The 258,566-nt window shown below is 38.3% G+C and overlaps 2 protein-coding genes and 1 pseudogene across 6 annotated transcripts in view; 1 reads left to right on the top strand and 2 right to left on the bottom strand.

Annotated features, from left to right (window-relative positions):
- Positions 1-37,278: 37,278 nt before the first annotated feature.
- ZMYM4 (zinc finger MYM-type containing 4) lies at positions 37,279-192,945 on the top strand. 5 transcript variants are annotated; one of them, XM_065916675.1, is made up of 30 exons: positions 37,279-39,019; positions 80,138-80,183; positions 122,754-123,275; positions 124,966-125,027; positions 125,378-125,548; positions 132,144-132,228; positions 132,468-132,723; positions 136,900-137,074; positions 137,186-137,398; positions 141,617-141,767; positions 142,267-142,382; positions 142,829-143,104; positions 143,276-143,426; positions 144,202-144,374; positions 145,103-145,253; positions 145,810-145,950; positions 146,289-146,326; positions 147,392-147,536; positions 151,376-151,491; positions 152,219-152,390; positions 159,618-159,671; positions 160,071-160,250; positions 160,658-160,752; positions 167,064-167,235; positions 167,420-167,515; positions 169,741-169,892; positions 178,098-178,209; positions 179,663-179,911; positions 189,444-189,573; positions 190,465-192,945. In XM_065916675.1, exons 1-30 carry the CDS (start codon positions 38,972-38,974, stop codon positions 190,670-190,672), a joined length of 4,656 nt encoding a protein of 1,551 aa, XP_065772747.1. In that variant the 5' UTR covers positions 37,279-38,971; the 3' UTR covers positions 190,673-192,945. The 5 variants fall into 5 exon arrangements, with proteins under 5 accessions (XP_065772747.1, XP_065772752.1, XP_065772758.1 ...); XM_065916680.1 differs by having other exon boundaries at positions 37,280-39,010; positions 151,373-151,491; XM_065916686.1 differs by having other exon boundaries at positions 37,280-39,014; positions 151,373-151,491.
- LOC136164845 (large ribosomal subunit protein uL15-like) lies at positions 163,306-163,824 on the bottom strand (annotated as a pseudogene).
- Positions 192,946-213,720: 20,775 nt separating the features above from the next.
- The window catches only part of KIAA0319L (KIAA0319 like), a 90,617-nt gene continuing 45,771 nt past the window's right edge, over positions 213,721-258,566 (bottom strand). Inside the window, exons 3-20 of the mRNA XM_065916657.1 lie at positions 251,677-251,920; positions 249,159-249,260; positions 245,134-245,231; positions 242,245-242,332; positions 240,751-240,843; positions 238,748-238,880; positions 235,514-235,742; positions 233,701-233,824; positions 232,844-232,976; positions 230,911-231,059; positions 229,722-229,873; positions 229,229-229,367; positions 227,524-227,683; positions 222,237-222,379; positions 221,354-221,476; positions 220,561-220,651; positions 219,408-219,499; positions 213,721-214,982 (exon numbers count right to left, since the gene is read on the bottom strand). Coding sequence (XP_065772729.1) covers positions 214,795-214,982; positions 219,408-219,499; positions 220,561-220,651; positions 221,354-221,476; positions 222,237-222,379; positions 227,524-227,683; positions 229,229-229,367; positions 229,722-229,873; positions 230,911-231,059; positions 232,844-232,976; positions 233,701-233,824; positions 235,514-235,742; positions 238,748-238,880; positions 240,751-240,843; positions 242,245-242,332; positions 245,134-245,231; positions 249,159-249,260; positions 251,677-251,920 — 2,481 coding nt within the window. The 3' untranslated portion in view covers positions 213,721-214,794. The remainder of the gene's footprint in view (positions 214,983-219,407; positions 219,500-220,560; positions 220,652-221,353; positions 221,477-222,236; positions 222,380-227,523; positions 227,684-229,228; positions 229,368-229,721; positions 229,874-230,910; positions 231,060-232,843; positions 232,977-233,700; positions 233,825-235,513; positions 235,743-238,747; positions 238,881-240,750; positions 240,844-242,244; positions 242,333-245,133; positions 245,232-249,158; positions 249,261-251,676; positions 251,921-258,566) is intronic.

The raw sequence follows: 258,566 nt of genomic DNA, 5'->3' as shown, positions 1-258,566 counted from the left end.
AAAGCCTGTGGACAGCAATGAAGACCCAGCGCAGCCAGAAAAAAAATAGTTCTCTTATGCTCGACATAGTTCCACCTATTATTAGCATTATTTGTCACAACTAATGAACCGATATTGATCATTATTATGAATTAAAGTTCATACTTTCTTTAAATGAAGTATTATTCATGCTTTAATTATACTTTATTTAACTCCATACTAAAAGGACATTAGTTTTTACCTTTTTCTGTTCTTGGATCCTATCCAGGATACCACATACTATAGTCCAGGACTCCCACAGATATCAAAATCCAGCGATGCTCAAGTCCCTTATATAAAATGGTGTAGTGTTTGTGTATAACCTCCACATAGCCTCCTATGTACTTTAAATCATCTCTAGATTACTCATAATACCTAATCCAGTGTATTAGTAAATGTCATATAATCAGTTGCCAGTGCACAGCAAATTCAAGTTTTGCTTTTTGGAACTTTCTCTAATTTTCATTTTATTTTATTATTTATTATTTTTTTTAACTTTCTCTAATTTTTTAAAAATATTTTTGATCTGCAGTTGGTTGATTCTGTGAATATGGAACCCATGGATATGGAGGGCTGTCTATAGTTTTGGTCATTATGTCTCCTCAGGCTCCTTTCCTTGTTTTTGATGACCTTGATAGTTTAGGGGACAGTCAGGTGTCTCATAAGTTTTGTCTGATGTTTTTCTCCCAATTAAACTGAAGTTATAGGTTTTAGGAAAGACCAGGGAAATAGAGTACCATTCTTATCACCTCAAGAGTACTTAATCACTTATTGGTATGTTGTTCAGTAGCTAAGTTGTGTCCGATTCTTTGTGACGCCAGGGGTGCAGGACACCAGGCTTCCCTGTCTTTCACTATCTCCTGGAGTTTGGTATGTCATTTTTATAATAAAAAGTAATATGCTTTTTAAAGTTCTAAGAACAAACAATGCATTTTTTAAATATATTTGTTAAGGATGTAAGTTTGGCTTTTATAACAGAAGTGAAAATATTAAAACATGATAGAAATTAATTTCTTTCTCTCAAAAAGGTCTAGACAGAGCAGTCCAGAGCTGATGGGGCAGTTTGCTTTACAAGGTTGGTAAAAGACCCAGATTCCTTCTGTCTGATAGTTCTATTTAACAAGTAGCCATCATGGCTACAATGGAAGTTTTGGTTGTTGTATGACTAAGATGAGTGCTCTAGAGGCTGCCACAGCATCCACATTCAGTAGAAAGAGGATAGTATACCCTTTCTTTAAGACATACTTGGAAGTTGCACATTTCATTCATTCTGCTCACATTCCATTGGCCAGAACCTAGTCACATGGCCATACCTAGCTGCAAGGGAGGCTGGGAAGTGTAGTCTCATAGTAGACAGCTCTGTGCTCAGCTAAAGTTTCTACAAAGATTAAAGAAGAGAAGGCTGGATTTTGGGAAGACCATCAGCAGTCTCTGCCAAAGCTGGGGTGCAACCATCCTAAGAGTAGATGATGGATCTGGGAAAATCCAACACTTTAGTGGCTATTCATCATCTTCTTCATTACATTACCACCAAGAATTTCAGTGAGAACACCAGATATTCCTTTTTCTAATGTCATTTGGTTACCCCACCACTAAGGAATTTATACCAGCCATTTTTAATCCACATACGCTCCAACCTCATGCCATTTCCGCATTTCTCTGTCCCATCCCATTCTTCTTTCCTCTCCCTCTCAGGAGTGAAACCAAACTCCCAGTTTGCTTGAAGTGGTTTATCCAGCCACAGTCATCCCCTTAGGGGTTCACCTTCTACTTTAAGAGGATTATCAAGATTTTTTTTCAAAGAAAATTTTTGCTTAAAAAAGCTGTTAAAATTTTCACACCTTTACACTAAGGACATCCTTTTCACCAACAGATGAGATAAAATTCCTTTGTGTCTAGCACTCTTTGAACATTTCTTCACATGACGGTCAGAAGCATTAGCTGAAAACCGTTGTTCTCAGTCAGCTTCCTGGCCCCACATAAGGCTGTAATGTTGGAAAAATTTGTTTTCAGTTACCTTCAATTTTTCTCTTCTCTCTTCCCCCTCCTTCCTTTTCCTTCATGTTACCCCCCAAGAGGTCCTCCTGCCTTTGCTTTCCCAAAACAATTCATGAACCACTTTGACTATGTCATAAATAAGAGCAGGGCATCTAGTTACTAATTCCAGGGTTATTTTCATTTAAGTGTAGTAGTGTTAGTTGCTTGGTCATGTCCAAGTCTTTGTGACCCCACGTACTGTAGCCTACCAGGCTCCTCTGTCTGTGGAATTCTCCAGGCAAGAATAATGGAGTAGGTAGCCATTCCCTTTTCTAAGGGTTCTTTCCAACCCCGATCAAACTCAGGTCTCCCACATTACAGGCAGATTCTTTACCATCTGAGTCATCAAGGAAGCCCCAAGAAGACAAGGACTAAAGGCTGAAGCCTAAGAAAGTGAAAATGAAGTCTCTCAGTTGTGTCCATCTCTTCACGACCCCATGGACTGTAGCCTACCAGGCTCCTCTGTCCATGGAATTTTCTAGGCACGAGTACAGAAGTGCACCCCAATGTTCATTGCAGCACTGTTTATAATAGCCCGGACATGGAAGCAACCTAGATGCCCATCAGCAGACGAATGGATAAGGAAGCTGTGGTACATATACACTATGGAATATTACTCAGCCATTAAAAAGAATACATTTGAATCAGCTCTAATGAGATGGATGAAACTGGAGCCCATTATACAGAGTGAAGCCAGAAAGATAAAGACCAATACAGTATACTAACGCATATGTATGGGATTTAGAAAGATGATAACAATGACCCTATATGCAAAACAGAAAAAGAGACACAGATGTACAGAACAGACTTTCGGACTCTGTGGGAGAAGGCAAGGGTGGGATGTTTTGAGAGAACAGCATCAAAACATGTATATTATCGAGGGTGAAACAGATCACCAGTTCAGGTTGGATGCATGAGACAAGTGCTCGGGGCTGGTGCACTGGGAAGACCCAGAGGGATGGGGTGGAGAGGGAGGCTGGAGGGAAGATTGGGATGGAGAATACATGTAAATCCATGGCTGATTCATGTCAATGTATGGCAAAACCCACAATATTATAAGGTAATTAGCCTCCAACTAATAAAAATAAATGGAAAAAAAATTTAAAGTAGCACCAACAGCAACAAAAAGAAAAGAGTACAGAAGTGTGTTGCCATTTCCTTCTCCAGGGGATCTTCTCGATCCAGGGATCAAACCCGGGTCTCCCGCATCGCAGGCAGACACTTTACCATCTGAGCCACCAGGGATCCCTAAATGGGAGAATTCCAGGTATCTCAGTTCCCAGGGGGAAACTCTAAATCCTTGACAGCAAAAAAATAAGACAAAACAAACGTTTACTGAAAAACTGGTCCATACTAGGCATTGTATACAACACTTTCACATATATCGGTGTATTTAATCCTCATATTAACTGTGAATAGCAATAGTATCCCTATTTTATGGATAAATCAGGCTCAGAGAGATGTTACAATTGGAACCCAGATCTGTCCAAATTCCCAAATCTGCATAGTAGCTGTGAATATTTGCCTGAAGAATACAAGTTAAGGATTACCATAATTCCATGGGCCAAATCTCAGAAACCATCTCCAGACAGATCTTGGACCAGAATTAGCAATGTAGGGAGTGGTTGCAGGAGATAATTAAATTCTATACTACTCAGGCCCAGTCCCTTTTGTGGCATTTCTCAAGATGTAGGCTACATCAGAATCACCAGGGGTCCTTAATCAAAATGTGCCCTCCTGAATCCCTTCCCAAACTACTGATTCCAACCCCCAGGGCCACAGTCCTGGAATCTGCATTTAAAATAAGACTCTGTAAAACACACTGAATTTCCAAATCACTGGTTCAGTGAATAAACACTCCTCCTTCCTACACCTGCCCATATTATTGTAATTTTATAGCTTGTTTGCACTCTTCTAACTTTCTAGAACCAGAAAGCCTAGGATTTGTTCTTCTAAATTATTCGCTTAGCAATTATTTATTGCATGCTTTCCAGTGTGCCAGGCATAGAAAAGCCAACACATTGCTTTTGAAATGTATTAGAAAGGAAGGCAAGCAACTGGGGAGAGAGAGATTTGAAAACAACGGTCAAAAGAAGAAATTGATAAATTATTTGAATGATCAGTTACAGAGGCTCTCAGGGTCTCCAATGAGATAGCTGCAATAACGTGGGACTACGCAGGAGTCGCTGGTCACCCATGTGCTCTGTTTTACGGTAGTGGAGCATGCCTTCCTGGATATGCTGATCAAAGATAAGGAAGCAAGAGAGCTATTTCTCTTCTGCTTCCTGTGAAGAAGTCAGATCACTAGCTATTATCTAGCTTGGGAAGGATGTGTATCTATATGATCCAGGTTTTGTAGGAGATGAGTTTCTAGGGTCCCAAAGACCCTCTCCAAGAATACAAAATTATGAGTACAGTATTAAGTATGAAAGTGAATGTTTGTTTAGAATGAGAAAAGAAGTCAAGACAAATTATTGAAGACTCAGTTTTAGATCCCTCTTTGCTGAGGTCTTTAGGCAATTTTTCAGAAATGCTTCTTGACTGCAAGCCACTTCCCCTCCTCAACTTTCAGGCTACAATTCCCAGCAACTCCCACCTCTCATAGGGGCTTCTGCAAGTGAGGGACCCTGAAACTTAAGCCTCATTGCTTCTGTTGCTGCTAAGTCACTTCAGTCATGTCCAACTCTGTGTGACCCCACAGACAGCAGCCCATCAGGCTCTTCTGTCCCTGGGATGCTCCAGGCAAGAATACTGAAGTGGGTTGCCGTTTCCTTCTCCAAAAAGCCTCATTAACTTCACGATAAATCTTATTTCCTTCCTTCTTTCCTTATAGGACAAAGTGCTAATCTTTGCTCCCATGGTCTTTGCTTACAGGTTGGCTCCAGCAAATATGCAAAAGGCTAGTTAAACTGATTTTGTTGGGGGAACAATCTTGAAAGAATAAAATCTGATGATGGTGGAGGTCTAGACTGGGGAAAATGATTTATTGGATTTCACTCCACTCACCCCGAGGAACAGAAGTGAATAATAAATGTTTGAAATTTAAATTATTTTTATTTTTTTTTTGGCCATGGTGTACTGCTTGCAAGATCTTAATTCCCCAACCAGGGATTGAACCCAGGCCATGGCAGCGAAGATACTGAGTCCTAACCACTGGACCACTAGGGAATTCTCTTGTTCTTCTGTTGTTTCTTCCTGCAGTTATTGCTTCATTTTTACATTTGTTTAGCTTCCAATAGTCACAAAATTAGCTTGTTTTGAGTGTTCCATAGAGTCTGCTACATGTCCATCAATATTATTTTTCAACTGGTCAAACAAATCAGATATTCTACCAACTTCATTTTTTTCCCCCAGACACCTCATTACTAGAGCCTCAATTCTGTTGCTCTGTACAGGAGTAAGATCAAGATTTCTAGGGGCTTCCCTAGTAGCTCCGTGGTAAAGGGTTCACCTGCCAATGCAAAAGTCACGGGTTCTATCCCCAGTCCAGGAAGATCCCATGTGCTGTGGAGCAACTAGCTTCTGAAGCACAGCTATTGAGTCTGTGCTTTAGAGCCAGAGAACCACAACTCCTGAAGGTCTGCAAGTCACAGAGTCTCTGCTCTGCAACAAGAGAAGACACCACAATGAGAAGCCCATGTGCCATGACTAGAGAGTAGGCCCCACTCACCACAACTGGAGAAAAAATTTTGTTCAGCCATGAATACCCAGCACTTCCAAAAAAAAAAAAAAACAAGACAAAGATTTCTAGATCTGACACAAACTATTTCCATAGCACTCTTTTCCACCATTTTGCTGTATTGGGTCTTCTGTTTCCTCCATCTTATTTCATTAGAAATAAAATAAATCTATTTCATTAGATTTATTCCCTTATTTTACTGGAACACATCCTCCAGTAGTTTCTCTATTAAGGGGACATTTAAGGAAAATCTACTGAAAGCTTGTAAACGTCTTAATTTTATTATTATGTTTCACAGTATGGTAAGGTGAAGAAAACAAGGTTGATACTCCATTTTTTTCTCTCGGAATTTGGAAAGTCTTGCTCCATCATCTTCTAGCTTCCAGTGTTACATCATGATTTCAGAATGTCATCTGTTTTCCTCCTCTCTCTGGAAACTTTTAGAAATTCCTTTTTATAGCTTATAATCTGAGTTCTTCTTTCTTTTTTTTTTAGGCCATGCCATGCAGCATTCAGGATCTTAGTTCCTCAACCAGAAATTGAACCCATGACCCCTGTATCGGGAGGTCGGGATCTTAACCACTGGACCACCAGGAAAGTCCCTGTAACCTGAGATTTTTGAAGAATATATGCTTTAAGGTGAGCCTCTTTTATTCATTTGGTAGGCTTTTTCAATCTAGAGTTAATTTCTCTTAATGTAGAAATATATAAACTATCAATTGGGTATATGTTGTTTCTTAACTCACAAATGGTAATAACACAGTTTGAGTCTCTTACACTTTCCCATATGAAATTCTAAAACATCCCAGACTTAGAAAATGCAGGGACTTTCTGGTGGTCCAGTGGTTAAGACTGCGCTTCCACTGAAGGGGTGGCAGGTTTGATCCCTAGTCTGGGAAACAGGATCCTGCATGCCACTAGGACAAAAAAGAGAGAGAGAGAGAGAGAGAGAGAAGATGCAGACCAGAAAGGGAGACATTTACTGAAGTTATGAATGACCACAGAAATACTGAACTCTCCTTAAAATTGTTAAATCAGCACTCATTAACCTCAAGTGGAGTATGATAACAAGCCTATGTTAAATATGAACATTTCCTAATTTTTCCTTCTTCAATTAGTTGATTGAATTTTGCGTTTCCAGGACTTTTGAATATGTATATGTCATTTCTTCCTAATTATTAAAACCACTGGATTTGAGGGAACCCAAGGATATATTTTTTTCATTTAAAATTTTAAGTTTTAAATACTTTGGGACTTGAAGAAATCTTGCATTCTCACATAACCCTAGAATGAGACAACTATTACTTTTGAATATCTTAATAACTCATTTAATTTTTAATACCTCAGAGATTTTGTGAAACTTGCAACCAACAGCCAAAAACATCGTTCTACCAAATTTTGAGTGCCCAAGGTTCTCCAGGGAACCCTAAAAAGACTCATGAGACCAAATATGCATGAGGAAAGTCACAGGACCATGGAAAGAAGACTAGATTTCCCTTGAAAGAAAAATCTGCTCCAGGTGTTCTAACAGCAACTGTTCAGTTCAGTTCAGTCACTCAGTCATGTGCGACTCTCTGCGGCCCATGGACTGCAGCATGTCAGGCCTCCCTGTCCAACACCAACTCCCGGAGTTTATTCAAACCCATGTCTATTGAGTCGGTGATGCCATCCAACAATCTCATCCTCTGTGGTCCCCTTCTCCTCCTGCCTTCAATCTTTCCCAGCATCAGGGTCTTTTCAAATGAGTCAGTTCTTAGTATCAGGTGGCCAAAGTATTGAAGTTTCAGCTTCAGCATCAGTCCTGCCAATGAATATTCAGGACTGATTTCCTTTAGGATGGACTGGCTGGATCTCCTTGCAGTCCAAGGGACTCTCAAGAGTCTTCTCCAACACCACAGTTCAAAAACATCAATTCTTTGGTTGGCACTCAGCTTTCTTTATAGTCCAACTCTCACATCCATACATGACCACTGGAAAAACCATAGCCTTGACTAGATGATGGACCTTTGTTTGCAAAGTAACGTCTCTGCTTTTTAATATGCCATCTAGGTTAGTCAGAGCTTTTCTTCCAAGGAGCAAGCATCTTTTAATTTCATGACTGCAGTCACCATCTGCAGTGATTTTGGAGCCCCGAAAATAAAGTCTGTCACTGTTTCCACTGTTTCCCCATCTATTTGCCATGAAGTGATGGGACCACATGCCATGTTCTTAGTTTTCTGAATGCAACTATTAAGGCTTCATAATCCTAGTGTTATTTATTAAAAAACAATGTCAAGATCACAGACATTTCTCTAAATCCCCTTGTGAACTTTACAATGCTTCCTATCAAATCTGTTGAGTCATCCATTCATTCAACATATACTGAGGAAAGCAAGGCTCTTCTCATTTATTGAAGGCCTACAATGTGACTGGGACTAGGCTAGGCATCCATAGACATGACCTTACTGATTTTCCTAAGAATTTGCAAGATGGAACTTATTATCTTCTCCTTACAAATGAGGAAACTAAAGTTAAGATAGCAGCTAATTTGCCCAGGTTCTGCCAAGAAGGCACTTTGCTGATTATGCTGTGAGAGAAACAGGCCCACTCTGCAATGTTTACAGTCTAATGGCAAGACAGACATACAAATGACTATAATATAAAACAGAAGAAACAAATGAGAAGATAAAAGTGCCAGCAAAATATCCAGAGAGCACACAGGAAGGGGAATTTTGTCTGAGTTGGTGGGGACAGGTATTTCAGCTGGGTCCCAAAGGATGAGTAGGATTTTAAATAAAATAAGAAGGTAGTCCCTAGAATATTGCTTGAGCACAGCCAGTGAAGTGTTTTGTGTTTGGGAGATAGAAACTGTCTGTGTGGTTGAAGCACAGAGAAGTAGAAGCAAAGAAGGGAAAAGAAGCCAGATCATTTATGGTCCTGAAGGCTATAATGTAGAGTGTGGACTTCATTTTGAAGGTAATCAGGAGCCAACAGATGATTTAGAGCAACAATTCTCAAGGTGTGGTCAATGGAAGTCCCTGAGACCTTTTCAGAGTGTCCGTGGGGTTAAAACTATTTTAATACTAATAAGTATCTTGCCTTGGGACTTCCTTGGTGGTCCTGTGGCTAAGGCCCTGTGCTCCCAATGCAGGGGACCCAGGTTTGATCCCTCATCAGGGAATTAGATCCTAAATGCCACAAGTAAAGAACTCACATGCCTGCAATGAAGATTGAATATCCTGTGTGTTGCAACTAAGACACAAAACAACCAAATAAATAAAATTAAAAAAAAAAATCAGTACAGTTTCTATACACTAACAACTGATTATCTGAAAACTTATAAAAAGTAAATATTTTGCCTTTTTAAAATGGTGGTAAAGAGCACATACCATAAAATCTACCATCTTAACCATTTTTAAGTGTACAGTCCAATAGTGCTAAGTATATTCATATTGTTGTGCCACTATCACATCATCCACTTCCAAAGCTTTTTTTTTTTCAGAATTGAAACTTTACACCCATTAAATAATACCTTCCTATTTCCCATTTCCACTAGCCCCTGCTAATCACACTTTTACTTTCTGTTTCTGTGAATTGGACTCTATCAGTTCAGTTCAGTCACTCAGTCGTGTCCGACTCTTTGTGACCCCATGAACCGCAGCACACCAGGCCTCCCTGTCCATCACAGACTCCCTGAATCCACCCAAACCCATGTCCATCGAGTCAGTGATGCCATCCAACCATCTCATCCTCTGTCGTCCCCTTCTCCTCCTGCCCCCAATCCCTCCCAGCATCAGGGTCTTTTCCAATGAGTCAACTCTTCGCATCAGGTGGCCAAAGTATTGGCGTTTCAGCTTCAACATCAATCCTTTCAATGAACACCCAGGACTGATCTCTTTTAGGATGGACTGGCTGGATCTCCTTGCAGTCCAAGGGACTCTCAAGAGTCTTCTCCAACACCACAGTTCAAAAGCATCAACTCTTCAGCACTCAGCTTTCTTCACAGTCCAACTCTCACATCCATATATGACCACTGGAAAAACCACAGCCTTGACTAGATGGACCTTTGTTGGCAAAGTAATGTCTCTGCTTTTTAATATGCTGTCCAGGTTGGTCATAACTTTCCTTCCAAGGAGTAAGTGTATTTTAATTTCATTGCTGCAGTCACCATCTGCAGTGATTTTGGAGCCCAGAAAAATAAAGTCAGCCACTGTTTCCACTGTTTCCCCATCTATTTTCCATGAAGTGATGGGACCAGATGCCATGATCTTAGTTTTCTGAATGTTGAGCTTTAAGCCAACTTTTTCACTCTCCTCTTTCACTTTCATAAAGAAGCTCTATAGTTCTTCTTCACTTTCTGCCATAAGGGTGGTGTCATCTGCATTTGCGAGGTTATTGATATTTCTCCCAACAATCTTGATTCTAGCTTGTGCTTCCTCCAACCCAGCGTTTCTCATGATGCACTCTGCATATAAGTTAAATAAGCAGGGTGACAATATACAGCCTTGATGTACTCCCTTTCCTATTTGGAACCAGTCTGTTGTTCCATGTCCAGTTCTAACTGTTGCTTCCTGACCTGCATACCTATCTCAAGAGGCAGGTCAGGTGGTCTAGTGTTCCCATCTCTTTCAGAATTTTCCACAGTTTATTGTGATCCACACAGTCAAAGGCTTTGGCATAGTCAAATTACTTTCCGATTCTGTTAATTGGACTCTATGGACACCTCATATAAGTGAAAGCTTATGGTATTTGTCTTTTGAGGACTAGCATAATTCTTCGCAGTTCATCCATGCTGTAGAATGTGTCAGAATTTCCTTTCTTCTTAATGCTGAGTAATATTTCACTGTGTATATACCACATTTTGTTTATCCATTCATTCATTGATGGACATTTGGGTTGCTTCCACCTCTTAATTATTGTGAAAATACTGCTGTGAGCATCAGTGTGCAAGTACCTCTTTGAGATCCTACTTTCAATTCTTTTGGATACATATCCATAAGTGAGGTTGATACAGCATATGATAATTTGATTTTTAATTTTTCTGAGGAACCATCATAGTTTTCCATAGTTGTTGCACCATTTTACATTGTTATTTGCCTTTTTAGCTATGTTAACATTTGCACTGACATTGTAAATCAATGGTGGGTTGATGGTGGGTCAGCATAGCCCAGTGGCTCCAGATTGAATCTGTATCCTTGCACATAATCACAGTAAAACAAATGTTCTTGATGAAGCAGTAAAAAAAATTCTTAATTTTAATTTTATTAAATTTTTACTCTTGAGCACATATCTTTTTAATATCCTGTGTGGCAAAATGTGATGAAGACATAAAGCACTTTAGCTGTGTATCAAAGTATGAAGTTTATTTCAAGGAAAAGCACTTGTGAGATTGTTTGAGCTGGGAGCAGATCTAGTTGCTTTTTCACATAGCACCATCTTTACTTGAAAGAATGATTCACGAATAATGGTTATACAGACTTGTGTAATTGGCAGACAAGTTCCCAAAATAGACTGGACTGAGACTATTACCTCAAGGAAAACAGCTGACAATATTTGTTGCCAATAATAAAATTCAAGTTTTCGTGGGAAATTATATTTTTGGAAAACTTGTATCTGCTATCATGACTTTGACAGGTTTGCAATACTTGAAGAATGGTAAGGCTGATGGTGACATTAATGAATGAGATTTTTGATATTTTATAATGAAATGTGTCAGCATTTGGAAGATTAGGGTAACAGGGTGAATCAATATTTTCCACATTACCAATGCATGATGTTATAAAATTATTCATGGGTGGAGCATCTATTCAGGGTACAAGATAGATCGATGAATTTTAATATAACAGAATATAGAATTCATTGATATGGCTTCAGATTCCACATCGAAAGTAGTCTTTCATAAATTACTCTGTGTATGTTGATTATTGGTGTCATGCCAAAGAAGAATATCCACATCCCAAAAGGCTTTTAAAATACTTCTCCTTTTCCCAATAATAGGTTAGATTTTCTTTCACAGAGGTTAGATTTTCTTTCACAGACTTCAACCAAAACAGCATATTGCAGTAGATTGAATCAGAAGATATGAGAATCCAGCTGTTTTCTATTGAGCCAGACACAAATGAGGTTTGCAAAAATGTAAAACACTTTATTTTTCTAATTTTTTTTATTTTGGAAAATATAGTTATTTTTCATAAGATAAGTTGTATTAACACATAGCGGATTTATTGCTATCATCTTAAGTAAATGAAAATATATTTTAATACATTCTAGTTCTAAGTTCAAATATGGTAAATATACATAAACAAAAGTTCAATATTTATTTATCTATTTTTGACTGTGCTGGGTCTTCATTGCTAGTTGCAGCGAGCGGAAGCTACTGTCTACTTGCGGACGTGGGCTTCTCATTGCAGTGCAAGGACTTCTCATTGCGGTGGCTTCTCTTGTTGTGGGCTTCATAAATACTTTCATAAATTTATGAAATTTGGGCTTCCCGTGTCTAGGGCACACGGGCTTCAATAGCTGCGGCATGTGGGCTCAATAGTTGTGGCTCCCCGGCTCTCGAGCACAGTCTCAGTAGCTGTGCCCCAGGTCCTTTGCTGCTTGGAGGCACGTGGGATCTTCCCAGACAGGGATCAAACCCATGTCTCTTGCATTGGCAGGTGGATTCTTTACCACAAAGCCACCAGGGAAGCCCCCCAAAGCTCAATAATTTTAAGAGTGTAAGGGGTCCTGATATAAAGAACTTCAGAACTGGTGATTTAGGGGTCTAGTGCAACAGGATTAGGACTTTTAGGACTTTTTTTTTTTTTTTGGCTGTGCCAGTTCTTAGTTGTGGTACCGTGGGGCCTAGTTCTCTGAACAGGGATCCAACCTGGGCCCCTGCATTGAGTGTGAAGTCTTAGCTCCTGGACCACCAGGGAAGTCCCTAAGACTGTTTTTAAGAATATAATTCTGAAGATGGTGTTTGGAAGACCTGAAAAAGGTGAAAATTTAGAGATATTGAAGTCAGTGGGGAAACTATTAAAATAGTTGTACTGAATATTCCACAATCTGAATGCAAAGTAAGAAAAGTACAGGGAAAAGGTTTCAACCCAATAGAAACTTTAAGTACACTCAAAATTAAAAGAAAATGCCATTTTTAAAATCTAACTGATTGCTAACTGAATGCTCAAGAAGTCTGGTGATAGATGAAGGTAGGTGAAGGTACAGAGATATAGTCACATTTATACATAGCTGGAGGATGAATTGGGCTTCACGAAATATTAATATCTATCAATATTTAAAGTATCTATGTATGTTGACCCAGACATTTATACTTTTAAGAATTTATACTACAAATATATGCACATTTGTTCAAAATTACACACACACATATATTTATATGCAATGGAAAGAGTTTAAACATTTGTAGAGGATGGTTAAATATTTGAGTTAAGCTGTCCATACAGTGTGGAGAAGGGAATGGCAGCCCACTCTAGTATTCTCCCCTGGGGAATCCCATGGACAGAGTAGCCTGGCAGCCTGCTCTTTTGGGTGACAAAAGAGTCAGACATGAATTAGTGACTAACACACACAAACAAACCATACAATGACATAGCACGAAGTCACTCAAAAGAAGGAATCAGTTTTTATGGGTACAAATATAGAACTATCTCCAAAATATATTGTTAGTGAAAAAAAAGATTGAGAAAAATGCACGTAATATGCTATCTTGTGTGAAAAAAGTGTGTGTGTGTGTGTGTGTGTGTATCGTAGATTTGTAACCTTTCAAAATATATAAGAAACTTGTGATAGTGGCTGCCTCTGAAGTAGAGAATTGGATGGTTGAAAGACAACAGTAGAAGGGAGATTTACTCTTCACTATATAAACTTTTATATCTTAAAATTTTCACATCAGATATATGTATTATGAGTCCAAATTTCACTTAAATGATTAAGAACTAGAAGATTGTTTCAGTGACAGCAACAGTCTTATCTATGGTTGTGCAATGAAATGGAGAGTGGGAGATAGACAGCACAGATGTTGTATAAGTGGAATTGATTGGTTTTTAAATCTTTTTTTGGCTGTGCTGGATCTCAGTTCCCTGACCAGGGATTGAACCCTTGTCCCTTACTGTGGAATCTTGGAGTCTTAACCAATCAAGTCCTAGAATTGATTAATTTTGATGACTGATTTCATTTTGAAGGTATGAATGGTGTTGGGGCTAAAAAGAAAGATAAAAAGAAATTAAAGATGATTTCATTTCCCAAACAGAATGATTGATGGCACCCATAACCCCTGTGTGTGCTCAGTTGTGTCCGAGTTTTTGTTACTCCATGGACTCTTCTGTCCATGGAATTTTCCAGGCAAGAATATTGGAGTGGGCTGCCATTTCCTACTCCAGGGGCCATAACATTGAAAGAAACACAAAATAAGGAACTGGTTTATGGGGTTGGTAGAGATGGGGTGAAAAATTATGAGTTTCAGACCCAGATGCTCCAATCATTTATAAGAGGACAACTATAGTTTACTAAATATATTTTTCACAAGCATAGTCTCTTAAATTCAAAACAACAAACAAAATAACTATGTAAAGTAGGAATTACTATCCTGGCTTGATAGGAACAAAGTAGCCTCTACAATGTTAATAAACTTGCATAGGGCTGAACATAGGGGGAGAGGTGGCTTTGAATTAAGTTGTTCTTGTTCTCCAAAAATGTTTTCCTCCCCATCTGACATCAGATGCCAGGTGTTAAACTGGCAGAGGAGGCTAAAAGAACAGGTTGTGAACTTGAGTAGACTTGGATTCAGATCCCAACTCTGCTTATTCCTACTTGTATGATCTCGAGCAAGTTACTTCAGCTTTTTAAACCTCACTTTCATCTTCCTGTTGTTTGGTGGCTAAATTGTTCTAACTCTCAGCGACCTCTTGGATTGCAGCATGCCAGGCTCCTCTGTCCTCCACTCTCTCCTGGAGTTTGTTGAAATTCGTGTCCATTTAGTCGGTGATGCTATCTAACCATCTCATCCTTTACCACCCACTTGGAAAATAACCTGATTTTAGGAAATATTGAAGGCAAAGGGAAAAGGGGGTGGCAGGACCTAGAAATGAGATATAAATTAGATGATATATCTAAAGATTTTGGCAGACACGCATGATGGCTTAATATATGTCAGATCAACTGACATATTGATTAGATATGGGACCTATCAGTACAGTAAATTGATAGTAAGAATTTTACATCTGGAGTTAAGGGAGGAGTGCAGATTTACCTCACATAATGATAACCAGTTTTTGCCATAATGGCTCTTGAAAAATTATTCCACTTTTCAGTCATTGATTCATTTTTCCCAGTACTACAGTTTTTTCACTTAAAAATAGTAAATGTATGCTCTATTTTTATTATGTAATATTTCAATCCTATGGTTTCCAGTAAAAATACACTCACCCCTTTACTTGGCACAACAGATTTAGTCAGAGAATATCATATGAACAAATTTGTATTGGACTCTAGATTTAGATGAGCATAAATGTTTTGTTTTGCATATATACACAAAGTGAGAAAAATGAAGCATCTTCTATGATCAGTTGAATGAGTGCTTATGTCATTTCCATTTTTCAAAGCACATTTGGAGTTAGCCTTTATTTTGCTCTAGAGATATTTTTCCTTGTTATAAACTTATTTTTAAGTGCAGTTCAAGTGCCAAGAAAATCATGAGCTTCTAAAAGATTGAAAAATTGGTGCAAATGGCCAACAAAAGAATATACCTTCTAGAGAATAATTTCCCTGTACCCATCCTCCACCAACCACCTCTCACAAACAAGTCTTCTCTTCTTTTTTTGATAAGGTTATAAGATTGATTGAGTTATATTTTATGTACAAAAGATATTAACCTTTAAGTCGCTGTTTGTTTGAAGATTTATATATATATATATATATATATATTACATGGCATGGACTTTCCCTGCAGCTCACATGGTGAAGAACCTGTCTGTGATGTGGGAGACCAGGTTCAGTCCCTGGGTGGGGAAGACGCCCTCGAGAAAGGAGTGGCAACTCGCTCTGGTATTCTTGCCTGGAGAATTCCATGGACAGAGGGACCTGGCAGGCTACAGTCCATGGGGTCACAGCATCAGACATGACCGAGTAAATAACACACACACACGGTATACCTCATATAATATTATATTATGCAATGGTATATATTGCACTATATCATTATTATGCAATTATATATTGTATTATCTGTAATGGTATATACATGTGATAGATATCATATAATATACCACATAATGGTATATATTTACAGTTATATATTATATTACAGTGATGTACCATTATATATATACTATGGTATAACATAATTATGATACTTAAGTGAAAACAATTATATGTTATAAAAACCATATTATAGCTGTATATACCATCATGTAATGGTATGTGTGCTCAGTTGCTTCAACCACGTCTGACTCTTTGCATTTCCATGGACTAGCCTACTAGGCTCCTCTGTCCATGGGATTCTCCAGGCAAGAATACTGAAGTGGATTGCTATGCCCTTCTTCATGGGATCTTCCTGGTCCAAGGATGGAACCCATGTCTCCTGCATTGCAGGTGGATTCTTTACTACTGAGCAACTAGGGAAGCCCATAATGGTATACATATCATATAATCTATTGTGTAATAGATATAATAGAATATAATATATATATTTACATATGATGCATTTGATGTGTACTATTATATATTATAATTAATATATTATTTACTATCATCCATTATAATATATACCATTATAGTACATAATATATAAACCTATTTTCAATGCTTAATAAATATATTTATTTGTTTATTTATTTTTACTTCAGTTGAGATAATTTCATATGCAGAGTTGGGACTCAGATCTTGAAGGAGGAGGCACATCTGGCTGCTGATGGAACTTCAGGAGGGTGCAAAGGGGTACCATGCAGCTGCTGGCTCTAGGAATATCTAAAAAGCTGGAGGTTGGAACCAATTGCTGCTGCCAGGTTGAAGTGATCATTGATGGGAACAGTGAAGGAGCCAGTTCTTTATTCTGCCTCCAACACTGTAATCTCCCTCTACACCTTCTATTTCTTTATCTTTAAAAATTGTTTGCAAATCTTGGGTTCTAAGTTGGCTCCCAATGTTTCCATCTCTTGGTGTACACATTCTTTAAAATCCCTACCCTCAAGAATGGGTGGCATCTATAAATATGACAACTAATGTGTGATTAGGTTATCTTAAATAGCAAAAGTGAGGAGATCTTTGAGATGTAATAAGATTTCATGTATGGATGTGACAGCTGGACTATAAAGAAAGCCGAGCACTGAAGAATTGATGCTTTTGAACTGTGGTGCTGGAGAAGACTCTTGAGAGTGCCTTGGACTGCAAGGAGATCCAACCAGTCCATCCTAAAGGAGATCAGTCCTGGGTGTTCATTGGAAGGACTGATGTTGAAGTTGAAACTCCAAAATTTTGACCACCTGATGCAAAGAGCTGACTTATTTGAAAAGACCCTGATGTCGGGAAAGATTGAAGGCAGGAGGAGAAGGGGAAGGGGACGACAGAGGATGAGATGGTTGGATGGCATCATCAACTCGATGGACATGGGTTTGGGTGGACTCTGGGAGTTGGTGATGGACAGGGAGGCCTGGTGTGCTGCAGTTCATGGGGTCGCAAAGAGTCGGGCACGACTGACCCACTGAACTGAAACTGAAACTGAAAGGTTTCTGATCAGTTGACTTTAAGGTAATCAAAAGGAAGATTATGCTGGATGGGCTTGACCTAGTCAGCAGGGCTCTTTGAAAAGGGTCAGAGACAGAAAGATCTGAAGCACAACCACCTTAAAGAAGCAAACCGGCCCTGTTGTAGAGTGGTCTATATGGCAGGATATTGTGACTGGCCTCTAAGAGTTGAGGGCCTCAGCACAATGACTAGAAGAAGTTGTGTCAGCCAACCACCAGTAAGCTTGGAAGTGGACCCTGAGCCTCAGATGACATCAAACTCCTGGCTGACATGTTGACTTCAGCAGAGAAAGAACTGAGCAGAGGATCCAACTAACCCATGTCCAGATTTCTGACCCATGTGTGTACATGCATGCTTAGTCACTTCAGTTGTGTCCAACACTGTGCAACCTGTGACTATAGCTCCCCAGGCTCCTCTGTCCATGGGAATTCTCCAGGCAAGAATACTGGAGTGGGTTGCCATTCCCTCCTCCAGCAGATCTTCCCTATCCAGAAATCGAACCTACATCTCTTATGTTTCCTGCATTGGCAGATAGGTTCTTTACCACTAGGGCCACATGGAAAGTCCAAGACTGAGATAATGAATGTGTTGTTTTAATCCACTAAGTTTCTGATAATTTGTCATGCAGCAGTAGAATACTGGCACAGATGTGTATAAATGATCTACGGCCATAATAATTCTGTATAACAAACCATCCCCAAACTCAGAAGCTTAAAGGAACTACTATTTATTACTTGTCAGGTCACCCAGGCTGCTCTCTTGACCTGGGCTGGTCTAGGCTAATCTCACTTGGACTTGTTCATGAATCTATAACACCTGTTGAATTGCCTGGAAGTTGGCTAGTTAGAAAAGGCAGAGGAACCAGAGATCAAATTGCCAACATCCACTGGATCATTGAAAAAGCAAGAAAGTTCCAGAAAAACATCTATTTCTGCTTTATCGACTATGCCAAAGCCTTTGATTGTGTGGATCACAATAAACTGTGGAAAATTCTGAAAGAGATAGGCATACCAGACCACCTGACCTGCCTCTTGAGAAACCTGTATGCAGGTCAGGAAGCAATAGTTAGAACTAGACATGGAACAACAGACTGGTTCCAAATAGGAAAGGGAGTACATCAAGGCTGTATATTGTCACCCTGCTTATTTAACTTATATGCAGAGTACATCATGAGAAATGCTGAGCTGGATGAAGCACAAGCTGGAATCAAGATTGCCAGGAGAAATATCAATAACCTCAGAAATGCAGATGACACCACCCTCATGGCAGAGAGTGAAGAAGAACTAACGAGCCTCTTGATGAAAGTGAAAGAGGAGGGTGAAAAAGTTGGCTTAAAGCTCAACATTCAGGAAACTAGGATCATGGCATCTGGACCCATCGCTTCATGGCAAATAGATGGGGAAACAGTGGAAACAGTGACTGACTTTATTTTTCAGGGCTCCAAAATCACTGCAGATGGTGATTGCAGCAATGAAATTAAAAGATGCTTACTCATTGGAAGCAAAGTTATGACCAAACTAGGCAGCATATTAAAAAGCAGAGACATTAAAAAAAAAAAAAAAGCCAGAGACATTACTTTGCCAACAAAAGTCCATCTAGTCAAGGCTATGGTTTTTCCAGTGTTCATATATGGATATGAGAGTTGGACTATAAAGAAAGCTGAGTGCCGAAGAATTGATGCTTTTGAACTGTGGTGCTGGAGAAGACTCTTGAGACTCCCTTGGACTGCAAGGAGATCCAGCCAGTCCATCCTAAAGGAGATTAGTCCTGGGTGTTCATTGGAAGGACCGATGTTGAAGCTGAAACTCCAAAATTTTGGCCACCTTATATGAAGAGCTGACTCATTTGAAAAGACCCTGATGCTGGGAAAGGTTGAAGGCAGAAGGAAAAGGGGATGACAGAGGATGAGATGGTTGGATGGCATCATCAACTTGATGGACATGGGTTTGGGTGGACTCTGGGAGTTGGTGATGGACAGGGAGGCCTGGCGTACTGTGGTTCATGGGGTCACAAGGAGCTGGACATGACTGAGCGACTGAACTGAACTGAGCTGAACTGGCTAGTCTAGAAAGACCTCAGGTGGGATGACTTGGCTTCACTCCACATGGTGGCTCATTTTCTAGCAGGCTAGACTGTGTTTGTTCTCATGAAGGTTAGAGAGAGGAATTAAAATTTACAAAAGCAAATTTCAAATAATTTGCATCAAATTGGCTCAGTTCAGTCCAGTTCAGTCGCTCAGTCATGTCCGACTCTTTGCGACCCCATGGACTACAGCACACCATGCTTCCCTGTCCATCACCGACTCCCAGAGTTTACTCAAACTCACGTCGATTCAGTCGGTGATGCCATCCAACCATCTCATCCTCTGTCATCCCCTTCTCCTCTGCCTTCAATCTTTCTCAACATCAAGGCCTTTTCAAATGAGTCCGTTCTTCGCATCAGGTGGCCAAAGTATTGGAGTTTCAGCTTCAACATCAGTCCTTCCAATGAACATACAGGACTGATATCCTTTAGGATGGACTGGTTGGATCTCCTTGAAGTCCAAGGGACTCTCAAGAGTCTTCTCCAACACCACAGCTCAAAAGCATCAATTCTTCGGCACTCAGCTTTCTTTATAGTCCAACTCTTGCATCCATACAGAACTACTTGGAAAAATCATAGCTTTGACTAGATGGACATTTGTTGGCAAAGTAGTATCTCTGCTTTTTAATAAGCTGTCTAGGTTGGTCATAACTTTTCTTCCAAGAACAAGCATCTTTTAATTTCATGGCTTCAGTCACCATCTGCAGTGATTTTGGAGCCCAAATAAATAAAGTCTGTCACTGTTTCCACTGTTTCCCCATCTATTTACCATGTGATGTGATGGGACCAGATGCCGTGATCTTAGTTTTCTAAATGTTGAGTTTTAAGCCAACTTTTTCACTCTTTCACTTTCATCAAGAGGCTCTTTAGTTCTTCTTCACTTTCTGCCATAAGGGTGGTGTCATCTGCATATCTGAGGTTATTAATATTTCTCGCAGGAATCTTGTGCTTCATCCAATCCAGCATTTCTCATGATGTACTTTTCATATAAGTAAACTAAGCAGGGTGTCAATACACAGCCTTGACATACGTCTTTTCCTATTTGGAACCAGTCTGTTGTTCCATGTCTGGTTCTAACTGTTGCTTCTTGACCTGCATACAGATTTCTCAGGAGGCAGGTCAGGTGGTCTGGCATTCCCATCTTTTGAAGAATTTTTCACAGTTTGTTGTGATCCACACAGTCAAAGTCTTTGGCATAGTGAATAAAGCAGAAGTAGTTGTTTTTCTGGAAGTCTCTTGCTTTTTTGATGATCCAATGGATGTTGGCTATTTGATCTCTGGTTCCTCTGCCTTTTCTAAATCCAGCTTGAACATCTGGAAGTTCGCAGTTCATGTACTGTTAAAGCCTGGCTTGGAGCATTTTGAGCATTACTTTGCTAACGTGTGAGGTGAATGCAGTTGTGTGGTAGTTTGAGCATTCTTTGGCATTGCCTTTCTTTGGGATTGGATGAAAACTGACATTTTCCAGTCCTGTGGCCGCTGATGAGTTTTCCAAATTTGCTGGCATATTGAGTGCAGCACTTTCACAGCATCATGTTTTAGGATTTGAAATAGCTCAACTGGAATTCATCCCATTAACTAAAGCAAGTTACATTAGAAAAGAAATTAAAATGTAGCCATATAGAGTTGTGAAAAAATATTTATAGTCATTTTAGTCATAAGAGCCAACAACAGGAAACAACCCAAATGTCCATCTATAAGAGGAAGACTAGACAAACCGTGGCATATTCACAAAATGAAGTATTACTCAGGAATAAAAGAATGAACAACTGATACAAGTAACAACACAGATGAAAATAAAAACTATTGTGTTGAGCCAAAAAGGTCAGACCTAAAAAAGTACATCTGAATAGATCCATTTATTTGAAGATAGAGGACAGATAAAACTAACCTATGGTGATAGAAATCAGGATAATGGTTAAAGGATATGGAGGTTGAGTGGAAGAGGGCATAAGGGCATTCTCTGGTTCAAAGAAATGGGCTTCATCTTGACTGGAGTGCTGGTTACAAGTATATGTTAATTTATCAGAATTCACTAAACTTGATATTTTATGTTTTTAATTGTACACTTTAGATCTATACATTTCACTGTTATCAAAAATTTACCTTAAACAAACTGATGTAGTAGTACGAACATAAGCTTTGGTGTTAAAAAGCCTTGTATTGGATACCATTTCCAATTCCTAGCTATGTAAAGTCACATAATCTTTTTTAAAAATGTTTATTCATTTATTTTATTTGGCTGCAGCAGGTCTTAATTTACACACGCTAACTCTTAGTTGTGGTATGTGGGATCTACCTAGACAGCATATTAAAAAGGAGACTGCCAAAAAAGGTCCGTCTAGTCAAAGCTATGATCTTTTTCAGCAGTCATGTATGGCTATCAGAGTAGGACTATAAAGAAAACTGAGCACTGAAGAAGTGATGCTTTTGAACTGTGGTGTTGGAGAAGACTCTTGAGAGTCCCTTGGACTGCAAGGAGATCAAACCAGTCAATCCTAAAGAAAATCAGTCCTGAATATTCATTGGAAGGACTGATGCTGAAGGTGAAACTCCAATACTTTGACCACCTGAGGTGAAAAACTGACTCATTTGAAAAGATCCTGATGCTGGGAAAAATTGAAGATGGAAGGAGAAGGGCACAACAGAGGATGAGATAGTTGGATCACATTACCGACTCAATGGACATGAGTTTGAATAAACTGTCCTGATGGAGTTGGTGATGGATACAGAGGCCTGGCATGCTGCAGTCCATGGGGTCGCAAAGGGTCAGACATGACTGAGCGACTGAACTGAACTGAGTTCCCTGACCAGGGATCGAACCCAGCCCCCACTGCATTGGGAGCTTAGAATCTTAGTCACTGGATCACTAGGGAAGTCTCTAAAGTCAGTTAGTCTGGATAAACTTTATTTGTTTATCTATAAAATAGGAAAGTTGTTCACTGTTTTTTAAAAATTGTGATCAAGTATACATAACATAAATTTACCATTTAGGGTACAATTCTATAGCATTTAGTACATTCATATCACTGTGCAACCATTACCATCATCCATCTCCAGAACTTTCTCATCATCCCTAACTGAGACTGCACCTGTTAAACAATAAATCTCCATCGTCCTCTTCTTCCAACCCCTGGCAGTCACCTTTCTACATTCTATGAATTGGGGTACTCTAGATACTTTATGTAAGTGGAATGGTACAATATTTGTTCTTTTGTGATTGGCTTTTTTCACATAGCCTAATTCTTCAAGGTTCAGCTATGTACTCATGTCAAAATTTCTATCCTTTTAATGGTGGAATAACATTCTGTTATATGGATATACCACATTTTATTTACCCATTCATCTGTTGATAGACGCTTGGATTGCTTCCATCTTTTGGTTTCTATGAATAATGCTGCTATTAATGTGGATATATAAATACCTGTTCAAATCCCTTCTTTATTTCTTTGGAGTATATATCTAGAAGTAGATATGTTGCAATATATAATAATTCTATGTTTAATTTTTTGAGGTATTGCAATGCCCTTTTCCACAGGGATTGAACCATTTACATTTCTATCAGCAATGTACATGTGTTCCAATTCGTTTGCAGCTTCATCAACACTCATTATTTTCTTTTTTTTTTTATAACAGTCATCCTAATGTGGGTGCAGTGGTATCTTATTGTGCTTTTGATTTGGATTTCCAATTACTAGTGATGTTGAGCACCTTTTCTCATGCTAATTGGCCATTTATATTTCTTCTTTGGAGAAATAAAATCTTGTACTAACTTTTTTTGGGGGCCGTGCCACATGACTTGCTGGGTTTCACTTCCCTGACCAAGGATTGAACATGGGCCATGGCAATAACAGCCTGGAATGCTAACTACTAGGCCAGCACGGAACTCCCTCCTTTAAAAAAACTCCCTCCTTTTAAAAAATTATTTTATTTTTGTTGTTGGGTTGAACTCTAGGAGTTCTTTATATACTCTGGATATTAATCCCTTATCAGATACATGATTTGCAAATATTTTATCCTATGCTGTGAGTTGCCTTTTCATTCTGTTGACAATGTCCTTTGATACATAAAAGTTTTGAATTTTGATGAAGTCTAACATCAAACAAAAGAAAAACATTTTTTTCTTTTGTTGCCTGTGCTTTTGGTATCATGTCCAAACAGTGGTTGCCAAATCCAATGTCATGAAGTTTTTCCCTTAAGTTCTCTTTTAAGAGTTTTATAGTTTTAGCTCTTATGTTCAACCCTTTGATCCATTTTGAGTTATTCTTTAATACAGTGTAAGGTAGGGGTCCAAATTTTCTTTCCCTTGAATGTGGATATTGTGTTTTCCCCATACTATTTGTTCAAAAGTCTATCCTTTTCCTATTGGGTGTCCTTGCCCACTCTTATCTAAATTATTTCACCAGGAATTCCTTGGTGGTCAAGTGGTTAAAGATCTGTTTGACAATGCAGAGGACATGGGTTGAATCCCTGTTCTGGGAGGATACCACATGCCTCAGGATAACTAAGGCTGTGTGTCACAGCAAGGAAAAATAACTGAAATGAGAAGCCTGTGCACCACAACAAGAGACTAGCCCCTGATGGCCACAACTAGAGAAAGCTGGCATGCAGCAACAAAGACCTAGTGTAGCCAAAAATTAATTAATTAATTGGAAAAAAAATAATTTGACCATATATAGGAGGGCTTTTTCTGAGCTTTCTATTCTGTGCCAATGATTTTTATATCAGTATCACATTATTTTTTTAATAAATTTTAAAATCAAGAACTATGAATCCTTCACCTTTGTTCTTCTCTCTTATGACTGTTTTGGCTATTCCAAGTCCCCTGAGACTTTACATGAACTTTAGAATGGGTTATTTTAGTTCTCCATAAAAGGTCATTAGAATTTTGATAGTAATTGCATTGAATCTGTAGATTTCTTTGGATAGTGTGAAATTTTGACAATAGTAAGTCTTCTAATCTATGACCATTGCATGTGTTTCCATTTATCTATGTTTCTTTAATTTCTTTCAGGAATGTTTTATAGTTTTCGTTGCATAAGTCTTTCAACACTGTGGTTAAATTAACTTCTAGATCAGTCAGTCAATTCAGTTGCAACCCCATGGACTGCAGCACGCTAGGCTTCCCTGTCCATCACCAACTCCTAGAGCTTGCCCAAACTCATGTCCATCAAGTTGGTGATGCCATCCAACCATCTCATCCTCTGTTGTCCCCTTCTCTTCCTGCCTTCAATCTTTCCTAGCATCAGGGTCTTTTCAAATGAATCGCTTCTTCACATCAGGCAGCCAAATTATTGGAGTTTCAGCTTTAGCATCAGTCTTTCCATGAATATTCAGGACTGATTTCCTTTAGGATGTACTAGTTGGATCTCCCTGTAATCCAAGCGACTCTCAAAGTTTTCTCCAACACCACAGTTCAAAAGCATCAATTCTTCAGTGCTCAGCTTTCTTTATGGCCCAACTTTCACATCCATACATGACTACTGGAAAAACCATAGCTTTGACTAGAGGACCTTTGTCAGCAAAGTAATGTCTCTGCTTTTTAATATGCTGTCCAGGTTGGTCATAGCTTTACTTCCAAGGAGCAAGCGTCTTTTAATTTCATGGATGCAGTCACCAACTGCAGTGATTTTGGAGCCCAAAAAGATAAAATCCGTCACTGTTTCCACTGTTTCCCCATCTATTTGCCATGAAGTGATGGGACCAGATGCCATGACCTTTGCTTTCTGAATGCTAAGTTTTAAGTCAAGTTTTCCACTCTCCTCTTTCACTTTCATCAAGAGGGTCTTTAGTTCTTCACTTTCTGCCATAAAGCTGGTGTCATCAGCATATCTGAGGTGATTGATATTTCTCCCAGCAATCTTGATTCCAGCTTGTGTTTCATCCAGTCCAGCATTTCTAGATATTGCATTCTTTTTACTGCTATTATAAATGGAAGTGTTTTTTACTTTTCTTTTCAGATTATTCATTGTTAGAGTATAGAAATGTAAATGATTTTGTGTAATTTTATATCCTGCTTTATAAATTTGCTAAATTCATTTAGTAGTTCTATATATCTGAAGTTACTGATACTTCATCCAGGAATCTCGATTCCAGCTTGGGCTTCATCCAGCCCAGCATTTTGCATGATGTACTCTGCATATAAGTTAAATAAGCAGGGTGACAATACACAGCCTCGACGTACTCCTTTCCCAATTTGGAACCAGTCCCTTGTTCCAAGTATGGTTCTAACTGTTGCTTCTTGACTTGCATACAGATTTCTCAGGAGGCAGGTCAGGTGGTCTGGTATTCACATCTCCTTAAGAAATTTCCAGTTTGTTCTGATTCAAACAGTCAAAGGTTTTAGCATAGTCAATGAAACAGAAGTAGAAGCTTTTCTGGAATTCTCTTGCTTTTTCAATGATCCAACAGATGTTGGCAATTTGATGTCTGGTTCCTCTGCCTTTTTAAAATCCAGCTTGAGCATCTGGAAGTTCTCGGTTCATGTACTGGTGAAGTCTAACTTGGAGAATTTTTAGCATTCCTTGCTAGTGTGTGAGATGAGTGCAATTGTGTGGTAGTTTAAACATTTTTTGACGTTGCTGTTGGGATTGGAATGAAAACTGACCTTCTCCAGTCCTGTGGCCACTGCTGAGTTTTCCAACATTGCTGACATGTTGAGGAAAGGAGCAGTGACCCCACAAGAGATTGAACCAGACTTGCCTGTGAGTGTCCAGGAGTCTCCGATGGAGGCGTGGGTTAACAGTGGCTTGCTGTAGGATTAGGGTCACTGAATAAAACAGTCCTGGCAGCATGCTGGTATAAGTCCTTTTGATGGAGGTCAACATTAATGCCATTACCCTTACAATAGTTCGACCTCAGGCCAATCTACAGGGATGGAACACAGCCCCACCCATCAGTAGAAAATTGGACTAAAGATTTACTGAGCACGGATCTCATTTCCACTCTATAATTGTAAGGGATTTCATTTAGGTCATACTGGTATGGTCTAGTGGTTTTCCTACTTTCTTCAATTTAAGTCTGAATTTGCAAGATGGTGTTCATGATCTGAGCCACAGTCAGCTCCTGGTATTGTTTTTGCTGACTGTATAGAGTTTCTCCATCTTTGACTGCAAAGAATATAATCAATCTGATTTCGGTATTGACCATTTGGTGATGTCCGTGTGTAGAATCTTCTCTTGTGTTGTTGGAAGAGGATGTTTGTTATGACCAGTGTGTTCTCTTGACAAAACTCTATTAGCCTTTGCCCTGCTTCATTCGGTACTCCAAGGCCAAATTTGCTTGTTATTTCTTGACTTCCTACTTTTGCATTCCAGTCCCCTATAATGAAAAGGATATCTTTTTAGGGGTGTTAGTTCTAGAAGGTCTCGTAAGTCTTCATAGAACTGTTCAACTTCAGCTTCTTCAGGATTACTGGTCAGGGAATCAATTTGGATTACTGTGGTATTGAATGGTTTCCTTGGAAACGAACAGAGATCATTCTGTCGTTTTTGAGATTGCACCCAAGTACTGCATTTCAGACTCTTATTGATAATGATGGCTACTCCATTTCTTCTAAGGAATTCTTGCACACCATAATAGATACAATGGTCATCTGAGTTAAATTCACCAATTCCAGTCCATTTATTTTGCTGATTCCTAAAATGTCGATGTTCACTCTTGCCACCTCCTGTTGATCACTTCCAATTTGCCTTGATTCATGAATCTAACGCTCCAAGTTCCTGTGCAATATTGCTCTTTACAGCATTGGACTTCACTTCCATCACCAGTCACATCCACAACTGGGTATTGTTTTTGCTTTAGCTCCATCCCTTCATTCTTTCTGGAGTTATTTCTCCACTGATCTCCAGTAGCATGTTGGGCACCTACCGACCTGTGGATTTCATCTTTCAATGTCGTATCTTTTTGCCTTTTCATACTGTGGCTGCACCCTTCCGATTATACAGTGGATGTGGGATGTACAGTGGATGTGAGATATACAGTAGATGTGAGAAATAGATTCAAGGGATTAGATCAGTGTGCCTGACTGCCTGAAGAACTATGGATGGAGGTTCATGACATTGTACAGGAGGCAGGGATCAAGATCATCCCTAAGAAAAAGAAATGCAAAAAGGCAAAATGGTTGTCTGAGGAGGCCTTACAAATAGCTGTGAAAAGAAGAGAAGCAAATGGCAAAGGAGAAGGGAAAGATATACCCAATGCAGTGTTTCAAAGAATAGCAAGGAATGATAAGAAAACTTTCCTCAGTGATCAATGCAAAGAAATAGAGGAACACAATCGAATGGGAAAGACTAGAGATCTCTTCAAGAAAATTAGAGATACCAAGGGAATATTTCATGCAAAGATGGGCACAATAAAGGACAGAAATGGTATGGACCTAAGAGAAGCAGAAGAGGTTAAGAAGAGGTGGCAAGAATACACAGAAGAACTATACAAAAACTATCTTCACAACCCAGATAATCACTAATCACGATGGTGTGATCACTCACCTAGAGCCAGAAATCCCGGAATGTAAAGTCAAGTGGGCCTTATGAAGCATCACTATGAACAAAGCTAGTGGAGGTGATGGAATTCTAGCTGAGCTATTTCAAATCCTAGAAGATGATGCTGTGAAAGTGCTGCACTCAATATACAAACAAATTTGGAAAACTCAACAGTGGCCACAAGACTGGAAAAGGTCAGTTCATTCCAATCCTAAATAAAGGCAGTACCAAAGAATGCTCAAGCTACCCCACAATTGCACTCATTTCACATGCTAGCAAAGTAAGGTTCAAAATTTTCCAAGTGAGGCTTCAACAGTGTATGAACTGAGAACTTCCAAATGCCCCAGCTGGCTTTAGAAAAGGCAGAAGAACCAGGGATCAAATTGCCAATATCCGCTGGATCATAGAAAAAGCAAGAGAATTCAGGAAAACATGTACTTCTGTTTCATTGATTATGCCAAACCCTTTTTAGAACCAGACATGGAAGAACGGATTGGTTTCAAATTGGCAAAGGAGTATGTCAAGGTTATCTATCATCACCCTGTTTATTTAACTTCTATGCAGGGTACATCGTGTGAAATGATAGGTTGGATGAAGCACAAGCTGGAATCAAGTTGCTGGGAGAAATATCAATAACCTCAGATATACAGATAACATCACCCTTACGGCAGAAAGTGAAGAGGAATTAAAGAGTTTCTTCATGAAGGTGAAAGAGGAAAGTCAAAAATGCTGGCTTAAAACTCAAAATTCAAAAAACTAACATCGTGGCATCTGGTCTCATCACTTCATGACAAATAGATGCAGAAACAATGGAAATAGTGACAGACTATTTTCTTGGGCTCCAAAATCACTGCAGATAGTGACTGCAGCCATGAAATTAAAAGACGCTTCCTCCTTGGAAGAAAAGCTATGACAAATCTTGACAGCAAATTAAAAGGCAGGGACATTATTTTGCAGGTTAAGTTTCATATAGTCAAAGCTATGTTTTTGTTGGTAGTTACATATGGGTTTGAGATTTGGACCATAAAGAAGGCTAATTGTCCAAGAAGTGATGCTTTTGAACTGCAGTGTTAGAGAAGAGTCTTGAGAATTCCTTGGACTGCAAGGACATCAAACCAGTCAATCCTAAAGGAAATCAGTCCTGAATATTCATTCAAGAAATGATGCTGAAGATGAAGCTTCAATACTTTGGCCACCTGATTTGAAGAGCTGCATCACTAGGAAAGACCCCGATGTTAGGAAAGATTGAAGACAGGAGAAGAAGGGGATGGAACTGGATGAAATGGTTGGATGGAGTCACCAAGTCAATAGACATGAGTTTGAGCAAGCTCTGGGAGATGGTGAAGGACAGGGTAGCCTGGAGGGCTGCAGGCCAGGGGGTAGTGAAGAGTCGGACAAGCCTGAGGAACTGAAGAACAATACCAATGAGAAAGTACCCGCTTTAGTTTTCGTCTCATATGCAGATATCCAAGATTAGAACAACTGGAACTGAAGGGGACAAGCGATCAGTGCTTAAGAGGAAATGAATGGTCTTTTCCCTGTGATTTCCTCCTTTGTCTCCCAGGAGTTGGAGCCTGCTGTGCCTCCAGGCTACTCCTGTTGTTTCCCTGAAGCTACAAAGGGGGGTAACTGTGTTGACTTTTCAGCTCTGTGCCTGTCTGTGTATTCAGTGTTCTTTTCCTCCCAAAGTTCGCCTGAATGTCTTCTCTTATTGCTGTTCCTTATCCTTCACTTTGCAATTAGGTGATATTTGCTTTTGGAGCCATTACAAATGGTGGGCTTTCTAGGTGATTTTTCTTAGTTCAGTTCAGTCACTCATTTGTGTCCTACTCTTTGTGATCCCATTAACTGCAGGACGCCGGACTTGCCTGTCATCACCAATTCCCGGAGCTTGCTCAAACTCACGTCCATCAAGTTGGTGAAGCCATCGAACCATCTCATCACCTGTGGTCCCCTTCTCCTCCTGCCTGTGATCTTTCCCAGCACCAGGGTCTTTTTTCAATGAGTCAGGTCTTTACATCAGGTGGCCAAAGTATTGGAGTTTCAGCTTCAGCATCAGTCCTTCCAATTTTTGTTAGCATATGTGGAAAGTTCAAAACTATTTGACTAATTGACAGCAGTGAAATATTTGTAAATTTTATGGTATGTCCATACAACAGAATGTTATCAAGTTATTTAAATGAATGAAGTACTGATACATGTTACAACATGGATGAACCACAAAAATAGTAGGCTAAATTAAAGAAACCGTTCACAAATGCCACATATTATATTATTCCATTCATATGAAATTTCCAGAAGAGAGAACTCGGTAGAGACTGAAAGTAGGTTAGTAGTTGCTTATGGCCAGTTGGGTTGTGGGAGAGATTGGAGGGTCATAGTGAAAGTGTATTTTGGAGGTGATGCAAATGTTCTAAAAGTGATGGTGGTGTTGGTTGTATGTACCTATGAATATAGTAAAAATTATTGAATTGTATGGTGGCTTCTCAGGTGGTGAAGTGGTAAAATAAATCTACCTGCCAATGCAGGAGAGGCAAGAGACACAGGTTCAATCCCTGGGTTGGGACGATCCCCGGAAGTAGGAAACGGCAACCAGCTCCAGTATTCTTGCTGGGATAATCTGAAGGACAGAGGAGCCTGATGGGCTACAGTCTATGGGGTCACAAAGAATGGGATATGACTGAGGACTGAGCACACACACACACTGAATTGTATACTTTAAGTGGGTAAATTATATGGTTCGTAAATTGTATCTAGTAAAGTTGTTTTAAAAAATTGAATTGCAAATATCCAAAAGAGTTGAAAGTAGGGTCTCAAAGAGATACATGCGCATCCATATGCATGGAGACATCATTCACAATAGTTGAAAAGTGAAAGCAATTCATGTGTGCATTAACAAATGAAGGATAAACAAAAGGCAGTATATAGATACAATGGAATATCATTCAGCTTCTAAAAAGGAAGAGAATTTTGACATATGCTATGATATGAATGAACCTCAAAGATTATGTTCAGTGAAATTGGACAGAGAAAGATAAATACTTATGCTTCTATATATATGTGGTATCTAAAGTAGTCCAATTTATAGAAACAGAAAGTAGAATGGTGGTTGCCAGAGAAGGAGGAGATAGCTATTTTCTAAGGGATAATAATAATAATTACTTATTTTTACATTTACATAATTAACAACATTTTAAAAGTATATGATTAAGATTATTCCTCCCCCATTTTCCCTCATCTGGTCCCAAATAGGTAACTACTATTCATTTCCTGTGTATCCTTCCAGATTTTTAAATGCATATCTGAGCAAATACATATACTTTTCAGGGGGTGATTTTTAAATTTAACTCTTTGAAACTTTCCTTTTGAAAAATAATTTCCATATTATTGAGAGCACTATTGTTGTTATTATTATCATTACGGTTGTAGTAGAAAATAAGAATATTTCATGATTATTCAGCTGTCTTATGACAATTATTGTGACTTGCCAGGCTCTGTCCTTTATCTTTTTTTCCTGAAATTTCAAAATATCTAACTCATCAGCATTAAATATACTCATCTTTATTTTTATTTATTTATTTATTTTTCATCTTTAATATATCCTTATTAGTCATGAATTTTACTCTCGTGCTAGGACTTGAAGAACAAGGTTTATAGAAGAAGCAGTACAATGATATTCACCTTCTTTTACAGAAATAAACCAATAACTATAACAATTCTACAGGGCTTCCCCAGTGGCTCAGCGGTAAAGCATCCTCCTGCAATGCAGGAGCCACAGATTCGATCCCTGGGTTGGGAAGATCCCCTGGAGGAGAGCATGGCATCCCATTCCAGTATTTTTGCCTACAGAATCCCATGGACAGAGGAGCCTGGCGGGCTACAGTCCATAGGGTCGCAAAGAATCAGATACAAGTGAAGGGACGTGGCTTGCATGCATGACAATGTTACAGAATGCATTTCCCAAGGATTAACTGTTGAATGGAGCACTGGTTTCTGAAGATGGCTTGGCGCCATGATGCATGATTTCTTCTTTTTCACCCACCTCATCATCCACTTCCTGGCCTTCACCTAATCTTTCTGCTTTGTCTCCAAAGTTTGTGTCATCTTGAAGGCAGAGGTCTTTCATACTGTGTTGTCCATATGACCTTTCCAATATATTTGGTGATGCTTTACTATTTGTAATATTTACTCTTTGTAAAATTTTACTAATTTGTAATATTCCCATCTTTAAAAAAAAAACAATCCTCTTGACCCACAATTCTCCCTATAGTAGTATAGGGTTACTTGAAGGGACTTCGGTTCTCACAAGTCATGTCAGTCCCCATGGTTTGCATTTCATCTGTTTTTAGTTTCTTGAAGTATCAGTTTGGATGGGGACAAAGTTAATGGGTTCAAGTTGAAACACACTTGCATTAACTGGAGTCTAAAAAGCTTTGGTACACTTCCTCTGTGCTCCCTACCATATCAGGCTCGTTTGTCTCGTATCACCCGTTTTAAATGTTTGATTACATGTCCATATCATTTTATCTTGGTATCCTTAATTTCTGACACATGCTAGGCTTATAAATAAGTAAATTATGTTAAATCATCATGTAGTGGATATGAGGTTCTAGAGCTCAGAGTAAGGCCTGGACTGAAGATGTCAATAGAGGCAGCCAATGAGTTTTGTGATGGATGAAATTTACCCAGGAAAGTTCCCATCTTCCAGGCCTGTAAAGCTGACTCTGCTCCAGTCTCTGAGCCTCTCTTACATACCTAGAGAATATTCATACCTTAGTGGGTCACTTTTTAGTGAAGGGAAATGAGGAAAATATCTTCACATGAGGACAATGTAATGTGCACTCATTGTTTGGGTGTTCAGTTCAGCTCAGTTCAGTTCAGTTCAGTCGCTCAGTCGTGTCCGACTCTGCGATCCCATGAACCACAGCACGCCAGGCCTCCCCGCCCATCACCATTCCTGGAGTCTACCCAAACCCATGTCCATTGAGTCGGTGATGCCATCCAACCATTTCATCCTCTGTCATCCCCTTCTCCTCCTCCCTTCAATCTTTCCCAGCATCAGGGTCTTTTCAAATGACTCAGCTCTTCACATTTGGCCACAATACTTTGGTGGCCAAAGTATTGGAGTTTCAGCTGCAACATCAGTCCTTCCAATGAACACCCAGGATTGATCTGCTTTAGGATGAACTGGTTGGATGGACACTCCCTGGAAAAACTGAATTGAAAATGTGGACATTCTGTTAATAAAACATACAGTAAACTTGTCACAAGGAATCCAAACAATTTCACATCAGTAACAACTTCCCCACAATTTACTGCAAGCTATTTTTTTGAAAAATGACAAATAAAATGTCCTTATTGCTTTAGTGTACATCAAGATGTAAGTCAGGAAAGATTCAGCCCAATGCCCCATATCATCTGTTAGAAAGTTAAGATGCTTGACTTAATAACCCAGCTACACTACAAAATCTTGGACTGTCTTCAAACCACCAAAGCAAGATTAAATTCTAATCTGAATAGTTTTTATGTGAATTATACTCTCATATTCTAAATTTTTGAGAATTAATTCATGCAGAACATATGTATTAACTATTTGTTAAACTGAATATATACCATTTCTCCTATCATTTTTGGCAGATAGTTGTTAATTTTATTTGTATTTATGTGTTAAGTCCTCTGAACCACTCTCCTCAGGCACACAGGCCCTTGAAGCTGAAAAGCTTCCATGATCCTTCTTACTATTATTATTTATTTTCTCACAAAGGAACAGAAACTTATTTTATTATTTGCTTAATTTTAATTTTTTCTATTGTACTCATTTCAGAATGAGAATTTTTAAATTGCTTTTTATTTTAATTAAAAAATAATATTTGAAGATCATTCTTTAAGAGAAAATTTTCTGCACAAAGGTCTGGTACATGAAAAGGAGATAGGCATTATTTTCTCCATATTAGGACAAGAAAAATAAGAGTTATCCTTTAATGAAAGAATCCATCTTCAGGTTTTTTTTGCAGCTAATTAAAAAGCTTTGGTTCAAGAAAAAGCTGTGGACCAGATTTCTGGATCTTCATTACTCAAAGGGCAATGTTAAATTGGAGGATCAACTCTTTTTTTCCATCCCTTCTCTCCATTCCCATTGGCATAATGGCAAATACTCAAAACAGTGAGATTAAAATGCTACATCTCAACAGTAGTCACCTAAATTTAAAGAATCAAAAAAATCTAGAATAGGGGGTAATTAGTAGAGCATTTAGCTTAGGGATGGCATATGTAACAGGCAATGTAGCTCCCTCCACCCCTATCTGATCTGTGGCAGACATCACTCATTAATTACTGTAACTAAATGTGACCCAATAGATGTTTTCTGCACAACACCCCCAGTGGTCATTACCAGGTAATTGGTGCTGCCAGTGAGACCCTACCTGAACTAATCTAATCACCTTACATTTGAACACTGAGGCCCACGAAGGTACGGTAACTGCCCTAAGGTCATTCAGTGACTGACATGTGTGCATGTGTGCATATGTGCTCAGTCATGTCCCACTCTGCGACCCCTTGGACAGTAGCCTGCCAGGCTCCCCCATCCATGAGATTTCCCAGGCAAAAATACTGGAGTGGATTGCCATTTCCTCCTCCAGGGGATCTTTTCCATCCAGAGACTGAACCCATCTCTCCTATGTTTCCTGCATTGCAGATGGATTCTTTACCCACTGAGTCATCAGGGAAGCCAGTGGCTGACAGAGAATCCTTCTTTGTATAATGTAAAAATCTGCTCTCTTATGAGCCTTGAATCAATTGAGTATGCTTCACGTCTCAGCAGTGGCAAATAAGAGCCTATATACGGTAGACCATTTTTATCTGGGAAGACAGGTTCCTATGACATCAAGAAATCCGAGGGAGAAGCCAGGGTCAAACAATAGATTACTTTTCCTCCTCATATTCTGGTGAAAGCAAGGGATAGAAAGAGGGGAAATTAAGATCTTCTGCAAGTTTTCTAATTGTGGAGTTCTTGAAACTGTCCTACCAGGTAGCAGGGAAAGAAGGGTGTCCCTCTACAAGTGGCAGTCCACAAGAGGGGCATCCAATTCCCTTTCTACTTGTTCAAGTTCCCAAAACCAGGGTTTAGAAGTTCTTCAGAAACTAAATAACTGAAGTGGCCCTATTCCATTCACTTTTGATCCCAGCACCCTGTTACTTTCTTTTAAACATTCTCAGAATTTATCTAATATACCTGAGTGTCCAGTTTTGTTTAGGACATATTTGAATCTAAAGGATGGAATTCCTTTAGGTAATAACCCCTTTGGGGAAGAAACGCCAAGTACTTCCTACAGCTTCTCTCCACTTCTGCACATGTCCCTAAGATAGTGTTGTCATGGTTGTGCAGGAAATGTTATATTGCTGAAAAAGGACTTGGGACCCAAATGGACCTTGGGTCCATTTGATATCCTTGTACTATTCTCTGACTTCTCTGCATGCCCAGCAACCTGTTCATCATGAGCAGTGTAACTTGTAGCTTGGCCTTGCTAAGCTTGCCGGGAGACTGGAAGCAAACCACAGTTCTTCCTGAGGTCTGGCTATTACTACTTTTTGTTCCCAGACCGAGCTGTAGAGTTACCTCCATCTACACTTGCCAGCCAGTTCTCTTGGCTACCTTCCCTATTCTTCTGCAGGGTGTGTGGGAACTTTTGGATACATTCCATATCACACTGGATGATAAAGCTAAAGGGCCACTCACTTGCAAAGCTCCTTCCAAAACACTGTATCTAATAATTGTGTATATGGAATTTTACACAAATGGGGAAGATGGAAACATGTATCTCTCAATCATTCTCTCTCTTATCTATCTCTTCCTTCTTCCCTCTACACTTTGAGTCAAACTTAATTACTGAGTATGTCATGGTTTCCTGACTGAACTGTCCTCGCTGGAAGCAGTATCTTTTATGGAGTGTGGGAGAATATGAGAGTCTTAGGAAGTACTAAATTTCACAGGTTAAATGGAATTAAGGAAAATTAGCAAATTCTTTTTTTCTCCACTAAGCCTGTTCTACTCACTCCTGATTAGGGAAATAAGTCCCAGAAGTACACTTCAGACAATAGTCTATACTAGAACAAAACTTAAAGAAGAAAATTAAAATGATACTCACAAAATACTACACCATTATATTCTACTTGTTCATAGAGAAGTCAGAAAGTTTTATGTGAAATTTGTATGTGAAATAGTCCATTTTAAAGGTTGGCATGCAATAAATATTTTAAGTGAAAAAATTTTTAAAAATCTATAAAATGATATGCTCTTTTGGTGTTTAGAACCAAAAGTATCCTAGAAGATTTAGAGGTATTAACTAATTTTCCCAGCAACCTATTTTACATATGAGGAAACTGAGGCAAAGAGCAGGTAATCTGACTAAACTGTACATGGTGAAGCCAAATACAACTGTGGGAAAGATGCATCTGCAGGACTGCCAATTTGCAACCCCCAGGTTATGACATATTTGCATAAGCTAGAAAGAAAAAGGCTTTTTTTTTTTTTTTTTTTTTAAGAAAAAGGCTTTTAATTCTGAGTTGGTTTCTCTGCTGAATGACCTTGGACTGTCACTTAACCTCTAAAATTCCCTCTACAAAATTCAGATAATATGAGTAACCTTGCAGTGCTCACTAAGTGTTGGTTTTCTCTTTTCTCCTTCCCCATATGGATGATTGTTCTGAAAATTGATGGTATGCCTGTATTATCATCTGGAATGTACAAATCCAGCCTATTGTTCAGGACCCAACACATTCCCAATACTTCTAGAAACAGTTTGATATAGGAAACAGCTTTAGGCTGTCTATTCCAGTCCTAATGTTGTTCTTAATTCTTTGTGTGATCTCAAGCAAGTCACATCTTATTTCTGGGACTCAGTGGCTCCATCTTTAAAAATGTGGAGGAAATAAATGGCTTTAAACTGTGTTCAGAGAAACACATTTCTCTAACAGTGGGAGGGGGAATGAGAGGAGAACACAGGGCAAGGGGGAAGCTGGGGAGCAGGCTTATAGGTTCCCCATTTCCTCTTCAAATTTAACAACTCCAACTTCAAATTTAAGTCACCAGATTTTATTAGAAGAAATGACTAGACCTTTCATGTAGCCATATTCCCTGGAATTCTCTTTTCTTGGCTGCTCTTTTTAATTTCTTCTCGTTCTTAACATGGAACTAAAGGGCCTGACATCTCTTTTTAAAGACATGTCTTTTTAATGACTTCTTTCGGGCTGAAACATGCTTTTATTTATTTATTTAGTCTTTTTCTCCTCTTTCTCAAACAGAGGTGAAATTAAAGACGAACAAGAGTGAGCAAAGATCAGCATGGAAACCTAGAAATCATACAGATACTTTTCAGCAAAATGTGATGGATTAGGAAACTTCTTAGTTTAAAAACATCTATCAACCAATATATAAAAATTAACGCGACACACAGAAGTTACATCCCATTATCCTGTAATTTTTTGAGTTGCTCATTTGCATCTGAATGTCTCTTGTCATGAGGAAAGACTGTTCCGGAAGCAACTTCTTTGTATTTCTTTCTTACATGATTACCCCTAACTGTAACTCCATTAGGGCAATTTCTCCCCACCTGGGGATGGGACACTGGAATGGATGAAGAAGAATGGATCAAGTCCACATTTTGGTTTGGTTTCAGCTTTGGTTTCAGAGCAAGTTAGACCCAAGTCTACTTCCCAGTTTTCTGCTTAAAGATGCTCATTCTTTAAGTCAGATTCTCAAAGCTCCTTCAGTGGAAGTGAAGACACACAGTATTTGCAAACCGTCACACATCTTCAGAGGATAATTACAGTATTCTTGAAAGATCATGGATTTTCACTTTTAATCTTCTAGAGAAGAATGAATCTATTTCTTGCTTCGAAGACAGCCTGGTGCGTTGAAAAGCCTGGAGGATTGTGACTCAAGTCCTGTTCTAATTACACACCAGCCTCTACAGGCTTTGGGGCAAATGACTTCCCTTGATTCGGCTGCAATTTTACCAATGGGAAAGAGAAGATGGTTTCTAAGATCCTTTTCGATTTAGACAAAGGACAAATTTGAGAAAATTGTCTCCTGTTGTTGCTTCAGTCTTCAAAATCACCAAAGGCTTTGGCTTTAAAGTTAGGCGGTCAGAGTTGGCCCTTAACCGTCTACGCCCTGTGCTTCAGATCAGGCTGTCTAAAGGCAAGAAAGCTGGATCTTCTTGAGATGGATGACCGGCTTGTTCTCTCGTTGCTTGGGATTCTTCACATTCAGAGGTCCACTGTGAACTTCAGCTCACCATCATTTTGCCCTTACAATGGTATCACTGCAGTCAGGTCCAAGATGGTGATCTGTACCCCTCACTGACATTTCACCCAATACTCCAGATAGTCCTTTCACTAAATTTCTTGCATTCCTCCTTCATCATTGCGTCATGGCCCCTTTAAGGAAGCGGCCATAGTTGAGTAGTGGGACCAGCTGCTGGCAGCAAAGAGACTTGCAGGATTTGGCCTACCCTGGGTTACTCAACGCGCACGCTCGGGACCGGGGGCTTGGTGGGAAAGGAAGGAGGGGCTTAGGGTGCGCCTGCGCATCAAGGGCGCGCGCAAGGGGCTGGTTTGGTGATCCCTTTAAGAAACCGCAGGCGGAGGAATTTCTCTGAGAGAAAATAATCCTACTCACGGGGCCCCTTGGAGGCCATTAACCCCCCGAGTCCCGGCCCCCCCCCTTTCCCGGGCAGGCCCTACCGCCTACGCTCGCACCCGTGGGATCTCAAGATCTCCGACCCGGCGCGCGGCATCCGCCCCCTCCCCACTCTAACCGCCAGGCCCGGCCAGGTTCGGGGACGCTGCCGCGAGGCGGCTATTCCTGCAGTGTGGGCGGGGGCCGGGGGCGCGAGAGGTTCCGCCGCCACCGTGCTGGGAGCCGCAGCGGTTCCGAGCGGGGCCCAACATGGCGGAGAGAGAGGTGGAGTCCGGCCCCCGAAAGAGGGTAGGTGAGGTGAGGCAGAACTCGGGCGGCGGGGGGCGGGGCGGGGGCCGCGTCCCGGGGCCCGGGAGAGGAATGGGCCAAGCGTAGGCTCGTGGAGGGGTCGCCGAGGCCCGGTTGGGGAAAGGTTGCGGGCGGGACTGAGGCAACCTTGAGTCTGGAGCGCGCTTAGAGTGGTCCTTCGGCAGGTGGGACAAAGATTTGCTGCTGTTTGGAAGGGGAGGGGGAGGGGTGTTGTTTTTGTGTTTTTAATTTTTCCAGCACTGTTGGTGGGTTATCTGGGCCGGGAGAGGAAAGGTGTCAGATACTTAAGTGCATCTTTAGTGAACCAGAGTCTGGAAGTTTTAACAGGAGAGAGGTCAGGTGGGGGTGGTGGTGGCGGGAATGAGTCGTGGAGGGGTCTTCTGAGGAATAACCAAGAGGGTGTTTCAGTAATACCATTGCAAATTCATTTTCCTGCCTTCTTTCCCCTCCCCCCATAACCGTTATCAAGACCAAGGTGGAGGTGGTACTCTTACCTCAGAAGAAATGGGTTCGTTGGCTTGTCCTGATTTAGGAGAAAGATGTTGGCAACTATACATGTCATGTTCTAGTCTAGCCACTTTAGCAACAATTAAGAATGTGGAAGAGTGTGACAAGTTTTGTCATAACAAGGATGTATCCAACCAACCTGCAGAGGTGAAGCCAATTCTACATAGGAGTTGTTGAGTGCCTTTTAAAGTTTGTCTTGAAACTTTTCTTATTTAATTCTGAGTGATTTTCTTTTTTTCAGATGGAGAACAATACTGTACTGTCAATTGAGCAGTATTTTTTAGATTTTTCTTTTACCACCGTCCCCCCTCCCCCCCGCCTCCCTCCTCCCTTAGCGTGCGTGTTAAGCAGTAAGTTTCCTACTAGGAATCTTCCTTTTTGTAAATGGTATCAACTCAGTGTTAAGCTAACCGCCTAGAAAATTACTGCTTAAATCCTGATCTTTCGATTTATCATAAAAATAACAATCTCAGTGATACGACAGCAAACATTTCGAGTGCTTACCATGTGCCTGGCACTGTGCTTTAGTGGAAGAATTAAACCTCAACATTTACTATGGGCTTCCCTGGTGTCTCAGCTGGTAAAGAATTTGCCTGCAGTGCAGGAGACCTGGGTTAGATCCCTGAGTTGGGAAGTTGGGAAGATCCCCTGGAGAAGGGAAAGGCTTCCCACTCCAGTATTCTGGCCTGGAGAATTCTATGGACTCTATAGTCCGTGGGGTTGCAAAGAGTTGGACACGACTGAGTGACTTTAAGTCATTTTACTATGTAGACCCATTTTGCACAGGAGGAAATGTAGGCGTATAGGGGTTAAGTAACTAATATTAGAGAGCTAGTTAGGAGATTTAATTGGGAGTTGAATCCCTATTTGTCCCAACTACAGTGCCCGCATAGGAGTTTTTAAAGTCTATGTTTCTCTCCTTAAAAGTTTAAATGATAAATAACCAAGGAGGTGTCAAGTAGTGTTTTTTCCACAATTTATTAGGAAAATATTTTCAACTACTCAGCAAAACTGAAGGAAAAAATGCAGGAAGTGTCCATAATGCCCAACATTTAGATTCTATCATTAACATTTTACTATACTTGTGTTATCAAATATTTATCCACATCTATCACTTTATCAGTTCTTATTTACATTTCACTGTTGTATACTAAGCAATTGAAGTTTATTGTTGATAGTCTTAGGTTTAGAAAACTTTAGGTCTCCCTCATAGGACAAATTAAATTGTATGATAGTATGTCCAAATAATTCACTTATGATTAATATTGGTTATGGAATGCATGTGTTTTGAAAGTTTAAATTGTTCTTCATACTTTAAGCCAGTTTTAAACTGGATCCTCATTATGCTTGAGTGAAGGCATATGGCATGTGATCCACCTGTTAAAATATATTCAGGATAAATTATTTTAGATGAGAATTCAAGATCATCTCTGAACCCAGTTGCTGCTAATGCTATTGTTATTTTCACCATAGAAGATAGAATATTCTGGAAGACATCTATGCACTTTGGTAACAAATTCAACTAGATTTTAAATACTACTTTCTCTTCTAATACACTTAAAAGGTGCTACACTGATATCAGTGTAAACTTAATATTATTTTTAATAGCATGTAACATACAGAGCACTTGTACAGGTTTTCCCTGTTATTTTACCAGTTTCATTGTGGAGGAAGGTTACAGTCTGTCTCTTTTAGGTTCGATAATCTATTTTGGTTTTGATATTTGTTAGAATGTTTACTAGAGTTGTTTTAAATGGTGCACACGATGCATGTGCCTTTTTTTTCCCCCATATTTTTGTCTCCCTTCATTGAACTCTACCTGGGTTCCATATGTGTATTCTGAGCAGTTAGTGGGGAGTATGTACAAAAGTCTAGTATCTTTTTAAAGAAGCTGTGGTACATATATAAAATGGAATATTACTCAGTCATAAAAAGGAACACATTTGAGTCAGTCCTAATGAAGGGGATGAATCTAGTAAGTCGGAAAGAGAAAAACAATTATTGTGTACTAATGCATATATATGGAATCTAGAAAGATGGTACTGATGAACCTGTTTGCAGAGACAGACATTAAGTACAGATTTATGGACATGACTGGGCGGGGGAGAAGGAGAGGTGGGGGGGAGGGGGAATATGGCCAGAGTAACATGGAAACATATATTACCATATTTAAAATAGATACCAAGGGGAATTTGCTGTAGACTCAGGGAACTCAAACTGGGGCTGGATAACAACCTAGAGGGGTGGAATGGGGAGGGTAGTGGGAGGAATGTTCAAGTGGGAGGGGACATGAGTAAACCTACGGCTGATTCATGTTGATGTTTGGTAGAAGCAAATGTAATACTGTAAAGCAATTATCCTTCACTTAAAAATAAATAAAAATAACAATATCTTTTAAAATAATCTGTTTGCCTTGAGGTAGTTAAACTACATAGGCCTAGATAATGTTTATTTAATCTGAAATTGCATTCATGATATGGTATTGTGTTTTTTATACTTACTGCCTTTGACTTTTATAATCACAAGTCACAAAAAAATTGTTGAGTACCTGTGCCTGTTGGTGAACTGTGTATTAGGCATTGTGCTATGGTATATGGTATGTATGATCATTTAGAATTACATATTCTGACTCGTCTGCTTAGTTGTGAACTCCATAAATAAGGCCATTATATTCTTTTTTGAACCTCTAATACCTATGACCTCTATGTGATAGGGACTCAAAAATTGACTTTTGGTAGTTTACTTGTATTAGGGGCTCTATGGCTTGGGTACCAGGTTATCTGGTTTGTAGTTTTGGGACCTTCTGTTTATCTTTCATATCACCCTTTATATCCCAGATTCTCCTTTGTGAATCTAGATATAAGGATCTTGTGTTTGTTTTGGATTACGGTTAGACGGGAGAGTGTGTTTTAAAACTATTGACTTCACAACCTTAAATTCTTTGTAGGTCTGCCTGATGTCTTATTTTTATGTTTATGGGCACTTAGGACAATAGTAATACCTAAGGTAAGACTGATTTAATTGTATTCAGACTATATCTGAACGCCATCTCTCAATTTGTAAACATGGAGAAGCAGAATATGTGGGTGGGTGAGTACCACATCCATCTATCATCTCTTCTGTAGAAAGAACCAAGTTCATATGAAAGCCAGTATCATACACACACACACACACACACACACACACACGCACACACACACTCTCTTTCTTTGAAGTCAGGATATTTTTGAGATATTGTTTATAAGTTTGTTTAAGATTATAAAATTTTTATTTTCTGAACTAAGCTTTAAAATTCATAAGGTAGGCTTGTAAGTAGTGGGATTATTTTATGCATGGTTATTATAATAAACTGTTATGAAGCATGAGCTCTGACTAAATCTGGTGACCATATTTTTTTGTGAAATTCCTTTATCTTTTCAAAGGTTACATACAAAATAATAATAACTTTTGTAAATGTATGTATTATTACCTGGTCTAGTAGATTGTATCCATTTTCATATTTAAACTTTTCTGTATATTAACTTTGAGATATATGTTTGGCATATGTTTAAAAGAAAGAGAAAGCATATGTATATAAGTAGTATGCTTCCATTTTTGTAAAAACAAACTGATCTTTCTCTCCTCCTTACGTATGTGTCTATACTTGTATATGTATGAGCTTGGAGAAAGTTGTGGAGGACGCATGTCAGCTGTTACCATTGATTATCTTCAGCAGGTGGGGATGAGAAAGGAAAAGGGAGACTAAGGGAAAATTTTGCAAAATGGAAAATTTCTTGGGGTATAAAATTAAAGTGAAAATGTAAACTATGTTCTTATTGTAAATATGTTAAAATTGAACATGCATGTAGACAAGGAATAGAAAGTAACATGAACAAATGAAAACATTGATTTTACTATGTGATGGGATTATGGAGAAGTTTTGTTTTGTATTTCTGTTATTTTAATATTATAATAAAAAAATTGCAAAAGGTTAATCCCTCTTAATTCCTTAATTAACTTTTTATCTTTGGTTTTTCTACTGAATGTGTTGCTTAAGAACATGGTGGTACATATCATTAAAAATATTTGCAGTTCACATGTGCATAGTGTAAGTTACCTACTTTAAGAATGCATTGACTGTATAAAGGGCATTTTGAAGAGACCATTCTAATGATGACAGCGATCCTGAATTGTTTTCACAGTGCGCATCTTGTAACTAGCAGAGACTTCTATAAATAACAATAATATTTATAAACATTTACTTGCCAGTCATTCTAAAGGTTTTGTATGTAGTGTATTTTTTAGTCCTCATTAATTCCATAAATAGTAGTCAGCTATTACTGTCCTGTTTTACAAATGAGGAAGCTGCAGCACAGACAGAGCTCAAGGTCATGCTATATTAGACTAAAGTAAGATCAAGTGCCACTTGAAAAATTGTACTGTTTGATAAACAGTATAGGTTAGAATTCATTATATCAACATGCAGTAATTAATAAACATTGTGTTTAGTTGCTCAGTCATGTCTGACTCTTTGTGGCCTCATGGGCTGGAGCCCAGCAGGCTCCTCCATCCATGAAATTTTCAAGGCAGGAATACTGAAGTGGGTTGCCATTTCCTCCTCTGGGGAATCTTCCCAACTCAGGGACTGAACTTGCGTCTCGTACATCTCCTGTATTGGCAGGTGGAATCTTTACCACTAGTGCCACCTGGGAAACCCTTAGTAATCATATACATTAGTTATTAATATGTATGATACAAGGTAATACGTGTACACAATAGTATTGGTTCAGAATTCATTGACTGGAATTTTTTATTTTTATTTTTTTTTAATTTTTCATTTATTTTTATTAGTTGGAGGCTAACTACTTTACAATATTGTAGTGGTTTTTGCCATACATTGACATGAATCAGCCATGGATTTACACGTGTTCCCTAATTTTTGATTTTTAAAATAATATTGTAGTTAAGACTCTGCACTTCTATTGCAGGGAGCATGGGTTTGATCCCTCGTTGGGAAACTAAGATCCTGCATGCCCTATGGCGTGGCAAACAAAACATTGAAATATATTTAAATCACATTGATATAAATTATTTCTCAAGAAGCATCACATTGACTTTCTGCCTGTGAAATATATCTTGTGATAACCTTAAAACATATCTTTGCATCTCACAGGCTTGTTTTTAAGAAATATACACTAAATATTTTCAAGCAATGATTCACGTAGTGGATAAAGCTTATGCTTCCTTTGAAAATGGAATGCTTTTATTATAAAGAAAATATAAGTAGATTAATGTACAGTTGCAATTTCTCTGGATATTTAGAAGATATTTTTGAGTTCTGTGTTAGATCAGTCACTTTTTTTTTAGATCAACCACTTTTTAAAGAAGACTGACACTTCCTTTAAATATTCTGATTATTTTACTATGAGTTAACTGTATGTAATTATTTTAGCAAAAGAAAGAGAAACGAATTTTAACATGGTATTAGGTTGTACCATACAGAATTGCTAATATTTGACTATTTTAACTACATAGATGTGTTTTCATATGGCTCAACTCAGTAGTAAGAGCATGGACTTTGCAAAGTCAGGTTGTGTACAACCTGTGGTATTTAGCAATAGTATTCCTATGCCCAGTTTCTTATGCTTATGGAATAGTAATAATGTTATTTTAATTTCATTCTTTCGGGCCTCATAGAAGCTTGAGCTAGCTGCCTCCCTGTCTTTGATGAAAGACAATACATAAGCAAACCTTTGTTGTCCAATATATAGGCTATTCTTTGAGGTCAAGGATCACATGTGTTCATTTTTCTCTATATTTCCCAACATGTCTTATAAATTTAAACATATACAGTCACATATATATTACACATTCATAGGCAAGATTAAAAAACTTTACTATATTTCATAATTCCGTATCAATGCAGAATATAAAAAATATATTGGGGCAGTGAATCCCCATGTTTTTAATACGCAGCTTTGACAAGTAAGCAGTTTCAACATTTTGCCATTTTTTGTCTCCTCTGATTTCTTCCTGCCTTCCTTCTCTCTTTTTTTTTTTTTTGATGAAATAACAGTCAAAGAAATCTCAGGTGTCACATCATTTAATCTATAAATACTTCTGTATGCCTTTCTAACAGGTAAACGACACAACCACAATGCAAACAAAATTGAGCTCCTAAATTCAGTTTAGATTTCTCTGTTTATTAATAAGTGTGTTTTTATAATTGTTCTGTTTAAATTACTGTGCAAATGAGATTTACCATTTCGTCTGGCTTATAGGTATCTTAAGTTTCTGTTAACTTTAACCACCTACCCTCCCCTTCCTTTACGTTATCCCCTCTAGCTCTTGCACTTTTTCCCATGCTATTTATTTGTTAAAAATATTACCTCTTCTGACCAAGAGAGTTTCCCACATTCTGGTTTTGGCTGATTGAATTCTCATGGTGTTTAACCCTTCATATTTCCCACAAAATAGATAAAGATCTTGATTTTCAGATCAATTAAATCAGAATTCACAGGGTGGATTCTAGGCATCAGTATTTTAAAAAATTTCCCAAGAGATTTCAGTCTGCAGCCAAGGTTGAGAACTTGAATTGGTAGACCTTTATGAGATTTAGGTTCAGTTTCTTTGCAAAGAAGAATTCATGAATTGATTGTATATTTCCAATCAGATAATTTTAAGAATGAAAGAGTATGCTGTTTAATAATTAGTGGGACAGTAGCAATGAACTGGGACTGTCCTGGACTAATTAGGATGTGTAGTCACTCTATTAGGTGATGCTGCAAATTCTTACTGTGTCAATTCCAGGAATCACATAAATAGTTGTCACACTTCTAGTGATACTAAAACTGATCAGTTTAGGTTTTGTCAGCAGGACTCAAAAGTACTTTCCTAACTTATCACCTAATAGTTTTATCAGCCATTGATGATTATTGCCTTGATCCATTATTTTATTAGAATAGTGATTTTTCTGTCATTTCTCCTATGTTTACTTACTGGAATTCTTTTATGAAGAGTTCCTTTATTAGTTATTTGGTTACACTGTAATATCATTTCTATAGGAGAAGCAGAGAAAATGCTTCTTTTTTCCTCTTTATTTGCCAATTTTCAGACAAATGAATTGTTACCTAAGCAAATCCCAAAGGTGAGGTTTGGGAGGGGCTGTCACTAAACTCAAATTTTAATACAGTTGATATATTTAAACTTACTGTGATCAGTATACTTTTTGATGTCTAAATTTGTCATATTTTTGATTGATGGCTATCTGTATTAGTTTCCTAGGGCTGCCATAACAAATTACTAAAAATTTTGTTTAAAACTACAAAAATTTGTTCTCTCACAGTTCTGGAGGCTAGATATCTGAAATCAAGATGTTGGCAAGTGACATTCTCTCTGAAGGCTCCAGGGAAGAACCCTTTGTCACCTCTGCCAGCTTCTGGTAGATGGCTTTGTGTTCCTTGGTGTGTGGCAGTATAACTCCAGTTTTCCCTCCATCCTCACACTGCCACCTTCTCTGTGTGTTCAGTGTCTTCTCAGGGTACTCTTCATTGAATTTAGAGCCCATTCTAGTTCAGGATGATCTCATTTCAAGATCTTTATCTTCATTACATCTGCAAAACCATTCTGCACACATTTGAGGTTCTGGGTGGACATATATAGGGGCCACAATTCAACCCACTATAGTCAGCTATGTGGGACTATATGGAATGGAAACATCATGTCCATTCCATATGCAAAATACATTCACCTTCATCAAGAGACTGTACTTCCTGTTCACTTTTTGCCATTAGAGTGGTATCATCTGCATATCTGAGGTTGTTGAAATTTGTCCCAGTAATCTAGATTCCACCTTGTGCTTCATCCAGCGTGGCATTTTGTGTGATTTACTCTGCATGTAAGTTAAATGAGCAGGGTGACAATATATAGCATTGACCTACTGCTTTCCCATTTTTGAACCAGTCCATTATTTTATATCTGGTTCTAACTGTTGCTTCTTAACTTGCATACAGGTTTCTCAGGAGACAGGTGAGGTGGTCTGGTAGTCCACTAAATCTATAAGAATTTTCCACATTTTGTTGTGATCCACATAGTCAAATGATTTTTGTAGTCAATAAAAGCAAAGTAGGTGTTTTTCTGGAATTTCCTTGCTTTTTCTATGATCCAGTGGATATTGGCAATTTGATTTCTGATTCCATTACCTTTTTTAAATCCAGCTTGTACACTTGGAAGTTCTTGGTTCGTGTACAGCTGAAGCCTAGCTTAAAGTATTTTGAGCATAACTTTGCTAGCTTGCAAAATGAGCACAATTGTACAGTAGTTTGAACATTCTTCGACATTGCCTTTCCTTGGAATTAGAATGAAAACTGACCTTTTCCAGGCCTGTGGCCATTGCCGAGTTTGCCAAATTTGCTGACATACTGAATGCAGTATTTTAACAGCATCATTTTTAAAGATTTGAAATAGCTCGGCTGGAATTCCATCACCTCCACTAGGTTTGTTTGTAGTAAAGGTTCCTAAGACCCACTCGACTTCATACTCCAGGATGTCTGGCTCTAGGTGAGTGACAACACCATCGTGGTTATCTGGGCCATTAAGACCTTTTTTGTATAGTTCTTCTGTGTATTCTTGCCACCTCTTCTTAATCTCTTCTGCCTCTGTTAGGTCCATACCATTTCTGTCCTTTATTGTGCCCATCTTTGCATGAAATAGTCCCTTGGTATCTCCAATTTTCTTGAAAAGATCTTTAGTCTTTCCCATTCTATAGCCTTCCTCTATTTCTTTGCACTGGTCACTTAAGGAAGTCTTTCTTACCTCTCCTTGCTATTCTCTGGGACTCTGCCTTCAGTTGGGTATATCTTTCCCTTTCTCCTTTGCCTTTCACTTCTCTTCTTTTCTCTGCTGTTTGTAAGGCCTCCTCAGACAACCATCTTGGCCTCGTTACGTTTCTTTTTCTTGGGGATGGTTTTGATCACCGCCCCCTGTACGATGTTACGAACCTCTGTCCATAGTTCTTCAGGCACTCTGTCTACCAGATCGAATCCCTAGAGTATATTTGTCACTTCCACTGTATAGTCAGTCATAAGGGATTTGGTTTCTCCCCTGGGTAGCTCACACGGTAAAGAATCTGCCTGCAGTGCGGGATCTGGGTTTGATCCGTGGGTCAGGAAGATCCCCTGGAGGAGGAAATGGTGACCGACTCCAGTATTCTTGCCTGGAGAATCCCATGGACAGAGGAGCCTGATGGGCTACAGTCCACGGGGTCACGAAGACTTGGACACGACTGAGTGACTAAACACTACCTGGATGGTCTAGTGGTTTTCCCTACTTTCTTCAGTTTAAGCCTGAATTTTGCAATAAAGAACCCATGATCTGAGGTCAGCTCTAGATCTTACTTTTGCTGATTATATAGAGCACTCCATCTTTGCTTGCAAAGAATATAGTCAGTCTGATTTCGATATTGACCATCTGTTAATGTCCATGTGTAGAGTCATTGGTTGTCTTCTTGGAAGAGAGTGTTTGCTATGACCAGTGTGTTCTCTTGGCAAAACTCTGTTAGTCTTTGCCCTGCTTCATTTTGTACTCCAAGGCCAAACTTGCCTGTCACTCCAGGTATCTCTTGACTTTCTCCTTTTGCATTCCAGTCCCTTTTGCATCATTCCCTATGATGAAAAGAACATCTTTTTTTGATGTTCTAGAAGGTTTTGTAGATTTTTGTAGAACCTTTAAACCTCTGCTTCTTTGATATTAGTGATTGGAGCCTAGACTTGGATTACTGTGATGTTGAATGGTTTGCCTTGGAAATGAACAGAGATCATTCTGTCATTTTTGAGATTGCATGCAAGTACTGCATTTTGGGCTCTCTTTTTGACTGCTATGGCTACTCCATTTCTTCTAAGGGATTCTTGCCCACAGTAGTAGATATAATGGTCATATGAATTAAATTCTCCTACACTGGACCATTTTAGTTGACTGATTCCTAAAATGTTGGTGTTCTCCTACTTGACCACGTCCAACTTACCTTGATTCATGAACCTGACATTCCAGGTTCCTATGCCATATTTTCTTTATAGTATTGGACTTTCACCACCAGGCACATCCACACCTGAGTGTCACATCTGCTTTGGCCCAACCTCTTCATCTTTCTGGAGCTTTTCCCTGCTCTTTCGTAGTAGCATTTTGTATACTTACCCTGGGGATTTATCTTCCAGTGTCATATCTTTTTGCCTTTTCATATTGTTCATGGAGTTCTCAAGGCAAGAATACTGGAGTGGTTTGCTGTTACCTTCTTCAGTGGACTATCTTTTGTTAGAACTCTCCACCATGATCCATCTGTCTTGAGTGACCCAAACCTGGGTCTCCTACGTTGCTGGCAGATTATTGTCTGAGTCACCGGGGAACTGCCTCAAATTCCACATTTTTAGATATTTATTGCAGCAGCATGTCTCTGTGTTCCAGAGGAACTTCGCGGCCTTAAACAACGAAATTTATTTCTGCACAGTTCTGGAGGCTAGAAGTCCAAATCGAGGTGTCAGCAGGGCCATGCCATGTCTGAAGACTCTAGGAAAGACTCCTTTGTCTTTTCTATCCTCTGGTGGCCCCACATGTTCTTTGGTTTTTGTGGCAGCATAATTCCAGTCTTTCCCTCCATCTTCACATAGCTTTCTCTTTCTGTTCTTTTCTGTCTAAGGATGATCGTCATTGGATTTAGGGCCCAGCCTAAACGAAGGTGATTTCGTTTCAAGATCTTTATATTAATTATATCTGCAAAGAAGTTTATTTCAAAAAGGTCACATTCTGAGATTCTGGGTACACAGATCTTTTGGGGGCCACAATTTAACCTACAGCAGGATCTTTTACTTCCTGAATCATTTTTAAAGATGATTATTTTATATTTGAACAGTTACTTTAAAAATTTCTTATGTCTTCAGTTCAGTCCCTCGGTCATGTCTGACTCTTTGTGACCCCATGGACTGCAGCACGCCAGGCTTCCCTGTCCATCACCAACTCCCGGAGCTTGCTCAAACTCATGTCCATTGAGTCGCTGATGCCATCTAGCCATCTCATCCTCTGTTGTCCCCTTTTCCTCCTGCCTTTGATCTTTCTCCGCATCAGGGTCTTTTCCAATGAATCAGTTCTTTGAATCAGGTGGGTCAAAGTATTGGAGCTTCAGCTTCAGCATCATTCCTTCCAGTGAATATTCAGGACTGATTTTTTTTAGGATTGACTGGTTTGATCTCCTAGTAGTCCAAGGGACTCTCAAAAGTCTCCAACACCACAGTTCAAAAGCATCAATTCTTCAGTGCTCAGCTTTCTTTATGGTCAGACTCACACATCCATACATGACTACTGGAAAAACCATAGCTTTGACTAGATGGACCTTTGTTGGCAAAGTATTGTCTCTGCTTTTTCATATGTTGTCTAGGTTTGTCATGGCTTTTCTTCCAAGGAGCAAACATCTTTAAATTTCATGGCTATAGTCACCAACTGCTGTGATTTTGGAGCCCTTGAAAATAAAGTCTTATCACTGTTTCCATTGTTTCTGCGTCTATTTGCCGTAAAGTGATGGGACTGGATGCCATGATTTTTGTTTTTTGAATGTTGAGTTTTCAGCCAGCTTTTTCCCTTTCCTCCTTTACTTTCATCAAGAGGCTCCTCAGTTCCTCTTCTGCCGTGAGAGTGGTGTCATCTGCATATGTGAGGTTATTGATATTTCTCCTGGCAGTGTTGATTCGGCTTGTGCTTCATCCAGCCCGGCATTTCTCATGATGTACTCAGCACATAAGTTAAACAACCAGGGTGACAACATACAGCCTTGACATACCCCTTTCCCAATTTGGAACCAGTCCATTGTTCCATGTCTGGTTCTCTTGCTTCTTGAGATATATATAATGTGCAGTTTATCATTTTAATCATTTAAGATGTATAAATCAGTGGCATTTGATACATTAACAATGTTGTGCAACTGTCACCACTATTTCATCCCAAACAGAAACTCTATATACATTAAGGTATAAGTCTCCATTGCCCTTTTCTCGTGCCTTTGGTTGTGTTTGCTGCTTATTTTAGGTATTTCATATAAGTGAAATCTTAAGTATTTGACATTTGGTGTCTGGCTTATTTCACATAGCATAATGTTGTAGCATATGTCAAAACTTCATTTTTTTAAATGGCTGAATAATAGTCCATTATATGTATATAGCACATTTTGTTTTATCTGTTCCTCTGTTGATACTTTGGTTGTTTCTACCTTTTGGCTGTTGTGAAAAATGCTGGTGTAAGCATTACCTTACAAGTATTTGAGTTCCTTCCTTCATTTTTTGGTTGGGTACTTAGAAATGAATTTGCTAGGTCGTAGATATTTTCTGCCTGTCGTTTTGAGGACTCACCAAACTTTTCAACAGAGGCTGCACTGATTTCCATTCTCACTAGCAGTTCATGAGTTTTCTGTTTTCTCTACATCCTCACCAATACTTGTTCTTTTCTTTTGGTAATAGCAATCCTGATGGGTGTGAAGTCTCTTTGTGGTTTTCCCCCCCAGTTAGTTATATTGAGATCTAATTGACATACCGGATTGTAGACGTTTAAGGTATACAGTATAATGATTTGACTCACATACATCGTGAAATGATTATCATAGTAAGTTTAGTGAACATCCATCATCTTATACAGACTTAAATAGAAAAAAAGCTTTTTCTTGTGATGAGAACTCTTAAAACTTATTCTCTTAACAACTTGTATATGTAATATACAGCAGTGTTAATTTTATTTATCATGTTGTATATTCATTGTAGTTTCGATGTTTTTTTCCAAGTATAATTTACAGTATTCAGTTGTACAGTAGGGTGATTAAATTATACACACACACACACACACACACACATATATATGTATATATTCTTTTTCAGATTCTTTTCCAGTATAGGTTATTACAAGATGTTAAATATAGTTCCCTGTGCCTTTCAGCAGGTACTTGTTGTTTATCCATTTTTATATATGGTACTGTGTATCTGTTAATTCCAAATTCCTAATTTATTCCTCATTGTTTGTGTGTTTTTTGTTGTTGTTTTTTGGATGCCCTGCATGGCTTGTGGGATTTTAGTTCCCCAGCCAGGGACTGGGATTGAACTGGGCCCTTAGCAGTGAGAGCATAGAGTGTTGAACACTGGACCCCTAGGGAGGTGTCTGTTTTGATTACTGTAGTTTATAAGAAGTTTGAAATTGGAAAGTATAAGTCCTCCAACTTTGTTTTTTTTTCCTAGATTGTTTTGGCCTTACTTGGGGTCTTTTAAAATTCATAAGAACTTTAGGATTTTTGTTTATTTCTGTAGTAAGTGCCATTGGAATTTTGATAGGTATTGGATTTGATCTGAATCTCCTGAGGAGTATGTTTCATCCCAGCACTATTAAATGTCATAATCAGTGAATGTGTGATGTCTTCCAATTCATGTAGGTCTTCTTTGTTTTCTTTCAGCAATATTTTGTACAAGTCCCTCAGTGTGTAAGTTTTATACCTCCTTAGCTACAGTATCAGTCAGAGTAATAGACCACATTGATTGAATGAAGGGAAAAAGCATGATAATCTCTGTTGATGTAGGGGAAAAAAAGCATTTGAAAAGATCCAACACCCTTTTATAGAAACACTCAAGAAACTAGGAATAGAAGGAAACTTTCTCAATATGACAAAGTCTATATATGAAAAATCATAACTAACATCATATTTGTTGATGAAAGACTGAAAAAATTTCCCCTCAGAACAGGAATAAGACAGAGATGCCCTTTTGTGGCATTTCTGTTCAATGTAGTATATGTAGTTTTAGCCAAAGCATTTAGGCAAGAAAGAAATAAAAGATCCAAGTTGAAAAGAAAGAAGTAGAACTATATTTACAGAGGATATGACCTTGTATGTAGAAGCCTCTAAAAATCCTCCTCCTCCCCAGAAATCAAGCCCTCTGAGAAATTAAAGTTCAGGATAAAAAAAAAATACAAAGCAGTTTTATTTCTATATACTAGCAATGAGCAACCCCGAAAGGAAATCAAGAAAATGATTCCATTTATATTATAATCAAAAAGAATAAAATATTTGTATTTATTCTTTTGACTTAATTCCAGTAGTCCTCGAGTCTTCCCTTTTTGGCCAATAAGGTATTCCTAGGCTCATTGGCTCATCTTGTATATTACCATTTCAGATTTGGAGTTAACTCCAAAAACTTCTTTTAAGTGGGAAATGGTACTTATAGACCATAGACTGAACTCAGGCAAGTCTTTTGACTTTGGATTTTTTTTGAGATGGTATCAGCTGAATATTTCCCATTCACTCCCCAGTCACACCTATGCTTTTCCTTCTGTTTCACCACTGAAATTCTCTTTAAAATCACTGAAATTACATAATAATCACCAAATCTAATGGATGCTTTTTCAGAACTTTCCTTTTTTGATCTTTGGTAAACATTTGACCCTATTACCCATTCTTTCCTTGAAACTTCTCCCTTAGGTATAAGATGGCATTCTCATGGTTCTGTCTTGAATGGCTTCTTTTCAGTCATCTCTGACTCTTTTTTTGCTTGCCCAGTAGGTCTTGTTCCCTCAGCTGGATTTTTCTTGGGTAATTCCTTCTACAGTGATTTTAGCCATTACCCATTAAATACATTATGAGGTTTCCTTTCTTCTTTGCTTCTCTGTTGTCTCTAAAATTCAAAATCAGTGTTTCCAAATGTGAGCTTTGACTCACATTTTGATGTCTTGTGAATATTGCTAATTCAGTATACCTAAAATGGAATTCTCTATACTCTCTTGTAGAGAGTACTTGTACTCTCTACAAGTACGTAATCTTCCAAATAGTGCCCTATTCCTTCTGAATCTGTTTTTCTTCCTGTATTAGCACCCAACTTAGAGACTTCTGACTCATCTTGCTTCTTTCCTTTCTCTTATCAATCCAATTTAAATTGGTAAATCTTGTTGAGATTAGCTGAAATGATTTTTAAAACTTCAATGCTACTGCCAACACCCTAGTTCTAGTACTTAAAATGCTTTGTCTTTTTACAATTCTTGTTTTCCCTTTATGTAATCTACTGTTTTCTCTTTCCCAATCATTTTATACACTGGAAACTGATTTATCTTTAGAAATGAAAGTCTGTTCATCTACAAGGTAATATGTTGACTCTCTCACTGTTCTAATTCCCTTAGATACTCTGTGAATTCTCTCCCTGTGGCAAGAGGCAGGTTGCTTCACAGGTCTTATCCTAGAAATTCTTTTCCTCATGGCAGAGGTTCTTTCTGGTTATCTCTGCTACTGTCATGTTACCTTGGTAGGGGTTCTGCAATCCAAATATGGAGACAAAATCTTTGCTTAATTCCACACAGTACAGCTGAGACCAGGCTATGATTTTTTGTACAGGACTATTAAAAGTTTGCTTTAACCTTTAATAGAGGATGAGATGGCTGGATGGCATCACTGATGCAATTAACATTTACTTGGGCTAACTTCGGGAGATGATGAAGGACAGGGAGGCCTGGTGTCCTGTAGGTCATGGGGTCTCACAGAGTTGGACACAACTGGGTGACTGAACATCAATAGTTAGAAGTTTAGCCTAGTAGGAGAGAATTAGAAAACAAATATAGCTGGCTTTTACATAGGTTGATCTAGGAGAAATGGGCAGCATTTACCTACTAAGCCTTCAGCTTGTTGTCTAGTGAGTAGAGTATGTCTTCTCTTTGGAACCTGGAAGCAGTTTGAGAACTGAGGGAAATAACTTACTCCTCTCTTCTTTCTTTTTTAAGGATCTAGCATCCTGACCTGTAATTTCTTGTTTTTTGACTAACACTGGGACTGGTTCACTTTAGGAGATTCAGTCTCCTTTTTGCAGAGATGTAATATTATGTTAGTCTTTGGCTACAATAGAACAAACAGACCAACATTTGTGTAAGACAGATTGGGTTATTCAGCATATATACAAGATGTGTCACACAGCCATGAAGGTTCAGAGTCGGACACGACTGAGCCACTGAACTGAACACATGGTTTTAGGTGCTGGAGAAATAATAATGAACACGAAAGACAAGGTTCATGCTGGTGGTGGGGGTGCAAGACAGAAAATAAGAAATAGATAAAATAAATTGAGGTAGTGAAGAAAAGAAGAAAGCATAAGATAATATGATAGTGAGTGAGTGGGGTGGAAAGAAACAATATTAGCTATTTCTCTGAGAAGCCAGCTTGTGGTTTTTAAATAAGATCTCTTAAAAAGATTCCTTTAGTTCCTATGTGTAGGGTGAACTTCAGGGAGCAAGACGGGAAAGAGGATATGACTTAGGAGGCTCTTGGTGTAATTTTTGTGTAAAGGTAACCATTGTTTGGGGAAGGTAGAGATGGTGATTTGGTTGTGATACATTTTGGAGATTGAGTCATTAGGACTTGTGGATTCATTGAATAGGGAAATAAGACTGCAGACCTCTGGGTTTTCACCGGGATGAGCTAGATATTTGGTGGCACCATAAACTGAGTTGGGAAAATTGAAAAGAATACATATAGTAATGAGGATAAAGGAAGTGAAGTGAAAGTCACTGAGTCGTGTGACTCTTTGTGACCCCATGGACAGTATAGCCTGTCATGCTCCTCTGTCCATGGAATTCTCCAGGCCAGAATACTGGAGTGGGTAGCCGTTCCCTTCTTCAGGGATCTTCCCAACCCAGGGATCAAACCCAGGTCTCCCACATTGCAGGTGGATTCTTTACTGTCTGAACCAGCAGGAAAGCCCTGGAGGTTCCACCAAGATAGGAAGAAACTGTTATTTTCTTACATTAGTCTAAATTGTTTGTGATTAGTATATAACAGCTTCACTCTAAAGTATACATCAGAGTTTCTCAACTTTGGTACTGTTGAGGTTTTGAACCAGGGAATTTGTTTGGGGTAGAGCAAGTTGCCCTGTGTACTGTGGATGTTTAGCAATATACCTGCTCTTTATCAACTGCTTGCTAGTAGCACTGACTCCCAATTTGTGAGAACTGAAAATACCTCCAGTCATGGCCAGATGTCTCCTGAGGGGCATGGTTGCCCCTCGTTGAGTACCACGTCTCTAGATATAGCCTAAAGACCTGTCCAAATGGTTCCACTCCTTCTCATTCCGACCTCTTATGTAAATTCTGTCAATACAGCTACGTTGATTGACCTGCTACTTTTCTTACTTTTGTGCCTTTTAAAAAAATCATGTTTTATTCAGCCCTAATTGTTTCCTGATTTTTTAACCTAAATTTTTGTCCTGAGCACTGCTTCTGTTATTAAAAATATGCTTGTAAACATAATTTTAATGACTTTAAAATTATAATATTTTAAAGTTGTAATACTTTATTACTTAAAAATTTTTTTAACTGTAATACTCTGTGATATAGATAGAACATAATGTGGGAATATCCTCCAATTCTTAGGTTGTTTAAAAATCTTTTCCTGTTAAAAGTGGGGCTCAACTGGTTGGATGAAGCACAAGCTGGAATCAAGATTGCTGGGACAGATATCAATAAACTCAGATATGCAGATGACACCACCCTCATGGTAGAAAGCAAAGAAGAACTAAAGAGCCTCTTGATGAAAGTAAAAGAGGAGAGTGAAAAAGTTGGCTTAAAACTCAACCTTCAGAAAACTAAGATCATGGCCTCTGGTCCCATCACTTCATGGCAAATAGATGGGGAAACAATGGAAACAGTGAGAGACTATTTTTGGGGACTCCAAAATCACTGCAGATGGTGACAGCCATGAAATTAAAAGATGCTTGCTCCTTGGAAGGAAAGTTATGACCAACCTAGGCACCATATTAAAAAGCAGAGACATTACTTTGCCAACAAAGATCCATCTAGTCAAGGCTATGATTTTTCCAGTAGCCGTGTATGGATGTGAGAGTTGGACTCTAAAGAAAGCCGAGCACTGAAGAATTGATGCTTTTGAACTGTGGTGTTGGAAAACACTCTTAAAAGTCCCTTGAACTACGAGGAGATCCAACCAGTCAATCCTAAAGGAATCAGTGCTGAATATTCATTGGGAGGAGTGATGCTGAAGCTGAAACTCCAATACTTTGGCTACCTGATGCAAAGAACCAACTCACTGGAAAAGACCCTGATGCTGAGAAAGATTGAAGGCAGAAGGAGAAGGGGACGACAGAGGATGAGATGGTTGGATGGCATCACCGACTCAATGGACATGAGTTTGAGCAAGCTCCAGGAGTTGGTGATGGACAGGCAGGCCTGATGTGGGGTCACAAAGAGTCAGACATTACTGAGCGACTGAACTGAAACTGGCTAAACTGGGTGGAGGATGTTGGGACCAGTGAGTGATAGCCAAAGGGTTTGAGGTTTCCTTCTGGGATAAGGAAAATATTCTAAAATTGACTGTGGTCATTGTTATGTAACTCTGAGTATACTAACATTGGGTTAGTGTACTTTAGATGTTGTGTACTTTAGATGTGTGTTGTGAATTATATGGCATCTCATTGAAGTTGTTATAGAAAAAGGAGGTTTACAGCAAACAGCCTTATGTGTAACTTTTTACAAGTTCTTTTTTTTAAACTATTTTATTTTTGGTTGTGATGGGTCTTTGTTGTTCACAGGTTTTCTCTAGTTGCAGCAGGTGGGGTCACCTCTTCATTGTGGTGCACCGCTTTCTCATTGAGGTGACTTCTCTTGTTTCGGAGAACAGGCTCTCAGCGCACGGGCTTCAGTAGTTGGGGCACAGAGGCTTAGTTGCTCTGTGACATGTGGAATCTTTCTAGACCAGGGATCGAACCTGTTTTCCCTGCACCAGCAGGCAGGCTCTTATCCACTGTACCTCCAGGGAAGTCTGATTGTGTGTAATTTTTGTCTATAACTCTAGAAGTGAAACTACTGATTCAAGGCATGTGAAAAATATATTTACGGTTTATTGAGGTAGTCTATATAGAGTAACATTTATCCCTTTTACTGTACAATACCTTCTGTAACTTACTGAACTACCAACATAGTCAAAATCCAGAACAGTTCCATCAACCCCCAAATTCCTTTACAGCCAGCCTTTCCCATACCTCTACCGCAATCTGTTTTCTATTCTGTAATTCTGCATTTTCAGAAAATCATATAAATAGCATCACACAATGTGCAGCCTTCTGAGTTTTGCTTTTTTCACTTAGCATAATGCGTTTGAAATTCACCCATATTGTTGCATGTGTCAGCAGTTCCTTTTTATTGGTGACTAACATTCCGTTTTGTGGATGTACCAAACTTTATCAACTCGCCAGTTGAAAAACAATTGTATTGTTTCTAGTTTTTGGTGACTATGAGTAGAGTCATAATAAATATTTGTCTGTAGGTGTTTGTTTGGCTGCCCTGGGTCTTTGTTGTGGCGTGCAGGCTTCTCTTGTGTAGTGTGGGCTTCTTGTGCGGTGGAGCTCAGGCTCTAGAGTGCATGGAGTTAATTGCACCATGGCATGTGGTTCTTCAACCATGTCCCCTGAGTAGGAAGGTGGATTTTTAACCACTGGACCACCAGGAAAGTCCCTGTCTATAGATTTTTTTTTTTTCCCCTAAGCACTATATTATTGCAGGGATATACTGTAACACTTTGCTCTTTCAAGAAAATTTAAAGCAAAGTGTATAAATGGGGAAAAACCCTTCATTTTCAAGAAGGAATTAATGAGGAAAAAACTTATGTTGGGTGTAATTTCTTTATACTTGTTCATAATGAACAATGAATTTGAGACAGTTTATAAAAAGATGTATGGGGGAAAAGATTAAAAGAAATAAAAACCACAGTAGGAAAATATAGATAATTCTGTTGCCACTGATGAGAGAATATGATTAGGTATGTATGTGCCATTATTAAGGGGAGCAAACATTACTGAGTCTGCTAAAAAACAGTATCTTCTAGCACTGATTCTAAAAGTAATTTCAGATGTGAATCTTCAGTAGGAGAGGCTGAGTTAAGGAACAATAACATTTCCTTTTTAACAGGAAACAACAGTCTGAACTTCTTGCTTATAGGTTTTTGTATACACATACATGTTCATTTCCTTTGGGTAAATAATTAGGTGTGGGATTGCTGGGTCATATAGTGTTTTCTTGTGTTGAATTTTAAGTTATTTTTGTATTTTGAATACAAATCTTTTACTTGATATGTGTTTTGAAAATACTTTTTCCTAGTGTATGGCTCAACTTCATATTCTTAAGTATTTTTCAAAGACTAGAAATTGAGATTGAATTTGGTGAATACACAGACATATTTAATTTTGTGGGAATAAGTATGTAGATCATGTCAAAGGACCCAAGAGAAAACATCATGATGGTTTTTTTTGTTTGTTTCAGAAAAAGCAACTTGTTATTGAATTATAGTTGATTTACAGTGGTGTGTTAGATTCAGGTGTATGGCAGATTGACTCAGTTATACATGTATTTATTTTTTCATATTTCTTTTCCATTATAGTTAATTACAAGATATTGAACATAGTTTCATGTGTCATATAATAAGTCATTGTTTATTTAATATAGAGAAGTGTGTCTCTGTTAATCCCACATTCCTAATTTATCACTCCTTCCTTTTCCTCTTTGATAACCATAAACTTGTTTTCTATGTCTGTGAGTCTATTTTTGTTTTGTAAATAAGTCCATCTGTATCATTTTTTCAGATTCCACATGTAAGTGATACATATTGGTTTTCATTTTCTTGTTTCACTTGGCATGGTAATTTCTAGATCATTCGTATTGCTGCAGATGACATTATTTCATTCTGTTTTATGGCTGAGTAATATTCCTTTATATATACATACATACACACACACACACACACACACACACGCACATACAGCATCTGCTTTCTGTATTCATCTGTCAGTGGACATTTAGGTTAATTCCCTGTGTTTTATATCAAAGAGTATTCTGCTTATGTCTTCCTCTAGAAGTTTATACTATTCCGTCTTATATTTAGGTCTTGAATCCATTTTGAGTTTACTTTGTGTACGGTGTTAGAGAATGTTCTGATTTCACTCTTTTACTTGTAGCTGTCCAGTTTTCCCAGCATTACTTGTTGAAGAGGCTGTCTTTTTTCCATGATACATTCTTGCCTTCTCTGTCATAGATTGGTCGGACATAAGTACATGAGTATATTTCTGGGCTTTCTGTCCTCTTTCATTGATCTAGTGTCTAGTTTGGTAATTTGAGTTTGATTACTGTAGCTTTGTAATAGCGCCCGAAGTCAGGGAGTCTGGTTCTTTCAGCTTCATTCTTCGTTCTCAAGATTGTTTTGACTATTCAGGATCTTTTGTGTTTCCATACAAAGTTAAAATTATTTGTTCTAATTCTGTGAAAAATGCCATGGTAGTTTGGTAGGTATTGCATTGAATCTGTAGATTGCCTTGGTTGTATGGTTATTTTTAACAGTATTGATTTTTCCAATCCTAGAACACAGTATATCTTTCCATTTGTGTTGACTTCAATGTCTCTCATCAGTGTCTTACAGTTTTTGGAGTACAAACTTTTTGCCTCCTGAGGTAGATTTATTCCTAGGTATTTTATTGTTTTTTATGCAGCATTAAACAGGATTGTTTCTTTAATTTCTGTTTTTGATAATTTGTTGTTAGTGTGTAGAAACACAAAAGACTTCTGTATGTGAATATTTGGCAACTTTACCAAATTCACTGGTGAGTTCTAGTAGTTTTCTGGTGGCATCTCTATGATTTTCTATCTATACTGTCATGTTGTCTGCAAACATTGACAGTTTTAGTTCTTCCTTCCCATTTGGATTCCTTTATTTTTCTTTTCTGAGTGCTGTGGCTAGGACTTTCAAAACTGTGTTGAATAAAAGTGTGAAAGTGTGCATCCTTATCTTGTTTCTGGTCTTGGAAGGAATGCTTTGAACTTTCCATCGTTGAGTGTGGTGTTAGCCATGGGTTTGTAATATGTGACCTTTACTATGTTGAGATATGTTTCCTCTGTGCCTGCTTTCTAGAGAGTTATTTTCAATGGATATTGAGTTCTATCAAAAGCCTTTTCTGCATCTCTTGAGATGATCCTATGGTTTTTATTCTTTAGTTTGTTAATATGATGTATCATATTGATCTTTGGATATTGAAAAATCCTTGCTTTCCTGGGATAAATCGCACTTTATCATGATGTATGATCCTTTTAATGTATTGTTGGATTTTGTTTGCTAGTATTTTGTTGAGGGTTTTTGCAGAACAACAGTTCAGTTCAGTTCAATTCAGTTCAGTTGCTCAGTTGTGTCTGACTCTTTGCAACCCCATGGACTGAAGGATGCCGGGCTTCATTAGAACTGACTGGTTTGATCTTTATTTCTCCTTGCTGTTGTTTGGAACTCTGCATTCAAATGGGTATATTTTTCCTTTTCTCCTTTGCCTTTTATGTCTTTTCTTTTCTCAGCTATTTGTAAGGCCTCCTCAGACAACCATTTTGTCTTTTTGCATTTTTTTCTCTTGGAGATGTTTCTTGATCACTGCTTCCTGTACAAATGGTTTGTTAAAAGAAAAAGTGGCTTGTTTAGTGTGAGGAATACAACTTTTAAGAGGTTTCTACTTGATTACTACTTTTCTTAACCTTTGTTATGAAAATTTTCAAACATAAATGTGAATAGATAGTTAAACTAATGCTCATGTATTCATCATTCATCTTTTTAAAGATTCATCAACTTTTTGCCACATTTTTCATCTATTCCTCCCACATTTCTTTACCTATGATATACATGTGTGTGTGTGTATATATATAAAGTATTTGTTTATTTGGCTACACCGGGTCTTAGTTGCAGCACACAGGATCTTTGATCTTCATTGTGGGCATGTGGAATCTAGTTACCCAACCAGGGATCAAACCTGGGCCTCCTGCATTCAGAGCGCAGAGTCTTGGCCACTGGACCACCAGGGAAGCCCCTCCCTGTCATGTTTTAAAGCAAATCCTGGGCATACTTCTTTTTACCTATTAATACATAAAATATGTATCTCTCAAAGATGCATCTCTTTTTTACAAAAAATAAGCCATAAATACCGTTACCGCACTTAACAAAATCAGCAGTAATTTTTCAGTTTCACTTAATACCCTGTTCAACTGTTGAAACTGATTCAGAAAGTTAGTAGCTAAAATAAGATTTTTGTGTTGCTAAAACAAAGTCTGTGGGTTGTTGTGTCTTTTCAGCCTCTTTTCATCAGTAAATCTTCCCCAATTAAAAAAAAAGCCATTTATTTTTAGAAGATAACTGTTTGATTTGTTCTGCAGCATTTCCTACATTCTGTGTTTTGCTGGTTATATCCTGGTGTCATTGAACACATTCCTCCATCCCTTATGTTCCCTGTAAGCAGTTAGAAGTATGATTAGATTCAGGCTTAATTTATTTTTTGCAGAGATTTCTTCATAGGTGGTGCTGTGTTCTTTCTATGATACCAGTAATAGTAGCACATCACTATTTGTGATGTTCATCCTAGGTCAGGTGATATCAGCCTAATCCATACGTTAAAAAGTTCTCCTCCAGTTTTGACCTAATGGTTTTATCACTCATTGCCTAGTTCTTGATTCACTATTTAATTAGTAGTTATAAAATGATAGTTTCCTAATTCTTTTATTTCTGCAGTATCTGTTAACTGATAGTTCCTTTTCAGTTAACTCTCAAGTTTTCTTATTGCTTTGAAATATTGTTAATGCAGGAAAGACAAGATAAATGCTTAATTCTTTTTTTGTCATTTAAAAAAATAAGTTGATGCCCTCACAGGCTCTACAGATGACTAGTAAAGGTTGTTTTTTGTGTGGGTGGGGGAATGAGGGAGCTATCCTGATAAGTCATCAAAAATATATTTATGTACTGTTTATTGTACTGTATTGTACTTCATGGCAAATAGATGGGAAAACAATGGAAACAGTGACGGCCTTTATTCCTTTGGGCTCCAGAATCACTGAAGATAGTGACTACGGCCATGAAATTAATAGATACCTGCTCCTTGGAAGAAAAACTATGACAAACCTAGACAGCATATTTAAAAAAGCAGAGACATTACTTTGCCAACAGGGGTCCATATAGTCAAAGCTGTAAAGCTATGGTTTTTCCAGTATTCATGTATGGATGTGAGAGTTGGACCATAAAGAAGGCTGATCTCTGAAGAAGTGATGCTTTTGAACTGTGTGTTGGAGAAGACTCTTGAGAGTCCCTTGGACAGCAAGATCAAACCAGTCAGTCCTGAAAGAAATTATCCCTGAATATTCATTGGAAGGAATGATGCTGAAGCTGAAGCTCCAATACTTTGGCCACTTGATGCAAAGAACTGACTCATTAGAAAAGACCCTGATGCTGGGAAAGACTGAAGGCAGGACGAGAAGGGGATGACAGAGGTTGAGATGGTTCGATGACATCACTGACTCAATGGACATGAGTTTGGGCAAACTCTGGGAGTTGGTGATGGACAGGGAAGCCTGGCGTGCTGCAGTCCATGGAGTTGCAAAGAGTTGGACACAACTGAGCGACTGAAATGAACTGAGATGAACTGACATACATCAATTGTACCATCTTTGGTCAGTAAAATCCTCAGTTAGCTCTTGAGTCTTTCTGTCATGACTTCAGTAGTCTTTGATAATTTTCTTGCTTTTTGTTGCAAGATGAAGCACCTTGATGCTGGGAGTGATTGAAAGCAAAAGGAGAAGAGGACATGAGAAGGAGAGGATGAGATGGTTAGGTAGCATTACCGACTCAGTGGATGTGAACTTGAGCTAAATCTGGGAGATGGTGAAGAACAGGAAAGCTTGACATGCTACATTCCATGGCAGGGAGTCAGCCATGACTTTGTAGCTGAACAATGAAGCAGCTTCACGTGTGTTTTCCCTGCTCAAGATCTGAAATCAACCACTTCTGCCAGGAGTCTTGATCCCTCCTAGTGGGAAATAGTATTTAGAGAACATAACACTTGATCATCTTTTGGTTGGTTTTTTTTTTTTTTTTTTTAACTGTGCTTGCGAGGTGTTAGTTCCCTGACTACAGGTTAAGCCCATGCCCTCGACAGTGGAACCATTGGGCTCCCAGGGAATTCCCAGGACTTTTTAAAGTTAGATCATCTTAATTTCTAGATTTAGGAGAGTTCTCTGGAGTTTCTACCGAGTGTGGGGATCTGTGTCCAAAGCATTTTGCACATTCATGGTTGGACTCCTTTAGAGACCATTTAAAATGGTTAGGTGATAAAGATTCTCTTGTTCAATATGAGCTCTACTTGATGTTGCTCATAAGAAATCTAAAATTAAAAAAAAGAAATCTAAAATGAAATGAAACTAAAAAAATTTAAAAGTAAAGCAGTGTATATAAAGCATATGCAGCAAAATCAAAATTTTAATATTAAAAGAAAACTGTGTAAAAAAATGGTTATTTGCCACAGATTTCTGACTTTATTCATAACAGATATAATTCACTTTGAGGATGTAATTGCCATGAATTTTTATGTATCAAAAAGCCTTGTAGTGAAGTATATAAAACAAAAATTTTAGTGGTTTAGAGGCACTATAGTTTAATTGAACCTGTACAGAATGGGGAAACATTGCCTTTTTTTTACACTCTCATGGAACATTTACAGAAATTAATCATAATTTATACTTTGAAGAAGAGTTCAAATTTTAAAACCTTAAAATTTAGAGCTTACATTCTTTGACCATAGTGCATTAAAACTGAGATGAGTAGAGTATCAATTAAAACAATCCAACCGTTTGGAAATTTTAAAACTTTTAAGCAACTCTTGGGTTAAATAAGTTATAACTAAGTTCAGTTGTTTGTAGAGTATAATAATAATGGTGTTATATGTTAATTATACCTTAGTAACAAAAAGAATATAGCAATGAGAACATGCCATATCACAACTTGGGATATGAGCAGAGCTATACTGTAAGGAAAATATTTAGGGTAATTCCTTGACAGTCCAGTGGTTAGGAGTTTGTGCTCTCACTGCCGAGGGCCCACGTTCAGTCTCTGATTGGGGAACTAGCATCCTATAAGCTACAAGATGGGGCCAAAAAAAAGAAAAGAAAAAATGGGAGTAGTCAGTCCTAACTACTGGACTGCTGGGGAAGTCCTGTAACTACTGTGCTTTGATGACTCTTGGAAAAAATAGAGTAATAGATCATGTTCCTGGATGGGAAAACTCAATTTTATTAAAATGGGACACAGTATGCTATGGTGGAAGGGACATTGCAGTTTTAAACAGGGGCATCTAAGCAAAAATCTGAGGAAAATGAGAAACCTATATAGATATCTGAGAGGAAGAACATTATAGGTAGAGGGAAAACAAAGAAGGGCAGTAGCTCTAAAGAGCAAGGTGGTGAATAGTCAGAGAAGAGATCAGGGAGATTACTGTCTAGATCATGTAGGGTTTTTTAAGGCCAGGTAATTCTTTGTTGTGGTGGCTGTCGTATATGTTGTTGATGTTTTGCCGCATCCTTGACCTGTACCCACTAGATGCCAATTGAACTCCCTAGTTGTGAAAACCAAAAATGCCTCCAGACACTGCCAAATTTTCTAGATTTGGAAAGTGAAATTGCCCCTGATTGAAAATCACTCCTTTACTAATTGACCGTAGATCCATCTGGGGGGAGGCTTGGAGGAAGATTTATAGTTATGTTAGGGGCTTCCCAGGTGGCTCAGTGGTAAAGAATCCAGCTGCCAAGCAGGACACATGGATTTGATCCCTGGGTCGGGAAGATCTCCTGGAGAAGGAAATGGCAACCCGTTTGAGTATTCTTGCCTGGGAAATCCCATGGACAGAGGAGTCTGGTGGGGCTTTAGTCCATGGGGTTGCAAAGAGTTGGACATGACTTAGCCACTAAACCACCACCACCACCACCACTTGTGTGGTAATGGTGTGGAGTTCTTCCTCAAGAGAACCAAATCTCCCCACAATTAAGAAGCAGTTGACTTCCCTAGTGGTCCAATGGTTAAAAATCTGTCTTGCAATGCAAGGGATACCAGTTCAACCCCTGGTCTTGAAAGATCCCACCTGCCTTGAAGCAGTTAAGCCTGTGTGCCACAACTGCTGAGCTTGTGCTTTAGAGTCTGTGAGCCACAACTTCGGAGCCCATGTGCTGCCACTACTGACGCCCCATGCCCGTACTCCACAAGAGAGTGTGTGTTCAGTTGCGTCCAACTCTTTGAGGCCCTCTGGACTGTAGCCCGCCAGGCTCCTCTGTCCATGGAATTTTTCCAGGCGAGAATACTGGAGTGGGTTGCTATTTCCTACTCCAGAGGATATTCCCAACCCAGGGATCGAGCCTGCATCTCTTGTGTCTCTACATTGGCAAGCGGATTCTTTACCACTGTGCCACCTTGGGAAGCCACAATAAGAGAAGCTGCCACATTGAGAAGGCACAATGAAGAGTAGCTCCCATTCTTCACAACTGGAGAAAGCTTGCCTGCAGCAACAGAGCCCCACTGTAGCCAAAAATCAATCGATCAATAAATATTAATAAAAAAAGAGCCAATGAGTCTGTTAATTAACTTGGTCTGGAAACTGGGCACATATCCTTAACTTCCACTCTGATGACTTAAGTCAGGTTTTGGCCACCAGATGTAGACATTTTCCTGGAAGATAGATTAAACTGCCCATATATTTCATTCCTAGAATCATTGTGATCAGTTAGCCACTGCCAGATTCCTGCAGGCCAAAGCATTCTGATTACTGGTACATTCCTGCTGCCCTTGGGCTTAAGTGCTGCCACTTGGCCTTTGCTGCGTGGGGCCCTGTTATCCTCAGTGAAATTGGAGCCCATCTCAGTGGGCTGACTTCCATACCTGACGTCCAAAAGAGGACCACCACACAGCTTCTCAGGGCGCTGTGCTCCTCTCACTAGTGTAGTGTCCTCCGGGCCTTCTCAGAGAATGTAGTTGGGTAATAGGTGTGTAGGATGCAGAGGATAGATGCACTCTGATGTTCCTGTCTCCCTGAGCCTTTGGATTTCCTCTCCTACGTAATACCAGTGGAACTTTGATAGCTCAGTCTCTTTAAACTTTATTACATCTTCATTGTTGGTGTAGTTTTGATTTGCATTTCCCTAAGAGAAGCCAATGGCACCCCACTCCAGTACTCTTGCCTGGGAAATCCCATGGACGGAGGAGCCTGGTAGGCTGCAGTCTATTATGGGGTCGCGAAGAGTCGAACACGACTGAGTGACTTCACTTTCACTTTTCACTTTCATGCACTGGAGGAGGAAATGGCAACCCACACCAGTGTTCTTGCCTGGAGAATCCCAGGGACAGGAGCCTGGTGGGCTGCCGTCTGTGGGGTCACACAGAGTTGGACACGACTGACATGACTCAGCAGCAGCAGCAATGATGATCAGCTGTTGCTGAGTATAAGTTTAAACCAACAACTGAGCCAGTAAAGCCACCTCCAGCTGCACAGCCAGCACATTGCATTCTGAATCTGTAGTCATCTCACTCATCTTAATGAATTATACAGCCTCCTTGGTCTAAAACCCTTAGCATCTATTTTCACACGCAGTCCCAGGTGTTTGCCTTTATATGTTAGCAAAGTCTTGCCATTTTGGACGTGTAATTTCTTCCCTTTTGGGTCATAGTATGTATCTGTTTTACTACAACCAACTTGCGAGTCTAGTGACAACAGGGTTGGTTGTGCTTGATCTTGAAGAGAATGAACATCACAAGTCATTTGTGTCACATAAGGATGTCACAGATGAATTCAAGAAAAGGAAAGCTGTTCTTACATACAGGATGGTAAGTTATTTCTACTGGAGGTTTGAAATTGTCTTTTTCATTCTAGTTCACCCACATGTTCCTATTCCAGGTTTAAGGATCCATTCTTTTCCTAGTCATTGCCCTTACTTTCACATTAGAATTGGTTTGACTGTGAATTTATGTGATGATTGTAGTTCAGCTATTTGCCCAGTTACATTTTGGATTTTATTTTTAGCAGTACCAACCTAGGAAAGTGAAAGTGAAAGTTGCTCAGTCGTGTATGACTCTTTGGGAGCCCATGGACCATACAGTCCATGGAATTCTGCAGGCCAGAGTACTGGGGTGGGTAGCCTTTCCCTTCTCCAGGGGATCTTCTCCACCCAAATATTGAACCCAGGTCTCTCACATTGCAAGCGGATTCTTTACCAGATGAGCCATCAGGGAAGCCCTTCAATCTATGGTTATAAGAATTGAGACTTTTTAAAAAACATACTATCATGAAAGTGCTCAGTTTCTCAGACTGTGATTTGATTTGAGAGTTAATGGACCTGAACTTATTATTCTGTAACTGCTGAAGAGCACTTGGAGAATCCATCTCATAAGTCTGTTATATGAGATGGCTATAACTCATCATTACTGCCTTAAGTGCAACACCTCTAATGGCACTGTGTGCCAGGGATTACTAGCCTCCAATTTCTTCTTTGAGCCTTATGCTTAAACCCAGAGACACAATCAAGCCAATCTCCAAATCTCGTCTTTGAGTCTGTCTCCTGTGAACACTGCCATTACCTACCCTGTATTAGTCAGAGATCAGAAACCAAAAAGTAAGTTGAATAGGAAAAGTTTAGTGTAAAGAATTATTAACCAGTAGCAGAGAATTAACTCTTAAAGGGCAAAAGAGAATATTAAAGTTTACAGACTAGCAGGTAAAAGGAGCAGCCACTAGCTGTAGGGCTGAGGCACAGTGATGGAAAAATTTGGAAGATGCCTGTCTCCCACCTTCAGGGCTGAGATTCAGATTTTGTAGGGTGTGTACCACTAGGTGCTGAAGAAGTTCTAGGTGCTGCAGATTTTTGCTGGCAAGGAGGAAACCTTCCTCGGGTGCTGACAGAAGTCCCTAGAAAGCCCCTTGCTGCACCTGATAGGGAGCCGCCTGGAGTGTAGGCACGATTCCCTGGGAAGCCTGCTCAGTGGAGTGCTGCCGGAACTTGCTTGGTGTGCCACCCTCTAGGGAGCTGACCAAATCTGATAGGAAACTACCTGCGGGGGTGTGTGTGTGTCTGAGTAGGAAACTGCCAGTGGAGTTGTGTGTGTGTCACTGAGGCTGGTGGGGAGTTGGCACCTGGGGAGAGGGCCATTAGGCCACTGGCCTCCACTGGAGCAAGCAGATTAGAGCACAGTGTAATGAGAAGAGGACCCCTTCTTTCCAGAGTATTCTTTTGGTGCCATCTGTTGTCAAAAGTTAACACTGCCAGATGACAAAAGAGAAGTGTCTATAGATGCCAAAAACAAGGCAGAGAAAATCAGATTTGAAGTTGAAAGACAGTATGTATATAGTTGGTAACTCAGATATTTACATTTCTTGTGCTCTTCATTCCTTTGAAAGTGAAAGTGAAGTCGCTCAGTGGTGTTCAACTCTTTGTGACCCCATGGACTGTAACCTACCAGGCGCCTCCACCCATGGGATTTTCCAGGCAAGAATATTGGAGTGGGTTGCCATTTCCTTCTCCAAGGGGTCTTCCTGACCCAGGGATTGAACCTGGGTCTCCCACAGGTAGACTCTTTACCATCTGAGCCACCAGGGAAGCCCTCATTCCTTTGGGGTTACTTTGATTTCCATGTGGTGTAATTTTTCTTTTTTTCTGAAAAGTGAAAGTGAAAGTCACTCAGCCGTGTCCGACTCTTTGCAAACACATGGACTATCCAGTCCAAGGAATTCTCCAGGCCAGAATACTGGAGCGGGTAGCTTTTGCCTTCTCCAGGGGGTCTTGCCAATCCAGAGATCGAACCCAGGTCTCCTGCATTGCAAGTGGACTCTCTAGCAGCTGAGCCTCCAGGAAACCCCAAGAATACTGTAGTGGGTAGCCTATCCCTTTTTCAGTGGATCTTTTGGACCCAGGAATTGAACCAGGGTCTCCTGCATTGCTGGCGAATTCTTTACTAGCTGAACTACCAGGAAAACCTTCTTTATGTAGGACATACTACTTTTAATTTAATATTCTTGTTGTGCTGGTCTAGTGGAGATGAATTCTTCAGCTTTTGTATATCTGAAAAGCTGTGTTTTGCCTTAAAAAATAGTGGCAAAATATACATAAAATGTACCGTCTTACATATTTTTAAGTGTACAGGTCAGCAGTGTTAACTACATTTAAAATGTTGTACAACCATTTTCCATCTTCATAGCTCTTCTCATCTTGTAAAACTGAAACTATATCCATTAAACTTATTTTCTTCTCTCCTAACCCCAACCCTTGGTAACTATCATTCTACTTTCTGTCTCTATTTATTTTACTTAGTATAATGTGTAAGGTTTCATACATGTTGTTACTATATGTCAAAATTTCCTTTCTTTTAATGGGTGAGTAATACTCCATTATATGTAAACATCATATTTTGTCTATTCATCTGTCTGTGGTTACTTGGGTTGCTCTCATACTTTAGCCTTTGTAATGTTATTATGAACGTGGGTATACAAGTTACTCTTCAAGTCCTTGCTTTCAGTTCTTTTGAATATATACTCAGAAGTGGAATTGCTGGATTACTTGGCAATTCTATTTTTATTTTTTGAGGCACCAATATAGTGTTTTTCATAGCAGTTATACCATTTTTACATTCCCACAATTTCAATTTCTCCACATCCTTGACAACACCTGTCTTCTGTTTTTTTGGTAAGAAAGAAAGTGAAAGAAAGTGAAGTCGCTCAGTCGTGTCCGACTCTTTGCAACCCCATGGACTGTAGCCTGCCAGGCTCCTCCATCCATGGAATTTTCCAGGCAAGAATACTGGAATGGTTTGCAGTTTCCTTCCTAATGAGCTTGAGGTCATATCTCGTTGTAGTTTTGATTTGCATTTTCAAATAATTAGAGGTATTGAGTACCTTTTCTCATGCTTATTGGCCATCTATACATTTTCTTGGGAGAAATGTCTGTTCAAGTCCTTTGCCCCGTTTTTTTAAATCAAATTTAATTTTTGGTGACACCACACGACATGTGGGATCTTAGTTCCCCAACCAGGAATTGAACCCACACCCCTAGAAGTTGAAGCATGGAGTCTTAACCACTGGACTGCTAGGGAAGTCCCCTTTTTGAATTGGGGTGGTTTTCTTGCAGGTTTTAGGCATTTTCTATATATTCTCAGTATCCTTTATCAAATAGGAGATTTGTAAATATAGTTGACCTTTGAACAACATGAGGGTCAGGGGCACCAGCCCTCCATGCAGTTGAACACCCACATGGAATTTATAGTTGGCCCTCTGTATCTGTGGTTTTTCCATATCTGTGTAGTACTGTAGTATGTACTGTTGAAAAAAAATGGAGGTATAAGTGGACCCATACAAATCATATCTTTATACATCATGTGCCTGAAAACACAAAGAATTTAAAAAGTTTCCTTAATGTCTTAAATTATGTAGAAAAAGTGACGCGTTATAAACCAAAGTTACAGTAATTCTAACTTTTTCTTAGTAATTTTTTCTTAGTAATTTCTAAGAAAAAAATAATTCTTTTATAATTGCCCATATATTTACCTTTATTAAGATCTTTTATTTTTTCATATGGCTGTGAATTACTATATTATTTTTTAAAATTATTTTAAAAATGTGTTTGTTTGTTTTTAATTGGAGGATAATTGCTTTACAGTGTTGTGTTAGTTTCTGCCATATGTCAGCATGAATCACCCACAGGTTATGTATGTCTCCTGCCTCGTGAGTCTCCCTCCCACCTCATTCCCACCCCTCTTCAGGTATCACACAAAGCATCAGATTTGAGCTCCCCGCTTCATAAAGTAAATTTCTGTTGACTATCTAATTTTACATGTGGTAATGTATATGTGTCAGTGCAACTCTCTTAATTTGTCCCACCCTCTCCTTTCCTGCTGCGTCCACAAGTCTGTTCTCTGTGTCTGCATCTCCATGGCTGCCCTGCAGGTAGGTTCATCAGCACTATCTTTCTAGACTCCATATATATTCATTAATATGTAATATTTGTCTTTCTCTTTCTGACTGACTTCACTCTGTATAATATGCTGTGGGTTCATCCATCCTGTTAGAGCTGAGTCAGATGTGTTCCTTTTTATGGCTGAGTGATATTCCATTGTGTACATGTACCACAACTTCTTTATCCATTCATCTGATGATGGACATCTAGGTTGCTTCCATGTCCTAGCAATTGTAAATGATGCTGGGATGAACATTGAGGTGCATGAGTTTTTTTCAGTTATGGTTTTCTCAAAGTCTATGCCCAGTATGTGAATTACTTTCTGTTGCCCTTTCATTTCATTGTGCTGAACTTCCTTCAGTAGTATGAACTTCCTCAGGCTTTATTTATTTGGAAATGTCTTAATTTCTCCTTGAAGGAGTGTTTTACCGAATATAAGATTCTTGGTTATCTGCTTGTTCTTTTAACATTTTGAATATATTGACCTGCTGGCTTACAGTCTTTCTAATGACTTCAGTTCAGTTCTTTCACTCAGTCGTATCCGACTCTTTGCGACCCCTTGGACTGCAGCATGCCAGGCCTCCCTGTCCATCACCAACTCCCGGAGTTTACTCAAACTCATGTCCATTGAGTCAGTGATACCATTCAACCCTACTTATATACTTGTTGAGGATACCTTGTGTGTGATAAGTCAGTTGTATCTTGCTGCTTTCAGTATTTTCTCTGTATCTTTGGCTGTTCAAAGTGTCTTTATGTGGATCTCTTTGAGTTTGTCTTTAAATGGTGTTTGTAGAGCTTCTTGGACATTTATGTTCATGTTTTTCACCAAATTTGGGGAAGTTTTCAATTACTAATTTTTCAGATATTCTGTCTGCCCCATTTCACTCTTTTCTTCTGGGACTCCCACAACGCAAATGTTGGTACACTGGTTTGTGTCCTGTAGGTACCTTACTGTGTTTATTTTTCTTCTGTCAGTTTTCTTTCTTTTCCTCAGACTTGATAGTTTCCATTGTTCTGCCTTCAAGCTTGATGTTTCTTTCTTTTGCTTGCCTAAATCTGCCTTTGAATCCATATAGTGAATTCATTTTAGATATTGAACTTTTTGTCTCTAGAATTTCTTTTTTGGTCTCTTTATGTATTTTCTCTTTATTGATATTTCTGTTTTGCCTATATAGCATTTTATTGATTTTCTTCATATTTCCATATCAGTTTTTCTTGCTAAGTGTTGACCACTCATCATTCTGGTTTGTGAACCATTGACTCAGGTCATTTAAAAAATTCTGAAATCAGACAGTTGATAGAAATGATAATCACAGATGGTTAATAACTATATGGAAAGATTCTTCAAAAATGAAAATGAAAACAATTGAATGTAAATAAAACAGCAAAATACAAACTTAAATGAGATAACATCTTTTGCCTACCAAATGGAGGATGATGAATAAAATTTTATGCCAAGAAGTGGAAGAGTTCTATAATACTGTGTTTGGAAAGAATATCTGATCACAGAACTCCTTTTTTCCTTAGGGCCTCTTGCAGGTTTTGTATAACAAATATTGAGAGATGCAAAGTTACAGTATTCAGTTAATAAAAAAGATACTGAGATGAGATACAACACAATATGCTAGGGCCTGTGGGTATCCCAAGATGAAAAAGATTTATCTAGAAAGTGATACTGACACATATATGTTAACTGTGCCACAGGTAACTGTAAGTGAAATATAAATCTAGTGCTACAGAGAAGTCAAGACTTCTAAATGGTTTATCAGAAAAGGCCTTATCAAAGAGCTTTATTTTAAATAAATACGGGAGAGTATTCCCTGGCAGTCTAGTGATTAGGACTCTGGGCTTCCACTAATGGTGACTTGGATTCAGTCCCTGGTTGGGGAAGTAAGATCCTGAAAGCTGAGTGGCACCCCTTCCCCACTCCCCCCCAAAAAAAGGTAAACATTGGAATTTTATCAGATAGAAGTCATTCCCAGTTGGAAGACAATAGTATGAGAATGGTATGATGAAAACTTTAGTGAGGAATAATAAATAACCTTACTCCATAACCAGAGTAATTGTTTTCAGAACTTAGATTTCCTTCCCACCATCTTCTTCAGTGTTTTTGCTTAGGATAAAGTCCAGTGTGTAAACATGACTAATACTTAGGGTGACAAGCTGAGACAGTTTTGAGAGTGAAAGGGAGCACATTAATGGTTACATGAGGATGGTAGGCGTAAGCTGAGATGCTTTGGGCTAGCTGGAAACGTGGTCCTTTCCATAAGGAACGCCCATTGTTTGGCCCATGGTTTGTCATCAGCTTTGTCTTACACTGCTGACTGGCTTTAGTCCCAGAATTCTTACCCACCCAGCCTTTCTGTTGTTTGAATCTCTATGCTTTCTCCTGCTAAGAACCTTTACATTTGCTGTTCTTTCCTTTAATCTTTTCTCCTATCTTTTCATTTAATTCTTAGTTATCCTTCAGAAATTAAATTATGGAACAGTTTCTGTTTCTTTCTTGACCTCCTCTATAGGTTAGCTAATCATGGAGAGTTAAGATTTATTTAAAACTGGAGATGTGTTAGAAATAGAAACGATAGTTCTTAATGATCAGTTGAAGGGGGTGGTGGTTTTAGTAGGTAAGTCATGTCTGACTCTTGCGACCCCGTGGACTGTAGCCCACCAGGCTCCTCTGTTCATGGAATTTTCCAGGCAAGAATACTGGAGTGGGTTACCATTTCCTTCTGCAGGTGATCTTCCTGTCTCAGAAATCAAACCTACATCTCCTGCATTGTAGGCAGATTCTTTACGACTGAGCCACCAAGGAAGCCCACTTGAAAGGCGGAAAATATTTTGAGAGTTCTTTGAATTCTGGGGTGTTGGGGCTCCTACTGAAATGAAAAAAAGGAATTAGTGGTGAAAAGAGTAAATTTTAGAGAAGAAGACAGTGAAGGACGTTCGACAGTTTTCAGTCTCTACTTAATCATTGAAAAATTCAGTTTCAGCTTTCTGAAAATAGAGCTTTTGGTTTAGTTTTCACAGCATAAGTTTATCATATAAACTCTCAAATTGTTGCAGTTATTAAAACCTGTTTGAGAAAAGTGTTTATGGTGTTAGGCATTTTAGCAGTTATGTCTAGAGAATTAGAATTTGCAAAGTTGTTTGGTGGACTTCCTCATAGCTCAGTTGGTAAAGAATCCGCATGCAGTGTAGGAGTCTGCTTGCAATTCAGGAGACCTGAGTTTAATCCCTGGGTTGGGAATATCCCCTGAAGGAAGGCAGTGGCAACCCACTCCTATGGTATTCTTGCCTGGAGAATTCCATGAACAGAGGAGTCTGGTTGGCAACAGTCCATGGGGTTGCAAAGAGTAGGATATGACTGAGCAATTACACACACATAGTGGATAAAAGAGAAAATTAACATTTTAAAATAAAAATTATTGGTCCAGGATTCAATAAATTTCTGTGATTTTTTTTTTTTTTCCCATACCACACTGTGTGCAGATTTAGTTCCCCAACTGGAGATGGAATCTGGTTCCCTTGCAGTGCAAATGCAGTGTCCTAACCACTGGACTGCCAGGGAATTCCCTCTGTGATTTTTTTAAATGTTTTAATTTTTTCCCACAGGTGGTTGTGGGTGGTATTTATCAATTCACAGTATATTGGGATTTTTAGCCTTCTCTAGGGTTAGGGACAGAAAAGGCAATGGCACCCCACTCCAGTACTCTTGCCTGGAAAATCCCATGGATGGAGGAGCCTGGTAGGGTGCAGTCCATGGGGTCGCGAAGAGTCGGACACGGCTGAGCGACTTCACTTTCACTTTTCACTTCCATGCATTGGAGAAGGAAATGGCAACCCACACCAGTGTTCTTGCCTGGAGAATTCTATGGTCAGAGGAGCCTGGTAGGTTACAGACTATGGGATCACACAGAGTTGGACACGACTCAGCGACTAACACTTTCACTGCATATTTATGACTTACTTATATGCTAAATGCTTTTCATTTAATCATGTTAACAATTCTGGGAAGTGTAGGTATATATTTTTATTTTATGGGTAAAGAAATTTGAAAGTAAAAATCCTTTAAAGTTGTAGCATTTATTTTATAAGTTTAAATATGCAACAGTTACATGTCTTAAAAGGGGTAGAACCCATAAGACTGTTTTGGTAAGTAAAAGTGAACTGGTATTTTTTTGTCTTAAGTTAATATCCATATTCATTTATTTTTTTAATTTTAGGTTTTGTGGTATTGAGGAAATCCTTGCCTATACAGAATAAGTTATTGCAGATTCTTAAAATCAGCTTGGTTTTTAAGTCCAGTTAAATCTTTTATAAAACGTGAGGATTGAGCAATACATTATTCAAAGCTAAATTGCAGTTTATATCTAATTCTTATTTGTAGATGTACAGATTAGGCAAGAAGCACCCAAACACGTTTAGCAAAACCACCATATTGTAGCAAAGCTAAGTCTTACTTGTACATTTGTTTGTCACCCCAATGTTAGACTTTAGTCCAAGCAGGTGTTCTGCAGTTCTGATGTAGTCCATAATTGAGAGGTGTTAGTGTTACCTGGCTTGTGCAGTGTTAAGTGAGTAGTCACCAGCGGATTTGAATTGAAACAAAAGATCAAAAAGGCAAACAACCCAATCAAAAAATGAGCAGAAGATCTAAATTAGACATTTCTCTGAACAAGACATATGGATAGCCAAGAGAGACATGAAAAGATGCTCAACATCACTATTATGGGTTTGTAAAAAATTTATTTAGTTTGTTTATTGATTTACTTGGAGGATAATTGCTTTACAGTACTGTGTTGGTTTCTGCCATGTATCAGCGTGAATCAGCCATAGGTATACGGACAGTCCTTCCCTTTTGAACCTCCCTCCTACATCCCACCCCATCTCACCCTGCTAGGTTGTCACAGAGCACCAGGTAGAGCTCCCTGCATCATACAGATCTGTTTTACATATGATAATTTATTTGTTTCAATGCTGTTCTCTCAATTCATCCCGCCTTCTTCCCCTGCTGTGTCCACAAGTCTTTTCTCTCCGTCTGCTTCTCTATTACTGCCCTGAGGATAGGTTCATTAGTACCATTTTTCTGTCGTTGTTTAGTAGGTAAGTTTTGTCTGACTCTTCTGTGACCCCACGGACTAGCCCACCAGACTCCTTTGTCCATTGGATTTTCTAGGCAAGAATACTAGAGTGGGTTGCCATTTCCTTCTCTAGGGGACCATTTTTGTAGGTTCCATATGTATGTGTTAATACATGATACTTGTTTTTCTCTTTTTGACTTACTTCACTCTGTATGACAAACTCTTAAGTTCATCCACCTCACTAGAACTGACACAAATGCATTCCTTTTTATGGCTGAGTAATATTCTATGGTATATACCATCACTGCATATTAGAGAAATGTAAATCAAAGTTATAGTGAAGTGTTACCTCACACCAGTCAGAATGACATCATGAAAAAGTCTACAAACAATAAATGCCAGGGAGGGGATGGAGAAAAGGGAATTCTTCTACACTGTTGGTGGGAATGTTCTCCATTTCACTATAGTAAATCAACTATACTCCAAGGTAAAATAAAATTCTGTGAATATGAAAAAAACAACAAAATCAAAGTGAGTCAAAAGTAGATTCTCCCTTAATTGATGCTCTACCGTAGTAAGAAGTTCAAATACATAGAGAGGCTAACATTAAAAGGAGATAACCACATAACACTGGAAATTGTACTTGAGGGGCTTCAATGTATTAAAAATATTATTTATTTAATGGATTTGAATATATATTTTCAAATTTTCTCTTTAAAAAATACTGGCATATGCCCATGTACCATTTCTCTAGTTACTCTTGTTTCAGTTGTGCCTTTTGGTTTTTAATACGCAAGACTTCATGGAAATAGTTTTCTTATTGTGTTTTTAGAACAGCTTAATAGAGATGTAGTTCATATGCTATGCAATTCACCCATTTAAAGCACATAATTCAATAGTTGTATTTTCACAGTTGTGCAACCACATCAATTTTAGATCATTTTCATCACCAGAAAAAGAAAAAGGCAGTATTGTCCAAAAAATGCATTTTCTTCAGACACTCAAACCCCTTTCAGTGTAGACCAGTGCTTTCATTCTTTGGCTTGCAGAGTCATGTCTCCCATTTTCCTTTTATTCACATAGCTCATTGAGTGGAATGGTAGGTAGAGTGGCCTTTACTGTTTCTTTCCTTTTTTAGTATTTATATAGTTGAATTCAGTTATGTTAAATGTGTTTAATGAATCATCTGCAAGATAATTTTTAAATTTTCTTTTTGTTTTTTTTTTGAAATTTTGAAATTTCACCACGACGTACCTTCCTGCCCCCCCCCCCCCCCACTTTCTCTTTGTTATTTGGTATACCCATTCAATCTCAAATATCCATTTATTTAGTTGAGGGAAATTTTCTTCTATTATTTCACCTGTTTATTGTTTTCTTCCTTGGATTTGCCTGTGAGATTTCTTTTACACCTAATTGCTTAATCTTTCATGTTTTCATATAAAATATCTCCCAGCTCTGACTTTTTGTTTTTGTTTTTTGGAAGTTAATTGAGAACTCTGTCAAAAGCTTACCCAGCAAAATTTTTATTTTCTTGTTTCCTAATATTTTCACCTATCTCCTTTTCCTGGCCTTCTGGGTTTAGTTTTTTGTATCCGTAGTTTCTCACATATCTCAGATAGCACTTAAAAGTAGAAATTTCTTTTCTGTAAATTGTTTCCTTCCGGAGTGGTTATTCTTTAGTTCACCTTGAACCTTCTCTTTCACATAGTTAATTTCTTTCAGAAACCTGGGATCCTTGGTTGTCTTTTTTGTTCAGTGAATCTTAGATATTATTGATTACTATAGCTAGCTGTTGTGTTTCGTTTGTAGTTATATAGGTAGCAAGGTAGTTCTTTTTCCCTGAAGTTTTCCCTTTGAATGAGGAGACTCACTCTGTAGTTTAGTGGGTTTATCATGAAGCAGAGTTGCTTCTCTTCTTGCCTCATAGATGAATAGTAGATAGGGAAGCAGGAGGTTGGACTGCTCACACTTGCCAAAATGAGGAGACCTTTAAAGACGAGAAGTGGAACATCCTAGTCGTGTCTTTATCAGTTTCTGAGTGGAGTTGCCTCTGCTTTACATTTCCCCTCCTCTGTGTCTGTTTTAAAGGTCTGAAATTACTTCATACTTGGCTCTGTTTCTGTCTTGGGCCCTAACATACTCAAAAGGGAACCATTCCTGTAATTTGGCTAACTTTCATGTAAAGAGCAGCAGATTTCTGGCTTTCGCCTGAGAGTAAATCCTATTGATGCGATTGTTCTGTTCAGTTTTGATTAGAAGTTTATCATAGTTCTAATAATAAGTGTTGTTAGTAAGTTCTCAGCAAATGTTGGCTGTGTTTTATTATTATTACAAATGTGTGATCTTTTGTGTTACGTGATAGAAAAGTGATTTTTGAAAAATAAGTAGCTTTTCTGAATCACTTTGTTGTAAACCTGAAATAGTGTAGATCAACTATACTTCAGTTTTTAAAAAACATTAAAAAACAGCTTTTTTAATAGGGAGAATATGTATATATTTCTTAATTTTTGGTTTGGAGGTTTTGGCCAGAGAACCCTTTCATCCATACTAAGTTTTTGTTTTAGAGTACTCTATTTAGTAGTGTTTTGTTTATATTGTTATGAATTTGTGTACTTTGGTTGAAGATTACAGCTCTTAAGGGCGGAAGAAAGGATGCTAAAAAGTATGAATGAAGAATGATAATAATGTTGCTTTTCTTTTTTTGCTTTTTCAGTTTGAGCAGAAAACTGGTGCAGTTTTTGATGAAATTGTAGAGAACTGTAAGTACCATTCTAAAAAAAAAAAAAAAAACCCCAAATAGTGGTGTCTTAGATAGTAAATATAAGTCTAGAGAAGGCATTTATTTATCTATAACAGTGATTAGTTAGGGCTAATTAATGTGATGGTCCAATTTGATTTGGTTTAGATCTTATCACACCCTCTTAGTATTTTGGTAAAGGTAATCTGACTTGTAAGAATCTTATTCTTTTCTTTAAATATTCTCCTAGTTACTACTATTTGAAATATAGCCATGGTTTGTGTATATGTGGATCGTATTGAATTTATCACTCAAACTTTGTTAACAGGGTCTCTTAATTCTCTCTCCATATTTTTTCCACTGTTACATGATTTTCTTAAAAGAAACTTTGTTTCTTAGATTATAAAAGTAATACATTCAATTTTATAATACAAAAATGAATAAAGCAGAAAGTAAAAACCTTTATCTTTACCATTCTCCAAAGAGAATCTGTTTTGAAAGTGTAATATATATCTTTCCAGACTTTTTTCTATGAATGTAGCTATATATCCTTATGGGATGGGTGGGAAGAATGTACTGTTCTTGCGTTTTTCATACAACCGCCTGGGCATCTTCTGTTAGTGTATATGGCCCATTTTGTCCTTTTTAGTGTGTACTTAGTAGTTTATTGTCTCACTGTACTATAAGTTAACCAGATTCCTTTTTTACATGTGTGTATATTATTTTCAACTTTTTACGGTTACAGTGTTAAGTATGCATTTCTATACACATTTTTGTCTACTTATTGAAGTGTTTTTATAGAATAAATTCCAAGAATAGAGTTTTTTCTTCCAATTTTATTGAGATATAATTGACATGTTTTGACTCATGTACATCATTAAATGATTACCACAATAAGTTTAGTGAATCTAAGAATAGAACTGATGACTCATCAAAGGATGTTCGTGCACTTGTTTATGATGGATAAATTTCATCACCTACAATTCCTAAGGCAAGGGAAATGTGCTTCTCTTTTGTTTTGTTTTCTGTTTGCCTTCACTAAAGGGATCTGTTAGTACCTTCTTTCTCTTTGGAATTAGTTTGTTAATATTTTTTGAGTGATAACAGTTCTTTAGACTACATATTGAAAAGTAACTAGCACTCCTGATCTTCAGTGGATTTAGTTATTAAATGTCCTTTTTGTTCCATGCAAGTTTCAAAAATAGACTTTTGCTCACTTATCTCAAGGAAAAAGATTTAGAAGTATACTGGGGTATTTCACAGAAATCAGGGAGGAGATAAAGAACACATTTCCTCCAGGGAACTCAGTGAAACGTGATCATGGGCCTGCTCTCTCTAGGACGGCCAGAAAGCGGTTATGCTGCAGTGACTTTTAGTCTTTCTGTTTATCCATTTTAGATTTTACGTTCCTACTAAAAAGGTTATAATTCGTCCAGCTGGTTTGCCTTTGAACCAGTCGCCTGTGGTTGGGGGAACTGGGTCAAAAAGTAAAACATGCTGTTAGAAGGTATCCCTCAGCCATTACGTCTCACTTTCAGCAAGTAATTTTTGATTTCCTGCTTCTGGATATGCCTTTACTCAAGTCTGTATACCAGAAATAGTAATTAATAACTAATCATAGCTTTCTAATGATGCTTTTGTTTGGATACTTTTTTTGTGAAAGATGTTGCAGCAACAACAATCTTAAAGCAGAAATCTTAAGGCAGTAATAAGCATGCTGCTATATGTGGGTCTTTACACACAACATTTGGAATTTATGTTTCTGGTGCAGGTGCTCTTTTTTGCTCCAGCCCTGCAAACATTTTTAGGCTAGGGGTTTGCAAGCAGGGAATTTTAAACCAAATGTTGAATGCAAATGGTGTGGTAAAGATTACTGTTTATCTCCCTCTTTCTGGTAGTTTATAATTAAGGGGCTATTGAAGGCAGAGAAGTAACTAGCTTGGAAGAGGAGGCTAGCCTGCCTCCATTATGGAGCTCAGGAACACAGACCTCTACATATAGAGAGAAGGGCAGACTGCTACATAAATGGTATTCAGGAAGTTTCTGATTCAAGAGACGGTCATTTGAGGCCTGCCATTTTGTCTTGATGTTGATGTCCAGAAAAATAGAAGATTCACTGTTTCTCAGGCAAGTGCCTCAAAATGTCTTGTGTAATACCAGACTTAACTGTGTGTTCATTGCCCAAGACCACTAGGATATGGAACTTCAAATATTTGTTTATAAATCAAGTTCAGCCTTTCTAGGGTGCAACCTTTTGGCAAACTATAGTGTCTGCTAATGTCACCCCATCAGTAAGGACTTTGGGAAATTTGGTTTAAACATGAAAAAAGTTAAATTGGCATTCCACATATATAGTGTTTTCAATGAAAGAGATTTAAAAGAAGAAAAACTTCAATATTTTATGCAAATCAGAAGAGAAAGTAGGGTTGTCCACCTTCTAGTTTGTCATTTGTCTGGAGAATTGTGCTGTCATTTTTTTAAGGTAACATGTTGATAGTGGAAATGACTGATGTATAACTCCTGTTCCTTTAACCATTGCTTCAGATTATTTATGTGCAGTTTGAAAGAAATTCAAAAATAATTTTTATTGACATAAAGTTTATTTGCAATGTTAATTTCTGCTATACAGCAAAGTGATTGCATTATACTTGTATATATATTTTCTTAATATTCATTTCCATTTATAGGATATTGATTATAGTTCCCTGTGTTATATAGTAGGACCTTGTTGTTGAGAGATTTTTTTAAAAATGCTTTTAGATAACTGCTTCTTTAAAACAAGGACGTTCATTAATTAAATGGCTCTAGGGTAACTACCAGGGAAGAATCCACCTGCCAGTGCAGTTTCAGTCCCTGCCTGGGTTGGGAGGATCTCCTGGAAAAGGAAATGGCCACCCACTCCATTATTCTTGCTTGGGAAATCCTATGGACAAAGGAACCTGATGGGCTACAGTCCATGGGGTTGCAAAAGTCAGACACAACTTGGCGACTAAACGATAACAAGAAAGATAACCACTTGGTTATTTACCAGTGGTTAATTTTCTTACTGATAGAATAAGTTCATTGACTGTAACAAACTTGACAACTTCACAGGAAAATAAGAGCATTGCTGAATTTTCATGTGCAGTCTTTGGATTAAAAAACTTCATATTGTTTTGATCACTTGCAGTATACCAGTTTATTTGTGAAAAACTTTACATGTATTACTTTTAAAAAATCTTGATCATTATATAACTGGTAGATTAGATTCAACCATGTGTTGATATAACAGAAACACAATAGAAACTTATTTTCCATATGAAAGAAGCCTAGATGAAAAAATGCTCTGGTCATCAGGAATACAGGGTGTTCCGGTTTTATCGCTTTCTTAGCAGATGGCTTTCATTCTCTGATGTTCTGAGATGCCTGCTGTTTCTTCAGCTTGTGATGGGTTAGGGAGGAAGGCAAAAAGGCCTACTTCTCAATGGAATCAGTCTCTTAAGGAACTTTCCTAGAAACTGTACATATATACATTGGTTTCCACTTCATTAGCCATCCTGATTTTGAAGAAAACTAGGATTGTCCTTTAGCTGTGCCTGTTGGTGTCAACAGTAAAATTAAGGATCTCTTAATGAAGAGAAAGGGAGTTGTTACCAAGTATGTAATCTCTGCCATAACAACCCTCTGGATGAAGATATTACAACAGTTTCTGTGTTACTAAGGAGGAAACTAAGGCTTAGAGACGTCATTTAAAGTTGTACAACCAGGATTTGAATGCAGGTTTATCTTAACTCCCAAGCTCCTCTAAGCTCCTCTTAAGTCTCTTGTTACCTATTTCTGAACTGCCCCCTAGTTCACTGGGATCACAGGTTTTGAATAGTGATTGTTATTTGGTAGAAATAAAGGAATATTTTGTAAAGTAATATAGAGATATTTTAACGAGTGTTAACCATGACAGGTTTTTGGAGTTGCCTATCAGCAGTGAAGAATCCACTTGCAATTCAGGAGACACAGGAGACATGGGTTCAATCCCTGGGTTGGGAAGATCCCCTGGAGGAGGGCATGGCAACCCACTCCAGTGTTCTTGTCTGGAGAATCCCCATGAGCAAAGGATCCTGGCAGGCTACAGTCCATAGAGTTGCAGAGTCAGGCACAACTGAAGTGCCTCTGCGCACACAGGAGTGTCAGTGTCGGTTTGTGTGTGAGTTACAAAACGTCTGTCGTATCAGTGCAGCTCAGTTTTTAAAAGGACCAATAAGTTGAGCAGTTTTTGTTTTTAAACCTTAGAGCTACATAAAAATTTCTGTTTATATGGCCTATTGCTGAGTATTGTTTTTGTCCTTCCAGCATTTGAAGGAATATCTTTATGAAATTGTTGAAATCAAAACCTAGAGTTGTCCTTAAAGATATAAACATGGGTATAAAACTGAGATGACTTTAACTTAAAACACCTCACCATTCTTAATAATTTTCTAGTTTATTAAATAGAAACATAGATTCATTTTGAATTAAGCATTGTATTAAGTTTTTGAACAAATGAAATGGACTAAACTAATTTTTGCTTTATTTTTGTGTTACTAAAAGGAATATGTATTTGAAAACAAGTTACACTTTTATTTCAAGATTGTTATCTTTAAAACTGAGTGGTGACAGGAAAACTTTGAGACTGAAAGGAAGACATGAGTTGTATATGAGTTTTAGTTTATGTTGATAACTAGTATAAAAGATTGGTAGAGTTGAAAGTATAAGATAAATGTTTAAATATAAGATGATTCAAATACAGGGTTCTCATCCATTTTCCAATGAAAAGATCACACTTAAGTTTTTAATATCTACAGTGTATATTGTCTTAGACATATAGATGAAAATCAGATGTCTGTTGATCATGTTAATTTAACTACTTGTTAATTTAAATATATACATCTTTAAACTTCATGTTAAGTAATATTAATTTAGAAAATGCTCCTTTTCTCACAATTATTTTGTGAAAGAATTTTAAGTACCTAACATGCATGTTTTAGAAATTTGACTTTGTTATCTCTAGTGTCACTTCTTCAATCAGTTACCAGTTTTCTAGAGCCTGCTGTCTATATTATTTGAGATAAAACATAGTTTGAATTTGCATTCTTATTACTGATAATGTTCTGCCTAACAGATCACCATAAACTTAGTGGTTTAAAATGACAATTTTATTATGCTTGTCGATCTGTGGCTCAGATATTCAGAAACGATACGTGTGAGATGTCTTGTTTTTGTTCCGCAGTGTCTTGGTTCTTGGCTAGAAAGATTTGAAAACTCAGTAGGGAGGATCTGGAAGTGTGTTGTGTATCACGGTTATCTTCATCTGCTGATGAACGTCTGATTTGCTTCTGTGTCTTAGCTATTGTGAATAGTGCTGCTATGAACATTGGTGTGCATATATCTTTTCAAATGAGTGTATCATCTTTCCTGGATATGTGTCCAGGAATGGGATTGCTGGATCATATAGTAACTTTGTAGTTTTTTAAGAAAACTTCAGACTGTTTTCTGTAGTGACTGTCTCAGTCTACATTACCACTAACAGTGTAAGAGGCTTCCTTTTCCTCCACGCTCTCTCCAGCATTTATTATTTGTGAACTTGTTGACGATGGCCATTCTGACCAGTGTGAGGTGTTACCTCATTATAGTTTTGATTTGCATTTTTCTGGTAATTAGCTATGCAGAACATCTCTTCATGTGCCTGTTGGCCATCTGGTATGTCTTTAGAGAAATGTCTATTTAGGTCTTATTCCCATTTTTTGGAGTGCATTGTTTTTTTGATACTGAGTTGTATGATGTGTTTGCTTATTTTGGAAATTAAGCCTTTGCCAGTCACATTGTTAGCAAATATTTTCTTCCATTCTGTAGGTAGGTTGTTTTTTTTTTTTTTTTTTTTTTTTTTTAATGGTTTTCCTTTGCTGTCCAAAAGCTTTTAAGTTTGGTTGCTGCTGCTGCTAAGTCACTTCAGTCATGTCCGACTCTGCGACCCCATAGACGGCAGCCCACCAGGCTCCCCTGTCCCTGGGATTCTCCAGGCAAGAACAATGAAGTGGGTTGCCATTTCCTTCTCCAATGCATGAAAGTGAAGTCACTCAGTCGTGTCCAGCTCTTCGTGACCCCACGGACTGCAGCTTACCAGGTTCCTCTGTTCATGGGATTTTCCAGGCAAGAGTACAGGAGTGGTTTGCCATTGCCTTCTCCATTTAAGTTTGGTTAGGTTCCATTTATTTTTGCTTTTACTTCTTTTACCTTGAGAGACTGATCTAAGAAAATTTTATGTCTGAGAATGGTTTGCTTATGTTCTCCTCTAGGAATTTAAGGTGTCATGTCTTATATTTAAGTTTTTAAGTCATTTTGAGATTATTTTGATGTCTGGTGTTAGGGAGTGGTCTAACTTCAGTGTGTCCAACTTGCCCAACACCACTTACTGGAAAGGCTGTCTTTTCTCCTTTGTTTATTCTTGCCTCCTTTGTTGAAGATTAATTGACTGTAGGAATGTGGGCACATTTCTGGCCTCTCCGCTTTGGTCTGTTGATCCATACATCTGTTTTTGTGCCAGTACCTTCATGTTTTGATTACTGTAGGTTTGCAATATTGTCTGAAGTCTGGAATGTTATTCCTCCACCTTTGTTCCTTTTCCTCTGAACTACTTTGGCAATTCTCAGTCTTGTGATTCTGTGTAAATTTTAGGATCATTTGTGAAAAATGTCATGGATAATTTGATAGGGATTGCATTAAATCAGTAGATCGTGGTATATAGTATGGCCATTTTAGCAATATTAATTCTTCAAATCTGATATCAATGTTTTAGAGTTTTCAGCATATGTCTTTTCAGCATATGTCTCCTTGGTTAGGTTTATTCTTATTTTGTTTTTTGTTTTTTTTTTTAAACAATTTTAAATGAGATTATTTTTAAACTTTCTGTTTGTGATTTCATTGTTAGTGTAAAGAAATGCAACAGATTTCTGTATATTGAACTGTGTCCTATTACCCTGCTGAATTCATTTATTCTAATTGTTTTTGTGTGGAATCTTTAGGGTTTTTTATATAGACTATTGTATCATCCACATACAGTGACAGTTTTACTTCTTCCCTTCCAATTTGGATATGTTTTCTTGTTCTTGTCTGATGGCTGTGGCTCGGATTTCCAGTACTATGTTGAAGAGAAGTGATGAGGGTGGACATGCTTATACTGGTCCAGAATTTAGCAGTAAGGCTTTTAGACTTTCACTGTGGGCTGTTACGTTGACTGTGGTTTTGTCATAAATAGCTTTTATTATGTTGAAATATGTTCCCTCTGCACCTGTTTTGGTTAGTTTTTATTATGAATGGATGTTGAATTTTATCTAATGCTTTTTTGCCTCTGTTGGCTTTTGTCTCTTCTTTTGTTGATGTGGGATATCACATTGATTTGCATATGTTGAACTGTCCTGTCCCTGGCGTGAATTCAACTTGCTCACGTTGTATGATCCTTCTTATATATTATTGAATTCTGTTTGCTAATATTTTGTTAAGATTTTTGTACTGTATTCATCATAGATACTGGCCTGTAATTTTCTTCTTTTGTATTTTTGTTTGGTTTTGGTATTCGGGTGTAGGTGGCTTCATAGAATGAGTTTGAGAGTATTCCCTCCTCTTCAGTCTTTTGAAAGAGTTGGAGAAGTATAGGTATGAGTTCTTTGTATGTTTGGTAGAATTCCCCAGTGAAGCCATACGGTCCTGGACTTCTGTTTGCAAGGAGTTGTTTTTTTTTTTTTTTTTCAATTACAAATTCTATTGCACTTCTAGAGATTGGTCTGTTCAGATAATCTATTTCTTACTCAGTTTTGGCAGGCTGTATCTTTCTAGAAACTTGTGTTGTTTTTCTAGGTTGTCATATACCTATTCATAGTAATTGCTTAGGATTTTTTGAGTTTCTTCTACATCATTTGTTATTGTTCCTCTTTGATTTCTTATTTTGATAATTTGAGTCAGCTCTCTTTTCTTCTCCTTGAGACTGGTCAGAGATTTGTCAATTTTGTTTATCCTTTCCAAATATCAGCTCTTGGTTTTATTGTTTTTTTTCCCTGTCTTTTAAAAAGTCTCTTATTTATTCCTCCCTGATTTTTATTATCTCCTTCTTTCTGTTGATACTAGGTTTTGTTTGTTCTTCTTTTTCTAACTCTTTTAGGTTGTAGGTTAGGTTGTTTATTTGAGATTTCTCTTTTTTGAAGAAGTCCTGTATTGCTATGAGCTTCCCTATTAGATCTGCTTCTGGTGCATCCTGGAGATTTTGTGTGGCTGTGTTTTTACTTTGCTTTGTTTTTGGCGGTGGTCTGTGGCATGCCTCTGCAGTGGAAGCGTGGAGTCCTAATCACTGTATCCCCAGGGAAGCCCCATATATGGTTGTGTTTTCATTGTCATTTATCTTGAGGTATTTTTTGATTTCTTCATTGAGGTCATTGTTGACTCATTATTTTTTAGTAGCATGTTGTTTTATCTCCATGTAATTTCTTTTGCTCCCTGTGATTGATTTCTAATTTCATGCCTTTGTGATCAGAGAAGATGCTTGAAATAATTCCTGGTCTCTTAAATTTGTTGAGGCTTATTTTGTGCCCTAGAATGTCATCTACTCTAGAGTGTTTCATGACCTATATGTGTTCTGGTTTTTTTGGATGTAATGTCCTACAGATATGAATTAAGTCTAACTGTTCTATCATTTAGAGTTTCTGTTGGCTTATTGGTTTTCAGTTTGAAAAATCTGTCCATTGATGTCACTGGGGTTTTAAAATCTCTACTATTGTTATGTTCCCATCAATTTCTCTTTTTATGTCTGTTAGTACAATATTTTATGTATTTAGGTGCTCCTATATTAAGTGATCCTTTTGTCATTATATAGTGTCCTTCTTTGTCTACCTTTATGACGTTTATTTTAAAATCATTTTTTTCTGAATGTTGCTATCACTTTCTTGTCATTTCCATTTATATGAAATACCTTTTCCATCCCCTCACTTTCAATCTGTTCATGTCTTTTGCTCTAAAGTGAGTCTCTTGTAGGCAGTATAACTATCCGTTCTTGTTTTATTATCCATTCAGCCATTATGTGTCTTTTGATTGCAGCTTTTACTCCATTGACATTTATAATTGTTATTGATAAATATGTATTTATTGCCATTTTTCCTTGCCTGTCTATATAGTTGTTAACCACATTTTCATTATTGATCAGTATATTGTTTGGTTTTGCTTATTTATGAATTTTGTATTATTTTTGAATCATTCTGTATGTTCCACTTTGTTTTTTCGTTGTAGTTGGTATTTGTCTGTATTCATTGTTTAGCGCTCATTCATCACTGATGTATAGTAATTCATTATTAATGCTCACCCTAATAATTTCTGTTTATTTATTTTTAATTGTGGTAAAAAACACATAATGCAGAATTTACCATCTTAATAATTTTTAAGTGTACAGTTTTGTAATATTAAGTACATTCACATTTTTGTGCAACAAATCTCTGGAACTATTTTGTCTTGCAAAACTGAAATTTCTATACCCACTGAACAAAAATACCCTCTCCTCTTAAGGTTTATACGTGTTGTAACATGTATTAGGGTTTCCTTCCTTTTTAAGAATGAGTAATATACTGTTGTATGGATAATACTACATTTTGTTTATTTGTTTACCTATTGATGGGCATTTGGGTTGCTTCTGCCTCTTGGTCTATGTGAGTAATGCTGCAAATACCACCTTTTGATATGCTTATTGGCCATTTGTCTTCTGGCAGAAATGTGTTTTTCAAGTCCTTTGACCATTTTTGAATTTTTATTCTTACTGTTGATTTATGAGTTCTTTATGTATTCTGGATATTATTCCTTATCAGATGTATAATTTGCAAATACTTTCTTCCATTCCATGTGTTGCCCTTTTACTCTGTTGATAGTTTCTTTGGATGTGCAGAAGTTTTAAAAATTGCTTGTCCCATTTGTTTATTTTTGCTTTTGTTGCCTGTGCTTTTGATGTCATATACAAAAATTTATTGCCTAATCCAGTGTCATGGAAGTTTTTTCCTGTGTTTTCTATTGGGAGTTACATACTTTTAGATCTTCTGGTAAAATATATCACAAATTCAATATCTACTTTACCATTTATAGACTTTTTGATGTTTCTGGTTTTTCCATTGCTAGTCTTTCCTCTGTGAACATCCTTGTATGTCTTCTGATTCATATAAAAAAGTATCATGTATGGAATTCATGTAAAATCTATTATGGTGAGTCTCTGTCAAGAAACAAGGTTATAATCTTTTGGTTTAGGTCAGGAATTGGCTAACTTTTTCTCTAAAAGACCAGATAATAAATATTTTAGACATTATGCCATCTCTGTTGCAGCCTATTCAACTCTGTCTTTTCAGCATGAAAGCAACCATAGACAGTACATGAAGAGATTTGTGTTTGTTTCCAATGAAACTTTATTGACATTGAATTTTGAATTTAGCATTATATGTGTTTTTTTTGTTTTTTAACTGTTTAAAAATGTGAAAATCATTCTTAGCTCATGGGTTATGTAGATAGGACACAGGTGGCTTTTGGATTTAGTATGCAGACATAATTTACATACCCCTGGTCTAGAGTGTATATGGAAGATTATTTGCTCAGGCATTGGATATGTACATTCTCAACTTACTAGAACTGCAAAATTTACTATTTTCATTTGTTTATATTTCTGCCATTGTTTAGAGTTTTGGTCACTATGCATCTGGACAACACTTATTACTAGCATTAAATATTTTGTAATTATACTAGGTATAACATGGAATTCATTTTTAAAATGTTTATATTTAACTGATTAATAATTTAGTTGAATATTTTTTCACGTTTTTGGCTGTTTCTGGTTCCTCTACTGCAAAATCTGTTGCCCACTTGCTGTTGCATTGCTGACCTTTTATTAACTGCATTGTAGGAGTTCTCTAAATATCCTAAAGAAGAAACTTGTCAGTTATAAATATGAAAAATAAATTTTCCTAACTCATGACTTGACCTAATAAGTCTTTGCATAAGCAGAAATTAATTTTAATATATCTGAATGATAATAAATAGAGTCTTTTCCTTTATGACTTGATTTTTAAAAAATTTTTATTTAGGTAAACCTTTTCTAGACTGACATCAGAAAGCTATTTCATGTTGTTTCCTAAAACCTTCATTGGTTTTACCTTTAACACATAGCTCTTTGAATTCTCATAGAGTTAACTGTTTTAACTGTTTCATGGTTTGGGTTAGGGAACTAGTTTATTTCTTGCCATAATAGTAACAAATTATCTCATTATCAATCATCAAATACTGTTTTCTTCACACAGTTACTTGAAAAACTATTCTGTAGTATATATCTGTTGCGGTCCTTTAATGGACCAGAAGCTGGTGGTCTGCAGTCGATGATAAGAAAGTGAAAGAGAGAAAGAAGCTGGTACTCCCTGGTTTATGCAGAGAACCAATAAGACCCTAGAACAGGGCTTGTACCGATCACGAAGGCACAGGGCGCCCTCTCGAGGGGATCTTGAAAGCCCGGGCAGGAGCATGAGCTCGGCGGGTTTCTACGCTTCAGAGATTTAGCTGGAGGGGGAGGGAGAGAGAAAGACAGACATGGGGACCCAAGCTCTGATGGAGCAAAGGTGCTTTAATGATCTTTCTGTGAATATATATAGACTGTTGTACAAGGAATTTCTTTCGACAGTGATAAAGATCAGAAAATCAAAGGTACAGCAGCCGTTACAAGGGAACAAGGGATTAACAATGGTCATAGGGTCAGGAGACAATCCATGTCTCAAGAAAGAGGACTAAGACTAAGCAGTTTTGTGTAAGGAGAATGTTTACTGAAGAAGATTGGTGCATGTCTCATCCTATGACCTCAGTCCTGGGAGCGGCGTGCTGTTCCACTTGTTTCTGTTGCCAGAAACTGATAAGGAGCAGAGGATTTATGAGAAATAGCATGTAGGAATCCTCCTGTTGAACTTTCCCTGACAATTCCCCCTTATTTATTTATTATATTTGTAAAAAGGGTCCTGACCATTTGAGTTTATTCAGTTTTAGCAATTTTTGTATAAAAGCAACAGTAAATAACAAATATAATTGTCAAGACAGTCACCAAAGTTAACAGTTCCAGATTCGATGTTTTGAGTAATGTTCTAAAACCATCCGGGTGGGTTTAGCCAAGATAATTGATCAGCTAGTTGTTTAGCTAAAGTTTTCAAATTAGTGGAAGAGGGCAGATTTTTAGAAAAGGTTTCAAAGATTTCTTTTTGTAATATTTGTACATTCAGAGAGGCATTATTATGTATGTTTTATAAATGAAATTTGATTTGTTCCCAGTTGTAGGCACTATGATTGAATTGAACAGGAGTAACACAAAATTGAGTAGAATTCCAATCATTTTTCAGTACCACCTGTTTTTGTACATTTGTTAATTGATCTCCAACCCATTTGATGGCTGTTTTTAGTTCCTGTATTTCATCTTGAACATCCTCATCTATCTGAGCCTGAGTGGCCCACATAGTATGAGCGTCTTTAGTCTAATTTTGGATAAAATTATATGTTTGAATTGAGGTTTCTAAAGTAATGCCAGCGATGGCAACAGTGGTGCAAATAGCTATTAATCCCAAAATGCCAAGAATCAGCCATCCAATGAATCATTTAGATCGCCAGAGCAGTTTAGTAAGTAACTGGGAAGCAAGTCCAGCCATGGGACCTTCTTCCCAGGGCTGCTGGAGATTTATTGGTAACCACAGACTATATCGAGATCGAAGAATCAAAAGGGATTCTTTTCTTTTTTTAAATTTTATTTATTTATTTTTCCATTTATTTTTATTAGTTGGAGGCTAATTACTTTACAATATTGTAGTGATTTTTGCCATACATTGACATGGATTTACATGGGCTCCCCATCCCGATTCCCCCTCCCACCTCCCTCCCATCCCATCCCTCTGGGTCTTCCCAGTGCACCAGCCCTGAGCACTCGTCTCATGCATCCAACCTGGGCTGGTGATCTGTTTCACCCTTGGTAGTATACTTGTTTCAATGCTATTCTCTCTGAACATCCCACCCTCACCTTCTCAGACAGAGTCTAAAAGTCTGTTCTGTACATCTGTGTCTCTTTTTCTGTTTTGCATATAGGGTTATCGTTACCATCTTTTTAAATTCATATATATGGGATTCATTTCTTAAGGGAACAGAAGAGTTAAGACAAGTGTATAATTTGCCATTTATACAAGTTATGGAACATAAAGTCTTATTGAATTGTAAACTCCCTATAGCTAGAACAAAAGGAAGGGGAACACAAGCTTCTATGAAATATGATTGATTATAACTAAGGAAATAGTTACTATGACTACGATTGGTCCCTGTGAAATGTCCAGTCTAAGTTCCAAGTTCTTCGGTGCTTGCAGCAAGTTTCCAGATGTCCCATTGTTTAGGCCCAGTCTGTTTCTCAAGGACGATTCGAGGATGAGGGGGGCCATTCCAAGAAGGCACCCAAGAAGTCCTTTGTCATGCTAATGATCCATTGTAGTGTTAGTAACCGTCTCATAGTCACATATAGTGCTGTTAATATCATCTGAGCAGTTAGATAACCATATACCATGGGGTCTCCAATCAACAATGGTGTAACTGCCCATAAACATTAACTTCCCTGATTTAGCCTGACATTTATCTCAATAAATAGGAGTATATTTAAAGTCTTTTTAAGTAAACCCCTTACATTCTAACTTTTGTCCTTTTCCTAGAGTTCTGGTTAGTATTGACATGGCTTTCATAAAAGGACAGGGCAGTAAACAGTGCAAGCAATGTGTGTTAAGTTCCTTTTTGGAGGCAGGACGAAAGCCCATGTTTGTCGACTAACATTAATACATAATTTTATTGGGCCCATGCATAAAGGAAGGATTTCATAGCCTAGAGAAATGTTAATTAGTCTTCTTTCTTCCTCAGGATGAGAGGGCCCCTCCAAGTTCCAAGGAGGGGGCATATGTGTTGAGTCATTAGTGGATACGATTGGTCCTGTATCTGTCCATTCTACAACCTACAGTAAAAGGGGGGTTAGGTATATAAGCCCAATAAGTGTGATCAGTCAAGTCAGCCTGAGTGGGGGAAGCAAAAGCAAGCAAAGCAAGCGTAGCGATAAAACTATTTTCAGGATTCTGAGGCATTCCCTGTTGAGAAGTCAGATTTTCAGCTTGATTAGTAAGGGTTTTTATTTGTCCCCAAGTAGAGAGATCATAAGGTCGATGACGTCGAGTGCAGCGTTTTTTGGAAGTTTTTAAAGCTGCCATGGCTTGTATTGGAATTTCTTCCTCTTGGGGTTTTTGTTGTTTCGCCTCTAGTTTGAATGCTGGGGTCCCCCTTAGGTTGAATCTTCCAAAGAGGAAGCCTTGTGAGTTTGTTGGATCCATCTGGAGAAATACAAGCATACCCCTTTCCCTGTAAGATTGGTTTCTTAGATTCCCATTTATTAGTTAACCTGTCTTGGTACCAAATGGGCAGAGGAAGGGAGGTGTCCTTTAATGCCTCGAAATGTTTTTCTGCTTTTGTCAAAATACCTCCTTGTGGTAAGTTTAAAAAATTTAAAACAAATAAAGCTATATTAACAGTAGTTATAGGCTTAAAGAATATATTGCATTGGGATCTAGTAAAGTCTGTTCTGGATAAGGAAGATGAAAATGTTAATGTGTATTTCCCCTTTTTAAATTTTTTTTATTGGTAGTTTCAGTGTGTGATGTGTTTATTTAAGTATGTCTTGTGTTTGTGGATTGTAAGGAATGTCTGTAATCTGTTTAATAGAGAATGAATATAAAAATTGTTTGAACTGTCTAGAAGTAGGGGCCATTGTCTGTTTTTATAGAATTAGGTGTTCTCATTATTGTAAAGTAAGGTAACAGGTGGGTTATAACATGTCGTGTAGCTTCACCTCGGAGAGGTGTGGCCCATATAAAAGAAGCATTTGTATCGACTGAGACATGTAAGAAGGAAGAGGAAGAAAGTTCAGGGCAATGAGTTATATCCATTTGCCATAAAAGTCTCTTCCATTTGTCATAAACCTTTTTTATACTTTTGTATTCATCATTCTATTTGTTATTCCTTATACCTTTTTGTTAAAAACATACATCTTACAAAAAATACATCTTATTTTTCTTTAGCAACAATGAAGTGTCTTGTATATTAGCATTTTATAGATTGGTGAATATATTTATTATATTTATAATGTATTTTATATATATATAAATATTTATATATATATATTAATAGTCTAAAATCTCTTTAGTTTTCTGTAAGAAAAACTTTGTAAGAGGAAGTTAGTGTTTGGTAATTAAGATTTTAAGATTTTAAAATCTTATTTTATTTGGAAATGATTTAGCTATTTAATAAACTTTTATCATTTACTTTAGTAGAACTCTAGAAATTTAAGTTATTCCAATCCTAAGAGATTATTTTAGATAGACATTTTTAAAATATAATTATTTTTAATAGTTTATCTAAAAGTTTTCATCTCATATATATATAAAGTGTTACTTTTTTGTTGACAAATTTAGTTTGCCTTAAACCTAGGCTTAATAAAAGTATTATACAATATTGATGATTTAAGACATGTCTTAATTAGATTAGCAAACAAACATTATATTTAATATTGAATATTTTTAAGTTCATGTGAACCTGAATTTAAATAGAGCTCATTTATAAATTAATTTCATATTATCCAAAAATAAAGACATACATTGAGATATAGATAGATTTAGATAGACAGAGAGACATAGTTTTCTGTTTGAAATTTAAAATATCCTTTTGTCCTATCTTGGTTTTTTTTTTTTTTTTCTTTATTTTTTGAGTTTTACCATTTTGTTTATGGTTTGAATCCCACATAGAGTGGGCTTTGTATCCTAAGGACATGATAAAAGTTAATTTTAGGTTTTTTTCTTAGACCTGTTTTTGTTTGCTAGGCAGAATTGGAGCTCCAAAAAAGTATTTTAACAAGTCAACATTTTCCTAATTGCATGTGTAAGAAGGACTGGTTTTGTAATTTCAAAGATTTTATTTTAATCAGTTTTTTCTGGAGTCTTAAAGAACATCATGGCCATTCAGTGTCAAAAATGTCATTTCTCTTTGTTGTAGTCACATATATCATTAATGATATGTGCATGAGGGAATTGCTGTCACATTGGGTGTAAAGCCTTGGCTACAAAATTTTGACAAATAGTAGGACTGTTAAGCATACCTTGAGGTAACATAGTCTATTGAAATCTTTTGAGGCCCGATGTGATAAGAAAAGGAAGAGAAAAAGTAAATCTCTCTCGGTCTAAAGGGTGTAAAGGTATATTAAAAAAGCAATCTTGTAAATCAATAATTATGTGCCAGTTTTGAGGAATAGTAGTAGGTGATGGGATCCCTGGTTGCAATCCACCCATAGGTTTAGTAAATGTATTAACTTTTCTCTGGTCTGTTAAGAGACGCCATTTGTTAGATTTCTTTTTTATAACAAAAATAGAGTTCCAAGGAGAGAAAGATTCCTCAATATGTTTCAGTTCTAATTGTGTGTCTATAAGTTCTTTAGTAGCCTGTAATTTTTCTTTTGTAAGGGGCCATTGGTCTGTCCAAATAGGTTCGTCATTCTTCCAAGTTATTCTGATAATTGTTTTGTTAAATGAGCAGTGGCCCCTAGGAAAAGTGTGGAATATCTGAGTTTGCCACCGCATAAGTAAGTCCCTTTCTATTAGATTAAGGGGTTCATCTATCATATAAGGTCTTAATGTTGTAGGCTGGCCTTTTGGTCGCTCATGTGGGTATATTTGAACATTTTGATATATTTCTTGTACTTTGGTTTGAGAAATTCCTGCAGTTTGGCAAGAGATTTTTTTGTATAGGCCAGGATTTGGGCCATAAGTGTTTGGAAATAATAGTAATATCAGATCCAGTGTCAAGGAGTCCAGAAAATCTCTTACCATTAATTTTGATATTTATATTTGGTCGGACATATTCAGATACCAATGATGTCCATAAGGATTGTTTTTAATCTGTACTGCCAAATCTGCCTGTCAGTACATCATTAGAGGAGTTAATAGAAATGTAAGGCAAAAGAAGTAATTGAGCAATTTTGTCCCTCTTTTTGAATTGCCATAGGAATCTGAGATGACATCATGATTTGAATTTCTCCTTTATATTCTGAATTAATTAGTCCAGGGTGAACAGTAATTCCTTTAGAAGTCAAACTGGATCAGACCGAAGGTTTGTTGGGGGCAGGGGCCCAAAAAGTCTGGTAGGTATTCTAAAAGGGACTGCTTGAGGGTAAAGGAGAAAATCATTTAGGGCTGGTATATTGATGGCAGCATTGCTGGATGTTGAGGGTTTGAGGGAAAAGATGGAATTTGCCCCTGGCTTTTGCTGAAGAGGACCTGGGGGTTCCCCTGCTTAAGAGTTTTCTGGAATAGGTTTTTCTTCAATATCAAATTTAGATTTACAATCTTTTTGGCCCAGTGCATTCCTTTACGGCAGTGAGGGCAGATTTTTGGAGGTCTTTTCTTAGCCTTCTTAGGGCAGTCCCTTTTTAAATGGTTCTTATCTCCACATGTAAAACATCCTTCATTTTCCTTTCTCAAGGCGGTAACCATTGTTTCAGCTAGCATTTGCATCTTTTGAGTTTCTGATCCTAGATTGCGACAAGCCTTCAAATAATCAATAGTTCCAGTCTCACGAATTGGAGCGATAGCCTTTTGACATTTCTGATTTGCATTCTCATAAGCAGGTGATTTCTCTAGCTGTTTTTTGGTTTTTTCTCCAATTATAGTATGGGAAATAGCAGTTTGTAATCTAGCTAAAAAATCAGCATAATTTTCATTAGGTCCTTGTAATATTTTAATGTAGCTACTGGTAGGCTCTCCTTGAGGAGTAATTCGATCCTAAGCTTAAAGGGCCGTTGTTTTTAATTGTTCATGTAACAAGGGAGGGCTTTGTATTTGAGCTTCTATGGCATCAAATTTTCCAGTGTCAGTTAACATTTCAAAATTTGGTTTTGGGGAGTGCCAGCTCGAGCATTCTTGTTAGTGTGATCTCTGGCTATATCATGAAACCACATTGTCCATTGAAGATATTCTCTTGGTTTAAGGAGAACTTTTACTAAAATTTGCCAATCATAAGGAATAAAATTTTTAATAGAAGATGTCGTAGTGTTAGAAGTTCTTTAGTGAAAGGTGAATGAAGGCCATACATAGTTATACCCTTTTTCATTTATTGTATGTGAGAAAAATCAGTGTCTTCATATTGAGGTATTAGTTGTCTTTGAACATTAACATTTTTTTAACATAGGAAAGGCAAAAAGATCATTGGCCTCAGAGACTTGAGATTGTAAAGCCAGCAATTTAGAGTGCCTCTGTTGCAAAGGAGAGTGAGTAAATGTTGATTTTTTGCAAATATGAGTCTGTGTTAAGGACTTATCATTATTATCTAAAAAAGTATTGCCAGTTTTGGTGTCAAGAGGTGTCTCAGGAGAGTCGTCGTCAGAATTATTAGGTTCCAGCAAAGGAGAGACTTTTGGAGTTGTGCCTGTTGGCAGAGGAGGAGCATTTGGAGCAGATGGGGTAGGATTGGTAGGAAATTTTTGAAATATTTTATGTTGTTTTAATTGGGCCTTTTGTAAAGTTTCATCATGTAATTTATATTCATGTTTTGTCTGTTGTCGAATTTCGGGAGGGCTAGAATTACCTTGAAATGGCAGAATTACAGCTTTAATGAGAGCTCATAGGGGCCAGAAATCAATTGGAATATTTTTTCTCTGTCTGGCAGCTTGTTCAACATTTTCTTTGACCTGGTGCTAAATATCTAAATCAAACTATCTTTATCAGGGAACCAAGGATTACATTCAACCAGTGTTTAAAGGCAAGCCTCTATTCGTTGGCACGAAACCAAAAGTCCCTGAGCTTTAAACAAACGGTGAAGTAAGGTAGAGAAATGATGGACCTTTCCAGCCGTTTAACCCATGTCTTAGTACTTACCGACCTCAGTAGGCCCTGAGGCATTCTGTCCGAAATGCCACATATACCAGGTCCCTGTTCGGGCGCCACTTGTTGCGGTCCTTTAATGGACTGGAACCTGGTGGTCCGCAGTCGACGATAAGAAAGTGAAAGAAAGAAAGAAGCTGATACTACCTGGTTTATGCAGAGAACCAATAAGACCCTAGAACAGGGCTTGTACCGATCACGAAGGCACAGGGCGCCCTCTCGAGGGGATCTTGAAAGCCCAGGCAGGAGAATGAGCTCCGTGGGTTTCTACACTCCAGATAATTAGTTGGAGGGAGAGAGAGAGAAAGAAAGAAAGACATGGGGACCCAAGCTCTGATGGAGAAAAGGTGCTTTAATGATCTTTCTGTGAATATATATATAGGCTGTTGTACAAGGAATTTCTTTAGACAATGATGAAGATCAGAAAATCAAAGGTACAGCAACTGTTACCAAGGGAAGAAGGGATTAACAATGGTCATAGGGTCAGAGGCAATCCATATCTCAAGAAAGAGGACTAAGACTAAGCAGTTTTGTCGTAAGGAGAATGTTTACTGAAGGAGATTCGTGCATGTCTCATCCTATGACCTCAGTCCTGGGAGCGGCATGCTGTTCCACTCGTTTCTGTTGCCAGAAACTGATAAGAAACAGGGTTTATGGGAAACACCACGTAGGAATCCTCTTGTTAAACATTCCCTGACATATACCTATGGGCTTTCCCACACATTTTCCAATGGAATTTTAATTTCTGTGCCAAGTTCTTTTAATTAATTTAGCTTTGCAATAAGTCTTGTTTGATAACCTGATAGTTCACATATCCTTGAAATTTTTTCTTCAGGAATGTCTCACCTATTCTTGTTACTGTTCATTTTAGAAATACTTTACCAAGTATCTAACAAAACAAAATCGTAAGAGCAGAATTTTGATGGACTGTTTTTTGATTCTGTGGATCAACAGAGAATTGGCATGTTTATGATATTGACTGACTGTGAACTTTGTGTGTCTTTTTATTTATTGAAATCTTTATCGCCTTTCAATAAAATTTTATAACCTACAAAGATTATCTTGTAAGCTTTTTATATTTTAGCATTTAAGTTTTACTTAATTTGATATTTATTTTTGGATGCAGGATAAGATTGGGGTACAGTTTTTTCAGATGAGTTACTAATTGTGGTAACATATGTTATATAACTTATCTTTTCATCTAAATAGTTGATATTCATCAGTGAACTCAATTTGCACTACTGAGATGTATTTAAGTCATATATATGTGGGAATCTTTTTCTGAATTTCTTTTACATTTGTTAACATTTACATAGTAATATTTTTCATAAACATATTAATTGCTATATTATCTTCACTGATTTTATTCATAGTATATATTATTTTAAGAAATATTTTAATACTGTATTTTTTTGGATTTGAGGTATTGGCATTTTTGTGCTCTATCAAGCTAGTGTCTTAGTTTTAATATTTGTTACTTTAAAGCTTTTCTTTAGGCTCTTCATCCACTAAATTTTAATATGATTTATTGACTATCCAAAAATAGTCTTTTGGAATTCTGACTGAAAATGTATACATTTATATGTTATTTGTGGGGAGAATCAATATTTTATTTCTGTTCAGAAACAAACTAGATTTTAATACAGATTTTGATTTATGCCATTTACTTAATTTTTATTGTTGCTTTCAAGTAATTGTATTGTGTTTTTCTTCTATCATTTGTTTTTAAATATCTTATTTTTGAGTCCAGTTAAGTATAATAGTTCTCATATTTTATCATTTAGGGATAATTATTGTTGGTTTCGGTCACATTTGCTAAGGCTTTATTACATTAAAAACTTCCATTTTACAAGGAATGGCTGAAGAATATTTATATATTACTGGACTTAATTTGCTAATATTTCATTAAGGATTTTTTCTGACAGACTTTGTGTATAGCTGGAGTTATATCTTCATTAAATGTTTTATAGAATTCACAGGAAAACCACCTTGGCTTAGAGATTTTTTGGTGTGAGGATTTTTGTTTTTGAAAGGCATACATTTCCCATTTGTTTTTAAATTTTGAGCATAATTGTTTTCCAAAATATTTTTGATGTCAGTTGTAGAACTTCTCCCCACGAAACCACAGTTCCTGACCCTGAAATGCGACTCTTTTCTGTGAGAATGAATGCGCCTCCAAGGGACCTGGCACATCATGCATTTTTCACAAGGCTGTGCAAGTACTAATAAATCAATCCTTGTGAGATTAAATATGCATTTGGTATGCACTTTAATTTTCCTAGGTATACAGAATACTCTTTCAGCTTTGTCCTTTAATACTAAAGGAAAGGAGAAAACCTATACATGAGTACTAAAAAAGTCTGATCTCCAGAAATCAAAACAGTATCAAATAACAGTTGTCCTTCAGAACCAAATATGTGACTGTTAGTGATTTTTTTTTTTCTTTCTCATTCTTTCTTTTGAAAGTGAAAGTCACTCAGTTGTGTCTGACTTTTGCGACTTCATGCTCTGTAGCCTGCCAGGCTCCCCTGTCTGTGGAATTTTACAGGCAAGAATACTGGAGTGGGTTGCCATTTCCTACCCTGTGGTGTGAGGTTTTAAGTTATGAATTCAAATTTTTCAATAAATAAAGAATTATTTATATATTATATTTACTGTTGCGTCAGGTTTGTTATGTTTTCAAGTAGTTTGTTCGTTTCACTTAACTGGTCTTTTCCTTTTAGGTTATAATTATTTTAAAAATGGGAAGGAGGGACTTCCCTGGTAGTCCAGTGACTAAAACTCTGCCTTTCAATGCAGGCAGTGCGGGTTCAATCGCTGCTCAGGGTGCTAGGATTCCACATGCCTAGGGGCCCAAAAACCAAAACATAAACAGAACCATATTGTATAACAAATTCAAAAATACATAGAAAAGCTGGTTCCCATCAATAAAATCTTTCTAAAAAATAAGTGGAAGTAGGATGGATACTTTGCTGACAAAGGTCTGTCTAGTCAAAGCTATGGTTTTCCAGTAGTCGTGTATGGATGTGAGTTGGACCATAAAGAAAACTGAGTGCTGAAGAATTGACGCTTTTGAATTGTAGTGTTGGAAGACTTCTGAGAGTCTGTTGGACTGCAAGGAAATCAAATCAGTCAGTCCTAAAGGAAATCTGTCCTGAATATTCATTGGAAGGACTGATGCAGGAGTTGAAGCTCCACTACTTTGGCCACTTGACGTGAAGAACTGACTCACTGGAAAAGACCCTGATGCTGGGAAAGATTGAAGGCAGGAGGAGAAAGGGACAACAGAGGATGAGGTGGTTGGATGGCATCTCCAACTCGAGTTTGAGCAGGCTTCTGGAGTAGGTGATGGACAGGAAGCCTGGCATGCTGCAGTCATGGGGTCGCAAAGAGTTGAACACGATTGAATGAGCTGAAGGATGGATAGTGGCAACTATTTATGGTTTTAATTTACATTTCCATGCTGACTAATGATTTCACTTGACAGCGTGTGTTATGCCTTTCTTAAAATGTTCCTTTGTAAAGTGTCCCAAGTCTTTGCCCATTTTTTGAATTGTTGGTTTGTCTTCTGTTATAGTGTTGTAAGGGTTTTTTACATATTCTGGATACGAATCTTTTGTTTTACAGATGATTAGATAGAAATAGATGTGGATATATCTGTCTCCATCTATTCAAGTATTCTGTGGCTGATGTTTTCATTATCTCTGTGGTGTCTTTTGTAAAGCACAAGTTTTAATTTTGATGAAATTCCATGAAGTTCCATTTTTTGTTGTTCAGTCACTCAGTCCTGTTCAACTTTGTGACCCCATGGACTGCAGCTCGCCAGGCTTCTCTGTCCTTCACCATCTCCCGGAGTTTGCTCAAACTCATGTCCATTGAGTCGGTGATACCACCCAACCATCTTGCCCTCTGTCATCCTCTTCTCCTCCTGCCTTCAGTCTTTCCCAGCATCAGGGTCTTTTCCAATGAGTCCGCTCATTGCATAAGGTGGCTAAAGTATTGGAGCTTTAGCATCGGTCCTTCCAATAAATATTCAGGGTTGATTTCCTTTAGGATTGACTGGTTTGATCTCCTTGCTGTCTAAGGGATTCTTCTCCAACACCGCAGTTTGAAAGCATCAATTCTTCAGCACTCCGCTTTCTTTATGGTTCAACTCCTACATCCATACATGACTACTGGAATAAATCATAGCTTTAACTATATGGACCTTTGCTGGCAAAGTGATGTCTCTGCTTTTTAATATGCTGTCTAGGTTGGTCATAGCTTTTCTTCCAAAGAACAAGTGTCTTGTAATTTCATGACTGCAGTCAGTCACCATCTGCAGTGATTTTGGAGCCCAAGAAAATAATCTTTTTTCTGATTGATTTATTTTGATATTTTTTTTGAAGATTAAATGTTCTGTATGTTTGGTTTTATTTTGGACTCGTACTGTTCCAAGGATCTATATGTCTTTCCTTATGTTAGTACCACACTGTATTAATTACTTTAGTTTTATATTAGATGACATATTCTAAGCCATTTTTTTCAAAAGTTGTTTTTCCTATTCCAGATCTTTTCCTTTTTCATGCAGTTTCTTAGAAACACCTTGTCATTTTCTATTAAAAAAAACTTACTGGGATTTTGATGGGGATTCTCATCTATAGATGAGTTTGGGGAGAATTGACATCTAAAAGAGTTTTCCCGTTCATGAATGTGATGTGTCTTTTAAAAAATTTATTTTAAAAAAAATTAAAAATAAATAAATAAAAATTTTATTTAGATCATCTTTCCTTTTAGCAGAGTTTTGTAGTTTTTAAGTACAAGTCTTATGCATATTTTGTTATCCCTGTACATTTAAAATTTCTTGTGCTATTGTAAATGAAATTTTAAACATTATATTTGCTAATGTATAATTTACATATAAGATGTACTATATCATGAAATCATTTTTAACTTTTACTTCAAAATAACTACAGACTTATAAAACAGTAGTATAAGTCATCCATCTCTTCTTAAAATTTGCTTTGTCTATTTAACTCCTTTGTATTTACACAGATATTTTAGAATCAGCATGTAAAGGTGTATAGATAAACCTTTGGCTATTTGATTAGAATTGCATTAAATTTATGGATTAATTTGGAGGAGAATTGACATCTTAAATATATCCATGAGCATGGCATATTTCTCAGTTTATTTAGTTCTTCTTTAAATCTGTAAATAGTAAATTATTAAATTTCTAAATAACCTTTTATAGTTTTAGTCTATAGATTTTGCATGTATTTAAGAAATTAGCATTCCTGTTTTTCTTTTGGTCTTTTCAATATTTTGCCTCAATTTTGTGTGTATGTGGATAAACTACGGGACAGTTTTCCCCTATACTAGCTAATTTTTCTTTTCCAAGTCAGTTAATAACAGTCCATTCTTCCCTTACCAATTTGAAATTTAATATTTCTATTTTTTATGCTATTGTAATGATTAAAAATTTTTTTTAAATTTTCCAGTTGATCTTTATTGTCTTTGTAGATACCTTTTCAGGTTGAGGACTTTCTCTTCTCTGTATTTGTGAAAAGATTTTTTTCATGAATGACTATTTTGTCAAATGGTTTCTTTTCATATGCTGAAATGATCATGTTTTATTCTTTACTGTGTTAATGTGGTGAGTTGATTTTTGAATCTTAAACCCACCTTGCATTTGTGATATAAATTGTACTTTGTCATGATCTATTGTTTGTTTTATGTCTTTTAAAATCCAATTTGCTAGTATTTTAAGTATTCTGATTTTTAAGCACCTATATTTATGAAGGATATTGGTATGTAGTTTTTTTTTTTTGGTCACATCTTTCTCTGGCTTTGGTTCTAGGGTGATAATGGCCTCATAATATTAGTTATAAAGTGTTCCTTTCTCTTATATTTGCTGAAAGAATTCATGTAAGGTGGGCATTACTTCTTCCTTAAGTATTTAATTTACTAGTGATGTCATCTAGTCTTGATGTTGTTCATATTTTCTATTTCTTTTGTGTAATTTACACCTTTCAAGGCATTTTCTCATAAGTCAGTACAGTCTGGTAGAACTTTGTCTGACAATTGAAATATCTATGTTGTACCACACCATTAAAGTATAGTAGCCAGTGTGTGTGGCGGAGGAATACTTGAAATGTGATAAGTGCAGAACTGAAGTTCTAATTTTATTTAAGCATGTAGCTGGTGACTTACTGTACTGAATATTGTAGATCTAAGTTGTGAATTCATTTCTATAGGATTATTAATAATTTTTAAATGTATTGTCATATACTAAGAATAATAGTTTTAGTTTATGTTCATAGTTTAAAAACTTTTTTCTACATAGTTGTTTATAGGGAATTCCCTGGTGGTCCACTAGTTATTAGGACTCTGAACTTCCACTGCAGGGAACCTGGATTTGATCCCTGGTTGGGGAACTAATGTCCTGCAAGCTGTGTACTGTGGTAAAGAGCACAGACACACACACAATTGGGAGATATAAGATTGTTTATAACATTATCTTGTTTTTACTCTCTAATGAAACCTTTAGTGCTGTCTCTTTTACTCCTGAGGATTGGTAATTTGTGTCTTCTCTCCCTATCCTTTCCTCCTCTTTGTATTTTTTATTAAAATATTTTAAGTGTAAAGATACACATAAACTAAAATTTACCATTTTTAAAAGTTCAGTTCAGTAGTGTTCATTACATTTAGATTGCTGTGCAGCCAATCTGTTAACTTTTCATCTTGCAAAACTGAAAGTCTATACCTATTAAATTCCCTGTTTATCCTTTCAGCTGTGTCATCTACCTGTTTACTGTCTGTCTCTATGAATTTTACTATTCTGAGTACCTCATATAAGTGGAATTAGACAGTATTTGTCTTTATGGGACTGGTTTATTTCATTTTAAATGATATCCTCGAGGTTCATCTCTGTTGAAGCAGATGTCAGAATTTCCTTCCTTTTTAAGGCTGAGTAATATTCCACCATGGGCTTCCTTGGTGGCTCAGCAGTAAAGAATCTCCTGCCAGTGCAAGAGACATGGTTTTGATCCTTGGGCTCCAAAGATCCCCTGGAGAAGGAAGTGGCAACCCACTCTGGTATTCTTGACTGGGAAATCCCGTGAACAGAGGAGCATGGTGGGCTACAGTACATGGGGTTGCAAAAGAGTCAGACAGAACTTAGAGACGGAAAGCAACAACAACAGCAACATTTCATCATATGGATATACTACATTTTATCAGTTCAGTTAGTAATGGACAGATAGCTTGAATTACTTCCATCTTTAGGCCATTGTAAATAATGCTGCAGTGGACATGGTGTACAGATGTAAATATCTCTTACAGACCATGCTTTTTATTCTTTTGAGATCATGTGGTAATTCCACAACTCTTTGAGAAACTGCCGTACTGTTTTATATAGTAGCTGTACCACTTTGCATTCACACCAACAGTGTGCAAGGGTTCCAGTTTCTCCACATCCTCACCTATGTGGTTATTTTTGCTTTTTGATAGTAGTTAGCTTACTGAATGTGAGTTGATATCTCATTTCAGTTTTGATTTACATTTCCCAAATACTTAGTGATGTTGAAGATCTTTTTCATGTATTTGTTTGCCTTTTTTATTTCTCTCTGTTTATGGTTAGCTTGTCTAGAAGCTTATCATTTTTGTTCTTTTTGAAGATCTTGCTTTTGATTTTTCTTCACCGTTTATTTTCTCTTATATAGATTTTTCTTTCTATTTTTTCATTTATTTTTATTAGTTGGAGGCTAATTACTTTACAATATTGTAGTGGTTTTTGCCATACATTGACATGAATTCTTTTTATCTTCATTACTCCTTCTGTTGAGTCGGCCAAATATTCATTTACTTTTAAGTAAAATTAAAAGACATTAATATTTTCACTTTTACCAAGAACTTTATTGAACAGTATATTCAATAACCAAATAAACTTTTTGGCCTACCAAATAAACTTTTTGGCAAGCCCAATCAGTACTTTGTGCTTAATCTGTTTTTTCTTGCTTCTAAAGGTGGAATTTTAGGTAATAGATTTTAGGTGTATAAATTTGTAAGTTCCCCCTCTAAGGACTTTTTTTATTGCCCTTCTCAAGTTTTGTTGTGTGTTCATTGTGTGTTCATGAACTTTATTCAGTTCATGTGCATGCCTGCATGTTAAGTCGCTTCTGTCGTTTCTGATTCTTTGTGACCCTATGGATCTGTACCCGCCCTGGCTCCTCTGTCCATTGGCATTCTCCAGGCAAGAATACTGGCATGGGTTGCCATACCCTCCTCCAGGAAATCTTCCATACCCAGGGATCGAATCCATGTTGCTTATGTCTCCTGGATTGGCAGGTGGGTTCTTTACCACTAGCACCACCTGGGTAGCCCCTATTCAGTTGATAATATTTTCTAATTTTCCTTGTGATTTCTCCTTTGACCCGTCACTTTTTTTAAAAGAAGTTTTTTATTTCTGAATATTTGGGGTTTTTCCACATGTGCTTTTGTTATTGAGTGCATTTTGGTCAAAGTAAATATTCTGTATGAGTTCCATTCTTTGATAATTCTTCCATACAATATTTCCATCATTTGTCATGTGATCTATACTGGTGATTGTCCCATGTATATTGGAAAAGAATATGTGTTTGCCATTTATGGGTTAACACTTTTTTGGGGGGGGGTTAACACTTTATAAATGTCAATTAGGTTCAGTTGGTTGGCAGTGTCTTTTTGGGTCTTTTATATTTTTACTGATTTCCTGCTATTCAATTAATGGCAGAGAAGTGTTAAAACTATTCGGATATTACAATAAAATTATCTATTTTTGCTCCTAATTTTATTTATTTATTTATTTTATTTGGCTACATGGGATCTTCTTTGCTGCACTATGGCATGGGGGATCTTTAGTTGCTTCATGCAGGATATAGTTCTCTGACCAGAGATTGAACCTGGGCCCCCTGCATTAGAGAACAGGGAATCTTAACTACTAGATCACCAGTGAAGTCCCTATTTTTGCTTTTAATTCTCTTTGTTTCCAGTGTTCCTTCTCTAGTCTAGGTCTGGGTTTCCATCCGGTGCTTTTTCTTTAGGAAAAACTTTCTTTAACATTTCTTGTCATATAAGTCTGCTGATAACACATTCTTTCATATATAACAGTAATAATATAGTTTTAAATTTCCATCTCCTGTTTACTATTTTCATCTGTATAGTCTAATATGCAGTTAACTCATTCAGTTAAATTTTCATTTCAGATATATTTTTCAGTTTTAGAAGTTTCTTTTTTAAAAATATAGTTTCTACTTTTATTCTCATTAAGATCATGCTTTGCATTAAATCTTTCTACTTTTTCTTTTTTTTATAACTTTTTAAGTATTCTCTGCTAATTCTAATCCCATCATTTGTATTCTTTCTGGCCCCATTTCTGTTGGCTGAATTTTCTTCTGGTTATGACTCATGTCTTTCAAATGTGTTACAGTTTTTGATTGGCTGCTATATATTGTTAATGTTACATTAAGTCTTAGATTATATTTTATATTTCATTTTATATTTCCTTTAAGGAGCATTGAATTTTATTCTGACATGCAGTTTGCTTTGATTCAGCTTGATTTTTTTTTTTTTTTTTTTTGAGATTTGCTTTTAAAGCTTGTTAGGGCAGCTCTAGGGTTGGGTTTAGAGTTGTTTAGTCCTACTTTTAATGTGTGACTTTTCGAGGTCTCCATTGATTCTCCTAGTTGTTTGACGAAGTTTCTTTGTTTTTTTAAAAATAGGCTCTAATTTTTAGAGCAGTTTTTTAGGTTTACAGCAAAATTGAACAGAATGTACCGAGTTCTCATATGTTGCATTCTCTCACAGAACCATAACCTTCCCCACCTTCTCATGTGTGGCTTACTGTTCAGTCAAAGAATTTTTAGGGCTCTTTGAGTGTATATTCTTCTTTTTGGTGGTGTGTCCTCCAAATACTAGCTGCTTTAGTTTTCTCAGTCTCTTGTCTCCCCAGTTTATTGAAACTGGTGTGTGTCTACTTGAGTTTTCCCTCTGTATACTGGAACTTGCTAAATGTTCCCAGGCAGAAAGTGTAGGCTAGTCACCTCATTAGTTCATTTTGTCAGAGATTACAGTCTTGTGATTATTATATTTGTTTTACATATTTTGTCAAGTTTTTTATTCACAGCAGAAGGGTTATTCTGGTACCAGTACTCTGCTAGAGCTGCAAGTAGTTTTGTGATAGTGTATTTATTATACCTAGTGCCTAATTTGCAGTTGCTTTGTTCTGAATCATTTTGGCTGTAACTCAGAGATAGTTCTGCAGATAATTGCCCTGAGGGCTTTTCTAAGCCTATTTAGTGCTGTATGTTTTCCTAGCATGATGCAAATTATACTGTATAAACTACACTCAGCAATATTCCTATAGTTAGGGGTCAGGAAACCTTTTTTTATAAAGGGCTGAATGGTAAACATTTAAGCTTTGTAGGATGTAGTCAAAAATAGGGTCTCCCATGTATTCTTGTCTTCCTCCTCTTCTCTCCCCTCTCCCCTACTTCTTTCTTTTACTGTCTCAAAAATGTAACTATTTCTGTCACAGGGGCCATCCTTTGATCAAGAGTTTACTAGCCCCTATGCTGAAGCTGAAACTCCAATACTTTGGCCACCTCATTGACTCATTGGAAAAGACCCTGATGCTGGGAGGGATTGGAGGCAGGAGGAGAAGGGGGCGGCAGAGGATGAGATGGCTGGATGGCATCACCGACTCGATGGGCATGAGTTTGAATAAACTCTGGGAGTTGGTGATGGACAGGGAGGCCTGGTGTGCTGCGATTCATGGGGTCACAAAGAGTCGGACAGGACTGAGCGACTGAACTGAACTGAACTGATAAAGTTGTTCAAGTGGGATTTTTTCTTTCTTTGTTTAAATCTCTATTGACATTGTTGCAGGTAATATGAGAGAGTAGAATTGATTTTTCTGAGTTTAATGAGTTCAAGAGAGTAACAGCATGAAATGGTTTTAAGTTTACTAATGCTATTGAAGACGGAAAAGTGAAAGTTACTCTAGTTCTATAGCATTAAAACTCTTAAAAATGGCTATTTTACCATTGCATTTTTTCCCAGTTAAATAGGGTGGGATAAAAAGTAAGATTCAGGACTGGAACAGATCCTTGTTTATCTGTGTAGAAAAGGATATCAGCTAAATTTGGTGTGGCAAGAAGGGAGAGAAGATGAACATTAAAACATTGTATTTTATATATAACAACTGTATCACAGAAATTTAGAATTAGAAGGAATAACAGGAAAGTTGTAGAACTGTAGATTAGGACACATTTGGAACTGGCTCCTCATTCCTCTGTAGAATTGTGCTTCTGCAGCTATTAGTATGAATTACTTTTGCTTTTATTGTTTTGTTAAAATTTCATTGTTTTCTCCTTATAGAAGTAATATACTCTCTGAACTGTTATAGAAATATGTAAATATTTTACTCGATTAAAATGCGTGATATTCTGTTGTAGTGATATGCTTCAGTTTTAACAGACCCTGGACAGTTTTTAGGTACATGCTGAATATATCTTTTTATAGATGTCTCTGATCTTCTTGATCATTGCTTTCAGAGCACTGTAAATATCAATAACTATTCAAAAAAAGTAAAGTCTGTTGTATTTACTTTAGTTGTCTTCACAGTAAAGAACAAATACTTGTTTTATAATTGTGTTAAATCTTTTTTTAGCTCTATAAATAGTGTACAAGTGGACCGTTGAAATTGACAAAATGTAACCAATTTCTTTCAGAGGTGTTACAGGTGTTCACATTTGTCAGTCACCTTTTAGCAAGTTATAAAGGCAGATTGTTCTGGATATTCTCGCTTTTCCCCAGTGTGGGAACAAATAAAAGCAAAAATTAGTGAAAAGTTCTGTGAATCTCACTTAGGAGTTTCATCTCTCTTCGTTGAATGTATAGAATCATCAATGGCATTCTTTAATAATTCCACAGTAACAATACATATTTAAATGAAAACAAGAAAAGAGAGCAGTAATCTTGAGTCATGACTTCCTGAGAAAACTAACTCATTTTCATTAGTACTTAACATGGATTATTTTTGAACTGTCATAAATAGTTCATCTCTTGTATGGTAGATCATTCAGTGGTTCATCTTTGTTGGTTTAACATTCACAGGGATGGTTGACCAGTTAGGGTTTTGTGAAAGAAATTCAACCATCTGATAAGAGATTGGGTTTGATGAAGATTGCTTTCAGCCTCCGGGTATAGTGATTTATTATCTGAAGTTAATTATGCCTGGTTCATAAAAACTAGAGCCTATTATGTCAAGTGTGGTAGAATATTAGCATCACCTGGAGCTGTGTTAGAAATCAGATCTTTGACGGTGACTCTTGACCTGCTGAGTCTGAATCTTTAGATGTTAATTCAGGAATCCGTTTCCAAGCTCACCAAGATTCTGATATCCAGTAACTGTTGAGAATCATTGCTTTAGTTTAGTGATCCTCAAACATTAATGTGCATCAGAAGCAAAATTATCTAGGACTGCTTGTTTTTGTTTTGTTTAAAACATTTTTTAAAATTTATTTTTAATTGGAAGGTAATTACTTTACAATATGGTGATAGTTTCTGCCATACATCAACATGAATCAGCCATAGGTAAACATTTTTTTTTAATTGAGATAAAATTGACATTAACATTGTATTAGTTTTAGGTATATAACATAATGACTTGCTATATGTGTAAATTGCAAACTGATTACTGTAACAAGTTTACTTAACATCCGTTACCAATGCTTTTGGTTTTTTCTTTTTTAATTTTGATGCTGTTAGAAATCTATTTTATGTTGAGATCTACTTGTGTGTGTGTGACAGTGTTTTGTAGCGTCACTTATTGTGACTCTGCACTATGTTTTCTGTTGCAGTCTATTTTAAAAAAAATTACAGCCCTGGCTGACTAATGATTTGACACTTTCTGTTTGAAAGAAGAGTGGTTTGTTGTATTCCAGTTATTGTCCATTTCCATGAAAAGTTTCCTGTTGGTTATTGGCCTGTTAATAGCCAATGTGCTTTTTCACCTTAGGATCATAAGCTGAGATTACAATTTTTTTCTTACTGTGAGTGTGCCAGATTCCGGGAGATGGTAGGGACAGGGAGGCCTGGTGTGCTGTAGTCCATGGGGTCACGAGGAGTAGGACACAGCATAGCTACTGAACAGCAGCAAGTGTGCCCCGATGAGAATAAGGGCCTGTCGTTAAGGGAGGAAGCTGGGATGACTGTTGAAGAGCATCTAGTAGTTTCAGAAGAAGACAACTTGATTTAACTTTTGATGAATTGCTTGCTTGCAAGAGTCAGAATTTCCTGAACTTGTTTATTCTAGTGGTACTTTTTATTGTAATTAATTTTAGTTGTACCATTTTTGACAATAATGAAATTTCCTCTGAAAAGTAAAATTGTTTCTGTGAATAATTTTAATGCTTTAGGAAGACTTAACTCGGTCAAGTCAGTAAAAACGTGGAGATGCCTTTATTTTCTCATTCCATTCTAAAGAAATCAAAGTTGCGGTCTGCAAGGTTGCATTAGGGCTGTGATTTGTTCAAGGAAGAACTCAAATTAGCAAACCCATTTCCAAAGTCTTACTGATCATCATTGATAGGTCAATGTGCTTTTTTTATACATACCAAATAAAAATAAATGTTTAAGGCATGTATATTTCATTTTTAATTCCTGACTTTATTGGACTTTTAACTGGTAAACTATATTCCTGATCTTTATTGTTTAAAGGGGCTTGTATTACTTTGTTGTTGTTGTTGTTCATTTGGTAAGTCATGTCCGGCCCTTTGCAACCCATCGACTGCAGCATGCCAGGCTTCTCTGTCCCTCACTGTCTCCTGGAGTTTGCTCATTGAGTTGGTGATGCCATCTAATCATCTCCTCTTCGTTCGTCCCCTTCTCTTCCTGTGCCTCATCTTTCTCAGCATCAGGGTCTTTTCCAATGAGTTGGTTCTTCACATCAGTTGGCCACAGTATTGGAGCTTTAGCATCAGTCCTTCCAGTGAATCTTCAGGATTAATTTCCTTTAGGATTGACTGGTTTGATCTCCTTGCTTTCTAAGGACTCTCAAGAGGCTTCTCCAGCACCACAATTTGAATGCATCAGTTCTTCAGCACTGAGCCTTCTTTATGATTCAGCTCTCACGTCTGTTCATGACTACTGGAAAAACTAAAACTTTGACTATATGGACTGTTGTTGGCAAAGTGATGTCTCTGTTTTTTAATATGCTGTCTAGGTTTGTTATAGCTTTACTTGCAAGGAGCAAGCGTCTTTTAATTTTGTGGCTGCAGTGACTATGTTCAGTGATTTTGGAGCCCAAGAAAATAAAGTCTGTTGCTGCTTCCTCAGTTTCCCCATCTATTTGCCATGAAGTGATAGGACTGGATGCCATAATCTTAGTTTTTTGTATGTTGAATTTTAAGCCAGCTTTTTCACTCTCCTCTTTCATCCTCATCAAGAGGCTCTTTAGTGCCTCTTCACTTTATGCTATTAAGAGTGGTATCGTCTGCAAAGCTGAGGTTGTTGATATTTCTCCCGGCAGTCTTGATTCCAGCTTGGGCTTCATCCAGCCCTACATTTCGCGTGATATACTCTGCATATAAGTTAAATAAGCAGGGTGACAATATACAGCCTAGATGTACTGCTTTCCCAATTTTGAACCCGTCCGTTGTTCCATGTCCGGTTCTAACTGTTGCTTCTTGACCTGTATACAGGTTTTGCAGGAGGCAGGCAAGGTGATCTGGTATTTCCATCTCTTTTAAGAATTTTTAAGTTTGTTCTGATGTATACAGTCAAAGGCTTTAGCATAGTCAATGAAGCAGATTTTTTTTTGAAATTCCCTTTTTTTATGACCCTACGGATGTTGGCAGTTTGATCTCTGATTTCTTCTGCATTTTCTCAATCCAGCTTATACATTTGGAAGTTCTCAGTTCATGTGCTTTTGAAGGCTAGCTTGAAGAATTTTGAGCATTATCTTGCTAGCATGTGAAATGAACACAGTTGTACACTAGATTGAACATTCTTTGGCATTTATTGCCTTTCTTTGGGATTGGTATGAAAACTGACCTTTTCCAGTCCTATGGCCACTGCTGAGTTGTCCAAATTTGCTGGCATATTGAGTGCAGCACTTTCACAGCATCATCTTCTAGGATTTGAAGTAGCTCAGCTGGAATTCGATCACCTGCACTAGCTTTGTTCATAGTGATGCTTCCTAAGGCCCAGTTGACTTCACCCTCCAGGATGTCTGGCTGTAGGTGAGTGACTGTGCCTTCGTGGTTATCCAGGTTATTAAAACCTTTTTTGTATAGTTCTTCTGTGTGTTCTTGCCTCCTCTTCTTTTTTGTAAGTAATTAAATTTATTTATTTTTAGTTGAAGGATAATTGCTCTACAATATTGTGTTGGTTTCTGCCGGACATCAACATGATTCAGCCATAGGTTTACCTATGTACCCTTCCTCTTGAAACTCCCTCCTCATTCCACCCATCTGTTGCTACAATGCCCTAGTTTGAAGTCATACAGCAAATTCCCATTGGCTGTCTATTTTACATATGGTAATATATAGGTTTCCATGTTACTCTGTCCATCCATCCCACCCTCTCTTTCCTCCCCCTCCCACTGTGTCCATAAGTCTGTTCTCTATGTCTGTGTCTCCACTGTTGCCCTTCAGATAGGTTCATCAGTACCATCTTTCTAGATTTCATATATATGCATTAATATACAATATTTGATTTTGTCTTTCTGACTGACTTCTCTTTGTTTAATAGGCTTTAGGTTCATCCACCTCATTAGAACTGACTCAAATGTGTGTCTTTTTATGTTGCCACCTCTTAATCTCTTCTGCTCTCTTAGGTCCTTGCTGTTTCTGTGCCCATCTTGGAGATGGTTTTGTCACCACCTCCTGTACAGTGTTTCAGACCTTTATCCGTAGTTGTTCAGGTACTCGTCTACCAGATCCAATCCCTTGAATCTATTCGTCACCTCTACTGTATAATCATAAGATTGTATTTTATTGAAAACAAAAATAAATCATCTCCTAGAACTATTTCAGTGACAAAGCAAAATGCTCATTTAAAATTTTAAAAGGAACCAAGATTACCTTGCTTTTATGCTTGCTGTTATTTATTTTTGCATTCTTTGGAGTTTGTGTTTTTTCTTTTGATCCTTTGTTTCTTTATTAAGAGAGAAAAGCAATGTCAGAATTATTAGAAAACCATAACTTCTAAGGTTGAAATTACAATTGACATTATTTTATTTCTGAAAGTTATCATTTATTGAAATAAAGATATATGGAATTAATTAAGTAATATATTGGAAATGAAAGTAATAGCCCTTTCATAATGTTCATTTATGTAGATTCTTTCAATGGGTTCTTTAGTTGGTGGTTGTATCTTAAAGTGAAATGATTCTTGGGTATAGTATACAAATATCAATATGCCACTAAATCAAAAGCAAAAATGAGGACAAGGCATAAAATTCATTTGACCTCATGAAATTTATTTTCATTTTCAAGCACAAATATTGTACTTAAGTGCTTTAAATAACTTTCATTCTTTCAGAAAATCTTAACAGCCAGCTGCATTTAACCAGTAGGCTCATTTTATTTTTTCACAGAGGAAATTTATGTCCTAATCATATCCCTGTTGCACAGGTTTTCCCTCTTACTTGTTGGTTTTTCCTTTCTTTGAAAAAATATTTGTTTATTTGGCTGCACTGGGTCTTCCCAGATGGCGCAAGTGGTAAAGAACTTGCCTGCCAATGCAGGAGATGTAAGAAACTTGAGTTTGATCCCTGGTTTGGGAAGATCCCCTGGAGAAGGGCATGGCAACCCACTCCAGTAGTCATGCCTGGAGAATCCCCTGGATAGAGGAGCCTGGTGGGCTACAGCCCATAGGGTTGCAAAGAGTCGGACACGACTGAAGTGACTTAGCATGCACGGGTCTTAGTTACGGCTATCAGGATCTTCAATCTTTGTTGCATCACATAGGATCTTTAGTTGCAGCATGCGGGGATCTAGTTTCCTGACCAGGGGTCGAACCCAGGCCTCCTGCATTGCGAGCACAGAGTCTTAGCCACTGGACCACCAGGGAGGTCCCCTCCCTCTTTTTTTTTTTAAATTAATTTTTCTTATTGGAGTATAGTTTTATAGTGTTAATTTCTGTTGTACAGCGGAGTGAGTCAGTTACACAGATAGCCACTCTTTTTAGATTCTGTTCCCATTGTTATTCTCTCTCTATTGAATCATTCCTAGGAGTATGCTATAAGCTGTGATAGTCTTCATCTTAAAAAAAAAACTCCCCCCTCCAAAAAACTACCTAAAACTAAGAAAACAAAACGAGAATACAGAGTCAGAAGAACTTTTCACTCTAGATTTTAGTCCAGTTTCTGCTCATTTTCTTTAATTTAGAACAGAACTCCTCTGTAGAGTTGTTTGTACTTAAAGTTCTCTCCTCTGAATCTCTTTATAGGATCACCCCACTCCAGCTTTTGTGTATCCATTTTCCACTGATAAAACTCCTGTCAAGTAAGAAGTTTGTTTCAATTTTGCCAATATTAATTATCAGTCTTCAGCCTTTATTTTTCTGAGTTAGCTCAACAGCATTCATTAAGGTTAAGCATTCACTTCTTCCTAATTGAAATATTTTCTTTACTTTGCTTCTATAACATCACCCCCCTAATTTTCCTCCTACCTCATTGGTTGTTTCATTTTAGTCTGTTTCCCTGATTGCTTCCTTTCTACCAGATTTCTAAAAGTTGAATGAGATATCTCAGGACTCTCAGCTCTCTTCCCTCAGTAGTAAGTTCAATCACTAGCTTATCTTAACTAGTCTCATGAACTTTCAGTTCAGTTCAGTTCAGTTCAGTTCAGTTGCTCAGTCGTGTCTGACTCTTTGCGACCCCATGAATCGCAGCACGCCAGGCCTCCCTGTCCATCCCAAACTCCCAGAGTTTACCCAAACTCATGTCCTTCGAGTCAGTGATGCCATCCAGCCATCTCATCCTCTGTTGTCCCCTTCTCCTCCTGCCCCCAATCCCTCCCAGCATCAGGGTCTTTTCCAGTGAGTCAACTCTTTGCATGAGGTGGCCAAAGTATTGGAGTTTCAGCTTCAATATCGGTCCTTCCAATGAACACCCAGGACTGATCTCCTTTAGGATGGACTGGTTGGATCTCCTTGCAGTCTAAGGGACTCTCAAGAGTCTTCTCCAACACCACAGTTCAAAAGCATCAATTCTTCGACGCTCAACTTTCTTCACAGTTCAACTTTCACATCCATACATGACCACTGCAAAAACCATAGCCTTGACTAGACGGACCTTTGTTGACAAAGTAATGTCTCTGCTTTTTAATATGCTATCTAGGTTGGTCATAACTTTCCTTCCAAGGAGTAAGTGTCTTTTAATTTCATGGCTGCAATCACCATCTGCAGTGATTTTGGAGCCCAAAAAAATAAAGTCTGACACTGTGTCCACTGTTTCCCCACCTATTTCCCATGAAGTGATGGGACCAGATGCCATGATCTCAGTTTTCTGAATGTTAAGCTTTAAGCCAACTTTTTCAGTCTCCTCTTTCACTTTCATCAAGAGACTTTTTAGTTCCTCTTCACTTTCTGCCGTAAGGGTGGTGTCATCTGCATGTCTGAGGTTGTTGATATTTCTCCCGGCAATCTTGATTCCAGCTTGTGCTTCCTCCAGCCCAGCAATTCTCATGATGTACTCTGCATATAAGTTAAATAAGCAGGGTGGCAATATACAGCCTTGACGTACTCCTTTTCCTATTTGGAACCTGTCTACTGTTCCATGTCCAGTTCTTACTGTTGCTTCCTGAGCTGCATATAGGTTTCTCAAGAGGCAGGTCAGGTGGTCTGGTATTCCTATCTCTTTCAGAATTTTCCACAGTTTATTGTGATCCACACAGTCAAAATAGTACCATCATTTCATCTATGACTCCCAAATTTATATATCATTTCTTGACAAGAGTTTCTTCTTTATGTTGTTAATGTGTCCAGTTGCCTTCTTAATATCTCCGTTTGCAAGTTTAGTAAGGTTCTCAAAATTAACAGGTCCAAACCAAACTATTCATGCTACCCCCTCAGTCTGTTCCTCCCTTAGTGTTTACATCTCAAGACATGGCACCCTTTTCTGCTCTTTTCGACTCCTTTCATATACAGCTTCTCATATACCAGGAAATGCCTCTACTTTCAAATTATATCCATCTGAGTACTGTTCCTCACATCCACCATTCTCTCCTGGTCTGAGCCACCAGTTTTTCCTTGGATTACTGCAGTTGCGTCCTACGTGATGTTCTTGCTTCCCTTCTTCACTCCCTGTAACATTTAACAGCTTTAAAGTAGTCCTGCTACTTTACATCCTGTTTCTTGTAAAACATAAATCATATTATTTCCTCTTTGGGATCTTTTTTGGATGGTTTGGAAATTCCTAATATATCTGTCCTCTGACATTTTCTCTTTTATCATTTTTAAGTACCCTTCCTCACACTTATTCATTTCCAGCCATATACCATTTTTTTTCCCTCAAACATACCGATCCTGTTCAGTGTCTAAAAATTAGGTAGGAATCTTTTGTGAGAAGTTTGCTTTCAAGTGTTTCATTATCCACTTGTATCCCCAAATACAGTTTAGTGTTGCATTTTTTCTGTAGATGTAGGCTCTGAGAAACAGAACCTGTTTCTTTTATTTGGGCCTCAAGGATGAGTACAGTTCTGTTCCGCTTAATTCTGTATAATAATATAACTAACAATTTAATCTCATACACTTTTATTCAGCCTGTAGATTTATTGTGATAACTATCAAAATTGCGATTCAAATTAGATAACTTGATAACAATTGCCACCTCTGAAAAAGCTTTAAATCTTGAGTTGCATTCTCAAATGAGAATAAAGTTTGTTTTTTCAATAGACAATAGATGTGCTTCCAAACTCAAGATACAAAAGGATATGCTTTGAAAGTTAGTGTTTCTGTCTCATAGCCACCTGATTCTGGTGTCAGAGAAAATCAGTGGAAGGTATTATTTAACATGTACACAAACATACACATAAATTATGAAACATATAGAAGTGATAGCCTAATATATATATGTATATTCTTTCTCAGTTTAGGTATTTTTACTAATTGAATCTGAGAACTCTTACAAAGCTGCCTCATTCTTTTTACCAACTATATAATATTCTGTTTTAGGTATGTACTATAGTTAATTGAGCCTCATTGTTGAACAGATAGACTGTTTCCAGTCTTTGCTGTTTTTTCATGTTCTTTTTCATAGATCTTTTGGGAAATATCTATAGGATAAGTTCTTAGAAATTGAATTACTGGATCAAACATATATGTGTAAAGTCTTATAACTATTGCCTGGTTCCTTTTTTGTGTGTGTGTGATTGTGCCATCGTATACTTTGCCTGATAGGGATTATAGTAGGGATTCCTTACTACAGGGATTGGCAAACTTTTTTTTCTCTTAAGGGCCACATAGTAAATATTTTAGGCTTTACAGCTTCCATATGGTGTATGCCACACTCTTCTTTGTTTATTTTTTTGGCCTCGGGCCATAGTTTGACAGCTTTGGCCAATAGCATAGCTGCCAGGCTGTTATTAAAACCTTTTGTCTTTACCAGCCTGCTCTGTGATCATGGTATCTAACTGCATTATTAGTTTGCATTTCGTTTATGAGCAAAGTTCATCCTTAGTGTTTCCTTTCCTGATAAATGTTCATTTAGATCCTTTGCTTTTATAAATGTATTTGGCTTTGGTATCTTTATCCGTTAGGGAAAGGACCTGTTGTGATGTAAAGTGCAGTAAAATGTTTTTGACAGCTTTGTCTTTGATCTTTTGGTTTGCCTTATGTTTCCTTCTCATTAGGAATTTTTTATAGTCACATTTGGTCTTTTATTCTTTAATTCAGTCAGTCTTTTATTCTAGGTTTTGTGTTATTCTTAGAAAGCCTTTCCCCTAAAAAATAATTCTTCCATGGTTTTTTTTTAATATTGGTGTTTTATTTTTTTATGTCTAAAAGTTAAATACATCTGGAAATTATTTTGGTGTGAGTTAAAGATCCAGTTCTTTTCAGGTGGTTCCCCTTTCCTCCCAATATCATATCCTGAATTTAAACATAAAGATTTTGGAAGTCTCTTGCAATATTTCTTTTTAGTTGATTTCTTATATACTGTAGTACTCAAGATTAAAATGTTGATCACAAGAATGCATATTCTTTCATTCATTAAACAGTTACTGAGCATATACTATGTGGTCAGGTAGTAAGGATAAACTGTTCTGTAGAGAAGGCTCTAACCTTGACCTTTGTTTGCCTTATGATCTGGTAAATTTATCTCACTATGTGTGTGTTTTAACACCCTGCTTCTTTATATTTTCTCCCTATTCTTCTGTTATTAGGAAAATTTTCAAATAAAACAGTCTAAGCAATAAGAATAGTATAGTGAATATCTGTGATATTGTACATGCTTTCTCTTCCCTCTGTGCTTTTCTCTGTGGTATACTATGTGAAAGTAAGTTATGGAAATTCCTATGATTTTACCATCTTTATTTAAAATTAATTAGTTATGTGAAAATGGTGATTTTCTAATTTTATTATTTTCTCTATTTGTCTGTTTCTCTAGTTCTCTGAGGAGAGGGATTCATAGCTGTCATTTTCATCATCATATCCCTCAAACCTAGCATAGTAGTTACCATGAAGCAATTTCCTAATAAGTAGGTGCTGAATGAATGAATGAGTACTTTTAGGCCAAGGGATATTTTTGAAGGATTTCAAGTGCAGGTATAATGTGGAATGATTAATGGTTTCAAAAGATAATTCTGATGTCTTTATGAAGGGGGCAACTTGAAGAAAGCTTTCATTTGGACCCTATATTAGTTAGGACTTGATTAGATGTAATCCAACTCAAATCAGTTTGAACAAAAAGAGAAATTTATCCTGGATCATGGAACTCAGAGAATGATTTGAAGATCCAGCCACATGAAATAAAAGCAAAGCTGTTGGTGCCACTAATATTTTTAGCTTTTGCTTTGCTCTGTGTTTTCACCAGTTCCAGTTTGTTTGCTCATGGACCAATTAAATATGGTTTGAAGGCAGAATTTGTAAGAATGTGGTTGCCTGCTAGATATCCTGTGGATTGAGTTAGTGCACTGTCAGTAGGAAGAGATGTGAAGTGTTGGAATGGTACCAATGGAGGAGATGGATTTGAAAGCGATATTAATACAGTTAACAGAATTTGTCCAAGAGGAAGGAGAATTGTAGTGACTCTGTTTTTTTTGTCTTGATCAGCCTGCTGATTTGGCAATGCTATTAATTAAGTGACAGAAATAAAGTACAAGAAAGTACGCTTGAAATGGGAGCATGATGAATTTTATTTTAGAGGTGTTAAGTTGAAGGTTCTTAGGGGTCCTATAGAAGCTACTTGAATGTAGACATCTGAAGTTTGGAGGAAAGTTCTAAGCTAAAACATTTGGGAAGTCATCAGCAAAAGTCAAGTCTATGATGGTAAATAAAATGGTCTGAGTATATAAAATGAGATGAGAATTGGACTATTGAGTACATAAAATAGGAAGAGGAGAATGGGATAAATTAATAGAATAGTAAGGAAAGTAGGATATAGTGCATGTCAAAGAAACCAAAGTATTTTATCTGGGAGGGATATGACACATAAAGGTTGAAAAAATAATTGAATTTGGCCATGAGGAAATCATTGATGATCTTAATGAGAGAGGTTCCAGTGTGAAATTGGGAACCAGACTACAATAAGGGCAAAGGATTAATGACTGGGAGATGAAGTAGAAACAAACCAATGTAAACTTTTTCCCTAGAAGTTTGTGAAAGAAAGGTGAATTAGGGCAGGAAAAAGAAATACAGGACTAAGTATTCTTGTTTGTTTTATTTTGTAATGGGAGAGACTTGAGCATGTACTTCAAATAGTAAACAGTTTTTAATATTTACTCTGGCTTGGATAAATTTTATTTTTATGTTTTAATATTCACCACTGTAAAGAGTAACTGCTGTAAGTGTTTATTAAGGGTTAGTGTAGAGAGATTAGGAATCTGAGATCAGAGAACTGGGTTCTAATCTCAGCTCCCCAGAATAGTCTCTATGATAACTATGATTATCACTTTCATATTCCTTTCTCTGTGTCAATCTCTGTGTTAGTAGGTCCTTTATACATACTATCATTAAACCTCACCACAAATTAATCTCCAAGGTGAGTATTATACTGTTCTGTAGATAAGGAAGCCTTAGAGTTTATTCTCAGGATCACATAGATTTTCAGTAATTATGCTATGATTCCAACACACATATGTCTCATTCTGAAGTTGGTACTCTTTCTTTCTATATTGCATTGACTTTCTTTCTAACTTAAAATAGTTTCTCAAGTTTTATGTCCCTGTTTCCTTATCTGTCAGATAGGGATATCTTATCTGTCACACCTATTGAATACTGCAGTATTATTATCTATATTTTGTTTGAAAAGAGAAAAATAAATATCATTTGTTAAATGCCAGACAGACCTTATAAATATGGTCATCTTTAGCACTATCGTTTGTCTAAACAGTATTTTACTTTTTAAGGTGGTGGTATCATGGATACAGAAATGTCTGAAGATATAGACCACAACTTAACTCCTACCCTTGACAGCATGTCTTATGGAATGCCGAATCAAACAGGATCTGAAAATTCATTGCTGGATGAAGATGATTATTTTTTGAACTCTGGGGATCTTGCAGGAATTCCAGTCGTTGGTAGTGACAATGAGGATGAACAGGATTTTAGTTCAAAGGACAATCTTGTTTCTTCAATTCATACTGATGATAGCTTGGAAGTAGAGAGAAGAGTCACACAGCATGAATCAGACAATGAAAATGAAATACAGATTCAAAATAAATTAAAAAAAGACTTTCCTAAACAATTTGATCAGGTTTCTGTCTTTAAATCAATACGGAAAGATTTTAGTCTAGTAAGAGAAAACAGCAAAGAGACATTTTCTGGAAAGGAGAAAAATAGAGACCTAACTTATGAACGTGAAAAACGGTTGGATAAACCCCATAAAGAGTTGGATTCAAGGTTGAAAAGCAGTTTTTTTGATAAAGCAGGTAATAATTGTTGGAATAGAGCCATAAAACACAATAAATAACAACATACTGATAATAATACAGCTTTTATTACTTCTGATACTAAGCAAAGTGTGAACAGTTAAATTCATTGTAAGCTTGTCATTTTTCTTTTATCCTTGTTCTTTGCAGAGTGACTGAATTTCTCCCAGTAACTATTGGTAATGGTATAAATGGTTGAAAAATAGCTCTAAACCTCATTTCTCCCTCCCCTGGTTGCAATGTTTTGATGAGAAGGCAAGATACTCGAATCACCTGTTCATTTTCTTTGGTTGAACATTGGAACCTGAAGTTGGATTTAACTTCTTTGTGCTGTAAGCACTAATTCAAACTGCTGTCCCACCAGTTAGTCCAGTTTAGGGAGGGTTTTTCTTTTTGATAGCATTTCTGTTTTATGTTTTAGAAGTTTCTTGAGACTCCTCTTGAGCCTCTTTGCCCAGCATACCCTATACTTATCTTTAGTTCCATTCTTGAATATATACATTTTCTTATTTCTATGCCTTTCTTTTCTCTTGCTGTTCCATTTGCCTGCATGTCATTTTCTCTCTTGTATATATGCCTGTAAAAGTGCTTCTTATCCGACACTACCTAACTCATAAACCTCTTCTACCCTGTGGTCATCACTAATCTCTCTGCGTCAAGAATGTTTGTTTCCTCATCTGTATTTCCATAGCATTTTTTTAATGCCTCATTTATTTATAGTAATTATCACACAGTATCATAGCTGTTTGTTTTGCCTTTACTTGCTAGTGTGAGAGTTTATTGAGGGCCGGACTGTATCTTACTCATTTTTGTGTTCTTGGGGCCTAACCTGGTGTAGTGAAAATAGTAAAATTTCAATAAATATTCAATAGGTGTGAAAGAAAGCAAGGTTGAATATACTAGTCCTTGTATTACAATTTCTTCTGACAGTGCTAGGAAAACTGTGATAGAACAAATCAGTATCATTATAAAGAGCAATTAGTTTAAGTATCCATTATGTACAAGGGTGTACAAGGGTATACTGTGTTTTTCAGTATATATTATTTAATGTATTTTCAGTATGCCTAGAAGGATAAATTATATGGGTACTTATCTTCAGGGAACATAATGTCTAATAGCAAAAGGGACAAGTAAAGTAGTTGAAGTGTTAATGACCAGTTGAATAGCATAAAATTTAGTTTATAATTGAAGACAATGGTAAAAGAGTTTTTAATAAAGCAGTACAATAATATTTCTTTGAAATAACTGAAACTGTTTTAGGTATTCTTAGAAGAGAAATGATTTTTAACTTAGTGGACAAGGGAAGGTTTTCTAGAAGGGAGGTGATTTTTGAACTGAGCTGAATATGAAAGACTGTAAAGATTAGGATAGTGGGGACTTGGAATGATATAAGCAGAGATGGGGAAGAGCAAATTAAAGTAATATTTAGAACATAGTGAATAAAGTAACCACTTATATTTAGGCTTGAGCACGGAAATAGTGTGAGGTGAGGCTAAAAGTTAGGTGGGGCCAGGTGGTTTATTTTGAGTGAAACTGCCTTGTGGGTATTTTTTGGTACCCTTTTCACTCTAATGAGCATCTTTGTTGGAAAGAGAGGTGATTATCAAGTAATAGCTTTTTAGGTCATTCTTTCTAAGATTTGTTATTCATATACATATGTTTGTTTTGTTTTGTTTTTTTCTTTCAATAGCTAATCAAGTTGAAGAAACATTACATACCCATTTACCACAAACCCCAGAAACAAACTTTAGGGTAAGTTTTCAGTGTGTATGTAGATTGCTGTAACTGTGGCAAGTGTCAAAGTTTTCTTTATGTGATTTTCTAAACTGTAACTATATGTATTAGGTAGAGGACTGGTTTTTTAAATTTCCTTTATTATTTGGATAAGGACATCTTTGGAGATGTGCTAAGAAGTCTTTGCTGTTAGATTCTTTATTTGTATTTGATATTTGGACATATGTCACATTTACTTGTAAGCATAGGGACTCTAATGAACATCCATAGAGTTCTTCATTTCCATTGAGCTTTTCTCTGGGTGTTAAACCTGAAGAGGAATAATTTAAAAATCTGATTATTTATTAATCCTTTATATTGTGTTTTAGGATTCCAGCTATCCATTTGCCAATAAAGAATCCATTGGTTCGGAACTGGGAAATTCCTTTGCATCAAATATTAGAATTAAAGAAGAACCTTTGGATGATGAGTATGACAAAGCAATGGCACCACAGCAGGGACTTCTAGACAGAATTAAAGATGAACCTGACAATGCTCAAGTAAACATTTCACCTTTTTTCCCCCTTCTTTTTTGTTCCACACATGCATTATTCATTCAAGAAAGGAAGTTCTTGATTAAGAAGTGTTTTGTTGATGGGGTGAGAAGAGACTCTTAATGAAGGTTGAGGAAATTGAATTATCTTCAAGAATAATACTAAGGAATCAACCAGAGTTATAGGAAACTTTTTCCAAGTAGTAATTAAGGCTTCTAATCCACTTTGTTCCTTAATAACGCTGTTCTGTGATTTTTACAGTGTTAGTGAAGGATTAGGGAAAGTGAATCTTCAAGGATTTGAGATTTATAACAGCAGACATGGCTGAAGTTTATGGAGGTTTATGAGTTTATGGTGTGATTGTTTATATAAGGTAGTAATAAGCCTTTTACAGTTACTGCTAATGAAGTATGTAAAGATTTAAGTGTTTTTCAGGAGGGATTAATGGACAGGTTATCTTTGGAAGAGTTAATTGATTGAAAAACCAGTTCTTTAGATCAGTGGGTTGAAGATAAAGGAGGTTTTGATGGGTGATACAGGGTTCCAATTTTGAGGTGTGTGAGTAAAAAGGGTAGGGTTAGAGCTCTGTTATTTCAAGGTTGCTCTGGAGAGATCCTGTAACTGAATCCTGAAGTCAGTGAAGTTATCCATGCAGTTAATGACATAGCAGTGGTTGGAACAGAATAAAGATGGTGCAGTCATTTAAGAATGTAAAAAAGGACTAAGGGATGAATATGCAATAGCAGCAATTGTTGGAGGGTGTTCTGTATTTTATACAGATGGTATGAGTACAGAAGCTGAGAAGTAAAGATAGCATGAATTAGCTGTTTTTTTTGAAACGACATTTGATCTGGAGAAAGTTTACCTTTCCATATCTTTCTTTTATTTTAGAGTGGTTGAGAATCTGAGACTTATGTGGAAGAGATTTTTTTCACTCAGATGTCTCTAAGTAGGGTTTCTCAGCACTGTTGACAGTTTGAGCCAGATAGATCTTTGTAGTGAGGGGCAATACATCCTGCGCATTACAGGATCTTTAGTAGCGTCCTTGACCTCTGCCTACTAACTGCCAGTAGTACCATGCCCCCAGCATTGCCAGGTGTCCCCTGGGGGACAAAGTCCTCTGGTATTGAGGACCACTGTTTTACAGTAGGAAAAGGCAAGAGATGCAAGTGATTTATGTGAGTCAGACTGATGCTTCCTAAACAGGAATTCCATGGTGCCCAGTGGGAGGTAGCTGTATAGGGTAGTGATGATAAAGCTGTAGAGTTGGATGGGTATGAGTGTGGTAGCTACAAAGAAGATGGTAGAAGTTAGAATGAAAGAATGGTAATAGAAGCAGGCACAATAGAGATATCTCATTTAGAGATAAAGAAACGTCCTGACACCTAGGGGAGATATGGCAGTGTATATTTCAGAAGACTACTGTTACTTCTATACAGAGCAGATCTCCATCCTTTATGTGCCCCAGTCTGGACATGAGAAATCCATAAGGAATCGCAGTGTTGTCAGGATACCAAAGACATCAGTTTCTCCCTGTACATGACCCAGTGACACTCCTTGAGATGAAAGACAGTTATAGGAAAGACTACATACATCAGGGGAAGGGGGCATCAGGAAGGGTTATTTGTATTACTGTTTTGAAAACAATCAGATATTCCAGTGACTAGAGAACAGCAATAGGATGGAACTGTCAGGACCCAGGAATACCTACATATTAATCACTATTCAAAGTGTAATAATGTGTTGTAAAATACCAAATAGGAAGTTTCGTCATGATTTTGGGGAAGAACTTCCATAAGAGCTCACCACTTGATTGACTGTACTCGAGAACCAAGCAGGAATGTAAGTCCAAGGCATAAGGTCTAGAAGCATTCTTTATGCTGACCCCAAAATAAGGAAGTTCCAATGTGTGAGTGGGCAAAGCTAGGTTTTCTCTGAGAGGTCCTCTCTGTTATCAGCTACACCAGTCCTGTGGGATCAGACCTTCATAATTCTTCTAGAAATTCCTCAGGGAACCTCATGTTAAACTATGGGTACCAGAGTCTTTATTCCCTTTCCCCTCCTTACCCTTCTCTCCCTTTCTTTCCCACTTCCTCTCCCTGCTCCTGTTTTCTCTCTCCTTCTCTTGCTTCCTTCTTCGTTGTTCTGTTCTTTTAGGTATTTCTCCTCAGTGACCACTGGAAATCTATATTCATTTTTCGGTACTACCTAATACTTTATCACTCTTCATTTCCAAAAATAGGTTGGAAAAAGGAGTTCCAATGAATTGTTTTCTTAGATTCTGAAACAGTACTGTTAGCCTAATGCTCATAAAATACTGATAGATTTAACAGCTGTGGTCATTCTTTACTTTTGACCATCAGTTACTTGTAATAACTTTTCTCTTGACTTAACAAGATCATAGCTTTAGCTTCTGGCACCTTGTAAAAACCTCACTTGACTTTTCTCTTTGCCTAACTTGTAGCTTTGCTTTCAACTTGCTTCCTTATTCTCCTTTTTACACAATTCATTTTGGTTTTAATTTTTTTACTTTCCCATATAACTCACTAAGATACGGAAATATGTTTATATATGTTTATCCACTTCTTCTCAATTGCTCTTGATTATTCTTCAGTTACATTTTTCTGGGTTTGCCAGTTGTCATACTCCTTCCTCTGTTACTGGCATAGCATCCTTTGTCCTCCTGGTTGCATTTCTTCATTCAGATCCTATTGCATGTTACTATATTTTCTATATAATATTTACAATTACAGATACTTTTATATGTACTACATTGTTTCATCCTCCAGAATAAAAAGGCCAGAGTAGATGATATTAAGTCTATTTATAGATAAGGGAACTGAAGTTTGTAGAGGTTAGTAAGTTATTCAAGGACATATGGCCAGAAAGGAGCCAATCAGGGGCCTTTATCAAGGCCTTATTATTACTCTGCCAAACTTTGTTCTATAAATAAAAGTTGTTTCTCATTTTTTCTTTGCCCCTTTTCTATAGATTCTAAAAGCTGGGAATTCAGTAAATATTACTTTGAAATAATGATTTGTTTTTTCTTTTTGCTCATAATAAAAGGAGAGCTAATCTATAATCTCATTGAAATAAATGGATTAGAATGGGAAAGCAAATCAGTTAATTGTGACAATAGTGAGTCATATAGTCTTGGAAAGTAGGATGCAGTAATTAAATGTTGGAGCTTGTTTTTTAGCTATGTCAAGTTAACTTGGTTATAGAATCTGGGTTTTTCATTTCTGAAACACTGTCTTGTAATACTCATATATACTTTCTGGTAAACAAGAGGAAGGTAAAGATACTGGTAAAGGATTTTTTTGGTTTTGACTTCTGTTTTTCTGCTTCTGAGAGCTTTTGGGTCATAAGATTTTCACTTCTCAAGTTATTAGTCACTGATTTTTTATTAAATATTTGTGAAATTAGTCATTGTTGGAAGGATGCTAACATAAACATGATTCTGCCTTGAAGGCATTGTGGGGTGTACAAGCAGAGTACTTAAGGTATATATGTATTTTACTATGTTACATAAGTAATATGTACTTGAGGCTTAAGGAATATGTCAGAAGTTTTAAATAACTGTCATAGACTGAGAAAGAGAACTGACTGGAGACCATTAAAGTATACCCATGAATATTGATTTTTTTTCTGGAATTTTCTGGAATTAAAAAAGATTTTTACTTGTAATATGCCTTAATATACTATATAATGTAGGAATGTTAGAATGAATCAGTATTAGAAAATCTCTTAATGTATAACTTCATCAACAGGTCAAATAAGACTAGATAGATAGATAGATGCCCCAAAAGTTTCAACGTAATTATAATAGATACTCTCTTGATCAGGTAAGGAAATACCTATTTCTGATCAATAACAGTCATTGAATTTAAAAGTAAAATGATGGAAACCTTCTGTTAATAATTACTAAATGAACACAAATTACAGATATCAGCATTATTATTTTAACTCTTGTTGGATTTTCGACCCAACACATGTTAAAGAAATTAGAAGAAATAATGGAAAAGGGGAGACAAAATTATCATCATTTGCTGGTAAGGATCTTTATTAGAAAATTAATAGAATTCATGAAAGTTTAGTTGAGTAGCTAGTTGAATTTTAGTCATGTAAAGCAGAGCAGTATTTCTATAAATCAGTTGTTTCCCACCTAGATAATATGGTGAAAAGATAAACTATTTCCTACAGCAAAGTGACTAAAAAGTGCTGTATCATATAAAACAACTTGAATGAATGGATAGACTTTCTTAAAAAAATGTAAGATATTAGTTATTCCTAAAGTAAAATATAGTTACAATACAATTCTGATGAAATATCAATGGTTTCTTACGTTTTGAAGAATAAATAGGCATGCACACACACATTATATTATATATATGTTCTAGTAATTAGAAATATGGCAAACTATTAAATGATTAAGCATCTTACAGTTATTTTCATTAAGATAGTGTGAAATCGTAAGAGTAGTCAGCCTGATAATGATACAGAATAGATTGCCACAGAAGAGGTATTTTTAGAGAAATTTGATATGTCAATTGTGAGTGGAAGGAATTCACCAGCTATTCAGAGAAAGAGAAAGAAAAATGCTCATTATATATCAAAATAAATAAATCCTGGATGGATTAAAATAGGAGTTGGCAAATTATCAGCAGCAGGCTAAATCCCGCCTGTCCTCTTTGTTTCTGTTTTGTTTTTGTTTTTCTGCATACTATTTTTGTAAATAAAGTTTTACTGGTTATTGTCACAGTTGTTCATTTATATGTTATCTATAGGTGCTTTTGCTCTACCAGGGCAAAGTTGAGTAGTTGTGATAGCATGGCTTGAAAAGTCAAGAAATACTTTGTATCTGGCCTTTTGCAAATAAAGTTTGCTGACCTCTGGATTAAAGGGCTCTATAAACAGTGAAACCATTGTCTTAGCATTTTATCATGGAAGTAGAACTTTGTAAGAAATAGAAGGAATTGCTAAAGCTAAAACCATCTATTTTTTGCCATAAACATGGAAACTTCAGTATGTAAAATTTTAGCTGAAAGAACGTATTGAGGAAATATGATAACAGATGCTGTAGGAGGTTAATATTATTACCTTATAGTGCTTTTTTGTAAATGGATATTGAAAAAATTGGAAATTAAAACAAGAATGGGAAAAGACTAAGTGACTTTTTTCACAAATTGCTAGAATAAATGTAGTTAAGTTTTTAAAAAGCAATCTGACATTATGCACCAAGAACCTTTACTATATACTTACCTACCTAATAATTCCACTGTTAAGGTTCTTTCCTTAGGCGATAATCCTAAATATGAATGTATGAGCATTCACAAAGATGTACATCGTGGCATTAATGATTAAAGCAAAGTGTGGAAACAAATGGACCAGCACTGGGTTGTGGTTATGTAATTTCAGTGCCATACAGGGCTATCATCAAATTGGAGACTGAGGCCAAGGGAAAAATTAGTAATGGAATCCTGTCTTATTTAAAGTTTTGGTATTTTGTTTATCATGGAGTTTTGCATTTAAAGAAAATATGACTGAGAATTGGTTCCTTAATTTATACGTGAGGCAGGGGCCTCACCTCACCCCAGTCTCATCCTTGTGTAATCTGTTATGTCTATTAAATAATATATATCAGTATTTCTCAAATTTGAGTAATGTACAGACACCTGTTGTCACAAAAAAGGGAGTATGTTGGAGTTGCCTGAGAATTCCAAGAATATGACATCTTTTGGGGTTTTGCAAGTGTCAGTGTGGTAAACAGTGAATTAAAAAGTTAAATCTATTACTTAGAGGTTTCACAATGCAATAATATAATTGTAAAAGCTAACAACAGTACTAAAAACTTGTAGTATAACTCAGTTATATGTGATTATTCATGACTGAAAATAAACTTTATTCAATAAAAAATTACTCAAAAACTCAAACTTAAAAAAATATTTTTTAAGAATTTTCATACTGCTTAGAGTACCTTTATATAGATCTCATGAATTCTTGGAATCCCCCATTAGAAACACTGATACTTAGCCACTAGAAGTTATTTTGGAGTAAAGTGTGGTAATATGCAAATATTCAATTGATTCAAGTGACCAAAAAAAATCACTTTATAAAAATGGTATATTCAGTATAATTACAGCTGTGTAAAGAAACACGTGTTGGAGGGGAAAAGACTGGAAAGAAATATACCAAAAGAATAACAGTGGTTGGTTGGTTGGGGATAATGGAAATATTGTAAGAATTTTTTTCTAATTTCTACTTGTCTAAATTTTGTATAGTAAGTGTGTATTACTTTTATAAATATAAGTACTTAAAACACTGTAGTAAATTAAGAATTAAAAAATAGTTTGTGACTATCTGGTAGTGCTGTAGGCTAATTAGATAGCTACTTTGATTTTTTACCTCATAAGCTCTCAGCACGTATAAACCTGTTATACTCTCATTGTAATTATAGTTTGCTTGCTATTATTTCTTACTAATGTAGTAAACATTTTCTACCCCTGTTTAGCCTTAGTAAAATGTCTTGAATGTTTCAATTTCTTTAGATACATTGTATTCATTTTTTATTTACATATTTATTTATTTTTCTTTTTAAAAGGATTATAGTCATGGCCAACAGCAAAAAACTCAAGAGGGGGAACTGAAAATTAGCGCTGTGTTTTCAGTCAGTGGCAGTCCTCTTGGTAAGAAACAGAACTGAATGAATGAATCATGTTTATTTATTCTGACCAGTGTGAGTGAGAGGAAGTCCTACTTATATTAGTAAACTAGGCAGTTCTCTCTGCCTGTGTAGAATGGCTTTAATTGTGCATTGCATAATTAGTGTTGGATTTCAAAACTAGTTCTAGAAGAGAAAGAAAGGATGCCTACTTAAAATTCATGGTAAAAAGTAAAACTTTTTTTCAATTTCTTTTTTTTAAAGCTCCACAGTTGACTACTGGCTTTCAGCCTTCACTGGCGTCATCTGGCATGAATAAAATGCTTCCTTCAGTTCCAGCCACAGCTGTTCGAGTTTCCTGTTCTGGTTGTAAAAAAATCCTCCAGAAGGGGCAAACTGCTTATCAGAGGAAAGGGTCTACACAGCTATTCTGCTCTACATTGTGCCTCACTGGATATACAGTTCCACCTGCCCGCCCACCGCCTCCTCCCACTAAGAGAACTTGCTCGAGTTGCTCAAAGTATAGCAGAATTCTAAGTTATCTTCTGTTTCCTTTCTTTCAAGAGGCTTTGTTCTTATTTGTGTATTGTTTCATTTTCTGCGTTTCTGTGTTTTTTGAGAAATATCACACATTGTTTACTACAAACGTGTTGCTGCTGCTTTCAGTCTTTCTGGATGCGAGGTGCTCAGCTTTCTTTTAACTTTAATTAATGAGCATTTTATGTAATAAGATACATTTGAAACATATTTTAGCATCCCAGTTGAGATGCTTTATAAAACAAAAATTGCATAACTTACAGTAATATATGACTGAAGTATTTTATAACTGTAGGCATTAACACTTAAATCCAACAAATATTTAGTGCTTGTGTGTTATTTCTTGTTTACATAGTTGGAATTCATTTAACACTTTTCATATTAACTTTAATTAGATTTCAGTATATTTATCTTTACCTTCTCAGTACCTCTGAAGTATCTGAGAGGTTACATTTCAGTGTTTAACAACAAAAAATTATGACCTTAGGATCATTTGAGGAATATGAACTAATTTTTCAGGGTGGTCATTAGACACTGTTTAAATAAATCAGAAAAAGATGAATAATGCTTTTCTGAAACAATTTGGCTTCTATTATTAAGCTACTCAAACTATGATTTATTTGTATCAATACTTAAATCAATACAAGGATGTTGCCATTTTCTGTCTAGAAAGTGAAAAAGATGCACCCTCTTCTAGTTCAATTGGAAAAGGCATATAGAAAGAAGCTTCTAAAAGAAATTTGAGTATGGTTAGATGTTCCAGAAGTTATATTTGCATTCCTTTATGTTTCAAGTTAAATTTAGTAAAAGTAGACTTTATTTATACTGTTTGAATTATGAAATATGCTTTAAAAAATGAATACTTACAGACCAGATATCTAATTTCTGTATTTTAGTAAATTCATCATCTTTCTAAGGTTAATCAACCTGAGAATTAGACTTTTTATAAGGCTTTTTTTCAGTTTTCTATTTTGTCATGAAATAATTTCATGTAATAACTTCCTCGTATGTTTCTTTATTTAGTTCTTGAGCAATCAGCACTTTCTAAAATTTCAGTGATATTTCTCCTTTCATAATAATAGTCATAGGTATTTATTGCAGTGATTTATCAGTGAATTTCAAAATGACCACAGGAAACTCATAGAAGTTTTAAAATGTGTGCCCTCTTTTTGTGTTTTTTAATTCTTATCCATACATGTTGTTCTTCTCATCTAAATTCACTATATCTCTTTGGCCTCTAGTATTGACCTCCCATTATCTGGAGATGGTTATTTTTACCTGCATGTCATCCCTTAGTTTTATTTGATCTCACGTAGTTTAATTATTTTTAAGATTACATTTTCTTCTTTTGTAATGTTTGGTCTTACCCATAAATTTCAACCTGCCATTCTTTGACTTTAAACTGTTCTCCCTCATTCTTCACTTACTCTGTTACCTTTCTGTAAATCTCTTTCCTTTGCCCCTTTCTGGTCTTTTCTCAGGTACTTGACTGCTTCTCACCTCAGTTTTGCTTTTTCATTTTCTGTCTTCATTTCCCCCTTTCTCTTATTACAGAGTACCTTTTTCACTTGTTTCTCAGTCCTCAACCATTTATATTAGTCTTGTTTTTCTTTGTGTTCTGTTTTGTTTTGTTTTCTGAACTACTCTTTCATCTCCATTTCATCACTTTTCCTTTCTCTTTTTTTCCTCTCTTGTTTACACAGTCATTACAACAGTTTGGAATAGCCTGGTTTATCTGATTATAAAATTATTGATATGAATTTTGTCTTAAATATAAGGAAATTAGAGTCAAATAAATGATTTACTCAGTGTCACAATTTTAATAGCTTGTTTGGCACATTCATTTTCCCTCCTTATAGTCCATTTAGTCAAATAGGTTTAATTTGTAATTCAGCCCCTATAAGAAGGATTTTTACTTTAATTTGAATAGGTGGAGATAGAAAGATTTCCTTTCTGATAAGCTTACTGCTATTTTTATGTTGTTGTTCAGTCTCTAAGTCATGTCCGACTCTTGCGACCCCATGAACTGCAGCCTGCCAGGCTTCCCTGTCCTTCACTGTCTCCCAGAGTTTGCTCAGGTTCATGTCCGTTGAGTTGATGATGCTGTCTAACCATCTCATCTTCTACTGGCCACTTCTCCTTTTGCCTTCAGTCTTTCCCAGCATCAGGGTTTTTTCCAATGAGTCAGTGCTTCACATTAGGTGGCCAGTAGACCGGTAGAAATAATAGCAGCAGCACTTAGGTTGAAAGAAGCTACATCACTGTTTGAAGTAACAATTTTATTTTTGTTAGTGTTTTATTAATCAAATCTCTTAGCATCTTGAATTTAACCTAAAGTTTGAATATATTTTGGCTAATCATTTATTGTTTAGATTTCATTAGTAATAAGGACATAACAATTTCTTTTAAAAAACTCAATTTCAAATCCTACACTTCCTGATTTTTTTGACATTTGCTATGTGTTTTAATTATATAGAGAAACAAACATTACTAGAGTAAGTTGAGATTTTAATCCAACAAATAGGCAGATATGAAAAACATTTTTCACATTCTCCCACATATCCTGTCTTCATTTTTGAGTCTGTCTTTGCTTTTGTCATCAAATCCAGCATTTACAAGAGATAACTTGGGTAAGGATACTTGTGTTAATACCCATGGAACAGTTTTCTAGATATAATGGCACTCAGAGAAGTAACTGTTTCAGGATTGTCTCTACCATTTCTGAATTTTTGCTATCTAAAATGATGTTGCTCATTCTCATTCTGACATGAGATGTAATCTGTTACAATAAAATGTAATGCCGCTGGATGTTAAATATACTGAGAGCTGGGAGAAATAGCTGCTTTTATGCTTCTATTGCCTTGATCCATGCTGTTCCCCAACTCTTATCTCCTTAGCCTTCTAGAAAACACCAGATAAAATATCATAATTTTCATGTCACATCTTATCTAATATTTCTGTAGTACATTTAATGTATATAAATATATTTGTCAAAATTATACTATTTTAAGAATACTTCTGTTACAGTGTTTAATATATCATTTGTCTGCTTGTCTCAGTATACAGGCTCCTTGAGTGCTTGTACCATTACTTGACCTAGGGTTGGGCTAGTCCCTGACTCAATATAACTGCTCATTAAATACCCTTATAAATGAAATATAATAAATTAAAACCTAATTAAAAATAGCTATAAAAGGTGAGAAAATGCAGATAATAGAGCAGTGTTAAGCTACTAAGTATTGAAGATGAGGTATTGTGTTACTAATTACAGTATATTACAATATCAGATGCTCCTTGTGATGAGTCCCACTGTATTTACTGTTTTCCTTTATTGAAGCAGGGGTATTTGTAATCTTTTCTAAAAAGTACTATATTAGTGTAATCTGTTGAAAATGTAAGAATGAATATAACAATTTATTTATTATTATGTGAGTGTATACTCATGGGACAGAGACATTATTTAAAGAATTACTGGGTTTTTTTTTTTTTGTTTTTTTTTTTTTTTTTTTTTTTTTTAGAATTACTGGTTTTTAAAATGGTTTGCACTTAAGCTATCTCATAAACTTCTATGCTGTAAGACTGATTTGGGAGTGGGATAAAGGGTGGAATGGTAGGGAGTCTTAATTATCACAGTTTTAATCTTCATTGTCTTTTACTAATGCTTACAGATTGAATTACTTAGATATGAAAATGTTCAATTCAATATAATCTTGATAGAATGTGCACTGTGTAGTTTGATATGTATTTTTACTTTTAAAAGATAGTGACTTCAAATTTCTCAAATGTAATGTTATTTAAAGAGTATTTTGAACATACAGGAGACCTGAAGAAAGAAAATGAGACTCTCCTATAATTCTTCCTCCTAGAGATAGTAAATGTTAACTATTTGATATATATCCTTTTAAACTTGAGCCATAGTATACTGATCTTCAAAACAGTTCTATGAACTAAGCCATGTATTTGTTTCATTTTATACAACAGAGCTTGAAGATCAAAGAGATTTATCAGTTTATTCAAGAAAACCCAGGTTTCAGGTTTAAATTTCAGTGCCCTTTCCCTACACTTTTAATTGCCCTTGTTTCATTTGATATTTCTAGTTGACAAAAAGGGAAAAAATAAATTATGTTGTGGCTTATTTTATCTTTGTTGTCATTTTTAGAGACATTTTAAATCCAAAGGATGTGATCAGTGCCCAGTTTGAAAATACCACCACTAGTAAAGATTTTTGTAGTCAGTCGTGTTTGTCAACATATGAACTGAAAAGAAAACCTGTTGTTACCATAAATACAAATAGCATTTCAACCAAATGCAGCATGTGTCAGAAGAATGCTGTTGTAAGTTATCATTTTTACTTTACTGGGGGAAAGAGTCTGGTATTGTGCTTAAAGGACCGCTTTTGATGATCTTTGCTTGTTGTTTCTAAGTTATTACTTTATAATTTCTAGATTCGACATGAAGTTAATTACCAGAATGTAGTACATAAACTTTGCAGTGATGCCTGCTTCTCTAAATTTCGCTCTGCTAACAATCTCACCATGAACTGTTGTGAAAACTGTGGGGGTTACTGCTACAGTGGCTCTGGACAATGCCACGTGCTTCAAATAGAGGGACAGTCTAAGAAGTTTTGTAGTTCAACATGTGTCACAGCATATAAGCAGGTATGTGACCATATTTCAGAAGGATCTATTTTGGTAGAAATTATTTACGAAAATGTCACAAAAATATTAAGTTCTTATTATTAGCTTAATTAATATTTTTGCATCTAAATAGTATTTGTGAAATACTTGTATATTAAATACTCTTGTTATGGAGTATTATAAGTAGTAGTTGTACCCCAGTGTCCATGGAGGATTGTTTCCAGGAACTCTGAGGAAACCAGAATCTGAGAATGTGTAAATCCCTTGTATAAATTGATATAGTAATTGTATAAAATCTACACACATTCTCCTGAGTGCCTTAAATCATCTTCAGATTATTTATAATATCTGCTGCTGCTGCTAAGTTGCTTCAGTTGTGTCTGACTCTGTGCAGCCCCATAGACGGCAGTCCACCAGGCTCCCCCGTCCCTGGGATTCTCCAGGCAAGAACAGTGGAGTGGGTTGCCATTTCCTTCTCCAATTTATAATGTCTGGTACATTGTAAATGCCATGTAAATAGTTGCTGGCATGCAGCAAATTCTTTGGCTTTTTGAAACTTTCCGGAATTTTTTTCATTAAATGTTTTTGAACAGTATTTTGAAAATGCAGAAAAGCATGAAGAAGAAAATATAATGCATTTCCCAGAAATCCCCAGTCTCATCTTTTCGGTTTATGCATTCTAATCTCTGCATCTGCTAATCCCAAACTCCCAATCCATCCCTCTCCCGCCCTCCTCCAGCCTTGGCAACCATCAATTTATTCTCTGTGTCCCTCCCTCATTCTCTTTCTGTTTCATAGATAGGTTCATTTGTGTCCAATTTTAAATTCCACATATAAATGACATCATATGGTATTTGTCTTTTTCTTTCTGGCTTACTTCACTTAGTATGATAATCTCTAGTTGCATCCATGTTGCTGCAAATGGCATTATTTCGTTCTGTCTCATGGTTGCGTAGTGTTCGTTGTGCACATGCGCCACATCTTCCTTACCCACCATCTCTCACTGGACGCTTAGGGCATCTCCATGTCTTGGCTGTTGTGAGTAGTGCTGCTGGGAACAGTAGCAGCGCGTGCATCTTTTTGAGTTATAATTTTGTTTGGATGTATGGACAGTGGTGGGATTGTTGTATCATGTGGTAATTCTGTTTTTACTTTGCTGAGAAACCTCCGTACAGTTTTCCACAGTGCTGCACCAATTTATATTCCCACCAGCCATGTGGAAGTGTTCCCTTTTTTTACTCCCTCTCCAGCATTTGTTATTTATAGACTTTTTAATGGTGGCAGTTCTGACTGGTGTGAGGTATAGTTTTGATTTGCATTCCTCTGATAATTAGCAGTGTTGGCAGTTTTATTTATACTATTTATGTTTTGTTGATAAGTTTTGATTAAAAATTCCACTTTAAAATTGATAAAAAAGATAGTAAGAAGTTTTACATTTTCAGTTTTATAATACTTTCCTGTTTCACTGCATTTACTGATCATTCTTTTTCATAGAATAGTAAATTTTTATATAGTTAATGAAAACTGGTGAATTTAATAATGTTGATTGAGAAATTTCTTTTAAATTGTTCTTAAAAGTGTGCAATTATTTTGTAATTTTAAACATCCTAGTGTTTCCATTTCAGTTTAGTTCAGTTCAGTCGCTCAGTTGTGTCCGACTCTTTGCAACCCCATGAACCGCAGCACGCCAGGTCTCCCTGTCCATCATCAACTCCCAGAGTCTACCCAAACCCATGTCCATCGAGTTGGTGATGCCATCCAGCCATCTCATCCTCTGTCGTCCCCTTCTCCTCCTGCCCTCAATCTTTCCCAGCATCAGGGTCTTTTCCAGTGAGTCAACTCTTCGCATTAAGTGGCCAAAGTATTGGAGTTTCAGCTTCAGCATCAGTCCTTCCGATGAACTCCCAGGACTGATATCCTTTAGGATGGACTGGCTGGATCTCCTTGCAGTCCAAGGGACTCTTAAGAGTCTTCTCCAACACCACAGTTCAAAAGCATCAATTCTTCGGCGCTCAGCTTTCTTTATAGTCCATTTCTCACATCCACACATGACTACTGGAAAAACCATAGCCTTGACTAGACGGACCTTTGTTGGCAAAGTAATGTCTCTGCTTTTTAATATGCTATCTAGGTTGGTCATAATTTATTTCTTGTTAATGTGCAAGCATGTTTAAAGGACTTAGTGTTAGTTCCCATTTAATCCTTCCTTAGAAACACTTTGTTTTTGTTCCCACACGGGAAAAAAAATCCAGCATCTTCATTTGCTTTATCTTTGTCCAAAAGACTGTTTTCCTGATATTGTATCAAGTTCTAAAGGTTATTTCTATTCAGTCTACTGAAAGATGGTAGTATGGTTCACAGGAGGAGAAATACTTTGAAATGCCTTAATTTTAAGTTTATTACTTTTAATTTAGCTAATACCTGTTAAACTTTTCACTTATTAGCGTGTGCTTTAGTTTAGAGAAAGGATGTGGATTTAGAAGTAAATAGCTTTTGATTTGATTTCCAGACTTTCTATTCAAATAGAATTTTATACTGGGGAAAGCAGTTAAACTCCCTGACTGCATTTTCTTTTCTATAAATGAATATGTACTACCAGTGTCACTGGAATGTTTTTAGGATTGTGTGAAGTAAGAATGAGAAAGCTCCTAGTATACAGCCTGAAATGTTGAAGATGGTCATTTCTGCTGCTTTTCTTTTCTTCTTTATAATTGTTAAATTTATTTAACAAGCGTTAGCTGTGGTTCCTGTTTTGAGGTGCTATATGTTCCTTGGGGAGATATATATATATCTCTCTCTCTAACTATGTCAAGATGCTATGTAAGTATTACAGAATTCAGAAGGGCACAGCAAAAGCAAGGTCAGTTCTGCTTGGTAGTTTCAGAGATGACTCTTGACCTAATTCTTACATATGAAGTTTGTATTTGTAGCCCTTATGGAGGAAGAAAGGAGAAATGGGGTTGGAGATGCTGAAGATATTCCAGAATGCAGGAATGTGCTCACTTGAACATGTATTTATTTTAATAGCAAGTCTTATATACTTATCCTTGAGGAGAACATAGGAATCTTGAAATCTTTTAATTGGTGCTAGATATACTGTATAAGTTATCCTGAATGTATGACATGTTAATAGTATTTAGCATTATTTACTACTGATTCACAGAGTGGGAACTTAAGATAACAGATTCTTTCATTGTCTGTATTGGACACTTGGGATATCCAAAGTTCCCTCTCACTTTATTGGTTAGAGTGCATTTTGTTATCATTATCATCATTAATTTATTTTTTGGCTGTGCCTTGTGGCATGTGGCATCTTAGCTCCCTGACCAGGGATCAAACCCGTGGCCCCTGCAGTGGGAGTGTGGCGTCTTAGCCATTGGACTGCCAAGGAAGTCACTGTGCTTTGTTATTCTTAGTGGTAGTGTATTTGAAAATGAATTTTTTCTGGTAGGTTTATTGATTTCCTTGAATTCACATTTCATTGCTATATGCAGCACCTTTTGTGGGGAAGTTCTTCCAATGTTTTGAAGAGAGTAAGAGCATAAATTCTCTATTGTGTAATTTTTAAAATAGTGGGGGGGAATTTGTTTGGTTGGAGTTTTGTATGGTATATTCTTATAACTAATTTACTTTATACATAATATTGAATAGTTTGTATAACCCCTTACACTTATCTTGAAGTGAAAGAGTTAGTCACTCAGTGTGTCTGACTTTGTGACCCCATGCACTGTAACCAACCAGGCTCCTCTGTCCATGGGATTCTCCTGGCAAGAATACTGGAGTGGGTTGCCATTTCCTTCTCCAGGGGATCTCCCCAACTCAGGAATCAAACCCAGGTCTCCCACATTCCACGCAGATTCTTTACAATCTGAGAGGGAAGTCTAAAATAATGTTTTTAAAACTATAGTTGCAATGAATTAATAGATTCCAAAATTAATTACATTGGTGTTTAATGAAGTTGAGTAGAAAGGAAAAATATCAAATTTACCATGATATATATTATTTTATGAAACTTTTCAATTTTATGTACATGCTTATTTAATACACAAACACAAAACATCAGAAGTTTGTGTTACTGAGTCATTTTCTAAAATTTATTTCTTACTGAGGATTGTAATCATAAAAGTTTGGAAGCCACTAATTTAAAATATTTCAACAGTGTTAAGTATAAACATTTCAAAGAATTATGTTTTCACTTGTAATTTGGTAAAAATGAATGTTATTTTATTCTCTTAATAGAAATCAGCCAAAATTACACCATGTGCGCTTTGCAAATCATTGAGATCCTCAGCAGAAATGATTGAGAATACCAATAGCTTGGGAAAGACAGAGCTTTTCTGTTCTGTTAATTGCTTATCTGCTTACAGAGTTAAAATGGTTACTTCTGCAGGTAATATTGGTTTCATAAACTTTATAAATATAATAGTTGAAAAAATTACAATTATTGCTTTGTTTTTGTAGTACAGATTTTTGTCCATATATAATTGATTTTAATGCAAATTAAAATATTTCAGATTTGTGTTGTAAAATATCATTTATTATCTTGATTGCTTTTTTATGTTTATTAACTTATTTGCCTATTTGTACATCTTTCTTACCAAAAGAATCTAGGGCTTTTTAAATGTGTTTTCTTTATTCACACCTGACTTATTTCAAGATTTGTTTATTTTTTAGTTTTAGGTTGTAGACTGTGACAACTTTAAATTATCCAAAATATCTTTAACATTGTTAGTTTTTGTCTACATGTGAGGTAAATAAGTTTAATTTTAGTTCCTGCAACATGACTGGGCCCTTGAATTTTCATGTATTGTATAATACTTATTTACTTTCTCATACATTTGTATACATTTGTATGTATTGCTCATTAGCTTTTATTTTGATTTGCTAAGGTGTACAGGTTCAGTGTAACAGTTGTAAAACCTCAGCAATCCCTCAGTATCACCTAGCCATGTCAGATGGAAGTATACGCAACTTCTGCAGCTACAGTTGTGTGGTGGCTTTCCAGGTATGGCTTCAGGACTCTTCCTTTTCTCCAGCCAGTTAGTAGCGTATGATAGTGAAGTAAACTTATTAGGTGTTTGCTAACTGCCTCGATTGCCTACATTTCTATCTCAGTTTTAGTAAATAAAACTAGGGTTATTTGGTCCATCCTGTGTTTGGAAGCATGTTATTTAATTGCTTCCTGTGAAATTAAATGATACTATTATTACCTCGATTATCTATTGGGAGGATATTATCTTTAAAGATTATTATTAGTTAAATTGTTTTATTTTTTGGATGTAAATAACACACCCCCCCTATTCAATTGTAAGCTACTCAAAGGCAGGGATTTTTGCCTGTTCACAAATGTGTGTTAAGTGCCTAGAACCGCGCTTGATATAGGTAGGTATGCAGTGCCCTCTTATTTGAAAAAGTAAGGAGATTGATCTTTTTATTTGTTTCTTCTTTCAGAATTTGTTCAACAAACCAGCAGGAATGAATTCTTCAGTAGTGCCCTTATCTCAGGGCCAAGTAATTGTAAGCATCCCTACAGGTTCAACAGTGTCAGCAGGAGGGGGTAACACCTCTGCTGTTTCTCCCTCTTCCATCAGTAGCTCTGCTGCAGCTGGTCTCCAGCGTCTTGCTGCCCAGTCCCAACATGTGGGGTTTGCACGAAGTGTTGTAAAACTCAAGTGTCAGCACTGTAGCCGTCTTTTTGCCACAAAACCAGAACTTCTCGACTATAAGGTAAAGTATAGGAGCATGATAGAGTGTTTGGGTATAAAAGGATCTATTTGTAAACTTACTTCTGGCTTTTTTCACCTTTCAAAATTACACTGTTTGAAAGTAAGAGGGATAAAGATTTCCCTAAGATTAAAGCCAAATGTTTAATTAGTACTTAATCTTATTTCTTTGCAGGGTAAGATGTTTCAGTTCTGTGGCAAAAATTGTTCTGATGAATATAAGAAGATAAATAATGTAATGGCAATGTGTGAATATTGTAAGATTGAGAAAATTATAAAGGAGACTGTGCGATTCTCAGGTGCTGACAAGTCATTCTGTAGTGAAGGTAAAGATAGAAGATTATCTTCCTACCAAGCATGTTGGTTGTTTGAAAAGTAGTTGATAATTTAAACTATCACTGTGTAAGTTTTATCTATTTCATCCTTTGTGTGTAACACCAAAACCTTTTGTTTTGTTTACACTTGTTCACTCTTTTCTGGTATAATCCTTCATATTATAAAGATGTTAAAATGAAGGAAAAGATCCTCAAAGTATATAGCAAAAGATGATGGTGATGGGAAAAACATTTAATGTTGTTAGATTGATGAGGATCTTTTAGTTCTTATATTTATTTCTAAAGGGAACTGCTTAAATTTTCGTAGTATCCTAAGATTATACTTTTATTTTAAACATCCATTTTATTTCTGAATATGCAAATCAGTATATCTTCCTTATTAGATGACTGTAAGTTCAGAATGTTTTGTTTTACTCTAAAACCATGCAGAATTAACCTCCTAGTCTAGTGGCTTTCAAACCTCTTGAGCACTTGCAGAAAACATACATTTTACATTGTGACCCAGTGTATGATCACATACCCAAAGAAAACAAGTTTTATGAAACAAAACTGACTTTTATTATATATGATGGACTGTAATATTTGCTCTGCTGTCTTATTTTGTATAAAAAAAGAAAATGGTAGTATCAATCCTCTAAATTGATTTCTTGATCTACTAATTGGTGAGAACCCAACTGTGCAAACTTTATCATAGGGCATTTAAATTAAAGATGTAAATACTTATTATTCTCTCTAATGTTAATTTTACCTTCTCTGATTCTTTTAGGTTGCAAATTGCTTTATAAACATGACTTGGCAAAACGCTGGGGAAATCACTGTAAAATGTGCAGTTATTGTTTACAGACATCTCCCAAATTGGTACAGAATAATTTAGGGGGGAAAGTAGAAGAGTTTTGTTGTGAAGAATGCATGTCCAAATATACAGTTTTGCTCTGTCAGGTAAATATGATTCATATTCCTGGGTTTTTCAAGTGAGGGCACATTTTCCCCTTCTTTTTGTCTTTCAAATAGTATAAAGGGCAATTAATGATTTTCAGTGTTAAGTGTTAATGCAGGATTTAAAAAGACTTTAATGTCACTGAAGTTACATTACTTTTGTTTTTTAATTTCCTTGTAGAAGACATATGTCTTAAAACATTAAAATATTTAAAATTATAATTATTCACTTATTTGTTAAAATAGTCTTCTGACGTGTTTAAGGAAGATCAGTCTATTTCCATTTCACTTTTTAAGAGTTGCTATTTTTGACATCTCTATAAATGTGACTTTTTTTTAATGTTGTATAAGATTGTTGACAGATAAATAATTTCCAATTTCAGAATCATTAACCTTAATTTTTTTTTTAAAGCTGAATTATAGTTGTGGTAAAGTATTAGGTGTGCAATATAGTGATTAACAATTTGTGAAGGTTATACTTCACTTATAATTATAAAATATTGACTATATTCCCTATGTTGTGCAATATCTTTATAGCTTTTTTTCTGCATAGTAGTTTGTACCTCTTAGTCCCCTACTGTATATTGCCCCTCCCTCCAGGATAGTTAACCTTCATTTTAGTGATCTAAATTCTAAGCAGATTTCCTCACTCGTTACCTGTGACCTTTTATTTCATCAGACCATAGATAATTGTTTCTTACTTCTTTACTGTCTTCTGTTTCTTTTTTCAGATGGCAAAATGTGATGGTTGTAAGCGACAGGGTAAGCTCAGTGAGTCCTTGAAATGGCGGGGAGAAATGAAACATTTCTGTAACCTGCTTTGTATTTTGATGTTCTGTAATCAGCAAAGTATGTGTGACCCACCTTCGCAAAACAATGCAGGTAAAATGAAACTTTAGTCTTAGGTCAATGCCAGAGACTTTTAACTACTGTTCCACAGATTGAACTTTATAAACAGTTGTAAATAATTTCATGAATTGTAGATTTCATTCTATTTAAATCACATTAACATTTAGATCCCTTTTTGTTTAACACCTTAGATTAATGCCCGAAGTTCTTTCAGTTTTCTCTGAGCATATTTAGTCAAATAAACTCTGTAAGAACTTTATGGGAAAGATAAACAGTTAACATTTTATAATTGAAGATGTATATCTTGACTTCTTTAGAAAAGCGTTTAAGATTATAACAAAGAACATAGACTCTAAACCACATAGCCTTTTTTATATACCACATGCAGAGTTACGCAAGAGAAAGTACATGGAATACTTTTAAGGTTCAGTAATTTAAAAATAGAAAAAAATGCAGTTAATCTTGAAGTGACTCTTTAATCCATTTTACTCTAACCTAAAAGCACTGTTTAACCTTCTTAAGATGTTGGTTTCTATGTATGTTCGTATAAATTACATGAGGTTTTCTTATTTTTGTTTACTTTAATCAGCAAGTATTTCCATGGTGCCAGCTGCTTCAGCCGGGCCCCCATCTCTAAGAAAAGATTCAACTCCAGTTATAGCTAATGTAGTATCATTAGCAAGTGCTCCTGCTGCTCAGCCCACAGTGAATTCTAACAGTGTCTTACAAGGTATGACTTGATTTGACGGCAGTTATTTAGCCTTTTTGAGGTTGACGACAGTGGTCCTCTACCTTTTTTCTGTCTGTAATCATTTTCATCTGTTTGTCACATTCAAATTAGGAACGGTGGTTCACTGTGTGCTGCTGTGGCATTAAACAGTGTTTTTGTAGTTTCTAAATCTTTTTTTCTTGTATAATACTTGAGATGCTACTCTTCCCCTGAATAAAATAAGAGTAATACATAATATACATTTTTATTATAAAACTTTGTGTTTATTTTCTAAAAATCAGCTTTTAATGCTAGCGTTTAAATAATAAGATCCTAAATTTTATATTTTTATTTGTCAGGTGCAGTTCCAACAGTAACAGCAAAAATCATCGGGGATGTAAGTTTTATTAATTTTATTGTTATTGCCACTGTCTTTTCCGTCTTAGACAGAATGAATGTGTCTAAGCTGATTTGCCCTCGTTTATTTTTTATTTCTTATATAAAATAAATTTCATGAGTTCATTTAATCTTGTTCAGGAACAGGATTTCCTGGTTATTTAACTAGGTCTTTTATGCACTTGAGTTTTTTTGATTGCTTTATGTAGTTACTGAAGGGTTTTGTTTTAATTGTATAGAGTTAAATGTTACAGCATTCAGGCATACAGGGATTAGGCCTTTTGTAGTGTGGTAAGACTGTGGAGGAAGCGTTTGCAGAGAGTCGCTTGTTTCCCATTCAGTGCAGATTGTGCCATAAATAAGCTGTTTTTTTTTAAAGCTAAATACTTTTGTCTCTTAAAAGAAGGACAAAATCAATAATAAGAAAAACTTAGGACTAGAACAGTGGCATTTCTAAAGTGTTTCCTAGTCTCTGGGACAATTTTCATATCATCTTTTCTCAAGTTACTTTCAAGATCATGACTGATGTTATTATTTCTAGTTACCTTGAAACTGGTTCTAAGATTTAACTCAGTCGATAAAAAACCGTTCTGATTTTAAGCTCAACCATCATTGTTACTGATCAACAATATCTCATAAATACAAATGGTATTTTTCTTGGTTAACAGAACTGGTAATTAGATACATTCAGAGTCAATATGTAGTTATCAAGGTATTCCTTTATTGTTGTTGATATTTCAGGAATTTTGTATTTCTTACATATTTAATTGAATGTTTATATTCTGTGTCTTCCATGTGATTCCAGTATATCATTCCTTGTGAAATTATAATGCTTTGAAATGCTTTGAAATATAATGCTTTGAAACATTATGTAGTGAAGTGTTAGTCGCTCAGTCGTGTCTGAAACTCTGTGTGACCCCATGGACTGGGGCTCACCAGGCTCTTCTGTCCATAGGATTCTCCAGGCAAGAATACTGGAGTGGTTTGTCATTTCTTTCTCCAGTAATATTTTACAATATTTATCATAATTAGTAAACTTTTCGTTTCTGATTTATTTTTTTACTAGGCGAGTACACAAACAGATGTCCTGAAACTTCCACCTTCCCAGCCTCCAAGACTTTTGAAGAATAAAGCTTTATTGTGCAAACCCATCACACAGACCAAGGCCACCTCTTGCAAACCACATACACAAAACAAAGAATGCCAGACAGGTATGTTCCTTGTGTTGTCTTTGTTTACTTTTTTCTAAGGGAAAGGAATGTGGTATGTGCTTACGTTAATTAAGTGTCTTTTATTTCATAGGTGATGTATTTCATTGCTTATATACATTGCACAATTGAGTCCTTACAGTATCCCCGTGGGTTAGGTGTTTTCATTAACTTAATTAGTTATGGCAAAGAAAAGGTAGTTGATAATACCATACCGTGAATGCTTCGTTTGATTTTCTTATTCATGACAGTGATATATTATGGGAAGTATATCCAAATTCCATAGCTTTTGGAATTATATATACAGGGTCTTAGTTAAGAGGAACTGTTATTTTCCAGAGCACACTTAGGTTTGGACTTTTCCACACTCTGTTTAAAGTAAAGTCAGTTCTTTTGGGAAGAGCTTTAGGGCTTTCTTTTCTTATAAACTGTCTCTTCCCTCTTTGAGCTACTGCTTTTCTGGATTGTGGGCACAGTTTGAGCTTCTGATCTTCTTAGCTTGCCTCTGCGAGCATGGAATCTCTGCCCTACAAGTGGACTGGAATGAAGGTAGTTCGGACCCTGGCTTTGATAGCCTTGCTATTCCTGTGGTTGTTAATGTTTAGTTCCTCAGTCATGTCTGACCCTTTGCAGCCCCATGGACTGCAGCACACCAGGCTTCCCTGACCTTCACCATCTCCCAGACTTTGCTCAAACTTGTGTCCATTGAGTCGGTGATGACATCCGACCATCTTGTCCTGGGTTGTCCCCTTCACCTCCTGCCTTCAATCTTTCCCAGCATCAGGGTCTTTTCCAATGAGTCAGTTCTTCATATCAGGTGGCCAAAGTATTGGAGCTTCAGCATCAGTCCTTCCAGTGAATATTCAGGATTGATTTCCTTTAAGATTGACTGGGTGGATCTCCTTGCAGTGTGAGGCACTCTCAAGAGTTTTCTCCAACACCAGAGTTCTAAAGCATAAATTCTTCAGGACTGTGCCTTCTTTTTGGTCCACCTCTCACATCCGTATGTGACTACTGGTAAAACCATAGCTTTGACTATATGGACCTTTGTCAGCAAAGTAATGTCTGCATTTGACTATGCTACCTAGGTCTGTCATAGCTTTTCTCCCAAGGAGCCATCTTTTAATTTTATGGCTGCAGTCACCGTCCACAGTGATTGTGGAGCCCAAGAAAATAAACTCTATCCCTGTTTCCATTGTTTCTGCATCTGTTTGCCATGAAGCGATGGGACCGGGTGCTAGGATCTTAGTTTTTTGAATGTTGAGTTTTAATTCCTGTAGTGGGTTTTCTCTTTATGGGTGGTACTGGTACTCACTAGGAAACTAACCTTTCTGTCCTGGAGTTTGAGGGAACAAGAAATAATGGTGGCCTGCTCCTCCTGGTGAGATGCAGTAACCTTGAGTTGGGAGCTGAAGGAAGAGGAGCCCATTCTTGTTGGTGACATCCATTCCAGAGTGGAGTTTCTGTCATATTGAGCTGACTGAGGCAGGGATGTGGAGCAGGTGGTAGATCAAATGTCATAGATTCCTACTGTTCTTACTGTATTTAGTACATTTTCTTAAACATTTTTCCATTTGATATGTACCCTTTGGACAATTTTGAAAGAATTTAAATGGTTATCTTTTAGATTTTCACCAGCTCTGCTTGTTTCCCTAGGGAATGGATCTCTGGAGCTCCTCATGCTGCCATCTGAAAATCCCAGAATTTTTAAAATAGAAAGGAATTTTAGATTCTTAGATCTGGAAGATATCCCCTAGGCCAGTACTTCTCAAACATGAATATGCATATGAATTACTTGGGAATGTTGCTATGTAGATTATGATTTAGTGGAGCTTAGGTTCTGCATCTTTTGAGTTACTGAGTAATGTCAGTGCTGCTGTTTCATGAACCATTTGATATAGCAAGGCTATAGATGAGATAGTCCTGTATTTTTATTGTGTCAATAGCAGCTTTTTAAAAAATTATTTTTTAATATTTTTTGCAGTAGGTCCTTGTTGGATATTTACTTTAAATATAGCAGTGTGTACACATCAATCCCAAAATAGCGACCTAGTTTAGCATCATGTAGCTTGGTTACTGCGTGATAAATAGAAGGGAAAAAGGTGGAAGTAGTGACAGATCTTCCTTTTCTTGGGCTCCAAAATCACTGCGGACGGTGACTGCAGCCATGAAATCAGAAGATGATTGCGTCTTGGCAGGAAAGAGATGACAAAGCTAGACAGTGTGGTGAAAAGCAGAGACATTACTTAGCCAACAAAGGTCGATATAATCAAGGCTCTGGTCGTCCCTGTGGTCACGTATGGTTGTGAGAGCTGGACCGTAAAGAAGGCAGGACACCAAAGAGTTGTTGCCTTCGAACTATGGTGCTAGAGAAGACTCCTGAAAGTCCCTTGGAGAGCAAGGAGACCAAACCAGTCAATCTTAAGGGAGATCAACCCTGAATGTTCACTGGAAGGAGTGATGCTAAAGCTGAAGTTTCAGTATTTTGGTCATCTGATGCGAACAGACGCCTCATTGGAAAAGTCCCAGGTGCTGGGAAAGATCGAGGGCAGAAGGAAAAGAGGGCATCAGAGAATGAGATGGAAGGAGAGGAGGGCGTCAGTGGATGAGTTGGCTGGAACTTGGGCAAACTCCAAGAGATGGTGAGGGACAAGGAGGCTTGGTGTGCTTCAGTCCATGGGGTTGCAAAGCGTTGGACACAGCTGGGTGACTGAACAACAGCAGCATGGCTATCAGACATCTCTAATCATAACTTTTTTTTTAATGTCCACTGTACCATGGTAAAATTGATCCTGTATTATTCTCCACTTCTAACCTTAGCCAAATTGTCAACTTTTCAGTTCTCCTTACTAGAAATACCTTTCTTTTACATTAATGATTTTACAGTTATCCAGGATATTTTTCTGGCCTACAGAAAAGACTGTGGATGGTTGTTAAATAATTGAATGACTCCTATCTCCACCCTTCCCATTTTTTCCTTACTCATGTGTAAGTTAGTTTCCAAGTTCTATTTAATTTTTTAATATTTTAGACCCTCTGCTGTGAATACTGACTCTTTTTCTACAGCTATCATAACCACCCTAGTTCAGGCCCTCATTGTCTTAGCTCTGCATATTGTAGTTGCTTTGTATACTTTCTATTCCATGCAAAGATGGCAGCAAAATTAATCTTTTAAGAAGCAATTTTTATACCATTACTTTGTGATTAACAATTTGTAGTACTTCCCACTGTTTACTGGAAATGATTTTAAATGTGTATTATAGCCTTATAAAAAGGGCCCTTCTATATATTCAGTCTCCTCTTTAACATACACTATTATTCATGTTAAGTTTTCTATACCTCCCTTCTAAGATCACTGTTGCATTTATTCATCGAGATTATAGCCATCATGCATCTTATTCTTGTGTCATTGATAATTATTGTGTTGCCCACTTTTTGTTAGTGCTTTTATACTCAAGCCTTTCTTCACAATTTCTCCTTTCTATGAACTCCTAGTATCATGGGTCTGTGGGAACATGCTCAGTCACTTCAGTTATGTCTGACTCTTTGCACCTTATGGACTGTAGCCCACCAGGCTCTTCTGTCCTTGGGATTTTCTGGGCAAGAATGCTAGAGTGGGTTGCCATGCCCTCCTCCTCGGAATCTTCCCTACCCAGAGATCGAACCTGCATCTCCTGCATTGCAGGCAGATTCTTTACCCACTGAGTCACCTGGGAAGCACCTTAGTATCATAGATGTTTCTTTTGAAGTACAAAAAAAAAATTTTTTTTAATTAAAATGTTGTTTCTAACCCTCTTTGTATTTGTGTGGGTTTTTGCTTTTATTTTTGTTTTTATTAGAAGACACTCCAACTCAGCCCCAAATTATTGTGGTGCCAGTTCCAGTACCAGTGTTCGTACCTATACCTCTTCATCTTTATACACAGTATGCACCAGTCCCATTTGGACTTCCAGTTCCAGTGAGTAATCATTTAGAGGTTAAGGCTAGTTTAGTGCACATTTTTCTCAGTTAAGATTTGGCAGCTCCATAAAAACTTTTAACTTATTGGTAAGATATACCTGACTCATGTTGGATATCATCATATTACTTTAATTACTTGAACATGGAGTATATAAAGGACAGCTTCTGATTGTACCCTGTCTTCTCAGATAAGATTATGATGTAGTTTTTTAAAATATTTTAAACAGAATAAGACCACTAACATAGAAAAAGATCGGAAATGGTGTGTGTTAGAATCTTAGATTCTAGCATGGTTGAAAAGAGGAGTACTGTGATTTCCAGGATTCTGACTTTTTATTAAAGAAAAATGTATTCATTTTTTATCAGAAAATACATATTTTCTTGGTACTGAATTCCTATGAGAAACTCTTGTGTGAAAATATTAAAAATAAATAAATAAATAAACAAGTAATATAATCAAAAATAAAAATGAATTACTTAATTATTCTTTTAAAGGATTCAGAGATACTTTTTTTGAGTGTCCGAAAAGCACTTACTGAATTTTTATTTACGTGACTATAGTCTTATAAAAACAAACTAGCAAGGCTGTTTTAATTGGTGGCTATAGAATATCTTGTTTATTTGGATTTGTTTATTATTTTTGTATTTAAATTATCTCACAAGTAATAGTTTTGATGATAGACTTATTTCCCAAGAAACTCTTCAGTCTGTCCTTGGTCTTTCAGATACCTGTCCCTATGCTTATTCCATCCTCAATGGGTAACGAAGATAAAGTCACCAAGAGTATTGAGGACATTAAGGAAAAACTTCCCTCACATCCTTTTGAAGCTGATCTCCTTGAAATGGCAGAAATGATTGCAGAAGATGAAGAGAAGGAGAAGACTCTATCTCAGGGAGGTTGGTATGATTTTAAAGGAAAAAAAAAAGCATACCTGCAGATTTTCAGGTCAATGAAAGTGAAAGAGTAATTTTAAGTATTAGCCAGTCAGGAAGTTTCTAAAAACTTTTGCTGTTGTTCAGCCACTAAGTCTAAAAGCTTTACTTGTGTTTAAATACCAACTCTGTGGGCTTGTTAACCTCATTAACTCTGAAACTCTATGCAGCTTAGGAAAAAAACTTTAAAGTTTTGATACAATTTCTGATTCTTAATGTTTCTAGAAAAACAACATACAAATCCCCTTTTCATGATCATATTCTGGTTTTATACTTGTGGTCAAAGCCTTTGTTGTCAAGGTGTGACAACACACTTTGTTGTCAAAGTGTGCTCAGTTGTTCAGTCGTGTCCGACTCTTTGCAGCCCGATGGATTATAGCCCACCAGGCTCCTTTGTCCGTGGGATTTCCCTGGCAAGAATACTAGAGTGGGTTGCCATTTCCTTCTCTGGGGGATCTTCCCAACCCATGGGTTGCACCCAGGTCTCCCGCATTAAAGGCAGTCTCCTGCATTGCAGGCAGGTTCTTTAGTGACTGGGCCACCAGGGAAGCCCCTGGTTGTGTGATGATCAACTTGTTGGTAGAAGGTACACAGAATTTTAAGATGGAAATCCATTTAGTTCAAAATAGCCTATAGGTAAATCCCATTTTAAGAGTGTATAATAATGATAATAACACTAGTGAAGGTTTATGTTCTTGCTGTACCCTAGGCATTGTCCTAAATGCACTTGTATATATCACCTCATTTAATCTTCACAACTACTCCATGAGGGAGTAGTTTTTACTTTATTTACTTTACATTCTTCTTTTGGAAAATAGACTAGCCATGGTTATACAATCAGGAAATAATGGAACCAGAAGTTGAATCCAGGTCCATCTCACTACAAAGAAAGGATTTTGACTAGAACTCAGTAGTATGTATTCCAGAATGGTTTCCAGCCTTAATTAGCCCCTTCTTGATTTATGGATGAAAGAAGAGATATAATCATAAGAAAAGATAGAGGAAACAGTATTTAAGGTAGTTGAAATGTACGGGTGAATTTTTGTAAAAGCAAAAAAAGCAAAGACATTATTTTTCCAACAAAGGTCTGTCTCATCAAGGCTATGATTTTTCCAGTAGTCATATATGGATGTGAGAGTTGGACTATAAAGAAAGCTGAGCACCGAAGAATTGATGCTTTTGAACTGTGGTGTTGGAGAAGACTCTTGAGAGTCCCTTGGACTGCAAGGAGATCCAACCAGTCCATCCTAAAGGAGATCAGTCCTGAGTGTTCATTGGAAGGACTGATGTTGAGGCTGAAACTCCAATACTTTGGCCAACTGACTCATTTGAAAAGACCCTGACACTGGGAAAGATTGAAGGTGGGAGGAGAAGGGGACAGAGGATGAGATGGTTGCATGGCATCACCAACTCAATGGAGATGAGTTAGAGTAAACTCCGTGAGTTGGTGATGGACAGGGAGGCCTGGCGTGCTCTGACCCATGGAGTCGAGAAGAGTCAGACACAACTGAGCGACTGAACTGAACTTTCACATATCATTGATGAGCCAACAAATTACTCTTTTCTGACGACTTTTTTCCCATGTTGGCTTCTAGAAACCTTACCACTGGGTTCTGTTTTTGTATAATACATTCTCGAGATTTTCTGAAGTTTAGCACTTGAAAGCTCTACTGTCGGGACTTCCCTGGTGGTCCAGTGGCTAAGACTCCATGCTCCCAATGCAGGGGGCCTGGTTTCGATCCCTGGTCAGGGAGCTAGATCCCACATGCCACAACTAAAGACCCCGCGTGCCACAATGAAGACCTGGTGCAGCCAAATAAATAAATATTAAAAAAAAAAAAAAGAAAGCTCTACTGTCAACTTTTCTGTTGTGTTGCCACTATGTTTTTAAATCATATATACTCTGAGAGGTGGATAAAAAGCTTTTTGTTATCCCAAAGTTTCTGGTCTCATTTTGCTCTTTGGTGTATAATCTCATAGTTGTGACCCATTTATATGTGGATGTTAATGTCTTAGAATATTGCCCCATACTTGATCTTCTAATATCTGATACTTATTTTGGAAGTTCAGGCAATTTCTAATAATAAACATCATTTTAACTTGGCTTCTCCATTCATATTAATAGTCAGCATTTATCAGATATTTCCTCTATACAAATATTGTGAGTTTGCCTTAACTTGCAATGGAGTCAAACAGAAAACCTTTAAAAACTAAGCTTCAAGCCAGTTGTAATCATCATAGTGTAAGTAAAATCAAATGGTCTAGAATTGTAACGGGGAAAAAATTAATTCCATCTGAAAGGATCTGGCTCATTTATCTTTGATTTCAGGGAAAAGAGACAATTTTCCTTGGTTTTTAAAAAAAATCTGATTTTTTAATACTCTGAATCTTTAAACTTTTTATATTTATTTTTTAATATATGCATTTTATTGAAGTTTAGTTAGCTTACAGTGTTTCAGGTACATAGCAAAGTGATTCAGTTATACATATCCACATAATATTTTTGAAATTATTATCCATTATAGATTATTACAAGATGTTGATTATAGTTCCCTGTGTATAGTTTACTGTGCTATACAGGAAAACTTTTCTTGTTGAATACAATTTTTTTAGTTAGAAATCTAGCATTATATTCATTCTAAGTCAAACAAGTGGAATTAAAATGTCATAAATTGTTTAGTTAGGTGAAAATTTGTAAGTTTTCTAAAATATATATATTGTACATATTATTTACATATACATACACAAAAGTTTTTCTACTACACTTGATAAAGACTTGAGAAAGAACATCTGAAAAAAAACCAGAAGAGGTGGAGAAATTGGAAAACATAAACTAAATGAAATAGGAGCACTGAATATGAAATAGAAAAAGTGAAACAAACTAGAGAAAAGTACAAGAGACCTCACTGTGCCAACGTCTATATAGTCAGAGCTGTGATTTTTCCAGTAGTCATGTATAGATGTGAGAGCTGGATAATAAAAAAGGCTGAGCACTGAAGAACTGATGCCTTTGTACTGTGGTCCTGGGGAAGACTCTTGAAAGTTCATTGGACTGCATGGAGATCAAACCAGTCAATCCTAAAATAAGTCAACCCTGAATATTCATTGGAGGGACTTGATGCTGAAGTGCCAGTGTTTTGGCCACCTGATGTGAAGAACTGACTCATTGGAAAAGACCCTGATGCTGGGAAAGATTGAAGGCAGGGAAAGGGGGCAACAGAGGATGAGATGGTTGGAAGGCATCACTGAGACAATGGACATGAGTTTGATCAAGCGCCAGGAGATGAAGGACAGGGAAGCCTGGCATGCTGCAGTTCATGGGGTCACAAAGAGTTGGGCATGACTGAGGAACTGAACAACAACAACAAAAGATATAGTCCCGTTGTTTTTAAACATGGCTGCTCATTAGGAACATATCTGGAACTCTGGAGAAAAAAAAGCAATACCTGTGCATTTGTATTTCTCAAAAAATTCCAAGATAGTGGAGTTCCTTGGTGGCCCAGTGGCCAAGACTCTGTGCTTCCAATGCAGGGGTCCTGGGTTCAATCCCTGGTCAGGGAATTAAATCCCACATGCCACAACTCAGAGTTCCCATGCCACAACTAAAGATCTTCCTTGCTGCAAGAGAAGACTGAAGATCTACATGCTGCAATTAAGACCTGGTGCAGCCAAATAAATAAATGTTTAAAAAAATCCAAGATAATTCTGATAAGCATCTGGATTTTAAAAAGTGTTTACAAGTTTTTCTATTCAATGGTAGTTTTGGTGATACAGAGTTCTATTATTTTTCTGTTGACCAATCATGATACAATGGTATTAAGTGAGTAATAGTTACATAATCACAATAGTGAGAGATGTTTATGTGTTTTCACAATCAATATCCAGACAAAAAAAATAAAAGATAATTAGAAATGCAAACCATAATGGGAACATGATTAACCTAACAATATAAAATAATTACATCCAGTTTGGGGCATCAAGCAGAGTGATGTGGTAAGTGGAAGTGCAAACACGCACATATTTTCATCCAGCCAGTCAGTCTGTTTTTTGGTTGGTACATTTGATCCTGTTACCATTTTCTTAATTATTTTGGATCTATTTTCTGTAGGTCTTTGCCTTCTCTTGTGTTTCCTGTGTGAAGAAGTTCCTTTAGCATTTTTTGTAAAGCTGGTTAGATGGTGCTGAATTCTCTTTAACTTTTGCTTGTCTGGAAAGCTTTTATGATTTCTCCATCAATCTGAAAGGAAAGTCTTGCTGCATAGAGTTTCATTGGTTGTAGGTTCTTCCCTTTTATCGCTTTAAATATACCATGCCATTTCCTTCTGTCTTGTAGAGTTTTTGTTGAGAATTCAGCTGATAGCCTGATGGGAGTTCCCTTGTATTTTATTTGTTGTTTTTCCCTTGTTGTTTTTAATGTTTATCTTTGTCTTTAGTTTTGTCAGTTTGATTACTATGTGTTTCGGTATATTCCTCCTTGGCTTCATCCTGTCTGGAACTCTCTGTTCTTCTTGAACTTGGATGACGGGTTTCTTTTCCCTATTAAGGAAGTTTTCATCTATTATTTCTTAATATTTTCTCAGATCCTGTCTCTGTCTCTTCTCTTTCTGGTACCCCTCTAATACAAATGTTGGTGTGGTTAATGTTCTCACAGAGATCTCTTTGGCTGTCTTTATTTCTTTTCATTCTTTTTCCTATAGTCTCTTCTACAGCAGTGATTTTCACCATTTTGTCCTCTAGGTCATTATTTGTTCTTCTGCCTCAGTTATTCTGCTATTGATTCCTTCTAGTGTATTATTCATCTCTGTTTCTTTGTTCTTTAGTTCTTCTAGGTCTTTGGTAAACATTTCTTGCATCTTCTCCATTGTTTTTCGGATATCCTGGATTATCTTCACTGTCATTATTCTGAATTCTTTTTCTGGAAGGTTGCCTAGCTCCATTTCACTTAGTTGTTTTTCTCGGGTTTTATCTTATCCCTTTATCTGGGACATAGCTTTCTGCTTTTTCATCCTGTTTCAGTTCAGTTCAGTTGCTCAGTCATGTCTGACTCTTTGCGACCCCATGAACCACAGCACGCCAGGCCTCCCTGTCCATCACCAACTCCCAGAGTCCACTCAAACCCATGTCCGTTGAGTCCGTGATGCCATCCAACCATCTCATCTTTTATTGTCCCCTTCTCCTCCTGCCCTCAGTCTTTCTCAGCATCAGGGTCTTTTCCAGTGAGTCACCTCTTCGCATCAGATGGCCAAAGTACTGGGGTTTCAGCTTCAACATCAGTCCTTCCAATGAACACCCAGGACTGATCTCCTTTAGGATGGACTGGTTGGATCTCCTTGCAGTCCAAGGGACTCTTCTCTAACACCACAGTTCAAAAGCATCAGTTCTTCGGCACTCAGCTTTCTTTATAGTCCAACTCTCACATCTCACACAGGTTTGATTCTTGGTTGGGGAACTAAGATCTTGCATGCTGTGTGGTGCAACCAAAAAAAAAGTCGTAATAATAAGGTAGTTTATAATCGATAGAACTTCGTTCTATAGCTTCATGTGCTGATTGCTAGTGTATTTATGTTCTAAGTCTGTTTTCCATTTCATGGTAAATCATTTTTTTCAGGGGGAAGCAATGTAAAACAGATTTTTCAACCTATGAGTAAATAAACATTGTGTGTGTTACTAAAAAAAGAAATTTCATAATCAGAACACTCCATGACATAAATCAAAATAAGATCCTGTATGACCCACCTCCTAGAGTAACGGAAATAAAAGCAAAAGTAAACAAGTGGAACCTGATTAAACTTAAAAGCTTTTGCACAGCAAAGGAAACTATAAGTAAGGTAAAAAGACAACCCTCAGAATGGGAGAAAATAATAGCAAGTGAAACAACTGACAAAGGATTAATTTCCAAAATATACAAGCAGCTTATACAACTCAATGCCAGAAAAACAAACAACCCAATCAAAAAGTGGGAAAAAGACTTAAAAAGACATTTCTCCAAAGAAGACATACAGATGGCTAACAAACACATGAAAAGATGCTCAACATCACTCATTATTGGAGAAATGCAAATCAGAACTACAATGAGATTATCATCTCACACTAGTCACAATGGCCATCATCAAAAAGTCTACAAACAATAAATGCTGGAGTGGGTGTGGAGAAAAAAGGAAAGACTCTTGCATTGTTGGTGGGAATATAAATTGCTACAGTCACTATGGAAGACCGTATGGAGATTCCTTAAAAAACTAGGAATAAAACAACCATATGACCCAGCACTCCCACTCCTAGGCATATACCCTGAGGAAACCAAAATTGAAAACGACAAATGTTTCCCATTGTTCATTGCAGCACTATACAATAGCTAGAACATGGAAGCACCCTCGATGTCCATCGACAGATGACTGGATAAAGAAGTTGAGGTACACAAACACAATGGAATATTACTCAGCCATAAAAAGGAATGCATCTGAGTCAGTTCTGATGAGGTGGATGAACCTAGAACCTATTATACAAAGTGAAGTGAGTCAGAACGAGAAAGATAAATATCGTATTCTAATGCGTATGTACGGAATCTGGAAGAATGGTACTGAAGAATTTACTTACAGGGCCACAATGGAAAAACAGACATAGAGAAGAGACTTATGGACATGGGGAGCGGGGAGGAGAGGGTGAGATGTATGCAAAGAGTAACATGGAAACTTACATTACCATGTGTAAAATAGATAGCCAAAGGGAATTTGGTCTATGGCTCAGGAAACTCAAACAGCGGTTTTGTATCAATCTAGAGGGGTGGGATAGGGCAGAAGATGGGAGGAAGGTTCAAAAAGGAGGGGAAGTATGTTCACCTATGGCTGATTCATGTTGAGGTTTGACAGAAAACAAAAAGATTCTGTAAAGCAACTATCCTTCAATTAAAAAATTTTTTTAATATATTTAAAAAAGTAAAAGCAAGAAAAAAAATTTCAGGTAGCATAGAATCCAAAATAAACATCTCTTGGCTTGGCTTTTTTCATACTGCTATTTGGAAATATAGCCACTGTTACCCAGTTGTAATTTAACTGTGTTTATCGCTAATGCTTTATTTTTATTAATGACTCATTCTTTCTGCATATGAAGGCTATTTCGCAGTTGTTTCATTTGAGATGCAATTTGTTCACATATGCATATAAATTGACATTATGTGCTTTTCTTTTTCTTTAGAATCCCAAACTTCTGAACAGGAACTCTTTTTAGACACCAAGATATTTGAAAAAGGTTTGTAATTGTAAATATATTATGAATCTTAGAAATATTGTATCTCTGTTAGTGATACCCATAAAGTATTAGCAATCTTGGATTTAATATTTATAATTTAAACTGTTTGTAGGGGGCATCAGAGAGCTGTGAGTTTGTGCTAATTTATAAAGAGAGTGATAAAAGCTATCTCAGATACTGGTTTTAGGGATTAATTGAACTAATGTACTAAAGTGTATACCAAGAATATAAATCCATTTCTGTGATCCTGGTGAACAAGTTGCTTCAATCTTGGGAGTACCTACGGAATTGTTCAGCAACTTTATCTGACTTTTTGGTATTTAGGATTTCAGGGAGGTATATGGGCATGTCAGGAGTCTTATTTCATTTTGAGGGCTTGTTTGTTTTTTATTATTTCAGACCAAGGAAGTACTTACAGTGGTGATCTTGAATCAGAGGCAGTATCTACTCCACATAGCTGGGAGGAAGAATTAAATCATTATGCCTTAAAGTCAAATACTGTGCAAGAGGCTGATTTAGAAGTGAAGCAGTTCTCAAAAGGGGAAACTGAACAGGATCTGGAAGCAGATTTCCCCTCAGGTTTGTTCAGTGTAACCTGACTGCTGAAAGTCCTTTTTTAGAAGATTGGTACAACTTTGAATTGACGTTTTGAAACAGTTACAATGTGTGATAACTATCTAGGGCACAAATCGTCCCTGACTTTGAAGGTATTGATTCATACCATATTCTTCTTTATAAAGGGTTAATTTGTTTTTGTTGTTATCTTTAACTTCTCACAGTAATCATACAGGGAATTTCCTCGATTGTTAATAAAGTTTTTATTCATGCTGTATCTTCTCTGTTTCCTTAAGTATATAAGTAAAATCTGTATTTTATCAAAACAAAATAATATAGTGGTGATTACCTGATATTTCCTCCTCCAGTCTGAGACTTTATTTTACTGTGAGTTATTTATCTCACATTATGCTGTCTCCTGGTTATCACAGAATCCTTTGACCCATTGAACAAAGGACAGGGAATCCAGGTACGTTCCCGAACAAGACGACGACACAGAGATGGCTTCCCCCAGCCCAGACGAAGAGTAAGCAGTAGCTTAATTTTTCTAGCATTTTCTTTTGTTTTTTATTTTCCAATCTTGAATTTTCATGTTTTTGCTTTTTGAAGTAAAAAAACCATACCTTTTATTTTACATTTCTTTAAGAGGGACTTTTTCTACAATTGAAGGATTTTTCTGTTTTGTTTTTTATAATTCTTGTTATAGAGTTTCCTCTTTTTTTAAAGTCTCTAAATTTAGCTTTTAGATATAATAATGAGGTTTGTTGTTTTATATAGTACAGTTATAGTAGTGAAGTACACAAAGACTTTTTCATGGTGACTGGGCTTTCTCATACTGAAATTAAAACAGCCTTTTTTTAAAGAAAATTTCCATTGAGTTGTAATTACATTTAAAAATTCATAAGTTTTAAGTGTACAATTTGATGAGCTTTGATAAATGTATACAGTACATAACTATCTCCACAATCACAATACTTTCCTTGTGCCAAAAATTTGCCTTGTTAGCATTTCCAGTCAGTCTTCATCTCCAGCTCCTGACAACCACTGACTGATCTGCTTTGTGAATTGGTGTAAAATGGTACTGCTTTACCTTTTCTAAAATTTCATATAAATGCAATCATATAATTTGTATTCTTCTGTATCTGAGTTTTTTCAGTTAGCATAATGTTTTTGAGAGTTATTCATATCATTTCATGTATCACTAGTTCATTCCTTTTTATTTCTGAGTATTTTATGGATAAACTACTGTTCATATAATTGTTGAATAGCTATTAGAAATTTGGGTTATTTCTGGTTTGTGCATTTTTAAATAAAGCTGCTGTGAACATTCTAATATAAACATCTTTGTGAAAAATATACGTTTTCATTTGGGGAAAAATATCCAAGGGTGGAATTGTGAGGTCTGAGCTGTATTTTTTTTTTTTGATTTGTATTTTTAACTTCGTAAGAAAGCTGCCAAAGTGTGGTCCAAAGTGGATGTACCATCTTGAATTCCCACCAGAAGTCTAGGAATTCTATCTGCTCCATGACTTAGTACTAACAATTATCCATTATTATCAGTTGTTATCAATTATTATCAATCCTTATCAATTATAATCAGTTGTTATCACCTGGCATTATCAATTTTTTAGTTATTCTAGTAAATGTGTAGTGATATTAATTTATGGCTTTAATTTGTACTTTCCTCATGACTAATATGTCGGTATCTTTTCTAATGTATATTGCTGTTTGTTTATCTTTGATAAAGTGTGTATTCAAAACTATTGAGCATTTGGGGGGGGTTAGGTGTCGTCTTACGGAGTTGTGTTTTGTTGTTTTTTTTATGGATATAATTCTTGTATCAAATATGACTTGCTCCTATTCTGTGACTTCGTCTTTCTTTTCTCAATAGTGAAAAACAACTTTTTCCCTCGTTTCCATGATTCATTTTATTTATTTTCTTCCAGTTTTACTGAAATATATTCGACAGCCAGCACTGTATAAGTTTAAGATCTATAGCATAATGATTTGACTGACTTCAGTTCAGTTCAGTCACTCAGTCGTGTCCGACTCTTTGCGACCCCATGAATCGCAGCACGCCAGGCCTCCCTGTCCATCACCAACTCCCGGAGTTTACTCAAACTCATGCCCATCGAGTCAGTGCTGCCATCCAGCCATCTCATCCTCTGTTGCCCCCTTCTCCTCCTGCCCCCAATCCCTCCCAGCATCAGGGTCTTTTCCAATGAGTCAGCTCTTCCCATGAGGTGGCCAAAGTATTGGAGTTTCAGCTTCAGCATCAGTCCTTCCAACGAACACCCAGGACTGATCTTCTTTAGGATGGACTGGTTGGATCTCTTTGCAGTCCAAGGGACTCTCAAGAGTCTTCTCCAACACCACAGTTCAAAAGCATCAATTCTTCGGCACTCAGCTTTCTTCACAGTCCAACTCTCACATCCATACATGACCACTGCAAAAACCATAGCCTTGACTAGACGGACCTTTGTTGGCAAAGTAATGTCTCTGCGTTTTAATATGCTATCTAGGTTGGTCATAACTTTCCTCCCAAGGAGTAAGCATGACTGATTGACATGTCATGAAGTGAATACCACGATAAGATGGTAAACACACATCATCCCATATAGATAAAGAATTAAAGACATTTTTTAAAAAAGTTTTTTCCTTATTATGAGAATTCCTAGGGTTTACTCCCAACAACTTTCATATGTAATATAGAGAAGTGCTCATTATATGTATCATGATGCACATTATATCCCTAGTACTCCCTTAGCTAAAATGGTAATTTGTGCCTTTTGACTGCCTTCATCCAATTCCACCTCCCTCTCCCTGGTGCCTCTGGTAACCACAAATCTGATCTCTTTTTCTAAGAATTTGTTTGGTTTTGAAATATAATAGACCCATAGCATTATGTTCTTGGAGTGCAACGTAGTGATTGGACATTTCTGCATATTTCAAAATGTTCGCTAGAGTGTCTAGTTACAATGTGTCAGCATACAGAGATATTACGTAATTATTGTGTGACTGTATTCCCTCCACTGTACATTTCATAACAGGACCATGACTCATTGCTTTGTTGCTGAAGTTTGTACTTCTTTTTTTTTTTTTTTAAAGCACTTAACATTTAATCCATTTCCCAGCATGTGGCTTCAAGGCACCAGGACACAAGCCCCACCTACACCCTTAATCTTCTCCTCAGCTCTTCTGCTGAAGAATTTTGCCTTCACGATGACAGGCTGCTTTGGGAGCTTTCCTTTCCCCAGAACTTTGTAGTAACCTGATCGCACCACATCAATGATAGGAGCAGCTCATGTCTTGTTCTTGGCAGCATTTACTCGTGTCTGCTCACCAACCAAGGTCCACAATTTATCAAGGTTGACAGTCGGGCGGAAACTCTGATTCCTCTTTAAGTGGTAATGCCTCATACCAACTTTCCCGAAGTATCCTGGGTGATATTTGTCGAAGTTGATCCTGTGATGATGCATGCCGCCAGCATTACCTCGGCCTCCCGGGTGCTTCCGGTGTTTGCCGATGTGGCCGTGGCTGTGGCTTACATGGCCCCTAAGTTTCCGGGTCTTCCTTAGTCTGGATGGCATGTCGGCGGCCTAGACGAAAAAGAAGTTTGTACTTCTTAATCTCCCTCACCTATGTCTCTCATCTCCCCAACACCCTCCCCTCTGACAACCCCATGTGTAGTCTTTGTATGTTTGATTCTGTTTCTGATTTATTATGTTTGTTCATTTGTCCTATTTTTTAGATTGCAGATAAAAGTGAAATAGTATTTACATCTGTCCAATTTTTTTCTCTTAATATTCTCTAGGTCCATTTGTGCTGTCACAAATGGCAAGATTTCATTCTTTTTTTGTGATTGATTAATAATTCCACGCATGTAACTCTGTGTGTGTGTGTAGCATTGTTTTTAAATTTCCTTGTCTAGTGTTCTTCACTGACATATAGAAATAGAGATGGTTTTGTATATTGACTTCATATGTGGCGATTTTGCTCAACTAATATCTGTGAGATTTTCTACCTACACAGTTGTATTATCTGTGAATTAAGAAAGTTTCACTTTTTTCCTTTACATTCTCAGGATATTTTCTTCTTTTTTCAAAAACAAAATTTATTATTTGTTATTTTACTTTTTTTTGGACCATGCCATGTGGCATGTTGGGTCATAGTTCCCCAACCAGGGACTGAGTCTCTGCACCTGCAGTGGAAGCAAGAGTCTTCACCGTTGGACCCCCAGAAAGCCCCTCTTTCTTTTTTTGATTTTTTGCATTAACTGGGATCAGTGTTTAATATGAGTGCAGACTTTAATGCCTCTTCCCAGTTTTAACAGTGTTCAGCCTTGCAGTGTTAAATACCATGTTACCTGTGTATTTCTCATTGTTGTTGTTGTTCAGTTGCTCAGTCGTGTCTGACTCTTTCCGACCCTATGGACTGCAGCACATGAAGCTTCCCTGTCCTTCACCATCAGAGTTTGCTCAAACTCATGTCCATTGAGTTGGTGATGCCATCCAACCATCTCATCCTCTGTCATCTGCCTCTTCTGCTGCCTTCAGTCTTTCCCAGCATCAGTTTTTTCGAATGAGTTGGCTCTTCACATCAGGTGGCCAGAGTACTGGAACTTCAGCATCAGTCCTTCCAGTGAATATTCAGGGTTGATTTCCTTTAGGATTGATTGGTTTACTCTCCTTGCTGTTAAAAGAACTCTCAAGAGTCTTTTTTGCACCACAGTTCAAAGGCATCAGTTCATCAGCCTTTTTTATCGCCCAGCTCTCACATCCATACATGACTACTAAAAAAATCATCGCTTTGACTAGACGGACCTTTGTTGGCAAAGTAATGTCTCTGCTTTTTAATATGCTGTCTAGGTGGTCTTAGCTTTTCTCCCAAGGAGCAAACGTCTTTTAATTTCATGGCTGCAGTACCGTCCATGGTGATTTTGTTGCCCAAGAAAAGAGTCTGTCACTGTTTCCTTTGTTTCCCCATCTATTTCCCTTGAAGTAATGGGACCAGATGTCATGATCTTAGTTTTTGAATGTTGAGTTTTAAGCCAGCTTTTTCACTCTCCTCTTTCACCTTCATCAAGAGGCTCTTTAATTCCTCTTTGCCTTCTGCCATAAGAGTGGTGTCATCTGCATATCTGAAGTTATTGCTATTTCTCCCCACAATCTTGATTGTAGCTTGCACTTCATCCAGACCAGCATTTTGCATTATGTACTCTGCCTGTAAGTTGAATAAGCAGGGTGACAGTATACAGCTTTGACATACTCCTTTCCCAGTTTTGAACCATTCCATTGTTCTGTGTCTGGTTCTCACTGTTGCTTCTTACCTCCATACAGGTTTCTCATAGATGACGGTCTTTCTCATAGATGACCTCTGTCAAGGTCAGGAAGTTCTCTTCTGATTTACTCAGATTTTGTGATTGTGTTTTGAACTTTGTCAGGTGATCTCTTGAGATGATCATCTGATTTTTCTTTTGTAAGTCTTTTTCAATGGCGAAATACATTGATTTTTTCCCGGTGATAAACTTAACCTTGCCTTTATGGGTTGAACACTACTCTCTTTTGATGTTTTTATATTTATATATGTATTGCTGAATTGAGTTTGCTGGTATTTGTTAAGGTTTTAAGTATGTCAGTTTAAAAGAGCTATTGATGTGTAGTTTTCTTGTAAGGATTTTATCTGTCCTTGCTGGCAGGATAAAAGTCATGTTAAGGAAAAAAAAAAGTGATATTAAGGATAAAAGTGAGTTACTGTTCCTCTTCTGTTTTCTGAAATACAATTTATATAGTTACTTTAATTCTTGGGTAGCCTTCAGCAGTGAAGTCATCTGGGTCTGGAATTTTTTTGTGGGAATGTTTTAAAATATAATTTGAATTCTTCTGGCTGTTTACATTATCTATTTCTTCTAGAGCAAGCTTTGTTAGTTTGTATCTTTCAAGAAATTTGTTCATTTTTTCTAAGCTGTCTAGTTTATTGTCATCATGGTGTTCACAGTTTTCTGCTGTTACCCTTTATTATGTCTGTCTGTGGAATCAGGTGTTGATAATTTGTATCTTCTTTCTTATCTCTAATCATTTTGGCTAGAGATTTATCAATTTTTTTAACCTTCTAAAATTACGAGCTCTTTTGTCTTACTAATCTTTTCCTCTATTTTTTAATTGATTTTTGCTCTTATTTTTATTACTAATTTGGGTTTTAATGTAGTCTTTATTCTAGTTTCTTAACATAGGAGCTAGGTTACTGATTTCAGACTTCCTTCTCATATAAGCATTTTAATAAATATAAATATCCTTATAAGCACTGCTTAGCACTATTATATAAATTTTGATATGTTTTGTTTTCATTTTTACTTAAATTCAAAATATTCTCTAATTGCATTTTTGATTTCTTAATGAGTGTTGGTAAATTCTAACTTTCATGGATTTTTCTAACAATATTCTGTTACTGATTTATAGCTGAATTCCAGTGTAGTTAAGAGAATTGATTGAGGGTTGTTTTATAGCCATCTATTCATGTATTGCATTAAATAGACCTGAGTGTAATAACTGTTACTCATACCTCATTTTGTAAGTCTAGTATCTGGAAGATAGATAGTTATTGATTATTCCAGTATTATTTTCTACACTTCAGTTTCCTCTTTTTTTTTTTTTTTCCTCCTGTGGATAGGATTAGATGACTTCTAAAACTCTTTCTACCTGTAAGAACTCTGAATCTCAGGGATGTAATACTGAGTTCCATTTCTGTAAATTTATGCTCATTCTATCTTTGTGAACCATGATTCTTAAAGATCCAAAACTAAATTTATATTCTGTAAATTTTTGAAAATTCTTACAGGGACGGAAGAAGTCTATAGTATCTGTGGAGCCCAGGAGTCTTATTCAAGGAGCCTTTCAAGGGTGTTCAGTGTCTGGGATGACACTGAAATACATGTATGGGGTAAATGCCTGGAAGAACTGGGTTCAATGGAAAAATGCCAAGGAAGAGCAAGGGGATCTGAAATGTGGCGGTAAATACATGGCATGAATTTATGTCTTGATTTACGGGTGGGAGGAATACGGATTAATAAATTTATAAACCTACTCAAAAGGGATAAATACTAGTCAAAAATTCCATAAAGCTTTGATTTGGGCTTTGCTTAATTTTTTTCCATCTTTATTTAAACTTCTCATTTACTTTTCTTTTCATGTCAGGAGTTGAACATACCTCATCTAGCCCGTGTTCTGACCCGTTAGGAAGTACTCAAGACCATGCGCTCTCTCAAGAATCTTCAGAGACAGGCTGTAAAGGTAAAATACTTCTCTCTTTATTGATCTGAATTGATTGTAATATCATTGTTGATTTTAAATTTATAAATGGAAATTGAAAATGCTTTAAAATTTGAAGTTTATGTTTAAAAAGAGAAATTAATCTCCTCTCTCAGTTTTAAAGAACTTGTTTTTAAGGGAAGGTTATTATCTTCAGATCATGAGTTTCTTATACAACTATAAGAAATTTTGTGTCTTTTTCTAACACTCTGCAAGTGACTCAAATCTGTCTTTTTTGAGTCCTGTATGTGTAGAATAACCCATGTGGAACGCAGTGTAACACTTCATTGTTGTTGTTGTTAAGAAAAGTACCTAGGAAAGCCTTGCTGTTTCTGTAGTTTCTCCCATCAAGGAGCTGTATATGATTGACCATGTTTGCAGGTTTCACTTCTGGTGCCAAGAAATTTGGAACCCAATAAACAGTTCAGATAGAGCAACACTGTATTATTTTAGAGCCCTAATCATTAGATTTCTTCTTTCCAGGATTTTGTTTTCTGTTCTAAATTTTGTTTTCAGTTTGTGTTCTGCCTTTTAATTTTTTTTATATTTCATTTGTTTATCACAAAATCATTATTTTATGAAGTCTGTGGAATGATATAGGGCAGGAATGCATGAGTATGTAACTAAACTTTTCACCCCTTTCCAACTGTACCTTCCTCTGATACCTGGGTGATTGCATGTATTCTTGGCTTCACCTAAGTTTACCCTCATTGGAGCAGTTAGTTGCTGCTGTGGTCTGTGATTGACTTATACACAGATCAAGTATAATCTCTCTGCTTCAGAGTGATGTAAAAATGCTCACGTCATGGGGGTTTACTAGGCCTTTCACTTTGTACTTTGAGCTACAACATTTTTGAGAAAGGAGGAGTGGTAGTGAGAATAGAGAAGTAATATAGTATTAGACTGCCAGGCCTAAATGCAGTAGCCACACAGGATGCCTACTCATTTCTACTACTCATTCTTCCAGAAAAGTACTTACTGTATTTATCTGTCATGTATCAAGCATGGTGATAAGTATTCAGGTAAAAAGGTCAAATATGGTCCTTGCCCTCATGAATCACCTATTTAAATTTGTAAAACCAACTCAGGGAATCTCAAGTGTACCATTGGAAACATGTAGTCTTTTCTACATGCAGAAAAGCAGGAACTGGAAATGGTGTTTTAACTCATCCCACAGTGTGGACCAGTCTGTTGCCGTAAGATCTCTAAAAATCAAATTAGATAACTCTCCTGCCTAAAACTAATTCAGGTCATATGTATGTGTGCTCATTTGCTCTATGTCCAACTCTTCATGACACTGTGTGACTGTAGGCCACCAGTCTCCTCTGTCTGTGGAATTTTCCTGGCAAGAATACTGGAGTGAGTTGCCATTTCCTCCTCCAGAGATCTTCCTGACCCAGGGAATAAACCCATGTCTCCTGTGTCTATTGCATTGGCGGGAGGATCCTTTACCCCTGAGACACCTGGGAAGCAATTCAATTCTTAGTTGTCTTCAGAATCTTTGTATATATATATGAGCCTTACCATGATCTGCCCTCTTCTTTGCTTTTCTGCTGTATTCCTCAGTCCCCAAACCCTTTCATTTTGTGGCTGAGCACATGCTGTGTTCTAGCATTTTCAAAACCATGAAGTTGTTAATATCTAATCTGAAATACACTTTATTCAAATAAATATGACTTAAAGTTAAATAGCATTCCTTTTACAGACATCTCCAGAGCTTTTTATATATTAAAACATACTGTGAATTCTTCACAGGCAGATATAATATACTGTTGTTTTCCAAATTTATCAGATCTTAGAAACCCAATTTTATTGAGCTTTCACAGGGTTAGTATTTTGTGGAATATACTTTGGGAAGTCTTATATCCTCAAATTGAAATTCTTAATCTACGAGTTTAATTCTTCTCCACCTTTCACTTCATCTGGAATCTAACATGACTTTTCACTATTAGATGGCCCTTATTTGTTTTCATAGAGTTATACTTAAATAAGACATTTTATTTAAATGTTACATCATATGTGATGAATTATCTTTATTTTTTTTAACTAAAAAAGCCTTGAGATGAGTATCTGTCTCTAATCCATGTCTTCACTAGTGTATACCATTAATACCTGGGGCAGTGTAGTCAGTGTTTATTTAGTGAATTGAGTAATGTTATTATTTTTCTTATAAGTTATTATTTCAGATGTTTTCTACCTTTCCACAGTCCGCTCTATCAAGCTGAAGGAAGATATTCTGTCCTGCACTTTTGCTGAGTTGAGTTTAGGCTTATGCCAGTTTATTCAAGAAGTGCGGAGACCAAATGGTGAAAAATATGATCCAGACAGTATCTTATATTTGTGCCTTGGAATTCAACAGGTATGAAATCAGTTGTTATGTAAACTATTGCATTTTTAATAATTCTGGTAGAACTTGTGAATTAAGCTGAGAAAGTATTGTATATATTGTCACTTTGGTATTGCTCCTGTACTCTCTTCTTAGTTAACCACTGACCGTGATTTGAAAGTCTTAGTCACGTAAACGTTTTATAAGTTTAATTGAGACTGTTAGAGTAACAGAAATTGAAGTTGGTTCATTTTATTGCTAAATGGACAAAAGAGGCCTAATAGCAATTCACAAAAGAAGTGAGATAGATGACTCTGTGTTTATATGTATGTATTTGTATGAATTTCATAGTCTCATATAAACTTTAAATTCACATTAGAATAGATATGTCAATATTTATCCTATCACAGTAGCAAAGATCAAAAAATTTTAATACTCATTGTCGATGAGTTCTGTGAGATGGAGGTTCACCTTCATAGTTGATGATAATTAGTACATAGTTTGTAAAAAGCAGTTTTGAGCGTATGTTTCAGGAATACTTTTGAATGTTCATATTATTTCACCAGTGATTCATTTTTTGAGAATCTCTCAAAAGTCTGAGGTTCAGACATCATTGCCCAAAACTGGAAATAACCTCAGTGTCCACCAAAGTATAGTATATTTATAGTTAAATATTATGCCCCCAATAAAAATGGTTTATAAAGTGACTTCTAGTAACATAAAAATCTTAATACTAAATAAAGCATTAAGTGAGCAAAGTAAGAGTGTATCACTATATTTTAACATAGTGGTTTATAAGCCATTCACACAAATAACATAGTAAAATGAAATATATGAAAAGTATTTACAGTGCTTATTATCTTGGAGTGACGAAACTCTGAATATAATTGATTTTTTTCCTCTATTTGCCAAATTTCATTCCCTCTGTATTTCAGGGGGTATTATTTAGTCATTTATTTGTTGTTAAAGTTTAATTTTTTAATTATAAAAGTAGTATGGGCTCAGTTAACTGTTAAAACAGTAAGTGAAGACATATAAGAAAAATTAAATCAGTCCATTCCCACTCCCTGAGGTAATCAGTGTTTGCAATGTGATATGTAACCTATATCTTCTTTTTTTGTCATTTTAATTGCTGTATTGTTGACTTATCTCATCTTTTGTGCAATATATATTTATACATGTGTGTAGATGTTTGTTAACAGTTTTTATTTTGCTTAGTTTTTTGAAAATGGGGCCTATACTATACCCACTTTTTATAACTTACTATTCTCAACCTGTGTATCCCTTGAGATAAATATAAATCAAATTCCTTGCTTTTAAAAAGAAAGTCACATAATGTTGCAGAGTATGAACATAACAGTTATTCAGCTTTTCCTCTTTTCTATATTCAGGAGTTTCTCCCTCCTCTTCTCTTACTCTTGCAAACCGTGCTTCGGTAAATATTTTGTTTGCATACCTAATGAACTGGTGCTTTTATTTCTAGGTTAAAGCATAGATTTTTCTAATTATAAGATATTTTCAGATTACTTTCCAGGATAATTATGGTAGCTTATGATTTTACCAGCAGTGTGATGCCTGTTTCTTGAATCCTTTTTACCAGTCCTCTTTCTCATGTTTATTATTCTGATGGAATTTTTTAAAATGTTAACTTGTGGCTCCAATATGTATTTTTCCAACTTTTGTGAAGTAAAATGTCTTTTTATGCTGGTCATTTGGATTTTTCCTCCCAATCTGTAGGGTCTCTTTTATATTAGGGATATTGAGTCTAATATGAGATTAAATTTTTCTAGTGTATTTTTGTCTTTTGGTTTTTATGTATGTTTTACTATTTAAAAAGTTTTCATTTTTATATAGTCCAATATGGATATATTTCCCTTTATAGTTCCTATACTTTCCATGTTGCTTAGAATGGTCTTTGTACTTAAATATTTAAATTTAAGTTCTCATCAATTTCTAAAATACAGGGAGTTTTTGGGTTGACATTGTTAGTATATCTGAGATTCATTTAATGCATGAAGTAAGTCTTGCTGACGAGTAACATATCTGAAGTGTAGCAGGTTAAGCGAGCAGCGTTGGTTGCTCTTGGAATCAAAATGTCACCTGTTACTTAATAAGCTTCCCTTATATTTTGATCCAATTTCTAGATGGTAAGATATATTTTTAAAAGTTGCATATAAGAGAACTTTTATGGATTCTTTCAGCAGAATTTGAGAACCTTCCATGTGTGTCAACATGCATTTTGCTTAGGTAAAAATTGCAAAGATTCTGGATGCACTTCCTTCCTTTGGAGTTTATAATATAAGAATCTGAAGAGCATTTCCTAATTTTGTTAATACATATGTCAAGAAATAAGATGTTTTTTGGTATTTATTAATAGTGTAATGATTTGAATATAATCAAAATATGTGCTCATTGCTAGGAATTTCAATAAAAAATATTTGAGTACTTTGCATATAGACACTCTGCTGTATATATTCTATTTGTGAGGTGAATCATAAACCTGTTAAAAGTTTTTTCCTAGTATATTTCTCTTGTTATTTGTTTATGTTAATAAATGACTTTCTGTAACAATACTATAGGTTAACAAATTCTCACATGACTAACAGAAAGTAATTACAAACCTGTTAGCAATTTTGGCAAGAAATAAACTTTCATTAACCTATAACTTATTCCTTATAGGGAATTTTAAAAGTTTACTTATGTTTATATCTCAAATTTGTTTCCTTTTTATTTTTTCCTCATTATAAACATACGGTTATGCTATAAAAGTTGGCATTATAAACAAATACAGTTATGCTTAAAAGTTGGCTTAAAACTCGACATTCAGAAAACTAAGATCATGGCATCTGGTCCCATCACTTTATGGCAGATAGATGGGGAAACAATGAGTGATAGATTTTGGAGCACTGCAGGTGGTGACTGCTGCCATGAAATTAAAAGACACTTGCTCCTTGGAAGAAAAGCTCTGACAAACCTAGACAGCATATTAAAAAGCAGAGACATTGCTTTGCCAGCAAAAGTCTGTCTAGTCAAAGCTGTGGTTTTTCCAATAGTCATGTATGAAGGTGAGAGTTGAACTACAAAGAAAGCTGAGCTCCAAAGAATTGATGCTTTTGAACTGTGGTGTTGGAGAAGACTCTTGAGAGTCCCTTGGACTGCAAGGAGATCCTACCAGTCCATCCTAAAGGAAATCAGTCCTGAATATTCATTGGAAGGACTGCTGCTGAAGCTCAAAGTTCAATACTTTGGCCACCTAATGCAAAGAAGTGACTCATTGGAAAAGACCCTGATGCTGGAGAAGAAGGGGACAAATGAGATGGTTGGATGGCATCACCAACTCGATGGACATGAGTTTGAGTAAGCTCCGGGAGTTGGTAATAGACAGGGAAGCCTGGCGTGCTGCAGTCCATGGGGTCGCAGAGAGTCAGACATGACTGGGCAACTGAACTGAACTGATGCTAATTGTAAAGAGTTTTGAAAATACCTAAAAATGTAAAATTAAACAACAGCTGTAATATCAATGCCTTGACCACCACTGTTAACATTCTCTAGGAGAGATAATTGGCAAAAGAAACAAACAGTCAAGTAACAGAAGAAAATCAAAAGATTGCTAATAGATAAAATGTATCAGGAATATTTAACAATCATTTTACTTTGTATGCTATATTTTAATATAAGCCCATTTCATATATTAACTTACATAATTGTTAGTGTACCCTTATTATGTATAATAACTAATATCATTTTCTGCTGAGGAATCTGAGGCGCAGTGAGTTAAATAGCTTGCCTAAGGTCTTAAAGGTAGTAAGTGGCAGGGCCAAGGTGTGAAGTGAACGCAGGTAGCCCAGCTCCAGGGTCCATGTCATGATTACTGTGTTGGGCTGCCTCTCTAATATAAAATAGTGGCCAGCTGTAACCAGGGAAGTTTTTCACCTGTTAGATGGATTAAAACACCTGAAAGGTTGAGAAGTTTGATAATGCTAAGTATTAGTGAAGACACATGTGCACTGTTGGAGGAGGCCTTTTTAGAGGGCAAATTGACAGTGACTGTTAAAACTTGAAGTGCATGTAGATTCTTCAGTCTGGCAAATCTATTGATCAGGATCTTTCCCACAAAGAAATTAATACAATTACCTAGGAAAACACATAATGGTGTTTTTATTGTAATTTTTTTAACAGCAAAAAACTAGAAACCACCTTAGTGTTCATGAAAAGATTCAATCAAATATAGTACATCCATACTATTAATATCAAACAGTAGTTTTAAAGGAATGAATTGCTTCTGTAGCTTCTATATGTTTTGACATGGTATACTCTTGGAGACATACATTTTGAAAAGTAACTTGCAAAATTGTATGTGTAGTACAGTATTTATAGTAAGGTAAAATACATATAATATAAAATTTGCCATTTTAAAGTATATACAGTTCATTGTCATAACAACATCATGATGTTGTGCAACCATCATCACTGTTTTGTTTTAAAATTTTATTCCCCTAAAGGGAAACCTCCACATTATGCTTTCACTTCTTACCTCCTCTATTTAGTCCTTGGCAACCATAAATCTGCATTCCGTCTGTATGGGTTTGCCTATTCTAGATGTTTCATGTAAGTGGAAAGTTACAGTTTGTGGATTTTCATGCCTTGCTTCTTTCACTTAACATGATGTTTTCAAAGGTTATGCATGTTGTAATATGAATCAGTACTTTGTTCTCATTTATGGTTGAATTATTCTGTTGTTGGAAATGTGTTGATAGACATTTGAGTTCTGTCCACCTTTTGGCTGCTTTGAATAGTGAGTGCTGCTATGAACATTCATATACAAGTTTTTGTTTGAACACCCATTTTCATGTCTTTTGGGTACTGTATGCCTAGGAGTGGAATTCCAGAGTCAAATGGTAACTATGTTTAGCTTGTTGCTGCTGCTGCTGCTGCTAAGTCGCTTCAGTCGTGTCCAACTCTCTGCGACCCCACAGACAGCAGCCCACCAGACTCCTCTGTCCCTGGGATTCTCCAGGCAATAATACTAGAATGGGTTGCCATTTCCTTCTCTGTTAGCTTGCTGAGGAACCACCAAACCATTTTCCAAGATGACTGCACCATTTTACATCCCCAGCAGCAATTTCTGAGTGTTACATTATCTCCATGTACTTGTCAACGCTTGTTAATATCCTTAAAAAAAAAAAAAAAATAGCCATCTGATGGGTGTGAGGTGGTATCCTATTGTGATTTTGACTTACTTTTCCCTAATGATTCATGGGGTCGCACAGTCGGACACGACTGAGCGACTGAACTGAACTGAACTGGATGACTAATGACACTGAGCATTTTTCTCATGTACGAGGCCATTTGTATAGCCTCTTTAGGGAAAATGTCCAAATCTTTTGCCTGTTTTAAAACTGGGTAGTTTGCTTGTTATTGAGCTGTAGAATTGTAGAATCTCTTTTTATATTCTGGATAGTAAACTTTTATTAGATTCGTGATTTTCAAATATTTTTTCCTGTTCTCTGGGTTTTCTTTTCAGTTTCATATACTTTCTTGTACTTTCATTTTTAATTTTGATGAAGTTCAGTTTATTTTTTCTGTTGTTGCTTGTGCTTTTGGTGTTATACCTAAAGAATCCAATCCATTGGGAAGCTCAAGTTCATGAAGATAGGATTCTGTGTTTTCTTCTAAAAGTTTTATGGTCTTAGCTCTTATGTTTAAGTCAGTGGATCAGTGTTTAGATCATCAATCCATTTTGAATGATTATTCTATCAGGTGAGGTATATCAAGTGAGCCACCGGGACTTCCCTGGTGGCTCAGATGGTAAAGAATCTGCCTGCAGTGCAGGAGACCTGGGTTCAATCCCTGAGTCAGGAAGATCCCCTGGAGAAGAAAATGGCAATCCATTCCGGTATTCTTGCTTGGAAATCCCATGACAGAGAAGCCTGGCAGGCTACAGTCCATGGGGTCACAAAGAGTCAGACACAACTAAGTGACTAACACAGGGATCTGTTGAATTAGGGATAACTGGATATGTGGATATCTAGTTCTCCTGGCATCATTTGTTGAAAAGTCTGCTCTTTCTTCATTCATTCATCTTGACAACCTTGCCAAAAATCATTTGACTAAATGTGTGTGTGTTTATTTTGCACTCTCAGTTTTTAATACTTTTTGGTCTATATGAGTATTCTTGTGGCAATACACACTGTTTTGATTACTATAGCTTTGTAGCAAATTTTGAAATTGGGAAGTGTGATTCCTCAAGATTCTTTTGACTATTTGAGATTCCTTACAATTTTGTAACAGTTTTAGGATTGACTTTTCCATTTCTTCAATAAGTAAAATCTGAACCTTTGGGATTTTGATAGGATTGCATTGAATCTGTAGTTTACTTTGGAGAGTATTGCGTTGTAATCATACTGTCTCTAGTGTAATAATACTGTCTCTAGATCCATAAATACAAGATGTTTTTCTTAGGTCTTCCTTAATTTCAGAAGTTTTATATAGTTTTGAGTGTGTAAATCTGTATCTCCTTGGTTAAATTTATTCTTCTCAAGTATTTTATTTCTGATACTGTTGTAAATGGAATCTTCTTAATTCTCTCTTTGGATCGTTCATTGCAACTGATTTTATATTGCTTGTCTTCTGCAGCTGTATTGAGTTCATTTATTAGCTCTAATAACTTTTTTTTCTGGACTCTTTAGAATTTTCTCTATATATAGGTTCATGTCACTGCAAAGAGAGATAGTTTTGCTTCTTCCTTTTCTATTTCAATGCTTTTTATTTCTTTTTCTTCCCTAGTTACTCTGGCTGGTATTTCCTATACAGTGTTGAATAGAAGTGGCATTTTTATCTTGTTCCTGATCTAAGGGAGAAGTGATTTTTTCAATATTTCTTTTTATTTTATTGATATATTTATTTGGCTGCTCTGGGTCTTAGTTGAGGCATGAGAACTCTTAGTTGCAGCATGTAGGATCTAAATAATTCCCTGACCAGAGATCCAACCCAGGCCCCATGCATTGAAACCATGGAGTCTTAGCCACTGGACCACCAGGGAAGTCCTGTGATTTTTTTTTTAAACCCATGTATTTTATATTTACTCATATTTGAGTTACTGTATGAAAACTCAACTCTATGTATTCATAAAGGAGAGTTTTTTAAAGATTGAAATAACCCCTGACTGTTGATAATAGTTGCTTTTGAGTAATGAGTCTGAATGTACTTTTCTTCCACCATTTCTATATTTTAAACTCTTTTCATAATGAGGATACAATATTTTTTAAGTTGTAAAAATAGCTTTATTAAAATAAAAAAGGAAATGATACTTTTCAACAACAGAACTGTAATCTGGCAATATGATCATAAATTGCCTTTGAAGAGACTTATAAAAGTGTACATTGAAATCGTATATAATCTTTATTAGCCGGAATAAACTTAAGTGGAAATAAAAATTTACAGTAAGTCATACATAGGTCAAGAAAGCAGGAAACCAACATAGCCATAGATAAATGTTTAAAATACTAGATCGTTAAGACACTGAGATCCTTAGCTTGTAATTATGCTACTTTGTGTTCTTCTCATATTCTGCTTATTTTATTTCTCTTAGTGATTTTATCTGACCTCACCTGCACCCTCAAAATATTTAACAGTAATTTACTCAAGCTATTGCTTGTTTCCTCTATGATTCTTGATGGTTATAATTAGCATACTTTTATGTCCTATAATTAGACTTGAACTTTGTGAAGTCTGGCTTGTGGGGCAGAGAGTTGAGAACTGTCGTTAGAAGCCTCCAAATAAATAGTTTTACAATTTCAGTACCCTCGGGTCACCTGAAAACTAGCTAACTGTATTATTTTCAGGAAGTGACCTTATAACTAGATTAAAAAACAAACTTCTAAGAGTACATCTCAGATGCCGAGAATTTAAAAATGATTTGAGAAATACGAATTAAGACCAGTTTTTAGTATATCAGTTTTATTAAGTGACTGAAAGGTACTGATTTATTATTTTAAATAATTGCTTTTAAAAGGAAATACAGAACTTTACTTTACAAGCTCAGTGGTCAGGATAATGTTAATTCATGTGAAAAGAAACTTTAGCTTGAATTCTACTGGTTTGACTGTATCCTTAAAATATTTCACAGTATTGTAAGGACAGAAACTAAGGGTAAACTATATTCCTAAAAACACATTTTTTAAAATTTTATGTTTTCTTTGTATCAACATATATGTTTCCATTTTTTTTCTCTTGTAGTACCTGTTTGAAAATGGTAGAATAGATAACATTTTTACTGAGCCCTATTCCAGATTTATGATTGAACTTACCAAACTCTTGAAAATATGGGAACCTACAATACTTCCTAATGGTAGGATGATTATATTTTGATTCTTTTCATGATGTGCCTTCTTAAATTGCTTAATTTTTATGATTACCTTTTGTAAATTGTTCATTTTGTAGTTGTCTTGACTTATATTTGGACTTTTGAGGAGAAAATCTTTGATTTATTATCAGTTACTTAAACTACATCTTGCATATAGTACATGAGTAGATAATAACTACTGAATATTAAAAAGCAACTAAAGGTTACATTTACTTTTTAGAAACCATTCTTGATATGGTTGTATTGGTAAAGTTGTACACTGTACTAGTAACTGCCACATATGCTACTTTTTGATGCTGTTAGCAGTGGATCTTTTTCAATAGTTTGAAAAAAGTACCCTGAACTAATTGTTGAGAGAGTTAAGTCTTCATCCTTGAATTGTCTGTGACCATATGTCTCTGGACAAGTCCCTAATTCTTTTCTGCTCTCATGCTCCTTGCCTGTGAATGAAGAGGTTGAATGTAATGCCCAGAAATGTGTTCCCTTTCTTTTGGGCTACAGAGAACCTTTGAAGCATTAAAAGGAATGCAGTGGCATGATGCATTTAGCTTTCAAAGGAAGAGCTAAGAACTTACATTTGGAAGTAACAAATAATATATTCGTGGGCAGTCTCCCAAGAATAGAATGAGAGGTGGTAACAAAGAGGATTGGGGAGAGAACATTAGGAAAGACCTGAGTTTAACGGATATCATGAAGAAGCTGCATTTAAAAGTATACTAATTTTAATTCTTCTGACCTCTGCTTTTCAGGGAAAATCCAGATAAACTATTGTGAAGTAATTTCTCTTAATATAAGTTTTAAATAGGAGGGAGAGAGGGAGCTGCCTTCTAATGTTCTTAGCCAAATAAAACTGAAGCAGTTAACAGTAAGCATAGTGATCTCAAACAAGAGTCTGCTAACTGCAGCTCATGGTTGGATCTGGCCTCTTGCCTGTTTCTATATAGTTTATGAGCTAAAAATATTTTCTTACATTTCTAAATAGTTGGGGAAGAATTAAATTATATTTTGTGATATGGGAAAATTGCATGAGACTTAAATTTGTTTCTATAAATAAAATTTACAAATAGCCATACCTGTTTGCTTCTGTAGAGTCTATACTTTCTTATCTTTTACAACAACAAAGTTGTTCAGAGCCCTTATGGCCTATGATGCTTAATATACTTATCATCTGGCTCTTCACAGGAAAAATTTACCATGCCCTGATCTAAACTAACAATAGATTAAAACTGTTTTAGGGGAGTGCTCACAATGTCTCTTTCACTGGAATCATCTGCCCTTTTCTTTGCAGTGCTTTTTCTGTTTTTATGTATGAGGAAGAGGGACAAAGAGAGGAACAATCAGTGTTTTCCTTAGTATCCTCCTGTCTGAGAATTAAAGAAATTACTTAGTCCCTTTTAGCAGGATCTTAGTGCTGTTTCTTTTTCCCTGTTCTGTTCAGGTTACATGTTCTCTCGCATTGAAGAAGAGCATTTGTGGGAGTGCAAACAGCTGGGCGCTTACTCACCAATCGTCCTTTTGAACACCCTCCTTTTCTTCAATACCAAATACTTTCAACTAAAGAATGTTACTGAGCACTTGAAGCTTTCCTTTGCCCATGTGATGAGACGGACGAGGACTCTGAAGTACAGTACCAAGATGACCTATCTGAGGTTCTTCCCACCTTCACAGAAACAAGAGTCAGAACCAGGTGTGGTGGAGATTCCTTACTTTTTTAATTGAAATATACTTGATGTGCAATATTATGTTAGTTTCAGGTGTGCAATGTAATGACTTGACATTACATTGTGAAATGATCACCACTATAAGTCTAGTAACTATCTATCACCATACAAAGTTATTACAGTATTATTGGCTGTGCTTCTTCATGCTGCATATTACTTCCTCATGACTTATTTATTTTATAACTGGAATTTCATACCTCGTAATCCCCTTCACCTAATTACCCCCACCCCTCTTGCCTTTGGCAGCCACCAGTTTGTTCTCTGTAGCTGTGAGTCTATTTCTGTTTCTTTTGTTCATTTGTTTTAATTTTTTAGATTATACCTATAGATAAAATCATACAATATTTGTCTTCTTCTTACTGACTTTTTTCACTTAGCATAACACACTCTGTGTTTTCACAAATGGCAGGATTATATCCTTTTTAATAGCTGAGTGAGTTAATCCTTCTATTGATGGACACTTCATATTTTGGCTATTGTCAGTAATGCTGTATTGGACATAGGGGTGCGTATATATCTTTTTGAATTAGTGTTTTTGTTTCCTTTGGGTAAAAAATACCCAGAAGTAGAATTGCTGGATCATGTGGTAGTTCTGTTTTCAGTTTTTGAGGACGCTGTATACTGTTTTCCACAATGGCTGCACCAGTGTGCATTCTCACCAACAGTGCACACGGGTTCCCTTGGCCCTTTCATGGTAGTCATTCTGATAGACATGAGAGGATCTATTGTTGTGGGTTTTCACTTGCATTTTCCTGATGATTAGTGATATGGATCATCTTTCCATGTGTCTGTTGGCAGCTTGTATGTCCCTTTTGGAAAAATGTCTATTTAGATCCTCTACCCATTTTTTAATTGCATTTTTTATATTGAGTTTTCTGAGTTCTTTGTATGATTTGTGTGTTAACCCCTTTCCAGATATATACCTTGCAAATATCCTCACCCATTCAGTAAGCTGCCTTTTCATTTTGTTGAGAGTTTCCTTTGCTATGCAAAATCTTTTAAGTTTGATTTGACCCCAGTTGTTTATTTTTGCTTTGTTGTCTTCACCCAGTGAGACAGATCCAAAAAAATATTATTAACACCAATGTCAGTTTCCTGCCCGTGTTTTCCTCTCGGAGTCTTATGGTTTCAGGTCTCACATGTAAGTCTTTAATCCATTTTGAGTTTAATTTTGTACATGGTGTGAAAATGTGGTGCACTTTCCTTCTTTTCCATGTAGCTGTCCAGTTTTCCCAATCCATTTGTTTTAGAGTCTGTTTTTCCCCATTGTGTATTCTTGCTTTCTTTGTCATAGACTGATTGCATAAGGATTGGTTTATGTCTGGTCTGTCTGTTCTGTGATGCTCACCTGGTGGCTCAGACGGTAAAGCATCTGCCTGCAATGCGAGAGACCTGGGTTTGATCCCTGGGTCGGGAAGATCCCCTGGAGAAGGAAATGGCAACCCACTCCAGTACCCTTGCCTGGAAAATCCCATGGACGGAGGAGCCTGGTAGGCTACAGTCCATGGGGTCGCACAGAGTCGGACATGACTGAGTGAGTGTCTGTTCTGTTCCATTGATCTGTGTATCTGTCTTCACACCACTACCATACTGATTTGATCACTGTGGCTTTGGGTATACAGTTGAACCTTAAGCCAGCCAGTTGAAAATCTGCATATAACTTTACAGTCAGCCCTCCTCATTTACTGTTTCATGTCTGCAGATTGAAAAGCCATGTATTATATAGTACTATAGTATGTATTTATTGAAAAAAAATCCATATATGAGTAGATCCATGTAGTTCAAACTTGTATTTTTTAAGAATCAACTGTAGTTCGAAGTCAGGAAGTGTGAACCTCCAGCTTTGTTCTTACTCAAGATACCTTTGGCCATTTGTGGTATTTTGTGAGTTCATATACATTTTAGAATTACTCTCTCTTTGTGAAAAATGCAAATGGAATTTTGTTAGGGATTGCATTGAATCTGTCAGTTATTTTGGAATAGACATTTTAACACTATTCTTTCAGTCTATGAGCATGGTGTATCTTCCAACTTATTTGTATTTTTTTATAGTTTTTAGAGTACAGGTCTTTCACCTCTTTGGTTAAATTTCTTCCTAGGTATTTTGTTATTTTTGATGCAGTTGTAAATGGGATTGTTTTCTTAATTTCTGTTGCTGATAGATTGTTATGAGTGTATAGAAATCTGGAAGATTTCTGCATGTTTTATATCCTGTAAAATGTATTTACTAGAATTGATTTATTCTTATAATTTTTTGGTAGTGTCTTTAGAATTTTCTATATATAGTATCATGTCATCTGCAGGTAGTGATGGTTTTACTTCTTCTTTTCCAGTTTGAATTTTTAAAAATATTTTCTTGTAACCTATGACTTGTCTTTTAGTATTATTTTTTAAAATATTTGTTTAATTTATTTATTTTCCTCCTCCAGGTTTTAGTTATGGCACCTGGCAGCCTCAGTCTTCGTTGTGGCATGCAGGATCTTTAATTGTTGCATGTGGCATCTAATTCCCTGACCAAGGATTGAACCTGGGCCCCCTGCATTGGGAGCACAGAATCTTAGCCACTGGACTGCCAGCAAAGTTCTTGATTTTTAAAATTTCCTTTTCTTGTTTGATTGCCTAGGAATTTGTAGGATTGCCTAGGACTTTGTAGATTGCCTAGGACTTTGTAGGATTGCCATGGCTAGGATTTCATCCAATACTGTGTTGAATAAAAGTGTCAGGAGTGAGCATCTTGTCTTATTCCCCAACTTAGAAAAAATTTATTCAGCTTTTCACCATTGGTATGATGTTAGTTGTGAGTTTGTCATATATGATGTTTATTATGTGGAGGTATCTCCCCTCTGTAGCTGCTTTGTTGAGTTTTTATCAGAAATGGATGTTGAATTTTTTTCAAAAGCTTTTTCTGTATCTACTGAGATTATCTTATGCTTTTTATCCTTCATTTTCTTAATGTGGTGTATAATGTTGCTTTGTGAATATTGAATCATCCTCGTATCCCTGGGATAAATCCTATTTGTTCATGGCATATGATCCTTTTAATGTATGGTTGAATTCAGTTTGCTAATATCTTGTTGAGGATCAACGATATTGGCCTGTCATTTTATTTCTTTTTCTGGTGTCTTTGTCCGGTTTTGGTATCAGGGTCCTGCTGGACATGTAGAATGAGTTTGGAACGAAGTTCCTTGCTCTCCTGTGTTTTGGAATAGTTTGAGAAGAGTAGATACCAACTCTTACCTAATGTATGGTAAAGCTCATCTGTGAAGCCATCTGGCTCCAGGTTTTGTTTTTTGAGAGTTTTATGATTACTAATTCAGTTTTATTATTGGTGATTGGTCTGTCCATGTTTTCTATTTTTTGCCTGATTTAGTCAGATAGTGTGTTTCTAAGAATTTATCCATTTTTTTTGTCTAATTTATTGGCATATGATTGTTCATGGTAATCTCTTGTGATTCATTGTATTTCTGTGGTGTCAATTGTAACTTCTGTTTCAATTTTCATTTTATTTATTTGAGTCCTCTCTTTTTGTTTTTGATGAATCTGGTTAGTCAGTTTTGTTCATCTTTTCAAAGGACAGATTCTCTTCTATTTTTTTGTTTCTGTTTTATTTATTTTCACTTTTGATCTTTATTACTACTTCCTTTACTAACTTTGGTTTTCGGCTGTTTTTTTTTCTATTTCCTTTAGGTATAAAGTTAGATTATTTGAGTTTTTCTGTTTCCTAAGGTAGACCTATATCACTATAAATTTCCCTCTTAGAACTATTTTTGCTGCTGATAGGTTTTTGTCTCAAAGTGTTCTTTTTTTTAAAATTTCCTCATTGATTTCTTCAGTGATCCATTGATTGTTTAGTAGCATGTTGTTTGAACGCCACATATTTGTTTTTTCCAGTGTTTTCCTTTTAGTTGCTGTCTAGTGTGATAGCATTGTGGTTGTGAAAGAGGCTTAATATGATTTCAACTTTGGGGTGACAGAGGATGAGATGGTTGGATGGCATCACTGACTCAGTGGTCATAAGTTTGAGCAAACTCCAGGGCATAGTGAAGGACAGGGAAGCCTGGCTTGCTGCAGTCCATAAGGTCATAGAGTCAGACATGACTTGGCAACTGAATAACAACAAACTTACTGAGATTTGTTTTGTGGTCTGACGTGATGTATCCTGGAGAATGTTCCATGTGTACTTGAATATTATTTTGTTTGGGGATGTAACATACTGTTTATTAAGTTCATCTGGTCAAACGTGTCCTTTAAGGCCAATGTTTCCTTATTGATGTGTCCATTGATATAAATAGGATGTTAAAGTCTCCCTACTGTTACTGTAGTACTGTCACTGCCTCCTTTTGTGTCTGTTAATATTTGTTTATATATTATATGTAGGTACTCCTGTGTAGGATGCATACATACATACAAGTGTTTTGTATTATTGTTGGAATAATCCCTTCACCGTTTTGCAGTGTCCTTCTTCCGTCTTTGTTTTAAAGTCTTTTTCGCCCACTCCAGCCTTCTGTTTCTGTTTACATGGAATATCTTTGTCTTGTCCCTTGCTCAGTCTGCGTGTGTCTTTAGGTCTGAAGTGAGTCTCTGATGCGCAGCATGTATGTGGATCTTATTTTGGGATCCATCCAGGAACCCCGAGTCTCTAGATCACAGCATTTAGTTGGTTTACATGTAAAGTAGTTATTGCTGTGCACAGGACAGGGCAGCTGCAGTCCGAGGGTCACAAAGAGTCGACCACAACTTAATGACTGAACAGCAAAAATTTATTTATCACCTTTTTAGAAATTGTTTTATAATTGTTTGTATTGTTCATGTCTGTTTCTTTTCTTCTTGCTCTCTTCCCTTGCAGTTTGATTGCTTTTTAGTTTTGTTTGTATTCTTTTTTCTTTTTCGTGTGTGTATCTATTATTCAGTTTTGGTTAGTGGTTATCATGAGCCTCTTATATAACAACTTACGTATATGGCAGTCTATTTTAAGTTGATGGTTGCTTAGGTTTGAATGTGTTCTAAAAACACTACGTTTTTACTGTCACCACCCCACCCCATCTTTTATGTTTTTGACAAATTTTACTTTTTTAAAATGTTGTATTTTCTTTAATAATTATTGATTATTTGATCTTACTACTTTTCTAATCTTCATACTAGCTACATAGATGGTTGAATCACTACCTTTAGTATGTGCTTGCCTTTACATTGAGTTTTTTTCTTCCATGATTTTCATATTTCAAGTAATGACCTTCTTTTTATGTTCAAAGAAGTCCCTTGAACATTTGTTGTAAGGTCAGTTGAGTAATGATAAACTCCTTTAACTTCTGCTTGTCTGGGAAACTTTATTTCACCTTTAGTTGTGAATGATAATCTTGACAGAGTATTCTTGGTTGTAAATTTTTTCCTTTAAGCATTTTGAATATCTCATGCCACTTTCTTCTGGCTTTAAAGTTTCTGCTGAAAAGTCAGTTGATAGTCTTATGGGGGCTCCTCTGTATGTAACTACTTATTTCTCTCTTTTGCTCAGTCTTGTCTGACTCTTTGCAACCCCGTGGACTGCAGCACACCAGGCTTCCCCGTCCTTCACCATCTCCCAGAGCTTGCCCGAACTCATGTCCATTGAGTCGGTGATACCATCCAACCATCTTGTCCTCTGTCATCCCCTTCTTATCCTTGCTGCTTTAAATATTCTCTGTCTTTAACTTTTGACATTTTAATTATAATGTGCCTCAGTGTAGGTTTCTTTGCGTTCGTCTTGTTTGGGACTCTTCATTTCCTGGAATTGGATGAGTTTACTTTTCCAAGTTAGTCAAGTTTTCAGCCAGTTTTTTCTTCAAATAGATTATCTGTTTCTTTTCTCCCTTCTTCGGGAATCCTTATAATTCAAATGTTAGTATGCTTGGTGTTGTCCCCAGAAGTCTTTCAAATTGTCTTTTTTTAAAAAGTTTTTGCCTATTTCATTTGGAACAGTTCCTTTGTCTCTTCAATTTTCCTCGCTCTCTCTGTTCGCTTCTATGCACTAGACAGATGAGCCACATCTGCCAGCCTTCAGAGGATGACTAGGTGAAAGGTACCCTGTGAAGCCCAGTAGTGCACGGGCTGCATGCAGCCTCCTCTGTGGTTAGGCCATGCAGGACTGCACCCTGAGATAGCTGGGTTGTGGCTGTTGGGGGCAGTGTGGTTTGCAGGGCCATCTCCTAGGGTGGGCTGCTTTGGAGGGGTTCTAGTGCTGGCCAAAGCCACTCGCTAGGTGTAATAGAGTAGCTTTGGAGGAGTGCCAGCCTGGATGGGTCTACAGGTGAACCTGGGATGAGATGGGAAGAGTCAAAATGGCACCCACCAGCATTGGACCAAGTAGGCATAGAAGGTGAGCAAAAGATCCTGGTGTTCCTCAGTGGCTACATAACCAGGGAAAATTATAAAAGTCCCTGGCTCTGCTGTACACACCCTAAAATCAGTCAGTGACTCTCCTTCACATGGGACCCAGGTACTCTTCAAACTGCTGCCTCTGGGACTTGGGGCAAGAGAGTTTTTGCATGTGCCCTTTAAGTTTTAGTTTCCTACAGACCTCTGGATGTAAGTCTCACCAGTTTTCAAATCCAGGTGTTACGGGGGTTTGTTGGATTATCTTTCTGGTGCTGGTACCCCCGAGGCTGAGGAGCTTGATGTGGAGTTTGGACACTTTGCTCCTCAGGAGGACCTCTACAGCTCTGGTGTCCTGTCTGCCTGTGGGTCCTGGCCAGATGCCATCTCTGCCTCTCTTACCCATCTTAATGGTGATTTTCCTTTTATCTTCAGTTGTGGAAAATCTTTTGTGCTGGTCTTCATGTCTTTCTCAGGGATAGTTGCTCTGTGTATAGTTGTAGTTTTGGTGTGTAGTTTAACATTTAAATGTTTTTCTCTATTGTCAGGGCCATATTAAAGGCTTGACTCAAAATTAGAGGAATCAGTTGCTTCAGTATGCTTTTTTTGGTGTGGGGGAGTGGTTGCCATGCTGCATGGCTTGTGGGATCTTAGTTCCCTGACCAGGGTTCAAAATCGTGCCCCCTGCAGTGTAGAGTGTTAATCACTTAAAAGTCCTCTTTTATTGTCATTTAAATTAGAAATTCTGATTTAATTGGTTAAGGATGTAACCCAGATATAATATTCATTTTAAAACTTTGCATGGAATTGAAATATACAGCCAAGGTTGGGGATCATTGATTTAGAGGCAACAGATGGGTCAATTACTAGTTAAAAGGAACTTGCATAACTTTTAAATCTACTGTTTCTAAGTTTGGGGGTTTTTTTGACCAGAGTACTCCGTTTTAGTTAAGTCATTATTGACCACAGGATTTTTGTAGAAACTAACACCTGTGGCTGGTGATTTTTATTTTGACGAGCCAGAAATTAATTCTGTTATTTCACAAACACTTTGCGGGTTATTACATTCAGTAGTTACACTTTGACACACCTGTAAAATCTTCTAATTTTCTTGAAATGTTGTCTTTAGTCCACTGTTCTATAGAAGCAAAGGTGCATTCTCCAGCACCATGAGTTTCCCTGTATGTATCAGAATCAATCATTACAGCCTTTTGTCTTATTTTGTCCTAATATTCACATTGTTTGAATCAGAACTATATTTTGAAAAACTGTCATCTTCCAAGACACTAGTATATATGTCACTTGGAAAATCAGAGAAAGTACCTGTATAAAATTCAGCAAAAAATTCTTCTTTACTCAGAATTTTTCTATGTGTCAGTTTTGAAGATTTTGTTTTTGATATACACAAGGCTGGTACAAAAACCTAATGGAGCAAAATGTGAATGATAACAACAGTCATAAGTTGCATAATGAATCCTTGATCAGTTTTAAACTCTTAACAACTTCACCTGGTGATGTTAATTGTATCATTCTGTAAAAATGTATTGATACGTCTCTAGTCAATAATGTGTTAACGTTGTAAAATTCTGAGGGAACTTAAGCCTGTCCTAGAGTATACTGCCTTCATACGCAGTAGAAAAATATCAGCAGTGACTGTTTTATTAGAAGGTTTATGATCTTGCATTCTAAAAAGTCTGTTAATAATTTGTTTTTAATGTTTAAAAATTGTTATTATGGAACTAGAAATTATGTTTATTGATTTTGAACAGAATTGCAAGTCTGAAATTCCCAAAACTAAGCTATTATTCCTTGAGATAAGAGGGAAGTATATATTTTGAATGTAAGAATTTTAAATTACTCAAACTAGAATCTGTAAAGAATAATTGTGATGTTCATCTTTGTGTTTACTTTTTTCTCAGTTGCTCCTTTACTTTAGGAAATACTAAGATTATCTTGCTTTTTCCACCATACATTCATACCCTCTTTCTTATATTTTCTTTATATATAGCCCGCTTTATGCTCTTAGTTGATATTAATTCAGGGACTTCTCTGGTGGTCCAGTACCTAAGAATCCACGCTCCCAATGCAGGGGTTGCAGGTGTGATCCCTGGTTGGGGAACTAGACCTCACATGCCACGACTGAAGAGTTCACATGCCACAGCTAAAGATTCTACATGTTGCAACTAAGACCTGGTTCTGCCAAATAAATAAAAATAGATAACTTAAAAAATTTATACTAATTCAGGGAGGTAGAGGCAATGGGGCAACATTTCCCTCTTTTCTAATTAGGTGCTTGACCAGATTTGTAATAAATTTAGCTTCTTTTGTGAATGAGCAGCTAGCACATTTTCTATTTAGATGGTCTGTAAATGGAAAACTGGATTAAAACCATAAATTAACCACTTATGGTTAATTCAGAACTAATACAGGAAGCTGGGGAAATTTTTGGATTGGTTGTTAAAAGCAGATAAGAAAACCTTTTTTCCTCAGGTTTTAGATTCTTTTGAAGTTTGAATGGAGAAAGTGGGAAGGAAACAGCCTGCTTTCCATGTCTTTACCCTGGCTTCTTTCTGATAACCGTTGGCCTCTGCACAACTGTGTTGGTGAAAAAGGGATTGCTCTTTCCTTATCAAATGGTCGGCCTTAATGAGAATTCTTTTCCTAACAAAAGATTTCGTTTCTCATAATACTATAGCAAATGGAAAGAGACTTAAAACAAATGCCCAGTGGACACTGGTGTCCCACAGGAGAACTGTTTTCAGAGAAAGAGGTGCCAACTTCTGTTTTGATCTCTACTATAGGAGAAGAACATGCAGAACCCTTTTTTCTCTTTATTTTGCTATGGATTAAGAACCCTATGCCTAATAAAATAGCCTAACAAAGTCAGTCTCAGAATTGAGACATACTCTCAAGCATCATGCTTTTTGTCGTGCTGCCCCAACTTGGGTAAGGATACAAACATAGATTCTACAGGACAGGGACTTTGTTTGATTAACCCAGCACTAGTCTAGTGCTTCCATGGACCCTCAATAAATATTTGTTGAAGAAGTGAGTAAGTGAAAGGACGGGAAAGGCAGTCACGTAAGTGGGTGTCTTAAGAACTTGAAGAAAGACTTTTCTAATTCTATGATTATAATTTTCTGTCTCAAGATAAACTAACTGTTGGCAAGAGGAAACGAAATGAAGATGATGATGTTCCAGTGGGTGTAGAGATGGCAGAGAATACTGATAACCCCCTCAGATGCCCAGTCCGACTTTATGAGTTTTACCTGTCCAAATGGTAAGTGATTTTCCTCTGAACTAGATACAACACACTTCAAAAAGTAATTATTATATTTTAGATTTCAGATGCTCAAATCCCAGAAATGTAGCTGGTCTGTGTGTGATTTTAAACAAAGATTTACTTACAGTTTCATTTTTTTCCCACTTTCATATCTGCCTGGATTTTGAAACAAATTGCTTTATCTTGAGCATTTTTTTCCCAAAAATCTCTTAAAAAGCAAGAATCACTGTCATTGTTTGATCTTTACAACTGTTGCTTAACTTTATGTGACATCTAAACTACTGTGAATTTGTTTTTTACATAGAAAAATAGGGGAAAGACTGTACTAAGTCTATAAATGAGAAAATAGTTTTTAGAGAATTGACATTTTTTGAGTGGTCTTTTTTTTTTTTACAGAAACTTTATAATTTTAAAAAGTTGCAAGATCCGCACTAAAGCAATTTCTTTTTTCCCCCAAAGAAATAAAATGACTGGGTTTGCTCTTTAGTAGAGTTGTGAAATATTTTGGGGATTCATTTCAGGATTTCCAGGGTATTGGGTACTGAGGATGAGTCTCAGCCATAGTGTCACTTGTGAGTTGAATTTGTTTTTGCTCCTGATAAGTCTTAAGTACTAACGCTTGTGAAAGATTTACATTTTGTCATCTATTAACATTATACTTACTTTGAATCCAGCGTGATTCTTGAGTGTGGGGAAAGAAATATGCAGTTACAGGTTGCTCCTGCAGCATAAATATCTATAAACTTGTTTATCTCTGTGGGTACACTGTTTATGATGTTAGTCACAGTACGAAAGATTTGAGAGCCATTATACTTAAAGAGTAATTACATATGTGCTGCACTCTCTGATCCCAATTTTCTTTCCCTCTCTTTTCTTTCCTGTGGATAGTTCTGAAAGTGTGAAGCAGAGGAGTGATGTGTTTTACCTTCAGCCTGAGCGCTCCTGTGTTCCAAATAGCCCCATGTGGTACTCCACGTTTCCCATAGACCCTGGGACCCTGGACACCATGTTAACACGCATTCTCATGGTGAGGGAGGTACACGAAGAACTTGCCAAAGCCAAATCAGAAGACTCTGATGTTGAATTATCAGATTAAAGTGGAAGTGGGGTTCCTATTTTCATACACGTTGGTATGCACCAAACTGTGAATGCATCCAGCTTTGGAAAACGATAAGTCTCAAGTCCTCTTGACTTGATTATGAGATAATGGAAAACAGACAACTCGTGAACCACAGTGTGGATGTACAAATGAAAATTGAAGGAAAGAATATGAACTGAGAAACATTGTTCTTTGGCAGTGATATAGTTCTTAGACATCTTCAGAATGACTAACCAATTTCTCTGAGTGGTGCATAATCTTATTTTGTTTGGGAATAACAAATTGTGGAATATTTTTAAGGAAAACTGTTGTATAAAATTCTACCATAGTAACCTTAGACCTTAGAGGGGTAGCTTTGGAGTGAAACCTTGGCTGCAGCAGGCTACTTGGGCAAGCCCTCTGTGAAAGTCAGGGGAGAAATCAGTACAGAGCTAAGAGTGGCATCAGATGAGGACTGTGGGACCCAGACTTGAAGACCCAATAAAAATACTCAGCCTTTTTTTTTTTTTTTAAAGGTAGAGAGTGAAGTGGTCTTGAGTTTGATTTTCACTGCCAAGCCAATTCTGTGAAGGATAGAAGCCTTTGGTGCTTTTGCCATAGGGTCCCTCACATCAGGGGAAAAGGCCTTCACTGCTGTTCATGCAGTAGTGTGTCCCTTTCACTTTCTGGGTCTAGCCTTCTCAGCTGTGGGTCTGGATGTGGGTAAATTAAGTTAAAGGGGCTGAAACTCTGCAAAATAATTATGCACACAGAAAGTCTGTGGCGCTTGTTAGACCCCAGGTGTCTTGAAATGTTTGTAGGAAACCCACTAAAATGCCCACTTTGGGTGTCAGCCTTTATTGCTGCTGTCTCACAGCGTAAGCTGTGCACAGAGAAGTGGGGGTTCTTTGGTTTTTATTTTATCCCCAAATGGCAGCTTTCCTCCCATTGTTTTATCTTCCCGTTTCCTAAATAATATGTCATTTTGTCTTTTGCACCAGTTTCTGGAGGCCCTTGTCATTTCAAAAAGAGGAGTCTCTCCTTTCTCTGGCAAACCTGTGGGTGATTCCACAGAGACACAGTGTTACTTAGCTATCAGAACTATGGTAGAAGAAGAACTAGTATTTTCCTATGTAAAGCATTGGAAGATGACCTTGTTACCCTAAGAAACTTAAAAATAGGATTCTGGGGTTAGGATACAAAGACACTGACGGTCTTGCATATATCCACAAGAAGGTCTTCTTATAGCATTATTCCAAACTCTAGCTGTTTTAGTAGTTTGATGAGGATCAAGTCATAGGAGTGTTTGGCAAATGGATCCATTTCCTCCTTCTGCATTCTGTTTCTTCCTCACAAAATTTTGAATCAAAGCTTCTATAATATTGGCCAGTCACAGAACTTCTTTAGCTGAGGTTAATTTGACCCTTTAATAGAAATGAGAGAAGTCTAAAAAGCCTCTTAGAAATTTTAACCTTGAAAGACTTTACCATGTGTCCCATTTTTTAGATGGGAGTGGCAGGTGGTTTTTTTGTTTTTTAATAAATAAATTTAAATACAATAAAAATTTTAAAGTAGGCCTTTTGACATTGTGTACTTATGGTTCTGTCCCTCTGCCTGTAACAAATCTTGTTTTTGTTACCAAGAACTATGTGAAAGAAGTAAATCTGCCCCAGTTCTGTATGATTAATTCCATCTGTGTTTTGTCATTTCTGACTGGAAAACTTACTTCCAGACCTTGTTTGATATGGAGGAAAAGCAATTGGATTGTCTGATAAGTCTGCCAATAAACTATCCAGAAACATCAGGTGTAATAGTCCCCACTAATGAAATTTTATGGTTTATTTAAACACTAATGTTTCCCCTTCTGTAGAAATGCAAATTTACGGCATAGTAGATAAACTATTATAAAACACTAGAGAGAGAGGAAAAAATTCTGTATGTTTTAATTGAGAACAGCCAATATCCGGGTAAATGACTGTATCAAGATGTCAATTGCATGTTAGTCCACAGAGTTGTCCAGATCCTGGAATAATTTGTAAAAGAAAATATTGAGTCATTATTGGTCATTCCTCATAAGCATAGCTGTTGGTGTGTGTGTCCGGTTATTTGCTTTTTAAAATTTTATTAAAATTATGTAAAATTGGTTTCCCCCCCCCCCCCCAGGGGAGGAAAAAATATCAAACAAGAGAAACATTAAATTATCTGTTCTTTTTTGTTTTTTAAACACTTTTGGGTTTTCACCTTGCAGAAACCACAGAAATATTCCCTTAGAATAAAATAGTATATTTGTATTTGATGGGTGAATTATTCATTTTCTTTATGTCTTGAAAGAATTTTAAATATTTTTTTTGTTTAACCCTATTGGTATGATCCAACAGATGGTATATTACAAAGAAAGAGATCAGTTTTCAGAAAATAAATTATTTGGTTTTTACTCAGTCCAGAAAACATTGTTTCATTGCAAAATCTTTTCAATTTTTTTTTCCCCCCATCAAAAGCTTGTTCTGATTTTTAATCTATTACTATATACAAAGCCCTGAAAGCTAGAAGCATCAAGTATTAGGTTGGTGCAAAAGTAACTGCGGTTTTGCATTGTTGAACTTTGCTGTTTGATATTAATGAGTACATTCTTAAATGTAGTTATATTATACATCATTTTTTTTTTGCTAATGACTTATTACTTGCTGTTTATTTTATATTTATTTTAGATTAGGGAAATGATGATGTTAGACAAAAAAGCAAGTTCTAGCAATTTGCTTATTCAAGTTCAAAATGAGTCATAAAGCAGTAGAGACAACTCACAACATCAACAATGCATTTGGCCCAGGAACTGGTGATTCAAGAAGTTTTATAAAGGAAACAAGACCCTTGACAATGAGGAGTGCAGTGTTTGGCTGTGGGATGTTCACAACAGCAAATTGAGAGGATAATCGAAGCTGATCCTCTTAACAACTACGCAGGAAGTTGCTGAAGAACTCAGCATGGACCACTCTATGGTCATTTGACATTTGAAGCAAATTGGAAAAGTGAAAAGCTTGGTAAGTGGGTACCTTACTTATCTTGTGGCTGACTGCAAATCAAAAAAAATTGTCATTTTGAAGTGTCATCTTAATTCTATATAACTACAGCAAACCATTTCTCAGTCAGATTATGACATGTGACAAAAAGTGGATTTATACAAGGCAACAGCCAGCTCAGCGGTTGGATCGAGAAGAAGCCGCAAAGCACTTCCCAAAGCTAAACTTGAACCAAAGAAGGTCATGGTCACTGGTGGTCTGCTGCCCATCTGATTCACTGTAACTTGCTGCTGCTGCTAAGTCACTTCAGTCATGTCTGACTCTGTGCGACCCCATTCCTGGGATTCTCCAGGCAAGAACACTGGAGTGGGTTGCCGTTTCCTTCTCCAGTGCTTAAAAGTGAAAAGTGAAAGTGAAGTCGCTCAGTCATGTCTGACTATTCGTGACCCCATGGACTGCAGCCTCCCAGGCTCCTCCGTCCATGGGGTTTTCCAGGCAAGAGTACTGGAGTGGGGTGCCATTGCCTTCTCCGCTATAACTTTCTAAATCCATCAAAACCATTACATCTGAGACATAAGCTCAACAACTCGATGAGATGTGCTGAAACCTGCAGTGCCTGCGGCCAGCACTGTTCACCAAAAAGGACCCAATTCTGCATGACAACGCCTGACTGCACATCGCACAACCAACACTTCAAAAGTTGAACGAATTGGGCTATGAAGTTTTGCCTCATCTGTTACATTCACCTGACCTCTCACAAACCATCACTTCTTCAAGCATCTCAACAACTTTTTATAGAGAAAATGATTTCACAACCAGCAGGAGGCAGAAGATGCTTTCCAAGAGATCTTCGAATCCTGAAGCACAGATTCTTAGGCAGTGGGAATAAAACTTGTTTTTCATTGGCAAAAATGTGTTGATTGTAGTGATTCCTATTTTGATTAATAAAGATGTGCTTGATCCTAGTTATAATGATTTAAAATTCATAGTCTGAAACCGCAATTATGTTTGCATCAACCTGATATGTATTTCATTTTAGGCAAGACTTTTTTTTAGTTTTACACAGCTTACCTAGTTCAACTTGAATCATTTTGAAATCATGAGATTAGAATAAAGAATATATTCTTAAGTATGAATACCTATTTAATTTGGAAATGTGAGACTAAGTGGCATTTTCCTTAGACTCTGGTTATCTTGGTATTGTGCAAATATACCTTCAGATTCCACATAGATTGTTTTTACCTACCTGCCTTGGGGCATTCCTATTTTTTTAACAAAATTTTCCAAAAAGTTTTAAGTTAAAACGAAATTATGTAAATGAATCCATTTTTTAAATTAAATTCAAATTTTAATTTTCTATGCAAATAGAAAAAGTTGCTGTGATTCTGAGTTGAAATAAGCAACAATACCCCCAATTCCTCCTGTCTGTCATCATCATACTTTATTTCATCATTGAAAAACAAGTAATTGTGACCCGCTGTTACAGAGGGGGAAGATCAGAAGCTCTGGAGCCTAGTCTTTCTACTTTACTGTTTGTTTAGCCTTAAGTTAGTTACCTAATCTCTCTGTGCCTCAGTTTTCTCTTAAACTGGGAATAATGTCAACTTCTATAAGTTGTGCTTGGAACATGCTAGGTTTTCAATGTCAACTCTTTTTTACTATAACATCTGCAAATTCTAGGAATATAGTAAGATTTTAAGTAAATACTAATTCCCCCACTATAGCCTAAATTTTCACTAAATTCAGTGCTTCCAATTCTGCAAAACATAATACCCAGCATCATCAATTCTCTATATTGGAATGAACTATTTAGAATAACTAAAGACTATATACACTAAATCATACATTCTTCACTCATGTGCTTGCTTACATGCATATAAATTATGATCAACATTACAGAAATCCTTTGATACACTTCACTACATTGGAAAAGGTAAATAATACGTGGTATATCAATGGATACAAGAAGAGCACGTGATAGTTTACCTTTTTTTTAATTGAAATTTTGAATCTGTGAGATTTCATTGATTTGACAATAGTTATATACCACCATATAGGAAGAAGCCTGCTGTACAATGTGCATCTCCACACTTCTTTCTTATTATGGAACCTGCACCCCTACATTTTGGGTAGGCAATAGCTTCCTGGTAAGTGACTGTTTTCCAGCCTATCTTGCAACAGGATGTAAACAAGTCACTAGGTTTTGACCAATGGGATGGAAACAGAAGTATGTAACAACCAGGCCACATCCTTAAAAGGGAAGAGTTTGCCCTCCTTTCTAATTTTCCTTTCCCCATGCACCAGAATGTGAATGTAGTCAGTCAGTGGTCATGGCAAACCAGTTTTTTCTGTGTGGGAAAGGGCGATATATTGAAAGTACGGTAGCTCAGACCTTCACATAAAAAAGGAAACCTTCCAGCTTACTGAAACTACCATCATTTGGTTTCTGCTAAAGTAGCCAAACCAGTGTCCTAACAGACCTACTGTGCCCAGTAGCATGCTACTGTTTAATACAGAACTGGAAGTTCTGATCCAGAGTACACAGAGCTTTTCAATACTGGCAAGTGAGAAAACCCATTATATTTAAGTCATTATTTTCAGATGTAGAAACATCTGTGCAAAAAAGCCAAGAGAGGGAATTCTCTGGCAGTCCAGTGGTTAGGACTCCTTGCTTTCACTGCTGCGGGCCTGGGTTCAATTCCTGGTCAGGGAACTAAGATCACAAAAGCCAGGCCATGGAGCCAAAAAATAAAAAAAACCAAGAGAAAAACATACCATTAAAAATAAGGCTGCTGCTGCTGTGCTCAATCATGCCCAACTCTGCAGCGCCATGAGCTGTAGCCAACCAGGCTCCTCTGACCATGGAATTTTCCAAAGAAGAAAACTGGAACAGGTTGCCATTTCCTACTCCAGGGGATCTTTGACCCAGGGATCAAACCCAGATCTCTTGTGTCTCCTGCATTAGATTCTTTACCACTGTACCACCTTTAAAGCCCTAAGTTTAAGATTGCTAACCACAAGTTTATTTTTTTTAAAAAGCATTTTTCCACAAGAGCAGTACCCAACTAGATAATGTAATTAAAAGGAAAAGATACTAATTTTTTTTAAAAAGAAGATACTTTTCACAGTAGCAATGCAAACTGTACAGTAGTTATTAATCATATCTGTAAAGGATGACAAATATGACAGGCTGAGAAAAGATACTTGTAATGTGTAAGACCACCAAAGGATTTATACCTAGAATACAGAAAGACTGCTGAATTGTAAAGAAAGTTAAATGAAGATATTTCATAGATCAGTCGCTCAGTTGTGTCCAACTATTTGCAATCCCATGGAATGCAGCACGCCAGTCTTGCCTGTCCATCACCAACTCCCAGAGCTTACTCAAACTCTTGTCCATTGAGTTGGTGATGCCATCCAACCATCTCATTCTCTGTCATCCCCTTCTCTTCCCACCTTCAATCTTTCCCAGCATCAGGGTCTTTTCAAATGAGTCAGTTTTTCGCATCAGGTGGCCAAAGTATTGGAGTTTCAGCTTCAGCATCAGTCCTTCCAGTGAATACTCAGGACTGATTCTCTTTAGGATGGACTGGTTGGATCTCCTTGCAATCCAAGGGACTCTCAAGAGTCTTCAACAACACAGTTCAAAAGCATTGATTCTTTGGTGCTCAGCTTTCTTTATAGTCCAACTCTCACATCCATACATGACTAAATTCATAGCTTTGACAAAACGGATCTTTGTCAGCAAAGTAATGTCTCTGCTTTTTAATATGCTGTCCAGGTTGGTCATAACTTTTCTTCCAAGGAGTAAGCATCTTTTAACTTTATGACAGCAGTCACCATCTGCAGTGATTTTGGAGCCCCCCAAAATAAAGTCTCTCAATGTTTCTATTGTTTCCCCATCTATTTACCATGAAGTGATGGGACCAGATGCCGCAATCTTAGTTTTCTGAATGTTGAGTTTTAAGCCAACTTTTTCACTCTCCTCTTTCATCAAGAGGGTCTTTAGTTCTTTGCTTTCTGCCATGAGGGTGGTGTCATCTGCATATCTGAGGTTATTGATATTTCTCCCAGCAATCTTGATTCCAGCTTGGGCTACATCCAGTCCAGCATTTCTCATGATGTACTCTGCATATAAGTTAAATAAGCAGAGTGACAATATACAGCCTTGATGTACTCCTTTCCTGATTTGGAACCAGTCAGTTGTTCCATGTCCAGTTCTAACTGTTGCTTCTTGACCTGCATACAGATTTCTCAGGAGGCAAGTCAGGTGATCTGGTATTCCCATCCCTTGAAGAACTTTCACAGTTTGTTGTGATCCACATAGTCAAAGGCTTTGGCATAGTCAATAAAACCAAAGTTGATGTTTTTCTGTAACTCTCTTGCTTTTTCGATGATCCCACAGATTTTGGGAATTTGACCTCTGGTTCCTCTGCCTTTTCTAAATCCAGCTTGAACATCTGGAAGTTCGCGGTTCATATACTGTTGAAGCCTGGCTTGGAAAATTTTGAGCGTTACTTTGCTAGCATGTGAAATGAGTGCAGTTGTGTGGTAGTTTGAGCGTTCTTTGGCGTTGCCCTTCTGGCATTGGAATGAAAACTGACCTTTTCCATTCCTGTGGCCACAGTTGAGTTTTCCAAATTTGCTGGCATATTGAGTGCAGCACTTTCACAGCATCATCTTTCAGGATTTGAAATAGCTCAACTGGAATTTCATCACCTCCACTAGCTTTGTTTGTAGTGATGCTTCCTAAGACCCACTTGACTTCACATTCCAGGGTGTCTGGTTCTAGGTGAGTGATCACACCATTGTGGTTATCTAGGTCATGAAGATCATTTTTGTATAGTTCTTCTGTGTATTCTTGCCCCTTCTTGTTAGTATCTTCTGCTTCTGTTAGGTCCATACCATTTCTGTCCTTTACTGTGCCCATCTTTGCATAAATGTTACCTTGGTATCGCTAATTTTCTTGAAGAGATTTTTAGTGTTTCCCATTCTATTGTTTTCCTCTATTTCTTTGCATTGATTGCTGAGGAAGGCTTTTTTCTCTCTCCTTGCTATTCTTTGGAGCTCTGCATTCCAATGGGTATATCTTTCCTTTTCTCCTTTGCCTTTCGCTTCTCTTCTTTTCACAGCTATTTTTAAGGCTTCCTCAGACAACCATTTTGCCTTTTTTCATTTCTTTTCCTTGAGATGGTCTTGATCTTGCCTCCTGTTCAGTGTCACGAACCTCTACCCATAGTTCTTCAGGCACTCTTATCAGATCTAATGCCTTGAACCTATTTGTCACTTTCACTGTATAATCGTAAGGGATTTCATTTAGGTCATATTTGATTGGTCTAGTGGTTTCCCCTACTTTCTTCAATTTAAGTCTGAACTTGGCAAGAAGGAGTTCATGATCTGAGCCACAGTCAGCTCCCGGTCTTGTTTTTGCTGACTATAGAGCTCCATCTTTCGCTGCAGAGAACATAATCAGTCTGACTTCAGTATTGCCCATCTGGTGCTGTCCATGTGAAGAGTCTTCTCTTGGTTGTTGGAAGAGGGTGTTTGCTATGACCAGTGCGTTCTCTTGGCAAAACTCTTTATTAGCCTTTGCCCTGCTTCATTCTGTACTGCAAGGCCAAATTTGCCTGCCTTACTCCAGGTGTTTCTTGACTTCCTACTTTTGCATTCCAGTCCCCTATAATGAAAAGGACATCTTTTTTGGGTGTTAGCTCTAGAAGGTCTTGTAGGTCTTCGTAGAACCGTTCAGCTTCTTCAGCATTACTGCTTGGGGCATAGACTTGGATTACTGTGATATTGAATGGTTTGCCTTGGAAACAAACAGTGATCATTTTGTTGTTTTTGAGATTGCATCCAAGTACTGCAGTTTGGACTGTTTTGTTGACTATGATGGCTACTCCATTTCTTCTAAGGGATTCTTGCCCACATTTCATAGATGAGGAGCCCAAAAGGGTAAGCAAATACATGAAGAGGTGTTCAAACTCATCAGTAATCAACAGATTTTTTTTTAAAGAACTATCACTTTACATCCTTAAGACTAGCCAAAATTGGAAAAAGGATAATGTCAACTGGTGCTGGTGATATAGGGATATTAAAACCCTTATATATTGCAAGAATAAATGTAGAACTGTATACAAATTCTGGAGTCAATCTTGGACATTAAGTTAAAGAAGTTTGGTAGATTTTACAAAGAAGTTTACTTTCCTCTTGTTAAATAAATGATTATTATTAAATGTGTTTGTTTTTCATTATATATGTCCATGTAATTTTTATCTTTATTCATTTGCCAAAATACTTTGACGGATTTTTCTAATGTTGAACCATCATCCCTGCACTCCTTGATGAAATCCTAGTGTGATTTATATACAGGATTAGATATATAACCTTTATCAAGGTAAAGATAATACCTTCCATTCCTAGTTTGCCCTGAATTTTTCTTTAAATTTTAAATAAGTGTTGAGCTTACCAAAAGCCTTTTTTTTTTCTTTTTGCATTTTTAAAATAACACTCATCTTACTTTTCTGTCTTCATTAATGTTGTGAAGCACACTGAATGCTGCTTATACTCCTTGGATAAACTCTTGTTATGATTACATATTTTGGCTAACTAATATTCAGTTCTGTTTTTATGTCATAGTCACAAGTGACTATATTTTTTCTCTTTGAATTATTTTTGAATATTTTTCTCTTTGATTTCTCATCTGATTTTGGAATCACTGTTAGAAAAAGAAATAGTCAAGTTTTATTTTTCCAATTTGTGGAACAACTTATATAGAACTTATATTCTTGAGAGTGTAGTCAAACTATAAAAGTTTTCTTCTACTTTTTGGCCATCCCATGTGACATGCGGGATTTTAGTTCCTCAACCACAGGTGGAACCTGCACCCTCACAGTGGAGGTGCAATGTATTAACCATTGGACCACCAGGGAAGTCCATATAAAATTTTAATTGTTTTTTAAATTCCTCTAAAGGGGTTTTGGTTTATTTAATGTTCATTCGTCTACTCAAAAGTTTTTATGTCTTATCAATTTGGATTTTTTGATAATTTTCTCAGTTTGATCTACATGTTCAGGTTTATTAGCGTGTGTTTCATAATTCCTTCTTCCATTTTGCTGCTGCTGCTGCTAAGTCGCTTCAGTCGTGTCCAACTCTGTGCGACCCCATAGACAGCTGCCCACCAGGCTCCCCCGTCCCTGGGATTCTTCAGGCAAGAACACTGGAGTGGGTTGCCATTTCCTTCTCCAGTGCATAAAAGTGAAAAGTGAAAGTGAAGTCACTCAGTCGTGCCCAACTCTTCGCGACCCCATGGACTGCAGCCTACCAGGCTCCTCCGTCCATGGGATTCTCCAGGCAAGAGTACTGGAGTGGGGTGCCTTTGCCTTCTCCATTCTATATTTCTTGTTATTTTGTTTGCACTGTGTCTTTTTCCTGATCTGCCTTCTTTTTAAGCATTTTTATTGGAGTTTAGTTGATTTACAATATTGTTTTAGTTTCTGCTGTCCAGCAAGGGGAATCATATATAGCTACTTTTTTTTAGATTCTTTTCCCGTATAAGTTACTGCAGAATATTAAGTAGAATTCCCTGTACTACACCCTAGGTCCTTATTAGTTTTCTATTTCATGTAGTATGTGTATGTCCATCCCAATCTCCCAATTTATCCTTTTCCCCCACTTTCCCCCCATGGTAGCCATAAGATTGTTTCATACAGCAGTACCTCTGTTTCTGTTTTATAAATAAGTTCATCTGTACCATTTTTAAAGAATCCTTGTATAAGTGATATATTTGTCTTTGTCTGACTTACATCACTCAGTATGACAATCTCTAGGTCTGTTCATGTAATAGTGATGTTAAGCATCTTATGCTTTTTAAACATCTGTATATCTGCTTTGAAGCAGCGTGTATTTAGATCTTCCACCCATTTTTTGACTCGGTTTTCTGTTTAGTTTTTGTTACTGAGCCGCATGAGCTGTTTGTATACTTTGGAGATTGATCCCTTGTTGGAGAAAATGCAAGCATTTTCTCCCATTCTGTGGGCTATTTTTGTGTTTTATTTATTATTTCCTTTGCTGTGCAAAGCTTTTAAGTTTAATTAGGTCCCATTTGTTTTTGTTTTTATTTTCATTACTCTAATGAGATGAATCAAAAAAAATCTTGCTTCAGTGTCCGTCACTGTTCTGCCTGTGGTCTCCTCTAAGGGTTTTATAGTATTCAGCCTTACACTTAGTCTGTAATCCATTTTGAGTTTATTTTTGTGTACAGTGTTAGGGAGTGTTCTAATTTCATTCTTTTACATGTGGCTGTCCAGTTTTCCCAGCACCATTTATTGAAGACTGTCTTTTTCTCCATTGTATATTCTTGCTTCCTTTGTCATAGATTAGACCATAGGTGTGGGGGTTTATCTCTGGCCTTTCTACCCTGTTCCATTGATCTGTATTTGTGTTTATGTCAGTACCATACTGTCTCATTACTGTAGCTTTGTGGTGTAGTCTAAAGTCAGGGAACCTGATTCCTCTGGCCCCATTTTTCTTTCTCAAGATGGCTTTGGCTATTTGAGGTCTTTTGTGTTTCTGTACAGATTGTAAAACTTTTTGTTCTAAGTCTGTGGAAAATGTCAATTTGACATTGAATCTGTAGATTGCTTTGGGTAGTATAGTTATTTTAATGATACTGATCCTTCCAATCCAAGAACATGGTATCTCTCTCCAATCATTTGTGTCATCTTTGATTTCTGTCATCAGTACCATAGTTTTCTGAATACAAGTCTTTTCCCTCCGCAGGAGGGTTTATTCCTAGGTATTTATTCTTTTTGATGCAGTGGTAAATGAGATTGTTTCATTAATTTCTCTTTCTCATCTTTTATTGTTAGTGTGTGGTAATGCAAGAGATTACTGTGCATTAATTTTATTTCTGTGTACTAATATGTTGTAAAGTTTGCAACTTTACCACATTCGGTGATGAGCTCTAGCAGCTTTCTGGTAGTATGTTTAGGATTTCCTATGTATAGTCTCATGTCATCTGCAAATAGTGAAAGTTTTTATTTCTTTTCACTTTGGATTCCTTTTATCTGTGTTTCAGTTGCCTTGCTAGAACTTGTAAAACTATGTTGAATGAAAGTGGTGAGATGGGAGATCCTTGTCTTGTTCCTGATCTTAGAGGAAATGCTTTCAGTGTTTCACTGTTGAGAAAACTGGGTTTGACAAACTACATATGCTCTGGGTTTGTCATATGTGAGCTTAATTATGTTGAGTTATGTTCTCTTTATGCCTTATTTCTGAAGGGTTTTTATCATAAATTGATATTGACTTTTATCAAAAACCTTTTCTGCAACTCTCGAGATGATCATATGGTTTTTATTCTTCAGTTTGTTAATGTGGTGTATCACACTGATTTGTAGATACTGAAACACCTTTGCATCCTTGGGATAAATCCCACTTGATCATGGTATATGATCCTTTTAATGTATTGTTGGATTTGGTTTGCTAATATTTTGTTGAAGATTTTTGTATCTGTGTTCATCAGTGATATTGGCCTGTAATTTTCTTATTTTGTGGTATCTTTGTCTGGTGTTGCTATCAGAATGATGGTGGTCTCACATAATGAATTTCGGAGTGTCCTTCCTCTGCAGTTTTTTGGAAGAGTTTCAGAAGGACAGGTGTTAACTCTTCTGTAAATGTTTGATAGAGGGACTTCCTGGTGGTCCAGTGGCTAAGACTCCATTAACTCCCAATGCAGGGGACCCAGGTTAGATCCCTGGTCTGAGAACTAGATCCCACATGCCACAACTAAATGTTTTATAGAATTTGCCTGTGAAGCCATCTGGTCCTGAATTTTTGTTTGTTGGAAGCTATTTTAATCAGTTTCGATTTCAGTACTTATCTATTTGTGTTTTTTATTTCTTGTTTAGTCTTGGAAGATTGTACCTTACTATGAATTTGTCCCCCTAGAAGAAATGGACAGATTCATAAGCATATAGTTGCTTGTAATAGATATTATGATCCTTTATACTTATGTGGTGTCAGTTGTAGCTTCTTTTTCATTTCTAATTTTATTGACTTTTAACCCTCTCCCTTTTTTTCTTGATGAGTCTGGCTAAAAGTTTATCAATTATTTTTACTTTTTTAAAGAACCAACTTCTCATTGATCTTTTCTATTGTTTTCTTCATCTCTATTTTATATTTCTGCTCTGATCTTTATGATTTCTTTCCTTCTACTTATTTGGGTTTGTTTGTTCTACTCCTTCCAGTTGCTTTAGGTGTAAGATTATGTTGTTTTGAGATTTTTCTTGTATCCTGAAGTAAGATTGTATTGCTATAAACTTCCCTCTTAGAACTGCTTTTGCTGTGTCCCATAGGTTTCCGAACATCATATTTTCATTGTCATTTTGTCTCCATGTATTTTTTTAAAATTTCTTTGGTGATCCATTAGTTTTTTAATAACATATTATTGTATGTGTTTATGTTAGTTTTTTTCCCTGTAATTTATTTCTAATCTTACAGAATTGTGGTTGGAAAAGATGCTTGATATGACTTCAGTTTCCTTAAATTTACCAAGGTTTAATTTGTGGCTAATATGTGGTATATCCTGGAGAGTATTCTAATGTGCCCTGAGAAGAAAGTATATTCTGCTGCCTTCAGATGGAGTGTTCTAAAAATTATCAGTTAAGTTCATCTGATCTAATGTGTCACTTTAGGCCTGTGTTTCCTTATTGATTTTCTATCTGGATGACCTGTCCATTGGTGTAAGTGGGGTGTTCAGGTCCCTGTTGATTTTAATCTGTTTTGTCTCATAATGAGTATTGTTTACTCCAGCTTGGTCCTGGTTTCTATTTTCATGGAATACTTTTCTATCCCCTCACGTTCAATCTGTATGTGTCCCTAGCTCTGAAGTGGGTCTCTTGTAGACAGCATATATATGGGTCTTATTTTTGTATCTCTTCAGCCAGTCTGTATATTTTGGTTGGAACATTTAATCCATTTACATTTAAGATAATTATTGATACACATGTTCCTACTGACATTTTCTTAGTTGTTTTGGATTTGTTTTTGTAGGTCTTTTTTCTTCCCGTCTTCTTTTGTTCGCTTGTGATTTGAATGACTACCTTTGGCATTGTGTATGTGTATTGTAGTTTTTTGGTTTGCCATTCCCATGAGGTTTTGATATAGCAGTCTGTATATACACAAAGTTGTTTTAAGTTGCTGGTCTCTTTCCTGCCTAGAGAAGTTCCTTTGGTGTTTGTTGTAAACTTGGTTTGCTGGTGCTGGATTCTCTTAGCTTTTGCTGTTCTTAAAGCTTTTGATTTGTCCATTGAATCTGAATGAGAGCCCTGCTGGGTAGAGTATTCTTGGTTGTAGGTTTTTCCCTTCATCACTTTAAATATATCATGCCATTCTCTGTTGGCCTTTAGAGTTTCTGCTGAAAAATCAGCTGATAACCTTATGGAGACGCCCTTGTATGTTATTTGTTGTTTTTGATTAGACTTATCTATCTTAAAAATCTTTCCAAGAACCATCACTTGGTTTTGTCAGGCTTCTCTTTTCCATCTCTGATTTTATAACTATTTTTCCTCTCTCGTTTTTTACCCTTGCTGTTTATTCTTTTTTCTATTGCTTTAGTCCTAAATTTTTGGGTTTTAAAAATAGAATTCATATTGAGTCCTTCATATTTTTTACTCATTTATGCATATCAGTATAGTCTCATATATTCCTATTTTATTAAGTTATAATTTGATACTCAAATTGCCCTAGGTTTTAATCAGTAGAAACAATACACGCTTGTATAACTGTATATATAACTATATATAACTATTTATCACCTATCTATGTATCTTAACCTGTGAGTTCATATGAATTCTTCCAATCTGAGTTCAGTACCTCGGGGTTCTTTCTAGCCACCTCCTTTTTCACACTCATAAACCCTTTAAGAGTGAGGAAGCTGTCTCTCATTACACCCAGTATGTGTACTTATTTTCTCAATCACCTGGCATTTTGCACGAGGTGCTCGATCACCCGATCGCAGCCACCCACCGCCTCACTTGCCCTGCTGCTGGGCTGCCTCACTGCGGCCCCTCAGCGGGCTTCCATGGGCCCCAGGCCCCCCAGTTATCCCCTTGTGCATTTATTCCTTTAATCACTAGTGTCCATGCAGGAAGAGCAAGTGAAGATGGAAAAGAAGGGGTGAGTCTGTCTTCAGTGAAGATGTTTATTTTCATTCTGACTAATGCTCTTACAATGTATTTCTGCCATTACTTCACAATTTCTACTTAGTGTACTTCTCCTGCCCCCACCTTGCTTTCCATTGGGTGGCAATGGAAAGTTTTCTTTTACATGTTTAAAAGTTACATATTCTACTTTTTAAAATTGATGTTACTCAATACTAAACATGCTTGTTTTCTCCTTGGTTTCTGTAACTGTCATCTAAATCTTCTTTCTAATAAGATTTAGTCTTTGCAACCCTACCATGTTGATATTTTTTAGAATTTTGGCTCTGGATTGTTAATATACTTCATTGTTTTCCTTTCCTTCTCCTTCCTCTCTTTTCCTGTCATCTTGATCTTCCTCAACTTATGTATTATGTCCCAATAAACCCAGTAAGTTGAAAACATTTTAAGTCAAGAAAGCATTTATCATGCCTAATCTCAACATCATAGCTTAGCGATTCTACCTTAAAGGTGCCCAGAACACTTAAATTAGCCTGCATTAACATTAATTGGGCAATAGCATTTTCTTGTTTTTGTTCAGTTGCTAAGTCATGTCTGACTCTGCTACCCCATGGACTGTAGCCTGCCAGGCTCCTCTGCTCTGTCCATGGGATTTCCCAGGCAAGAATATTGGAGTGAGTTGCCATTTCCTTCCCCAGGAAACCTTTCTGACCCAGGGATTGAACTCTTGTCTCCTGCATTGCAGGTGGATTCTTCACTGCTTTGCCATAGGGGGTTGTACACAAAGCCTGTTCTATAATAAACTGTTGACTGTCTCATGTAAAATATTGAATATTGTACTGAAAGTGAGAAACAGATGGGTTGTATAGATACAGAATGGTTACATTGTCTCAGTTGTTTACCCTTCTGATCTGTGGCGACTGGGAGCTGTGGCTGCTGCCACTGCCCAGCATCACAAGCAGGTACCCTACATATTGCTAGCCCAGGAAGGATTAAAACTCAGAATTCGAGTGACTTCCCTGGTGGTCCAGTGGCTAGGATTTCACCTTCCATCAATCCCTGGTCAGGGAGGTAAGATCCCACATACTTTGTGGCCAAAAAACCAAAACATAAAACAAGTAATATGGTAACAAAGTCTAAAGACTTTAAAAATGGTTTACATTTTTAAAAATCTTAAAAATACAAACTTTGATAGTTTCTACTGAATCTGTATCATCATTTTTACATCATCATAAAGTTGAAAAATCATAAACCATTTTACGTTGGAAACCATCTGTACAAACTTTGCCAAATAACTCATTTGTTCACTCTTACTTCCTATGTATCTTTCCATGTCTAAATTTACTTTTCATGTTTTGTAGAATTTTTAAAATTATTTATTTTGGAGTCTTTGCTGGGCAAGGGCTTTCTCCAGTTGTGGTGAGTGGGGGCTCCTCACTGCAGACCGTGGCTCTGGCACACGGCGCTCGTGGTTATGGGGCAAAGGCTAAGCTGCTCGGTGGCAGGTGGGCTCTTCCAGGCAGGCAGATTCTTAACCACTGGGCCACCAGGGAAGTCTCTCTTTTTCATATTTAACCACTTCTTCTAAGTACATCTTAAGTGGATCTATTGGAAAAAAATTTGAAGCCTGTATCCCTGAGAATATTTTTTATTCTATTTTCATGTTTAAGTTTGTCTTGCTATAAATTTTGAGTTCAACTACATTCTTTTCCTTCAGCATTTTGGAAACATGATTTGACTTTTTTCACCTGAGGATACTGTTAAGAAACCTGATGTCAATCTGTTTCTTGTTCTTTTGTTACTGACCTGCTGTTTCTCTCTGGGAGCTTTCAGAATTTCTCATTCTCTTAGATGGTCTTAATTCTCTTACCACAGTGTTTATGGTATGTTTTTCTTAATCATCCATAAGCTCCTTCATCTTTAATTCTCATCAACCTATTATTATTTCTTCAAATATTTCCTTCTCAGACTGCCCTTTATTCATACGTCAACACTTCGACCCTACCGCTGCCCTGTGTGTGTCCATCTCCTGTAACCCTTTTCTGCTTCCTTTTGGTAAGGGCCCTGGGGTGACACTCCAGCTGATGGGTTTTGACCTGTATGTGTCTATCACATTCATTATATTTTCCACACTTCCTATTTCCACTTGGTTCTTGTTCCTGCTTCATACTGCTAATATTTCCCTGTATATTTACTTTGCTTTATTTTCAATTCTTGGTTAGGCAGTATATGGTTTGCTGTCTATGGGGGCCAGGGTTTGCTTAATTTTGGCCTCTGAGCTCATGTCCCTTCACAGCACTAGCTCTTCTGCCTGGTAGTATTTATTGGGGAAAGGGCAAGGCCAATTCTGTCCCTTCCATTTTAGAAGGGAAGGTAATGACCTCTGGGTACCTCACCATCACGGTCAACCACTCCACCAGCAACTGTTCTAAGATTACTTTCAGAGCCTTGGGAAGCAGCAGTAATTCCTAATTGTCATTTCCCAATGCTGGGGCTTTGGAGGGAAAGAAGTTTTAACCCCAAGAGCAGCTGCCTAGCCCACTCTTTTCACACCAGCAGAGCTTTTGTGCTGACTCAGCAGTGTCCCTCTCACCCCAGTGACTTGGCTGCGTCTCGTGTTCACCAAGAGTAGACGTCTCACTGCTGTCCTACATCCTCTCACAGTTTCTGATGACCTTCAGTGTCCTAGGGGTTGTTACAGGATTTGGGGAGACTTCTTGGTGTGACTTTTGGTGGTGGTCCCTCAGATTTATGCTCCTGTCTAATGTGTATTGTTTTTCTAGGGTTAATTTTAGGGGAAGGGAGCCAGTAGTCTATGCCACCTCATTGTCTTCATAGGAATCAAAGCCCCCAGTATTATCTTTGCTGACTTTTATTTTCAATCTCTGTATGAATCCGCCTGCAATGTGGGAGACCTAGGTTTGATCCCTGGGTTGGGAAGATCCCCTGGAGAAGGGAATGGCTATCCACTCCAGTCTTCTGGCCTGGAGAATTCAATGGACTGTACAGTCCATGGAGTTGCAAAGAGCTGGACACGACTGAGTGATTTTCACTTTCCTGCTATATTTTAGGTGTCTTTTGTGAATATAGTTTTACAGTTATATCCAATCTGTTAACTTTTGTTTTGAGGTGGTAGTGGTGGTTCTTTTAACATCCAGTCTGACTTCTGCGTATTAAATGATCAGATCTTTTAATGCTGCAGTTCTGCCTATATTCTTGCTTTCTGCTTGGTTGATTGAAGTGTGTGTGTATGTTTTTCCCTGCCTCTTGTTTAGATGTTGCATATTCTAGTTCTGAATTGTTAGTGGCTTTGTCAGTATTTTTAACATGAACAGCTGACTTAAAGTTAATTGGCATTTTTACTGTCCTTCTATGAAAAGACCTTAGATTACTTTCATTTCAGTTACCACCCTACCCATATCTTAAATGTCATTCATTGTTCAGTATTTTAATTCCACATTTTTATTTTTTCCCCCAAGTAATACTACTTGAGAACTAGGCCATATTCCCTTGGAGTGTCAGCTCACCTCAGCAGTGAGTAGATCCTCCTCCCCTCTCAGCTGGCATTTTCTTTGAGAAGCCACCCCTTCCACGTCCCTGGCTCAGTCTGTGCTAATCTCTGTGTTCATCACAGGTAACACTTGCAAGGGCATACCAGCCACTGTGCTAGGAAATAGAGATATGACAGGAAGATGACACGGGCGGGGACTTCTGGGATGCTAAAGCTGACACTGCTTTTCCAAATAGGATTATGGTATTTAATAGTTCCAAACAGAACCATGTTTAAAAGTGATTCCTGCTTTTGGTAGAGATAGCTTGGGATTTTGGAGCTGTGGTAGGAACAGAGCGGTGCTGTGATTTCTCCATGGCTGCCTGTCGTTGGCGTTCGTCGCTGACGAGCACAAGCAGGTCACGGGCAGGGTGACAAGGACTCGGTCTGAGGCACAGGTGATGGAGACTTGTGGTCTGTCTCCATGTAACAGAATCAGCACGCGAAGAGTGTTATAAAACATAAGATGGCCCCACAGCCTCATGAACTTCTAACCTCCTACTTCTAAGTAGGAGACAGATGGCTGAATGGTGTATGGTGTAAGAGGTACGTGGGTCCCTGTAGGCCCAGATGTAACCCCAGGTTTTAGAGGGAGAGAGATGCTAGGCTGCTGGGACCTACTTGAAGGCTGGCGGGCACTGCCTGGGGAAAAGCTTAAGCTGCTCTAATGGGATGGCACTTTAATCTGCTTTCATGCTTTAATTTCTGTAGCCAACGAATAAATGCCAAGAAAATCATGTGACTCAGGTATTCCCATGATTTGATTCCCCACTTTGGGCTTTACAGTTCAACCTGGGAGCCCAGGTCTGATTCCAAGTATATATTGACATTGTTTTTCTTACAGGTATTGGACTTCAGAGATTCAGGGTGTGAGTGGTTACCATGCAGATTACAAAGATAACTTTCCTCCATATGGCCATTATTTCCAGTTGAATAGTAATGTGCTATAGTCATTTCCAGCACAAAGTTTGAATTAAATACTTTTTGCACTGAATTTGTCCTGGCTTTTCCTTTTTTTGTTTTTCTTTGATCACAGAAGTAAGTGTTTGAAAAATCTCTTCCATTTTCTGGGCTATAAGATATGGTAACAACTGAGATACCGCTTGTCAACAGTCAGGTTGGAAGTTCCCCCACATACAGATCCAGAAGTTTAAGTTTCAGACTGCTACTGATTATTCCTCTCCATGCCCCCAACTCCCAGTCTACACACTATTGGCAGTCGTACCTCTGACTCCGGATCCCTGAGCACGTTGCCCTTATCCTAAGGGAGGACCTGAATTATTGGTGTCTGCTCTTCAGAAAACAAGCAAACAAAAACCAGAGCATGTGACCTGGAAGTGTGTGGCCAAGACTGTGGCAGGCCTTGGCTCTCTGCAGCTGCCCCCGTGCGGCCCACGTGGCTGCCGCGGAGCCCCGGCTGAGGCGTCTGTCAACCCTGGTGGCTTCCTCAGGCCCGGGGAGGCCTGTCACAGAGAGCCCAGGCCACAATCTTAACACCAGCCATTACTTTTTTAAAAAAATGCTTTGGCTAGCACAATACAGTTCATTTCTCTCAACACGATCCAAAGTCCACCCTGGTAGAGCAGCTATCTGCTAGGCACCGGCTGCCTCCACCGTGGATGTCTCTACATGGCTGCAGAGTCCCTCCCAAGGGCTCCTCTGTGTCCGGCCGGCAGGTGGAGGAACGGAGTGAGGGTCACAAAGAAGTTTCTAATGGGTCAGGGTGGAAGACGGAGCTCCTCCCTTCTGCCCATGTTGTGCAGAAGGCTGGAGATGTACTGAGCTACGTGTCGCAGAGAAGGACCCTGGTTTGGCAAACTGCTGACCTCCGCCACACGCCACTTGAAGGGCTTCTCCCTGAGGTGATGAAGAGGAGCTGGGTGTCTAGGTACTTTCCTTCTTTGTCACCAAATCCAACTGGTTTGCAAAGCTCTTAGAGCTGAACTGCTGAGGGCTGTTTGCCCCCTTGTCAAGGGTACGGTATGGCTGCACAAATTATCTGAGGAATTAATTAAAGATAAATTAAATCACAGCTGCTTGTGAGGTGTGGGTTCTAGGCATCGGTATGTTTTAGAAGCTGCCCAGGTTGTTCTCATGTGCAGCCAGTGAGAACCACTCGTGTGGATACAGAGGAGCGTGACTGTCAGACGTGTGGGGGTGAGGGGGACCCAGAGTGTAGCTCGGAAGGTTAGACCAGGGCACAGCCGTGACTTGCCAGCCAGAGTTTCCTATCTGTGCTGAGAACTGGGCAGAAGGCTGGCCTCCCCAGGAAAGGTAACTTTAGTTTTGTTCCTTGTGACCGAAAAGGCCTGATCAGTTAACCTCCAGTGTCAAACCCGACAGTTCAGAGAGCCCCCCAGGATGGAGGGAGGCGGGGGCTTCACCTGTTTGGCAGCACTCGGACACAGAGGCTCACACCCCATTGGGCCCCTGGGGGAGGCCTGAGCGTGGACAGCCCGGCCCTGGTACTGGAGATACTGGCTATTAAGTAGCCACCATCAGTGCCAACCGCAGACTGGGGGGTGACGTAGGTGAAAGGAGTTACAATGGTGGCATGGCTTTGACCAGAGGCTAAACAGGGATCCGTGAACCTCAACACAAATTCCACAAAGGCGTCACGGGCCTGAGCCAGGCTCCCCAAACCCTCCTTCTCAGACTCATGGCTCTTGACGGCATACAACTTCTTTCCATACCTATTTGTCTTCAGAGAGCAACTCTGTGTGTGTGACCACCTGTTCTGGCTCCTTTCACTGAGCAGATGGGCTGAAGGGAAGCTGGAAGAACCAGACTCTCCCCACTTTCTTCCTTAGAAGGCAGGCCCGCGCCACGGCCTTCTAGGCTGGCGGGGGTTTTCTTGATTGTTGCTTCCCGGCGACCAAGTACTCGCCCCACACACAGCACCTGCGCGCTTTGAGAAACGTGAGGATGCCCTCTACTGGCCTCCCTTCTGAACAGAAAATTTAAGCTGAAGGTTTTTGAGGGTGGAGGAGTATTTAGTTTGGTCAAGGCAGGGGCTACCAGGCTCCTGAAATTCAGTTATTTCTGAAGGGTTTCTTTGGGGTGACAGGGTTATGTGGAAGTAGCCTAGCGCTCCCTAAGCCAGTCCGAGGATTTCTGCCTCTTTCTTGAGTCAGAACAGGGGCATGGCAATCTTCTCAGTGCAAGACTCCAAGCCAGGAAAGAGGCACTGGTTTCTGAGTTTTGTTCCTTTTTTTGGTGGGAGGAACAGGGGGATGAAAAATTATTATATTCATCTCTGAAACAGAGATAAAGATATATCCTTCAATGAGCCATGGGTGAAATAAATAAGATGTAGTAAGGAGGCCCAAAGAAAACCAGAAAAAACCAGTAAGTTATCAAGTCCTGTAGCTCCTTGGTGAATCCTTCAAAGCTCTCCTAATACAACATGCTCAGCAAGTCCTGACCTCCTGCCCACCAGCGGCTCCTGTGCAGTCGGCTCTGCACACCCCAGCCCCAGCACCCCCCGCAGACTCGAGCACCCACTCCTCCGAGCTTCCTTCACCCTCGCTCAGGACAGGTCAGCTGCCGCCCCCTCTTCCTGCCACAGAGCGTGCGATTCTAGACCAGTGGTTCTCAAAGTGCGCACTCTGGGATGGTGTTAGAAAGGAAGATTCTTGTTTCACCCCAATCCCACTCAGTCAGAAACGCAGTGGTGGGGCCCAGCCACCCGTTTTTAAAGGGTGATCCTGCTCTAGACCAAGCACAGGCTCTGCTGGGCCTCAGCCCTAATTCACTCATGGACAGTGTGTGGACTGAGTTACTTCTCAGATGCCTCGTTTCTGCTTCTGTAAAAACAGAACCAGTACCCTCAGCTGGTGTCACCCGCACGTGTGCACCGGGCCTTGGGGAGATACGAGTTCCCTGGTCCTTCTCTCCTGTCCCTTTCCTGGGAGTGCGAGACTGGACAGCAGCCTCTTCCCACCTGCCGAGCTCACCAAGCTGTCCCCCCAGCACGGCTCTGTCCTGGAGGCGGGGGCCGGGCCCCACCGCTTTGGAAACCAAGCGGGAAGGCCAGGGGCCCAGCTGGGTGTCGGGGCCCTGTGTGTCCCCAGCTGGAGGAGGGGGGTGTTTGTGTGCGTATATGTATCAATTCTGTGTTCACAAAAGGCTGAAGAAATGACAGAAAATTCCCGTCCTGAAAGACAAAAAGAGCAGCTGGCCAGAAGGGGCCTGGCCGCCCCCGAGGGAGAGGCCCAGCCCTGCTGACCACCCGTGCAGATGCCAGGCCCACGACGGCCCGTCGGAGGCATCACAGGCACCGAGGCTGGCCCCGAGCGCAGGTCGGCCACGGAGCGCGGCAGCGCACGCGGCAGGCAGGCGTACAGTTAAATAGCACGTTTAATCATCTCACGACAGACTGTAGTGCAGCAGTATAAACCGGAAGCTTCTCTTTAAAAAGCCACGTCCCCAAAGCTCCCACTCCTCAACAGTCAGACGTCACAGCGGAGGGGCCGGCTCCTCACGGCGGAGGAACAGGGCCAGAGGGATTCAGAGGGTCTCTGCTCCACCGCGCTCAAAGTCTCTCCAGGTCAAGGCTGCCTTGTGAGGAGCCGAGGGCCCGAGGAGGAGCTGATGCTCACACTCACTCTACCACACACGTGCAGGGACACAGAGAGAAGGCGCTCGGACGGGCGGACACGGCGGAGACCGCGGGGGCAGTCACACGCGCCCCTCATGCCAGGGCAGTCCAGGCTGTCTGCGCCGTCTCCTCCGGGCACAGGGAGCTTGGGCCTGATTCTGGAAGCAGCCAGGGTGGCCGGGAGGAAGACGGCTGGCAGCCTGTGTCCAGCCTGGCGACTGCGACCCACCAGCCCCGCGGCCTGGGCCCTCCGGAAGCAGCCAGCCCTCCCCTACTCAGGCAGGGTGAGGAGGGGGCGCCTCTTCCTCCGGGCGGAGAGAGAGGGCACGCTCCATCCCAAAGCAGAGAAAAGGAACGTGCCCGCAGGCAGGCAGGCAGGCTTCCGCGGCCAGGAGCTGGCGGGGCTTGGTTTTGCTCCCAGGGGCGGGGGGTGCAGTCAGGCCTCGCGTGCAGGGGCCCCGGCGGCAGCAGTCCTGCCGACAAGGAGCTGGAGAGGGGGCCAGGAGCCGGCAGTGTCCACCCTGGGAACAGGGGAGGGGCGCAAGAAAGAGGAGGCCCTGAGGTGAGGACGTTTTGAGGGACCTACCAGACGGGTTTAAAGAGGAAACCTCTTCGTTCACAGCTTCATTCAGGGGTTCCTGGAGAATGTCTCTGGATTCAAGTACCAGCGGCTCTCGTTGAGGGTTTTGGGATGGAGTGACCAGCAGAGGCTAGGAGAACAGCTGCCCTCCGATGCAGGAGGTAGGAGAACCAGCCTGGCGATGCTCTGGACCCTGGCACTGCCAATCCCCACCCTGAGGAGACAGACCAGGCAGCTACAAGATCTCCTCGCGGGGGTTCCGGGCCTTCAGCGGGGTCTGTCCATTGGGCACAGAGCCGTTCTGACCGTGCAGGAGCTTGCCCTTCTCCCGGTCTGGCCACGTGAAGATGGCATCGTCACTGTCCAGCTCGGACTCCGAGCGCATCAGGCTGCTGCTCAGCGCCGGGCCTTTCTGCTTGACGCCTGCGCGGGAGTCAAGGAGCCGGGCATCAGGGGCCGGGAGCCGCACCCCGCAGCCCCCAGCCCAGCCCGAAGAGGAGCAGAGCGGCAGGGCCAGTCACGGGCCTCTCCTGTGGGCAGGAGGCTACCCGCGTCCTCCCAGGCCTGGCTAGACGGAGCAGGGAAGCCTCAGGGAGCAGACTGCAGACCCACAGATCAGCGTCCGCTGCAGATTCTCTGCCTCCAGCATCTATTCGCTTCGGTTAGTGCACCCAATGACATGCTCTGTTCTCTCTCCTAAATGTGGGGTGTTTCATCATCTCCCTTCATGCACAGGGCAGAGGTCTGTGGGAGGCAGGCAAGCAAGGAACAAGCACTGAGACTCTAGAGACTGAGCTTCGTCAGCGGACCCTGGCTCAGCGTGGATGGAAAGCACCGCACAGCTGCTGGCGCCGAGTGAGGACACCACCAGAAAAAATGCCTAAATCCTTAAGCTGACATTCAAAACTTCCCATGAACTCATCCCCACCCATCTTCTAGCCTCACTTCCTCAACCCCATTAACAACTGTTCTAAACCAAACATTTCTGCATTTCTTCTCCAGTCTTTCTCGTTCACAGATCCTCAGAGAAGATACTTGGGGACCATCCTTTGCTTCTCCTTTTCTCTCACACCCCTCTGTAAACATATGAATCTCAGCAAGTCTTCCCCTCAAGTCTGTCTGGACTCTGCCACTCTATCTCAGCATCTCTCCACCATGAGGGTGTTCTATCCAGTTTCCTGTCACCCACTCTTGCCTCTCCAATTCCTTCACATGGCAGCCAGTTGTCTTTTTAAAATGTAAATAAATCTAACCGCACCATTCACATGTCCCCACTGCTCTTAGGAGGAGCCCATAGCAGGGTACCTGCTGACCTGCCCAGCCCTGCACCACTCACCCCGCACTCACAGCATCTTCCGCAAACGCCCCCTGCTCCAAACGCCCCCTGCTCCCTCGGGCAGCTGGGCCTTCAATTGACCAGCTTGGCCTGCAATCCTATTTCTCAGAGCCTTTGTGTGCCTCACTCTCCTTCTCGTTGACACTGGGGTCTCAGCTTTAACGTTATTCTTTATAAATACCTTCCACTATCACATTTTCTATATTTGTGGATTTGTGTGTTTAATGTCTGCCTGATATAAGCTACACAAAAGCATCATCTATTCAGTTCACTGTAATATAACCAGTGTCTGGCTTAGGTCTGGTACACAGTGGTATTAATGCATATGCACAGATGAATAAGATACAGTCCCTACCCTGAAAGGTATTATTGACTAGTAAAGGGACAATAACAGAATGGGAAAGACGAGAGATCTCTTCAAGAAAATTAGAGATACCAAGGGAACACTTCATGCAAAGATGGGCTCAATAAAGGACAGAAATGGTACGGACCTAACAGAAGCAGAAGATATTAAGAAGAGGTGGCAAGAATACACAGAAGAACTGTACAAAAAAGATCTTCACGACCCAGATAATCACGATGGTATGATCACTCACCTAGAGCCAGACATCCTGGAATGTGAAGTCAGGTGGGCCTTAGGAAGCATCACTACGAACAAAGCTAGTGCAGGTGATGGAATTCCAGTTGAGCTATTTCAAATCCTGAAAGATGATGCTGTGAAAGTGCTGTACTCAATATGCCAGCAAATTTGGAAAACTCAACAGTGGCCACAGGACTGGAAAAGGTCAGTTTTCATTCCAATCCCAAAGAAAGGCAATGCTAAAGAATGCTCAAACTACCGCACAGTTGCACTCATCTCACACGCTAGTAAAGTAATGCTCAAAATTCTCCAAGCCAAGCTTCAGCAATACGTGAACTGTGAACTTCCAGATGTTCAAGATGGATTTAGAAAAGGCAGAGGAACCAGAGATCAAACTACCAACATCCTCTGGATCATCGAAAAAGCAACAGAGTCCCAGAAAAACATCTATTTCTGCTTTATTGACTGTGCCAAAGCCTTTGATTGTGCGGATCACAATAAACTGTGGAAAAATCTGAAAGAGATGGGAATACCAGACCACCTGACCTGCCTCTTGAGAAACCTGTTATGCAGGTCAGAAGCAACAGTTAGAACTGGACATGGAACAACAGACTGGTTCCAAATAGAAAAAGGAGTACATCAAGGCTGTATATTGTCACCCTGCTTATTTAACTTATATGCAGAGTACATCATGAGAAATGTTGGGCTGGAAGAAGCACAAGCTGGAATCAAGATTGCCGGGAGAAATATCAATAACCTCAGATATGCAGATGACACCACTCTTATGGCAGAAAGTGAAGAGGAACTGAAAAGCCTCTTGATGAAAGAGAAAGAGGAGAGTGAAAAAGTTGGCTTAAAGCTTAACATTCAGAAAACTAAGATCATGGCATCTGGTCCCATCACTTCATGGCAAATAGATGGGGAAACAGTGGCTGACTATTTTTCTGGGCTCCAAAACCACGGCAGATGGTGACCGCAGCCGTGAAATTAAAACATGCTTACTCCCTGGAAGGAAAGTTATGACCAACCTAGACAGCATATGAAAAAGCAGAGACATTACTTTGTCAACAAAGGTCCGTCTAGTCAAGACTATGGTTTTTCCAATGGTCATGTATGTATGTGAGAGTTGGACCATAAAGAAAGCTGAATGCAGAAGAATTGGTGCTTTTGAACTGTCGTGTTGGAGAAGACTCTTGAGAGTCCCTTGGACTGCGAGGAGTTCCAACCAGTCCATCCTAAAGGAGATCAGTCCTGAGTGTTCATTGGGAGGACTGATGTTGAAGCTGAAATTCCAATACTTTGGCCACCTGATGCGAAGCGCTGACTCATTTGAAAAGACTCTGATGCTGGGAAGGATTGGGGGCAGGAGGAAAAGGGGACAACAGAGGATAAGATGATTGGATGGCATCACTGACTCAATGGACATGGGTTTGGGTGGACTCCGGGAGTTGGTGATGGACAGGGAGGCCTGGTGTGCTGTGGTTCATGGGGTCATAAAGAGTCGGACACGACTGAGCGACTGAACTGAACTGAACTGAAAGGGACAAACAATAAAATAAGTGATATAATACAGTGAGAGAAATGCCAAAACAAACACATGGGAGAAAGATGAGTACAACTTTTAATTGGCAGGTTAAGGGTTGGATGAGAAAGTAGTTTCTGGACAGAAATATGAACCAACGAATAATGGTTTAAAAAAGAGAGACATCAGCGAGGAGGAGGATCTCAGAAAAGCACACGGACGCAGGCTCACCAAGCCCACTATCTACCAGACCAAAAGTGAGTCGCCGAAGGACGTCAAAGGGTAGAGAAACCTTGCCACAGCGACAAACACAGCTTTGGCTACCTCGTGGAGGGTGCTGTGCAACGTTTTCCCTCTGGCCTTCATCCTCAGGATCCCTCTGGGATGCTCTGGCGGTACTTCTGTGGTTCACCAGCCCCCACCTCCAGACCCTGCCCCACCGTGCTCCCGAACCAAGCTGCCTGGGTGCTGACAGCTAGACTGCCTACGAGCCTTTACTTTCATCTCATATGTCTTTCCTCCCTCACTACAGTGAAATTCCGAGGGCAGAGACTATGTCCTAGAACTCTCTATACAGTCCCCTTACAGCCTTTCTAATATAAAGCTTTATGTATGAGAGATGTTAAACAAACACGTTGTAAAAAAAAAACCAGTTCTACTTGCAGAGTGCTTGGGAACAGCTCTACAGAGTCCAGCGCCCACACGGGGACAAGGCCTGCACCAGGACCTCCATGGTAAACGGAACCTCAGCAGTGAGCGCGCTCAGACAGGAAGGGGAGCCCTGCACCTGCCCTGGCCCTCCTAGCCCATCCCCGAAGCTGCCTCTGTGCCTGTGCAGCTGGAGATTCCTCGACAGACGAGCCCAGTGCACCTGGGCCAGCAGGGGAGCAGCCCTCCACTGCTCTAAGAGTCGTGCAGTCTGTGGATCTACCTCTCAAACACAGGAGAGAAGAAAACAGGAGAGGAAGGCTGGCCAGAAAGGACCACCAGCTGGCAGACACTGGCTTTGAGCTCTTCACAGCCTCACCCTGTCTGCTCAGAAAGGACAGACTGATCAGGAAAGAGAGACCAAGGTCCTTGAGCTCAACCTCAGGGGCAGCTTGAAAAGTTGAACTCCAGGCAGAAACCCTAAAGGGAAAGAGCAGGCCAAGAGAGCAAGAGGCCGAGCCCCCTCAGCAAGGGAAAACGGCTGAGGAGTGAGCCCTGGAGGCCGAGCTTGTCCAACAGGCAGGTTCTGCCCCCACGGGGCAAAGCGGACCCTGGTCCTCATCAGGGAGGGGACAAGATGCTTTTCCAGCACAAACAGCTGTTGGCAACACGCCTGGGGGGGGGAAGCGTGATGGTGGCGGCTCTTCGGGTAGAGCCCACCCGTCTACCACGGGGTGGCTCCGCAGCCCGTTCCCGACATACCTGCCCGGGATGCTGGCTTCAGTTCCAGGCTTTCTTGATCCGTGGCATCCAGGATCTTGTACTTGCTTTTCCTCTTCGGTTTTCCTTTTTGTCTGAAAAACACAATCCCTGTCTCTGCTCAGGAAAGAGGGTCTGTGTGAAGCTCAGGTCGCCACCCACAGGGGACAGCCAGATGGCACGTGGGGCCCGGGTCCAGGGATGCTGCTTAAGGGAAGAGCTGCTTCTCCTTACTTCTCAGCTGGGACAGGCAGCAACTGTGATCTGTTATTCAAGTATTCCTCACCAACTTGGGAAAAGGTAAAGGAAACGTTATCATCTTAGATTGGTTAAAAATGTAAATAAAAGAAACCCCTATCCTTGAAGGGTGGAAGGTGAAGGAAAGCTGAAACCAGCAATGTTGTCAACGGTGGTTGTCCTGGACTGGTGGGAATTTTTTTTAGATTCTTTATTGCTAAGTTTTATTGTGAGGTTATATTGCAGGTTGCATTTCAGCTCTGCAACTTATTAACTGTGTGCCCTTGGATGGATGATATCACTTTCCTGAGCAAAACGCTGTTATGCCTATTAAAAAAGATATTACCTATAAAATGTCATCATGGTACTTGGCACACAGTAAACACAGAATTGACACCTATTATTAATAATGATGAGAAAAATAATAAATATTATTCTCAAATATTATAAGACTAGATAGGAAGACTAAATGAAAAAAACCTGAAAGACTTAATCATGACTAACCTAAGTCTATAATTACAAGAAAACATACCCGCACATGACTCTCAAATCGAAGGGGAGGCAGACAAATTAAGAATCCATGGGGAACAGTGGTGAGGCTGAGGTGTGGAGTACTAAAGCTCACAAACCCTAGAGACAGATGTAAGCCAGGTCTATGCCCCAGGCCCTCCCAATGCCCACTCAGTCACAGCCACGTTTTCCAGGTTGCAAATCACTGCAGTGACAGCCACTCACCCCCTTAGGAGCGTCAGAAGGTAAGGAGACCTTTTTTGTGAGTGCTGTGGGTGGGCATGTAACAGTGACGGTACGGGAAAAAACCCAGGACTCAGCGCCCCCATGCAGAAGGGCCAGATACCTCTCCAATGAACAAACACGTAATTAGGAGCCTGAACAAATTTACAGGGCAAGTGCATCTTACCTCTTACAACAACAGATTACAGTCCAGGACAGGATCCCCAAGCCAACAACAATGAGAAAGGAAGCAATGATAACATATAACACGCTCCACTCTGCGAAGAAAAACAAAATAGTAAGGGTGGTGGAGAGACAGGCTAGAAGGGCAGTCTGGGCTGCCCAGCTTGGGCAAGACCAAATGGTCCCGAGGGCTCCCCAGGGAAGATGAGACCTTAGCGATAAAAGCAGCTGGAATTTGAAACGGTGTTTCCTAGCTTGGCTCTGAGACCCTGGGGCAGCGGGGCAGGCTGCGATGAGCTTCAACAGGGGAAGAGAGGGGAGTGGAAACCTACGGGCTTCCATGGGCGAGAGCACACAGGCCCTCCGAAAGGGCAGGAGGCCGTACAGCTGGTCTCATTTATGCTGCGTTTTGTGGTTGGTCTGATTTAAGCTTTGTTTCGTTTTAAACAACTGCTTTAGGGGAATTCCCTGGCGGTCTGGTGGTTAGGACTTGGCACTTTCACTGCTGGGGCCTGGGTTCAATCCCTGGTCAGGCAACTAAGAAAGAAAGATCCAACAAGCCACAAGGCCTGGCCAAAAAACAACAACAAAAGAAAACCACAAAAAACTGCTTCAGAGCTTTCCTCTAACCTTGAACAAATGCGGAGGAAGGAAGTATTAAGTCCTCTGCAAACAGCAAACACACAAAGTTCTTCTCCCTGCTTGCTCATCCGCCTTGGAAACACCAACAGCCACCCACTCAACTCAGGGCCTCAGTCGGTGCCAAACCAGCTGGCACACCAGAGCAGGAAGCTCACCGCAGTTGCTGTCTCCATCCCTCAGCTGCACCTCGATGAAATTCTCCATCCAAAAGGGGTCACAGACACAGCGTTTGGTGAACGAATCACAGTGGCCATGGTCAGAGCAGTTCAACTGGCACGCTGCAAGTACAGGAGAGGGGAGCAGGGCCACAGGGGTCAGAGCTGGAAGATGACTGCCTTCCGGGGCCCATGAAAACGGGACGGGACCCCCAGATCATCATCAAGGCTGGATACAACCGGAGCAGTCAGAAAGGCTCGACTGTTTCTACTTGCTGTTTTCCATATCAGCAGTTCTTAATCTTTCATGTCCCACAGACCTTCTTCTCAGAATAATTAATTGCCAAGATAAAAGACATAGTATTATAGAGGAAGGCAATTATACTGAACATGTTTTTGAAGAATTAAGAATATAAAACTTTAAAGATAATATGTCTTTATTAAAATATTAATAACAGTGTCTGACAACTGTTATAATTTTGAAGTAGTGATGAATAAAAAATGCTATTTCATCAAGTGATATGAAACAAAACTATCTGCATTTCTATTGCCTTAAAGTCACATGTTCTCTTAATACTACAGTAGTTTGTGATTGAGGAAAAGAGTAAATTTCAGTCAGAGGCTCGTGAAAACAAAGATATAATTAATTTTTTTCCCCCCATTTGAATTCACAGCTCCTCTGAACGCTGTCTCAGGGGCCCAGAGACCCCAGGTGAAGAAGCTCTGCAATGAGTTGGGACTCTTTCATGATAATGGTAGTGGAGGAAAGTGACTATTTCTTTATTCCCAGAGAACCAGAAATGAAGCCCCGGGACAGCAGGGATGACAGGTGAGCTGCGGGCACTGGGCAGGCTCTCATTCCCAACTCCCCACAACTACTCACTGACAGTACTGATTTCCAGCGCTCTGAATATCAGAAAGTCTGCCTTTTGCTTCTGCAGCTCACTCTTGAGCATCGCTGCCACCTCCTGGCCTTTGAAGATCTGGTGAGGAGGCTCATTCTGAACAAAAAATACCATCTTGGTGCTGCGGAGACATGCAACAGTATGAATGGGCTGAGGCTGTCAACTGTACACCAGTCGCTACCATTTGCTAAGTACCTCTGTACGTGCCGACACTGCTAAGTCCTACACACACTCTCTCACGGCAAGTCAGAGTGAGAACGGGGCTGCCCAGCATCACCTCCCTTTTACAGAGGACAACACTGGGGCTCAGAGGGGTTAAGCAGCTTGCCCAAGGTCACACAGTTAATTATGGCAGAGCCAGATCCCAACCCTGATATGCCTGACTCCAAAGCCTATGCTTTTAGAAAAGCCCTAAGCTGCCCTAATTAACAAGACGACCTATTCCAAAAGATAACTGGAGGTCAGAAACACAGGGATTTAGTTTTGGGTACATCCTGCTGTCAGCCTTTTAAGAGCTGAGAGTGTAGTGCTGTTGGGTTTGTGCCTAGATTATCTATAAGACAAACCACAGTGTTTTCTAAAACGTAAATTGCTGCATGGTATCAAAGCATTATCCGCAGGCCAAAACATGGCCAAAGTGATAACTACCACGGCAGCAACAAGAAAAGTCTGACACGATGGTGTGGTTGGTACAAGACTATGTTATTCTAGGTCCAGATCTGTTTGCTCGCTGACTGTCAACTTCTGTCCAAGGTAGACAACGTCTGAGCTCACGTCTGGGTGGCATGGAATCTATTCACTAGGCCTTGGTCTCCATTTTTGGCAGCCTGCTTTGTGACTCCATGTAGTCTCATAACTGAGGGCCTGGACCAGCTTCGTTTAGTGTAATCCCAACTGTGTGTATTTATCTCAAAGTGTCATAGAAACAGTATCATCTTCTATGTGTGGACTGACATGAAAGTTTGGGAAGTCCTTTCCTAAAAGACTTTTAAAAGTTCACTGCGTAGTGAGGCTAAAAATGGGGTATCATAAGCTCCAGAATCAAGAAACCAATCTTTCCCATAAGACCTGTGGTCATCTCTCATGCTACATGTAAAATAGATGATCAGTGAGCACCTGCTGTATACCAAGGGGACTCCACGCAATGCTCTCTGGAGACCTAAACAGGAGGAAATCTAAAAACGAGTGGACTCTGACTACCTGGAGGGGCGGGGTGAGGCGGGACGTGGGAAGGAGGTGTAAGAGGGAGGGGACAATTGTATGCCTATGGCTGATTCATGTTGATGTATGGCAGAAACCAACACAATATCGTAAAACAATTATCCTCAAATTAAAAATGAATTAGTTAAAGGAAAGAGTGGATATGGGCTTATGTGTAACTGATTCACCGTTGCTCAGCAGAAACTGACTCAACACTGAGAAACGACGACAGTCCAGTGAAAACTGATTTAAAAAGACGCGGCCGTTTCTGACATTTTCTCCTAGTGACCTAGTTCACGCTTACAGTTTCCATTTCCATCTACACACAAACAGCCCTCAAAGCTTTATCTCCTCTCCCCATGTCTCTCCTGAGTGACCAAACCTATACCTACAGATGCTTGCTGGAGTACTTACACCAGATCTACCACAGACATCTCAAACCCAACATGTTTCAAAATGGACTGGTAATAATTACTAACTAACTCATTATGTGTTAGGGAGGGACTACTTCAACATTATCTTATGTAATCTTCACCAAGCCGTCAAAACGGCTGCTAGAATTTTTATAGATGAAGGATGGCATTGGAGAGATACAGTCACCTGCCCACTGTCACAAAGCTGCCCCTGACAGAGGCCGGGCTGCCTGGGGAGAGGCCCATGCTCTTTCCCATCGTAATAACACTCTCTCTCTCCCTCCAATCATATCCTCCTCCTGAATTCCTCAGCAAAGCCCATCAAGGCCAAACCAGAAACCCAGACGCTTGTCTCTCCCTTGTGCCTCAGATGCAGTGACGGCCAGTCTGCAAGCAGCCCCGTCCACAGCGCTCTCGCCCGCGCTCTCACTGGAGTCTCGCCACTGCTTTGTCCCAGCCAATTCCCACCAGCTTCATCGATCCCGGCAGCCACCTTCCTGTTCCTATTCCCAGGCTGCTAAGCAGAGCTTCAAAAGAAAGTCCTCATCATGCTGTCTCCGATCCAGTGAACCCTGACTGCATATCAGATTCACCTGGAGGGTTTTAAAATTTAGGTGCTCAGACCTTACTCCAGACCAACTGAACCACCATCTTTGGGGACGAGGCTTGGGGGATGGTATGTTCATAAAAGCTCTGAGCGATACAGCTGTGCGGCTGGAGCTGAAACTGCTGCTCTCACTTCCTGTCTCTGACCTTGGGTGAGACCCCAATACTGCCCAAAGCCAGCATCCTTTCCTGGAGTGGGTGTTCTCAGCCTTCACCACTTTCCTCAGCCTGTCCACCTCACTCTTACCTCCTCGAAGCAGATGGCCTTGCCTCCAGTTTCAGAGAAACTGGACGTTGGTACTAGAGAAACTGGACGTTTGTACTAACCCTTTCAAATGTCGTCCTTCTCTACTTCTAAATTCACCCATAAGAGCACATCTTCCCTCCTCTCCTCCCATCTCCAGAGGAAGTGGTGCACCTGCTCTGTCCACAGCCAGTCCCCCAGAACTACCTCCATTTATAACCCATGTCCCCACCATCTACTTTTCTTCTACATCTTTCCCTCAGTCTATAAAAATGTTCAAGTATTTCCCATCTTTAAAAGGTGTTCTTTTGAGCTAGTCTCCCATATTGTTTTCAACACCAGCCTCTTTGAAAAGGCATTGTACCGTCTCTGTACTCTCAAACCATGAAAAAGCTTTGCTCCCAGCATCTAAGTGAAATGATCTCACTTGAGTTCTGATGATCTACTAATCACAAACTCAAAGGTCTGTTTTGCGTGCTCACCACACCTGTCTCTGTAGCACCTGAGTCCTCTGGCAGCCCACCCCCTCACTGCCAGCCTGTCTCTTAGCTTCCAGCAGGCAGCTCCCATCTGGTTCTCCTCCCACTTCTCTGACTGCTGTTTCTTAGTTTCCTTTGCTGGCCCTTCTTTCTTTGCCTTCCTCTTAAATATTGATGTTCTCCAGAGCTCTGTCCTCAACCCTCCTGACACTCTCCCAGTGTGACTCACCCATCCTCACGGCTTTAACCCTGCCTGTACCGTGACTCCTGACCTCTGCCCTTTCCTCCCACCTCAGGTTCCAACCGATACATCCTACCACCTGGTGAAGCATCTCCCTATGCAGCCCGTGTGAAAGTGTTTGTTAGTCACTCAATCATGTCCAACACTGCAATGCCATGGGCCGTAGCCCACCGGGCTCCTGTGTCCATGGGATTTCCCAGGCAAAAGTACTAGAGTGGGTGACCATTCCCTTCTCTAGGGGATCTTCCCAGCCCAGGGACTGAACCCAGGTCTCCTGCATTGCAGGCAGATTCTTTACCGTCTGAGCTACCAGGGAAGCCCAAGACACCCCAAGTTCAACAGTCAAAACTGAACTCATTATCTTTTTTTTGAAACTGGTTCCTTCTGTATCCCTAATCTCAGCACCCACCATCTATCCAGGCATGCAAATGAAAATTCTCATATTTGACGGTTCACTTAGTTTCATTCCAAAAGGGTCACTAAGTCCTATTGATTTACTCTGAAGTTCTTTTAATTTCCTCATATCTTCTGCCATTTCTACTGCCACTACCTCATTCAGTGTTAGCACCCTTTTCTTAGACTAGTCCAAAAGCTTCCTGATTTGTCTCCCAGCCTTTGGTCTCTTCCTATTTTAGTTTTAGCCTCCACACTACCAACCTCCCTTAAAAAAAAAAAAAAAAAGAACTAATATCCTTGCTTCAAAAGTAAACAAAAACTTCACATATAAAACAAACTAACTTCGGAGTCCTCCCACCCAAACTATTCAAACTGACCTGCCTGGCCTGCTTACGACTGTCCTGAGTCTACAAAGCCAGCCTACTGTCCACCACATCTTGGAGCCGGTTAAGTGCTCTGAACCCAACGGCTTCTTCCAGAGCAAATTCTACGTTCATATCACAGGAATACTGTTCATGCTGTTCCCCTATGCTGAATTTCCTCCTTGTCCTTCTATGCTTGATCAGTATAAGTTTTACTTCTGGAAAATCTTTGAACTACCTCAATCCCAAATTCTCCTGAAAAAATAATCACCCTTGCCTGTATCTCCATGATAGCGTTACCCCAAAACTGGGTTCTCCTCTAGGTGGTATTGAGCCAAAAGACACAACCAAGTCCCAAAGGTGAGAAGAAGGAAGAATTTATCACTTGCAGCAGGTGAGGGGAACACCGGGGATCTTTCCCAAAGCAGTGTCTCCCTAAATGGCAAAATTGGGGAAGTTTTAAACTAAGGGGACATGCACATTCATGATGGGGCTTGAGCACAGAATTCAGCACAGAAATGGGACATAGGTCGACAGAGTTCAAGCTTTAGCTGATTGAAATCATGAGGCTCAGAAAAAGTCAATATGATTTCTTAGGTTCCAGTTGATCTGGTGGATGAGTGCTTCAGGATATCTTTACCACTGGAACAGAACTGGGAGTCTTTACAACTGATTAATTATTTTTGCTATTGTTACTTCTCTTCCCTGAGAAGAATCACTGGGTCCTGAATTCTTTTTTCGCTTTGGTCACACTGCATGACTCGTGGGATCTCTGTTCCCCAACCAGGGATTGAACCTGGGCTATGGCGTGAAAGCCTAGAATCCTAACCACTAGGCCACTAGGGAACTCCCTGCCCCTGCATTCTTTCTTCCCTTAAGATCATTAATTAGTGAGACCTCAAGGGCAAGCACTGTAGCCAGGTTTAGATCATAAAATGGCTTAGGCCAAAAATGGCTTAAGCTAAGAAAAGCCTGATTCTCTTTTTCTGGGGACCTCCTACCCTATCTACTTCCAACTGGCCTTCTGTCAGAGCCACTGTGTATTGATGTTATGTACTTACTTGATCATCTCCCTTACTAGAACATAATCTTCAAACATCATGGCCCTCTTCTGACCTTGTAACCTGCTGCAGTGTCTAGCACAGAGCACATGACCTGTCCTAAAAGAGTACCTTTCTTCTTCGTTAAAGAAATGAACACCATGAGTGGTTCCTGGTCAGAGAGCCCACTCTTCTCTATCTACCCACGCTACTTTATCAGCTCAGGCAAGAAGCTCAGGGGACCCCTGGTCTTTCCTCGTCTCCCCCCATTCATGCCCAGCTACCTCTGCTCCGTGTACGGCTGAATCTTTTGCACAATGATGTCGGAGTCCAGCACCCCCAGGAGGACCCCAATCTGGCGGATGAACATCCCCTTCAGCCTCTCAGTTAGCTGACTGACGTTGACATCCAAGATGATCTCCACCAGGTTGTTTTTCCTGGGATCTGGAAAGCATGTGGATCAGTCATGGTTTTAGAAGTAGGAGAGTTAACACAGACCTGCCACTGTGCCTGCGCTCTGGCCCAGGAGAGAACGTGGTGAGAGCATTGAGAAATGCAAGTGACCTCCTTCAAAATGGAAAGGCCCCACGGTGAACCCCCCATTGCTTCTTCCCGAGCCCAGCAATCTGGGGCTGGCTTGGAGAGCTTCTGGAGCATTCCTGGTCTCTCCACTAACCTGAGAAATACCACACGTGTGCTGGGGCCCAGACCAAATCAATGGGGTTTAGCGAAGGAAGTGGGGAAAAGAGAAACACTTCAACGTTTGTTCTTAAAGTCTCCGCCCAACTGGCTTTGCTGGGCTCTCCAGACCAAGTGGTGGGTGTCCAGCAATCTCTCCTGATCCAACCTGATTTTCAGTGACTGCTGTACTTTGTATGCAACAACGGGAGGGAAAGTTTCTATGCCAACAATCTTACCAGTGGGAATGCACCTGCCCTACAGGTGTGAAAATCATAAACACGAAGGAAATCCAGGCAGCCGAGAAACAAGGATTTCCTTAAAACAACATCACAGCCGGACAATGTTTTCACAACTCTAGAATCGTGAGACCATTATGTCTTACTTCTGATTATGTCCTAAAGACTGTTCTATATGTGGAAGTTAAAAGTGGCTATTCAGAATACCTTCTTCACTTACTTGATGCACCATTTGTCTGTTCTGATGTATCATTTACATAATTAGAGACTATCTGTGATGTGATTTTAAACACAGAGGAGACTTCACAGTGTCTTGGCTGTTGTCCTTCAGAGAGGCAGGGCAAGGACTGGAAGACCTGCCAAGATCCCTTCCTTTCTAAGACATCTGTACATAAGCCTGGCCTTAAACCTAATAAAGATTAGGTTTAAAGTTTATACCTTCTCATCAGATGCTCAGGAATTTATAACACTCTATCCCACCCTGTACTCATTTCCTCCCTAATACCAAATTAGCCTCGAAACAAAACAAAAACATGGTTCTATTTAAGAAAGGAATTTTATTTCTGCAAATCTGAAAAATGTAAAGGACACCAGTTACTTTACCTTCCCTGGGGGTTGTCAGATAAAGCCTGAGGCTCAACTTACAAAAATAAATTGTTTTCTGCAGCTGGGTGCTGATGAGACATCATGACTCAAGTTATTCCTGTGCTCAGATTCCCAAAGCACCCTGAGCCCTCTGTCATCAGCCACACATAGAGGAGAAAGTGCTGGCACAGGGGCCCAAAGGCCTGGCTCTGACACAACGGCTGTGTGAAGCTGAGCAAGCCCTGCCCTCTCTGAGCTTCTGTTTCTCCGTCTGAGTTAAGCAGGGGAGGCCCATGTTTCTGTGCGCGTAGGAGAGGTCTCGGGGGAACAGAGAGTCTCTACAGTTCTTAGCTTGGGGATTCTAGATTGTTTTAAAGTTGGATGTGCCATCTGGCTCTGTCCATGCTGTGGGGGAAGGGTCTCAGGATCCAGGCCCTGCGGGGCTGACCCAGCAACTCCACTCCAGCTCCTCACTAAATGAACTCACCAGGTTTCACCTCCACCGTGGTCCGGTCTATGTCACTCTCACCCTTCGCATCCGTCACCTTCAGGTGAAACGTGTAGGTTCCCTCGACCAGGTTGGAAAGAAAGAGGACAGGGTGGTGGTCAGAGTGATTTAACACCTCCTGTGGGGTGGAACGATACGGCAATGTTGCAGAACAAAACCATACTCCTTGCATGGGAGTCGGCTGCGTCTGTCATAGCTAAGCCCCCTCTGGGTAGATGGCTTTGAGTTCCTGCTCTGTGACGGCATCACAACCCACAGTGATGAGGATCAGAGAACAGAATTACGTTCTGTTCCACATGAGCTTGAGGGGTGACCCTAGGTAAGCCATTTAATCTCCCTGGATTTCAGAGCACAATCCAGGTGTGACACAAGAGACCACTTGGTTAAAACAGGTCCTGGGGTGCTTGACTCAGCCTCCTCTCCCCGTCTCACCGCCTGGCCCGTGGAGCTCTCCACCTCCGGGCACACTTACCCCTGCTGCTGGGCTCCCCTCATCTCGCGTCCAGAGGTAGCTGACTATTCCTTTGTCATCTGAGGACTTGGAGCCGTCCAGCTCTGCTGTGTCCGTGGGCAAGGTAATCACCACATTCCCAGCTATCTTGGCTACAGGTGCTTTGTTCATTTCTAAACAAAGAGAAACCATTGAAAAAAATGTATCATTCAGAAAAAAAAAGAAATGCTTCTTCATGGTGCTTGTGAGGAAATTAAACATCAAAAACATCTTAACTGAAGAACCATTTTAAGTGCTTATCCACACCAGCAGTGAACAGTGTAGAGTTACCACCACCAGTGCCACCCAGAGAAATGTTCCCCGACCCTGTCCAGCAGAGGGGACAAGTACAGTTTCTTCCTAAATTCTCACAGCAGCCTCCCTAAGGAATCCATTTCTCTGCTTTGGTGATAGAAGATGATTGGAAACAAAGGCCAGAGTGGTTAAAGCCCTGAAGTTCAGGTTTCATCAGCTGATATGACATATTATCTTCAAATTGTGGCTTAAAATGTTATTCTCTGAACATCTCTTTTTGATTCTTTCCTCAGCACTTTAATAGGGGAAAAGGAGAGAGACACTTTTCTCACCGGGGCCCCGCCTGCAGCTGTTTCCTCAGTGCGTGCTCTCTAGTCACTGAGTTCCGGGTACTGTGTTGGGGCTCGTCTGCATATCTGATAGTTTTTCCCACTATCAGCTTATGGGCCTCTCCCAAGACCATCACTGCTCATCGTGCCTGCACACCACAGCAAGGCTAAGCCGCTCCTGTTACGCCGGCCTCGGCGTGCAGGCTCCCAGGAGGAGCATAGGAAGCAATAGTGCAGGGCCGTCATTCTACGGGTGGACAGCAGGTGTCACTGTAGCTAGCAGGAGCGTTACAGAGACCCAGGGATTTAGCAGCAGAGATAAAATAAAAATGCAAAGGGAAAAAACCTTAATTCTCTTCCTATTCAACTGAGGAGGGAAGAAGGGAGGGAGGGAAAACAAGGAGCTAAAATTTATCTTAAGAGCCACTCAATCAAAGACTGTTTTAGAAAAGCAAATAACAGATGCCCTTACCCCTTTCTTCTCTACCTTTTGTCTCTAATCAATTCTTCAAACAAACAAGAGATGATGGATTCTTTACTTATCTGACCCAGAGGCTGCTGTACCAACCCAAGGCGGCAAGATATACCTTCTTTGACAATGACATTCACAGAGCTCTGGCTTTGCAGGTTCCTCTCATCTTTGACGGTCAAGGTGAACACATAGGTTCCCACTTGCAGCCCAGTCACAGTGGCGACACTGCTGTTAGCATTCTCGAGCTGTGCCCCGTCAGGTCCCCTAGACAAAGAGAAACCACAGGGAGGAGTTGCACCTGTCTACTGTTCTCCTGTCCCCGACTCAGCAGGAGCAGACAATTACTGCCTCAGCTAAGACATGAACTATTGTTTCCTTCACCTCGAGAGGGCATGTTTAAAAATATTCCATTTGGACAGAGTGTCATCTGGCCCCAAAAATACAAGCTACCTGCTGATCAGAAAATTCCATTCACCTGCTTTCAGACACTTTTAGCCTTATCCTTTATGAGAGCTTCTAGAACATCCAAACTCTGTGCTGTTCCAGTTTGCAAAAGGAAGAAAGTGCTCTGAGCAGGTCTCTGATCAAAAGAATGATTTAAGAGTCATGTTTCTGAAAAGCATTTCTGGCCCAGTAGTTGGTTCAGCTCTTGCCAGCAAAGAAGCAAAATGCATTTCTTAATCACATGCCAAATTCCCTCCTGCTGAAAAGTCAGGGAGAGGTAATAGGCCAAGGCTGCAGAGAGCACTCAGGGGAAAACCATCCTCTTCTTAGCATAGCAGCTGCATAAGCAAAACTCCCTCCCGCTCCTAGACAGGGGCCACTGAGGACCCAGAACGCCGGTATCTTCCTTGTCCCTGGCGGCCTCACAGGGAGCCTGTGGCAGGGGAGTGAGCTCTGCGCCAACATGCAGGCACAACACTACACCCAGCAGACAGCCCTTCTGCTCATGGGCCAAAACACCTCAGAGCGTTCCTTAAGACTGAGGGACAGCCAGCGAAAGCTGCACACTCCCAGGGTTTTGCTTGTGTTGTTTTAAACATATAACTGTGACCCCAGCCGCCCCTCTTAAAACAGATTCGCCTCCAAGAAGCCATGCTAGGCATTACTTCTGCTGTAAACACTAATAAAACTCAACTAAATGGTTTATCTGCTGTATCTTCAACAGTTATAATTAAAACATGCTAGGTTGAGGAAAATTAGGTTCTCTAAAAGAAAGAAACAAAAGCTAAGCAAAATAATTTCTAGACAACAAAAGCTAAGCAAAATAATTTCTAGACTCCAACTCACCAATCATAAGTCAAGTGCTTTTCAAGTCAAATTACAGCCCTTACCCACCTATTTCTAATGTCCCAGTCAAAACCAAAACCAAAAAACCCAGTCTCTCCTATAGCTGCTATCTTTGGAAACTGAGAATGCTTTTAACTCTTTCTTGGAATTCTTTTGCTTCCTGTGGGATGCTGCATACAATCTGAATTCCTTTTGTCATGGCTTAAAGGAAATGAAAGAAACTGTGAACCAGGAATGGTTCGATTAGGAAGTTCCAATTTAATTAGTATTATTTCAGTTACCGACTTTGGCCTCTGGCTAACTTAAGTGGTAACCAGTGTCTTCAAGGAAACAATATCAGAGTAATGCTTTCGTTTTGCAGATGAATTTTCAGTTCTCCTTAATAGCTGCTCCGCCCCATCCCCCCTGCCAGCCTTGCCCAGTTAATTCTGAGCAACGGTACTTTTCTGCTTCATTACCCCTTCCATCCTGCCTCTCAAGTGTGATTAAACTATGCATTTCAGCAGACGGATTGTACCCGTAGCAGCACCAGAACCACAAAGGACTACCTGGGGACAGCTGATGGTAAGCATTCTCTTTCCTTCGTATAAAAATTATATCATTTCCTTAGAGTTGAAGTTTGGAACTGCAAACATTTCTTTCTCAGTAATCCCCCTTGGATAAGTTAATAAGAAAGTAAACTCTTAAAGGCAAGTAAAACCTAGCTCTTCAAAGGTCTGGTGCCTTTGCAAACACAAGGGTTTCGTGTCAGTACTCACTGTGTTTTTTCCCAAAGATATGAGATAATTTTCTGGTCATCGGAGCTTTTGCTGCCATCCAGGGTTGTGCTATCCACGGGAAGAGTCAGCTCTTTATCTGGGCCTGCATCTGCCTGTGGAGGCTTGTTGTTTTCTAGAAGACAGAGACTTGGAGGTCAAAAGCAGGCAGTCCAGCTGGGAAGACAGAGGAACCAACTGGGACATATGTTCTGGAAGCCTCAAGGACTCTGCCTCTCCACCCACAGAACTTTCAGATACTGTGGGAGGTAAGGGTATTGTCAGGGAGCTCACAATGAAGAATATAAGACCAAAACATATAAAACAACTCGGAAAGAACATGGCAGAACATAATGAAGTTACAGCGCTATGCTAAATTTGAAGTACAATGCTATAGGAGTTTAAATGAAAGGGCCTAAGAGATAAGGCAGGGCTTTTCTGAGGAAGTAGGCTTTAACCTGGCCCTTAAAGGACATGGGAGGAGGAGTTCCCTAGTGGTTTAGGTCCGTTAGGATTTCACTGCCGTGGACTGGGTTCAATCCCTGGTCAAGGAACTGAGATCCTGCAAACTGCAAGGTGGATAAAAAAAAAAAAGGATTTGGGATGGCAGAGACCAGCTGCTAGCTCCCCCTGAAGACACAGTAACCAGCCAAGAGCAAGGGCACAAACGAGGCTGTGAGATACTCTTTCTCTGCACCTATGAAGAAAGCACCAGGGGAATGGACAATCGAAGTTGCAGGGGGATGGTAGATGGCTAACTCCCACTTTTACCCTCATATAGTTCAGAACCCAAGCCCTCTTCTGACCCAAGGGTCAAAGGACCAGCCAACAGAAGAGCCTGCCACAAGGTCAGAACTCACCAGGTTGCACAATAACAGTCACTTGAGCGGTGGCCTGCTGTCCTATTGTATCAGTCACTGTGAGCTGGTAAGTATAGTCTCCTTCTTGCATGGCAGAGAGCTGCAGGGTCGGTGTTCTAACCCCCTGAATGAATAAATACAGAGAAGTGGACTCTCAGAATCATACCATACAGTAAGTCCTTCTCTGGTCTACATGATCTACCCAGCTTTCTAAACCTAGGTTGGTACTGGGCCACCACCTCCCGATTAGTGAATACTCAATCAGACACTATGGAACATCTTGTTAAAAAGGCTTGACCCTTCAAGGGAATAACCCTCTGACACAGCAACCGTTTCAAATAAAGTCAGAGCTCTCACGAGGGAAGGTAGTACAGGAAAATGTGCAGAGATAACCAAGATCCATTTCTATGACTCAAGCCAAAAAGATCATGAACATATAACAAAATAACACGATTTAAAAAACAGTGTTCTAACAAAGTGTGATGCCTAACAAAGCTGCCTCAATCAAACACGGCAGCAACAACTCAAGATGCTTTGTAATGCTGTGGTGTCCCCTTACAGGTCTGAACAGATTCTGTGACAGCAGAGAAACCTCACATAATACTTACACTAAAGCTGGATGAAATGTGAGCTTTAAGTCATGCCTCAAATACTAAAACATAAGGCTCCTGACTGTCAGAAATGATATTACAGATAATTTAGAGCCAACTGCCAATGCAGGAACTTCTAGAACAGTAGGCAAAACCTAGAAGCCTCTGGGCTGAATCCAGCTTGCAGGCATTTTATTCGGCCTTAGGGTCTTAAAAGCTGGGAAAGTTCATGTAAAAGTCTAGACTTGTCTTCTCTTGAAAAGCTGGAGGATCTGACAACACTGGGACCATACTCCAAAGTGGCAGCAACCAGCTGACCTCGAGGGGCTGCTGAGCCCTTAGTCAGGGCTTATGTTGTCCAGTTTGCCACAGCCCCCACCCAGTTTTCCTCACTTAGTTACCTGCCTGTTGACTGACCGAGTCTCCTCTTAAGTATCTTCAGAGAAGATGCTCGCCATGCAGTCAGGCGATCTACTCCGGTTTTTAACAGAGCTCACCAAGATGTGCTGTGCTCAGTCGCCCAGTCGTGTCCGACTCTCTGCGACCCCATGGGCTGTAGACCAGCAGCCTCCTCTGTCCAGGGGAGTTGTCCAGGCAAGAACATCGGAGTGGGCTGCCATGCCCTCCTCCAGGGAAACTTACCAATCCAGAGATCGAGCCCAGATCTCCCACACTGCAGGCGCGCAGTGCTACCTACAGATAGACCTGGGCTCAATCCCTGGGTTGGGAAGATCCCCTGGAGGGGGAGGCTACCGACTCCAGCATTCTGGCCTGGAGAATTCTACAGACTGTATAGTTCATGGAGTCGTAGAGAGTTGGACATGACTGAGCGACTTTTACATTTGCTTTCACTTTCAAGATGTGCACTCTTCAGCAGAAGCTAAACCAACACTGTTAAGCAACTATACGCCAAAAAAATTTTGATTTAAAAATAAAACAGATTTGTACCCTTGCAGTTTCTAAAGAATTCGACTCCCTGAAATTATCCAAGAACAGCTATCAGTCTTTTCCTCTAATACTAAATATTTAAGATAAAAGTTTCTGCTAATGGGTTAACTGAAGGCCCTGTAACCTTTCTTTAAAAAAAAAAAAAAAGAATCAATGTTCTATGTACTAATCTGACTTTCGTTATTAAGATGGAGAAAAACAAGCCTTGGATGGGTGACCCAGTCCAGCGCTCTAATTGCCCGGGGCAAGAACAGATAGGTGCTCTTCCTTCCTACCTGCATCTCCATCACCTTCCCCTTGCTGTTTGGGCTGAGCGACCACTCGTAGCTGGTGATGCCATGATCGTCAGTGCTCTGGTTCCCGAAGAGGGTGATGGAGTTCTGTGGCAGAGTGATCACTTGGTTGGGGCCCGCATTGGCCACAGGGGGGTAGTCCACAGCCTTGTTCACAGTCAGGCTTGCAGTGGTGGAGTTGGTAGCTCCATCCGAGTCAACTACAGTCAAGCTGTCAGGACAGAGAGCGAAGTGCCGTCGGGGATGGGCTTAAAGAGAGAGGAATAAACGTGGAAGAACTAGAACTCAAGGCTAGAAAACAGCAATGTGGCAGGGTTACCAGAGTGGGTCAATTCTAACCCACTCTTTTTTGGAGAGTTAGGATAATGCTAGAAGCTAACCCTGACTGAGGGTTTACTGTGCGGCAGGCACTGTTCTAAGCACTTTGAATCTCACTTAATCCTCAAAACAGATCTAGAAAGTACTGTCCCTATTTTGCTCCCTATGCACATGAGGAGACCAAGGCAGAAAGAGGTCAAGTAACCTGCCCAAGCTTGAAAGCTTGACAGCAGTGCAGTCAGGATCTAAATCTAGACAGTATATCTCTACACCGTTTCACTCTGCTGCCTGCATGTGTCTGTGGCCGGGACCTTTATAAGCATTATCTGATCGGGCCCTCCCAACAATCATACAGAAAGAGGTACCATCACTCTCACAATAATACAAGTCTTTAAGAGGTTAAGAAACCTACCCAGAGCGAAATAGTGAGTCAAGGTGCAAGCCCAGTGCTCTGACTCCAAAGCCCAGAATCAAGTCTTAAGAAGTAGTAATTCCCAGCCCCTATCCCTGAGGTTCAAAGACGCTACACTAAATAAAGCAAGCTCTGACTGCAGCAGGCTCTCCTCCAATCATCCTGTTTTGGCTGTGTACGCAGCACGAGAATGGACTTCCTGGGCAGACCGCCTCTAGGATGGACCGGGAAGGCTGGCTCCAGTAAGATAGGAGCCTGAGATGGAAATGAGTCTCCTACGCAACAGTCCCACAGTTTGTGCCAGTGTGAAACAGAATTTGCAAGAGAAAAAAAAAATGTTCATTTATAAGAGCAGGCTTTTACCTAAATGATGCCTTCCAGCTGAACAGCCTAAAGCTTCTCTTGCCACCTCAAAATGTGAGCATAAGCAAGCAAGGAGGTTTGGGCTCCTTCCATTTTGCTGACAGAAAGAGGAAAAGCATATAAAAGACATGTCGTTTGTTTAAATCTCACCACCAGCCACAGAAAGAGCCAGACATCTGTGGGTTTTTAATCCCACAATCTCACTTTTTACCTATGGTCTTAAAGAGATTTCTGATATTACAGCCTTGAGAAAAAGAACACAAAAACATCACACACAGACATGTGCAAATCAGCAAATACCTGAAAAAGAAAAATCCACATAAGGTGTCCTCTTTTTCCAGTTTCCCTGTTTTCAGTTTTTTATTTTTTAAAAACACATCTTATTTGTCTTCTCTTTCAGAACAAAAGCAAGTTATAGACAGATGCAAAGTGGCAAATGCCCATTACTCTTTCACCTTAGACGGTCCCTGGCTTACATGTAAAAATCCTGGAACCAAACAGCAGATAACCACAGGGCTGGGGAAAGAGGCCACTGCCATGTAAAAGCAGGGGACAAGAAAAGGTAAGTGGAATCAAACAAAGTGGACCTTAATGCTAGGCAAACCCAATTCCATCATTTTATGGACTGAGGCTTGAAAAAACAGAATTGCACCCATTCACCTGAAATGCTCTAGGTTAAACTGTGGTTAAAAGCTCAGACTTGAGTCAGCAGCCTATGTGACCTTGGGCAAGTTACTTAACCTCTTTGTGACTGTATTTTCTAATCTGTAAAATAAGAATAATTATAATATCAGTTACAAGGATTAAATGAGCTACTGCGTGCAAAGAGCTCTGAACAGCACTAAAGACACAGTAAATGTTCAAGAAGCAGTAGCTATTTTTGTTACTATTTCAAAAAGGATCACATGGCCCAAGCTAAATTCCATAAATATTAAAGTTCTTATATTAGAAATTCAAGGCAAGAACCAACTCATACTTCCATTTAAGCCAATGAGAAGGCTCCTGTCTTGTTGTAATGGCAGCCACCCTTCATTCACTTCAAGTCTGGAGTCGGTGAGAGAGCTGCTGAGTCAGAACTCGTTTATTTATTTCTATGGCAGGTGCTGTGCTATGACATCCCTGCTGCGTCTCTGGTATTGTCTCAAATGTGACTGATCTCAGGTCCCGCGGGGAGGACGGACACCCGTGAGCAAGCCGCTGCACCACGGCGAGCACCACGCCCAGGCACCGAGTGTGACGGGGAGTGAGGGGATGCTCCTCTCCGAAGGGACCTCCAAGAGCCTCGCTGAAAACGCGGGAGGCCCTTAAAGAGAGGCAGCACCCTGAAAGACTGAGAAGAGCACTCAAGGAAGCACAGACAAAACACATACAGGTCACGTCAAGCAGCAGAGTAGAACGAGCCCTGACCTTGGGGGTTAGAAAATCTGCATTTCAGCTCTAGCTGTGTGACCTCAGAGAAGTTAGTAGTTAGCCTCATTTTCTCAGCTGTAAAATAAGGATAGTATAGTGCACATATGGTGTTTGTGTGACACTCAAGTACAAGCGCTTTGCAGCACACAAGGAATAATGCAAATACAAGGAAGATTACTCTAGAATCCGCCTCATACTCGCTAATCACAATCTAGTATATCAGTGCTAGCTCCCAAAAGAACTGACTTTGAATCATATTCTCTGAAAAGTCCCCAATAGAGAAAGATCCTACAAATTATATTCAAATAAATAATTAGTCAAAAGTAAAGATTTTGAGATCTCAGAGGCTGAGGAAGCATTTCCCAAAGGGAAGAAATGAGAGTAGATTCCTTACAGAATTTTCCTGAGAAAAGGCAAAGGAAGATGGCCTAGTTTATGACAGAAATTCCAAAAAAGGTCTGGATATATGCCAAGTATGGCTCTGAAAAGGATTAGCTGTGTGGATCCTGATCTATTATGCAAGGACCTTTGCCCTAAAAAGTTATCACTGTTTTGACCACAATCACCACATGGCATAACCAATGGAACCAAAGGCTATATTATCAATCAACTCTACAGGGAATTTGATATCTGTCAGAGTTACACTTTTAATAATGTAAAACTCACAAGGGGGGAAAAATGGCCTATGGTAAGCTTGAAGGATCCAAATTTACCTGAAAGTGTAGTTCCCAGGAACGAGCTTACTTAGTTTTAATATGGCGGTATCTTCAGAAATCTTCTTTTCTCTCAGAGGTCCCTTAAGTTCTTCCCAGTGGTACTGGACAATTTTATCATCATCAGTGCTTTCTTGGTCATAAAGAAATACCAGTTACAACATGAGAGCACTGGGTCTCAGCATTTATCCAGCTTACACAAACCAGGGCAACTACTAGGAAAACTTCATGAAATTACAGACTATCTCTTCATTGTGTTTAGGAAAACTTCATGAGTTTAGGAAAGTCTAGAAAAACTTCATGAAATTACAGACTATCTCTCCAGAGTGTTTCTTTCCTAGGATTATTGGGTCATTCTGCCTGTCTATGAATATTCCACTGCATAGTTTTCCAAGGACTCCAACATAGGCAACCTCTAGTTAAAATGTAACTGTATAAAAAAAGTAAAATCAAAAGTGATTTAACCTACTTAAAATAAAAGTGATTAAACCTACATAAAATAAAAGGAAATTCACACTTAGCACAGCACTTTTTAACCTAGCTAACTGGTAAACACCAAAGTTTCCTAACAAATTATATGGGTAGAGGTTTGGGGGAAGAGGACCCCTCATAATGTCATGGTGGAAGCATAAACTGAAACCTTTGTAAACAGCAATTTGGGAAAATGTATCTCTGTCCCTGCGATGCTTCTCTGAGGAACTCAATCCTATAGATATACTTGCACTTGTTGTATATCTGCAGAACATTTAATATTTGCGTTAACCATCATGCTTATAAGATTATTCACGGTAATATTATTCTAAAAGCAAATCAAAAATAATTTAAATGGTCATCAATAGAGACTGAAAACAAGTATATATTTATACAATGAAATTATACATTCATATAATGGAAGGCTACGTAATCATTAAAAGAAAAAAAGAGTGAAGAAGTATTGCATGTATTAATTCAGAAAAATTCTCCAACATATAGAAACAAGCATTATACATAATTTAGTGTGTAATGTGTTGTTAGACTGTATATTTTCTTATAAACACTTAAAGTATCTCTGGAAAGATGCATAAAATAATACCAGTTGTTGTCTGGAGGAAAACTGGACAGCTGGGAGACAGGGATGATAATGACTCTCTTCACTGTATGCCCTTACGCATTATTTAACTTTGACCTGCTCAAAGCTATAAAATAAACGGTGCTAAGTGAACTCTTCCTACCGCTCTCACAAGTGCTTCATTCTGTTCTGTCTCTTCCTTTTGGCCTGCTACTCTTCCATCCTCCTCTGCTTGCCAGAAGCATCTACACGAAATGTTTAACCTTGCTAGAGATTCCTCTGCTAAGCAGTGACTGCCTCTACCAGAAACCACTGGTGGTGCCAAGACAGTCAGGGTAACTGGACCCTAATGGGTCTCAAAAGAAACCAAGCGAACACTGGTGAGATGCCAGGCCTGAACCTCTTGTGCACACACACAGCCAAGACCCAGAAATCCTCTCATGTCACCCATCAGGTGACACTACTCTGAAGGGTAAAATGTTAATAATGAGTCCAGGCAGAGGTGGGGGGAACATTCTGAGTCCCTCCAGGAGAAGGCTGACAAGGATCTTTTTAGGCAGTGATGGCTAAGTGAGAGCTCTTTGTCAAGACTTGCAGGTACTTATCTTGCCATGACAGATAGGAAGGAGCTTTGTTTTCACAACTAAGAATGGCAACTCCAGGCAAGTAAATTTGAAAATCAGCAAGCTTCAATTAATATACGCAAAGTACATGAATACTACTACTTTTTTACCATCTCAGAGAAGAACTATTACTTTAGCCGGGCCACATGGGGATTTTAAAAAGGGCCTGTTTAGTCTTTACTTCCTAATAGATTGCTTCAGACAGTTGGTCTTCCCATAGCATGGCCAAGAGGACTGGTCTAAACAGTATTCAGACACAGCTGGCTGCAAATCTTTTACTAGAGTACACAGCAAATGCTCTTCCAAACCATCATGCTGAGACATGTACTCACGGCTGCCGTCGATGACTGTAGAAGTGGTCGGCAGGGAGATCTCCTGGTACTGTGGTGACACAATGGCAACAGGAGGCCGATTCTTACGGGGCTCTGCAAAAATGACCCACAAGAAACTGGGAAAAGGGCTTCATAAACTATATCACAGGAGAAGCAGGCCATATCTGAGTGCAGAATATGTCAGTTTCCATTACATAACTGGTGAGCTGAGCATCGCCAAATGGGAAAGTCACAAGATCAGGTTAACGTTCTAACCTGACACACCTGGGATTGTTAAAACCTCTTGGAAACCTGACGACTGCTAAGGCCATGTGCATACTTCCAACACTCATGCACTATCTAGCATATTATAAGTACTATAGCAGCAACTGACTGCTTTCAGGAAGCTGAACAGAGGTGGACAACAAACAAGCTTTGTGCAATAAAGGACTTGGCAAGCAAACTATCTCTTGGCACAGACTGTGTGAAAAAAATAATGGGTGATTTCTCCACCATCCCTGAGCTGATTGTGTGTGAGATAATTAGGCCTGAGTACTGGGAAGGTAACAAGACACTTCAGTCCACTCTCATGAATGTGAACTATAAACCCAGCAGCCTCCTCTTTGAGAAATGATCAAACACTCTATGCTTAACACATTTTTAAGAAGGTGAAGGGATTACTTTGGCTACAAAGTTCAAGGAAGGAAAAGAAAACTTTTACCAACAAAGATAGAAAACAGTATTAAGAATTTGTGCCAATGTATGTGTCACTTTCCAACTACCCCCAAATTTTTCTGAAAATGCAAAACAAGATACCTTGCTAATGCACTGTAGTCTACCAATGAAAGTGAAAGTGAAAGTCACTCAGTCATGTGCGACTCTTTGGGACCCCATGGACTATACAGTCCGTGGAATTCTCCAGGCTAGAGTACTGGAGTGGGTAGTCTTTCCCTCTTCCAGGGCATCTCCCCAACCCAGGGATCAAACCCAGGTCTCCTTCATTGCAGGTGGGTTCTTTACCAGCTGAGCCACAATGGAAGCCCTAGTGGATCACTTGAAAAGGATGATGAGATTTGGATTTCAAGATAAAAGAGGACTGGCAGGGTTTAAATGAGGAATTCTGTGTGCAAAGGCCCACATTTCTGGGAAGAGATCAGACACAGCCTGCCACTGGCCTGGTTCTCTTTATACATGCTTCTCCCAGGCTCCTAATTACAACACATGGTCCTCTCTCAGCATGACCCACTTGGAGAAGCAATTCTCAAGGAGTAGGCCACACTACACTACGGGCCATGTGACCAACTTTTCCCTGCCCAGCCAGGGATGCCAATTAGAATCAAACTACATACACTTCGCCAGGCTAACCTTTTACTCCACTGAACTAGGAATTGCCCAATACGTGAAAGATATTACCAAAAAGGAATGAGAATTTAAGACCCCTAAAGTTAAACCTCCATCTCCTTGGGAATCCTGCAGAGGGTGCAATGCAGACAGGGCTGGGGCCGGGAAACACACCTGGTTTCACTGTCACATTCACGTAGCCTTCCCCGTGAGCATTCTGACCATCTACAATCACTCTGAATTCATAAAGGCCTGGAGTGAGCTGCAGAAGTGAGAGAAGAGCTTTTAGAAAACCACAAACAGCAGCAATTATATTTAAAATAGCATGTATACCTAAATTTTTCAATGCTGATTCTTGCATACTCCTGTTCTTGCACCATTTCCAAAATGAAGAAAGTAAACTAGCTGAAGAGATGAAACAATGAATTAGAAACTGAAAAACCATAGCTCTTAATGTGAATCTTATTACTAGCTGACTCTGAACAACAGAAGGGATTTCAGTATCTCTGTACTCCCATTTTCTTTTCAGAAGAACATTAAGGGCCCAACCATCCTACTTCAGTTATGAAATTAAAACAATCAACTCTGCAAAGAAAAACATTTTGTAAAAACACCAAATAGCTCTCAAATACCTGAATATTTTCCCCTCCTGATTTCTACTAACTGTATGAACATAACAAAACAAAACAAAAATCTCACAATCCCACTGTCCTAATACCCCAATTAATCATATTTTTCTTATATCTGTCTAATCTTTTACCACACACACGAAAAAAGAACTATAAACAGTTCATTTGTTCAGCAAACATTTATTGAGAATCAATTGTACATGGTCATTGTTCTAGGCTTGGAGTTTGGAGATGAATAAGGCAAGGTCCCTGCCTTCAAGGAGCTCATTATTTCGGCAGTATTCAGGGCCTAGCTAAAATCAGGGTATATATCAAACTTGTTACTGTTCTTTCTTTAATTCGTTTAGCATGAACACTTTTCCCATTAGAACAGTCTCTTTAACAGTCATTTTAATGGTTGCAGAATAGTACGTGAATAAATGTGCCATAATTCACATAAGCATTTCACATTGTTGGATATTTGAGCTGTCTCCAAAATTTAAATATTATAACTAATGCTGTGATGAACATCTTTCAAGTAAAATGGTTTTTTTCTTTTGAATTATCTCCTTTGGGTACATGCTAATCGAATGCATGTAGCATTTCTGATCACTTCCTTCTTCCTGTAATGCTCCCCTTCCTCGATTTCCCACTTCTGTGCCTACTCCTCATTTTCTCCCATTTCTTCTTCCTTCCATACCTTTAATGACTGTGTCCCCCAGGACCCCAATTGTAATCCATTTACTTCTTCACTGCATATAATCTTTGGGTGATTTTATCTATTACCATGGCTTTGGTTGTCATCTATTTGATGCTGGTGTACAAATTTATCTCTGCAGCCCAGACCTGCATCCTGATCTCTAGGCCCTTACCCTCAGCTACTTACTGGTCACTTCCACTCAAATGTTTCACAGGCTCCTCAAACTCACTTTGTCCCAAAATGAATTAACCATCTGTAAATCTCCTCCAAACCTGCTCCTCTTTCTATACTTCTCATTTCAGTGAATACTGTCACAAATACACCAACATCCAGCCAGTTCCTAGGCCAAAAGGCTAAAATTATCCTAGACCTCTCTTTCCCAACACCTCCATCCAATTAACTGATCACTAGATTGACCTCCATAATATTTCTCAAATCCACCCACTTCTCTCTATTCCCCACCTTAGTTTTTAACCATTCATCATAGCACAGTTAAGAGCATGGGCTTCAGAGATGGAAAATTCCAGTTCAAATCTACCATTTAATAGCCTTGTGCACTTAGACCAAACCACTTTATTTTTCTAATTTTTAGCTTCGTCATTTGTAGAACAGATATTAATATTACATTTGGGGTTGTTAGGAAGATTAAATGAAATAATTGCATAAAACAATTAGCACTGTGTCTAGCACATGGAAAGAGCTCAATGGGTGGTTTGTACGGCTTATGTTACTTGTTTTTTCACACACACTATTATCAATCTCATGCCTACATGTCTCAACAGACTCTTCACCGTGTCCCCAGTGTGAGCCTTCTCTCCTCCAATCTGCAGTCACGGTGAGCTCTCTAAACTGAAAACCTGAACATGTCATTCTCCTGCTTAAAATCTTTCAAGGGCTCCCTCTGGATAAGAATCAAAGTCCTTCTTCTAGCACACAAGTCTCTGTGCAATCTGGCCCCTACACCCCTCCAACTCATTTGTGCCACTGCTCTTCTCATACCATGGGGTCCAGTCAGGATGAACCACACATAATTCCCTTTTCCCCATATTTCCTCTATTGTTTGGCCCAGTGGACACATTCCTTCCTCTGTCTGGGTGTATTACCACTCCAACCTTTATCCAGTAAGCCAGTCACATTTCACGACCCAACTAGGCCAACTCTCTTAACAAACCTACTCTAACTCCCTGGGGCTTCAATACCCCCTACACTGACCCAGTGTATCCCTGTTATAATTACCTGCTTCAGTCAGTAGCACCTACTAGACTCTATTTTCCATAAATATTAATATTATGATTAGTAACTAGTAAATCTCCAATTCTTGCCACATAACTAATGTACAATGAACAGCTGTTAAAAGAAAGACAGAAAGAGAAATTGCTTGGCCAAAGAATATGAACATTTTTATGGCTCTTAATAACTATACAGAATCCCAAAAAAGACTGAGCCAATTTACACAGTCATACGGCCACAAATAACCTAGCTTATCTCCCAAATTCTAAAATCCTTATGTTACCCTTAAAAGCTGTTTAGTGTATATTTTCAGCTATCACCACTATGCTTATATTCTCACCATAAATGAAAATTTGAGAATCATACACTAACAAATACTGGATGTCAGCCAGCCAGATTTTTGGAGGATTCACTTCTGAAAGATTGTTCCTAACTTTAGTGTGGACAGAAAGTTCTATATTATACATTTTAGAAAATGGTCAAGACTTCTACCCCATCCCTGCAAATGACAGGAGGCAAATTCACCTTGGACAGCTTCAGGATCTGGGAATGTTCCCCTTCCATTTCTCCACTATAGTCTTTAGGATGAGTAATCAACTGCCAGTCGTAGGTGTAGGTTTCTCCTATGGAAGGGCAGTTACAAAAATCATGAAAACACAAACCTACACACAAAGAGGGCAGCCACATAGCCTGCCAGTAACAAAATTTTTCTAGTCTTGACAAGAACTTAGCTTTCAAGATTTCACCCTAATGCTAAAGCTAAACCAAACATTCTGTTGAAAGGAAGGGTAGATTCTGCTGATGGCTACAGTCAGGGCTTCTTCCACTTTCCCCCCAGCCAAGCTCACTCCTGCCCCATACCCACCCTGCTTCGGACCAATCCTCCCCTAAAATACCAAGTTGCTCATGGTGTGGCACCCAGTGAAAACACATGCCCTACCAACCACTATGGATGAACTCATTGGGAACAAAGGCCATTTTCTTGCAAAACTTCTTAGGCAACAAAGAACAGCAATGACTTCTAAATAACATGGTTCAAAAATAGCTTTTTACAGAGTGCTAACAATGCTCGTCTCACTGAGGTCATCACACCCTGGTGAGTTAAAAGAGCTACTTCATTCCTGCTGAGCTAAATAACACACTGCAGAAGGTGGTAGGGAATGGCCCATTTAAAAACAGGGCCCACTGAAATTAATTAAGATCACATGAAGCATTAAATGGTCCTCATTTGCAACTTAGACTATATGACTATTTAGAGTGACCATGGAATCCTGTTATCTAAGTGGAATTCCTACCCAGTTAAAGTGGTCTTAAATATTTTGGGGAATAAAATGCATTTAATGGCTAGGAAAGGGTGAGATTTGGTAGGAAGGTTTAATTTAAGTTACTACCCAAAAAGGGAAAATAAAAGGAAAAAGAAAAAGCCTCAAATGCTTACAGAGAATGGTCATCTTTTTAGTTCATGAGTTCAAAAGTTGAAGTTAACACATAGAACTTAATTCCAAACAGACTTAAGACGAGATTTTACTTTATAAGCCTGAGATATAAGATCTTCTACTCTTTCTTCCTCCAGAAAATACTGGCTTTGTTTTAGCCAACTGTCAGCCCCAGGCAGCTCTAATAAATGTAGAAGTTAGGTGAGGTGAGGAGCAGGAAAGAAGTAGGAGAAGTAGGACTGGTGCTAAGAGATGACATTTCTTGAACTGTAGTTAGAAAAAATTTTTCCACACAGAAAACAGACTCACACTAGTTTAGGAACTGACAATTTTCTCATATCTAAGGCTAGCAACACAGATTTCAAAATATGACGATATTCCTAGGACAGAAAAGCTCAGGGGGATGAATTATGCCTTACAGACAGGAATTTGCCCAAGGATAGGAACATCGGAGTGTAGGTGTGTTAGACAGAATGCTGGTTTTAATGATTTAGGGCAGTGGTTTTCAATCCATGCCTCTGAACCCACAGGGATCCTGAGAGGTGCTTCAGGGTTGCCAAAGAAGACGAGGGGGATGAACGGGCAGAGCTAGTCCTGCCTCACTGTCCCCAAACTTTGAAAGTTTGAGACCATCCAGCTCATGTACCACCAGATAAAGGCTGAAGAAACTGTGAAAAGGAGAGTTGAAAGAATCTGTTTTTGAACTGATGTGTTTTGGAAGACTGATATACAAGGTGATGTTAACTCACCCACATGCAAATAGGGGTAAGAAAAGAAAATACAGTAGAGCCAGGATATCTTTCAGAAAAGAGTGGAAGTAACTGTAGCTCAAAGCAGCTCTTTCCTCACCTGCATCTTCAAAGGCCACCAGATCCATTCACCTTATCACAAGAACAGGAAAGGAAAATGTTTCTTTATAGGAAGGTAGAACGAATTGATTAGGAAAACTCAATTGAGGGCAGAAATACAGAACAGAGACGGAGGGCATTTAGGTTCTGGAAAAGTACTTTTTGCATAAATAGGCCCAGAAAGTAAGGATATTGTACCAGAAATGTGTTTCTAAAATGGACCTAAAAACGACCCCACCCTGAATATAGTATGGCATTCTGTTTAACTAGCCTTATAACTAGCTACTTGACCTACCTTATAATGAGAAGTGAAAGTGAAAGTCGCTCAGTCGTGTCCGACTCTTTGCGACATATAGTCCACGGACTATATAGTCCATGGAACTCTCCAGGCCAGAATACCAGAGTGAGTAGTCTTTCCCTTCTCCAGGGGATCTTCCCAACCCAGGGATCGAACCCAGGTCTCCTGCACTGCAGGCAGATTCTTTACCAGCTGAGCCGCAAGGGAAGACCATCTTATAATGAGAGTAACACAAACCCAATGCAATCATTTTCCATCAAAGTATGCTTTACTTCATGTCACAGACAGTCTTGAGAAAATATGTCAGTCAAACTTTGGTATACTAACATATACATGAGAAATGGATCCTCATATCATAAAAGTTTTCTTAAATAATAAGCTAATAATCCCCTAATTTATATATTTTATAAATCTGAATCTTGTATATTACATTGGGCTTGGGTTTTTTTCTTTAAGTGACAAATCTATATTAGCAGTAGTCTTGAATAACTTCTCTGCAAGTTTTGTATCTATTACCTACTAGCTGTTTGGCCAAAATAAACAGGCTAACTTGAGTCTCAGTTTCTTCCTCTTTTAAATGGATATAATAAAATTTACATTTAATGAGCATCCACTATGTGCTAGGCTCTAAGGTATATAGGTACCTTATATACCATTTGATTTTACCCTTAAAGTAACCTTATGAAGTAGGGATTACTATCTTCATACTACTGAGAAAGAAATGGAAACTTAGAAAAGTTAAACCATCAGCTTAAAATCATCCAGCTAATGACTTAAGGAGATGAGAATACCAGACCATCTTACCTATCTCTTGAGAAACCTGTATGCAGGTCAAGAACCAACAGTTAGAACCTTATATGGAACAACTGACTGATTCAAAATTGAGAAGAGTATGACAAGGCTGTTAATTGTCACCCTGTTTATTTAACTTACATACAGAGCACATCATGAGAAACGCCAGGCTGGATGAGTTACAAGACGGAATCAAGACTGCCAGGAGAAGTATCAACAACCTCAGATATGCAAATGATCCCACTCTAATGGCAGAAATCAAAGAAGGAACTAAAGAGCCTTTTGATGAGCATGAAAGGGGACAATGAAAAAGCCAGCTTAAAACTCACAATTAAAAAAACTAAAATCATGGCATCCTGTCCCACCACTTTATGGCAAACAGAAAGTGAAAAGATGGAAGCAGTGACAGATTTTCTCTTCTTGGCTTCTAAAATCACTGCAAATGGTGACTGCAGCCATGAAATTAGAAGACGACTGCTTCTTGGCAGGAAAGTTATGACAAACCTAGACAGTGTATTAAAAAGCAAAGATATCACTTTGCCAACAAAGGTCCGTATAGTCAGGGGTACGGTCTTTCCAGTAGTCATGTACAGATCTGACAGATGGACCATAAAGAAGGCAGAAAGCTGAAGAATTGATGCTTTCGACCTGTGGTGCTGGAGAACTCTTGAGAGTCCCTTGGACAGCAAGATCAAACCAGTCAATCTTAAAGGAAATTAACCCTTAATACTCATTGGAAGGACTGATGCTGAAGCTCCAATACTTAGGCCACCTGATGCAAACAGCCGACTCCTTAGAGAGAACCTGATGCTGGGAAAGGCAGAAGAGGGCAACAAAGGATGAAATGGTTGTATGGCATCACTGATTCAATGGACATGAACTTGGGCAAACTTCAGGAGATGGTGAGGGACAGACAGGCCTAGCATGCTGCAGTCCAGGGGGTCGCAGAGAGTCAGATGCAACTTGGAGGCTGAACAACAATGACTGACTGAGCTATGATTTGAATCCAGCCTTGATATCAAAGCCTATGATCTCAAGCATTAAACTGCCTCATATCATATAAATATTTGTGCATGTGGAAGCTATATCCTATTCTCATAGGACTTTTAGAACAAATAAATGTATGTAGATATCATTATAAATGAAAACACTATACAAATTTAGTGGATGTTTTACCTGCATCTGGTTCTGGAAGAACAAATGCATTTAACTGAACTTCATTCTTAGGTAATGTAATCTGAACACTGTTTCCAGCAGACACCACCAATTCCTTTATAACTGGAAAGGAAGTCAAAACACAAGAGAGAAGAAATTAGGTCCAGACTATCTTATTTCTCTCCTTTCTTTTGTAGTTAAATTTCTTCTATAAATAATTTTCAGCTACCGTCTTCATTTCTTCATTATTTACCAACTCTCTAGTCCCTTCAAACATGACTCTACCCCACTTTTCCACTGAAAAGATCTTCAGAGGTTATCAACAAAGTGCTTTTAGCAAATCTAATAGCTGTTTCTCAACCTTCAACCTTCACCTCTGTAGCATCTAATACTGCTGACTTCCTCCATCTTAAAAATCTCTTGGTTATTATGATACCGTATTATTCCACTTTCTTCCTTTCTCTCTGAGTTTTTCTCCACTGTATTTTAACTATGGTCTTTCCCTAAGCCCTCCATTACATAGTACTTTTCACAGAATTCAATAAACAGAGTTTAGCTCTGTTTCATCATGTTTATGTTGATAAAATACATAAAATTCCTCAATGAAATGTTGACCACAGGGCCAGCCTTAATTTTCTTTCCATTTCAACTGATATAACCATAGACTTAGATAATTTCAAGAATCTTAATTGGTCTTTCCTCTGCTACCTCTCCCCATTCTAATCCATTCTGTCTTCCTAAAACACCTATTGCCAAAATTTTTCTAAAATACTCACCCACCATTTTACTCTTCTACTTAAGACCCCCACTCACACTTCATGCTTCAGTCCAAACTCCTAATCTGACATAGGGATCCATCATCACTGGTTTACACTGTCTCATCCTTCCTACCCCTGATTCTGCCTCTAGCTATATTCATTTTCCCTCTTGGGTTCCACAGAAACCATGGTCTACGCTAGGGGACTTTGCTAAAACTATTTCCTTCAACTGGGGTGTATTCTTACTTTATTGTAAGTACAGCACTTTGTTTCTGGCTTAAAAGCCAGTCTTCTCTCCAAAAAAATCTTTCCAGACCATTTCAGTTCAAACTAATCTACTTCCTGAACTACTTCTGCATTTGGAACATCCACATCAGCTAATAATTAGATACTATCTTTCTGCTATTCACCAGCTACTTCATACATGTCAAAGTTTCGCAACTATGACATTTTGGACCAATTATTTGTGGGTGTGTGTTGAGGGTGAGGGGGAATCCTGCACCCTGTAAGATGCTTAGCAGTATACCTAGTCACTACCAACTAACTAGATGTCAGTAGCAGTCCTCCTCCACCGTTGTAACATTCAAAAATGTTCACAGGCTTTTGAGAACCACTGATTACATAAATCTTATTTCTCTAACAATAATTGTTCATTTGGATGAGACCCAAGAACTAAGAGAGCTTAAAGAAAACAACTGGCTGGCTCATCCATATTCCAAGACTGGGAGGTGAAAAGGGTTTCCTACATAAATATGAAATTTGAGATTTATCTGTCTGCTTGGGAATACTGCACCTTGGGGAGAAATGAAACCATCCATTATGGAAACTATGGCATTTAGACACCCCAGGATGTGGAATAAGAACTGCTGAAGCAATTTTTAAAAGAGGAAAAAAGAAAATAAAGAAATCACTATACTCAGAGAAAGTGTAATGGACAAAAATACAGCACAGCCCAAATCTTTCACTATTAAACCAAAAATCACAACCATCCTGCCTGAATACAAAAATTATTTTAATGCTGCAGGACTGAAACCCTAGATTTCACGTTATATTACCACCAAAGGAAACCTTAGGAAATTAAAAACTGGCAAAAAAATTCATTTTCACTGGCTTTGCTTCACCCTGTTGACTTTTTCAGGAGATAAAGATCAACTTAGTTTCCTGGATTAACCATTTCCTCCTAGTATCTTAGAATGAATTTATGAAGCAGACCTGTGCTAAAGGAACACTCTGTAAATCTCCCTTCTATGAGCTGCTTTCAAAATAAAGATGCAGAATTTTCTGGCAGTCCACTGGTTAGGACTTAGCACTTTCACTGCTGAGGCCCAGGTTTGATCCCTGGTCAGGGAACTACGATCCCAGAAGCCACGTGGTATGGCCTAAATAAGCGTTTTTAAAAAGAAAATAAAGATGCTATCAAAATCAGAGACACAAACGTTCTGACCTATAATCAGCCATTCAGAAGGCAAACAGTTGTACAGATCCGACTTTCTTCCCAGTGGTCTCTGCTTGGTTCCCTGATCATTATTTAACTGAGTCTAGGCAGTGGAATTCTACTCTAGAAAGAGCCTCATAAATTCCCATAGGTTGGAGCTTACTGAAAAAACGATTGAGAGACCATGTACTATAATTACAGGGAGACTAACAGGATTATTTCTTTAATCTACAGTATTTATTAATAAAAGTCATGCCTCTGTCCTTTCTTCCCACTAAAAGGGAACACTTTGATCAAAATCTCTATTTCCCCATCCTATCTCCAAGGAGAGAAGCAAAGAGCTCACCTGGGTGTGGTGTGGAGCTGCTCTGGAAAGAGGCCTCGGGGGTAGGGGTGGCATAACTGTAGGAGGGAGCCACTGGCAGAGGGTGAGCAATCTGGACTTTCTCAGGGCCTTTTACTTGCTGAGTGCTAGGAGTAGCACCGGGATCCTCTGATGCCTCACGTTGAATTGATACATCTGACCAACCAGGAATCTTCACACTCAGGTCTGTGGTTAACGGATTAAAAATTGTGTCTGTGCTGTGGACCTAGAGAAATGCAAAAATTCATTTGAATAGGCAAAAGTTATACAGTCAGTTTTTAAGATAATGTCTCATGAAATAACTGCAAGTTAAATGTTTTTTTGAAAAATTCAAAACTACCAAAAATACTAAAGAAATTAATCTTACCACCCAAATTGGTATTAAAAAATCTTGATATAAATCTTCCCAGTATTTTGCTATCTATGCAAAAAGTTTTGCTTAAAACAAAGCAGTAATAATCGCTCCATGTGCACTTTTACCTCCTTTTCTCACCTAACATTTATATTCAATCTTTCAACAAATTATTAAGCACTTATTATAAAGCAGACCTGTGGATCCAAAACATAAATAAAATATGATCACTGTGCTCAACAAGTACACAATCTAGTGGGGGAGAAAGGACTAGAAACACAAGTCAAAATGATAACTGTACCTTTAAGAGCTATGACTGAACCAAAGAAACACCATCAGAGTACTTCTCTTTCTTGGAGAGGAACCATGTGAAGAACGATAGTTTAATAAATAAATGAAGACTTTCTGAAGGCAGAGAGTCCTGCCATGAGTTTTAAAGGGTAAACTAGACAAGAGGCTAGAGGGAGAGGCTATAGCCAAAAGAAATGAGATTAACATGGCTAGTGTTGGGAAACAAGGGTCATAAGCAAGTGAGAGGCAGGGTGTTGTAACAGAAGGTAAGCTGGAAAGTCAGTCAAGGGCCACACTAAAGGAGACTGTGAGTGTGTTTAATTATTCAGTCACTGCGACCCCACGGACCACAGCCCCCCCGACTCCTCTGTCCATGGGGATTCTCCAGGTAAGAATACAAGAGTGGGTTGCCATGCCTTCCTCCAGGGGATCTTCCAAAACCACGGATTAAACCCAGGTCTCCCTGAAACTAACATAATATTGTATGTCAACCAAATTTTTTTTAAAAAGCTGGTTCATGCCCTTTGCAGTAAATTCCTGCCTCCATCTCTAGGCTCAGACAGCCACAGATTTGTTTCTGTCACCATTAACTAGTTTGGGCTTTTTTGGAATTTCATATAAAAGGAATCACATACAAACTATTTTTGTTTCTGGCTGCTTCCCCTCAATATAACATTTTTAAGACTCATATCATATCATATTCACTCTTTTTTATTACCAAGTAACATGCCATTATGGGCTCTCCAGGTGGCAGAGTGGTAAAGAATTCACCTGCTAACGCAGGAGATGCAAGAGACAAGGGTCCAATCCTCGGATCAGGAAGACCCCTTGGAATAGGAAATGGCAACCATGCCAGGATTCTTGCCTGGAAAACTTCATGGACGGAAGAGCCTGGCAGACTACAGTCCACAGGGTCACAAAGAGTCAGACTCAACTGAGCGCATGCGTGTGTACACATGCACACAACACACACAGACACACAGTCTACCATTACCGAGATAATACCAAAATTTGTTACCCATTCATCCACTGATGCAGATTTAAGTTGTTTTCAGTTCTCAGCTCTTATAAATAAAGCTGCTATAAATGTTAGAATACAAATGTCTCTGTAAACACGGTTTAATTTACCTTGAGTAAATACTTAGAAATATTTATTGCTAATTACATATATGCTTAATTATAAGAATCAGTTAAGCGCGTTACTCAGTCATGTCCAAATTTTGCAACCCATGGACTGTAGCCCAGCGGCTTCCTGTTGGGAGAGACTGACTGAGGGGGAAACTGGGACTGTTCTGATGGGCGGGGCCATGCTCAGTAAATCTTTAATCCAATTTTCAGTTGATGGGTGGAGCTGTGTTCCCTCCCTGTTACTTACCTGCGGCCAAACTATGGTGGAAGCTTCCATAAGCCTCTTAACCTTCTCCATCAATAGGCAGACAGACTGAAAACCACAATCACAGGAAACTAACCAATCTGAGGGGCGGAGGGGCGGCCTTGAGGAAGTACCCCTCATCCAAGGTAAGGAGCTGCGGCTGCGCTTTGCTGGAGCAGCCGTGAAGAGATACTCCATGTCCAAGGTAAGAGAAACCCAAGTAAGATGGTAGGTGTTGTGAGAGGGCATTAGAGCGCAGACACCCTGAAACCATAACCACAGAAAACTAGCCAATCTGATCACACGGACCACAGTCTTGTCTAACTCAGTGAAACTAAGCCATGCCGTGTGGGGCCACCCAAGATGGACAGGTCATGGTGGAGAGGTCTGACAAAATGTGGCCCACCGGAGAAAGGAATGGCAAACCACTTCAGTATTCTTGCCTTGAGAACCCCATGAACAGTATGAAAAGGCAAAAAGACAGGACACTGAAAGATGAAATCCCTAGGTCGGTAGATGCCCACTATGCTACTGGAGATCAGTGGAGAAATAACTGCAGAAAGAATGAAGGGATGGAGCTAAAGCAAAAACAATACCCAGTTGTGGATGTGACTGGTGATAGAAGCAAGGTCCACTGCTGTAAAGAGCAATAATGCATAGGAACCTGGAACGTTAGGTCCATGAATCAAGGCAAATTGTAAGTGGTCAAACAGGAGATGGCAAGAATGACTGTGAACAGTCTAGGAATCAGCGAACTAAGATGGACTGAAATGGGTGAATTTAACTCAGATGACCATCGTATCTACTACTGTGGGCAGGAATCCCTTAGAAGAAATGGAGTAGCCATCATGGTCAACAAAAGAGTCTGAAATGTAGTACTTGGATGCAGTCTCAAAAATGACAGAATGACCTCTGTTTGTTTCCAAGGCAAACCATTCAATATCATGGTAATCCAAGCCTATGCCCCAACCAGTAACGCTGAAGAGGCTGAAGTTGAACGGTTCTATGAAGACCTACAAGACCTTTTAGGACTAACACCCAAGAAAGATGTCCTTTTCATTATAGGGGACTAGAATGCAAAAGTAGGAAGTCAGGAAACACCTGGAGTAACAGGCAAATTTGGCCTTGGAGTACAGAATGAAGCAGGGCAAAGGCTAATAGAGTTTTGCCAAGAGAACACAGTGGTCATAGCAAATATCCTCTTCCAACAACACAAGAGAAAACTCTACACATGGACGTCACCAGATGATCAATACCAAAATCAGACTGATTATATCCTTTGCAGCCAAAGATGGAGAAGTTCTATACGGTCAGCAAAAACAAGACCGGGAGCTGACTGTGGCTCAGATCATGAACTCCTTCCTGCCAAATTCAGACTTAAATTGAAGAAAGTAGGGAAAACCACTAGACCATTCAGGTATGACCTAAATGAAATCCCTTACGATTATACAGTGGAAGTGACAAAGTCGAGGGATTAGATACGATAGACGGAGTGCCTGAAGAACTATGGACAGAGGTTCATGACATTGTACAGGACGCAAGGATCAAGACCATCCCCAAGGAAAAGAAAAGCAAAAAGGCAAAATGGTTGTCTGAGGAGGCCTTACAAATAGCTGTGAATAGAAAAGAAGCGAAAGGCAAAGGAGAAAAGGAAAGATATTCCCATCTGAATGCAGAGTTCCAAAGAATAGCAAGGAGAGATAAGAAAGCCTTACTCAGTGATCAATGCAAAGAAATAGAGGAAAACAACAGAGTGGGAAAGACTAGAGATCTCTTCAAGAAAATTAATGATACCAAAGGAATATTTCATGCAAAGATGAGCACAGTAAAGGGCAGAAATAGTATGAACCTAACAGAAGCAGAAGATATTAAGAAGAGGAGGCAAGAATACACAGAAGAATTATACAAAAAAAAAGAAGAGGAAAAGAATACTAACAGAGATAAAGAGGATACATGTTACCATGATAAGGGTCAGTTCATCAAGGAGACACAATAATCCTAAACATTTATTTATCTATAACAGAACTTCAAAGTACAAGAAGCTAATCTAACACTAGGAGAAACAAATATATCTACAAAATAGAGTGTGATATTTCATTATCTCTCTAAATAATTGATAGAAATTAATAGAAAATAAGGATACAGGAGATCTGAACCACACTAACCAAACTGATCTGACATTGATATAAAACTTGCCCAACAATAACAGCAGTATATATATTCATTTCAAGTACACATGGAACATTTACCAAGATAGACTGTATTCTCAGCACTGAAACAGAGACTTAACAAATTTAAAAAGATTTAAGTCATACAGCGTTCACTGGCTACAACAGCACTAAATCCCCCAAACATTTGGGAACTACATAATACACTTCTAGATAATCCAAAAGTCAAAGGAATAAGCAAAATGGAAATTTAAAAGTATTCTGAACTGAATGAAACTGTAAACACAAATACCAAAATCTGTAGGATGTGACTAAAACTGTACTTACAGGGAAATTTATAGCACGAAAATGCCCATATTAAAAAGAAGCAAGTCTCAAATAAACAACTTCAGATTACACCTTAAGAAAACTAGAAAAAAAGAGCAAATGAAATCCAAATTAAATAGCCATGAAATAATAAAAAATTAGAACAAAATGAAATGAAAAGATAAAATTTAGAACAAAAATCAATGAGAGTCAAGAGAAAGCAATAGAGAAAAAGAAATGAAACCAAGGATTATTTTCAAGAAAATCTATCCAGACTGATCAAAAGGAGGGAAGGAAAGCATTTTCTATCCTTTTCCAGTCCTAACTTTAAAATCTAAAACTATAGAACTTTTGGAAGAAAACTTAGGAGAAACCTTTCTTAGATAGAAGATCAAAAGCATGATCCAGTGAAAAAATGGCTAGGCTCCTCAGCCCACAGATACTTCAATTAAAAATTTTTTTAAAAGTTTTTTTTAAAACACAGCTTACAGAATGAAAAGCAAGCCAGAGACTGAGAAAATATTTGTAAAACACATATCTGATAAATTACTTATATGCAAAATATGTGTGTGTGTGTGTGTGTGTGTGTGTGTGTGTGTGTGTATACACACATATGAAAACAATACAATTTTTTTAATGGGGGAAAACATGAACTTTACCAAAAACATATGGATAGCAAATAAGAAAAGATGAACATGAAAAGATGTTCATCACCATTAGTAATTAGGGAAATGCAAACAAAACCATAATGAGATACTATTACATTATTACCATATCTAAAATGAAAAAGACTCATACCAAGTGATGGTGAGAATGCAGAGGAATGAGAACTTTCATACATTACTAATAGGAATGTAAAATGGTACAACTATTTGGGAAATAATTTGGTAATTTCTTAAAATATTAAATACAGAACCTATGATATGACCCAGCTATTCCACTCCCTGGTATTTACCCAAGAAAAATTTAAAGGTAGGTTCATACAAAGACCACACAAATGTTCCTAACAGCTTTATCTATAGCCAAAACCTGGAAAAACCCAAATGTCCACCAACAAGTGGATAAACAAATTATGACATGCCCATACAATGGGACACTGTGCAGTAACAGAAAGAAACCAACTGCTGACACATACAACAAGGATGAGCATCAAGGCGCTACGCAAGTGAAAAGGTGAGACACGAAAGAGCACATGCTGCATGGCCCAATCGTATCACAGGTCCCGACAAGGCAAACTCACAGAACAGAGGCTGCCTAGGGCTGGGAGAGCGAGCAGGGAAGGCACAGGGGACTGCGGCTCGTTTCGGGCAAACGAGCACCAGGAAGTTATGGGGCTATGGAAATGCTGACCGGCTGTGGTTATGATATACAACTCTCTGTTGTTGTGGTTTAGTTGTGAAGTTATGTCTGACTCTTTGGGACCTCATGACTGTAGCCTCCAGGTTCCTCTGTCCGTGGGATTTCCCAGACAAGAATATTGGACTGAGTTGCCATCTCCTTCTCCAGGCAATCTTTCTAACCCAGGAATCGAACCTGTGTCTCTTGCATTAGCAGGCAGATTCTTTACCACTGAGCCACGGAGGAAGCCATACAACTCTCTACATTTACTAAAATCACTGAATTGTACACCTAAAAGGAGTGAGCTTTATGGTATGTAAATTATATCTCAATAAAATTGTAAATTATACCTCAATAAAAGAAGGGAATATAAGGTATGATTATATTTAAAAACTCTAGAAAATCTATAATAACCTAAAGCAGACCAGTGGTTGCCTGGAATAAGGGAGGGAATGGAAAGGAAAGACAGGAGGAAACTCTGGGAGTAACAGATATGTTCATGATCTATTTTTGTAGTCATGATTTTATGGGTATATACATATGTTAAAAATAATCAAATTATCCACTTTAACATGCACAGTTTAGGGAGTTCGCTGGTGGCCCAGTGGTCAGGACTCCATGCTTCCACTGCAGGGGGCACAGGTTCGATCCCTGATCAGGGAACTAAGACCCCACAGGCTGCACAGCACAGCCAATAAACAAATAAACAAACCATTGAAAGAATGTACAGTGTATGATGTGTCAATTATATGACAATAAAGCTGTTCTTAAAAAGCATGGTGTCGTGCTCACTTCAGTAGCATGGTGTCCACAGAAGACCAAAGACCCTATTCAGTGTGGTTGGAGTGGAAAAGAGAAGGCAGTGCCAGAAGATCATTCATCCAGCCAAAAATGTACTACTGATGGATGCACAACGTCACCTTCTCCTCATTAGACTGCTTCCACTTTTTTATTAAATAAATACTATCTCACCGTTGAGTGTGAAGCTCTTTCTTTTCTAGGAATTACTGCTTTAGAATGAATTCCCAGAAGTAGAAGCATAGGA

This window comes from Muntiacus reevesi, chromosome 1 (assembly GCF_963930625.1).
Source record: "Muntiacus reevesi chromosome 1, mMunRee1.1, whole genome shotgun sequence".
Lineage (NCBI taxonomy): Eukaryota > Metazoa > Chordata > Mammalia > Artiodactyla > Cervidae > Muntiacus > Muntiacus reevesi.
This window is presented reverse-complemented; position numbering and strand designations above follow the sequence as displayed.

Excerpts from the sequence above, each read along its gene's own strand:
- ZMYM4 (XM_065916669.1), top strand. The coding sequence starts at position 38,972 with ATGGCGGAGAGAGAGGTGGAGTCCGGCCCCCGAAAGAGGGTAGGTGAG. Across the intron at positions 80,184-122,753 it reads TGATGAAATTGTAGAGAACT|GTGGTGGTATCATGGATACA; the intron begins GTAAGTACCATT and ends TTACTTTTTAAG. Across the intron at positions 160,251-160,657 it reads GGAAGCAGATTTCCCCTCAG|AATCCTTTGACCCATTGAAC; the intron begins GTTTGTTCAGTG and ends TGGTTATCACAG.